A 218,086-nucleotide genomic window follows, 5' to 3' on the forward strand; every position below is an offset into this window, starting at 1 on the left:
CAGAACACCTCCAACGGATCAATCAAACACGGGCCTGTAGTTCTAATGCCTTCAGCTGCGAGTTTATTGTGAAAGTGATGTACGAATCCCTTTCGGAGTTCTTGGCGATCTCTGAAGAGACAACAGTGACAGCGTTGCAACTTCACTTCCCAGAAAGCCCCGCGCCTTCCTACTGCGCGAGGCATGACGGACACCTTGCCCCTCTCTCCTCTCCGGTGAAGCAGCCCGACGCAGGCGGGGTACGTCACAGTTTGACGCAGGGGCGCGCGGCATCCTGGGAAGTGTAGTCCGGTCCGGACTTGAACGCCCCCTCGGATGAATGGGTCTACGGCAGGCTGCGAACCACAGTTCCTTGGTCGGCCGCGTTAGTGACGGCAGCGGGGAGAGGGGGAACCGCTGCGGCCCGGAGGAGAGCAGCACTCTGGGACGGTGGTGATGTTCAGTGCCGTGGCGAGGCAGCATCCCGGCTTTCTAGGGTAGCGGTATAGGCGGGCGCTTTCTCCGCGCGCTTGCTTCCTCCGCGCGCTCGCTCTCCTTCCCCTGCCCCGGCCATGCACCCGGCTTTCGCCGTGGGCCTGGTTTTCGCAGGCTGCTGCAGCAACGTGGTCTTCCTAGAGCTCCTGGCCCGGTGAGTGACCGCATTAAAGAAGCCGGAAGAGGGACGCCTCCGCGCGCCGTCCCCCCGGCCGCTCCCCAACTCCGGGGGCGCGGAGGCTGGGGTGAGACCGCTGAGTTGGCTGCAGTCAGCCTGAGCACCGTCTGCTCTTCCCACCCAATAGTTTCACAGCATACCTCGAGGGGAACTCTAGGCTTGTTGCTTTCGTCACCCCTTTTTCACACTCCAGGGGATCGAAGCCGGGTGTTTTTCTTCCAAGGTCGGCAGGGCGCTCGTGGCAGACTCCAAGGTTCCTCCAGTTAATGCTACACTTAAGACTTGAGCAAAGCTTGGACTTAAAAAGTCTGATTTGGTACACACTCCAAAGAAAGTTTCCGTTGTATTAAAGTGGCCTGCAAAGCATTTCTTTAATTGGCCTCAGGTGGTTATGGATACTTTGCCCAATATACCTTAGGGAGGAGGTAAAACGAATTCTTATTTATGCGGAAGCTCGGTCCATTTGACCGGAGATAACATTTCCAGCATTAAGATACTGAATTAGAAAATTTTCATTTTGAGGTGTAACTTATAATAAATTAAGAAGGGTTCTGACACTTCCTCAAAGGGACACTAGGGTAGCTTGGAGATGGCACGCAAATACTGTTAAGTAATAATGTGCAAAGTTCATTGAGTAGAAGCTGTTACAGCAAAGGCAACAAGTGGATTGGAAAACGCTCATGACTGAAAATCTCAGTTATGACTTTCAGTCTTTAGCTCTGTCATCCCCTGGCTGTGTGACCTTTTCAAGTTATTTAGCCTCTCTGGGCTTCCTTTTGTGCACCTGTAGAGTAATATCTACGGTATTCTTTAGTGCCAGATTTTTTAATCTACAATTATCTCTTTTGACCATCAGAACAGTCTCGTGTACGAAATAGGCCAAGAGGTTACCTGTCTTTTACTACTTGTAAGCGGCAGAACCAGAACTGGAACCCAGGCATCTAAACATCTAGTCCAATACCTTTTTCAACCTCCCTGTTATTTTTGAACTTGAGCAGCCTATGGTTTTAGTTACCCAAGTCCTCATGTAGTGCCTACTAGAAATGTGTTTTATTTTCATGATACCATTGACTGTCATTCTGAAGCAACCAGTTTACATACGGTAAACTCTGTGGGGTTAATTTTTACGGAGATAATAATTTTGTTGTGCAAAAAATGTTGATAAAGATCTGTCATTTGTCCTTCTTGGGAGTAGCCAATGAGGGCTGTGAAAATGTATCCAGCTGTCAGTTGGTACTCTTTAAAGGAAGGTCACTTTGGAAATTGATTTAAAAATATAAAAATGTGATAAAATCAGGCCAACCATGGAAATGAAGGTCAGAGAATAACAGTGTGATATTTGTGTTGAATATGCCATTAAATTAAATTTTGCCAAAGGCTGTATAATGTCAGAATATGCTAGCAGCTGAAGGCCCTTTTTTTTTTTTTTTTTTTAACTAGTTGTGAGCCCTGAGCTAAATTACTTGATCTCGCCAATCTGCTCTCAGTCATAAAAGGGCAGTCAGTGATGGCTCTACTAGCCTCACGGGGTTTTGAAGGATTAAATGAGATGCAGGTGCAAAGCCTGAAGCTCTCAGTAGGTTCCCCTTCTAACAATTTTTGTTTCAATATACGTATACACTGTTTTATGAGCTGCTTCTGAAAAGTTGTGGGTAAATTTCACTTTAGAATGTTTTTTCTGCATTATAGGGACTTCTGTTTAGAATACTTCAAACACTTTGTTAAAAAGAAATCATTATTCCTTTTTTTTTTTCTTATCTTCCTTGCACACCTGAATGTTTGCCTACTGTGATGGGTTTTCATAAAGTGGTAAGGGGTACCTTTGGTAATTTAATGACTGGTACCACAGACTGAATAGCAGCTTTTTCCTGATTGGCTTGGGCAACTCAGAACTTAGCATGGTTCAGATCAAGAAAATAAGAGCTGGATGGACCAGATGGTCTTTCAGGTTCTTTGAAGAGTCGGCCTTCTTATAATTTGTGTCTTTATCTTGGGACATTACAGTGGAAAGTCAATACAGAAACTGTGCTTCTTAAATGGCCTCCCTGGAATCATTAATTGCCCTTGAAAGTGGCAAGTAGGACATGGAGTTGGAATGGAAATGCTAAAGTGACTTGTAGGGAGAAGCGAACATTTTAAAACATTTTCCCTTAAATTGGAAAACAAATTTAGGTTTTTCTCTCTGATTTCACACCTATGACTAGGAGCTATAATAAAATATAAAGCACCAGATGTGAAGTAATGAATGGATGCCTTGATCTCGCTCTGAGAGTTTACGTTCTACTTTGGAAATGAGATCTGCACACACCAGCTCAAACAATCCCCCAACATTTTCTTTTTCAATCAAGTGCCTAATGTTGAATCAAATGAGGATGCTTGCTAAATCTAGAATAAGAAATACAGACGCCTTAAGCTATCTGCCCATTCTTTTTCTTTAGAATTACTTCTTTTTTTTAAAAAAATAAAGATTTGGATTCTTGCCCAAGAGAATTCAAAGAGATACTGTTTACAGTTAGTGATTATAATTCCTGAGGAATAAAGTTCAAGAAGACAAGTGATCTAGGGGAAAAGGATCTAGGTTTGTACTCTGAAGTTTTAAAATGAATTATTCAAGGTAAAATGAGTAATTCCGCTGGTAGCCATACGGCAGTGTGTTCTTAAAAACCTCCCTAAGTTGATTTTTAAAAAATTAAATTGAGTACATTAGGGAGATGTAAAAATCCTATTGAAATAGAGACAGAGTAGATTAGAATTGTCAAGGGGAGTGGCTCCTAATGGGAATGGGTATGGGATTTTATTTGGAAGTGGCCTAATTAAATAATGGTAATGGGAGTTCCCGTCCTGGCTCAGTGGTAATGAACCTGAGTAGTATCCATGAGGATGCAGGTTCGATCCCTGGCCTGGCACAATGGGTTAAGGATCCCGAGTTTGCCATGAGCTGTGGTCTAGGTCACAGATGTGGCTTGGATCCTGCATTGCTGTGATGTGGGCAGCAGCTACAGCTCAGATTCCACCCCTAGCCTGGGAACTTCATATGCTGCAAGTGCGGCCCAAAAAAAAAGGGGGGAGGCAGTCAATAAATAATGGTAATGGCTGCACAACTCTAAATATACTAAAATCTACTACATTGTAAAATAATAATGATGAGAATAAGGGGATCTGCAAACACCATGTATTGGCCAGCTGGCCCTCAGCGTCTTCTCAGTAGGGAATAATACCTATCTCCCTAAACAAAGATAACATTAAAAATTATGATGACTTTTACAAATGCTATGAAGAATACAGTTTTAAAATGAATCATTTTTTGAAATCGTTTATTTTCAGCTTTCCTACAATCCGAAGTCTAGATCATGTTTGCTCCGAGTGAGGCATGCCCACATTCGTTCAGTTGCTTGAGTGACAGCCAGGCCCTGTGCCAGAGACGGAGGCATGAAGCTGAATAGGATGGCCCTCCCACCATTCCCACAGGACACTGGTTCCTGCGGCCTCATACTCTGTGTTTGACAGGGATCAGGTCTTGTTTACATTGGCAGCCCCCTCACAGCCGGCACCTAACTGTACCCACAATAGGTTCTTGGTAATTATTCTTTAATTGGATTGGCCTCGGCTTTTGCTAAAGAGAAAATAGAAGAGAAGGCAAGAAGCTTAATGAGCCCCTTTTGGACTAAGTGTTGTGCTTGGCGCTTTCTGTATATTTTCTCATTGATTTCTTACTGCGGCGTTAAAAATGTATCACTTCCGTTTTAGAGGTGAGAAAAATTCGTGAATATAAATGTCTTTGAAAGGGCTACTCAGATTGAAGGTCTTTCAGTTTATAAGATCCTTTTTTTTTCAATTTAACTTTTATATTGGAGTATACTTGATTGACAGTTTTGTATTAGTTGCAGTGTATAGCAAAGTGATTGTTATGCATATACATGTATCTATTCTTTTTCAGATTCTTTTCCCATGTAGGGTATTACAGAACATTGAGTAGAGTTCCCTGTGCTTTACCGTAGGTCCCCTTATGTAGTAGTATGTGTATGTTAATCCCAAACTCCTGATTTCTCTCTCCAACCCACCCCCTTTGGTAACCAGAAGTTTGTTTTCTATGTCTGTGAGTCTCTTTCTGTTTTGTAAATAGGTTCATTTATATCATTTTTAAGCATTCCACGTGTAAGTGATATGTGATATTTGTTTTTCTCTGTCTGCCTAACTTAGTATGATAATCTCTAGGTCCATCCATGTTGCTTTAAGTGGCATTGTTTCACTTGTTATGGCTGAGTAGTAGTCCATCATGTACATGTGCCACATCTTTATCCAGCCCTCTATCGATGGACATTTAGGTTGTTTCCATGTCTTTGCTATTGCAAATAGTGCAGCAGTGAACATTGGGGTGCATGTATCTTTTAGAATTAGTTTTTCTCCAGATATATGCCCCAGGAGTGGAGTTGCTGGGTCATATGGGAGCTTTTTGAGGACCCTCTGTACTGTTTTCTATTGTGGCTGAACCACTTTACATTCCCACCAAGAGGTAGGCGGCTTCTCTTCCTCCCACCCTCTCCAGCATTTGTTGATTGTAGACTTATGGCCATTCTGACTGATCATGTGAGGTGATACCTTATTATGGCTTTGATTTGCATTTTTTTAATAATTAGTGATTTGAGCATTTTTTCATGTGCTTTTTGGTTACCTGTATGTCTTCTCTGGAGAAGTAGATCGTCTGCCTATTTAGATCATCTGCCTATTTTTTGATTGGTAGTTTGATTTTTTTTTTATATTGAGCTGCATGAGCTGTCTATACGTTTTGGAGATTAATCCCTGTTTGCAAATATTTTATCTCATTTTTTGGGTTGTCTTTTCATTTTGTTTATGGATTCCTTTGCTGTGCAAAAGCTTTTCATTTAATTAGGTCCCACTTGTTTGTTTTTGTTTTTATTTTCATTACTCTAGGAGGTGGATCCAAAAGGATATTGCTGTGATATATGTCAAGGAGTGTCCTGTGTTTGTTTTCCTCTAAGAGTTTCATAGTATCAGGTGTTACATTTAGGTCTTTAATCCATTTTGAGTTTATTTTTGTGTACAATGTTAGAAAATGTTCTAATTGCATTCTTTGACATGTAGCTGTCCATTTTCCCAGCATCACTTATTAAAGACTGTCTTTCTTCCACTGTATGTTCTTTCCTCCTTTGTCATAGATTAGTTGACCTTGGGTGCTTGGGTTTATTCTGGGCTTTCTATCCTCTTTCACTCATGTGTGTTTCTGTTGTTGTGTTGGTACCATAATCTTTTGATGACTGGAGCTTTTTAATATAGTCTGAAGTCAGGACGCTTGATTCCTTTGGTTCTGTTTTTCTTTTTCAATATTGCTTTGGCTATTTGGGATCTTTTATGTTTCCATACAAATTAAACTTTTTTTGTTCTATTTCTGTGAAAAATGCCCTTGATAACTTGATAGGGATTGCATTGAATCTGTAGATTGCTTTGGGGAGTATAGTCATTTTGACATTATTGATTTTTCCAATCCAAGAATATGGTATATATTCCCACCTACCTGTCACCTTTCATTTCTTTCATCAGTATCTTACAGTTTTTAGAGTACAGATCTTTTGTCTCCTTAGGTAGGTTTATTCCTAGGTATTTTATTACTTTAAATGTGGTGATAATTGCGATTGTTTTCTTAAATTTTTTTTTTTTTGTCTTTTTGTCTTTCTAGGGCCGCACCTGTGGCATATGGAGGTTCCCAGGCTAGGGGTCTGACTGGAGCTGTAGCCGCCGGCCTACACCACACCAGATCTGAGCTGTGTCTACAACCTACACCACAGCTCCTGGCAATGCCGGATCCTTGACCCACTGAGCAAGGGCTGGGATCGAACCCGCAACATCATGGTTCCTAGTTGGATTTGTTAACCACTGAGCCATGACGGGAACTCCTTAATTTCTCTTTTTGATCTTTCATTGCTAGTGTATAGAAATGCAAGAGATTTCTATGTATTAATTTTGTATCCTGCAATTTTACTGAGTCCATTGATGAGCTCCAGTAGTTTTCTGGTAGTATCTTTAGGATTTTCTATGTGTAGTATCATATCATAAGCAAACAGTGACAGTTTTACTTCTTTTCCATTTGGATTCCTTTTATTTTTTTTATTGTATTTTTTTAAAATTATAGTTGATTTACAGTGTTGTGCCAATTTCTGTTGTACAGAAAAACAGTGCAGTTATACATATATGTGTGTGTACACATATTCTTTTTTTTTTTTTTTAATATTCTTTTCCATCATGGTCTGTCCCAGGAGGCTGGCTATAGCTCCCTGTGCTATATAGTAAGACTTCATTGCTTATCCATTCTAAATGTACTAGTTTGCATTTACTAACCCCAAACTCCCAGTCCATCTCGCTCCTTCCTACCTCCTCACTGGCAACTGCAAGTCTGTTCCCTATGTCTGTGAGGCTATTTGCGTTTTGTAGAGAGGTTCACTTGTGCCATATTTTAGATTCCACATGTAAGTGATATCATATGATACTTGTTTTTCTCTTTCAGACTTTGCTCACTTAGTGTGATAATCTCTAGTTGCATTCATGTTGCTACAAGTGGCATTTTCTTTTTTATGGCTGAGTAGTATTCCATTGTACAACTTCTTAATGAATTCATCTGTCACTGGACATTTAGGTTGTTTCCATGTCTTGGCTGTTGTGAATATTGCTGCCATCAACATAGGGGTGCATGTATCTTTTTGAATGAAAGTTTAATCTGGATTCATGTCCAGGACTGGGATTTCTGGAGGTTCCCAGGCTAGGGGTCAAATTGGAACTACACCTGCTGGCCTGCACCATAGCTGAAGCAACGCAGGATCTGAGCTGCATCTGTGATCTACACCGCAGCTCACAGCAATGCCAGATCCTTAACCCAGTGAGCGAGTCAGGGATTGAACATGCAACCTCATGGTTCCTAGTCAGATTCATTTCCACTGTGCCCCGACGGGAACTCCCATGTGGTAGTTCTATATTTAGTTTTCAGAGGAACCTCCATACTGTTTTCCATAGTGGTTGTGTCAATTTACATTCCCGCAAGCAGTAAAGGATGGTTCCCTTTTCTCCACATCCTCTCCAGCATTTGTTATTTGTAGACTTTTTAATAGCCATTCTGACTTGTGTGAGGTGGTACTCATTGAAGTTGTGATTTGCATTTCTCTAATAATTAGTGATGATGAACATCTTTTCATGTGCCTCCTGTCCATCCATATGTCTTTGGAAAAATGTCTATTTAGGTCTTCCGTCCATTTTTCAGTTGGGTTGTTTGTTGTTGTTGTTGAGTTGTATGAGTTGTTTATATGTTTTGGAGATGAAGCCTTTGTTGGTTGCATCATTTGCAAATGTTTTCTCCCATTCTATAGGTTGTCTCTTTGTTTTTTTTTTAATGGTTTCCTTTGCTATGCCACAGCTCGTAAGTTTAGTTGGGTCCTATTTGTTGTTTTTTTTTTTTTTATTTCTATTGTCTTGGGAAATTGACCTAATAAAACATTTATACATTTTATGTTAGAGAATGTTTTGCCTATGGTCTCTTCCAGGAATTTTATGGTGTCATGTCTTATATTTAAGTTTATAAGCCATTTTGAGTTTATTTGTGTGCATGGTGTGAGGGTGTGTTCTGCTTTCATTGATTTACATGCAGCTGTCCGATTTTCCCAGCACCATTTGCTAAAGAGACTGCTTTTTCCCAGTTTTATATTCTTGCTTCCTGTGTTAAAGATTAATTGAATGTAGATATTTATTTCTAGGCTCTAGTCCCATTCCATTGATCCATAGGTCTGTTTTTGTACCAAGATCACACCATTCTGATTGCCATAGGTTTGTAGAATTGTTTTAAATCTGGGAGAGTTGTACTTCCTACTTCCTCTGAACCCCCAGGATTGCTATGGCAATTCTGGGTCTTTTGGGGTTCCATATAAATTTTTGGATTATTTGTTCTAGTTTTGTGAAAAATGTCATGGATAATTTGGTAGAGATTGCATTAAATCTGTAGATTGTTTTGGGTAGTATTGTCATTTTAACAATTTTAATTGTTCCAATCCAAGAGTCCAAGAGCATAGGATATCTTTTTTTTTTTTTAACCCTCTTTAATTTCCTTTATTAATGTTTTATAGTTCTCAGCCTGTAAGTTTTTTACTTCCTTGGTCAGGTTTATTCCTAGGTGGGGTTTTTCGGGGTTGGGGGGGGGGTGATGCCATTTTAAAGTTTTGGGGTTTTTTCCCCAACATTCTTTCTGATATTTCATTGTTAATATACAGAAATGCAACTAAGGGATTCCTATTTTGGCTCAGGGCAGATAAACCTGACTAGTATCCATGAAGATGCAGGTTTGATCCTTGGCCTCACTTAGTGGGTCAAGGATCTGGCCTTGCTGTGAGCTGTGGTGTAGGTTGTAGACACTACTTGGATCCTGCATTGCTGGCACCTGTAGCTCCAGTTCAACCATTAGCCTGGGAAATTCTATATCCCATGCGTGTGGCTCTAAAAAGAAAAAAAAAAAAAAAAAAAAAAAAAAAGAAAGAAAGAAAGAAAAAAAAATGCACTGATTTCTAAATGTTAATTTTGTATCCTGCTACTTTGCTCAACTGGGTTATCAGATTTGGTAGGTTTTGTGTGGAGTCCTTAGGGTTTTTTTTAAATATATATTACTACGTTATCTACATATAGTGACAAATTTACCTCTTCCCTTCTGATTTGGATACATTTATTTCTTTTTCTTGTCAGACTACTGTGGCTAGGACTTATAATACTGGTTGAATAGAAGTGGTGAGAGTGGACATCCTTGTCTTCTTCCAGGTTTTAGCAGAAGGTGTTCAGCTTTTCTCTGGAATATTATATTGGCTGTGGGTTTGTCATAAATGGCTTTTATTATGTTGAGATATGTTTGCTCTATACCCAGTTAGGTAGGAGTGTTATGAATGGATGTTGAACTTTGTCAAATGCTTTTTCAATGTCTCTTGAGATGATCTTGTGTCTTTTGACTTTTCTTTTGCTAATGTGGTATATTAACATTCATTGCTTTCTGTATGTTGAACTATCCTTGTGAATGGGGCAAATTCCACTTGGTCGTGGTGTATGATCTTTTTTATGTGTTGTTGGATTTGGTTTGCTAAAATTTTGTTGACAACTTTTGTATCTATATTCATCAAAGATATTGGCCTGTAATTTTCTTTTTTAGTGGTATCTTTGGTTTTGGTATTAGGGTGGTGGTTTCATAGAATGTCTTTGGGAGTGTTTTTTCTTCAATCTTTCAGAAGAGTTTAAGAGGGATGGGTATAAGTTCTTTGTATGTTTGGTGAATTTGCCTATGAAGGCCTTTGGTCCTGGACTTTTATTTGTAGAGAGGTTTTTTGTTTTGTTTTGTTTACAAATGCTATTTCACTTTTAGTGATCGGTCTATCACATTATTTCTTCTTGATTCATTTTGGTGGGCTGTATGTTTCTAGAAACTTGTCTCTGTTTTTTCTAGGCCGTCAAATTTGTTGGCATAAGGTTGTTCATAGTATTCTCTTATTTTTTTCCTTTTTTTTCTTTTTTTTGCAGTGTTAGCTGAGATTTCTCCTTTTTCATTTTTTATTTTGTTTATTTGGGTTCTCTCTCTTTTCTTCTTGGTACATCTGACCAGAGGCTTATCAGTTTTGTTTATCTTTTCAAAGAACCAGCTCTGGTATTTCTTTTTCTTCTCTGATTGCCATGGCTAGAACTTTCAAAACTGTGTTGAATAAAAGTGATGAGAGGGGACATCCTTGTTTTATTCCTGATCTTAGAAGAAATGCTTTCAGTTTCTCACCATTGCATATGATGTTAGCTGTGGGTTTGTCACTTATGGCCTTTGCTCTGTTGATGTAGTTTCCACCTATGCCCACTTTGTGGAGAGTACCAGATTCCAGAGTTCACATCTTTGCCTTTTTCCCCTCTTAAGTGCTTTGCAGGGACTGGCTTATTTACTCTACAGTAAGCCAGTGAGATAGGCACTAATACTGTTCCCATTTTGAAGATAAAGAAACTAAATTTAGGGTAATTAAATAACTGCCACTGTCACAAGGTAAGCAGCAGAGCTGGATCCTGCATGTCATTGTGTGCTTTTGAGCACCGTGGAGCACACTGGTTCCCATCCCTTTGACAACAGGTAAGAATTACCTGTGCAACGCACACACCCCTGTACCTCCCAGCCCTTTCCCCAGGCCTACACTAGTGGTTCTAAACTCTGGATCCATTTAGGATCAAGTGGGAAGCGTTCAAAAGTACAGACTCCAGGGCTCCGCTTCATCTCGGAGGGTGAGGCTTCTCAGGCATATGGGTTTTTAAAGAGTAGCCTGGCCAGAGTTGAAAAGCCAACAAGAACCTATAACCGACTTCTTATGATTTACTGGGAGAGAGTTACATCATGGTTCCAGGAAGGAGCATGATCAGAGTGCTTCTCACTCAAGGCCTGTTGCACCTGAGGAAGAGTGAAGGAGGAAAGCCGAGGTTCTCTGTGGGTCTGTGCTCAGCGCATGTGATCCGTGGGGTACGACGGCGTAGATAAGGAAGGACAGTGGGTGGTAGAAATCTATCTTCCCTGTTATTCTGAACCATCAATAAGACAAGTCTTAGAGCCTTTTATCTCAGTTTTCTGTGCCTTTTTCTTTTTGTTATTTACTACATAGGAAGCATCCAGGATGCGGGAACATTGTGACATTTGCGCAGTTTTTATTTATCGCCGTGGAAGGTTTCCTCTTTGAGGCTGATTTGGGAAGAAAGCGGCCAGCTATCCCCATAAGGTACGGCACAGTGAAGTCTCTCTTTTAGCCTTTTTTTGTTTAACTAAGAGCTTTTTAGGTACTTGTGTAAAAGGAGTATAAGGCATCCTTTTATAAGATTTGTATCAAAGATCAGTAGAATAATTCATTTTTTGAATTTAATATGTTGCGAAACTCCAGGGAGCCTATTTTTTGAAATAAAATTCCTGCTACAACACTTGAAATAACCCCAACGGAGATAATTGTGTGTGTGTGTGTGTGTGTGTGTGTGTGTGTGTGTGTGTGTGTGTCTCTTCTGTCTGTCTAGTGTATGTTCAGTTAAAGGCCTGGTTGACCACCCGTTTTTAAATAGTTACATATGTTATCCTCATGTTGCCAAAGTTATCACATGTGGTAAGAGTGACATCATTATTAGTTTTTAAAACTAACGGCTTTGGAAATAGAGGCGGTGATTGCACAACACTGTAAACATATTAAATGCCAAGGAGTTGCTCACTTTAAAGTGGTTGCTTTTATGTGACGTGAATTTCACCTCAATCGGAAGGAACCGAATGGCAAGCTAAGGTAAAACTGTTAATGCCAGACCTCCATCCATTGGTCCGAATTTGCATAACTGTAGTCATGGGGCCAAAAAGAAAACAGGGCAGATCTTATAATAAACGATGCAGTGAAAACTCAGCATTCTTGCTGTGAGAGACTTGAAATCAAAGTGTAATTCACCCAACTGTGCCTATTTCATAGGATAGTGTCAGCCTTTCTGAGTAGCTTGCTATAGAAAATCTGGCTGAATTTTGTTACCACTATTGTATATTTATTTATTTGTTTGTTTATTTCTGTAGGGCAACACGCGGGGCATATGGAGGTTCCCAGGCTAGGGGTCTAATTGGAGCTGTAGCTGCCAGCCTACGCCACAGCCACACCAACACCAGATCTGAGCAGTGTCTGCGACATATACTACAACTTACGGCAATGCAGGATATTTTAACTCACTGAGTGGGGCCAGGGATCGAACCCGTGTCCTCATGGACGCTAGTTGGGTTCGTTACCACTGAGCCACGAAGGGAACGCCATTACTGTTGTATTTTTACATTGCCCAACATGAGGCTAAATATTCTGAATACTTTTTCCGCCCTTGGCTTCAGTATCTACACACAGCTTTTTGCTCCCAAGACCAGCATTTACATCAGAGTAGGAGCTCCAGCAGGTTTGATTCCTCCAGTCCTTTCCCTCTTCCTTCCACTCTTTATCTCTTCTCTGGTTGCCACTGGCGTGGTTCAGGAACCTGTTCGCTCTTGCCATGACGTTGATACTCGTGCCTGGCCTCCTGACCTGCCCCTCAGCTTGTCCTCCCGCCATTTCAACATCTCGCAGCTGTATCCTGACGTCCTCTCTTACGAGCCCTCAGAGGTCAGCCTTAGGTTCCGAGGGAAGCCCAAACTCCCAGTCCTGCCCCTGGAGGCTTCTCGTGATCTTGCCCTGACAGCCATGCTCCTGTGTGTCCAGCTGGTGCGGGCTGTTGTATTTTCTCCGTGAAACTATAATCAAAAGCTTGCCCTTGTCACTCATCCCCACGAGCGGATTCTAGGCAGTGCCCAGGCAGCTCTTGGAAGGCTTGGGATTAATTATCCTAAGATAACTTGATGAACTCCCTTTATCTCCAAATGTCATTTTTTTAAAGCTAGGACTAGGGAAATTGGGCAAGAAACCTTGAGAAGTTACCAGTGGCATATTATCGAGAAGCTGAAGTAGCTCTTAGTGGTAACCTTGCCTGTGTCTATATTAAGCTCTTCAGACTTTCCAGACTGTGTTAATTTAGCCCTGGCACGGCTGCCTATCAGGGCAGATAGCAAATCCCTAACCAGGAATGCAAAATCGGTTCTTGTCACAAGGGAAGATAACTTGAGACAGTGTTGTCGAGCAGCCTCCAGATGCGCAAAGGTGAAGAAGGATAGGGAGATGGAGCAAGACTTCCAGTATTTCCTGAAGAATGTGGAAGCACTTAGTCACCTTTGCCCTGCATGGTTTAGCCATGTCCTTCAACTATGATTTTTGTCTTTTTGCATGTATCAGTTTGAATCATATGAAATTGCTGTATTCAACCCCTTTTGGCCTACAAAAAATGGCATTTTAAATGGCTTAAGCAGATATATATGCATGAAAGGCATCTTAAGTATTTTCTAGATCAACATGGGGATGTACACATGTAAACTTAATTTATTTCTTTATAATTTTTCATTTGTATTTCTCCATCTTTCTAAGTGATTAGGGTTACTGGATTTTCTTTTTTCGGTTTTCGGTTTTTATTATTATTCAAAGACCTATACCTTCTCTAAAAATAGGGGCTCTGATTTTAAATATGAATTTGTACAAGTCAAAGGATGCCCTTGTTAATTTGGAGGTTACTGGTTCAGAGGACTGGGTAATTTTAACAGTTGTTAAGGCAAAAATAACCTTTGACTTAGCAGATCTTTTCTTTAGAAACAGTGAAAATTAATAGTATGTAAACAAGTATATAGAGGCAATATTTGAGAGAATAAAGCAGTTTTCACGTTCTTTAGAGGTCAGTGAAAATTATATATAATGAACTAGTACAGTAATAAAAACTGTCTTTTGCAAGACCCATTGCTACCTATTAGGGAACTCTTTTGAAGCCTCATTTTTGTTTTTTCCTTTCTATGGCCGTATCTGCGGCATATGGAAGTTCCCAGGTTAGGGATCGAATCGGAGCTGCAGCTGCCGGCCTACACCGCAGCCATGGCAACACCAGATCTGAGCCGAATCTGTGACCCAAGCTGCAGCTTGTGGCAACGCCAGATCCTTAACCCACTGAGCAAGGCCATGGACTGAACCCGCATCCTCCCAGAGACAGCATCAGCTTCTTAACCTGCTGAGCCTCAACTGGAACTCCTGAAGCCTCATTTTTAGATTTATTCATACTTGAACAATCTTAAAACGATGTTTCTTGAAACACATTGTATAGTGAAATTGTTTTCATGTTAGTCCTGCTTTGTGACATATTTTCATATGTACTTGGTATTTGACTTCACATTTATAGCAGTGATAGAACCCTGTGATACAGAGGACATAAGCATAAAGCTTTTTTTTTTTTAATTAAAAAAATTTTTTTTTCCCACTGTACAGCATGGGGACCAAGTTACATGTATACCTTTTTTTTCCTCCCTTTGTTCTGTTGCGATATAAGTATCTAGACCTAGCTCTCCAGGCTACACAGCAGGATCTCATTGTAAACCCACTCCAAGAGCAACAGTGTGCATCCCTTAACCCCAAGCCCCCATCCCTCCCACTTCCTCCCTCGCCCCCGGGCAGCCACAAGTCTGTTGTCCAAGTCCAAGACTTTCTTTTCTGTGTTGAGGTTCGTCTGTGCTGGGGATTGGGTTCCGGGTATAAGTGATAGCACATGGTGTTTGTCTTTCGCTTTCTGACTCACTTCACTCCGTGGGAGAGGCTCTGGTTCCGTCCATGTTGCTGCGCATGGCATCGTGTCGTTCTTTGTTTGTGGCCGGGGAAAGCTTTTGAAACCCCCCATCTGTCCGGGCTTCTGGGCGGGCTTCTCCTGCTGACGAGCCGTGTGTCTGCTCCTCAGGTACTACGGCGCCATGGTGGCCATGTTCTTCACGGTCAGCGTGGTCAACAACTACGCCCTGAACCTCAACATCGCCATGCCTCTGCACATGATATTCCGATCCGTAAGTCCGCCGGCGCACGCGGGCGCCCCCGGGGGCTGCGGCCGGGCGGGCACGTGGGGCCCACGGCGGGGGCAGCGACCCCGGAAGGAGGCTCTTGGCTGCGGAAGCAGAGGCGGGCTCTCCCCGGGGCCGCGTCCGAGAGGAGCGAAAGGGCAGGGTGGACGGTGCGCTTGCATTTAGTAGCGGCCTCGGGGCGAGTGATGAAAGGGAGGCTGAGATTTCCTAGATGGCAGTTTACCTGTGACTTCTTTCCTCCGGATGATTGTATATCCAGACGTGCTGTGAATGTGAACTTACCCCTCATTACTTGTTACTTCTTTTCGTCCATACAATCACATGTGCTTTTAGTACATGAAACTGGGACCTCGCTTTTCTGATTTTTTTCTGAAAGCAGACACACGAGGGGAATTCTTGATGAAGGGAGGGTTTCTCTCAAAGCAGCAGGGGTTTTCATTTTTGCCTCCCGCACGGTGGGCGACTGCGTTTAGTTTGTATATGAGCAAGAACAGAGTGTTCCCTGAGGAAGGAAATACAGGGGGGAATGTTAGGACTGCAGAGAATACAAAATGGGTGAAACCTGGAATTTTAGCATTTTTCTGGGGCCTGAGGTTTCTGTGAGATGGAATGTGCTACCCCTCCAGGGACACTCCAGAGCCAGTGTCAGTGACTAAGATGACCTTCAAAGCATCGAGCACATAGTAGACTTTCAGTAAACACCTGCTGGTTAATCGACACCCTTCCAGAGGAAAAAGAGATCCCTGTACCATTGCATTCAGTCAAACTGTGGGTGAGGAGAAGCTTATTCAAGGCTCCTATAAATGAGATCGATTGAAAATTTGACAAAAATAAGTCTATAATATAATTTATTCTTTCTAAGCCCTCGCTTCAGCAATGACCCCTTACGGAGAATTGATCATTTTTATTCTCACTGTCATCTTTGAAAGGTCGTATTATTTTGCATGACCCTTTTTTAAGGTTTGTACTTCTTGCCATCTTGGGAACAGTTGAACCTCACTCATCATTCGTCCTAACCTCCTTTTTTCCAGCTGATTTTCCCCCATGTCCCTCTTCATACTTACCTTGAATTACGTTATTTTCTTTCACTCGTGCACTAAAACTCTGTCGTCTCTTTTTACAGGGTTCTCTAATTGCCAACATGATCCTAGGGATTATCATTTTGAAGAAAAGGTAAACAATTGTCTTTGATAATTTTTATGTATAGGAAGGATAACTTGAGCCCCTGCCCTAAGCTGTCTGGATTCCTTTTTTCATAGTGGCCATAAGTTTGCTCTTGGTTACCTGCCTTGTTCCTCAGTTCTCTCTGTGACAATGATGCACCTTCCTGAGGCAGAGGGGGTAAGGGACCCCACCTGTGGCTTTGGAGCAGCATTCTCTGTGTAGAGCTGATTAGCTCTTATCGTTGAACCTTGAAGCTAGTTGATCTGGAACTTCATTGTCCCACGTGGTCACCTCTGGCTACATGTGACTATTTAGATTTAAATTTAAATATTTAAAAGTAAATACAGTTAAATAGGTAGTTTCCCGTTTCACTGGTTACATTTTAAGCACTCAGTAGCCACATGTGGCTAATGGTGACCTTATGAGGGCCCAGACACGAACCATTTCCAGCTTTCCCAAGGCCCTAGAAAGCATTCACTGGTATGCCATAATGAACAAGGAACTGATCTCGGAGAGACAGCAGTGAGTGATGGATTGAAGCGAGAGCGTAATTCCTGCTCAGGAATGGAACCTGGGCAGCTTGGCTGAAAACCAGGAATCCTATAGCCCTAGACCAGCTGGAGGCTAGGAGCCAAAAGCAGAGTTGCCCTGATGCTTGCCCCCGCTGAAAGCAAGAATGTTTCAAGGAGTCAAAGACTATAAAAACATGTGCTCAAAAAAATAGAGAAAAAAAAAAAGGACTTCCCATTGTGGCGCAGTGGAAAAAAATCTGACGAGTATCCATGAGGACACAGGTTCAATCCCTGGCCTCTCTCAGTGGGTTAAGGATTTGGTGTTTCCATGAGCTGCGGTGTGGATTGCAAATGAGGCTTGGGTCCAGTGTTGCTGTGGTGTAGGCCGGCAGGTGTAGCTCCAATTTGAGCCCTAGCCTGGGAACTTGCATATGTCAAGGGCGAGGCCCTAAAAAGATAAAAGAAAGAAAGAAAAAAAAAAGTTTATTACTAGAGACACAGTACAACATGTGGGAGAGCACACAGGTAAGCAGTTTAGAAGCAAAACAGCACACTCAGGTGTGTGGATGCCCCGCTAGTGGAAAGTGTGCCAAAGGGGTGATTTAAATCACTTATATAGGGGCAGTTATTCCGAGTCTTTGTTTTCCTTTGGCCCATTGTGTCACTCTGTTTCTCACACCTGATTGAACCCAGGGCTCTCCCCAGCATGCGTGTGCATCTTTTGCCAAAATGGATTCCAGAGCAAGGGATTATGGGAAGGTTACCAGGACTCATGGCCTGGTGCCCCCGCCCTTTCTGATCCTAGGGGTCTTTCTGCACACGTGTGGTTAGGGTTTCCCTGACTCAAGGTGGGAGGTATGTGACATCTTGATCTTTTGCCCTAGCAGGGCTTGACCCCACTTGGCCCCTGGCATTACCATTGTTTAAAGTGTCCACAGGAGACAAAGCCAGTTATTTACTTGATAACTGATCCAGTTACTTACCTTGTCCCTGTTGTTACCTCCTTCTCCAAGTATAAATAGGTTGTAAATGTCTATCCTGGAGCCTACCTATATCTCCTGCCTCAAGAAATATAAACAGGGAGTAACCTTTGTGGCTCAGCAGTTATGGAACCCAGCTAGGACCCGTGAGGTAGCGGGTTCGGTCCCTAGCCTTGCTTAGTGGGTCAAGAATCCACTGTTGCCATGTGCTGTGGTGTAGGTTGCAGACAAGGATCGGATCCTGAGTTGCTGTGGCTGTGGTGTAGGCTGGCGGCCATAGCTCCAATTCAACCCCTAACCTGGGAACTACTACATATGCCATGGGTGTGGCCCTAAAAAGCAAAAAAAAAAAAAAAAAAAAAAAAAGAAGAGGAAGTATAAATAAGAGGCTAGTTGTTAATGTCTGGCTTGGAGCCCATCTCTCTCCTACCTCAGAATGATCATACTTATTACAAAGAAAATCCTAACAAAGGCCCATGTGGCCAACAAGATGCAATGAAAAGTTTCAAGGCTGTCCTTTGTGACTGTCCCCAGTGGCTCTCTCTGTGTGGTTGGGAAATATCAGGAGTACCTGGGATGCCCTTTCAAGCTACATGTCTCTCACCTTCATCAGAGCCTCACCCTTACCTCCCAGGGAAGGGGGGGGTGTTTCAGACACTTACTGTCTGAAACATTCTCAGGGGACGTTCATCCTCACTGTTCAGACCAAAATTGTACACACTGATGCCAGCTTTTCAGCGTGTGCAACACCCTGCCCCGGTATTCGCCCTCTCTATACCAGCTTGGAAAGTAGCTGGCAATTCAGTGTGGGAACGGGGAGTTTCTAAGTAATAAGGGCTGTGTCATAAAAAGGACAACTGCCGTGTCCTACTGGGCTCCTTATCATGGGCTCTTTATCTCCTGAGGCTTATGTCTTTGCCAGATAAGTACCGTTGTATTGATTTCTTTTCTAGGTTCTCCCTATTCCAGCATGAATAGGTTCATCACCTTTGATGTCAGGTTCATCACCTTTGAAGTGACCCCTGTGCTTCTTGGTGGTGTTAATATTCACACGGGGTTAGACTGGGGTCTTTCCAGCCTTTGATTTTTGACTCATAATTGGGATACAAAAGAGCTTATTATAAAAAGAACGCATTTGGAGTGAACGCTGTCTAGCATGGGGAACTATATCCAGTCCCTTAGGAGGGAACACGATAGAGGATAATGTGAGTAAAAGAACGCATTTGGAGTGAACGCTGTCTAGCATGGGGAACTATATCCAGTCCCTTAGGAGGGAACACGATAGAGGATAATGTGAGTAAAAGAATGTATGTGTATGCGTGTGCGACTGGGTCACTTTGCTGTACAGTAGAAATTGACAGAACTCTGTAAACCAACTATGATGGACAAAAATAAAAATCATTTTAAAACCGTATAGCCCAATAAAAATGGGCAAAATGGTCAGTGAACACTTCATCAGTTAAACATATGGATGCCAAATAAACACATGAAAAAAATGCTGACTCTCATTAGTCGTTTGCAAAATTCAAATGAAAATCACGACCAAGTGCCATTACAGACCTATCAGAAAAAGTAAATTAAAAGAAAACTGACCAAAACATAGAAAGTTTTCGTGAGGATATGAAGAACTAGAATTTTCATACAGCTGTTAGCAGAAAGGTAAAATGGTACAACCACTTGAGGAAATCGTTTTGTGGTTAACCTAAAAATTAATCATAAATGTCCCACAGGATCCAGCCATTCTGCTGCTAGATATTTACCTTAGATAAATGATAGTATCTATCCATACAAAGATTTATATGTGAATGTTCATAGCTCCTTTGTTTGTAATAGCCCAAACTGGAAGTGATCCAGTGCCCACCAACAAATGATTGGATAAACAAATTGTATATGTCCATTCTATGGAATTAAATTCATCGATAAAAAGGAGTAAATTATTGACATGTTACAACATGTGTAACTATTAAAATAATTTTGCCGAGTAAAATAAGCCACATAAAACAAGTGTATATATCATTCCATTTATACAATTTTTTTTAAGGCCGTCTAATCTGTAGTGACAGAGAGAGGATCAGTGTTTTGGGAAGAAGCATAAATGTAAGTAATGGTGGGAAGAAGGGTTTATAAAAGAACAGATTGAAGATGTTCATTTTTTTGATTGTGGTGACTATATAAATGTCAAAACTTATTACATTGCAGTTTATCGTATTTAAATTATAGCTCAATAAATTGTTCCAAACAACAACAGAAAATAATAAAACATGGTAATAACTTTGGTCATACCGAGAGGTTTTGAAAGCTCCAGACTGTGTTCATTAAGGAAAATATGAAGCAATGACTAACTATAGGGAAAACATTTGATCAAGAAAAGAAATGTAATTCTGTAGTGTGCTACACTGTGAATAATATTTATGTGATCGTAAGATTTAAAAAATATGTACTGACATATTATCAAATAACTGTATTTGACGAGTCTATGTAGATGGTGGAAAAAGGAAATAAATTACACTTTCACACTAAAAAGAATATATATATATATATATATACACACATATGTATGATATATATACACATATTATATTCTAAACTTGATAAATCAAGAAATAATAGGATAACCATACTATTTAAATAGATAGAGGTAAATACCAGAAGAAACACCAGAAGGTAATAAGGTCTGGGGTTGGGAGGGGACAGAAGCCTGCCGATTTCATTAAAAATTTTGAGGTGCTCTTTGACTTTTTAACTTCTGTACTTGAATTACTGTTATAAAAATAATTGTCTAGAACTCTTTAAAAAAAAAAAAGGTATTTTCCTGATAGTACCCCTGATGTCCGGGTCCTTTTTCAAACATCTCGGTTTTCCTCCTTAAGCACTTGTGTTGAGTATGTTATCTTGAATATCTCTCTCCAGCTCTGTTGGACTCTCTTCTGTGTCTGTCACCCAGAAAGCAGGCATTTCCCTATGCTAACTAATGTCACGAATTCATAATTTATTCTCATTTTGTTTATATTGACTGGAGCCCCTTCAAGCTTATCCTCATTCCAAGATTTGAAGACCAAATCTATATTCATCTTAACCAGGCCCTTCATTATTTTTTCAGCCTGAATTGTAAACCTCTCCATCTGATCTTTCCAGATGAAAGCGTTCCCTTATTTTTATATCTGCCTCAGCCAGTACTGGATCCTCGCCCCGTCCCTCTTCCGTAGCATGTTGCCCTCGGCCCCTTGCTCTGGCTCTTAGCTGGTTCTGTTGGCCTTTTTACGAGGTGCTGTGACCAGAACTGTATAAAGTATTTGAGAAGAAAACTTTAGATAGAAGGTTTTAATTTCGTTCTTGCCAGAGGCCTTTTGCTCTATCACACCAAGGGCCTGAGAGGGATGTTAATTGGTAGTATTTTAGTTCATGTGAAATGCCACTGTTATTCCTGCTCAGGGTCCTGTTAGTCCAGTATTTCTTCCCTTATCCAACTATGGCAGCATTTAAAGCCAATATTTAAGTCATGCAGAGGCGTTCAAACAACATCCTTTCCTTCCCTGAAAATAGACTGTTGAACCATTTTCTGAGTATAGAATCCTGCCGCTTGTCCCTGCCTGCCACTCCTTCCGTTCTTCCCTTGTGTGCTGTGTCTCTTCCCACTCAGGTTTGGGCCGCAGAAGCCAGGAGAAGCAGTGGGTGCCCGTTAAGATCTCAGGCTTTCATTTGGACTCTAGAGCAGGATGGAATGTCAGTCTGTTCTGTGTCATTTTCTGGTTTTGTTTTCTAATGAAACAATCTTGGTTCACAAATTATTTGAAACCTTTTTTTTTTTTACTTTTTAGGGCCACACGTGTGGCAGATGGAAGTTCCTAGGCTAGGGGTCGAATTGGAGCTGCAGCTGCCAGTCTACACCACAGCCACAGCAATGTGGGATTCTTAACCCACTGAGTGAGGCCAGGGATCAAACCCACATCCTCAGGGATACTAGTCGGGTTCATTACCGCTGCGCTACAGTAGGAACTCCTGAAACAAACAATTTTACACAATTCCAAGAAAGGGTATTGTTTAGAAACCAGTCCTCGACCTGATTCTTTCACACAGACTTCGACGGACCTTGCCGGGAAGGGATCCCCTTGATGGATCGATGGATCTTGTCCTAGTGATTTGTACTCTCATGAAACTTTGGACTGTACACACATGTGGAAATTTGTATCCCTGCTTTCCTAAGTTCTTGTTCTTATTTTTTGCAGATACAGTATATTCAAATACACCTCCATTGCCCTGGTGTCTGTGGGGATATTTATTTGCACGTTCATGTCAGCAAAGCAGGTGGTAAGAATCTGTTCACAGATCATTTCTCTTCCCTGCCTGTCATGGGGACCCAGGTCCTTTACTAATACAGCAAATGTCAGTGCTCACGTAATATGAGGATTTACATCTCAGAGAGAGTGCAGGGAAGTAGGTAACGTGTATATTGCCCTTGGACTGAGGGCCCTTACATGTAGTTCTGGTCTCTCTGTACCTCTTACTATTATTATTTTTCTGATTTCCTAGACTTCGCAGTCCAGCTCGAGTGAGAATGATGGATTCCAGGCATTTGCATGGTGGTTGCTAGGCAAGTACAGTAATTACAAATAACGCTAATTGCCTCTGCAGTTCTGTTTGCAGAGTTTCCTCCTAAGGGATAGGTTTCTTGGCAAGAAGCATTGGCTAAACAAATTATGCCATGGAAGCGAGAGGCACCTGGGATTTTATATCGGAACCTCGTTGCTCACGAAGTGACAAAGAGGAAACGTCCATGTTGGTGGTACTGTCTTCTGCTCCAGGGATGGTTCTCTTGGTTGCCCCTCGTAGGAAAAGAGGCGTCTGTGTCTGGTCGCGCATCACACGCTCCGGGAGCAGTACTCAGAGTGTCCTCCTTTTCTTTATGATCTGTCTGCTGAGCAGAAGCTTCTACAAAAGCAGGGCACATTACAGCAGTTGACTAAATTTCCCAGAGACCCGCTCTTCTAAAGCTTAGATTTATTTTCTGCGTAAGTTCGTTGCTCTGCAGGGCAGTGTCTCCACACCTGACTGATCCCCAGAATCTCCTAGGGAATTTTGTACAACACAAGTGTCTCTGTGTGGAATTAATGGAAACACGTCCTGTGGAGCTCTACCCTTGCTGTGATGAAGGGTTCATTCAGTAACAGCAGTAACAGATTGAGACTGACCGCATGGAAGGGTGTAGCGGGGACAGAACTGTGTTCTCCTTGCTTTTTGACTTCGAAACCTGATCCCTTTAGGTTGTTGTTCCTAACATAGCAAGATCTTTAGGAGCTGTTAAAAGATACTTTATCCGATAAGAAAAACTTGCAAAAGACATGAACACACAATTCATGGGCGGAAAAGTGTCCAATAATCTTAACGTTCAGTCTCACTAGTCTAGTAATCAAAGAAATGCAAATTGAAATAAAAATGCAGCACCTTCTTGTTTTTGATCTGTTATATTGGCAAGATAGGAAACGATTATTCTCATTGCTGCTGAGGGTACAGTAAGGTGACTTTTTCATATAAACCATTTAGGGTAAATTGACGCAGCCTTTTTGGGAAAAAATTATGTATTGAGATTTTTGGGATGGAAATGCTATAAAATTTGGTTGTGATGATTGTTGTACAACTATAAATGTAATAAAATTCATTGAGTAATTAAAAAAATCCCCCCAAAATAAAAATAAAGTAAAATTTTTACAACCTTTGATTCAATAATTCCTCTTATGAGAGTTTATCCTAATCAACACTTTGTTTAAAGATTTATATACTGGGATGTATGTTGATTTTAATTAATTAATTTTGACATAATTGGAAATAATCTAGCCATTCTCATGTTGTGAGACATTTAAATGTGGCCTATGCGTATGACAGAATAATATGCAGCCATTAAATCATACTTTTGAAAAAATTTTTAATTTTTAATGAATTAAAGGGAAATCCAGGAAAAAGATCATGAAGAAAGCAAGATACTCAATTATATATTCATTACGACCCTGTCTTAGCATAAAATATATACATGGGTTTATGTAGAGAGATATAGCAGACTATTTAGGACTGGATGGTAATATCGTGGTTGCTTTTTATATCTTTGTAAATTTTGTATGTGCTCCACATTTAGTTTGTAGTATTCGTAGAGCTTAATGTTCTTGAAGAAAAGATCTGGAACTTAGCAAATGCAGGCATCTCGTAACCCAGTGTTTGCTTTTCAGGTATTGGGGCACTGACTTTTGCTCTTCTGATGTCAGCAAGGATGGGTATTTTCCAAGAGACTCTCTACAGACAGTTCGGGAAGCACTCCAAGGAGGCTTTGTTTTATAACGTAAGTCATTTCTTGAACCCAGGGAAGATGAAAATGACTGAGTTGGTGTTATCGTCATACGTTATTCCAGATATGATAGGCCGTCCTTCTGATATAGTCACAGGATCAATTTATTAGCCAGTAAAATGGGACCCACGGACTTTGGCACTTTTAATAGGCTGCCCCCCTTCTCTACTACACGGGGTGAGTATCATCAGTCAGTGTGAACAGAACGTGTCTGCCAACTAGGAGAGAGCCCCAAGGGCCAAGAAACCCAGTGCTCTTCAGAGGAAAGCAGGTTAAAAGCAATATGGGAACCTGGAAGGGGAATAGAACTTCCAGAAACCACATGCCAAGGAGAATATGTGCAGGGAAGCATTGGGAGAGTTGGAGAGAGAGGGGTCTGAGAAGTCCCTCAGAGGGGCTTTGTTCCCTTGATGGAGTTTAATTAGCTAATTATATACACTTAGGCTTCTTGTTTGAAACTGCTGATCTGAGCCACCTCCTGTAACTTTCCTCTTTCTCCTCCCTCTTTCCTCTGGAGCTCAGGCCCAAGTCCCTCCCCTCTGTGTCACATGGATAGAGCTGCCTCCACCTTCAGTAACCGCAGGGATCCCTTCCCTTTTTGTGTGGAAGTTGCTTACAAGCAATTTGAGACATTTAATTGGAGCTAGAGTGTATGGCCGGGGAATTTAAAGAATAGAAGAGTATTCTGTTGGGCTCTGTGGTTCTTGTAGCACAGTACTTGGCACCTGATTGACTGCTTGGTTAATGTTTACTGTAGGGATTCCTTCTTCTCGTGGTGGTGGTGGTGGGGGGTGGTTGTCAGACGCCTTCATCTTTGCTTACCTATTGTTTCCCCTTCCTTGTCAATCTCTCTTTATTATTGTCCTCCTATCTCTTTTTCCCACTAGTTTCCTCAACTCTAAAATCTGCTTTCACATTTCATCTAGCTTTTAAATCCCTTATATTTGCTTAAGCAGTCTCCAAAATAGTAAAATGTAGCAAATCCTTTGGGCAGAATGTATTTCAATTTCCATTCCCTTTTTATTGAGGAAAGGATCCTGGCTCTATTTTGTTTGTTTGTTTTGTATGTAGTGACCATCAGATTCCATAGGGCCAGAACCCTAATTTGGGGGTTGAGAGGATGCTGTACAATGTCAAGGGGTCAGAAGGCCTGGATGCATTTAACTTAATAAGTCTGACGTGGTTTTCTTGATACTGCTTGTTAAATAGCTTGTAAAACTTTCAGTCATTGTAAAGGTACTCTAATTATTCTGTAATGCTTTTGCCTTTAAATTTACATGAAATGTTTCTTCCCTAGCATGCCCTTCCACTTCCTGGTTTCATCTTCTTGGCTTCTGATATTTATGACCATGCAGTTCTATTCAATAAATCTGGTGAGTTTGGGATTATCCAGTGGAATTACTTGACAGTTTTGGAAGCAGTGTGTCTCAGTTTTACTCTTGGCTTGACCACTTCTTTTTTCATGATCGTATCCAAATCATCCCCTGAAACCATCCCCATTCCACCTTCCAGAAATATAGTACCATTGCTTGGTAATTGCTGCCGCAAAAGCTTTTACAGGCACTTCTCAGTTATTCGCAAATGAAGACAGATGGTGTCTTCAAATTTTTGATTTTGCTTTGGAATATGTGTGTGTACATTTGAATGTGGAATGTTTGATAATCCTGAAAATGCAAATAAACAGTAATAACTCTGCAGAGACTGGAGCCATGAGAATTTTGGCAATAGTGCAGGCTCTCTCAACTCCTGTTCATCCTTCTCGGCTGGGAAAGGCAGATCTGCTCCCAGATCCAGGCTGAGCTACCCCTATGCAAGGAGGAGCAAAAATGATACAGGTCTTTTTCCTAGTTACAGAGTAGATAGCAGGAATAAGCAAAATGAGTTTAAATGTCTGTAGTATAAGTTAGCTATTACTTTTTTAAAATTTTTTTATTACTCAAATGAATTTATCACATCTGTAGTTGTATAATGATCATAACAATCTGATTTCACAGGATTTCCACCCCACAGCCCAAGCACATCCCCCCACCCCCCAGCTATTACTTTTTAAAGTGGCTATTTAACAAATTATCTATTAGTTGCTAGTTAAATTGAAATAAAGAAAAAAAGAATTATTGATACAATCCGATGGTGTACTAAAAGACATAGCGTGTCATACATACAAATAAATACACAAGGAACAAATAAACATTTTTTTAAATTAAGGCTTTATGTTGCTTAGACCTAAAATGGTAAGTGTATTTTGTAGAATGACAGTAGTTTCTCAGTAAACATTTGTTTGCTATCTGGTCATGAGTTACGAAGTTGTGACTGTTCTCTGAGTTTGCAAAGTTGCCCCTTCCATTTTGCCTGCCAAAAAGTGTGTGGGGAAGGTCATGTGTAAGAAAGTTTTTAAGGCTCTGAATTACTCAGTCATTTCTGACGTGTTTTAATTGAGATGTAATTGACGTATAGCTGATTTGTGACACAGTGGTTTTTCAGGTCTGCTAGAGTCCCCATAGAGCAAAGGGCTTTGAAATAAACGCATTATCAAGTTCCTTGGGATTGATCATTTAGTTACCAAAATTCGCCTTCTGAAAATCACAGGGAAGGGTATTTATATAAATTATTTTTTAGAATCTGCCTTCAACTTCTTTAGAATTGTCCCTGTTAAGTCTTTGTGTTTTTGTTGGTGTTGCTTGTCCTGGATTGATTGTGCCTCAGGCGGACCTGTTAGCCTTTAATTTTCTAAGAGAACTAAACGTCCGTCTGAGTACTTTAAGCCCTGTTGATTGTCTTTCCCCAGCAGAGTGGGAAATACAGTGGATCTCGGAAGTTACTGAATCACAATAACGTTCGTTAACTTTCTTTTCAAGTCAGTACTTGCTGCGTGTTTCCAAGACAATGGAATACCACTAATCCAGATATATAATTAGAACAGATTATCTTTTATTTATATATATGACCTTTTTTGCTGAAGAAAATTAATATTCATTTACTAACCAGATCTCAACATCACTTTGTTAGACTTCCTTCAGTTATGCTGTATAATCAACCCCCCCCCAAACAGTTTAACAGAATGAAAAAATCTAACCCTTCAAGGATTACTATGCCCTTGTTCTTTTTTATCTCAGATATTTTATTTCTTCCCCAAAATCTACCGTGCAAGCCTCATTATATAAAACTAATGTAGAGTGTATTTAAAGGAAGAAGGTTTAAAGTTCCATGACCCTCCACATGAGCTAATAGCATTTGACCAGTTTCCTTCCTGACACTATTTATATCTGTTTTCACATAGTTGTAATCCTTGTATAATTTTATATTTCCTTTTCACTTTCTTTGAGTTTTTATGTGAGTATATATAATGTTTATGGGTGTTGTTTGTTTTTCTTGAGAAGCTTTCTAATGGACAGGCTGTTCTTTGTATTTTAATTTTAATTTAATTTAATTTAATTTATTTTTTTTCTTTTTCAGGGCTGCACCTGCAGCATATGGAGGTTCCCAGGCTAGGGGTCCAATCGGAGCTGTGGCTGCCAGCCTCCGCCACAGCCACAGCAACGTGGGATCCGAGCTTCGTCTGCGACCTTACACCATAGCTCATGGCAACACCGGATCTTTGACCCACTGAGCAAGGCCAGGGATTGAACCCACGTCCTCATGGATGCCAGTCGGGTTCCTTAACCACTGAGCCACGACGGGGACCCCTCTTTATGATTTTTTAATCAAACATATAACACTTCATCTAGTTATACATAGTCCTTGTTCTATCATCGAACATTTAGATTGATTCAGTTTTTCCTTATTACAAACACGACTGCATTGTGTATAGACCTTTTTTCTTCTTATGAGTTAACTAGGATAAATTCCTAAGAGCGAGTATCAATACTTTTATGGCCCCTTAATACATACTGAGAAATTGATTTTTTAAAAAACAGCACCAATTTATACCCACTGAATGGCTGCCAGTTCCATTACCACCTTGCCAGATGAAGGTATTATTTATAAATGTTTAAGTGCTAATTTAATAGATGTAGAATGGTATAGCCTTGTATAATTTAGAATTCTTGGCTTCCTAGCAGGATTGAACCTATTTCCAAATAGCATTTAGTTCTGGGTTGTCTCTCTCATCTTGTGTTAGCTGTCGATTAAGACCACCAAAAACATCATTTTTTGTTGTTGCCTTTTTAGGGCCGCACCTGTGGCATATGGAGGTTCCCAGGCCAGGGGATCTAATCAGAGCAACAGCTACCGGCCTACACCACAGCTGGAGCCAAGCTGTGTCTGCGACCTGCACTGCAGCTCATGGCATCGCCGGATCTTTGACCCATTGAGCGAGCCAGGGATTGAACTCGCAACCTCATGGCTCCTCGTTGGATTCGTTTCCATTACGCCATGATGTGAACTCCAAGACCATATTAATTTGAACATCTGTGTTTCATAGTCTTTCTTTGTAAAACGGGGTCCCCTTCAAGCAAATGGCGAAGAGTTTATTTTAAACTTAAGTTATAATTTGTATGAAGAAACCAATGTGATGACCCTCGAGGCCGAGAATAGCTTAGAATCAAGGCAGGTAAAGCAGTGCATGGTCCAGATCTGTTTGCAAGAGAAACAGCGTTGCTGTCTCTGTTGCATTCACCTGTATTACTTTGTTGAAGAAGATGAAAACCTAAGCATCCGAAGTGACAGGACTGTCTCCGCTCTTATCTTCACAGAATTATACCAGGTTCCAGTCGTCGGTGTGACGGTGCCCATCATGTGGTTCTACCTCTTCATGAATGTCATCACCCAGTATCCTTTGCACTCCTCCGCCAGTGTTATTTTGGCACAGGAACATTTATTTTTTTCTTCTAAGGTGCAGGGACACGAGTTTTGGGCCTGCCCTGATCTTTTCTGCAGTAAGCAGGAGACAGGCCCATCCACTGAGCTCCTTTGTGGGGCCCAGGGTCAGTAAGTCAGAGGGCGCCAAGCAGGGGAAGCTCGGGGTGGAGGTGTAGAAATGAATGGGTAATTAAGAATTAGCATGGCGCCACTGCTGATTGCTCCCTGGTGTTCGTTGTCCACTGTCCTAGGATATTTACACGTTGCCACAAAATTCAGGCAACTTCACCTCATTAAAACTTCATTTTTTACAGTGATTCTTTTGATTCACTCTAGGGCCATTCTAAAAATCCTTGAGTCTTTGAAACAGTGGAGCAGGTTGAGATTGACCTCGTTCCTCTGAAGGCACCTCATGGGTTTGCGCATCCTTTTTGGAGGAAGCGGTAGAAGGGCTGGGGACCAGGTCAAGTCAAGGGAGGCGTGATCGCCTTTACTGAGAGGAGTGCCCTCCGGCCTCACTAGGGAGGTGACCGTCACCGTAAACAGAACAAGAAGAATAGGAGGTTTTCAGCCGGTGTCACATGGTAGGGTCCCTCAGTGGAGCCGCGGGACAGGGATTCTCAGGCCCTTCTCCCAAAGAAGAGCTTCAGAGCAGCTGTAGGACCGCATGTGTTCTGGTTCCCCGACCGTGAACACTGAAACCAAGAACCTTGCCAGGAGGTTCTCCCGCTGATCTCCGGGTGGCCGAAGGAAAACCCCCTTAACCCGGCCGCTCCAGGTACGTGTGCATCCGCGGGGTCTTCACGCTCACCACCGAGTGCACCTCCCTCACCGTCACCCTGGTGGTGACGCTGCGCAAGTTCGTGAGCCTCATCTTTTCCATCCTGTACTTCCGGAACCCCTTCACGCTCTGGCACTGGCTGGGCACCGTCTTCGTCTTCCTTGGGACCCTCATGTACACAGAGGTGTGGAGCAACCTGGGCCCCCCCAAAGGCCAGCCTCCGAAGGAGGACAAGAGGAACTGAGGCCCGCCCGGAGGAGAGACCGAGGCGGCGCGGGCCGGGCCAGCCGCCGGTCCCCTTGCCGAGCCCGGAGTCGCCGCCCGCGGAGCCGCGTCCTTGGAGGGAGGGACCCGGCGGCTGCCCGGCCGCTGCGCAGACCAGCACGTGCGGCCTCTGCGAGAAGCCTCTCCACCCCTCCACGGGAAAAACAGCAGTTCTGTTTGTTATTTCCGTTTTGTTTACCAGAATATTCAGCACTGTATTTATGAAGTCTGACGCCCCAGAGCGACTGGTTTTACATCCATGGTCTTGGACAAGATTGTCCCTTTTGCTGCCGTTCTGATGATTCTCTGCCATAGCAGTCATTTTCCTCCTGGGGGCCTCATCCCCTTGTTCTGTCACCCTCGGTCTGTCACCCTCAGCAGCACTCGTCAGTCAGGTGCTCCAGGCACCAGCGTCAGGAGCAGCTGAGTGGCCGGGTGAACTGAGACGCCGGTGATCCCAGGGCCGGGTCCTCTCTGGATGTCGGGAAAGAGGCAGGGTACCTGTGAGCCTTGCTGATGCTGGAGCAGGACTGCTGGGATCTTTCCCCACATTTTGCCTTTTTTGCTTTTTCTATGTACAAGTCCTGTGCTTTCACAACTTTTGCTGTCTGTGCGTAGAACAACCCGGAAGCATCTCTTTGTGGCACAACGTCAATAAGAAAGAAAGGTTGTGTATGAATGGAGAGAGACATTTTCTCGGTCTTCTCTCAGTGCTCTCAGTCATTTGCCTAGAGCTGCGATGGGGATGCCAGGATGGCCCAGGAGAAGCTGGCCTGGGGGAACCCAGAGAGCCTAACCAGTATATCCAGTGGGTGTGGTGTGTCAGGCCAAATCACAACTGAAATGAAGTTTACCTTTGATTTATAGGGCCTCCTAATGTTTTTTTGTGAGTGTGTGTGTTTTTTGTCTTTTTGCCTTTTCTAGGGCTGCACCCGTGGCATACGGAGGTTCCCAGGCTAAGGATCTAATCTGAGCTGTAGCTGCCAAGCGTACGCCTGAGCCACAGCAATGCGGGATCCGAGCCGTGTCTGTGACCTACACCACAGCTCACGGCAACGCGGGATCCTTAACGCACTGAGCAAGGCCAGGGATCAAACCTGCAACCTCATGGTTCCTAGTCAGATTCATGAACCACTGAGCCACAACGGGAACTCCAAGGCCTCCTAATGTTCTTGACGGGTATTGGAGGAGCCATGTGTTCTGTTCTCTGTAGAAACGTGCCCCCCTTTTGCTAATCGTTTCAAAGGTCTGGTTTTCCCCCCATGGGATAACTTTAGGAAAGACAAACAGTGTTAGGTGTGTGTGTGTAGATGTGTGTGTTCTCCCATAGCTTGTGCTCACTCGGGAGGAGAGAAGAGCATGAAGTCGGTGTTTCTGTTTCCTCATCCTTCACTCAGCGTGGACCTGCACTGCCTCACCCAGGTACTTGCCCTGGAGGCCGTCAGACTTAGCAGCCCATGTCTTTTTGCACAGGCAGAGGCCTCTCCTTTTGCGCTGGGTACAGATCATGTTTTTTTTTTTTTTTTTTTTTTTTTCCTATCGTAGACCCACTGAGCAAGGGCAGGGACCGAACCCGCAACCTCATGGTTCCTAGTCGGATTCGTCAACCACTGCGCCACGACGGGAACTCCCCAGATCATGTTCTTAAATCAACAGGTGGCTCTCTGAGGGGGTCTGAGATAACTGTCCTAGAACCACCGGGGTGCTTTAGGGAAATCACTTCAGCTGCCTCCGGCTTTCTGATACAGAAAACGTGGATAATGTTACTCTGCCCAGGTCACTGGGTTTTCAGATGGGTTCGCTCTGGGCATTGCCAGCTGTCCAGGGCCAGTGACGGTCTGTACTTTAAGATGCTGAATTAGGTGTGAACCTGTTCATGGACTCAAAAGGTAGTTTCTTTGAACCATGTAGAGTTCTTCAGGTTGAAAGTGCTCTACATATGTGTTAAATTTCCTCTTAAAATCGAGGACAACAAAAACTACTTTTTTGTTTTGTTTTTTTGTTAATTTTAGGGCCACACCTGCGGCATATGGAAGTTCCCAGTCTAGGGCTTCAGTCGGAGCTGTAGCTGCCAGTCTATGCCACAGCCACAGCCACGCCAGATCCAAGCCACGTCTGCGACCTACACCACAGCTCATGGCAACACCGGATCCTTAACCCACTGAGCGAGGCCAGGGGTTAAACCTGTGTCCTCATGGTTACTTAGATTCATTTCCACTGAGCCACAATGGGAACTCCTTAAACTACTTTTCTTACTTCTAATAGAAGAACCTATCTCGAGGGGCTATTTGATTGGTACATATCTGGAGTCTTGAGAGGACAACTCTTAAAAGGATAGAGCTGTAGATGACATAGTGTCACCCTTTGTATGTGGATGGGAAATATTACAGTCTTCAATCAACCTGAAACAGTGTTGATGTACACAGACGGCATTTAACTGGGTCCATTAGGTTTTAGAGGGTGAGTGTTCCTCTCAGTCTTAAAAACAGCAAGATGTGTATGGACAGATGAGGGCTCATACAGCGAAATGTGTGCAGGTAAGAACAGAATGCCCGAAATGCCCCGGGAACCGTTTTTTTCTCTCTAGCCATTGGATATGAGGAAATACACTAACAGACACTAGTTAATACTTATTTACAACAATTTGTTCCCCTTGGAGAACTCATTTTTCAATCCAGGTTGAACTTGATTTCAATCCCTGTTAAAAGGGCAAATAACCCCGTTTGTAGAGGATCAGACTCATTCCTAACTGGAAATGTCTGTTAAACGCCTCCCTGCTCTCTGTGTTGAGACCATATAATTTTGTGCCCCAGAGATAAGAGGGGTAGTTTGTTTACAAAAGAGATTAGTGTTTAGGACATCCAGACTCTAGCCTTAGAGCAGAGATCAAATAGCAGATTAGACTAGCCAGAAAGTATAGTTTGTGTGTGTGTGTGTGCACCTGCCGTGCATGCATGTACCCACGTGCCGCGCACATGAGCGCCCACTGCACAGCTTGCCTGGTGTTGTAGATGAGCTAACAGGAGGGATGCTTGAATTATTTAATGTCTACATATCCTTTACCACAGTTCTATCATCACATTATAAATGCTTTTTCATTTTTTATTAGTAATTTATTTTTGAAACTTTATCTTTTTCACCCAACTTAAACCACCATTAATGCATTTGATAAGTTTCTGTCAAGTTCTAAAGACACAATCCAAGTAGTTTCTTCCGTCTTCCTGCCAGTTATCCACAATGACCATGGTACTTTAATTCGGTCATTGCATCACAATGAAAGCGGAATTGATCTGTGCCACCTGCACCAAACCATTCTTCTGGAAAGGTCACCTGACATTTTTTTTTTTTTCTTTTGTCTTTTTGCTATTTCTTGGGCCACTCCGGAGGCATATGGAGGTTCCCAGGCTAGGGGTTGAATCGGAGCTGTAGTCTCCGCCTACGCCAGAGCCACAGCAACGCGGGATCCGAGCCGCGTCTGCAACCTACACCACAGCTCACGGCAACGCTGGATCGTTAACCCACTGAGCAAGCCCAGGGACCGAACCCGCAACCTCATGGTTCCTAGTCAGATTCGTTAACCACTGCGCCACTACGGGAACTCCCACCTGACATTTTTTAAGGATTCCAATAAATATCTAGTAGTCATTCCCAAACACCTTTCCTCCCTTTTGCTTTTTTGTTTGTTTGTTTCACTTCCTAATCCCCACCTCCACTTTCTTCAGCAGCCTCTGTTCACTTGCACGGTTTTCTGCTGAGCAGCACTGATAATCTTGTGTCTGTTTATGCCTCTATTCTTTGGGGCCTCCAAGTGTTTTTGTGGATTTTTACAGGGTCTCTCTGTATAAATCGAGCATGTCTTTTGTTAAACATTGTTACAAGCGGTGATCGTAGGAGTGTGTGTCTAAAAGGATGAGGGTATCTGGCAGAGTATGTGATGTGTGTGTAGATGAATATGAAAGTGAAGGGTTAATGTGAAAATGTTTATATGTCCAGTTACGGTTCACAGTGGGGCTGAGAATCCTTACTATGTTCCTGTCTGTGTTTGGAAAGTGGTAGTTTTCATAATGTGCTCTTTTTACCCTACCTCTGGCTGACTTCACTCGCAGTGCCAAATGCCTGTGGTGAGGGGAGGTGGAAAACATTCATTAGGTCCAGAGTCCTTGTAAACCAGTGAATTAGCCCCGGGCTGGTGGACATGCTCATGGGTGGACCAGCCAGCATCTTAGACAATGTAGCAAAGACCTGGGCATCTCCACAGAGGCGTATTGGAGGAATCACATCATGGAGAGCGGAAATCAAGATCTTGTGTGGGTTGTAGTTTGTTTCTCTTGGGCTGGCAGTAAGTAGAATTATGAGTAATTCTGCCCTTATTACATAAACAAAGCACATGGGTCTCAATGGCCTTATCCTGAAAAATGTGCATGGAACTAACCTGTGGCCACTTGTTCTCAGATTGGAAGAACTGTCAGTGTAGATAAAATCCATTATTTATTACTGATTGGCATGACATTTGAAAATAAGCCTACACAGTATTTATCAGTAAAAGAACTAGTCATGAGCATCGGAATATGTTCAGCACGTACCAGGCTGGGGTGGGAGACTCTGTAGTGTGCTTTCTGTAGCAGCTTCCTCAGAGCGGACACTGCAGACAAGGAAGGGACCAGGGATCACGGCTCACTCGGTTCTATAATTCCAGCCCCAGCATAGGGTCTGACTTGTGTCCCATGATTAAATGAATCCTTGCCAAGATCTCTTATTCCCTCAGGTTGTTGAGAAACCTTCTAATTGTTCCTGATACCTCTTCCCACTCTTCATCAGCTAGTTAGCAAGAAGGCAAATGAGATGAAACATTTCTAAGACTCTAAGCAGAAGAGGAATGGAGGATACACACCAGGGGTGCCAGGAGGCAGCTCTTTGCTCTCTACTTGCCTGATGGGAGGAGGGCAGGGCATTATATATTTAGCAGCTTGCATCATTTGATGCTCAGTGCAAGGAGGTGCCCTCAGGGTACCATTAAAGATGCTTAAAAGTTTTTGGAGTAGGCTGCCTGGGCTGACCTTACATCTCCGAAGCTGGCGTAGTTGGTTTGCACTGGAGTTCATTGTCTTTTTGTCTCCTCAGTGTCTTACTGAGAGACTCCTCTGAGCTTTACCTACTTAAGTCAGTAAGCATCCTACCAAATTCCCTCAATTTCAGTCAAGTAAGACAAGCTGCAGGGGTACCAGACGTAAGTGGGGGAGGGGGAAACTTGGTCTATGTTTAGAAGAAATAAAACCTATACTTTTTAAAGGAAAAAGTTGTAAGAATTCCTTGGCACATTGAATTATTTATAGCTTTTGAGATGTAAAGTAGACTCCTGTGAACCCACAAGAGAAGCAGTAGTTATTCGCCGGTGCAATAAAAATGTCTCTGTGTGTCACTCGCAATCACAAGTCATTTCTGTGCGAGTTGCGTTCATTCCAGAAAATGGCATCATCCTCCGCAGAAGAAGAGGGTGATTTTTAAAGTGGGATTTGGTAACAGATGATGTGGTGTGGGCTGGGGAGGGGTGATGGGGATTTGATTTGTCCAGCCTCTTGACCGCTTCCTTCAGTACCTCGATTTAAGAACAAAGATCGGAGGAGGAGGGGACTAGACAGCAGTAGAACAGCGAAAAGCCATCACTGAGTATTCAGATTTTGAGCTGTGTAAATATCAAATGTCAGCTTCCAGCCTTGTGAGTTGTTTGAGCAGAGAGTTAAGGAGGAAAGGGAGATGATTTTGTGAATAAAATATTTTGCCAAACAAATTGAGGGAGTCTTTTTGATGTGATTTCTTATAACGAGCAGTTTTCTGTCTTCAGAAACAACTCATCAGACACCTGGTTTTTATCTTGAATTGCACAAGCATTGTTTCTTAATAAAAGTGATAAATTTCTTCCAGGTGTTTCCAATCACCATTACCTTTCAAGGGCTTGTGTGCAGTTTCAAAAGCTCTCCAATTTTTGCCTTCTATAGTGGTGGAACATTTTACTACAAACAATTGTAAGCAACCTGTCTTCTAATGCCTGGCACCTGGATCAATCATAAACCACTTCTCAGGCCACAGGTAAGTTTCTACTTCAGAATTTTGAGGATCGGCCTACTTTGGCTGGTTTTAGAGGTTCGTGGCAGTAAGTTCTATAGCACCTTTTTCAACCTCTTTGCCTGGATAGAAATGCATTGATTTTTGTGATGTTGAAACAGCAACCTTGCTTTATCATCTGTCTGTTGCATTTAACTGAATCTTAATGAGAAAGCAAATTTGAAGGCAGTTTACCACACCTAATTTTTTTTTTTTTATTGTGGTATAGTTGATTTACAATATCAGTTTCAGGTGTATAACAGTGATTCAGAAGTATTATAGATTATACTCCATTTGTAGTTTGGTTTTTTTTTTTTTTTTTTTTTTGTCTTTTTTGCCTTTTTTTTCTAGGGCCGCTCCCACTGCATATGGAGGTTCCCAGGCTAGGGGTCTAATCAGAGCTGCAGCCACCGGCCTATGCCAGAGCCACAGCAACGCGGGATCTGAGCCACGTCTGTGACCTACACCACAGCTCACGGCAACGCCGGATCCTTAACCCCCTGAGCAAAGCCAGGGATCGAACCCTCAACCTCATAGTTCCTAGTCGGGTTCGTTAACCACTGGGCCATGACGGGAACTCCCATTTATAGTTTTTATGAAGTACTGGCTGTATTCCCTCTGCTATGCACTATATCCCTGTAGCTTATTTATTTTATACATAGACGTTTGTATCTCTTAATCCTATACCTGTTTTCCCCTTCCCCCTCCCCACTGGTAACCACTAGTATGTTCTCTATATCTATGAGTCTTATTTTTTTGTTACAGTCCCTAGTTTTATTTTTTAGATTCCACATATCAGTGATAACATACAGTGTTTGTTTTTGTCTGACTTACTCCACTAAGCGTAATACCCTGCAGGTCCATCCGTGTTGTTGCAGATGGCAAAATTTCATTCTTGAGTATTGTTCCATTGTATGCATATCCCACATCTTCATTCATGAGTTGATAGACACTTAAGTTGCTTCCATATCTTGGCTGTTGTAAATAATGCTGCTGTAAACATTGGGGTGCATATATATTAGCATTTTCATTTTCTTTGGATGCATACCCAGGAGTGAAATTGTCAGATCTTATGGTAACTCTGTTTTTAGTTTTTTGAGGAATCACCATACTCCTTTCCATGATGGCTGCACCAACTTATATTATTACCGCAGTGTACGGGAGTTCCCTTTTCTCCACCTCGTCACCAACATTTAATGTTATTTTGTGGTCTTTTTGATGATAGCCATTCTGACAGATGTGATAGCTTATTGTGGTTTAAATTTGCATTTCTCTGATTATTAGCGATGTTGAACATCTTTTCATGTGCCTATTGGCTATCTGTATGTCTTCTTTGAAAAAATGTCAGGTCTTCTGCCTGTTTTTTTAATTGGATTGTTTGTTTTTTAATATCGAGTTATGTGAGCTGTTTGTATATTTTGATATTAACCTCTTATATCATTTGCAAATATCTTTTCACGTTTAGTAGGTTATATTTTTGTTTTGTCAGTGATTTCCTTGTTGTGTAAAAGCTTTTAAGTGTAATTAGGCCCCATTTGTTTACTTTTGCTTTTGCTTCCTTTGCCTTAGGAGACAGATCCAAAAAAATGTTACTACAGTCGCCATCACAGGCAGAAGCCTTTGTTCTCTTCTAGGAGTTTTATGGTTTCCTGTCTTACATTTAGGTCTGCAGTCTATTTTGAATTTATTTTTGTATATGGTACTAGAAAATGTTCCAATTTCTTTTTTATATGTACCTGTTCAGTTTTCCCAGCATCACTTATTGAAAAGACTGTCTTTTCTCCATTACGTATTCCTTGCCTCTTTTGCCCTAGATTGATTGTCCATAACTGTGTGGGTTTATTTTGGGGCTTTCTGTTCTGTTCCACTGATCTTTATGTCTGTATTTATGCTATTACTGTACTGTTTTGATTACTGAAGCTTTGTAGTATAGTCTGAAAGTGAGGGGGTGTGATACCTTCATTGGTATCACAGACAAATAACATTGTCTTTGCTGGGAGTTCCCGTTGTGGCTTAGTGGTAACAAACCCAACTAGTATCCATGAGGATGCGGGTTTGATCCCTGGCCTTGCTTAGTGGATTAAGGATCCAGCATTGCCATGAGCTCTGATGTAAGTCACAGATGTAGGTTAAATCCTGCTTTGCTGTGGCTGTGTGTAGGCCAGCAGCTATAGCTCCCATTCAACCCCTAGCCTGGGAACTTTCATATGCCTCAGGTGTGACCCCCCAAAAAGCAAAACAACAACAACGACAAAAACAAACAAACAAAAGGTTGTCTTTGCTATTTGGGGGTCTTTCATGTTTATGTACAAAATTAGTTTATTCCAATTCTGTGAAAAATGTCATTGGTATGTTGATAGGGATTGCACTGAATCTGTAAATCACCTTTAGTAGTATGCCTGTTTTAACAATTTTAATTCTTCTGATCCATTAACATGGTACATCTTTCTATTTGTTTTGCTGTCTTTAATCAGTGGTGTAAAGTTTTTGGAGTACAAACCTTTTACCTCTTTAGGTAGGTTTATTCCTAGGTATTTTGTTTTTTTTGATGTGATTGTAAATGAGATAGTTTCTTTAATTTTGCTTTCTCATTGTTTGTTGTTAGTATATAGAAATGCAACATAATTCTGTATATTCACTGATGAACTCTAGTATTTTTTTCATGCTGTCTTTGGGATATTCTATGTATAATATCATGGCATCTGCAAACAGTGACAGTTTTATTTCTTCTTCCTTTTTAGATTGAATTTCTTTTATTTCTTTTTCTTGTCTGATTGCTATAGCAAGGACTTCTAATATGTTGACCAAAAGTAGTGAGAGTGGGCATCTTAATCTTGCTCACAGTCTTATAATATGAGTAGTATGATGTCAGCTGTGGGGTTATCATATATGGCCTTGATTATGTTGAGGTATGTTCCCTCTATACCCACTTTCTGGAGAATTTTTATCATAAGCAAATATTGAATTTTGTCAAAAGCTTTTTCTACATCTATTGAGATGATCATATGGTTTTTATTCTTATAATTCATGAATATGGTGTTTCCATTCATTTATTTGCAGACATTGAACCATCTTTGCATTCCTGAGTTAAATCCTAGTTGATCATAGTGGAATTGTTGGATTTGTTTTGCTAGTAATTGTTTTAGTGTATTGTTGGATTTGTTTTGCTAATATTTTGTTGAGGATTTTTGCATCTATGTTCATCAGTGATACTGGCCTGTAATTTTTTTCTTTTTCTTTTTGTTTGGTTTTGGCATCAGAGTGATGCTGGCCTTTTAGAATGAGTACAGAAACATTCCTTTCTCTGCAGTATTTTGGAATAGTTCAAGAAGGATGCACATTGACTTTTCTCTAAATGTTTGGTAGAATTCACCTGTCAAGTCATCTGGTCCTGGATTTTTGTTTGGGGGGGTTAATTACTGATTTAATTTCATTGCTGATAATTATTAGTCTGTCCATATTTCTAGCTATTGCTGGTTCTTGGGCAACTATACATTGCTAGTATTTGTTCATTTCTTAGCATATAGGTTGTCCATTTTATTAGCATATAGTTGTTTACAGTAATTACTTATGGTCTTTTGTTTTCTGTAGTTTCAGCTATAACTTCTTTTCATTTCTGATTTTGTTGATCTGATGAGTATAGCTAAAGTTTTATTTTGTTTATCTTTTTAAAGAACCATCTCTAAGTTTCATTGATCTTTTCTGTTGTTTTTTTAGTCTCTATTTTATTTATATCTGCTCTGATCTTTGATTTCTTTCCTTCTACTAACTTTGGGTTTCGTTTGTTCATTTTTTAGTTCTTTTAGTTGTAAAGGCACATTGTTTATTTGAGACTTTTCTTGCTTCTTGAGGTAAGCTTATACTGCTCTAAACTTCCTTGTAGAACTGCTTTTGCTGTGTCCCATAGATTTTTGGATCTTTGTTTTCATTTTCATTTGTCTACAGGTATTTTTTAATTTCTTCGATTTCTTCAGTGATCCACTGATTAGTAGCACATCGTTTAGCCTCCAGGTGTTTGTGTTTTTTACAGTGATTTTTCTTGTTTTTGATTTCTAGTATCATGGCATTGTGGTTGGAAAAGGTGCTTGGTTATGATTTCAGTTTTCTTTAATTTACTAAGGCTTGTTATGTGGCTTGGCATGTGATCTTTCCTGGAGAATATTGGACATGGACTTGAAAAGAATGTGTGCTCTGCTGCTTTTAGATGGAATGTTCTATATATATTATTAAGTGCATCTGGAGAAATATGTCTTTTAAGTCCTGTATTTCCTTATGAATTTTGTCTAGATGATCTGTATATTGATATAAGTATGTTACTGTCAGTTTTTCCCTTTATGTCTGTTAACATTTGTATTTAGGTACTCCCGTGTTGGGTGAACACATATTTACAGTTGTTACATATTTTTCTTGGATTGATACCTTATTATGTAATGACCTTCTTTGTCTCTTGTGACTGTCTTTGTTTTAAAGTCTCTTTTAGCTCAGATAAGTCTTGCTACCACAGTTTTCTTTTGATTTCAATTTGTATGGAATAACTTTTTTCATCCCCTCATTTTCGGTCTGTGTGTGTCTTTAACTGAAGTGAGTCTCTTATAGGCAGCATATATACAGGTCTTGTTTCTGTTTCCATTCAGCCACTCTTTGTCTTGTGTTTAGAACATTTGGTCCATTTACATTTAAGATAGTTTTTTTTTTTTTGGTCTTTTTTTTTTTTCTATTTCTTGGGCCGCTCCCACAGCATATGGAGGCTCCCAGGCTAGGGGTCCAATCAGAGCGGCAGCCACCGGCCTACGCCAGAGCCACAGCAATGCGGGATCCGAGCTGCGTCTTCAACCTACACCACAGCTTATGGCAACGCCGGAACGTTAACCCACTGAGCAAGCGCAGGGACCAAACTCGCAACCTCATGGTTCCTAGTCGATTCGTTAACCACTGCGCCATGACGGGAACTCCCTAAGATAGTTATTGATATGTATGTACTTACTGCCATTTAGTTAATTGTCTTAGGATTGTTTTTGTAGTTTTTTTGTTTATTTTTTTCCCCTGTAATTTGATGACTATCTTTAGTGTTATGTATGCATTCCTTTCTGTGTTTGTTTGTGCATGTTCTACAGATTTTTAGTTTGTAGTTACCATGAGGTATATCAATGTACGTGTGTGTGTGTACATATATGATTATCTTAAGTTGCTGATTTTTTCATTTTAAACACATTTTTAGCCACCCTACTTTTTTATTCTCCTCAACTCATGATTACTGGTTTTTAGATATTTTACATCTTTTTGTTTTGTGTATTCCTTAAGTGCTTATTTGGATATATTTTGCTATTTTTGTCTTTTAACCTTTCTGCTAGCTTTGTACCTGGTTGACTTACTACAGTTACTGTATATTTATCTTTACTGATGAGCTTTTTCCTTTTGCGATTTTTGTGTTTCTAATCATGGCCTTTTAATGTTTGCTTAGAGAAGTCCCTTTAACATTTCTTGTAAAGCTGGTTTGATGATGCTAAACTCTTTAGTTTTTAACTTGTCTGTAAAACTTTTGATTTCTCCATCAAATATGAATGACAGGCTTGCAGGGTAGAGTATTCTTTATTGTAGGTTTTTCCCTTTCATATCTTTAAATATATCATGCCCCTCCCTGCTGGTCTACAGAATTTCTGCTGAAAGTCAGCTAATAACCTTATGGGAGTTCCCTTGTATGTAACCTGTTGCTTTTCTCTTGCTGCTCTTAATATATTCTCTTTATCTTTGATTTCTGCCATTTTATTTTATTTTAATTTTTAATTTTAATTTTTTGCTTTTTAGGGCTGCACACACGGTATATGGAGGTTTCCAGACCAGTGGTCAAATCAGAGCTGTAGCTACCGGCCTATACCACAGCCACAGCAATACCAGATCCGAGCCACATCTGCAATCTACACCACAGCACATGGCAAGCCCAGATCCCCAACCCACTGAGCAAAGCCAGGGATTGAACCTGCATCCTCATGGATGCTAAATCATTTCATTTCCTCAGATTCGTTTCCACTGAGCCATAATGGGAACTTGTAATTTATGCCATTTTAATTACAGTGAGTTTTGTTGTATTCCTCTTTGAGTTATCCTGTTTGGGACTCTTGTGCTTCCTTGGATGTAGATGTCAGTTTCCTTTCCTAGATTAGAGACGTTTTCAGGTAATGTAGCTTCAACTATGTTCTCTGCCCTTTCTCTCCTCTCCTGAGACCCCTAGAATGTGAATGTTAGTATCCTTGATGTTGTCTCAGAGGTCTCTTAAAAAGTCCTTATTTCTTTTATCTGTTCAGCTGTAGTGATTTCCACTACTCTGTCTTCCAGCTCATTGATGCATTCCTCTATTGTTTCGTCTACTGTTGATTCTTTCTAGTATAGTTTTTATTTGGTTTATTGTATTTTTGATCTTTGTTCTGTATATTTTCTTTTTATTAAAAACTTAAAACCTTTCACTCATTCATTCTTCTCTTGAGTCCTCTGGTCATCTTTATGATCATTACCGTGAACTCTTGCTCAGGTAGATTGCTTATCTCTACTTAGTTCTTCTGGGGTTTTATCTTATTTCTCTATTTGGAATATGTTCCTCTGTTGCCTCATTTTCCCCAACTTGCTGTTTTTATTTCATTGTAGATGGCAGTCACTTGTGTTTCCTAACCTTGAAGAAGTGGCCTTTTGTAGAAGACGTCCTATGAGTCCCAGCAGTACACTCCTCTTTGGTCACCAGTGCTATGTGCTCTGTGAGTGTGCCCTGTGAGTGTCCCCTGTGAGGGTCGCATGGGGCTTTCTTTTTGTCGCAGGTTGACTGTTGTGGGCATTCTGGTTGGCCTGCCTGGCCCCTGCTCTGGTTGGTTGTCAGGCCCTGCCTAGTCCAGAGGCTATTGGCCACTGGTTGTTCAGGCCAGGTCTTGAAGCAGCTGGCTGTGGAACCCCAGAGAGCCTCAGGGTTAATGCTGGCTCACCAGTGGGCAGATTCAGGCTCCAGGAGATCTTGAGACTGATGCTCACATTCAGAAGGGTGAGGTCAGGTCTTGGCAGTTAGGTCCTGGGCTCGTGCCAACCCACTGATGGGCAGAGCTGGGTCCTGGAGTCTAACTACAGGGCCCAGGATGTCCCAAAGCCTGTGTTGATTGCTGGTAAAAGAGGCTGGGGCTAAAGCAGTTCTGAATGTTGAACACTGGCGTGTTGAACTGGGTCCTGGCCCCTGTGGTGATCAGGGCGGTGTCCATGGGTGGCTATGGACTCAGGGAGTCTTAAGGCAGCCTTTCTACTGGTGGGTGGGGCTGTGTCCCCACATAGTTAGTTGCTTGGCCTGAGGAATTCCAATACTGGTGCTTAAGGTTGGTAGGTAGGAGGGGGCAGGGCCTGGGGCTAATAAACTAGTGGAAGGATTCCAAAACAGTGCTCACAAGCACATGGGGAAAAGAGCTCCCCAAAAGGTTGACACCAGTGTCTATGTTCCCAGGGTGAGCTCCACTTGCTTCCTATATCTCCAAGAGACTCTCCAAGATCATCACCAGGTAAGTCTGACCCTTTCAAATGACTCCTGCCCTGGGTCCTAGAACATGTAAGACTTTGTGTGTACTTCCTCCCCCCCCCCTTTTTTTTTTGCTTTTTAGGGCCGCTCCTGTGGCATATGAAAGTTCTCAGGCTAGGAGTTAAATCAGAGCTGCAGCTGCCAGCCATGGCCACAGTAACACAAAATCTCACCCACATCTGTGACCTACACCATAGCTCTGGCGTCTTTAACCTACTGAGCAAGGTCAGGGATCAAACCCACATCCTCATGGGTGGGTACTCGTTGGGTTTATAACCCACTGAGCCACAATGGGACCCATTGTACACTCTTTAAAAGTGGAGTGTCTATTTCTCACAGCCCACTGGGTCTCCCAAAAGTAAGCCCGACTGGCCTTCAAAGCCAAACGTTCTGGGGACTCACCTCCCCAGGGCAGGACCCCCAGGCTGGAGAGAACTATATGGAGTTCACATCCCTTGCTCCTTGGGGAGAACCTCTGCAAGTGTAATTTTTTCCCATTTGTGGATTGCCTGCCCAGGGATATGGGTCTTGACCTTATCCCAGCTCTGCCCATCGTACCCATCTCATGAGTGTTCTTTCTTCATATCTTTAGTTGTAGGATATATTTTCTGGTAGGTTCTAGTCTTTTTCATTGATAGTTCTGTAAATTGTCATCTTGGTGTACCCGTAAGAGGTGGTGAGCTCAGGGTCTTTCTACTCCACCATCTTGAGCCTTTTCTGCAGCCTGTTTTAATTATATTATTCAGTGGCCCCTCAGTATAGAACACTAGAAGAAAAAAAACAAGTGGGAGATTTTGCACTAAATACAGCAGAATTAAAATTCATCTCATTAAAAATGATGGCATACCTTTATCAAAAGGACAGGGCTTATGTTCTTAAACAGTACTCTCTGTAATTACATGCTCGGAATGGTCTCAGCTTCTTCCAAAGCCCCTTCACTCTGAAGTCATATAGCCATAGAGGGTGGGAATTGTAAAAAGTTATGAACCACAAGCCTAAAAAAAAAGTAAAGAACCCCTTGGGAGATTAAATCATGGTTTAACTCCTCAGCAAACTGTATAATCTCATCAGTGGAGCAGTCTTCTGTGATTCTGATGCTAGAAGCAAAACATAACTGCAGATAACATAGCAGGGTCTCAGCCTAAGATAACCCTCACTCATAAGGGCTTGAGCACATGAGTGGATGTTAGGAAAGATTCAGTATCTTTGTTCCTGTCTTATTTTCAGCATTCAATCAGTCAACTATCATAAATGCACACAGATGAATGAATGGAGTATTAAGGTCAAAACTTTTCTTTAAAAAGCACATATGGCTAAGCAAGTATTTAATGGTCAAAAGCTTTTCAGTGCTGTTCTTTATCTGCAGATTAACTTAATAAAATCATCCCATCATTAAAATTAAGTTATGCTCACATCTGATTGTTTCTTAATCATCACTTCAAGAATTTAGCATCTGGCTTCATTACTGCATGTGACTCCATGGTGCACAGATGTATTCTGAAGCTAAGGGAGCTTATGATGATAATTTATTGGCAGTTTATTATTTCCTGTAATAGCTTCAATGAAGTTGACTGCAGGAACACACGCCTTTCATGAAGGCTTCACATCTGTATCCATTTCCCAGAATGTTTAACATTGTTAGAATAACAGGTTCCATTTCAGAAATTAAATGGCATGACATAGTAGTAACAAATGTATATTTACCATGTGTGAAGCACTTTGCTCCGTGTGTATCAACTGATGTAATCCTCATGACAAATCGCTGAAGTTAGAAAATTATCCTAGTTTCTTAGGCACAGAAGAGCTAACTTGCTTCACATATGCATATGCATTGGAGCCAGGATTTGAACCCATGAAGACAGGGTTCAGAACGTGCACTGTCGTCATCACTGCTTTATGCTAGTTCTAGAACCTCAGTAAGAGACTGCCTCAGCTTCCTTTGCCCTATGTCTCCCTGTTTAGTGTTGGTCTCTGTATGCCAAATGTTAACAATTAGTCTTGAATCTATTTTCTCACCATTATGTTAACATGTATTTTGAATTCATATCTTATTCTGTTTTTCCTCTAAGACTTTATGATCTGTTCTGCAGCACAAGTGAGAAGAAAACAGAAGACGGTGGATCAAGATGGCAAAGTGGCAGGATGGTGGCACTCACCTCCCACCAAACACATCAAAAATACATGTACACGTGGAACAGAAAATTAACTGAAAGAAAGTCTCCTATACAACCAGGGCTGCGAGAACAGTTCTCACATAATCAGGTAGGACTAGGAAAAATATTGGGTTGGGACCCGTGCCCCTGGGAGGAGACTAAGAGGAAAAGGGAGTTTGCGTAGGTAGATGCTCACCCTGGGGAATGAGCAGTTCAAGCCATAGACGGGGCATCCCAATCCTGGGGTCCTACGTGGAAGAGACACCCCCTGCCCCCCACCTTGGTGCTTAGAGAACCACTAAGACAGAGGGAAGGGCTGGAGAAGCCTAGACTCCACTTGCCAGGAGTGTGCAAGGGCTGGTTTGCCACCAGACAGGGCAGAGAAAGGTTGGTTTGCCCTAGCACCTCTCACTTTGCCACACTCTTAAATCCAGGTTGAGTTAACCCTTTGGCCTGCTCACTCCACATCACAGCTTGGCACTGGACCTAGGGCAGCCAGGTCTTAGGAAAGGATGTGATTTATTGATGAAGAGGTGGCCCAGGGCCCCAGGGTATGGTCCTGGTGGGGAAGTGATGGGTAGTGGTGCTTACTCAAACAGTGCCACAGAAACAGATCAGTGTCTGAAGGCAGTGCAGCTGCTCAAACTCCTGCAAGGAACACACTGCAGTGTCCCCCCAGCAACAGAATGGATGTTCCAGACCACCCACTCCACACCACAGCCTTGCTCTGGAATGACCACAGCAGGGGAAAAGATGCTACCTTGGACTTCATCTGAGCAGAGCTGCAGACTCCTACACAGGTAGTAAGTACATCACACCTCTCTCTAAGCACATGAGCCTCACGTACTTCTACACTCTTCTCCTTTGGGGCAAAGGCCCCAGTGCAGGGAGAAGGAAGAACACACACTTAAATGGAACAGACCCAGCAACTTGGGAGCAAACCCCACCCCTGACAGGGTGGCCTCTGGCACTGAGCAGAAATGGAAGTCCTGCCTCACACCCTACACAGGCTCTAGCTCCTCCATCACCAGCCACATCCCTTTATCAAGTGATAGTGGCCACAACAGCCCAAGGGAAGATGTGGCTGGTGTCCACGTCGGATCTCGTCCTCACACCAAAGACACTGGGCACATACAGTCCACACAGGGACACTCCCACATACAAACACCCAATAGGAAAGGAAAATATAAATAAGCATTGAAGATCACTTAAGCCAGTATGTAGATTTAAAACCAAACCAAAAATTTATAAAAGTGATTTTAACTAAAATAAATAATAAAGAGATCAGCATTGAGAAGTAAAATATATAGAAAACAATGTGGGGGAGGGGAGTAAAATGTAGATCTTTTAGAATATGTTTGAATTTATCAGTTTAAAGCAAATAGGTATAATTACTGTCAACATGTATGAACCCCATGATAACCACAAATCAAAAACCTACAACAGATACACACAAACTAAAAAGAAGGGAATGCACGCACACCACCACGCAGTGGAGTTCCCATGGCGGCTCAGTGGAAACGAATCTGACTAGTATCCATGAGGACACAGGTTTGATCCCTGGCCTTGCTTAGTGGGGTAAGGCTCTGGTGTTGCCATGAGCTGTCATATAGGTCACAGACTCGGCTCAGATCTTGCTTGCCTGTGGCACAGGCCAGCAGCTAAGCTCTGATTTGACCCCTAGCCTGAGAACCTCCGTATGCCCCAGGTGTGGCCCTAAAAAGAAAAATTAAACAGAACTACAAAAACAACTGGGAAATAAGGAATAGGATGGCAAATAGTACATACCTATCGATAACTAAATGTCAGTGGACTAAATATTCTAATCAAAAGACATAGATTTTTTAAAAAGACCCTTCAATATGCTGCCTACAAAAGACTCACTTCAGGGCAAAAGATGCACATAGACTGAAAGTTTAAGGAAGGAAAAAGATATTTCATGCAAATGGAAATGACAGTAAAGCAGGGTAGCAATATTCATATAAGACAAAAGAGACTTTAAAACAAAGGCCATAATGAAAAATAAGGGCATTATATTAAAGATAAAGTGATTGAAACAAGAAGAGGATATTACGTTTGTTAACATATATGCACCCAGTACAGGAGCACCTAAATATATAAAGCAACTACTGGCCGACGTACAGGGAGAAACTGACAGTAACGCCCTACAGACATTAATGGAGAGATGATCCAGAGAGAAAGTAAGGAACAAAAGTCCTAAATGACACAATAGACTAGCTGGACTTCATTTATGTCTCAGGACACAACATCAAACTTCTCAACTGTGCATAGAATGTTCTCCAGGATAAATCACATACTAGGTCACAAAAGAAGCCTCAACAATTATAAGAGGATAGCAATTATAGCAAACATTTTTCCCAGCCATAGTGGTATGAAACTAGAAAACAGCTACAGAAAGAAAAATGGGAAAAGAACAAACACATGGTGACCAAACAATGGACTACAAAAAAATCAGTGGATAAATGATGAAATCAGAGGAGGAAATCAGAAAATACCTTGAGACAAATGAAAATGAAAAGACAGATTTTCAAAATCTGTGCAGTGCAACAAAAGCAGTTCTAAGAGGGGATTTAATAGTGATACGGGTCTCCCCTAAGAAACTAGAAAAAAATCTCAAACAACCTAACCTACCACCTATAATTAGAAAAGTAACAAACAAAATTGAAAGTTAGCAGAAGGAAGGAAATAATCAAGAGCAGAGAGGAAATGTATAAAATAACAGTAGAAAAGATCAATAAAACCAATAGAAAAGATCACTAAAACCAAATATAAATAAAATTAATAAACTTTAGGCTCACTGTGGAAAAAAAAAAGACCCTAGTAAATATGAGATAAAAGAAGAGAAATTACAACTGATACCCACAGAGATACGAAGAAATCATAAGGGAATACTATGCATATATATATGCAAACAAATTGGACAATCCAAAAGAAATGTAGAAATTTCTAGGAATAGCCTGCCAAGACTAAGTCAAGAAGAAACAATTTGAAGAGACTAAGTACTAGAAGTGAAATAGAATCTGTAATGAAAAAACTCTCAGCAGACAATAAAGAAAACACTGGACACAATTCAGGATCCATTCATGATAAAAGCTCTTACCAAAAGTGGCTATAGAGGGAACATATCTCAACACAGCAAAGTCCGTTTATGACAGACCCACAGCCAACAAAATACTTAACGGTGAGAAGCTAAAAGCCTTCTGCCAAACTGATGAACCAGAAAAGGATGCCCAATCTTGCTGCTTCTATTTGGCAAAGTATTGGAATTCCTAGCCACAGCATCCCATGAGAAAAAGACATAAAAGGATATCCAAATGGGAACTGTCGTTTTATACAGATAACATGATACTATGTAGAGAGAACCCTAAAGTCTCCATATAAAAACTATTAGAGCTGATAAATGAATTCAGCAAGGTTGCAGGATACAAGATTAACATACAGTATCTGTTGCATTTCTATACACTAATAATGAAATATTAGAAAGTTAAAAAATAATCCCATTTAATTGTATCCCAAAAGATACCTAGGAATAAACTTAATCAAGGAGGTTAAAGACCTGTACTCTGAAATCTATAAAATATTGATGAAGGAAATTGAAGATAATTCAAAGAAATGGAAAGTTATCTCATGCTCTTGGATTGGAAGTATTAATGTTATTAAAATGGCCATACTATCCAAAGCAATCTATATACATAATGTAATCCCTATCAGACTACCCAGAACATTTTTCTGGAACTAGAACAAATAATCCTATAATTTATATGAAAACAGAAAAGATCCTAAATTGCCAAAGCAATCCTGAGACAAACTGGAAGAGAACAAAGCTGGAAGTATAACCCTCCCAGACTTTAGACCATACAGCAAAGTACAGTTATAAAAACAGCATGGTATTGGCACAAACACAAATGCATAGATCAATGGAAAAGAACAGAGAGCCCAGAAATAAACCCACACACCTACAGTCAATCTACAACAAAGGAAACAAGAATATACAATGGAGAAAAGAGAATCTCTTCAGCAAGTGATGTTGGGAAAGCTGAACAGCCACATGTAAAACAATGAGGTTGGAACATTATCTCATACCATATAAAAAAATAAGCTCAAAATGGTTTAAAGTCCTACATCTAAAACCTAAAGCCTTAAAACTAGAAAATAAGCAGAACACTCTTTAACATCATAGCAATATTTTCTTGGATCAGTTTTCAAAGGCAAAAGAAATAAACAAATAGCACCTAATTAGACTCAAACAGCCTTTCCTTGCACAGCCAAGGAAACCATCAAAACAAAAAGACAGCCCGTGAAATGCGAAAAACATTGGCAAATGATGCAACTGACAAGGGGTTAATATCCAAAATATATATACAGTTCATATAACTCAATAATTTAAAAATTATTTGGAAAAATAGATATTTTACAGATGGCTAACAGGGATATGAAAAGATGCTCAACATCACTAATTATTAGAGAAATGCAAATCAAAACCAACAATGAGGTGTCACCTCACACCTGTCAGAATGGCTGACATCAAAAAGTCTACAAATTACAAGTTGGAGAGGATGTGGAAAAAAGGGAACCCTCTTATACTGTTGGTGGGAATGTAAACTGATACAACTGTTATGGAGAATGGTATGGAGGTTCCTTAAAAGACTGAAAATAGAACTACCATATGATCTAGCAGTTCCACTCCTGGGTGTATATTTGGAAAGAACAAAAACACTAATTCGAAAAGACATAGACACCCTAATGTTCACAGAAGCACTATTTATAATAGCCAAGATATGGAAGCAACCAAAGTGCCCATCAACAGTTGACTCAATTAAGAAGATATGACACAAACATGTGCACACACAGAGGAATATTACTCAGCCATAAAAAAGAAACTCTATGTTCAGCAACGTGGATATACCTAGAGACTATTATGCTTCTTGAAATAAACACAAATACTATGTATCACTTCTATGTGGAATTAAAAAAAATACTCATGAATGTATATACAAAACAGAAATAGGATTACAGATATAGAAAACAAATGTGTGGTTACCAAAGGAGGAGGGAAGTAGGAATAAATGATTGATAGGTATGGGATTAACATTCAGACAACTGTATACATAATAGATGAGTGACAAGGATATACTGCAGAGCACAAGGAACTGTACACATTATCTTGTAATAACTATAATGGAATATAATCTGCAAAAATATTGAATCATTGTGCTGTATGCCTGAAACTAACACAGTAATATATCAGCCATAATTCCATTAAAAATTCATTGCCATAAAATGCTATTTTGTATACCCAGAGGTGATTTTTGGAAACGTCAAAAAAGAAGAATAAATACCTGTAGCAAAACAGGACTCTGAAACAGTTCTGTTTCTTAACTGTTCACACCAGAGTGTTCTGATGATTCCTGGTATCTGAAATACATGACTTTTGGGTTAATCAACATTATCAGAGATGCAGTATGGAAACATAGGTAATTCAATCACAAAGACTTTATCAATGATTTGCCTAAGTAGCTGTAATTTACAGAATGTATGCATACATTCTTCTTTTACTTTCTCCAAGCTCTGTCTCAGAAAGTATTTAACTTATGTAATCTCTTCTACCTGAATAAATGTCATCCCTGAATTATACTTTGATAAGAAACCTTCAACCATTATACAAGCATCATTACAAGAGTTTTCATTTTCAGTATTTCAGTATCTTAGACACAAATTGAATTTAGTGCATTAGACATTATCCACTGGATTGCCTAATATCCCCTTTTTCAAATAAGAATAAATGTCATAGTATTGCTCAAATTTCCGTTCTAGAAACATTTGTCTCCACAGATGTGTTTGCATATGTAATTTTGTCAGAAAATAAAAACTGTCACCCATTTTACACAAATTTTATCAGAATTGGGTTTAAAAACATGCAGCAGAAACCCAAACCACAGTAGCTTAACCTAATGGTTTATCTTTCACAGGAGGTAGGCAGCATGGCGCTAGTTCAGCCACTCAGCATCATCAAGAAAAGCAAGTGGAAGCATCCATAAAATGACTCATATCTGCCCACTATCGAGGAGCAACTTTATAGCTCCAATTTCATTCTTGCCTTCCACTCACAGGGGTACATGTTATTAGAGGAATCTGCTGGCAAAGATTTTGGGGATCGGAGATTCTAAGACTCCCAAACAAGGGAGAGATTAAGATTAGATAGGGGAACAGCTGAACTGCCAGCAGGAAATCCACACAGTCTGTCCCAAGGCTGGACTATCAAACAGTCATGTTTAAACTTCCAGACAAACAGTTTGGGCAAAACAGTAGGCTTCTGCCCCATAAGACGTGGCATCCCTCCCACAAATGAACACGCTCTCATCCTTTCCCCTTGAGTCCTCAGACCCAGCTCTGGTTCAGTCGCAGTTCCCCTGTGATAGCTGTAACCCGAAGCCAGAACTTAAAAGTTAATCACTTGCTGTGCGGCAGAAATTGGCACAACATTGTAAATCAACTCTACTTTAATAAAAAAAAAAAGATTGAAAATAAAATTTAATCACTACACAGGATTTGTTGCTGAAAATAAAATTAATTTGGTAATGTTAAAACACTAATATATTCCTAGCAATGCAAGGAACAAAATACGCAGGCTTGTTGGAGCCCTCATTTTAGCTGCTGAGTGGGAGGCCATAGTTGGTATTTATAACCTTTGATTCTACTGTTCGTGCTGTGTTCCCTCTGCCCTCTGCCAGCTCCTGAGCTGGTCAAGGGTCTTTACCTTACGGAATGACCCAAACCTTCATTCCTGAAGGGTCTGAGCCTACTGCCACCTGAGCCAGTGCCTGGTACCTCTGGGCATGTTAAGTGCCAAGAAAGTTTCCCAGTGAAGGCCTTGAACTGTCAACACTTCTTATCCCCCTGCTGTGGCAGGACCTCTGCTTCCCCTTCATCGTCAGGATCAATCTCCACCCCATCCCCCACTCCTCACCAGCAACGATAATAATCCACTTGCCTGTGGCTTCAGTAACAAGTCAAAGTGACCAGGTGACAGTCTCAGCTTCCTCCTTAACTGCATCCGTTGCATTCCTTGGTGTCAGTAACCCTCCCTTGGGATCTACAACTTTTAGATCTGCAACACTCAAAGTTGTGAGAACAAGAAACCCAAATTTGCAAACGTACTAGCGGGAACACACTTCACATCTACCTCCTAATTTCTTGGACCCATGTTATTTCTGTGGTTGAAAATCGACTGTGTATTGGTTGCTTGTTCAAGCAGATACTTGCAGGATAGCAGGGCTTTTTTCTTTTTAGGGCTGCACCCACGGCCTATGGAAGTTCCTGGGCCAGGGGTTGAATTGGAGCTGCAGCTGCTGGCCTATACCACAGCCACAGCAGCGCCAGATCCTTAACCCACTGAACAATGCTAGGAGTGGATGGCTAGTCAGTTCTTAACCCGCTGAGCCTCAGTGGAAACTCTGATAAGCAGGTTTTAATCGCTCTTCCAATCAGCCCATATTGAGACTGAACCAGGCAAACCTAGAGCCTTTTTTTTTTGGCTGCCACACAGGGAGCCAGGTCTCAGGTGTTTGTTCTGGTTTAGAACAGCCTGAGTGACATGGAGTTGACTTGGCTTAATCTGTCTGCATCCTCCTCAAATGCTGTTTGAACACATGCAAATGAAGCACACACACATTTGCAGTGTTTCTGGTGTAAAAAAAAAAAAAAAAATCCAGCAAGTGACATTTTTTTTCATTTTCTTTTGAAGGCTCCTCGGTCCTTTCACCCCCACTCTCTTTGGTGGGCTAAAATGTGTTAAATCTAGGAAAAGATGTCATCAAAAGGAGGAAAACAGGTGGGGAAGAAAGAGATGAAAACACACTTTGACAGTTCACTTCTGTTTTGCAGCTGTGAGAGCCACAGATTTGAATTGTGTTACCTCCCTCACCAAGCTAATTAATTCTCTTAAAAAAAAAAAAAAAGCCTTCATCTCCTTCCTTCAATCAATGTCAACAGCCAATTACAATCTTTCATCACCAAAAGTGTAATAACACAAATGTTATCAAGGAAGAAAACAGTTGGACTGACAAGATTAGCAATTCACTCCTTCCTTCTTAATCTTGTAATCACATGTAGGCAGCAGCTTATAATAATATACACCCAGGTTTGCCAGTAAATTACTCCAGAAAGGCCTTGTGTAAATTCCCCATCATGTCATGTCTACTTTGGGCATAGAATTACTGCCTTCCTGCAGGAGACATAGGGATGAATTAAGATAGACTCCTTAGCTTTTTCCTCATCTGTGAAAGGTTGTTAATTATGTAAAGAGGGGCACATTGGAGGAATACAGAACCATGAATGGCATTTAGGGGTGTCAGAAAACCGAGACAGCTGACAGGGACAGAAGGTATTTCTCCAATGCTGCGATTAGCGCTTTGCTGTCAGGTCCTGGACGACAGGAGGCTTCTTGCCTTAGGGGCTCAAATATTTTTTGATATGATGTGGGGCTTTTTCCCTCACAAGTCTTTGCAAAGTCCAACGTTGTCATCGGGTGCTCAAAAAACCACACTCCCCACCACCCCAGGGGGTGCGAGTGTAATGGGTATGAATTTTAGATCACAAACAGAATCGTGAAAGGAAGTGTCACATACAACTGATACCAAGAAATTGTCTTAACTGGTTCCGAACCCCCATTCTGCTAGGCTGGTGGAAATCTCAAGCTGTCTTTGCCATGACTCTCTAATCTCCCTGGGATTGACCAAAGACCCAGAAGCTCATGTGATGTTTAGAAAATGAAGGATTGGGGGGGGGGTGCTGAATATTTCTTTTTTTCTTTCTTTTTTTAGGGCCTCACCCATGGCATATGGAAGTTTCCAGGCTAGGGGAAGAATCAGAGCTGCATCTGCGACCTACACCACAGCTCACGGCAATGCTGGATCCTTAACCCACTGAGGGGGGCCAGGGATTGAGCCTGGATACTAAGTCGGGTTCATTACCGCTGAGCCACGATGGGAAGAGCAATTTCAGACCATTCTTGATGGTTGGGGGTCCCTGAAGTCTGGTGACCCTGGGGCTCCAGTGCCTGCCCTGGAAGCATGATCTTGCTGACCTTGGCTCTTCCTCAGCATTTCCCTGGGTTCAAATGCCTGGCTTAGCTCAGTTTCGGGAGCACAGAAGCTCTGGAAGGTGGAATTAGAGCCAGGCAAAGACTTTCCATGAAGAAAATAATGGGAACGCAGAGGTAAATCAGTGCCCAGAGAGAGACAGTGTATGTAGCAGTATATCTTGTTTCTCTTGCCCAGTGTTCTAGCTTCCACGAGGACTCAACTATGTCCCGCCACCCCCCCCCCCCGGGGGACTGCCTCGATCAGGGGGGTTGTGTGGCTGGTGCCCTGTGTGGTCTGGGGGCCCCCTGGCATCTGCTGCTGCATCCACACCCCGTTCCTTGATCCTAGACCCTGAAGGAGAAGCTCTCCTTTCTGAGTGGCTATAGGAGTTTCAGCGCATCTTGTAAGATCTTACCTGAGAGTGATCACACTGCTTTCGGAATCCCACGACTGCAGAAACTGGAACCTTTCTTACTTTCCCGGCGTCGTCTTCATCATTTCTGCCACGGCACTTCCACAGCCCTCATGCCAAGAGGACTTGTGATCCTATAACTGAATAGGCCGGGAAGGCATGAAGATCGGGCCCCAGATTAACCACCACAAGAGTCACATGCACTGGATACAGGATCAGATCTTGGCAGTCAGCAGGTTAGGCAATGCCGTCAGAATATTTCTTAATGAAAACATATGTCCCAAATTTCTGAATCGCCCTTAAGAAGCCAAAACACCACCGCTGTAGACAATTTATGGAAGACATAAATTATCTGGGCTCCGCATGCTTTGTGCCTTGTGTTCGACAATCTCCCACCAAGAGTGAATGAAAATATATGTTTCAAATCAAAAATGCCCACACTCTGCTGTGCCTACTGCATGCTGAGTTCGTTTTGCATAGCTAAGGTATAAGAGTCCACACACACAGTTTGCTGGGACAGTTTGTAGGCATTTGAAGGTGTTGGTGAAAAATAGTTAGGCGCCTCTGCCATTTCCAGTACCCAGACTGCCCGTGGTGGATGTGGCTGGCGGGCGGGCCAACCCAAGCACCTGTTTTGGAAGCAGGAATATATGATGATAAATGAAGTTTTAAAATGCATGATCAATGACAAGTTACTGATACTGGGCCATGAAGGATTAAGAGTTCTTATTATTTTAAAGTGTATGAGGAGATTCTGTTGTGGCTTAGCAGGTTACAAACCTAACGAGTATTCATGAGGATGAGGGTTCGATCCCTGGCCTCGATCGGTGGGTTACGGATTCAGCATTGCCGCAAGATGTGGTGTGGGTCATAGAAGTAGCTCAGACTCCGTGTGGCTGTGGCTGTGGTGTAGGCCAGAAGCTGCAGCTCTGATTCAACCCCTAGCCTGGGAACCTCCATATGCTGCAGGTGTGGGCCTAAAAAGCAATCAGTCATCAATCAATAAAGTGTATGATTCCAGTTAATCACATGGACAATCACCATTCACAAACACTATGCCAAACTGTAAAAATACCAACCTGGAAAAACTTACTGCTAATTTCAAGGCCCTCAGAGTCTAGTGCAGTTATTGTACTTATTGGTGGTCCCTGCTACCCAGAGACAACTGCTGAAAAATATTGGTATATTTCTTTCCAGTTTTTTCTATGTCTAGATACCATATACCACAATTTGAATAATATTAAATACACAGTTTTATGGTCTTTTATTTAAGACCATTTTATATGCAGTTCTTATATTTTTTGAAAACATGAGTTTTAATGACTTCATGACGTTATGAATGCTCCAGAATTGTTTGAACAAGTTAAATATTTAGCATTTAGTATTTCTAAACTTACTTCATTATAAAGTGATTGTACGAACACCCTTGTATATACATCTATCTGCATTGATTTGATTTCTTTCTTAGAATACATACCTTGAAGCAGATTTATTGGTCCATAGGCTGGGAACATTTTTAGATTCCTAAAGATACCTAGCCAAGTTTTTGTGGCTCTATATTTCACATAATTTATTAGGCAAGTATTTTTTGAGCAAACCACTATGTGCCAGGTATGGTGCTCCATGGTACACAGGGCTCCAACAGGATCTTTATCCTTACAGAACTTATAATCAGCTGAGAGCCTTAATCTAACCTGAGAGCAAGAATCGTTGTAGATTTGGAGTTCCTGTCATGGCTCAGCGGTAACGAACCCAACTAGGGTTCCATACCTGGCCTCTCCCAGTGGGTTAAGTTCCAGCGTTGCCTTGAGCTGTGGTGTAGATCACAGAAGAGGTACGCGGATCTGGCGTTGCTGTGGCTGTAGCGTAGGCTGGCAGCTACAGTTCCAATTCATCCCCTAGCCTGGCAGCTTCCATATGCCATGGGTGCAAAAAAAAAAGAAAGAAAAAGTCAAATTGCATGTAGAATTAATAGCTTTGGAGAGGATAAAAATAACAAAATGAAAACCTTGGCTCTCAAAATATTATTTATGCAAATATTTCTAACAAATTAAAATTTGCTAAGCATTATAGCAGCTGTCAAATTAGCCATAAATTATGTGATTACCTATAAATTATGTGTTCAGTGGTTTAAGGTTATGGAGGACTGTTAGAAATTGATTTAACTCCAAGTGTTACTCACAGAAATGAAGAAATTATTATTTTACTTCCACAATTTAAAAATGAAAACAACTCACACGTCAAAGGAATTGTCTGTTTATCTTTCCAGAAAGTTATCTAAGAAGATTCGCCCCGAAATGCTATTAGCAATGGGAATGTTTAAGAGGAAGAATCTATCGGGAATTTCTATGTAATGTGATGGTCTGATCTGACCTGAATGGGTCGCCCTCCTTTTCTAAACCCATAGATATTCTGGGTTAAAAAAAAAAAAAGTGTAACAAGGAAGAGAGCGAGGGAAGAAAGGAGAAAAATTAAGCTATGAACTAGAACATATTTGTCATATACATATATACATATATGGCATACATATGTACACATATCAGATAAATTAATATCCAGCATTTATAAAGAACTTCCAAATCAATAAAGACAATAAAATAGGAAAAAAGGGAAAAAAAGACATGAACAGTATTTCACAGAATAAAAAACATCCATTGGCTTCTAAACATGAAAGGATGCTCCATCTCATTAATAATTAGGGAAATGGGTCCTAAAACCAGAGTAATATATCATGTTACATTTAGCAGATTGGTCGACATTGAAAAGTCAGAAAGTGGCAAGTGTGGACAAGGAATATATCAACAGGAACTTTTTGTATATTGCTGTGGAGTGCAAATTGGTACATACAGCTGACTTGGAAAATCATTTGACATTATCTTTTAAAGCTGAAAGATTTCTGGGACCAGAAATTCCACTCCTGGCTATACCCATAAAGAAGCTCTTGCATGTGTATACCAGCCAACCAACTCAAGTCCTCTTGCTTTGAAAAAAAAAAAAAAAAAAGAAAGAAAAAGAAAAAGACCAAAATTGTCATTGACAAGAGAGTGGAAAAGTAATGAGGGAATTATAGCTTTACCTGTCACTGAAAATCAATCTCAAAGACAGACTGTCGAATGAGAAAAGCAAATCTCAAAAGATGACAAACAGAATGATGGCATTTCATAAAGCTCAAAAATTAGCAACATTAGACAATGTGTACTAAGGGCAAACCGAACAATGAGAATTGTGCTTGTCTCTGCCTCCTGGGGCTTACACTTTAATAAGGGAAATATACAATAAATGAGGTAAATAATGAAAATAAATGTTAGATGGTGAGAGTGCTGGGAAGACAAATGAAGCAGAGAAAGGGCATGAGAGTTGGGTGGAGTGGGGTGGGGACTCTAGAAAGAGGAAACCCACATAGGTGATCAGAAAGACCCGAGGCACTGATGGATGAGCAAAGACCTGGGAAGGTGGGGGAGCGAGCCGAGCCGTGTGGTTATCTGGGGAAGAGAGTCTGGGATAGGGTTACAACAGTGCCTGTACTCTCATCAGCCGCTTAATTTTATATGTGCATCAGAACAAACATCCTCCACCTTAAACCTCCCTTGCTTTTTCTGTTTTCCTTTTCCCTTCTTTTGTCTAGGTTTCTGAGTTATATATTGACTGGGTTTTTAAGGACCTGCCCCCAGCCCCAAACAAGCAAGTGGAGTTATTATTTAGGTAAAATTAGTGGCCCAAGAAAATGCCATTTATGTGGCAGAAATCGCAGTTAGATCAGGAATTCTGCTACAATTTCCAAATCCTACAATTTTAGAAAAATAGATTGGATCTCTGTATCTAAGCTCAATGATCCAGTAAATAAAGCATTTAAATACTCCACAGTAGCAATTGAGAATACTTTTGACTTTACAATTGGTAGGAAGTACTTATAGGAGTTAGAGAATTAAAGGTATGCATTAGGATAATAGAATTTTTAAGAGAACCTTATAAACTCAGGCGAAAATTAGATTTGGGGCTTTAGTGTCTGGGTTTCTAATTTAACAAGCTGCAGAATTCACCTCCTCAAATTGCTAAACTAATCTCTCAGGCCAACAACTGCCCAGGTTAATAAAAAATCCTGGAGCTTTTCATATGGTAACAAGTAAGAGAAAATATAAAACGAGAGACCTTTCTCCTTTCTAAATTCAAGCAGGAGGTACGTGACCTTAGCTGAGTCACTTTGATTGAATGGTGGTGTTCTAATTAGTGGATCAAATTGCCTTCATCTTTCATAGTTCTTGTTTAGCAAAACTTGCTGCACATGTTTTTCAAAAACAGTGATGCCATGGATTCCGTCTGATGCTCAGCTGATTATTACAGCGAGGAGCTATTCTTTAATGTGTTGATTTCCTCATCTTTCTAAACACCCTTTGCTATCAATACAGTTTGAGGTTGGGTGTTTTCATTAATCAGGTACTTTATTTTTTTTAAGGTTTTTATTTTTTCTATTATAGTTGATTTACAATGTTCTGTCAATTTTTGCTGTACAGCAAAGTAACCTAGCTATATATATATATATATATATATATAAAAAGTGTATATATATATATAAAGTGTATATATATATATAAAGTGTATATATATATATATATATATATATATATACTTTTTCTCCATCATGTTCCATCACAAGTCACTAGACATAGTTCCCTGTACTATACAGCAGGATGTCATTGTTTATCCACTCCAAATGTAATCATTAGCATCTACTAACCCCAAACTTTAAGGGAAGAGTTTTTACATATGACCACTTCTCAAAAAAAAAAGCATGAAAACAAGATTACAGGGTGCTTATGCACTTGGAGATCTGAGTGACAGAAATGCAGCATCTCACAAACATGGTCATGAGAAGTCTTTGTTCAGGGGGTGAGATGTGGTTCGGGAGAGGAGGGTCAGGTCATTCTTTGGGTGTCCACATACCCCTTTCCTGGGGCGCTCTGCTTGGTCCCCGCATTCTGAGAAACCACCGGACTGCAGAATTCTAGGCGTGGCTGCTGTTTGCTGGCTTCCAGGTTTCATTTTTACTATTTCTCTTTTAGTTTTTGGCTTCATTTGTTTTATTAGGGAGATAACTATTGTGTATATATAAACTACCCTCTAAATATAAGCCTAGATATATATTCTATATGGAGATAGGCATTATTTTAGTAAGTTTTTCTCACTGTATTTGTATTGTTTATATTCTTACCCTAATTTACTTTTGCTTTAATCTCCCTGTTCTCCATTTTGTATTTGAAAATGTATTATTACACATCGTAATGTAATACTTTTAAAATACTTATTTTGAACTTTTCATTTAAAATAGTTGTTTCGGAGTTCCTGTCGTGGTTCCTGTGGCTCAGTGGTTAACGAACCCGACTAGTAACCATGAGGTTGCAGGTTCAATCCCTGGCCTTGCTGAGTGGGTTAAGGATCCGGTGTTGCCATGAGCTGTGGTGTAGGTCAAAGACGCAGCTTGGATCCTGCATTGCAGTGGCTGTGGTGTAGGCCTAAGACATGGCTCGGCTCTGGCGTTGCTATGGCGTAGACCGGTGGCTACAGCTCTGATTCAACCCCTAGCCTGGGAACCTCCATATGCTGTAGGTGCAGCCCTCAAAAGACAAAAGACAAATAAATTAATTAATTAATTAAATAAAATAGTTGTTTTACCTTCTCAAATGTTTTTTATTTAATAAGTCCAATATGACAACTTTTTACTATGAAATTTTTTTTCTTTTTGAGTTTTTATTCTTATTTCTTGGTTTTTAAATTCTTGTTCTTAAGATTTTGTATATCTAATTCAATGTTTTTTATCTTTCTACATTTAAATTATTTTATTTCTCACATTATATGAATAGAAATCAAAAAAATGGACTTTACATGACCTATGCACAGAGTGCACGTATCAATTATTGCCTACATTAGAATGCTTTTGAGAATGGAAAAGGAAACCTGTTAAGAATTTTGCAGGGATTGGAGTTCCCATTATGGCATAGCAGAAACGAATCTGACTAGTAACTGTGAGGCTTCGGGTTCAATCCCTGGCCTTGCTCAGTGGGTTAAGGATCCGGTGTTGCCGTGAGCTGTGGTGTAGGTCGAAGACATGGCTTGGATCCTGCATTGCTGTGGCTGTGGTGTAGGCCGGCAGCTGTAGCTCTGATTTGATCCCTAGCCTGGAAACCTCCATATGCCATGGGTGTGGCCCTAAAAAGCAAAAACAAAAGAAACAAACAAAAAAAAGAATTTTGCTGGGGTAACAGGCATAAACTGGGATAGCCCCAAGCCAACTAGGATGCATGATCGCTCAACCTATAAGGGAATTTTTAGGTCCTCCCTTACCTCAGCATTCCCAGGCACCATGAAACAGTAGCATATCTGACTTTGCCTAATAGATGCTTTTATCTTGCAAACATGTGCTTCCAAAAGAACTTGTAAAAATGAAAGTTGCTAATGTTGTGCACTTATCATGTGACAAGCACTTTATGTGGACAGCTCTGCGGGGACCAGGATATGAACTTCCCTTGAAGACAGATGCAGTTTCTGCCCAAACTGGGATGGGTGCAGCTCTGCACAGTCTGCCCTTCCCACACTGACGGGTGTTTCTGCTGCTCAAACGTGACGGGCCCTGATAGCCTTCCTATTGGAATTGGGGTCAGACTTGCCAACAACAGGAAGAGGGAAAAGTCAGAGGGCTGGTCTACTGGCAATGAGCTCTCAATAGTCCGGGCAAATAGTCCAGACCTGGTGAAATAACACAGGGAAGGGGAACCAGAAGGCCCCTGGCAGGCTGTTCACTTCCTCTCTACTTTTCTCTCTCTCTGTTTTTTGTCTTTTTAGGGCCACACCCATGGCATATGGAGGTTCCCAGGCTAGAGGTGGGATCGGAGCTGTAGCTGCTGGCCTACACCACAGCCACAGCAACACAGGATCCGAGCTGCACCTGCGACCTACACCACAGCTCATGGCAATGCCGGATCCTTAACCCACTGATCGAGGCAAACCCGCAACCTCACGGTTACTAGTCTGATTTGTTTCCGCTGCACCACAACGGGAACTCTTCTGCTTCTGCTTCTGCTTCTTTGTAGTTTGAGTCTTCTTCCTTGTTGACAAAAGGAGTGTCCTGGTACATGCAGTTCTTTCTCCTCCTTATAAAGGACCTGGAAAACATGGGTAATGCAAGGGCTTATCCTAGCAGGGCTCCTTTTTTAAATGGAAGAGCTATATTACTTCTGACCACCTTCTCCAGCAGAGCCCTGACTGGACATCCATGGCCCTCTTGGACTGCCAGAAGTTTAGAAGAATCCATTCTACCTCTGCAAACAGACCTTAGATGCCCCTGAGGAAAAGCTGGTCTCTTAGAAAAATTATCATATTTTATTGAATCTAAGGTGTTGTAAATTGTACCATATACCATCATTTTATGTTCCACCAGGGAAGAAAAACAATGCTGCCAATTCAGCCATGGCATGCCATCAATTTTACAATGTGCTCTGGTTTTTAAAACAGTAAAATGTGAAAAATGCGTCTTTTAGAATTGATAGGATACTTGCTTTTTCCTTCAGTTTTCTACCACTTGATTATTAATTTGCCACCTAGACCCACCACAGGGGGTTGGAGACTTGAAGCTGGAGACCTCATTCTTTACTAGTGATTCATTATAACCCCCAGCCCTCCGCTCCACCCCCAGCCCTGTGAAATGACATCTCCATCAGACCCTCCCTGACCGAGCAGTGGAAAAAACAGACACTTGAGTAGATTATCTAGGGTCAGACTTGGGGCTAATGGCTGAGTCGAGATTTGAACTCAGGAATTCTACCAGCGGCCGCACATAGTTACTCATTATATCACACTGCCTCTCTACATATTTAGACAGAGTCTCTCAAAAATATTGCTTTTGAGGGGGGCAGGGATCTTTGCATTATATAGTCTATGTTGGAGGACATTATATAAGAAATAGCTCTGTCAAACTCAAGAGTGTTCAAATGCCTGCAAGGTATGGAGAATACGGTCCACATGTTCCTACAGCGCCCCCTTTGGGAGAACTGGGAAAGAAGTGTCTCCAAAGTCTCGTTGTCCGAAAAGGGTGGGCTGCTTCTGGACAACTACTTGTCTTTAAGGTCACCATGAATTTTGAAACTGCGGGACTAATCATGTTTCTTTACTGCGACTCCTAGGAAGCTGAATTTTGCAACCCATCTCTAACAATTACGGCTTGCACTTGACATAACAAAGCATCATCCTTTTTCTCTTTGCCTCAGTATCCTTACTTTTTCTTGTGTTATTTGCAAATTCAATGCGCCATAGTACATGTCCTCAAATCTTTTTAGAATGCAGATGCATACGATGCAATACAATACAATACATATGTCTTTTTGAACATGTGAAAAGTTTGTTTTCTAGAAATTGAAATGCAGATGTCCAGGTAAACGTGGCAGCATATTAGCAGCTACCCATCCTAACTTCCCATTCAATAAATGATGACAACACCACCCTTATAAAATTAAAACAACAACGAAACAAAACAATAACGAAAGCAACTGGAAGTAGAAATGAAATCTAAAGTTCACAAAAGAGTTCCCATTGTGGCGCAGTGGTTAACGAATCCAGCTAGGAACCATGAGATTGAGGGTTCAATCCCTGGCCTTGCTCAGTGGGTTAAGGATCTGGCGTCGCTGTGAGCTGTGGTGTAGGTTGCAGACGCACTTCGGATCCCGCGTTGCTGTGGCTGTGGTGTAGGCCGGCAGCTACAGCTCCGATTCGACCCCTAGCCTGGGAACCTCCATATGCCAAGGGAGCAGCCCCAGAAAAGGCAAAAAGACATACATACATACATACATAAATAAACAAATAAATAAATAAAAGTTCACATGTAAAGTCTTAGTATATCTATTGAATGTAGGGTCCTGGGAGAGCAGAAGAAAATGTATCCTGGGAAAAGCAGAATACTTATTTTTTAAAATGTAAAAAAATTGCATCAGCTCTCACCTATTATTTTTCCTCCTAGATTACAGAAATCAGATTCTTCCATTACTACAGAACTATTTTCTGAAATACTTCCTGTCTCTCACTTTCCCTTCAGGCTTTTAGATTAAAAATTTGACAATAAGAACATAATCATATAAAAGAATTGGTAGTAAACACTGACATTTCCGAAAAATCCAGAGATAAATAAAGGAAATACTGAGTATAACATAAGTATTGAGTATTAAGCCAAAACAGCTCTTGACGATTTACTTGGGGGAAAACAGAAAGAGGGGTAAGGTTCTTCAGCCTGAGTCTGTAACTCTTAATTAATTTATATTTGTGGGAATGGGAAAGGCAGAAAGAAAGACAAACACTTGAAATTCCACAATATCCATCAGAGTAGGGAAAATATACCATCCAAGTTACCATAAATGAAAACAAAATAGATAGCAGAAGACACAAACCAGTAAGTAAGTTGGTCAAAAAAGACAGTCTCAAACTGTCAGTTTATAAAGTAAACTATAGAAATAGGACTGAACTTATCAGTGTTGAAAAGAAATAAAAGTAGTTTTGCTCCACAACCGAAGTAAGAGGCAGAAACTCACATGAATTAAAGAAGAATATCTGACTGTATGTTTCTTATAATGGTGAGACCAAAATGAAATTACATAGAATGAGAGTAAGAGGACAGAATAAAATGTATCAGGCAAACAAAAATAAGCAGAGGTGGCACTGATGTTACCAAAGGAAAGTTCAAAGCAAAAAGGATTACAGGAAACACAGAAGACACCCTTTTAGAACCCTTTTGTATTGAAACAAGGTGAAATCTATAATAATGAAATAATAGTCCTGAGCATTTATGAGCTGGTTAACATAAAATCAAAGTCTAAATGCCAAAGGGGGAAAAAAAACCATAAAAAGCAAACAAAATAAGAATATTTATATAGCAAAAAACTATTTGATATGTAAGAAGAAAAAAATACAGCTATAGTGAGATACTATAATACCAATATAATTTTTTGACAGAGCAAGTTGATAAAAAAATAAGAGGATATTTCTAGGCAGTTCGAATAATCAGAAAAACAGAATTAGTAGATACAGCAAAATTTTTTACCCTAGACTTTCTTTTCAGTCTCATTGGTGATTTCTAAAAATTCATCACATGCCAAGGTATAAATAACATCAGTTGTTTTTAAAATATAAATTACAAAAGCCATATTTTTATTTCATTATAATTTCATTTCTTTTTTAATGTTTTTTTCCATTATAGCTGGTTTACAATGTTCTGTCCATTTTCTACTGTGCAGCAAGGTGACCCAGTCACACATGCATATACATTCTTTATAATTTCGTTTCTTCATTATAATCCATCGAAACTAGAACTTTTAAGAAAAAAACTCTCAAAATAACCATCAGACCAAAAAAAAATCCTAAACTTATGATGATAAACCCTGTAGAACTGTACTGATCAGTGCAGTAGCCACCGGTAACACGTAGTTATTTACATCTAAATTAATTAAAAGTCAAATTAAAAATTCAGTTCCCCAGTCACACTAGCCGCATTTTAAACACTCAATAACCACATGGATCTAGTGGCTGCCATGCTAGACAATGTAGATATTTCTCTGTGTTTCTGTCAACACTGAAAACTCTACTGAAGAAGCACTGCTTTTAGAAAATATGATCATACATAAGCAAACACTAAAGAAGAAAACATAGTTTAAAAGTCTTCTATTTAAAATAAATACAGACCAGGAGTTCCCGTTGTGGCTTAATAGGTTAAGAATCTGAATAGTATCCATGAGGATGCCAGTTCTACTCCTGGCCTTGCTCAGTGGGTTAAAGGATCCAGTGGTGCTGTGAGCTGTGGTGTAGGCTCGGATCTGGCACTGCTGTGACTATGGCTGTGGCTGTGGCATAGGCCAGCAGATGCAGCTCCCATTCAGTCCCTAGCCTGGGGACTTCCATATGCTGGGAGTGCAGCCCTAAAAAGACGAATATGCCCATATATGTATATAAAATAAATACAGACTATTGACAAATTGGGATGGATATTTAAAACAAATGAGGACCAAACAGTTAATATTTAATAGACAAAGCTCTCACAAACATGTAAGAGAAAACACTGTCATCTCAGGATAAAAATGTAACAGAGATAGGAACCAACAATTCACTAGTAAAAAATAAGCATATGAGAAATATTAAAGCTAATCAATAAAATAACATTTTTCAACTATCAAATTAGTCATGATAAAAAAAACTGTGTGCAAATGTAAACTGATGTCGCCACTATGGAGAACAGTATGGAGGGTCCTTAAAAAACTGAAAATAGAATTACCATATGATTCAGCAATCCCACTCCTGGGCATCTATCTAGAGAAAATTCTAATTCGAAAAGATACAGACACCTCAGTGTTCATAGCAGCACTATTTCCAATTGCCAAGGCATGGAAGTAACCTAAGTGTCCACTGACAGACGAATGGATAAAGAAGATGTGATACACATACAATGGGATATAACTTGGTCATAAAAAAGAATGAAAAAAATGTCATATGAAGTAACAAGGATGGACCAAGAGACTATCATCTCTAAGTGGAGTAAATCAGACAGAGGAAGGCAAATGTCCTATGATATCACTTATATGTAGAATCTAAAATAATGATACAAATGAACTTATTTACAAAATAGAAATAGACTTACAGACATAGAAAATAAACTTATGGTTGCCAAAGAGAAAGCAGGTAGGGAAAGATAAATTAGGAGTTAGGGATTAACATATCCTCATGATTATATATAAAATAGATAAACAACAAGGACTTACTGTAGAGCACAGGCAACTATACTGAACATCTTGCAATAACCTATAATGAGAAGAATGTGAAAAGGGATACACATACTTATATAACTGAATCATTTTGCTGTACACCTGTAACATTGTAATCAACTATACTTCAATAAAAAAATTAAATACGGAGTTCCCGTCGTGGCGCAGTGGTTAACGAATCCGACTAGGAACCATGAGGTTGCGGGTTCGGTCCCTGCCCTTGCTCAGTGGGTTAACGATCCGGCGTTGCCGTGAGCTGTGGTGTAGGTTGCAGACGCGGCTCGATCCCGCGTTGCTGTGGCTGTGGTGTAGGCCGGCAGCTACAGCTCCGATTCGACCCCTAGCCTGGGAACCTCCATATGCCAAGGGAGCAGCCCCAGAAAAGGCAAAAAGACATACATACATACATACATAAATAAACAAATAAATAAATAAAAGTTCACATGTAAAGTCTTAGTATATCTATTGAATGTAGGGTCCTGGGAGAGCAGAAGAAAATGTATCCTGGGAAAAGCAGAATACTTATTTTTTAAAATGTAAAAAAATTGCATCAGCTCTCACCTATTATTTTTCCTCCTAGATTACAGAAATCAGATTCTTCCATTACTACAGAACTATTTTCTGAAATACTTCCTGTCTCTCACTTTCCCTTCAGGCTTTTAGATTAAAAATTTGACAATAAGAACATAATCATATAAAAGAATTGGTAGTAAACACTGACATTTCCGAAAAATCCAGAGATAAATAAAGGAAATACTGAGTATAACATAAGTATTGAGTATTAAGCCAAAACAGCTCTTGACGATTTACTTGGGGGAAAACAGAAAGAGGGGTAAGGTTCTTCAGCCTGAGTCTGTAACTCTTAATTAATTTATATTTGTGGGAATGGGAAAGGCAGAAAGAAAGACAAACACTTGAAATTCCACAATATCCATCAGAGTAGGGAAAATATACCATCCAAGTTACCATAAATGAAAACAAAATAGATAGCAGAAGACACAAACCAGTAAGTAAGTTGGTCAAAAAAGACAGTCTCAAACTGTCAGTTTATAAAGTAAACTATAGAAATAGGACTGAACTTATCAGTGTTGAAAAGAAATAAAAGTAGTTTTGCTCCACAACCGAAGTAAGAGGCAGAAACTCACATGAATTAAAGAAGAATATCTGACTGTATGTTTCTTATAATGGTGAGACCAAAATGAAATTACATAGAATGAGAGTAAGAGGACAGAATAAAATGTATCAGGCAAACAAAAATAAGCAGAGGTGGCACTGATGTTACCAAAGGAAAGTTCAAAGCAAAAAGGATTACAGGAAACACAGAAGACACCCTTTTAGAACCCTTTTGTATTGAAACAAGGTGAAATCTATAATAATGAAATAATAGTCCTGAGCATTTATGAGCTGGTTAACATAAAATCAAAGTCTAAATGCCAAAGGGGGAAAAAAAACCATAAAAAGCAAACAAAATAAGAATATTTATATAGCAAAAAACTATTTGATATGTAAGAAGAAAAAAATACAGCTATAGTGAGATACTATAATACCAATATAATTTTTTGACAGAGCAAGTTGATAAAAAAATAAGAGGATATTTCTAGGCAGTTCGAATAATCAGAAAAACAGAATTAGTAGATACAGCAAAATTTTTTACCCTAGACTTTCTTTTCAGTCTCATTGGTGATTTCTAAAAATTCATCACATGCCAAGGTATAAATAACATCAGTTGTTTTTAAAATATAAATTACAAAAGCCATATTTTTATTTCATTATAATTTCATTTCTTTTTTAATGTTTTTTTCCATTATAGCTGGTTTACAATGTTCTGTCCATTTTCTACTGTGCAGCAAGGTGACCCAGTCACACATGCATATACATTCTTTATAATTTCGTTTCTTCATTATAATCCATCGAAACTAGAACTTTTAAGAAAAAAACTCTCAAAATAACCATCAGACCAAAAAAAAATCCTAAACTTATGATGATAAACCCTGTAGAACTGTACTGATCAGTGCAGTAGCCACCGGTAACACGTAGTTATTTACATCTAAATTAATTAAAAGTCAAATTAAAAATTCAGTTCCCCAGTCACACTAGCCGCATTTTAAACACTCAATAACCACATGGATCTAGTGGCTGCCATGCTAGACAATGTAGATATTTCTCTGTGTTTCTGTCAACACTGAAAACTCTACTGAAGAAGCACTGCTTTTAGAAAATATGATCATACATAAGCAAACACTAAAGAAGAAAACATAGTTTAAAAGTCTTCTATTTAAAATAAATACAGACCAGGAGTTCCCGTTGTGGCTTAATAGGTTAAGAATCTGAATAGTATCCATGAGGATGCCAGTTCTACTCCTGGCCTTGCTCAGTGGGTTAAAGGATCCAGTGGTGCTGTGAGCTGTGGTGTAGGCTCGGATCTGGCACTGCTGTGACTATGGCTGTGGCTGTGGCATAGGCCAGCAGATGCAGCTCCCATTCAGTCCCTAGCCTGGGGACTTCCATATGCTGGGAGTGCAGCCCTAAAAAGACGAATATGCCCATATATGTATATAAAATAAATACAGACTATTGACAAATTGGGATGGATATTTAAAACAAATGAGGACCAAACAGTTAATATTTAATAGACAAAGCTCTCACAAACATGTAAGAGAAAACACTGTCATCTCAGGATAAAAATGTAACAGAGATAGGAACCAACAATTCACTAGTAAAAAATAAGCATATGAGAAATATTAAAGCTAATCAATAAAATAACATTTTTCAACTATCAAATTAGTCATGATAAAAAAAACTGTGTGCAAATGTAAACTGATGTCGCCACTATGGAGAACAGTATGGAGGGTCCTTAAAAAACTGAAAATAGAATTACCATATGATTCAGCAATCCCACTCCTGGGCATCTATCTAGAGAAAATTCTAATTCGAAAAGATACAGACACCTCAGTGTTCATAGCAGCACTATTTCCAATTGCCAAGGCATGGAAGTAACCTAAGTGTCCACTGACAGACGAATGGATAAAGAAGATGTGATACACATACAATGGGATATAACTTGGTCATAAAAAAGAATGAAAAAAATGTCATATGAAGTAACAAGGATGGACCAAGAGACTATCATCTCTAAGTGGAGTAAATCAGACAGAGGAAGGCAAATGTCCTATGATATCACTTATATGTAGAATCTAAAATAATGATACAAATGAACTTATTTACAAAATAGAAATAGACTTACAGACATAGAAAATAAACTTATGGTTGCCAAAGAGAAAGCAGGTAGGGAAAGATAAATTAGGAGTTAGGGATTAACATATCCTCATGATTATATATAAAATAGATAAACAACAAGGACTTACTGTAGAGCACAGGCAACTATACTGAACATCTTGCAATAACCTATAATGAGAAGAATGTGAAAAGGGATACACATACTTATATAACTGAATCATTTTGCTGTACACCTGTAACATTGTAATCAACTATACTTCAATAAAAAAATTAAATACGGAGTTCCCGTCGTGGCGCAGTGGTTAACGAATCCGACTAGGAACCATGAGGTTGCGGGTTCGGTCCCTGCCCTTGCTCAGTGGGTTAACGATCCGGCGTTGCCGTGAGCTGTGGTGTAGGTTGCAGACGCGGCTCGATCCCGCGTTGCTGTGGCTCTGGCGTAGGCCGGTGGCTACAGCTCCGATTGGACCCCTAGCCTGGGAACCTCCATATGCCACGGGAGCGGCCCAAGAAATAGCAACAACAACAACAACAAAAGACAAAAAGACAAAAGATGAAAAAAAAATTAAATACGTATGTGAACAGTAGAGAAATTATAGCAGTTTATGCTAACCAGGGTGTGGTGAGATGGTCATACATCTGCTGAAGGCAAGAAAAATAAATAACTAAAATATGTGACAAAACCAATCTAGAAAGCCCTCACTCAACCTTCTAGGAGCAGAAATTTTCAAACCTGGCTACCAAATGGAATCACTCCGGGAACTTTTAAAAAATGCAATACTTTAGTCCCTATTGCCATAGATCCTTATTTAATTGGATGTAGCCTCGGCATTGGTGTTTTTCAAACTTAGGGAGGGAGTGATTTGCAGATCAATTTAGGAACCATTACTGCAGAGAAAACTTCAAGGTCCCGGGTAGGAAAGAAATGCCATTTGAATGTAGGACTTGACGAGTGGGGGCCCACTGCTTGGTTTCCCATATGGAGTTCTACCCAGCAGCAAGGGAAAAGATTGAATGGGCCAAAGGCAGAAAGGGGCTAAGACAGACCCCTGGCCCCAGATTGGCACAGTGCAGAAGTTGGTTTATTATGTGATTTCATAGAGAGAAAAAAAGCGAGTTGACTTACCTGGAGTGGTCAAAATAATAGGGGTGCAGCAGCAGCTCAGGCAGGGTCCCTGGAATGTAGGCAAGATCCAAGACATTCTTCTTAATGCAGAAACCAGATGCCTCCCCCTGATGTCTTAAAACTCCATAAACCCCTGAAAGTTGGATTAAAATCCCAGGTTAAAAGCAAGAGAGAAAGGCAGCAGAACCAACTGAGATTGTCCTAAATTGACGGAGAATGAGATTTGGTTTCTTTCACTTTGGATTTGAGCTCAAAATTAAGAGTCTGTAGCCTGAGGTATTTGTAAGCACTCCCCATGCATCATCTAGCTTAATCATCAAAAACAGGCAATCCTGTTACATCCTACTTTTACGGCTGAGAGCACTTTGATCCAGAGAGAAAGTAATCTACCTTTCTAACATTTTTTGCTTTATGTACTTTGATGGTATATGACTCAATTCCTAAGAGCTCATGACTATTATACTTTAGGAATGGGATGCACCTGCTTTAATGTAAAAGGGTGTTTTATGTGACATTTAATGATTTTAATCTTGACTTCATATTTTTTCTGATTATATCACCACAACTCCTTGGTTTTTTATTTGTGTGATGTTTATCTTTGATGTTTCTGTAAGCATTTCTTTTATGTACCACTACCTTTTTTTACAGTTTGCAGGTAATCCAAGAAGGAGGGACAGAAGGAAGTCAGGAAGGGGAAAGAAGGAAAAAAAAGAAGGGAGGGAGTTCCCGTCGTGGCTCAGTGGTTAACAAATCCGACTAGGAACCACAAGGTTGTGGGTTCGATCCCTGGCCTTGCTCAGTGGGTTAAGGATCCGGCGTTGCCGTGAGCTGTGGTGTAGGCTGCAGACGTGGCTCGGATCCCTACTTACTGTGGCTCTGGCATAGGTTGGAGGCTCCAGCTCTGATTTGACCCCTATCCTGGGAACCGCCATATGCTGTGGGAGTGGCCCAAGAAATGGCAAAAAGACAGAAAAAAAAAAAAAAAAAAAAAAGAAGGGAGGAGGAAAGGGAAGGGAAAGAAAAGGAAGCAGAGGAAAGGGAAACCCAATCACAGCGAGAGGGTTTTTCTTTTAACATTTCCGTGTAAGTAGAAAAAAGAAAACTTAAGAAATTGTTTGAATAATACAATTAATATGATTGAATTAATACATACCTCAAATTTTTGTACCCTACAGATACAACACCTTTTTAAATACTTTTTTATTTATTTATTTATGCTTTTTAGGGCCTCACTCATAGCATATGGAGGTTCCCAGGCTAGGGGTTTAATCAGAGCTACAGCTGCCAGCCTACACCACAGCCACAGCAACGCCAGATCCTTAACCCACTGAGAGAGGCCAGGGATTGAACCCTCAACCTCATGGTTCCTAGTCGGATTTGTTTCCACTAGGCCATGATGGAAACTCCTCAATACTTATTCATGGTAAAATGCATAGTAATCCAGGAAATAAATGAGACTTCTTTTCTGAAGAAGACTGTGCCAAAAAAATCTACAGTACGTTTCACACTTAATAGTAAAGCATGAGAAATATTCCTTTTAAAATCAGAAGTGAGAAGGAGTTCCCATTGTGGCGCAGTGGTTAACGAATCCGACTAGGAACCACGACGTTGTGGGTTCGATCCCTGGCCTTGCTCAGTGGGTTAAGGATCAGGCGTTGCCGTGAGCTGTGGTGTAGGTTGCAAACTCGGCTTGGATCCCTACTTGCTGTGGCTCTGGCGTAGGTTGGAGGCTCCAGCTCTGATTTGACCCTTAGTCTAGGAACCTCCACGTGCTGCGGGTGCGGCCCTAGAAACAGCAAAAAGACAAAAAAAAAAAAAAAAAAAAAAAAAAATCTGAAGTGAGAAAAGTTTGCCCACTATCATCGTTTCCATTCAACAGTGTCTTGAAGTCCTCTCCAAGGCAGTTTTTAAGAGAAAAAAATAATAAAATGAAATTTTAGAAAGAGAGAATAATAATAGGAATAGAAAAAGGGAGGGAATTGTCATTTTTATGATATTACCTGGGTGGAAATCCTGAAATAATCTACAAGTATATTGTTAGAATTAACAATACACATGATATCCGTAGAAATGAATTGCATTCCAGTTACAGAAAGTATAATCTGAAAGAATATTCCACTTATAATAACCAAAATAAAAGATACCTAGTAATAAGCCTCACTACAGAGACACATATATCCTTAAAGAAAATTATACAATTTTTTTAAAAGAATTGGAAAAAAGCTACACAAAGGGAGCATGTTTACAGACATGTGGAGATTTAATATCATAAAAAAACAAGCCTCCCCAAATTTATGAACTAAATGTAATTTAACTTCAAACAAGGCATCTGCAGAGTCTGATAAAAATTCTAAAATTCTTTAGAAAAGCAAAATGTAAAGAACAGTCAAGATAATTTTGAAGAAAATCAAAGTGCACAACTTATCCTACCATGCTGTAACTCTTTTTATAAATGTATAATAAATAAAACAGCAACACTGAGCAGAGAGCTCAGAAACACACCCAAGCACTTATGGAAAAAACAGGAGAGACGCGTTCTCACAGATTAGAGAGCAAAAGGGTGAAACAACTAGAAAAAAAAATTGTCCTACCTCATACCATACACAAAAATCCACTGCAGATAAAGACCTAATTTGGAAAGGCAAAAAAAAAAAAAGTTTTTTAAAAAAGCATTTAGAATACCATCTAGGAAACTATAGTTATTATAATGGTATAAAGAAGGAATTCATAAGACAATAAAATGCATAAACTATCAAGGAAAAGGCTGAAAATTTTGGCCATATTAAAAACTTTTATTCACATTTTAAAAAGTGAAAAGACACAACCTTTGAAAAGATGTGCAATACATATAACCGAAGAATTACAAGTAAATCCTACTAATTGATAAGAAAAAGATAATAATCCAATTTAAAACTTGACAAAAGGAGTTCCCATTGTGGCTCAGCAGGTTAAGAACCCAGGTAGTGTTCAAGAGGATGCAGGTTCAATCCCTGGCCATGCTCAGTGGGTTAAGGATCCTGCATTGCCACAAGCTTCAGCGTAGGTTGCAGTTGGGGCTCAGATCCAGTGTTGCTGTGGCTGTGGCATAGGTTGGCAGCTGCAGCTCCAATTCGACCCCTACCTAGGAAATTCCATATGCCTCAGGTACAGCCTTAAAAAGAAAACAAAAACAAAAACAAAAAAAAAACCTCAACAAAACATGTAAATAGGTAACTCACAAAAGATGAACTATAAATGGCCAATAAACCTATAAAAAACGTTCAACTTTGGAGAAATTCAAAACAATGCGTTACTAATCCATCTATTGGATTAACAATAAAAAGACTGTCAATTTCACTTGCTGGTGAAGATATGGAAAAATAAAAACTATCTTACATATTTGTGTGGGCATAGTAGAGTAACCAATGTAGTGATATGTGGCATAGTTAAAGATTGGTATTCCTCTAACACAGTAATTTCATTCCTAGATAAGAGTGGTTTTTTTAGCTTCATCTTTTGTAGTAGGAAAAAAAAAGGGGGGGGAACAAATTTAGCATTTATCAACAGGAAAGTGGATAAACTGTGGTATACACTTAAGTGGAATAATATATAGCAGTGAAAAACCTTAAAACTAAACCAACACAATGTTCGTGGATTAAATCCACAAACATAATGTTCAGAAAAAGTTGGTTAGTGAATATATACAGTGTAAAATAAAGTTTAAAGTCACAGTAAACAAAAGTGTATATTGTTTAGGAATAGAGACATACATACTTGAAAGTCTTTATCAAATTGAAGAAAGCCTCCTCTATTCTAGATTTTCATCATCAATGGGATTTAGACTTTGTTAAATGCTTTTTCTACATTAATTGATCTCATCATGTAATTTATCTTGTTTAGCCTGTTATTGTGGTGGATTACAATGGGAGTTCCCAGTTGTGGCACAGCAGACCAACTAGGAACCATGAGGTTTCAGTTCGATCCCTGGCCTGGCTCAGTGGGTTAAGGATCCAGCGTTGCCATGAGCTGTGGTGTAGGTCACGGACGTGGCTCGGATCTGGCATTGCTGTGGCTGTGGTGTCGGCCGGTGGCTACAACTCTGATTCGACCCCTAGCCTGGGAACCTCCATATGCCATGGGTGCGGCCCTAAAAGGACAAAAGACAAAACAAACAAACAAAAAAACAAAAAAAGCCAATGGTTGATTTCAACTAGTGAACCAGCCTTGTAGCCCTGGGTTTAACTCCACTTGGTCATGGTGTATAATTCTTTTTATGTATTACTGAATATGCTGATATTTTGTTAAGGATTTTTGCATCTAGATTCATGAGCGATAGTGGTTTGGAGTTTTCTTTCTTGTACCATCTATCTGATTTTGATATCAGAGTAATACTGGCCCCAGAAAATAAGTTGCAAATTTTTCCTTTCTTTTCCATTTTCAGAAAGAGATTATGTAAAATTGGTGTGAATTCTTCTGTAAACATTTTTTTTCTTTTTTTGTCTTTTTGTCTTTTCTAGGGCAGCACCCGAGGCATGTGGAGGTTCCCAGGCTAGGGGTCTAATCAGAGCTGTAGCCACCAGCCTACGCCAGAGCCACAGCAACTGGGGATCCGAGCTGCGTCTGCGACCTACACCACAGCTCACGGCAACACCGGATCCTTAACCCACTGAGCGAGACAAGGGATGGAACCCACAACCTCATGGTTCCTAGTCAGATTCCTTAACCACTGTGCCATGACGGGAACTTCTTCTGTAAACATTTGGTAAAATTTTCCAGTGAAAGCATCTTTGAAATTCCTTTTTCATGATTCAGTTATGAATTCTTTAATGCAATTTAATTATTCATTAAATTTAATTCATTAAATTGCAGGAATTTAATTATAGTCCTGTAATATATCTTTAGGGGTTATTCAAATGATCTGGACCATATTGTGTGAGTTGTGGTAGTTTGTTTTTTAGTAACTGATCCATTTCGTCTATGTTGTCATATTTATGTGTGTAAAATTGTTTGTAGTATTCCCTTATTATTCTTTTGATGTCTGTAGAATCTGCAGTTTCATTCCATTTCATTTCTAATCTTGGTAATTTGTATCTTTTTTCTCTTTTTCTTTCTGTCAGTTTAAAGAGAGGTTGTCAATTTTACTGATCTTCTTAAAGAACCAGGCTTTTGTTTTATTGCTTTTTCTCCATTGTTTTTCTGTGTTCATTTTCAACGATTTTTAGTTTTTATTGTTTCTTTCTGCTTATTTTGGGTTCATTTTTATTTCCCATAGTCTTGAGGTATCAGCTTACTAACTTAAGAATCCTCCTCTTCTCAAATGCATGCATTTTAATACTAAAATGTTCCCTTTCAGCACTGTTTCATCTGCATTCTGTAATTTTTGATAGGGTGTATTTTCATTTTTATTCATGTATTTTTTTTTAGTTCCCCTGAGACTTTCTCCTAGACCCGTAGATTATTTAAGACTGTGATATTTCACTTCCGGATGTTTGGAGCTTTTCCTGTTGTTATTAATTTCTAGTGTGATTTCATTGCGGTCAATGAACATACTTTGTATGATTTCAATTCCTTTAAATTTGTTAGGTTTCTTTTATGGTACAGGATATGGTCTATCTTGGTAAATGTTCCATGAGCCCTTGAAAAGAATGTTTATTGGGCTGTTATTGGAATGGAATGTTCTATCAATGTCAATTAAATCCTTTTGGTTGATGATGCTGAATTACTATATACCCTTGCTGATTTTGTCTAATTGGTCTACCAATTGTTGAGAAAGACGTGTTAAAGTCTACAATTATTCCTCCTTTTTGTTCTGCCAGTTCTTGCTTCATATATTTTGCAGCTCTGTTGTTTAGTACATATGTAATTGATGATGTCACATCTTCTTGGTGGACTGACTCTTATCCTTATGTAATGTATTTCTGTCTCTGGTAAATTTCTTTTCTGTGAAGCCTACATTATCTGATATTAATATTACCACTATTGCTTTCTTTTGACTAGTGGTTGCATGATATATGCAAACACTTTTCCATTCTTTTATTTTCAACCTATATTTTTAAATTTCAAGTGAGTGTCTTATGGACAGTAAATACCCAGGTCATGGGATGTTTTTTGTTATTGTTGTTGTTTGAAAAATCTCCTCTGCTGTACCCTGATTTTTTTTTTTTTTTTTTTTGCCCACACCCATGACATGTGGAGGTTCCTGGACCACGGATTGAATCTGTGACACAGTAGCAACCTGGGCCATTGCAGTGACAATGCAGGATCCTTAGCCTGCTGCCTCACAAGGGAACTCCCCTCTGCCTTTTACTTGGTGTGTTTAGACCATTTACACTAATGTAATAGTTAGTTTATTAGGGCTTAACGCTGCTTTTTTTGCAAAAAATGAAAAAGACAAAATGCAAAATGCTTAAGGCGTTTTGTTTAGTTTTTGGGTTCTATATGTCCTGACATCTTATGTGTCACTTGAACATTTTTTAAATTCCATTTTTATTTATCTATGGTACTCTTGAGTGTATCTCACAAAGTAACTTTTTTAGTGGTATTCTAGGTATTACATATGACTTATCAGAGTCTCCTTTTTTGAGATTTTAACAGTTTGAAATGAAGAAAGCTTACCTCTTTTAAGTCCTTTTTATTCCTGTTTATAATTGCCTTAAATTATATATATAATGTATATATATATATAGAGAGAGAGAACCACATCAGACGTTATAATTTTTGCTCAACTATCATACTGCTCAACTAGAACTGTTTATAATTGCCTTAAATTTTATATATATATATACACACACACACACACATATATATATATATATATAGAGAGAGAGAGAGAGAGAGAGAGAACTATATCAGACGTTATAATTTTTGCTCAACTATCAAACATAATTTAGAATACTCAAGCTGAGAAGAAACTTCTAATATATTTTCCATATTTGCACTCTTTCCATTGTCCTTATTTCCTTTCTGATGTTTCAGATTTCTTTCTTTCACCATTTATTCTGTTTCAATATATATGTATTTTTTAGCCATTCTTTTAGGATAGGTCTGCTGGCAACATATTCTCTTAGTTTTCCTTCACCTGAGACCATCTTGATTCCCTCCTTCATTCCTAAAGGACATTTTTATTGAATAAGAATTCTAGATTGACATTTTTTTTCTTTTAGCACTAGATAATGTTGTTCCATTTCTGTGGTTTCTGGTGATGTCATAATTTTTGATGAGAAATATGCTGTCATTTGATTTGTTTTTTCCTTACAATTAAGATACTGTTTTTTTCTTGCTGCTTTAAGACATTTTTGTTTTTATTTTCCAGAAGTTTGATTATGATGTGGCTTGGGTTGCAGATATTTTTGGGTTTATTGTCTGGGATTTGTCATCATCTTGAATTTTTAGAATTTTGGCTTTTGCTAAATTGGGGAAATTGTCAGGAATTATTTATTTTAATACTTTTTCAGCCCCATACTTTTTTGTTGTTGTTCTTCTGGATCTCTAATGACATAAGCATTCGATCTTTACACATAGTCCCATATGTCCCTGGAGCTCATCTTGTTTTCAGTCTTGTTTTCTCTCTGTTTTTCAGATTGAGTAATTTCAATTTCTCTATCTTCAAGTTCACTGATTTTTTTTCCTCTGTCCTCTCCATTTCACTGTTCAGTCCATCCAGTAAGTTTTAAAATTTCAGTTATTGCATTTTCAGTTCTAAAATCTTCATTTGATTCTTCGTTATAGCTTCTATTTCTTTGCAAGGCATTTTATTTCTTTGCTAAGATTGTCTTTCTTTTTCATTTATGTCAGTCATGGCATAGTTGCTTGTTGCAATGTCTTTGTTGTAGCTGCTTTAAAATCTTTGTCAGATGGGAGTTCCCACTGTGGTTCAGTGGTAACAAACCCAACTGGTATCCATGAGGATGCAGGTTCAATCCCTTGCCTCACTCAGTGGGTTAAGGATCCAGTGTTGCTTCAAGCTGTAGTGTAGGTCGAAGATGCAGCTTGGATTCAGCATTGCTGTGGCTGTGGCATAGGCTGCAGCTGCAGCTATGCTTCGACCCCTAGCCTGGGAACTTCCCTATGCCACATGTGTGGCCCTTAAAAAAAAAAAAAAAAAAAGGCAAGAAAATAAATTCTTTGTCAGATCATTCCAAGATCTGTTTCATCCTGGTGTTGCATATGTTAATTGACTTTTCTTGATTAAGTTAAGTTTTTTCTGATTCTTGATGAGTATTTTATTATTATTATATGTTGGATGTTTTGGATAGTATGTAATGAGACTCTGGATCTTATTTAAATTTTTTGTCTTAGTTAACCTTCTCTGCCTCCATGGCAGTGGAGAAGAAAGCACTGAGTCCTTACTGCCAGGTGGAGGTAGAAGTCTAAGTCTTCCATCTGACCTCTCTTGACACGTAGGGTGGGAAAGGTGGAAATAATGCCTGATTAATGCTGAATGGGGGTAGAAATTTAGAGTCCCCACACTGATACTGGATGGAGATGGGTCAGTGGTGTAGACCTGTTCTGACACCACCTTGATGGGAAGAGGAAGAGATGCCTCCTTACTGCCAGGTGAGAATAGCACTCCAGGTCCCTAACCAACCTTGAGTGACACTCTGGAAAGGGGTTCCATGAACACTGGGTGGTGGTACCTGTCTTGGCTTTCTGCAAGAATTTCTCTGATGCTATCACAGCAGGGAGAAGGAGGGAACATTGTTATAGTCAGAAAAGGGTAGAAGCCTCTTCTAACAAGGGTGGGAATAAGGATGGAGCCACAATTTTATTCACAGTATTTAGCTGGAGGAAAGTGGTTCTTGTCTAAAAATTTTCCATCTTGCTAGTCTGCCCCTTTCCTAGTCTTTTAGCAGAGAGAGCAGGCTTTTTGTTGGAACTTTTGTTGTCCATATCATTAGTGTTGGGGGTTGTAGTTTCTCCAGCACCCAGTGTAGGATATCTAAGGCAAAAAGGAAATCCAGGGAAATTTCCACTATGTCATGACTCAGGTCCCAAGGTCCTCAGGTAGTCTTTGTTCTTCCTTCTACCTCTCAATCTTGTGCTTGTTTTATACATAATTTCTAGGATTTTAGCTGCACTTAGTAGGAGAAAAATTTTAATGCATCTCTTCTACGTTGTCTGAAATTGAAACTATTATTTTTAAGATTTTCAGTGTGTCTAAAACATTTCATAAGAAGTTTTTAAAAGATTAGATGAGGAGTTCTCACTGTGGCTCAGGGGGTTAAAAACTTGACATGGTGTCCCTGAGGATGCAGGTTCGATCCCTGGCCTCACTCAGTGGGTTAAGGATTCAGTGCTGCTGTAAGCTGCAGCATAGATCACAGGCGCGGCTCAGATTCGGCACTGCTGTGGCTCTGGTGTACTGAGGCTGGTAGCTGCAGCTTCAGCTTCAATTCGACCCCTTGCTTGGGAACTTCCATGTGCCACAAGTGTAGCTGTAAAAAGAACAAATTTAAAAATTAAAGAAATAAAATATTAGATGATGCTGGTGAAAGTTAAACCATTCTTTAAAATTCTTGGGGCACAGCGGCTCAGTCTCTGTACCCCTTCTTCTCCAGAGAGGATTGCTTCCCTGCTCCAGCTCAGCCTGGTCCTCTCCTCCACGTACCCCCTCCTATCCTCTCCCTTCAATCCTAGGGAAAGAATGTTAACCAGCTCCTTTTGAGAAAAGGGCTGGGTAGGAGGGAGGAGCCAAGAGCCAAGCATGTCACATCCAAGTGTGAGCTATGGGAAAGGAGGTTATCAAAGGGGGTGGGGGTTGATACTTTTAAAAGGGAAAGCATTAGAGGATTCTGACGTTTAAAATATTTAACACTTAGTAGAGCTGTCTGTGAAGGCTTTTGTTCCCATGAGTCATCATGCACAGAGGAGTCAGAGAAGCGTCCATTTGCCAATCCAAAAGGATCACGTTTCAACATCTTTACCAACCAGGATAGTCTTACTCGCACAGATCAGCTGAACACCAGCCTCATCTAGAATCACTCAATGTTTTTTTTTTTTTTTTTCCTGCAAACAGCAGGTAGTGAAGCCACAAAGATCAAAGCTGTATATAAACCTTTTATAATCAGGGTCAGGAAAGGGTGAAATAAAAGAAATATCTGATACTCTTTATGCCTTCATATTGCTTAAGCAAGTCAAGATGTCATGTTGGTCATGAGCTAAATGGCACTAACTCTACAATCCTTTCATAATCAGAAGGACAAATATTTCAATCCCCTCGAGTATATACTGATGTTATAAACAGACGCATTAAAATTCCAAGAGCACATTCCCCATTGGCTATATCCAGAAATCACTAGGCACATGGCAATGCAGAGATCTTGGGGGATTTTGCCATCTCAGATTTTGGAGCAGGAAGCGGCTGAAAAAAATCATTAACAGCTATGGGAAAAACGGAAATTACATTTATAAAAGCTAAGAATCACTTACATTCAAAAAAAAAAAAAGACACTATTCAGAGAATCGCAAAAGAAAATGATCAAGAAAATTAAGGCATGTAGAGCATTCTTTTGTAGTTAGTTGGCTGAGTGAGGAACAGCCAGGATCCACGGCCAGGTAAGACAAGGGGATTAGACATGATGTGAGCAAGTTTTCCACATTAAGATAAAATGTCAGGCACTGGTCTACTTGCAGCCATGAGGGATTGGAGGGAGGGTGGGTTTGGTGTTGGAACCTGGGCGACTGATGACTGAGATCGTGTGTCTTCTGTGTTGGAGAGACCCTTTTTCACTTGGAAAGGACGGTTTATGTAGCGCTGTAAAACATGAAGGGAAAAAAAAAAAGATTATAGTTAACCCTTTGGTACACTAAACAAAGAAAATGAATATTCCATGATGTAAGTACCAGAATAATTTTTAGAATTCATTTATAACAAACTGTAAGGAACACATGACATCCAAAAAAGAAAAATAGGTGATGAAGCTGAGAATATATCATATGCATGGCTGGACAAACCTTGGGTGGGCAGACCTGCCTAGTGACCAGAAGGTTGCTGCGTTAGGCAATTCCTATGCTACGCTTTTACCCGGCTCACACCCTCTGTAACAATACCTGCGCCAATTTCCTTTTCAATCACACATAAGCCGACTTAGCACAGACACGCACAAAGCCCCCCAACTCACACACACCCTGAAGTCCTTCCTAGAGAAAGCTCATCGAATGCCCTTTAAGGTTGAGGTGTTCACCAAGGCGGAAGACCCAAACACAAACCATGGAGCTAGGTTCCTTCAAGGACAGTGGGGACAAGGGGCGTTTGGAAGCTAGAGACTCAAGGTCGAAGCATGGTGGCCACCGAGGAAGCCGAATTCTCAGTGGGGAGAAAGCAGCATAGGAGGGATTGAGAGAGTGAAGCAGAGGATTCTACAGGAAGTGAGAAGGATGGAGTGACCTAGAGCATAAGATCAGGAAGACTCAACTTATTGGGCAAACTGAAGCAATCCAAAATGTTAAAGGCCAAATGGACCTTTAAAGGTATATTCAGAGCAAGAATGGCACAGTCCTTGAGAAGACGATATCATGTTAGTAAGAGGACACAAGAGAAAGAGAAAAAAAGAAAAAGACTCTTCCTTGATTTTTTTTTTCTTCTTCACCACGGAGATATTTTTTAAGCTGGAAAAGAGTAAGAAAGCCATCTTAAGTGAATAAAGGCCCCGAGGAAGAAAGAAGGCAGTCAGAGAGCTGGCCTCCCTTCCCAGTCATTTCACCTCTCTACTCCCAGCTAAGTCACCTGCTGGCTGCTGAAATAACTTACAGACGCAATTTTAGAGTGTCTGGTCTTTGAGAATTCATTGCAATGAGAAAAGGACTGGAGGCAAATATCACTGCCATTTTTAAAAATGGAAATAAAGATCTAAAACCAGCACACCTGACTTTAACGCTTGGCGACTGTAAAGCTTGGCAAATTCAAGATTATTCAAGAAAGGATTTGTGTCTTAAGAAACTACTGTAGTGAGTGTTAAGTGTTGCAAAGAAAAACTATTTAGAATTAACTCATTTCCCTTTTACTTAGGCAGGGATCAGCACACCATAGGCCAAGTCTGGTCTGCAGTCCCTTTTAATAAATACAGTTTAATGGAACCCAGGCCATACCCATTAATTTACATATTGTCCATGGCTGCTTTCACATGGCAGTGGTAGGGTTGAGTGGTTGCAAAAGAAGCCTATGTGCACCACAAAGCCAAAAGCATTTACTGTCTGGCCCTTTCCAGAAAGCTTCCTGAACTCTGAGTTAGAAAATACCACTGATATAATGCAAGGCACACATCCAAGTTTGTCCTGCCAATACACTAGCAAGATGTGAGCATGAATCACAAAGCAGGTGGACTCTTCCTGGAAGTGAGTCTCCAGAGGCTTGTCACAGGACGATGCTACTCTTGGCCAAGTCTCGGGTCTCGATGTTGACAGTGACTGTGACAAAAACATAGGTGGCATGCTGGCTGGCTTCATAAAAATCTAGAAACTAGTAAGTCAATTCAGAAGATGAATGAAGACCCCAAAGGATCTGATCAAGTTGAAATGTGGGGCTGGAACCAAAGTGATAAAAAGATGAAAACCAAAGTTGTATTTACTTTTAAAAAATCAACTACACATATATTAGATGATAAAAACATGGTTTGGCAGTTCATGTGAAAAAAAATATGAAGGTTTAACTGACCCAGTGCCAGTAGTGTGATGTGATTTCTAAGAAAATCACCACAAAAAGACGTGGGCAGGGGTTCCTGTCCTGGCTCAGCGGAAACAAATCTGACTAGTATCCATGAGGACGCGGGTTCAATCTCTGGCCTCATGCAGTGGGTTAAGGATCCACTGTTGCTGTGAGTTATGATGTAGGTTGTAGATGTGGCTCTGATCTGGTGTGGCTGTGGCTGGCAGCTGTAGCTCCAATTGCACCCCTAGACTAGGAACCTCCATATTCAGTGAGTCCGGCCCTAAAAAAAAAAAAAAGAAAAAAGAAAAAAATAAAGAAAAAGAAAAGAGAAAAAAGAAGAAAGAACATCCTTGGCAAGATGTCAGGCTAGGAAGCTCCAGGCCTTGTTCCCCAGGGAAGCAACAGGTAAGCAACTAGAGACCAGCTAAAATAACTTTACAGGACCTCCAGAAACCAGTCAGTGATCTACAGCAACCAAGAGAATGCCATCAAGTAAAAGCCACATTAAAAATGGCAGAAGTGGGATGGACAGGGAGTGTGGGGTTTGTAGATGTAAACCATTCCATTTAGAATGGATAAGCGATGAGTCCTGCTGTACAGCACAGGGACCTATACCCAGTCTCTAGGTACAGAACAGGATGGAAGACAACACGAGAAAAAGAACGTGTATGTATATGTATGACTGGGTCACTTTGCTGTACAGTAGAAATTGGTACAATATTGTAAATCAACTATACTTTAAATACAAAATAAAAGAAAGAAAACAGTAGGAAATCTGATGACATTTTTATTCACCTTTGCCTCTCCGCCTCCCAGTAGATTGAGGTACAGTTTGTGGGAAGAGAGGCATCGCTCCTAGTTCCCTCCGGAGAACCTGGGACAGTAATATTGTAACCTGTCTAGGGGCAGCCTGAGGGGTCTCCATGTCACCTGACTCAGAGCCCAGGGGGCTAAAAGTGGCATAGCTGGGGTCTCAGGCTAGAGGAAGCCATGGGAAGCAGTGGGCAGGGCTCCTGAAAAACCTTATCGGGGCAGAGACCCAAAGATGCCTGGGATGAGAGATTCCTGCTTGTGGAACACAACAGAACAGCTAAGGTCCCAAGAGGAAGCAGGAGGAAGACATGTAGGAAAATTAATACATTCATTAAAAAGTATCTGTGTTTACTGGGGAACTGGAAAAATAGCACATACAGAGGCCCAGGGAAAGGCCAAGTCCAGAGAGGGACTGAAAAGACCACAGCCCTTCACACTGGGCTGATCCTGGGCTCAGAAGATGCTCTGCTAATTAGCAAAGGTCTTCCCCCTGCACAGAGCCAGTCTTCTGACTTAAAGAGGAAGTTGCTGTTTCAAATGCCTGATTTTCAACCAAAAAAAATTTACAGTCTTAATACCCAGCAGGTATCTAGCACTTTACCTCTTACTTAGACCACATCTCATCTTTGCTGGTCCTGTATATCATGTATTACTATATTATGTATTAAAATACATTATTATAGTAATGTATAGTAATATAAGATATTACTTTATTATTATGGGACAGATATTATTTTCCCAAGGCTCAGCCATTAACTGATTTGCCCAACATTGGGCAGCCAGACAATTGTAGAAAGGGAACCAGAACCCAGGTCTTCGGATTCCTAATGCAATGTTCGTTCCACAGCCCCACCCCACAGGTAACAGCCCTACATTGCTCTGACTGGACTGTGTTGGGAATGCAGCTTTCGACTCTATCCTATTTAAGGAAAGACACAGGCAGAGGAGAGAAAGTGAGATGGGAAAGGTCCGGGAACACTGTCCTATGGGAAGCCAGATCCATGATGGGTCTTGGGGATATGTTTGGTCCAGGGCTCCTGGATTCCCTCAGGCAGGTCACAGCTTTTAAAGGGTTCCTAGAACACTCCCCACATTCCGTGAGATGACAGAATATGTTTACTTGAGAATTTGGGATTATTTCCTGGAACTTTGGTCTTGGGACTTGTCGAAAAAAAAAAATTAATAAACAGAAACTTCAATGAAATGGAGTTGGGTCACCAGAAGGGGGAGCTCTCACACCCTGCAACCAAAGCAGATGCCAAGGGGAAGCAGAAAGACTCCTCCTCTCTCCAGGCAGGGACTCAGCCAATGGAAAGTCGCTGACTCCTTGTTTGCCAAAGCTTTCCCAACTTCCTTTATCTCCCTATAAAAAGCTTTTTCCTTCCCTTGCACATGACTCACCACGGTTATGGACCCTGAACTGCAACTTTCTGCTGATCCCTAATAAACCCATCTTTGCTGGAGCATCACCCGGTAGTCTGTTTCCGGTCAACAGATTTTAATTCTCATGTATTGCTTGTGTCCTCCCTTGTGAGTAAAATCCTTGAAAATACCCTATCTTGGTCAGCTGTCCTGAATACAACTACATCTGAAGAGGGAGTCCACTTCTGAAATGGTTCGATGGTCCCTGTTTTAGGAACTCCGTCCTTCTGGGAACCTAAAAAGTCTATATTCTCTTTCTCCTTCCCATGGTCACGTGAGCAAGCCGGGAACTCTTAAGTCTTCTTCTGGACTCAGGCAGACCACCCTGCCCACTCCTACCCCCCACCGCAACCAGGCTACCAGGGCTGGCTCCTCCTAGCCTCCAGGTCCTAGAGATTTCCCCCCAGTCTATTCATTCCTCTATCAATTTCTTACAAAGCCTCATCACACTGGGTTATTTCTCCCTTTCCCGTTTTCACCTCTACCTCTTCAGCCCCCTCCCCCCCCCACTCTTTACTCAATGTCATTTATGAACATTGCCAGGGACAAGAACACAATGAGCATTCCTTCCATGCCAGGAAATATGCATTCACAAGTGTGTTGGGTAGCAAGGCGCAAAAAGGAGGTGAAGGGGAGGGGTTGGGACTGAGCCTTCAAACCTAAAAAAATCAGGATTCTGCCAGACCCCCAAAGCAAGAGGGCGGCAGGCAATATGAAAACACCTCTGCTTTTCTTCACCTTCACTGAACGGAGCCCAAGATGCCAAAACTCCCTTCAGAGAGCACAGGCACCTTGCCCCAGAACACCTCTGCAGGGAGTGTGGCCAGATGGGCAGAGCAGCAGCACCCACTCTTAGTAGCTGAGTAATCTTGGGCACATTGCCAATCTTTTTGCACTTTCTCATCCATTACAATGGGGGATAAATAAACCCTGCCTCAAAGGAAAGATTTTCACTTGAAATACTCATTCAATTAAAAAAAAAATCCAAAACAGTCAGAGACACAGTGGGAAAATATGTATAATATTTATATGAGAATTGTATGTAAATGACTCATACCTTTTAGGGCTGTATCCTCAGCATCACTTGTTGTTGACTCTGGGTGTGAATAAATACCCTCCTTTGGAGGCCAAAAAGGCAAATCTTTTGACCATGGACGGGACTGAAATAATGTAGAATGTTTCATGGTACCACTGGAATCCACGCCACTGGAAAATGAAAAAGGAATGATACCTTTGAGATGCAAACCCACTAATGGCCATGTGATCACAGGGTTGCCTTTGTGAAGTCATTTCACTAGTTTGCAAACACATCTCTGTTGAGCTAAAGTGTTTAATGATACATAGGTTCATGAGACTTATATAGCAGCTGACATATTAAATATCGTACACATGAGCATAACCCTCTCATCCAGGATACAAAACACTTATTAAGAGTAAAACATCATGCCAGGTACTGGAGTTTCAAACAAAATGTGTCAGGCACAGATCCTAACTCCCAGGACTTCAGAATCAAGTGCCATTTATACACGGCAGCCCCTGCTGATTAAAGGAGAGAGAAAACGAAAGTGTGTTAGGGAACCAGATCTGGACCACACACTGGGCATACCTAATGCTATTATATAGTGTTTTGTTCCCCTTTTTAGGACAAGGTTAGGGTGTGATCTGGTGCTGAAGTCACTGTGTCTGGGCCAGTGGGCTTCCTGCCAGTAGGCGGCTCTCCTCTAGGATCCACCTGCTCCCTGGCTTCCACCAGGGAAGGCAGCTCCTATGAGGCAGAGCTCATGCCACAGAGCACTGCGAACAGCTGAGCTTTTTTTGTTCATGGCAAGATTAAATATTATATTTTTGGCTATTCTGGGTCTTTTGTGCTTCCAAACAAACTTTAAAATATTTTGTTTGTGTTCTGTGAAAAATGTCCTTGGTAATTTGACAGGGATTGCATTGAGTCTGTAGATTGCCTTGGGTAGTATAGTCATTTTGATAATATTAACTCTTCCAATCCACAAGCATGGTATATCTTTGCATCTATTTGTGTCATCTTTGATTTCTTTCATCAGTGTCTTATAGTTTTCAGACTACAGGTCTTTTGTCTCTTTAGGTAGGTTTATTCCTTGGTATTTTATTCTCTTGGATGTGATGGTAAGGGATTAATCTCCAAAATTTATAAACACCTTCTGCAGCTCCATACCAAAAAAACAAACAACCCCGTCAACAAATGGGCAGACGATCTAAACAGACAGTTCTCCAAAGAAGACATACAGATGGCCAAAAAACACATGAAAAGATGTTCAACATCACTCTTGATTAGAGAAATGCAAATCAAAACCACTGTGAGGTACCACCTTACACCAGCCAGAATGGCCATCATCCAAAAATCTACAAACAATAAGTGCTGGAGAAGGTGTGGAGAAAAAGGAACCCTATGACACTGTTGGTGGGATTGTCAATTGGTGCAACCACTGTGGAAAGCAGTATGGAGATGCCTCAGAAAACTAAACATAGAACTACCATTTGATCCAGCAATCCCACTCCTGGGCATCTACCCAGAGAAAACCACGACTTGCAAAGACGCATGTACTCCGATGTTCATTGCAGCACTATTTGCAATAGCCAAGACATGGAAACAACCTCAATGTCTATCAACAGAGGAATGGATCAAGAAGATGTGGCACATATACACAGCGGAATATTACTCAGCCATTAAAATGAAAAAAAAATACCGACATTTTTAGCAACATGGATGGACCTAGAAATTATCATGCTAAGTGAAGTCAGCCATACAATGACACCAACATCAAATGCTTTCACTGACATGTGGAATCTGACAAAAGGACACAATGAACTTCTTTACAGGACAGATGCTGACTCCCAGACATTGAAAAACTTACAGTCTCAGGAGGAGACAGTTTGGGGGTGGGGGGATGTGCTTGGGCTGTGGGATGGAAATCCTGTGAAATCAGATTGTTATGATCATTATACAACTACAGATGTGATAAATTCATTTGAGTAATTAAAAAAATAAGTATTAGCTTTTCTCCCATTTTTTGTGAGCTGTTTACACTTTTTTTCATTTATCTTTTGAGGATCTGAAGGTTTTCCATATCAATTTGTGTGAATACATAGTATATGTATATGATTATAAATTATAAATATATAACATGACACATTGAATGTTATATTACATATATTTTCTACGCTATATATCAAACATAGTATATTATATATATTATTAATACATATTTTATATAGTTTGCTGTTTTACTTTTTAAATTTATTTCGGACTTAGAGAAACTTAAAAGGTTTATGTAATGAAAATATGTCCATCTTTTCTGTGATTTTTCTCATTTCTTCAGCAATGTTTCATAGCACTTTCATCAGCCTACTAAATACATATAGTTAAAACTAAGTCATGTTGCATAGAAGGGCTGCTAACAGAAAGTACAGTTTCATTCTCCTGAGAGCCAATCATTCTTAACTGTCTGTTTTTAGATATTCTGACAATAATCTTTTTATTTCTAAATACCATGCCACCGACTTTTATGGACTTATCAGTTTAAAACCTGTCTTTGGTGGATAGGGATTTCTGCTTCAATAGGAAAGGATTTAGCTCATAATAACACTCCCCACAAACAGTTCTATCACTATTTTCAGTTCCTCCATCTTTCAGATCTACGTTTTCACGTATCATATGTAAAATCCCCGTTTCTTGGCGTTCCCCTTGTGACTCCGTGGGAATGAATCTGACTAGTATCCATGAGGATGCAGTTTCGATCCCTGGCCTCACTCAGTGGGTTAAGGATCCGGTGTTGCTGTGAGCTGTGGTGCAGGTTGCAGATGCGGCTTGGATCCCACATTGCTGTGGCTGTGACATAGGCCGGCAGTTACAGCCCTGATTCAACTCCCAGCCTGGGAACCTCCATATGCCGTGAGTGTGCGGTCCCAAAAAGACAAAAAAAACCAAAAAAACAAAAAAAAACCCCATTTCTTGTTCCATCAACAACAGACGATATATATTGACTTTCTACCTCCACCTCCTCAACTTTGTCATCAAAACTTTTCACAAAGTTGACTGTATTAAGTTTTGTATTCATAGCTATGCCTTTTCATGATTCAGCCGAAGGTTGATTTCAAATGTTGAAAATCAGAGTTCCCATTGTGGCTCAGCAGGATGTGAGTGTCCATGAGGATGTGAGTTCGATCCCTGGCCTTGCTCAGTGGGTTAAGGATCTGGCATTGCCATGAGCTGTGGTGTAGGTTGCAGGTGTGGCTCAGATCTGGCGTTGCTGTAGCTGCGGCGTAGCCTGGCAGCTGCAGCTCCAATTTGACCCCTAGCCTGAGAACTTCCATATGCCACAGGAGTAGCCCTAAAAAAGGAAAATAAATGTTGAAAATCAGTACGTAATTGTTTACTGCAGAGCCTAATAGTTGCTATGATTATGCTTTTTTCTCTGGACTTCCAATGAAATGATTCCCATCTCAGCAAAGAAGTACATTTCTAGGATCAAGTTCAAGTTGACCTCCATTTGTTCACCCTCCACATTTAATTTCAGTTCATATCTGGCAGTAGCAAAGGATGATGCAAATTGGGTCTGTTCAGGATAAAGCCTGTCATTTAAATGAGGGTGTTCGCGTCTGTGAGGATGATGTTATGACTGGAACAGAAATGGAAAGGGTAGAAGCAAGTCCTAATGAGGTGGTCCCAGGGGTTCAGGGCTCTATCACTGGAATCACAGTCCAATCAGTTTTCTGGGCCCGTCCTTGACCTAGGATGAAATATAGTGCCTGGTGTAGGCAATTCTAAGGGGACATGTCCAACATGTTTGAATGACAAGCAGAGGCTGCAGCACTTGGGTCGTTCGTGGCTGGAATCCAGAACCAGCTCTCCATCAAAGCTCCCATCCTGCTGAGCATGGACACTGACCTCTCGCTGGACCTAAGCTTCCTATCAACTAAAGCCAGGGCGAGATGGCACCAGCATCCCTAGGCTGAGATATTCCAGGATGGGGCGATCTTCCTGTGTCTGTGGGTTCCGCTTAGAAGTTTTTTGTGTTTTGTTTTTTTAATTTTTATTACTCAAATGAATTTATCACATCTGTAGTTGTATAATGATCATAACAATCTGATTTCACAGGATTTCCATCCCACAGCCCAAGCACATCCCCCCACCCCCCCAAACTGTCTCCTCCTGAGACTGTAAGTTTTTCAATGTCTGGGAGTCAGCATCTGTCCTGTAAAGAAGTTCATTGTGTCCTTTTGTCAGATTCCACATGTCAGTGAAAGCATTTGATGTTGGTGTCATTGTATGGCTGACTTCACTTAGCATGATAATTTCTAGGTCCATCCATGTTGCTAAAAATGCCGGTATTTTGTTCACTTTAATGGCTGAGTAATATTCCATTGTGTATATGTGCCACATCTTCTTGATCCATTCCTCTGTTGATAGACATTGAGGTTGTTTCCATGTCTTGGCTATTGCAAATAGAGCTGCAATAAACATTGGGGTACATGTGTCTTTCTGCTCAGAAGTTTTTTTTTTTTCTTTTCCCTTTTTTTTTTTTTTGTCTTTTTGCCATTTCTTGGGGCGCTCCTGCGGCATATGGAGGTTCCCAGACTAGGGGTCTAATTGGAGCTGTAGCCGCCGGCCTATGCCAGAGCCACAGCAACATGGGATCTGAGCCGAGTCTGCGACCTACAACACATCTCATGGCAACACCGGATCCTTAACCCACTGAGCAAGGGCAGGGATCAAACCCGCAACCTCATGGTTTCTAGTCGGATTCGCTAACCACTGTGCCACAACGGGAACTCCCTCTGCTCAGAAGTTTTGACTACTTGTTGTCGACCAGAGAATTCTAATGGCTTGCTTGAAGGCGGCGGTCCCTCTTACTAGGTTGGACAGTTTTTTGGGTCTGTCTTATTGCTAGACAACAGCTTTTGGACCCCCTCATAGGATGCTAGCACCATTCAGGTGGAATACCCATGCTCCTGGAAAACCGTGTTTCCTAATCTCTTGCTCCCATAGAAGGTAAATGTGCTTGTCCAAGAAGCACTCTCTAGAGAAATACATAAACGAAGATCAGTACTGTCAACATCTGGATTGTCCATTCATGGAAAAAAACCCATCCACTCTGCAGAGGAAAAAGGCCATGGTTAACCTGTGCTTGGGGTCTTCTCTCTAGAAGGGTAACTAGACTGAGTCTTTTCCTCCTGAATGTAGCCTTAGATGCATTTACATTTTATGGGCATGATCTTTTTTTTTTTTTAAAGGTCCACAAGTGTAGCATATGGAAGTTCTCAGGCTAGAGGCTGAACTGGAGCTGCAGCTGCTGGCCTACACCACAGCCACAGCAACGTCAGATCCAAGCTGCCTCTGTGAGTTACATGGCAGCTCGCAGCAATGTCGGATCCTTACTCCACTGAGCAGGGCCAGGGATCAAACCCACATCCTCACGGACACTAGTCATGGATACTAGGGATCATTTCCGCTGAGCCATGATGGACATGATGGGAACCCCTGGGTTATATCTATAGAAGCATAAAGATGTTCTTCCTTCTTGTAGTTAAAAAATAATAATCCATACATTTTATGGCCAAATCTCCAAAGTGATCAAGAAAGAGTATGTTGAAAGGAACGTACAAAGAAAATGGCATGAGAAACTTCTCTGGATTTTTAATATGTACCGTGTTTGTTTGCTAGGGTTGCCGTAACAGAGTGCTGTGCACTGGCTGAATGAATGTAGTTGTTTCTCAGTTCCGGAGTCTGCAAGCCCGAGATCAATATCAGCAGGGTCGGTTCCTTCTGAGGCCGTGAGGGAAACTCTTTGCTGGGCCCATCCCCTAGCTTCCAGTGGTTTGCTGGAGATCTTTAACCATCCTTGGCTTCTGCATCACCTCAAGCTCTCTCCCTATGTGTGTGTCTATATCTGAATTTCCTCTTTTTATATGGACACCGATTATATTGATTAGAAGTTCATGCTTCTCAACTATAACCTCATCCTAACTAAATACATCTGGAATGACCCTACTTCCAAATAAGGTCACATACAGAGGTTGTGGGGCTAGAACTTTAGCATATACATTGGGGTGTAGGGGTGGGGGGGATGCAGTTCAACCCATAACACATATGTTTTGGTCTCTTATTTTTGGAAAAGAATAGCTCTTAATTTAAAACACACCCCCTTGAAAAAAAAGGGGGGATCACAGAGCTAGTTCTGCCTTTCAACAATTACTTTTCCTTTGTATCAAAGGGAGTAGTAAATAAAAATGCTTCAGGAGTTCCCATCGTGGCGCAGTGGTTAACGAATCCGACTAGGAACCATGAGGTTGCGGGTTCGGTCCCTGCCCTTGCTCAGTGGGTTAACGATCCGGCATTGCCGTGAGCTGTGGTGTAGGTCGCAGACGCGGCTCGGATCCCGCGTTGCTGTGGCTCTGGCGTAGGCCGGTGGCTACAGCTCCGATTAGACCCCTAGCCTGGGAACCTCCATATGCCGTGGGAGCGGCCCAAGAAATAGCAACAACAGCAGCAACAACAACAAAAGACAAAAAAAAAAAAAAAAAAAAAAAAAAAAATGCTTCAAAAGTCACAAGTCAAAAAGTGGGGATGAAAGGTGCATATGTTACCATAAGGGAAGGGTCAGACTTGAGTGACAGGTCTGATCCACCCTTTTCATTGTGGGAACCAAAGATATATAGCGGAGAGGCCAAGGAAAGATTCTCCCTCACAGCCTCAGAAGGAACCTGCCCTGCTAATACTGATCTCAGGCTTGTGGACTCCAAAACTGTGAGACTATTACTCTCAGTCATTCACTGCAGCCTACTGGGCATTTTTAATTCTATGTATGTATGTATGTCTTTTTAGGGCCACACGCACAGCATATAGAAGCTCCAAGGCTAGGAGTCGAGTTGGAGCTATAGCTGCTGGCCTACACCACAGCCATAGCAACGCCAGATCCAAGCCATGTCTGCGACCTATACTGCAAAGCAGGGTCCTTAACCCACTGAGTGAGGCCAGGGATTGAACCCACATCCTCATGGATACTAGGTGGGTTTGCTACCACTGAGCTACAGTGGGAACTCCTTCATTCTTTTTGTTCCCCTGCTACAACATGAATGTTTGTGTCCTTCCCCCAAACCACCCAAATTTATGTGTTGAAATGCTAACCCCCAATGTGATGGTGTAAGGAGATGAGACCCTTGGGAGGTAATTAGGTCCGGAGGTGAAGCCCTCATGAACAGGATTAGTGCCCTTCTAAGGAAAGACAGAAGGCAGCTTGCTTCCTCTCCCTGTTTTCCACCATGTGTTGGGGCTGGGCACAGCAAGAAGCCAGCCATCCCCACACACCAGGAGGAAGACGCTCATCGGAACCTGACCATGATCTCAGGCAGCTCAGCCTTTAGAAACTACAAGAAATAGGAGTTCCCGTCATGGTGCAGTGGTTAACGAATCCGACTAGGATCCATGAGGTTGTGGGTTCAATCGCTGGCCTCATTCAGTGGGTTAAGGATCCAGTGTTGCCTTGAGCTGTGGTGTAGGTCGCAGACGCGGCTCGGATCCCACGTTGCTGTGGCTCTGGCGTAAGCCGGTAGCTACAGCTCCGATTGGAGCCCTAGCCTGGGAACCTCCATATGTCGCGGGAGTGGCCCTAGAAAAGACAAAAATACCAAAAAAAAAAAAAAAAAAAAAAAGAATTACAAGAAATACCTGTCTGTTGCTCAAACCACTCAGCCTACAGGAATCTGTTATAGCAGCGTAAACTAACACATTCTCTCACTGCATTCCCATCAAGCTTCCTAACTGTACTAAACATTCAGAGCATAAGAAAATCATCAGAGACCTACAGTTTCGACCCAGTCACTGCAAGTCTATTATCTAATTATAGTGTAGAGTCTCTAGTATCCATTGAGATGTGCAGACGTGGCTGGGCCACTTAGGGGGGGATTATTGTTTCTCATCGTCAAATTTAGGAAAGGAAACCCATTCCTCTGCTGTGGGGCAGACTTTTAAAATAACAGTTTAAAGTTAAATCAATACTTCAAAAATTGTGGGAGTTCCCATTGTGGTGCAGTGGAAACGAATCTGAATCTGACTAGTATCCATGAGAATGCGGGTTTGATCCCTGGCCTCGCTCAGTGGGTTGGGATCCAGTGTTGCCATGAGCTGTGGAGGAGGTTGCAGACATGACTCGGATCCCTCGTTATTGTGGCTGTGGTGTAGGCTGGCAGCTGTAGCTACAATTCGACCCCTAGCCTGGGAACCTCCATATGCCATGGGTGTGGCCCTAAAAAAGCAAAAAAAAAAAAAAAAAAAAAAAAAAGCACTCATTGTTGAAAATATGGGAAAGAATATAGAAAATAAAAATATGTCATAATCCCATCACTAGAGGATAATAACTGGTAATACTTTGGTATATTTCTTTTTTTCTTTTTTCTTTTTTTTGGTCTTTTTGTCCTTTTAGGGCCACACCCGTGGCATATGGAGGTTCCCAGGCTAGGGGTCTAATCGGAGCTGTTGCTGCTGGCCTACACCCGAGCCACAGCAATGCCACATCCAAGCCATGTCTGCGACCTACACCACAGCCAAAGGCAACACTGGATCCTTAACCCACTGAGCAAGGCCAGGGGTCAAACCTGCAACCCCATTGTTCCCAGTCAGATTCCTTTCCACTGCACCATGACAGGACCTCCTGGTGTATTTGTTTTTAGTACTTTTTTTCCTATGCATTACCCATGAATATTTTTAAACCTACATGATACTGGATATACTTTTGCATCTGACTTTCAACACACTATTTATATTATAAGCATTGAGTTGCATTTAACTTCATAATTTACCTAAAAGGTGTTTCAATGTAGAGAGTGATATGAGAAAATGAATGGGATCTGCAGGACCAATTTTCCCCCTTTATTGAATATTTCATCAAATGCTCATGGATTTTTAAAGTTTTGGGGGGATATAAAATTAAAACGTATATATCCTGTGCAGATGGTTTAGACGTTACAGAAAAAAGATAAAGAAAATAAAAATAACAAATAATTCTCGAGGGATACCCACTGCTCATGTCTGAGTGTGCTTCCTCCCAGTCTTCTCTTGGCGATTACGCTGCCTCGAGTTCAGGGACCAAACCCACGGACCCCTTCTGAAGAGCTCTTGGTTCTCTGTCACTGCTCCGGCCACAGGTGATTGGATAAAGGATGAGGGCTTGTCCTAAGGGCAGCCAATCTGCAGACCAGCCTGTTTCTCCCCAGGGAAGCACCTGTAGTAGATGGTGATTGATCCAACAACCAGATCTTTGCTTGGGAAGTTTGGATTCAAGGCCCAGAGAGAGAGAGTTCCTGCGGTGGTTCTATGGGATTGGCTGCCTCTCTGCATGTCAGGAGGCACATTGGATCCCGGGCCTGGCACAGTGGATTCAAGGATCTGGAATTGCCATCAGGGATCAGATCTGATCCCTGGCCCAGGAATTCTATATGCCATGGGGCAGCCAAAAAAAAAAAAAAAAGACCTACAGAGAGCAGTCAGTGGTGGTCACAGGCACAGCTGAATTAGAAATGGAATGGAATGGAATGGCCACAAAGGCCAAGCACTAACATCAGCGGTGCAGTGTCTGCTGTGGTTGTGATCAGGCTCAACATACATGTATTCGGGTTTTGAGTTACGCTTTGACATACTAAGCATAGGGATCCAGAAAATGGCCTTTTATAAATGGGGCATCAGCTGGCACACATTTCGGAATACCACACTGTACTCATCAGAGATATGACTGCAAATTACAGGCACCAACTCAGGCTAATTTAAACAACAAAAAGGGAGTTACTGAAAAGCTATTGAGTGGTTTATAGATTGAATGGAAAACGAAAGAACCAGGTTCAAAACCTGGGCAGGAACCACGATAAGCGAGGTGCCAAGAACACAGTCAATCTACAGGACAGGAAGAGGCAGTAGACGCATTTCTTATGTTCCACAGTGGATTCTCTCTCTCTCTCTCTTTTTTTTTTTTTTTTTTTCTTTTTAGGGCCACACCTGTGGCATATGGACATCCCCAGGCTAGGGGTTGAATCAGAGTTGCAGCTGCTGGCCTACACCACAGCCACAGCAATGCAGGGATCTGAGCCATGTCTGTGACCTACACCACAGCTCTAGCAATGCCAGATCCCTAAGCCACACAGTGGATTCTTGATTCTTCTATCACTGGAGACCTGAGTGATCTCCGACTGCCGCCGCACCACTGTGTCTCATCTCAAGTTTCAAAGTCCCAGAGAGAAGCTTCCTTGCTTCCAGTGAACTAGGTTATATGCCTGGGTCCTCCCTAGAGAGCCAGGATCTACCCCATTCAAATTCCACGTCGGAGGTGGGGCTCTGCTTCCCAGTTTCAGGACTTCTCTGAAACGGAGGGCTGAGCGCCACTATTGTAACTAGCCAGCAGAAAACAACGGATTCTATCCAACAAAACTCAACTCACCTTTTTTCAGGAGGTCCAAAGGGAGTTTTAAAATAATCTTCACAAAACTCAAAACTTCTCCTTAGTTCTAAAGCTGTAAAATAACGCAGACTACTGATGGTGGGTGCTGGAACGAGACCCCTGAAATTGGAAATTTAAAAAAATCCAAAAAATTTTGAAATGATAGCAAACATACATGCATATGCAAATGCCAATAAAATCTATGTGGAATACGGTAAGGTATTTACTCGTAAACATTCATGTCAGAGCTTGCCTTGGACACTGGCAAGACACATTCCGATATGTAGTTTAAGCAAATTTGGATTTTTGTGACTATTCCTTATCCTTAAAAGACATTAACATAGGCAAATGATCTTCCTACTGATTAGTACATATTCTATTATAAACCCTCATCCTTTTGTTAATGGGAAGTCCAGTATGTATCAACTTCTATAAAAACTGAAATAGGTATTTTCCAATTTTGTTTATAATCCAGTGCTTTGAAATGATACCAGAGTAAAATATCCCTAAAAATTCTAATACTGTATTTTCAACTTCAGCATAAAATATCTTTTTTTTCATCTACACTGCTCGGCTTGCCCAGAATGATTTGAAAAAAATCAGTAGCTATTTTTAGTGAATAAATCCTACTGTTATTCATTCTAGACTTGCTAAATGGAGTTGCTATGGGCAAAGTAGCCCAACTGCATATAAATGCATGCAAATTCAAAGCATGGCTCTGCCCTAGTATGACCCATTTGGAGCTCTTATTTAAAACAGCTTCAGGTCTCAGTCCACAGTGTTTTAATACGCATAGCCATTCTGCAGGTCAGAGGTCACACAGGCCCCAGCTTTAGCTGCTCTGGGAGACACTGCCCATATTCTGACCACTGCCTTCCCGACAGAGCTTTGTGCATTCCACACGGCATCTCTTCTGACCAGACTATCTAGAGATAACCTACCAATCTAGGGAAAATTAATCACACTATTTTTTGGATATATAGCAGATCAAGATAAAACAATTTTATTTATATTGGTTAAAGATTTTCAACAGATAGCTTAAAATGATAGACAATAAAGAGAAATTGAAAAACATTTTAAGTGGCTTTTTTATTCTGCTTCATTGAATCTCTGCATTTTTAAAAGCTCTTTAAAACACTATAATTAAGGTCTTGTCAGCGCTCTTAGTAACTTTCTGAAACCAGGGACTTCATTTCAGTACTCAAATTTTCCAAAAGGTCACACAGAAAAGAGAATTCAGAATACCGATGCTTATAACATTAATGAGAAAATAAAACACAAACATTACATAAAAATCCTGATTATTCATTTTAAGCAAATCTTAAAGCCTAAAGGTGCTTCTTCACATGGACTAATTAATAGTACAATGATTGCTGTAGTCACTAATACCTACGAAGACTTGACTCTGCACCAGGGACTAAGTGAAACATTGTACATGAAGGACCAAGAATTTGCCAATTAATAAAGAAATTACAGTTTAATATGGAAAGGAAACATTAACCAAATGATCCCACAAATCATTAATTACTATCGTTTTGAGATTCATGAAAGACAAGTGCGGGGTATTCAATAGGATATAATTAAACTTCCATCATCAAAGTCTAGGTGAAAGCCTATAGCTACATTCAAACACCGCCAAAAATATCATTATTTAGTCTCCAAAGACTGCAAAAAATCATCAGTTTCTGGTAGCTATGAGTATATCATGCCTTTAAAAACACATATAAATGAAAGGGAAATACAGCTTCTAGGACTAGGTTTACTACTGAATAACTGAGTCTGTTTTGGTACAAAATTCCCTCTTCATGTTGATGATTTCGGAGCCTTTTTGTATATTGGCATACTAGAAAATCAATCTAAAGATGCCAAGGGGTAAATAAAAGTGACAAATCGCTACCTTTGAAACAGGAGTGTATGACGAGGTGGCGTCTTTCCCATGAGGGCCTGGCGGGCTGTCTCATACTGTCTCTCCATGGACTCTCTTTCCTAGGCAAGAAATATGACCTAAAATTACACGGATGTTAAAAATATATCAGATGATTAAAATAGCTATAATCACTCTCTTCTTGCTAGAGACTGCCAAAGGTGTGCAAAGAAAAAGGAAAAAAGGATAGGCTGAAAAAAACACAACAACAATATTTGTTCAGTGGAAAGAAACAAAACTTTATATAAAGTCAAAATATTTTTATGAAGAATGCAACTTAACAGGTAAACCTTATCTGACATCTAAAATAATAATGGAGCAATTTTTATTGACATTTCAGGTTTAGACTTTTTATCTTTCTAGTGAGATTATCTCTCGAGGATACAGATTTTTATTGTCTTTTTAGCTTCAGCAGATCTTGGCGCACATAGTAACTAACTGAGTGAGTATATCCAACAATGCTAGGTAGGATCCTGGAACAGGACAAGTTATTTTACCGACATCCCATCATCATCACCAAATGCTTGTAAGCATTTGACATTGATGTTTTTATATTATATATTATATAGATCATATATTTATATATCATGTATTAGATTTATATGTTTATATATTTATATATTACACATATTTTTACATTTTATATATTTATATATTATATACCTTATATTTTATATATTTTATATCTTATATGTTATATGTTTTATAAAATATATAAAATATTATACATTTATATATTATATATATATTTACAAACAAACACAGTCTCTGCATTCAAAAGGTTTATAATCTGGAGGCAAAAGGCAATCAGAAAGAGGGAAAAAAGCAAGATAGAGCATGCTTTTTATGAATACACATGCTGTTGAGAAACAGCAGGTCAAGCTTTTCAAGTTGGTCCTTAGACACATGACATGAGAGCTGCCATGTGGACTCGCTGAACAGAGGCTCTCAGGTAGATATTTGCTTGCCAGGACCACGTTTCTGTTCCCCTTCTGTGTAACTGTAATGAAGCGAAAATATCTGCTGGGTAGGAGGGAGGGGATTTATAATGGGACGAGAGAGGGAGAACCCGACTCTACTTAAATTTCACCGTTTAAAAACTGTATGTTCAAATAACTCCATAAACACATCTAAATTGTTTCATACCACTATGACACTACCATACACCAACCAAACCTGCTTTTGTACCCTCACAATGATTTTCAACTATATTGCCTCAGATCACTCTATGCTAGTACACACACTTTCTACTGTGATTTTTCTTTATACCATCCTTTTTTTACCCCATACGGATCCTTGATTTAAATTACATCGTGAGTGGGAAGGCAACAGTGGTATCGGGAGCATAGTTTTTGGACTTCTCAGAATTTCCACGTTAAAAGATAGATACGGCAACTAAGCAGCAAAATGAAAACATCAGAAATTTACAGAAAACTTGGTGACGCGCTCCCCTCAAGCCCCCCCAATATAGGCAATAAGAGCTGAGATACCTGCACAGCATCCGTCTCTATGCAAGAGGAAGACAAAGAAAGTAATAGGGTGACTTAAAGACCTGAGAACAGGACAACTCCCAAACAGCTAAAAAGTCTTCACTGGAAAGTAAAGCAGAACAATTTGGGAACCACAGGTGAAACATGGAGAGGTTGTTCCCATTCTAATAGCAGGTAAGAATAAGGGGTCCACAGTGAGTTCTGAAGGAGCTGGACCGACAGTGAATTCTTGGAATTGACCCATTATGCCGCCCTTCTAAGATAGGGTCCTACACTAAAAAAAAGCTGATGGGAATGGAAGAAAAATTAATTAGTGCAGAGTAAACAGACACAAAAGAAAGGAAATCGAGACGAAAGTAGGGGAGGGGAACAGAGTCAGGAAATCTCAGGGAACTGCCACCTATTTTAACACTATTTGTAAAAAACCCCACTTCTTTCAGTAAGTTTGATAAAGCAAATTTCACTTAAGAATGAGAGATTTTGGGGAGTTCCCTGGTGGCTCAGTAGGTTAAGGATCCAGTGTTGTGTTGTTACCGCTGTTGCATGGATTCGATTCCTGGCCCAGGAATTCTGCATGCTGTGGGAATGGCCAAAAAAAAAAAAAAAAAAAAAGAATGGGAAATTTTCTGGTCAAATCCATTACAAAGTTATTATCAGAAGTAAGAGGAAAGGGGCAGAATAACACTTCTTTTACATACAATGAAAGGAAACGAATATATTCTATAATCTACTATTTCAAAATAAACTAAAAGGCATTAAGATAATGACACAAAACATTAAGGAACAAATAAATTACAATTTCATAAATTCACAAGTGAGGCAACAGAACTCAGGAAACAGAATATAAGAAGAAAATCCCACTCAGGAAATAAAAAATAAGCCAGAAGAAATACAAGAGGGAAGAAACACAGCAAATAATCACTTCAGAGAAACAGAAGCTGAATGAAGAAAAAAACTTTAACTCAAAAAGAAATGAAAAAGGTAAAATGATTCAAGAAAAAAGTGACAAATATTTGACATAGACAAGGAAGACCCAACATATCAACAAAAAAGTTTTCTATAAACTGTCTTCAGTTTTTATAATGGAGGCTGATAGTATTTAGCATTGCTATTCTGACACTCTTCTGTGTGTAAGGTGTATAAAACAAATGAGAGGAGTTCCTGTCGTGGCTCAGCGGAAACGAATCTGACTAGCATCCTTGAGGACGCAGGTTCGATCCCTGGCCTCGGTCAGTGGGTTAAGGATCCGGCATTGCCGTGAGCTGTGGTGTAGGTCATAAATGAGGATAGGATCCAGCTTTGCTGTGGCTGTGGTATAGGCCAGTGGCTACAGCTCTGATTGGATCCCTAGCCTGGGAACCGCCATGTGCTGTGGGTGTGGCCCTAAAAAAGACGGTAATAAATAAATAAGTAATAAATAAATAAAACAAATGAGAAATTTAGTGAGATATTATAATTCTGTCATCTCCTATGTCTTTGAGAAGCAGGACTCTCAATGTGGAGAAAAGAAAAATACGTAATAGAGAAGAAGTTCAGTAAAATCCCCAAGTCTTGAATCTGAATTGGAAATATTCATTTGAACTCCTAAGATATATTATCTAGCCACAGAAAAGGTCTAGAAACAATGGCCACCCCGCAAGCAATGAACAGTCCTTGCAACCATGATGTGTTCTTTGCTACTCAAAGAAATCAAGGCTTCTTGGCAAAAATACTGATTCCAGGTTTGGGACAGGTAATGAACAATACAGTATAGTTTACCTGGTCACATTAGCTAGCAAGATGGCTACAAAGACTGCATGGGTCACGTCGGAAACACCGGGGCCAACTTTCAGAGGCTCTAGCTGACAAGACAGGACAATCTATGCTTCAACCAGGTTAAGAAAATGCAGTATGCAGATACCCTTCCCTATGCACACATCAAGATCATAATGCTAATAAATGCTATTTTAAATTCATTGGTCACTTTCCAAAAATAATAGGAAACCAATTCATTATCTAGGAAAAGGCATTTATATTGCCTATCCTGCATGAACTCTACCACTTGGTAACCAGGTGGCAGGTAAGAGAAGCATCTCTTGACAGCATTATTCCAGCTAATAAATGTGGTGCTGAAGACCAGGCCCTAAACAATACACTGAGTAGAAGAAAGCACCTTTCTTTTGGAGTCAAAATAGACATTTCTAGAATGAGTTTGGGAGTGTTTCTTCCTCTGCAATTTTTTGGAATAGTTTCTGAAGGGTAGGTATTAGCTTTTCTCTAAACGTTTGATAGAATTTGCCTGTGAAGCCATCTGGGCCTGGACTTTTGTTTGTTGGAAGTTTTTAAATCACAGTTTCAATTTCAGTACTTGTAATTGGTCCATTCATCTTTTCTATTTCATCTTGGTTTAGTCTTGGAAGATTGTACTTTTCTAAGAATTTGTCCATTTCTTCTAGGTTGTCCATTTTATTGGCCTATAGTTGCCTGTAGTGGTCTCTTATGATCCTTTGTATTTCTGTGATGTCCATTGTAACTTCTTTTTCATTTCTAATTTTATTGATTTGAGTCCTCTTTTTTCCTTGATAAGTCTGGCTAAGGGAAAAATAGACATTTCTAAGCTGTGTCATCTTAGACAAGCTCCCTGGGCTGACTGGCCTCATAGTATTGAAAGGAAGTAGTGCTTAATAGATGCAGGGCCCAATATTCTGTCATCACATCCACTTTCCTACTGGCATCCATATCTTTGGGTGCTTTATAGGATTGTACTGGCCTTATCTACCACACACACATTTGCTGAACTGGCTTTGAAGGAAGTGGTCATTCAGCAGTTTTTTGTTTTTGTTTTTCTGGAGAATTGGCTTTCAGAGGCTTGGCCTGTTTCAGGAGTAATAGTGTTCCCTAAGGAGCTCAGAGACTGGCTGGAGAAATAGATACAAGTGAAGTTCTGAAAATCAAGCTTTTCCGATAAGACAAAGATCTAGTCAAAACAATTCCAGAGCAAAAAATCTGCAGCTACAGTTCCGATTTGACCCCTAGCCTGGGAACCTCCATATGATGTCAGTGTGGCCCTAAAAAGACAAAAAGACCAAAAAAATAAATGAATTAATTAAATTAAAAAAACCCTTCACTAAGCCATTATAACTTTCAAGTACGTTTTCCAGGGAGCCAACCATGCAAAATGGGGTGGCTATCAAAGGGAAATAGAAGCATAGTGATACCATGAAAACTTAGATTTCAGTAATCAATATTTTGTATAGGGAGTTCCCATCACGGCTCAGTGGAAATGAACCTGACGAGGATCCATGAGGACACAGGTTCAATCCTGGATTCACTTAGTGAGTTAGGGATCCGACATTGCTGTGAGCTATGGTGTAGGTCGCAGACTCAGCTCTGGTTCCACACTGCTGTGGCTGTGGTGTAGGTTGGCAGCTACAGCTCTGATTCGAACCCTAGCCTGGGAACTTCCATATGCCACGGGTGTAGCCCTAAAAAGACCAAAAAAAAAAAAGTATGTATAAATAAAAATCTATCATTGGATAGTGTTTACTATATACTTTTTGCAGAGCTGGGTTTTGTTTTGTTTTTTGTTTTTGTTTTTGTTTTGTTTTGTCTTGTTTTTGCCTTTTTGTCTTTTAGGGCCACATCTGTGGCATATGGAGGTTCCCAGGCTGTGGGTCAAATTGGGGCTACAGGTACCTGCCTACATCACAGCCACAGCAATGCCAGATCCGAGCCAGAGTCTACAACCTACACCACAGCTCACGGCAATGCCAGATCCTTAACCCAATGAGTGAGGGCAGGGATTGAACCTGAAACTTCATGGTTCCTAGTTGGATTCATATCTGCTGCACCATGATGGGAACTCCTGCTTTTTTTTTTTTTTTCTCAGACTTAAAAATTGTGAGTGTTTAAGAAGCAAGGGTGATTAAAATTATATTTGTAGTTCTCTATGAATCTTTTAGAGACATTCCAATTGATGTGCTTTGGGAGTCATTCAGAAAAGTAAATACCATTTGAGCTATAAAGAGAGAAGAAATAAAGGAACAAAGGTTTATATAAGCAAAAAGGAAGAAGTGAGTACCTTGACTGTGTTATTAAATTGTTTTAATTCATATTCATAGAAAGATTTTATATTGATGAACTATTAGAGTAACAAGCAAGAAAAGTGATGTTAGCAGATTTTGAAGAGCAAAGAATACTATTCCTTCCTAAAAAAGACAAGTCCTTTGAGCCCTGGATTAAATCCCCAATGACCATAGATGAGGAAAAAAAACCAGCTGTCGCCGTATCAGGAGTCAGTCACACTGAGGATCTCCGTCTCCAGCAGCCCTTTTTCTACCTAAAGAAAAAAAGGCAGTCGTAGAAGGGCTGCAGATACACTGCCCTCACCCTACCCATGAACAGAGAGCAGAGAGTCTCACTGCTACACTATAGAGTCCATGAGGGCAAGGACCAGGACATTCTCCTTCAAGTATCTGAGCAGGATCTCATCAGAAAATTCTGCTCTATGCTGGGAAGCAAATCCAGACCTTACACACGTGGTAGGAATTCAACAAATTCGTAATGGGTAGATAGAGGAACGCGTGAAAAGGAAGGAAGGGGAAGGGGAGGGAATCTTGTGCCATTGGGATGGTCAAGGGTGGCTATGAGAACAAAAGCCTTTCCTAGGCTTCTAAACTAACAAAGACATGGGAGTTCCCATTGTGGCTCAGCGGTAATGGACTGGACTAGTACCCATGAGGATGCGAGTTTGATCCTGGCCTCACTCTGTGGGTTAAGGATTGGGCATTGCTGTGAGCTGTGGTGTAGGTTGCAGACGTGACTTGGATCTGGCATTGCTGTGGCACAGGCTGGCAGATTCAGCCCCTAGGCTGGGAACTTCCATATGCTTCTGGTGAGACCCTAGGAAAAAGAAAAAGCCAAAATATGAACTCATCCTCCAATAAAGTATCACAGCGACCATGGACATGCCTCCTGTCACACAGGACCACACTTCCCTTAGTTCAGTATTTCACCTTTCTCAGATTTACATCTATGGGATAGTAAGCTAAGCCTCAGCCCTTAAGAGTTTCCTCCTTAATCTGGTCTATTGCTGTGAGCTGAATTCCTTTCTTCAAACCTTTCAGATTGATCATCCAGCTGGACCTTTGCTGGCTTTGGTTTTAGCATCACCCTCAAACTCCCAACTGAAAGATTTCTCTTGATCTTTCAAGCTGCAGGAAATCTTACCCAACCCCAGCGTGGTAAGTCCCTCTCTGAGGCTTGTCCAGCTAATGAACAGACAAGTGACACTCACTCCATAACCCCGGGTGTCTTCCTAACCTCCCTCCCCCTGCAACTGTCAGCCTCCCTCAAGTCCCTTGAGGCCCTTTTCAGCTATTACCACCTTCTTCCCCCTCCAGAGGTAAGTACTCTCCTGATTTTTATGGCAACCACTTCTCTTTATATTTTTATTACCTGAACTTGCATCCGTAAATAACATGGTTTCCTACTGCCTTATTTTTAATTATACATTAATAGTATTATATCACATGTATTGCTTGGAGTCAAGGATTCTTTGGTCTAAGAGCATGAAAGATACATCTGAATTCCTCTTGTGGTGCAGTGGAAAACAATTCCGACTAGGAACCAAGAGGTTGCCGGTTCGATTCCTGGCCTTGCTCAGTGGATTAAGGATCTGGCATTGCCCTGAGCCATGGTGTAGGTCACAGACGAGGCTCAGATCTGGCATTGCTGTGGGTATGGTGTAGGCTGGTAGCAACAGCTCCAATTAGACCCCTAGCCTGGGAACTTCCACATATTGCGGGTGTGGCCCTAAAAAGACAAAAGACAAAAAAAAGAAAATAAATAAAAGATACATCCATGGAGTGAATTGTGTTCATTTTCATTACTATATGTTGTGATATGAATATTCAGAATTTTACTTGACTCCTCTACTGCTGATGGGCTTTTGAGGTCTCAGTTTTGGACTGCCATGCACGGTGCTGCTATAAACACACCTGTTCTTCTCTGAAGGTGTGCACGGCTACTTGTTTGTAGTGGGTACATATTTCAGGATGACCACTGCTGAGCCTAGTGTATGTGTGTTCAATTTCAGTGGATAATGCCCAGCTACTATCCAAAGTGTCCAAACGGAACTTCCCACCAGTGGTCTTATGAGAATGTCCACTGCTCCACATCTGAAGAGTCAGTCATTGTAGCACTTCTAGTGCCCGCATAGTATCTCATTGTGGTCACAATTTGCATTTTCCTAATAACTAGGTTCAGGATCTCTTCATATGATTGTTGGCCATCTAGATAGTATCTTTTATGAAGGGATTTTGCTATGGATTATTTGTTTTTTCCTTAATAATTTATAGGAGTTTTTTGCTTTGTTTGTCTTTTGTCTTTTTAGGGCTGCACTCACGGCATGTGGAGGTCCCCAGGCTAGGGGTCTAATGGGAGCTACAGCTGCCAGCCTACACCACAGCCACAGCCACAGCCACACCACATCCAAGCCGTGTCTGAGACCTACACCACAGCTCACGGCAACGCTGGATCCTTAACCCACTGAGCAATGCCAGGGATCGAACCCACAACCTCATGGTTCCTAGTCGGATTCATTTCCTCTGTACCCCAATGGGAACTCTTATAGGAGTTCTTTATATATTTTGCATACAAGCATTTTGCCAGTTTTACTTAATGCAAATTTCTTCTCCCTCTTTTATTCTCTTTAATGCTGCTTTTTTGATTAACAGAAGTTCTTAATGTTAGTGTTCCTCAGTGTTTCCAATTTTTCCTCTATAATTTGTGCTTTTTGCACATTTAAGAAATCTTTCCCCACCTCAAAGTCCTCCAAGTCTTCTCTTTCATTAGCTTCTGAAAGTATTATTGCCTTGTCTTTCACATTCATATAAACAATCTCCCTTAGATTAACTTTTCTGTATGATGCGGGTTCAGGGTTAAGTTTAACTTTTTCCATATTTATATCTAGTGCAAAATACCATTATTTTCACACTGCTCAGCAGTGACACTCTTTTCATCGATTAAACTCCTTTGTGTGGAGGTCTGCTTCTGGCCTCTTATTTAGTTCATTAGCCTATTTTTGTCCCTATTCCAGCATTTATATGTAAATATTAAAAGCTACTTATAAATCCCCACAAAAATTTATGAGGATTTTGGACTGGCTTGCACTGAGTCTACAGGCTTCTTTGGGGAGAGTTGACATTTGTACAAAACTGAGTCTGATAACCCATGAACATGGTCTCTACTGATTTAGAGCTTCATTGTTTCCTAATTAATACGTTCAGCATTTTTCCATGTAGAGATATTATATAACTTTCAAAAGGTTTATTCTTTTTTTTTTTTTTTTTTTTTTTTTTTTGGTCTTTTTAGGGCCGCACCCGTGGCATAGGAGGTTCCCAGGCTAGGGGTTGAATTAGAGCTGTAGCTGCCAGCCTGCACCACAGCCACAGCAGTGCTAGATCCGAGCTGCATCTGCGACCTACACCACAGCTCATGGCAATGCTGGATCCCCAACCCACTGAGCGAGGCCAGGGATCGAAACCGTGGAAACCTCGTCCTCACGGACACTAGTTGGGTTTGTTAACCACTGAGCCATTATGGCAACTCCTAGATTTATTCTTTTTTTTTTTTTTTTTTTTTTTTTTTTTGTCTTTTTGCCTTTTCTAGGGTCACTCCCGCGGCATATGGAGGTTCCCAGGCTAGAGGTTGAATCGGAGCAGTAGCAGCCGGCCTACGCCAGAGCCACAGCAACGCGGGATCTGAGCTGGATCTGCAATCTACACCACAGCTCATAGCAACACCGGATCCTTAACCCTTGCTCGAACCCTGAGCAAGGCCAGGGATCGAACCTGCAACCTCATGGATACTAGTCGGATTCGTTAACCACTGAATCACGATGGGAACTCCCCAGATTTAGTCTTAACATTTGATTATTTTGGGATGCTACACAAAACATAAAGTTTTTAAAATATGAAATTATTGCTATTACAGACTAAATTTGTTTTTGTATATTGACATTGTATCTAACAATCTTGCCAAATGTACTTAATAACTGCTCCTAAATTAATATTATTTCTTTTTTATTGATAATATAATTGACATACAACATTGTGTAAGTTTGAGTTGTACAAGAGCTGAGAGCCTGAACCCCTTTCGCCTTTCCCTGCCAAACATTATCTTCAAAACAACAAAACATTTGTTTTGTGGTCAATAACATATAAAGAAATGTCATATGCATTGGATCCAATAACACTGTAAAGCAGGTGTTACTAGTCCCACTTTACAGGAGAGGAAATGATACATCATAGCAGAGAAGTGACTTTGTAAACTCAACCCAGCAGGTGGCAAGACTGTCACATGAACTCAGAGTTACTGCCTTTCCTCTTAGGTCAAGGGGTCAATACTTAAATGTAGATAGAAGCAAGAAGAAACTAAAAATACACACAGGCACACACGTAAATATATACTTACCCACCTAGTTATAACATGTGACTACCCCGGAATAGACTGGTTTCAGAAGATGTACACAAAACCAGCTACGTTATTTTGTAATCACATCTTGACAGCTATATAGTTACTAAACCTTGGACAAAGAAAGAGTGGAAAAGTAGAATAAAAGCGTAGATTGAAAGATCTCACACGGTGAGTTTAATCTAGTTTAAGAGCGTGGGCTTCAACCTAAGCTGGAAAGGATGCTTTGGAGAAACAGAACCAACAACGCATTGACAATGGGAAGTCCTACTTAGTCCACCACGACCAAACAGCTCTCTTGATAGTCTTAAAAGGTAAATATGAACACATTAAATCTACAGTTAAGATAGCAAAAAAGCACAAACATTTCTACCTTTTGGGGGGGGCCAATTTATAAGTTTTTCGACAGAGAAAGTTGCAATTACTTTCTCCAGTCTACTAAAAAAATTCCAAAAATATGTGGGAATTTATGTTGGGAAAGAAAAAGGAGGAAAGACCATCTTCTGAGGGGTTGCAGTGAGGGATACATGAGATAATTGACATGAAAGGCCTTCCCAAATTATAAGGGATGTTTAAAGGCTATTTATGGTCTCCAACATAACACCGTAACATCTCATTAAAGCTTCTGTTGTGATGATCTTAAAAAAGTTGTTGCCCATTTCATAACATGATAAGCCATACAAGAGATGAACAACTTACAAAATATCCTAAAATTTGAAAAATACTTAAAACTTCAAAATACCATTACATTCATAATCTTTATAAGAAAATGAGACACTAAAAATAACCTTAGGCAAATTCACCCTATATATATATGACAGAGGCAATTTAGTACTACTTTTGCTCTAATTTCCAAAGAGTGAATCTATCTATTTGTTCTTGGGGATTTAATTGCTTTCCTTTCTTTCTTTTTTTTTTTTCTTTTCTGGACTGTACTCGTGGCATATGGAGGTTCCCAGGCTAGGGGTTGAATCGGAGCTGCAGCTGCTGGCTCACACCACAGCCACAGCAACACCAGATCCGAGCCACCTCTGTGACCTACACCACAGCTCAGAGCAACACTGGATCCTTAAACCACTGAGCAAGGCCAGGGATTGAACCTGTGTCCTCATGGATGCTAGTCAGATTCGTTTCTGCTGAGTCACGACAGGAACTCCTTAATTTGCTTTTCCATGAAGCTACTCTGTTATATCTCCACCAGTGCTGACAAGTTAAATTACCAGGACCTTGGGCTGCAGGGGGTTTGAATATTGTTGCTGTCGTGGATCAAATGGCTAATCCTCTAACACAGGACATAGTATATTTCCAGACTAAGCACTAGATGCCCTGGATTATGGGGGCTGAATGGTTTCTTGGGGTTAGGGGGTGACTGCAGGTAAAGAATAGCACTGGGCATGTCAAAATTCATTAGAATTTTTGACAAGTGGTCTGTATGCCTGTTCCCCCACTGCCACCAAGCTGGCCCTTCTACTGCTACCCTGCCTTTTTATCATACTATCTGCTCTCCAGTTTCTCCATACTGTTCATTAATTTAATATAATTTAATTAATTTTTGCTCTTTAGGGCCACAGGTGTGGCAAATGGAAGTTCCCAGGCCAGGGGTTGAATCTGAGTTATAGCTGCTGGCCTATGCCACAGCTCATGGCAATGCCGGATCCTTAACCCGCTGAGGGAGGCCAGGGATTGAACCCACGTCCTCGTGGATACTAGTCAGATTCATTTCCACTGTGTCACAAGGGGAACGCCCCATCCATTAATTTTAAATTGAGATTCTGGAGATGAATTGTAGCTGAGAACACATTGTGTGTGTGTGTTTCATCTCTGTTCTTCTGTTCTCCCTCCTGGGTCCCTGAGTGCCCTTGATCAGAGAAAAGCTGTCTTTAATTAGGCCTGAAAGTTTTCTAACAGGTAACATTTAGATTGGTCATGTTTAAATAAATCACAGATACCCACTGGTCAACAGAAGGTGCAAATCAATGGTGTATGTTTTTCATGGGCGTGTGTGAGGTTGGGTGGCAGGAGAGCCCAGCTGGGACATGAGCCAGTTCTGGCTGCAGGACACAGACGTATCATTAAAGAATAAAGGCAGTCAAGGATGTGTGTTCTAGAGTTTACGGTCTGGATACGCCGTGTGTCCTGGGAGATTAAAAATGAACTTAGATATCTGAAAGTCTAAGCTCTAAGAAGCATAAAGCTGTACCATCCAAGGAGGGGGAGAGAGCAGGTACAGAGACAAAGGGGTAGGCTGACCTGAAGGAGCTGGGTTTCCCAGGACTGGAAGGACAGACGCTGATGGGATCCCTGGGTACAGGGAGCTTCTAGAGTGTGTGGCACGTTCTCAGGGTCGGCACTGGGCAAAGGGACTGGGAGGAGAGGACAGGGAGAACCCCAGAGCCACTGGCTCAGAAAGGAACGCAGGGATTTAGACAAGGAGCATCTCCATGGCAACCGTGATGGTCTGGAGACCAGGGGCCCCTCCCTCACACCTCAGGATTCTTGAATTTAATCCAAAGAAGGCGCGTGATCTCCATTCCTAATGATTGCTGTTTGATTTCTCACAGATCCAGGTAGAAGGGAACAATCCCAGACTTACTTCGTTTTGGATAAATAAATAGGACATTTCTCACATATTATTTTGAGAAATTTAGAGGGCACCCACCCACCGCTGCTTCTAAGAAGGCAGAATCTGTGCCAAGGGGCCCTGCCTTCTGCCTTGCCACAGGGGACCGGACAAGCAGTTTAATGTGATCGGGGTAGCATGGCTTGAAAAGTCCAGCCAGGCCACATAGATTGCTTTGCTTTCCATAGCACGAATTAAGGAGACAGAGAGAAGTGGCAGGGAAGAGTGGGCATGGAGCCAAGAGGTCATGGAGAGTCAGGACGGGCAGGCCTGTGAAGGAGTGCAGGTTATGTGGCAGGGAACTGAGTGAGGGGAGGAGGCTGGTCAAGAGGGAGAGGACAACAGAACACAGGAAAAACAGAAGCAGAGGTGAGAGGAACTTGATGCCTCTGGGAGAAGAGAAACCTTAGCACACCACTTTCCAATCTGATTTCCGGTTCCTGTGAGATCTGTACTTCATCTTTGATCATGATGCACTGTGAATCCACTCATCATTTTTTTTTTTTTTTAAAATAATGGAACTGCTGCTTAGGATGACTTGAATGGGTACCTGTTCCTTGTACCTCAAACAGCCCATTCTTTTGACTCAGAGCAGAATGCGTAATTGTACCCATATACACCATGGCCCTAGACTTTTCATCTAGTGTACCCAGCCTAATTCCATATGGAAGTTCCCAGGCAGGGATTGAATCCGAGCTGCAGCTGCAACCTACACCACAATCCGGGATCCTTAACCCACTGTGCCACAGCAGAATTCCTAAAGTCATCAGTCCAAGTCTTTCAACCAATACCTATGGTTCTGACTTTAGGAGACAATGCGATTAGAACATGCGAGGCTTAAGGAAACACAACCAAGGAGCTGACAATCAAATTGAACGTTCTGCCACTTTGGGGGCAACTGCAATGATTTAGGTCGCTGTATTCCAGACCATCACAGGAAAACTGTAACAGACAGAAAATGGGCGTGACCTAAGGTGAATGCAGGGCCAGCTCTCACACATCCTAACTTCTCTGATTCTCAAAGAATAGGATCAGCAGTAAGTTATAGGACTAGTTTAAGTACTACAAGGTTATAAAACACAGACTCTTTGAGTGGACTTGCTTTGAAGGCTCAGCACAAGAATACTCAAAATTATATCCCAACAGCAAAGCAGGTTTTCCTCTGAAATTCATATTTCACGGTATTAGTGCTATGCATTAGAAATGCATTTTTTTTTCTTTTTGGCCATGCCTGCTGCATGCAGAAGTTCCCAAGCTAGGGATCAAACCTGCGCCACAGCAGTGACCCAAGCCACTGTAGTGACAACAGTGGATCCTTAACCTCCTGAGCCACAGGGGAACTCATTTCTATTCTTGCTAACAAAGAATTAAAAGAGTTTTGACTAGGACCCTAGGGGAAGGGAACTCACAAAATCTATACTGGATATTCTATTTTTAGAACTCATATCTATTTTGAGAGGTGTAGAAGGGGGCTGGGAAGACTTGGCTTCAGCTGACACCAGTCAGGGAAACTTAGTCTCAAAATATCAAATCCCCTTTTTATCCGAACAGTGTAACGCTCAGTTACAGCTTCCCCCTCCTCATCCATTCTTACCACTGGTGTTTTTTTGCATGAAAGTTTGGCCCATAATTTCACAAAGTAGTTTCTGTCTGTTGAATCCAGGGACTCATGCTTACTTGCAATTCTAAACTTCCTGGAAGACTTTTCCGATTTCAGCTGAGGTGTCGTAATTTCTACTAGAGGAAAAAAAAAAAAGTTTAAAGGCATAAAATAGGATAAAGCAACTTTTTGCAGTGAGAGAAATGTTTTATAACTGGATTTGCTTCAACACAACACAGTGTATACTTAAAAGTCTGTGCATTTCACCCTGAAAGTGAGATAACTGAAAACATATATGTCTTAGAATACGATGAAAATGATTATTACTCAAAATTATAAAGTCACCCACAGCATCTCGTAGACACATCCTGGAAATATACTTAGTGCTCAATTAATACAGACTTACGAATGGAATTACAGGAAATAAAACATGGCAAAGATAACGGCTTCCAGATACATACCTACAAAATCCCCTTTACAATTAATTTTCATTTGACCACATTGCCCTAAAAGGCTAGAATCATAAAAGAAATGTTTTTTAAATAAAATGCTAAGCATAAACTTTAAAAAAAAAGAATGGAATGGATGATGAGGTCACTATTTAATAGAATTTATAGCAAAGTAATACCTAATGCTTCCTTTAAAACGCTAGAACGTCCAGAGACATAGAATATAAAGAATCTAAATTTCTCACATAGAGCAGGCCTGGGTGTAAATACTTTTGGATATATTGGGCCATCGATACTTTCACTGTTGCTATAAAAATGCCAAAATAAATCATCTCCACATGTACCACCAGCCAATATGGCTGGCTGAGCAGATGTGGGAAGCTGGCTCCACTCACGACAAAGTAAACTCTGGATAACCGAGAACAGAAGTTTGTTTGTACCACATCGCAAAGCTGAAACCAAGAAAGAAACATTTCCGGATGCTGGAGCTGAAGCGAAGATTCCAAGGCGGAGGAGCAGGAATGGATGCCAAGAGGTCAGAGTATCTTGGGGGCCGAGGTTTCTGGACTGAGCGGTGAGGCCAGTCCCTGGGCGCTCAGTGTGCAAGACCTGGGCTCTGATTAGGCGAAGAGTTGCAAGGGAGTGTCTGGAGATCTCAGCCCTCAGACCTCAAGATGTAGCCTGGACACAGTCACACTTGGACTGAGAGTGGAACCACCTGTAGGAAAGCAGACCTCCCATCTTGTGCCGTGGGCTGGTGTGAAATCTCAACTTGAACTCACACCAAAGCGTGTGGCAATCCTGAGCCAATACAAACAAGGTAAAAGCTGTGGCAGACAAATAAAAGTATTTAACCACGGCAGGGACGTCTAAAGCTCTACAGCCCAGAACATGTCTTGACAGAAGGGGGAGAGACTCAGAAGATGCAACACACGGAGGAACAAAATCCACAGCCGAGGACTCCCAGGTAACAGTGCAGTCCGAAAAGAAACACTGAAGTAACTATGTGCATAGCAATTACAAATAGGAGACAACTGTTACGTGGAAACATTCTCTGTACATCTTCACCATGGAAAAGCCATTCAACCCATATTGGTTGCGCACCTGCTATGTGCCAGGCGGTGCTCTGGGTGTAGGCGATACAGCAGTAAATAAAATGTCCTTGACCTGTGGGATTTACATTCTAATGTTGGAGACGGACAAATTACACACTAGATAATGTCAGGTAGAGATAAGGGCAACGAAGGGCCAGGCAGGTGGATAAGAAGACAGAAGAGTAAGAGAAGGCGTGATGGTCAGAGGAAGTCCTCTCTGAGGTCATGACATCTGCACAGGGATCTCAAGTCATGAAGAGGGAAGGCGTTCAAATATCTGGGATGAAAGCACATCAGGCAGAGAGAGGCTTTGCAGGAGGACCCAGAACCATGCCTAACACAACTGAGTCACAGTACAGAATTCAGCATGGCTGAAACAAGCACACAGATGAGCTAGAAGGGCTGAATTCCATGCTCATCAAACAGACAAACAAAAAACCCCAAATACTTGTCCTTTTGGTGGGACTCTAAGAACAGAGCATTATGAAAAAGACCAGATGAATTTGAAAAAGTTAAGATTAAAGTTTGAAGAAATAGAAACTATATTTATAGAATTTCCATAGAAATGATCCTATATGTATATAAGCTTATTTAAAATAGAATACTTGGTGCCTTTTTCTAGCTTTCTCTCACATAAGTCTTTTGCACTATAATATAAACAAATCAAGTTCTATCCAATGATACAGTGCAGCTGTAATTCAAGAGTTTAATGTCTTAATGCTTCTCAGCAATGAAACATTTTGGGTAAAGGCAATGTGCTTAGATTACTATTAAACTATATTGTAATGCCACCACTGTAGTGACTCGAACTCCCATAATAAAGAGTTTCGTACTTTCTTAATATAGTCTCAACAGTCTTAATACATTAATGGACAAGAGCGCTTACTTCTCAATTAAAAAAAAAACCCATAATTACCAAGCTTATGATACCCTGCAACAAAGTTTCTTAAAGTGACCTTCTTCAAAGTATCTAAATTAAAATCCACCTTGAGGCAACATTAAATATGCATATATAAAAACATATATAAAAATTACTGTACGGTCCAGAAAAATGACCAAGTTCTTTAGTATAAAGGTTAAATGGATTTAAATACCATAAATGCATTTAATGATTCATGACAGATTTTCAAGTTATTTTGTAGATTAGTATTATTACCAAATGCAGGAAATATAAAAGAAATATCTGGAACAACCAGAACTGCATCTCAAATTAATTCAAAATAACTTAGACCTTTTATCTAGACTTATATCCCTAACCAGTCAAATGACTTTGAAATTATATTTGTATAAAACATTTTAAAAGAATAATCACAAAATCCAAACAAAATAACAAATTCAGTAGAAGCCATGTACCTAAGATAAAACATGAGTACGTGTATTTCATAACACATTTTCATGCAGACTAAATAGGGCCTTTACGGAAAAAAAGAGTGGAGAAAAGAAATTATGTTGATGACCTGATATTATGGGTTCCCAGCTATTTCAATAACTACTAATAAAATTAGAATTTGGGGGTCAGATTGTGACATTTTGAAAAATAAAAATCCCCCTCCCCACCTTTTTTTTCTTTTTTGGCCACCCTGTGCCCTATGGAGTTCCCGGGCCGGGGATCGGGTCCAATCCCTTTGTGCAACAGTGGGAACTCCAAATCTCTGTTTTAATTACCAATTTTTCTTCAGTAGTAACATTACTTGTACAGCAAAGCAACGAAGTTACTCCCTTGTCCAAAAACATGATGCTGAACACTTTTAAGTATACATCTTTTGAAATTTAAATAAAACCTTGCAAAAAAAAAATGAAACAACACTAGAGTTTGTCTCTCTATGAAAACACTTGGAAATGGGCTTTTATTTTCAGACAAAAGTTCTCAGATAGCTAGAATCATTCTTTTTTTCCCACTCCAATGAGACCTTAAAAAAATGTTTATTTAGGTAGTAGTGAGGTTTTTGTTTTGTTTTGCTTTGTTTTTGTTTTTCTGGCTGCACCAGGGTACATGCAGAGGTTCCTGGGCCAGGGATTGATCTCACACCACAGCAGCCATCTGAGCCACAGCAGCGACAATGTCAGATCCTTAATCCACTGAGCCACAAGGGAACTCCAAGTACACAGACATATATAAAATGTAAATGGCTGTAAAAGTCCCTGTAAAAGAGTCTCAGTGCTGAAATATGTAACCATAAAAGACCCAAAACATATTAAAACACAATAATCTGCTACACAATTTAAAATATTTATTTATTTTTAAATAGGATCGTTACATAATTTGTAGTGGAAAATTAAAGGAAATGCTCAGTTCATTAGGAAGTAGTATCATAAAACTGAAGGTGCTGAAAAAAGCCATTTATTCCCCCCCGGGACAGAATTAAATCTTAAAAGTCTTGTGTAAATGTGCTTCAGAGAAAGGAACAAGAGCAACTACAAAAATAATCATTTCACATAATATCCATAATAATTTTCAATAGCAAAATAAGCATTTATAGTAAAAAACTACCATATGAGTCCAAAAAATATAGCCATAATATTCACATTATACATGGTAAGATGAATACATTTACTAAACTAGTTTAACAGTAAAGTGCTATATTTTTGAGTGTCTGATCAAAGGCATAATCAGCTATTTCAACAGAGAGCAGACTCTACATCAGGACAAAGGAAAGCATGTGAATGTGTCTTCTCACACTGAGAGAATGAGCTACAAAAAGAATGCTTCTTTCCTGGAGTTCCCATCGTGGCGCACTGGTTAACGAACCCAACTAGGAACCATGAGGTTGTGGGTTCGATCCCTGGCCTTGCTCAGTGGGTTAAGGATCCAGCGTTGCCGTGAGCTGTGGTGTAGGTTGCAGACGCGGCTCGGATCCTGAGTTGCCATGGTTCTGGTGTAGGCTGGTGGCTACAGCTCTGATTCGACCCCTAGCCTGGGAACCTCCATATGCCACAGGAGTGGCCCTAGAAAACGCAAAAAGACAACAAGACAAAAAAAAAAAAAAAAAAAAAAGAATGCTTCTTTCCATTGAACTTCATCCTGTGAAATGTCCTCAGCAGAGGTGAACTAAGGGTTTGATATTTGTACACTGTATCCGGGACGTCCTAAATGAAATATATAACAACAGTCCCTGGAATTTCAGGTTGTTTTAATGGGTGAATTTATCATGAAGTAGTTGTTGGACAATTTGAAGGAAACAATGTAGGAGAGAGAAATTTCAAGAGTGGAAACTTGATGCGTAACATCTGGATGCATAGAATTTGGGAAGGGGAGAGGAAGTGAGAAGGGTAGAAGGAAAAACAAGATAGAAACATTTAGGAAACCTGAATATACACTAAAATTTTCCTCTCCTTTGAGCAGTGCATTTTTCTGGGGGGACAGGGCGCTGCAGGTGCAGCCTATGGAAGTTTTCAGGCTAGGGGTTGAATTGGAGTTGCAGCTGCTGGCCTATGCCACAGCCACAGCAATGCCACATCCCAGCCGTGCCTGTGACCTACACCACAAATCGGGGCAATGCTGGATCCTTAACCCACTGAGCAAGGCCAGGGATCAAACCTGCATCCTCAGGCGTACTAATAGAGTTTGTTTCCACTGAGCCACAGTGGGAACTCCGGAGCAATGTGTTTGATAACTAAATATCTGATGTGCTTTCCACCTGACCCTGCACTGCCGCCCTGCCCCGAAGTGTGGCCTTTGCTTGCAAGGGCGCATCCTTTAAGAACATTTTCAAAGATGTTTCATCTTTGAAAGGCATCTTTTGTCACTTCTCAACCAAAGACATCTTTTGTCTTTCTTTCCTCTGCTATCTTTGTCCTTGGAAACCAAGGGTCTTTAGATCTGGTCGTTTGTGAAAAGCTTGTCTGTGTTTCAGCACACAAAGAGCAAACAACATGCCCACTATCTGGTAATTCATTCCTGAATTAAGTAACTTAATGGCATTTACCACTAAAGCAATCTGAAACACAGAATGCTTGTGATGTTATCAATGACAGGGTAACAGGAAAAATAACAGACATTTATTGGGCAAGTACAATGTTCCAGGTGCTACTATAAGTCTTTTCCATGTATATCCCAAATCAACTTTATAACAACCTCAGAACTTGTCTCCCCACTCAATTCTCTTAAGCCGCAATGATGCTACCTGTGAATCAGGCTACCAGCGAATTATGACCTGAAAGACTCTCTTGATCTCAGTAACATTTTACTGAACTGCAACTTCTTTCCAATATTATTCTGTTTAATTAATTCTCTTAATTCAATCAAAGTTGTCAAAAATTTTAAAAGGATTTTCAGAGGAGACTATGCCATTTGCCCAATATTCCCACCTAGTTTGAACAGTGTTTTCCTATTCCAATTAAGGACAAAATATTATTAAAATATTTTTAATGATTTTTATTTTTTCCCTTATAGTTGGAAAAAAATTTTTTTTTGCTGCTTACACGTTAATGCTAACCAACACTCATATAAGCACTGAATGCGTTCCAGGCATTGTTCTGGATGTTTTTCAATATATTAACTCATTTAATCCTCAAGATAATCTTGAGATAGGTCCTATCATTATCTCTATTTCACACATGAAAACTTTGTAACTTGCCCAAGGTTAGACTGCAAGTTAGATTGCACTGGAATTAGAAATTCCAATGATAATTTTGACTTTTGGTGTGATCTGAAATCATGAAATTCTAAGGCTACAAACTTTAAAAGGTCTCCAGCTTTTGTTAGTCACATCTGCTCTCTCTCACAATCCCCTTTGAGATCAACTATTTGGTGGTCTAACATTATTAATCAGTAACACAAAGAAATAGTCTCCTCTTATTTTCATCTCTCAATGAAAATAGTAAAGAAATGCAAACTCTAGAATGATGTCCTCGAACGGAACTGAGCAGTTAATCAAACACATTTATGGACACCCTCTCCTAGTCCTTTCAGAAATGATACAATCATCTGAAATGGAATTTAGAGGAACCTTTATAGGATCAAGGTGATTTTCAGCATTGTCATGGAGCAAAAGGAAAGGGAACCAGCCAAGTACTTAGTGGTCAAGACACTATCAAGATCGTTTTGAAGCTGGTTTTTTTAGCTTTACATAAGAACTTTATATGATGCATAAAATTTTTCAATATACCTTATCCAGAGCCCAAACACTGGCAAAAAGCATAACTGCCAATACACTGAATTCTTCTATTGTCACGGAAAATATTCAGTATAAATCATGCCAACCCAACCCAACCTACCTCACTGGAAAGCAAGGACAGCAGGGAAGCATCTGGTCATAGGCCTCTAGGAACAGCATCAGAGCAAAGCTCCAGAGCACTCAGCGTAGGATTTTTCAAATTGCAGATACAGAATAAACTGTGAAATCAATTTAGTGGTCATGACCAGCATTTTTAAAAACTAAGATTGAGCAAAAGTATCGCATTACACTTTTGTTTCCTGTGTGTGTCTATGGGTAGGTCATGATATTACGAAAGGCAGTCCTAGTTATGGGTTCTGGACGAGACACTTTGAAAGCCCCTGATCTAATGAGTACTAACTGTGTGACATTTTCTAGTACTAAGCTCTCTATTTAATGAAACAGCCTGCTGGGTTCTTCAGAGCTGGCAAGAAGAGCCAATTGTAGTGGACAGATTATAGTTAGAAAAGGAACCTTAAATTTCAGCCAATCCGACTAATCCCCCCACCTAAGGAGACCTTCTGTAGGATTCCATCACAGAGCATCTATGTTCTGGAGAGAGCCTGTTTGCTCCTCCGTATATGACTCTGACTCCTAGAAAGTTCTTCCTTATGCCAGATCAAAACAGAACATGAGAACTGAATTCCATGTTAGTTTTTCTGAATAAACAAAGGTTCACTGTAGAAAATTCACAAAAGACTAAAAAGCACAAATGAGAAAATAGAAATTACCATAATCTAACAACCTGGAGCAGACCAGCTAGAACCCCTTAACCTGTCTTCTTAATATGTGACAAATAGTTTCCTTGTCGACATGAGTATAAGGGCAACGTACGCTGTACCAGAAATGGTTCCCCAGAACTTATTTTTTAAATCCCATCAGATGGCTAGATTATTTCCAGATTTTATTATAAGGACATTAATGGGAACATGCTTGTACATGAATTATTTCCTTATGGTCATTCTTGCATTAGAATTGCTGGGTTAAAGATACCCAACATTTTTAGGCTTTGACAGACACTGCAGAACTGTCCCCAGAAAAAATTGTGCTAGTTTACTTTCTCAGTGATGACACAGAGAGTGCATTTATCCTTAGTCTCACTAAGAACAAGCATTAATTTGTCTTCTATCATTGCCATTTGGGGTACCCCAAAAAAGTCTACACTGTTTTGACTTATTTCAGTGATAGTGGAAGGTAAATACCTTTTGACAAATTTGGGAACCATTTTTACTTCCTCTTTTTGTAAATTACCCAACCATACCCTTTGTCCAATTACCGTTTGAGGTTTGAAAATAATTGATTTAGCTCTTTAAATATTTGAAGAAGGTTCTTGGCGCCCAGTGGAACTATTATCTCTATTGATTTGAATACCAGGTGCCAGACATTTTGAAAAAGCTGAAGATTGTATTAGCTAATGGAGTGACTCAAGCCCACAATGTTCTTTTCTTTCCCCATAAAGATCACTTTTCTGAGGAACAGAGCAAATGAAAGCGATAGGAACTTTGTAAATGTAGACGGACAATGACGGTTTTCAAATATTTATATTTTATAATTAAAAAGCAGACGTTTCCCTTCTACCAAGAAAACCAATAACAGCAGTAGGACCTCTCACCGGGGAGGAGCTGGCCATCTTTTCCACTCCTTCCCTTGAACCACAAACAAAATGCTGTCCAGCTGCACTCAAGTGGAGATGTTTCTACCACCCAAACGCAAACACAAACCTGACACTGTCATGGGCGCCAGGGGAGGGCGCTAGAGCGTCTTCCAAGTCAAACGAAGGGAAATGGGGCATCTCGCTTTGCCTGAGAACCCTAATGAAAATGCAACCCCACGTGCCTTAAGGAGCCTCAGAAACAGTTGCCCAAGGAGGAAATCAAGTAAGTTTCTCAAGTCTTTCACTTAAGGGAGATATTCGTGCCTCTAAAGTGCCCCATACGGAGCTCATAAAGAACGGCTGGTAATCCTGATTCTCCTCCTTCCACAGTCTGTACTCTCCCTGCATCTGATCCGAACAGCCTGAATCTGCCCATTCCACCCAGAATGCCTTATTTCAGGCCCTTACCATCTTGTCAGGACTGATGCAGCAGTTTCCCAGCCATCCTTGCTGCCACCTGTATGGCTATCCCTCATCAAAGTTGTCCTCTATGCCAACTCATCTTAGAGGACAGATGCCTCTAAGATAAACAATTTAACCATTCAATGGCTTTCCATTTTAGAACATCAAGTTTTCAAGCTCATTAGCATAGCACACGGTGCTCTGTGGGCTCACAGACACGTACAGCTCTCTTGACATTTGGGTCCTTAGAAGATGCTATGCCTGTTCCTGCCTCTATGCTTGGACATATGCTAGTCCTTCTTCCAAGAGAACATTCCTTCCCCCTCGTCAGTGCTGACTACTCAGCAGCCTGGATGACTCAGCTGAAGGATGACTTCCTCTTGGAAATGCTTTCTTTCTTTTTCTTTTTAGAGTTGCACCTGCAGCATATGGAAGTTTCCAGGCTAGAGATCCAAAAGGAGCTACAGCTGCTGGCCTACTGCCCTCCTACACCACAGGCACAGCAACTTGGGGATCTGAGCAGCCTGCAACTTACACCATAGCTCATGGCAACGCCAGATCCCCGACCTAATGAGTGAGGCCAGGAATTGAACCTGCATCCTCATGGATATTAGTTGGATTCGTTTCTGCTGCACTCCAACGGGAACTCCCTGGGGAGTGTTTTCTGACCCAGTTCTCATCCCAGTCTGAATTCAGTGTCTTTCCTTAATGCTCTTATGACATTCCAGAAAAGTGAACACCTGGGTTTTTGTCTCTATTGGATGCTAAACCTCTCCTAGCGTGCTTTGGGGCCTCTGGTTGCCATAATCACGTGGTGTTGTAATGAACCCCCTTATCTGTCTCCCTTGAGAAAAGAGAGCACTCCTTGAAGTGTCCTGATCATCCCTCTCTGTGTGCAGCAGCTGTCACAGTGGCTGGCATAGAGGAAGTACTCAGCGCTTATTGCTGAACTTGAACTAGCTTAATAAAAATAAGTTATGATATATTTAAAAATTCATCTTTTTAAAACTTTGCTTTGGACAAACCAGATAAATGAGAGGATAACTGCTAGGATAACACAGGCGCTTCATTATACAAAAGAAGTCCTGCATCCTGGATTATAAAAATATCAATTTGGAGTTCCCACTGTGGCTCAGCTGATTAAGAACCCGACATAGCGTCTGTGAGGATGTGGGTTCGATCCCTGGCCTCACTCCGTGGGTTAAGGATCTGGTGTTGCTGCAAGCTGCAGCGTAGGTCACAGACACCGGCTCAGATCTGGCGTGTGCCATGGCTGTGGTGCAGGCCCGCAGCTGCAGCTCTGATTTGACCCCTAGCTGGAGAACTTGCATATGCTGCAGTTATAGCCATAAAAAGAAAAAAAAAAATCAATCCCTCTATTGTGCTGGAAATAACACTTGACATACAATTTTTGTGGACGCATGCCTTTTGTGTAAGATAAGACACATGTATACAGGCATGTAGTAATGTGGTTACATTTTTTGGGGGAAAATTCCCGGGCCAGGGGTCGAACCCAAGTCACAGCAATGACAACACTGACTTCATGACTGCTACGTCACCAGGGAACACCTAGTTACATTTTTAAAATACCGGATGCCAAACACAGCTTAACATGCTGCTGAATACAGAATAAGTACTCAATAAATAGCTTGTAAAATTTTAAGAGTCAAATCTGAGGTTGGCTGCTTTGCCTCAGTTATTCCCTTTTGTGTGAGTGTAAGGCTCACAGGACTGAACCCAATGAGTATGTCTAAATGTGACCCTGTCCCCAGCCACAATAGATTGGTCAGAAGCATCTGACCCACGGGGGGCCAATCAGAGTCTTTCCCTGAATATGTACTTTTAAATCTCACAACCAAGGAGCATGTGTGCTAATCTCTTCTTAGTAATAGGAGTTGCCAGATGTAAAACCAGATTAAGAACGTTTAAGAGCTGCTGATGGTCATGATTCCTGCCATTGGCAGAAACTGACGCAGAGTCCTCACATCCTAGAGAATAAAGCGGGGTGGAGAAATAACACACACGAGAAATGAAGACAGCCCTGGAGATGACAAGGGTCTAGGAGACAAGAGTCCAGTAGATGCCAAACACACTGGAGATGACGAGAGAACGAGTTGGGTTCAGAGACGGTGCCCAGTCTCGCTCCGGTTCCGCTGCCCCTCTGCCCTCCCGTCTGGTGGTGTGAGATATTCCACACCCTTCTAAGGGATGCACAAGAGCTGGCTCAGGCTGAGTTCCTACCACTTGCCAGCCAAAGAATCCTGATGGTACACGTAGATAAATGCAAAACTGATTTGCCTGAATTTTCACCCCACTGCTTCTTTCAAGCAATTCAACCAAACGCTTTGGCATAATGAAGGCATGGGCTGATTCACATGAGGTTCCTGTTCAAAGAGATAAGGAAGGGCTTCATTTCAAACAAAGCTAAGTTGCAGGCAGTAGAGGCCAACACACATTTGAAGCACAGTGTGGTGGGCATAAAAATAGCACTTGTCCCTTCCTCCCACAAATTTATTGTGGGTTTTGGGTCTTTGGGGGAGAGACCCAGACCCCAAAACTGCAAAGACTTCCTTTTTCAGCATTCTTTTGCTTCGGGATCCCTACATAATGCAAGATGCACAAGAGAATCTTCTCATCCACAAGTGAATTTTTTGAATGGCAACATGACATGCTTCAGCCAGAACCTGAAATCATGTCAGAATCTGGGTGAATCTGGACGCAAAGGCTCCTTGCTGCACCGACCCTCCAGGCAATGACGAGCCACAAAAGAGGCTCGGGTTGCACAGATGGGCTGCCTCCTAAGAATCCAATGGCGGGTCCCCCACTCACACTGACTCGGGGTTGCAGAGGGCAGCTGATGTACAGACACAGCGCCCTGGCCACAGCTTTCCATTCTGGATGGCACCACTTTAGGGGTACAGATGTTTATGACCTGCTGGCCTTGGGATGGCTTACACCTTGATGCTCTGACTGCCCCTAGCCCGCAGCCTTCCCTTCTGGGTGCCCTGCTCCTCAGCAGCCACCTGCCTCTGGGGTGTGGCCAGGCTGTTGTCCGTTGGTGCTCCCTGGTGTTTCCAAGTGCGTCTCTCCTTGGCTTGCTGCCTGGAAGTGCTGTCCCTTTGGACAGAGCTTCCTGTGGTCCGACTGGCCCCCTGATGGGCTTGTGTCGCTTGGACAGGCTGCTGGCGGGGAGCCATGCCATCCTGCTCCGGGGGACCTGAAGTAGTCTCTGCCTTCTGAGACCTTCCCCTTTTATGAACCTCGTTTCTTCGCCCTGGATGCTCCCTGGGAGCAGAAGCCTCTGGTGTGGACTCCGTAGAGGCCTCTTCACTCTGGAGAGGTCTCCTGGGCAGCGGTTGACCTTCTGGAGGTGGTTGATCACTACTGAGGGTAGTTTTATTTTCTTGAGATAATCCTCCAGAATTTTCTCTTTTCGGAGATAGTCCTTTTTTAGACACAGTTGCCTTCTGAACCAGGTCATTTGGGGGGTGCTTGGCATGGGCCTTTTTTCCAGAATAATGTACTTTCTCCCCTTTCTCTTCCTGTATCTGGGCATCTTTAGGCAATGGTTCAATGCGGGCTGCTTCAAGAATGTCTGGTGTATGATCTTGTCCTGGCTGGTTCCTCTGAGGGCTACTGGGAGGGTTGGGCTGCGGGCGGCCAGCGTTACTCTGGGATTCTGACTGCAATGCCTCCTTGTGGCCTCCAGGTGGCGCCCTTTGCAGCTGTGCAGGCCCTTTAGCTGTCTCTCTGTGGAGAGGGAGTTTTTTTTTTCTAGCTCCTCTCTGCGGCACCAGCTCTTGATTTGGGGGCGGGGCCTGGATATCTGGAATCTTCTTGCTGGAGGAGTGGACTGCCTTGGGAGCTTGTCTTTCCTTGGCAGGCTTCAAATCATGACGAGCTGCCCCGGTGTTGTGTGGCAGCTGCTGTTCTGAGAAGGGAGTAGGAATTCGAGGAAGCTTGACTCCCTGAGCCGCCTCTTCCTGGGGCGGATCGGGGGCCGCCTGCGGTGCCTGCTCCTGCACTGGGGGACTGATCAGAGGGAGTTTCACCTCCCTGACTTTCTCCCCCTGGACTTGCTGGGGACTGGGGCCCAGGTGGGGGCTCAGATTGCGAGGCTGTTTGGAATGCGGGGGGCTGATGGGAGGCAGTTTACTGGGGTCTCCTTCCTGAGCCAGCGGGGGTTGCTCTGAGGCTGGTCCTGGAGCCTCTCCCCTGCTGGGTGAGAGCAGTTTGGGTATGGGCCTTGGGCTCTGGAGGGGAGCGAGGACCCGGGGCTGGGGCAGCCTGGTGGGAGCCAGCCGGCCTTTGGGCAGCACCGTCACCGGGTCTCCCCTGTCCTGGGTCTGGCTGGTGTCGGTTGTGTCTGGGGGATGTGGCAGTTCGGGGTAAGGAGTGTCGGCCCGGACAACTTCTGCTTTGGGGAGTCCCTCCTCCAGAGGTTGTTGAGAGTCCTCCGGAGGTGATCCAAGCATCTTGGCTTCATCAGGGTGGGAAGGATCTCCTGGAGGATCAGGACGGGGACTGCGTGGTGGCTCACTGGTGGACCCAGGTTCCTCATCCTGGGTACCCTGGGGGCTGTGGGATGTTGGGCCAGACCCCTGCGGAAGCTCAGGCAGGGGAGGGCGGGTGGGGGTGACCTTGGCCTCTCCTGACTCCTCATCCTGGTCTAGCTGAGGGCCTTGGCCTGGCTCTGGGTCAGGGTGCCCAGAGGCTCCCTGGGAAGGAGCGGGGGAGGGTGGACCTCCTTCACCTGCCTTCACCTCCGAAGTCTGGGCCTCACTTTCAGGGAGACTGATGGTTACTGTCTCTGAAGCAGGACCTGCTTGCGGAGCATCCTCTTCCTTCTGGTTTGGGGCTAAGTCTTGGGCCAGCTGGGCAACACCAGTCACCAAAGAGCTGGGTTGTGGAGGAGGCTCGGCGCTGACACGGCTACCAGGAGGAAGCTCTTTTTGAGGGTTAGCTCCCTCCTGAGTCAGCTCTTGGGTCTGGGAGGGAGCTGGGCTCTGATTTTCAGGGAGTTTTGCAAGAATCTGCATTCCAGAGAGATGCTCTGTTATCTGGCCATCTGCTTGCAGTTTTGCCAAGCGCCTTGGGGATGGGACCAGGTGTGCTGGCACCCCAGAGGCAGTCTTCTTGCTAGAGGGAGCTCCTGCTTGAACATAAAAAGAAGTTAGCTAAAAATGTCTTAACAAATACAGCCATGTAACTTTAGGAATTCTTAACAAAAAATATTGTTCCCTTTTTTGATATGCATAAGCCTTTTTGAAAAAAAAGATTTCAGTGATTTTATTGCTTTTTTTTTTTTTTTTCTTTTTAGGCCCGAACCCAAGGCATATGGAAGTTCCCAGGCTAGGGTCAAATTGGAGCCACAGCTGTTGGCCCATGCCGAAGCCACAGCAACATGAGATCAAGCTGCGTTTGCAACCTACACTGCAGCTCACGGCAACACTGGATTCTTAACCCACTGAACGAGGCCAGGGATCAAACTTGCATCTTCATGGATACTAGTTGGGTTCTTAACCTGCTGACCCACAATGGGAACTCCTTTGCATAGGCCTTTGTAAAGGAAAAAATTACACATATTTAGAAGAATTTAACCTTCCTTCTTCTTAGGAATTCTAAGTGCCAAGAATTCTCTTATTTAAGTGGAATTCGAGCAATTTCTAGTCAACTGAAAACATAAACTTTAACGAATAAACATAAAAAGGGTTATTCACAGAACTTAAATTTATATCCAGGTCTGAGAGTGGCAAGAACATTTTCTAAGTGAGTGAGATTTTAAATTTGCACCACCTGAGAGGTCAGTGCTGCTTTTGATGGTAGAAACTAGAGGATGGACACCAAGCCAGACGTAGTCCCACTAGTTTCCTTGTTTGATGGCCTTTTTCCTGTCCTGTCAAGAAAGTGTGAGCTCTGTAAGGTATCATAGCAAGGTGCAGGAGAGTTCAGCAGGCACTGAATAAAAAGTAAGTGATGGATGGAAAAGGAAGGAAAGAACAGCTCCAATGGAGTCACTAGGCATCATGGCTCGGAGGAACTACTGCTGAGGATGCACTGTCCAAGCTACAACCCCAGCCCCCCGACCCACCCCCAGGGCTACCTCATCCCTCCAAGTCTACTCTGGCTTCAGAAAAGGGTCTCAGAGGCCCTGAGCAGTGCGGATGCTGCAGAGAGGGATTGCTTCCTTTGGGAACCACCGTGGGAGCATGGTCTCCGAGTGATTCTGGTCTCCCGGGCTCTGTCAGCCCAGCGGATAGACACCTGTATAGTGTATCATTTTAACCCAGCCTTTAGGACACAGGTCTGAGATGCTGCTGGTGGTCAGAGGTGGCGCCCTGGTCTGAAACAGCCGTGAAGATACTAGTCTCAGCTGACTTGTTTGTGTGTGTTGCGGAGGGATCTGATGCTCAGAGATTCCAAACTCAATCAGATCTCTGAGGCGAGCCCTGGGTGGTCCACCCCCAGAGGCAAACCAGGCTCTTGGCCACGCCCCCTTTCCCCACAGAGCAGGATGAGCTTGGACCACTGGAGATCTCTCTAAATCTCCTGGTCTGGGCATGTACCCCGTGCATCCGGTCAAGCCAGATGTTTCCAGGAGGAAAGTGGAAACAAGGAGAATCTTGTTACTTGGTGGGGTTTCTGAGGGGCTGCACTGTGCCCCATTCTTATCAGTCTCCTTCCTCATGGTTATAAATTAAAATAGGAGTTTATTAAGAAACAAGGTTAAAATAAAATATAAAAATGATAGAAATATCTCAAATAGGCAAATGCATAGAGATAGAAAGTAGATTCGAGATAGCCAAGGGCTGGGGGCAGGGAGGGTTGGTTCTTGGTTAAGGCCTGTGGAGTTTCTGTTTGGGGATGAAAAATATGTCAGGTAGGTGACGGTGATAGTTATGCAACATTGTGAATATAATTAATGCCTTTAAGGTGTACATGTAAAATAGGGAAAATGGCAAATTTTATGTTTTTTTTTTTTTTAACCACAAGAAAAAAGAAATTAAAAAATAAAAAGATATAAGACTGGTGAAATCCAGTGCTGAAGGTTCTTCCCATTTTAAGCCCTCCTAGTTTCCTGTAATCAGACACACAAGCAATTTCCCCCTTACTTTCACAATTTAACAATTCACATAATTTGGCAAATGATACCATGCCCTTTATTAGTGATAAAGGCACCACTTTATGGACGAGTAAATTGCGCAATTTTCCCATTTGACTCATCATCACCATCATCATTTTTCTCTATCATTAGTCAGAATTCTGAATAATGATTTTCAAATAAAATTTTATTTTATGATCTCTATCTATAGCGAGAATTCAGGGTGATAATTGGATCAGTTTTTTCAAAGCTTTACTGAAATTACTGACTATTCCAGAAATCAGCTGTATAGAGACAAATGGGGAGTAAAGACATCCCTCAAACTGGGTTATGAATATAGTGTTTTTCCTTATTTTGTTGGGACAATATTGTTTACTCAGGATTTTTAAGTCTTCCTGCTTTAGAGGTGAAAATTATCTGGGGAGAAAAAAGCAATTCTATACCTTAATTGATATATATTTTTAATTAATGGTACGTCTAAAGATCTCAAGGGCCTGTAAACATTCTATACTTGTATTAAACAAAAATTTAATTGTCTCTCCTCCAGTGAAGGTTTGCTGAAATGCAAATGGGCTGATGGGCTGCTACACTCAGAACAGATAAACCTTGGACTTACTTTCCTCACCTTCTTCTACTCTCATTGTTAAGAGTAGAATTATATTGTATTCTCCCCCTGATCAAGGAGGGAGCTGGCCTTTGGACATGAGTCCACCTTCTCCCCCTGTTGCTGGCCTCCTGAATAAAGTAAACTTTCCTTTCTAAGTAAACAAAATGCATACTCAGTCACAAATTAGCAACATAAAATCCCTAAGATAAAGCTATATATTATTACTTCAAATATTTGGCAATTATTTTCAGTTTGCATTGACACAGGATTACTGCTTCTATGAAAAGAATGCCATTGGCCATCAGATTTCTGTTGTTCAGAAGCCAAATATACAGACGGTCTAACCCAACTGGGGAAAACCTCAGTTCTGGAAGATCAGATGCTGAAACATTCCATAGTACTATATACAGCTGTTATGAGACTTTGTTTCTTAGAAATGGGAGTTCAGGTGATTTCTCTCATCAGATTAACAATTATTTTTGAAAGTTGGGGTACGAAGCTTAGGCTTCCTATTTCCAGTTTTCTAATTGCTCAGTCAAAGCTGGATTTCATAGAATCTTTAATATTTTTTATTTCAATTTCTTACCTTTGACAGCTGAATTATGTATAAAAATTATTCCAGTATACTAAAATTATGGATTTTTGCTGCCAGGGATCCCATTTTACATTTATGTAAGTCATGTGTCAGTCTTTATGTAGATTTATCTAAGTCACAGAACCTAAAATCAGAGTGACCCAGCTCCGAGGGGAGGCAGAGAGTTGAGACTCAGCTGGACCTGTGGCAGCAACCCTGCTGGGGCTCTGGGTGCTTCTCACAGAGCCACGCAGTTCATCTTGAGGTGATTATGGTTGGGCCCTGTGCTGCTACAGTGAACCTGTTAGCATCTGGCCTGCACTCCCTGACACATCACTCACAGCCCTGAGGCTCAGAGGGGCCATGGGCCACTAGAGACATGGTATATGCTCATTAGTAAGGTTTATGTTAATTAGAATTTTAAAATACTTGAATAATATCTGGCCTCCACGAAATTACTCAACGTGCAAGTTCATCCTTAAACCATCAACTGAAAAAAAGTAACTTCCTCCACAGGTTAACTGTATAAATTAAATGAAATGTTTGGCTTCTTAAGAAAACACAGTACTTTCCAAGTAGTAAACCTGACAGAAAATGGGTCTATCAAGGTCAGTTATTTGATATATTAAGTACAGACTCTCTCATCTATTTTTTTCTTTCTTTTGGTCTTTTTAGGGCCGCACTTGCAGCATACGGAGGTTCCCAGGCTAGGCCTATACCACAGCCACAGAAACAGCAATTCAGGATTCAGGCCACATCTGAGATCTATACCACAGCTCACGGCAATGCTGATCCTTAACCCCCCAAGCAAGGCCAGGGATCGAACCCGAATTCTCACGGATACTAGTTGGGTTTGATACTACTGAGCCACAACAGAACTCCCCTCCCACCTACTTTTAAAAGCTGGGGGTGGGGGGTTCTATGGGACAATAACTAGATGGCCCAGTGGTTTTTTTGTTTGTTTTTTGTTTGCTGTTTGTTTGTTTTGCTTTTTAGGGCCAAACCTGCAGTATATGGAAGTTCCCAGCCTAGGGGTTGAACCCGGAGCTATAGCTGCCAGTCTACCCAACAGCCACAGCAATGCCAGATCCTTAATCCACTGAGTGTGGCCGGAGACCGAACCCACGTCCCCTCATGGATGCTAATCGGGTTTGTTTGTTACTGCTGAGCCGCAACAGGAACTCCCCTCCCATCTACTTTTAAAAGCTGGGGCTCTAATGGACAATAACTGGATGGCCCAGTTCTAGGTATCAAATGTATCTGAGAGTGCTAACACTTTACAAATTCCATCATTTATATTTTTCATTAAATTGGACAGACCTAACCTAAGTGGTCCAAATAGACAAGGTTGCATGATACCCTTTAAACTGGGTGTCTATTTTCCTATGCACGCATTACTTAACCTATGAATTTGCCAAATGGTAGCTGCACCCAATAGTCAGTGTTGCTGATGGTTGTAGAATAAGCAAAGCCAGGGGCTGGCACCCTGATGACTGTGGAGGCTGCGTCCCGCTCCAGAGCCACAATTCAGAGGTACCTTTGGTGCTACAGCTTGGGAACAACACTTTCCTTAGTTTCTCAGAAGTGCTCAGGCTCAGGGGACTGACTCATGTTTCCCCAAACCCACGAGGGGCTGATTTAAAGGACAGAATGCTTATTAATTTACAGTGGGAGCTGGGCTTGGCACAGGGATGGGGCGGGCTGCTCCACTGTGTTCACCTCTGGGGACAGCTCCACTGGGACACGTCCCAGGAGACCAAATTAAACATCAGAAGTTGCTGGGCTAGCAAAGATTTAAAGCAAAGGGAGTCAGGTTTCCTCAAAAGAAACTTCCATGGAGCTACAGAAGCCTCATGTGATACACTGCGCAACTGGACAGCCGTAGCCTTCTAAAGAACAGAGTCTGCTGTGGCGCAGGGGGGCCGTGTTGGGTAAACACTGGCCACTCCCACCTGAACATCCCCCTCTGCAGGTGGAGTGCAGCCCTCCCTCTGCAAGGGGTGCCTACCTTCACAGCGTGCACTTTTTTCAAGGTACTTTTCTGGTCACTTGTCTCCTATGAGACACCCCTATGAGGACAACCTTCGGTCACTATTTGTTGGTTGTTAGCAGTTTCACACTAACCTCATTCCAGAATTCCAGGGACACCTGACTTGGGACAGGTGTGTGTAGCTGTAACATAGCATGATGAGTTGGCTCTGGCAGAGAATCATGACCTGGCCTGCCTCCACCTAACCAGGATGCAACCTGGCCAGCAAGATTCTACTTGGGGAAGGAGTCACAACGGCTAAGCCACACATACACACAAAGTTGGGAAATATCTGCTCAACGTCCTCACAGCAGCAAGAGTCTCACAGTAACAATCTACAAATGTGCGATGTGAGGATACATTTCAGTCCCCTAGGGAGACATTCTTTTATTATTATTATTATGGTAAAATATATGTAACATAAAATTTGCCATCTTATCCATTTTTAAGTGTATGGTTCAATAGCATTAAATACATTCACAGTGTTGTGAAATCAGTCCCCAGAACTCTTTCCATCTTGCAAACTGAAACTCTGTTACCCTTAAACACCCCAATTCCCTCTCCCTCCAGCCCTTGGCAACCACCCTTCTTCTTTCTATCTCTATAAACTTGACTAGTCTGCGTACTTCATACAATGGAATCACATAGTCCCACGTGTTTTTGTTGCTGGCTTATTTCACTTAACATCGTGTTCTTGAGGTTTGTCTACGTTGTAGCAGGTATCAAAATTTCTTTTCTTTCTTTTTTTCTTTTTTCTTTTTTTTTTTTTTTTTTGTCTTTTTGCCATTTCTTGGGCCGCTCCCGCGGCATATGGAGGTTCCCGGGCTAGGGGCTGAATCAGAGCTGTAGCCACCGGCCTATGCCAGAGCCATGGCAACTCGTGATCTGAGCCATATCTGCAACCTACACCACAGCTCACAGCAACGCCGGATCCTCAACCCACTGAGCAAGGCCAGGGATCGAACCGCAACCTCATGGTTCTTAGTCAGATTCGTTAACCACTGAGCCATGAAGGGAACTCCAGAATTTTTTTTTAAGACTGAGTAATATTGCCTTGTACACATAAACTGTATTTTGTTTGTCCATTCATCTGTCAATGAATTTTTGGGTTACTTCCACATTTTGGCTATGCTGCTGTGAATATGGATATACAAATATCTGCACAAGATCCTGTTTTCAATTCTTTTGGGTATAGACCCAGAAATGGAATCACTAGATCATACGGTAATTCTATTTTTAATTTCTTTAAGGAACCACCATACTGTTTTCCATAGCAGCCATACCATTTGACATTTGTAATTTCCCTGCATCCTTGCCAACATATTTTCTTTTCTCTCTCTTTTTTTTTTTTTTTTTTGTGCATATGTGTGTGTGATAGTAGCCATCCTAATGGGTGTGAGGTAGGTTTGGGGGTAAACTATTAAATACATCTCCAAAGACTCATGTATTAAAATCCCAAATTAGGACTAGAATTCCTAGAGTCCAAAGAGATACACTCATATATTCCATGTCTTTTGCTTGCGCATGATTCAGGAAGCAGGTGGGGAGCATGAACTTCATCTAACAAGACAGCAAACTGAAGCTCAGAGCAGCTAAGCAGCTTGCCATGCTCACCTCCTCCAACCAGGGCTCTTCCATTATACTCTGCAGGGAAACATTTTGAGGACTATGCCCACACAAAGAAAGGAGGAAAGACTCTCTTGGACTGATGCAATGCTACCAAGCAGAACACTCCCTCAGCCCCCAAAGGAGCCAGACGTCCAAAAGGTTGAGTTCTGAACTGTAGGGCTGACCCTGTCTACATGAGCCTCCAAGGTGCTGGCCAGCATGTTCTTGAGAGCTTATCTGGAGGTTCTAGCAGGAGAGCACAGCTACCTGTATACCCTTGACCGAAGAACGGTCCTCCCCTATCAGGGATGACCATCCTCCTCGACTGAGTGCGCAGCTTCGGGAGGGACGCACATGGAGCAGTGAGGGAGGAAGGGGACACCCGCCCAGCCAGCCAGATCAGCCGTATCAACCCTGGTGATCAATGGGTGACAGATGTCACAGCCAGACTGCCCTCACATCCTGCCCAACATGCTCTTGAAGGGCAGTTAATCTGAGGTCAAATATGGTCGCCAAGACAAGCAGAGGTCCAGGTCCAGAGGGCCGACTGATGCAACTCATTTGGGGGACACTTGCACCAGAGGAAGTATAGGGATTAAAGTGTGAGAACCAGTTCCAGCCTGCTTGAGGAGTCCCCACATAACAATTCACAGATTTGTTTTCCTTTCCATGAAAAATAAACAATTGTGGCTCAAAAGGGATAGGATGGTACCTTCAGGCGGAGCCAAACTCTTGGCAGTTTCCTCAGACAATCCAAGGTATTCTTTAACGAGCTGGCTCAGGTTCTCGTAGGCAACATCCAGATCATCTACAGTAAAGGAGCAAGAAAGTGATGTCAGCATAGAGTCAATCTGTGGCAATGATTTTTTAGCTCTATCTAATTTTAGGAATATTGGGATAGGCAAAATTCTAAGACCTAATGACACCTCACCGTTGTGTAATCACCTCTCCTTGAGTGTGGGCAGAAGCTATGAAACATGATGAGTTGTTACTCCTATGATTACGCTAGAATAGATGGCAAACAGGACCTTGGCAAATGTAATTACGGTTACTTATCAGTTGAGTTTGGGCTAATCCCAAAGAAGATGACACAGGTGGGCCTCCTCTAATCACATGGTCCCCATAAAAGGAGGTTTTCTGGCAGCAAAAGAAGGCAGAGACTCAAAGCATGACGTGGATTTGATGGGCTATCACTGCCCATCATGTTGCCTACAATAAGCTGAGCCAGCTCATTATAGAATACCTCAGATTGTCTGAGGAGACTGTCAAACTAAAGACAGAGGGGGCCAGGTGGATAGGACCTGGGAGCAGCTCTAAAACTGAGGGTGACCCTTGGCAGAGAGCCAGCAAGCAATCAGGGACTTCAGTCCTATAGCCACAAGAAACCGCATTTGGTCAGTAATAAGAATGTACTTTGGAGAGTTCCTGTCATGGTTCAGAGGTAACAAACACAACTAATATCCGTGAGGATACAGGTTTGCTCCCTGGCCTCACTCAGTGGGTTGGAAATCTGGAGTTGCCATGAGCTGTGGTGTAGGTCACAGACACGGCTTGATCTTGTGTTGCCATGGCTGTGGCGTAGGCCCGCAGCTGCAGCTCCAATTTGATCCCTAGTCTGAGAACTTCCATATGCCACAGGTGTGGCCCTAAAAAGACAAAGTAAAGAAAGAAAGAAAGGAAAATAAAAAATAGAAAAAAAAAAAAAAAGAATGCGCTCTGGAGCAGATTATTTTTTTCCCCAGTGACTTTACACTTCAAAAAAAAATTTTGATGGAGGTTACTGACCTGCATTGATGACTGCATCAAAATATCCTGGATATTCCTGATTAATTTTAATATAAAGGTCCACCCTGGAGACAGCAAATTCAATCTCTATACGACTAAATAATCCTTTTCTCCTCAAGTGTCCCTCATATTTTTTCTTGTCCATGGGTACCACCAGAATGTATCGAGGCTCAAAATAGGAATATTTTAAACTTCTTACACCCTGTCCATTGAAGGAAAAGATAATAAATTAGAAACAGAGACACAACTTAGAAATCCTTTTAGGAGATATGTGACAATGCAGGTATAATAAGCAGTACTGTACTGAAGAATTTATTGTATATGCATAACTTGCTATTATTTTCCTACAAATATCTCAGGATTGGATGACTTCTCTCTGTTCATCAAATACTACATTGTCATTGGAAAAATAAGGATTCATTCTACCTGGCTGTCTTCTAACTAATCACTGTAATGAATACAACTGTTAAAAAAAAAGAAAATTGCTAGATACAAATAGGTGTGCTTATGGCACACTGTATCTTTATTACTGAAAAGTAACTTCAGTTCTAGATTTCAAAGGGCATCCTTGTAGCATCAGGAGATAAGAGATCCTACTGAGAGAAAGGCTCCTTTGCTACCCCTTATTGTCAACCTGGGCCCTTCCTGTTCCTAAACCAGCAACCTGGTTGGCTGGTTCCTGTTCCATCTCACAGCCTGGACCCAAAGCATGGGAAGGCCAAGCTCAGGATGTCCTGCTAGGCAGGAGCCCACATAACCAGGGAAGCAGTGGCAGGAAGTGCTCTGTGGATCTGGGGGGCTGAGTCATGACTGCAGCTCTCCAGCTACTGGGACTCGGGCAAATCCCTCCAACTCCCTGAGTATCAGTGTCCTGATCAGAGAGATGAAAGAGTTATTCTAAATAGACTCTAACACCCATTCCATCTCAATCCTATCATTAATAGTTTAACTCAAGAATCAATGGAGTTCCTGTCATGGCGCAGTGAACCATGAGGTTGCAGGTTCGATCCCTGGCCTTGCTCAGTGGGTTAAGGATCTGGCATTGCTGTGAGCTGTGGTGTAGGTCGCAGACATGGCTCAGATCCCCAATTGCTGTGGCTGTGGTGCAGGCCAGCGGCTACAGCTCTGATTAGACTCCTAGCCTGAGAACCTCCACATGCCGAGGGAGCAGCCCTAGAAAAGGCAAAAAGACAAAAAAAAAAAAAAAAAAAAAGAATCAAAATCCTTGTTTTAAGAAATTCAGGGAAAGAAATTAGGCCCTTTTAAAAAATAATGTCTAAATGAGTCAATGACAACAACAGTTTGGTAAAATGGCTTAGCTGGAGAGAATCAGGAATAAAGCCTGGCTTAGAGACTCCGCCTTTTGGAAATGAGTAGGAGAAAGCTCTTAGGAAACAGAAAAGTCAAATGGGAGCCAGCACTGAGAATCATCGAACTCGAAAAAGAGAGACACAAATTGCTGGAGACACACATTTCTGCAGTTCCAAGATGTGTTCATATTGTTTCTGCTTCGTCTAAGGAAGCCATTTTGGGGAAAAGATCTCTCTCTCTCTCTCTTTTTTTTTTTTTTTTTTGCTAATTAGTGTAGAAACAAAGTAAACCTTCTTAAAGATGTAAAATCCATCAATTGCCAAACGATAAGAACTTCAGGATTTTGTAGGGAAATCAATGAGCTGGGGGAAACGTGACCAGTTTCACTGAAGCAAAGCAATGCTTAGATCAATACAAGGGACCAAAAAGGAATTGCAGTCTCCTGTTCTTCCAAGTTACAGAGGAGAAAAGTTTTAAGGAAGATTCAGAGTCAATAGTAGAGGATTACCAGACTTGCCTAGACTGTTTCCTGTAAGTCTGGTCTAACAAGATCCTTTTTCTAACTTTTTTTTTCTGACTCCAAAAATGTTACACTGCTCAAAGAAGGTAACTTGGGCGGGGGGCGGGGGGGACAATCACCTATCTTTAAAAATCTCAAATATTTAATAAAGCCACATACATTTAAAACAAATGAGGGAGATATTCCTGGTTTCACTCTGAATTAGATTTTGGAGAAATTTTGTATAATCTAAATACAGCAGATCACTGGGTGGGGGGGGAATGGGATACTGTGGAAGAAAGAGAAAAATCTTCTGAAACTGCAAATCTCAATTCCTAAGAGAATGAAAGGACTGCAGCCAGTGAGCAGCTGGACGCAAAGGGCAGCATCTTCCCTGGAGAAGGGAGGGACAAGGTCAGCTTCAGGGACCTGCTCCTGTCCTGGGGAGGGACAGGGAAACGGTTCCACACCCTGCAGGAGACATCTGATGTGCTATCACTTAGCCAAACAGAGAACCCTGCTCTAAAAAGAAAAGGGGCTAGTTTAGCGAGGAAATCATTTGGAAAATAAATCTTGTGTGGCCGTTTGACTCCATAGTGTTTGGGCAACATCTTGTATTGTCATCTCGCTCCTGTCATTTGAATTATTTATATCTGGCCTCTCCCCAGCGCACTGCGAACTTAAAATTTCCGACTTTTGCATATTTTCCTCTTGGACCTAGCAGTGTGCTGCCTGAACACTGCAGCCCCCTCCCCAATCCCAAATATACACAGACACTTAGACACACATGAGACATACACTGAGTGCACAAAAAGTCCTTACTTCCATTTCCATGTGAACGCAGCTTGCTAAACCATCTCTGGCGATGCCTTCCACGGTGTCCCTACTTAATCCATACTTGTGATTACCATAATCAAAGGTCAGAATGAATTTCCCCTGAAATGGAAGACATACAAAGAGTTTCCTAGAACAGCTGCCATGGTGGAATTTAACATCCATCAAATGATGCGATGTCTTACTTCCGCATGATTCCATAACACAAAGGTTAGCAGGTATATACAGATGACCATGGGTTTATGAAGCTTAATATCAAACCGTGACAGAGTCATTCATTCCGAATCCTCAGCTGGCAAGAATAAAAAAAAAATAGGCTGTTAGAAATAATCTGCTGACCAGTGAGAGCAGAGTGAAGGCACTGGTGCTTACGGCAAACAGATCATTTTGCCTACTTACCCACTTCCTGCCAAACCTACACCATACACGTCCATTACTGAGACAGCAAAGCTAACAGTTCACTTTTGCCTCCGCCGTTTCAGCTCTGCCAACATGCCAGGTCTCCCCCCAGAAGCTTCCATTCTCAAAGGCCTTGTGTTCCCAGATAAGCCTGAAGGCCATGAATTACAGGGACATTCTAAAACCTTTGCATCCTGAGATAAGCTGTGAAAAACAGACTCATCCTGCTCTTCCTTATAAACACACCTTTTTATCGAAACTGCCCCAGATGTATTCAGCAGCTTTGTTGTGTGCCCTCTAGTCATTTGAGGTATAAATCTTGCCTTCTCTCTGTTTTCTGGAAGCCCAGTTCTTCCCAAAGCTGCACTCCCATGCCAAATGTAAAAAAAAAAAAAAAAAAAAAAAAAAAAAAAGCCAGTAGAACACATCCCTCAAAATCGTCTGACTTTTTCTCTGATGGTATTTATTAAACTGCAAGGTTTAATCTAAACAAGGGGGCTGATGACAATAGAAGGAAGAAAAATGTGGGCCTCCTTGGCACCTGGGACTCTTTAGATACATGATTTTCAAATAAATAATGAAGTGAAAACTCCCAGGGCTGAATGCCAGCAATGGAAGCCTGTCAAATGGCAGTGCTGTCATCAAAACCAGCAGCAGATAGGAGTCTTTTGTGCTACCCTGTGTCTCCTGGCCCCAGCTGTTCTGGACATCTGTGGGGATGCCAGAGGGTGGTGTGGGAAGGCTAGGAGATGGGGTGTCCCTCAGGTAGGATGGGTCTCTGGGGGACATGTCTGTTGCTGGTGATGAAAAAGATCCATACACACCACCAGCAAAAGAAGTTTAAGTCATGTATTCTAAAGGTGAAACATCTCATCAGTAAGTATCCTTAATATTTTGTTCCTCGATGTCCTACTGTCTTTGTTTCTTTGGAACAAATACCTGTGCCTCCCTTCCTTTTGATATCAATATTATATCTATATAGATAATAGATATCTGAACTCAAATGCACACATTGTCTTGTCTATTGTGCCTCAATCTGTTTTCATAACACACGTGAGTCACTTCTTAGCTATACCATGAGTCTGTTTCACTGTATGTACAAGTCCTCCCTCTGCGGGTCCCAAAGCCTCTTCTGGAAGGATGCAGGGTTGGGAGGATCTTGCATTTGGACTCGTGTGTATAAAACAGGCCTTGTTCAATGACTTGTTAGGACTTAGGAAGAAGTGAACCCTCAGCTTCTAGATGGTGATACTCTTTTGTTTTGTTTTTAGGGCTGCACCCCACAGCATATGGAAGTTCCCAGGCTAGGAGTTGCATCGGAGCTGTATCTGCCAACCCACACCACAGCCACAGCAATGGCGGATCTGAGCCTCGTCTGCAACCTACACCATAGCTCACGGCAATGTCAGATCCTTAGCCACTGAGCAGGGCCGGGGATTGAACCTGCATCCTCAGAGATACTAGTCAGATTCTTAACCCACTGAGCCACAACAGGAACTCATAGATGGTGATACTCCTTTCACTGATTCCTGCCTGTGGATTTCCTAGTAAATACTAATCATCATATTTCAGAAACCTCCAGATCTGTGGTATTATTTCTACAAGAGAAGAAGGGTTTCTGCAGGTAAGTAAGTGGCTCTGTCTGTGTCCTTAAGGGTTGATGCATCTGTAGGCACAGGGTGGGGGGTGGTGATGTGCGTTTGGGGGGGGCAGTGTGGAATATACACAGAAGGGTGTGCTAGTCTGTGTGTACCCATCAGAACAGGTAGGAGTGCAGGGGTGGGGCATGCCAGGGTCGTCTGTCACGGGGGGACTATAACTTGGGAGGGGGACAGCCTGTCTGGGTGACTGGTCCATTAGAGGGGGGTGTGCAGGGGCTGAGTGTGTGCGTGGGACTGGCGAAGCTGACAATGGGTCATGAGTTTCAAATCTCTAGGTCTGTCTCTCTTTGTGAAACAGACTCATGCTTGTTTTAAAGAAAAGATTTGAGGCAAAATTCAAGTTGAAGATGACGACATTATAGCCAAGTAATGTGTGTTAGCAGATGCCATAAAAATGAGTACTTCTGGAGTTCCCATCATGGCACAGGGGACACGAATCAGATTAGGAACCATGAGGTTGAGAGTTTGATCCTTGGCCTCGCTCAGTGGGTTAAGGAGCCAGCATTACCATGAGCTGTGGTGTAGGTCGAAGACGTGGCTTGGATCTGGTGTTGCTGTGGCTGTGGTGTAGGCCAGCAGCTGTAGCTCTGATTAGACACCTAGCCTGGGAACCTCTATATGCCACAGATGCAGTCCTAAAAAGAAAAAAAAAAAATGAGTACCTGTCTCTCACACAAGAACTTTTGGAGAGAGAATAAAACTGCAAGGCTAAATAGAGTACAGAAAGAGTGACTTCTTAGACTAGGAACTGAAGACTTGATGACAGATACTGTAAGATGTGAGATATCAGTGGAGCACAGGGGCACAGGGTTCAGAACAGATGAACTAAACCAAGAAAAAAAAAAAAGAGCCTCAGACGCTAATGAGAGAACTTACCATCAGTTTTGGGAACTAATTGTCTTTGAACCCAATGATCCTAAGAGAATGCTTCTTACTAACAGAGAGATAATTCCTCAGATTTTTGTTACAGTTTTTAGAAATATCAAGTCTCAGCGTACTCTTGATACACGAAACTGAACTTTGAAAATGTAGCTCTGGGAGAGAAAATCATAAAGAATTTCCAAGATGTTCTTTTGACAAGATTAGAGGGGAAATGGCCTAGGGATTAAAGGATTTGCTCCTTGGGGTTTCTCTGTGGATGAAAGAGAAAATACACACTGTGTGTAAAACTGGTCATTCAAAATTAGCAACTGTAGCAACTGCAGAGCCTATGCTTAAATATGCTACAACTACGTGCCTTGAGGTATAAGCCAAGTCCATTATTTGACTATCGGGCAGAGAGAGGATGGAGGAAGGAGAAGGGGAGAGGGGAGACAGGGGTGTAGCTGTGCGAGCATCATGGGTTGGATAGTAATCATTCAAAACCAGAAACATAGACTGGTCCTTAATCCAGGCCTTCAGCAGTCTTCGGGGCCTAAAAGAGGTGTCAGGAGCCATTTGGTGGTGGAAAAGATGATGATATAAACAAAATAGAGGCCTGGGGTGAAGGGACGATAAAAGGCTCGTCGACTCAGCAGTGGCGATGAAGATACGAGATACTCTTTCCATTGAGCTGAAGGCATGGGTGGATGTGCACTGACATGAGCATACACTTTTTTTTTTTCCTTTCCTTTTCTTTTCTTTCTTTTTCTTTTTTTTTTTCTTTTTACAGCTGTACCTGTGGCATATGGAAGTTCCTGGGGGCTCAAATTGGAGCTGCAGCTGAGACCTATGCCACCAGCCACAGCACCACCAGATCTGAGCCTCATCTGCGACCTACACACACTACAGCTTGTGGCAATGCCGGATCCTGAACCTGGTAGGCGAGGCCAGGGATCACACCTACATCTTCATGAACACTATGTAGGGTTCTTAACCTACTAGGCCACAACAGGAACTCCGGCATGTACTTTTGACAGAGATTCCCTGTGCGTGCGAAGGCCAAGAAAGGACAAATAAATTGTTCTTGAGGAAATGAACTCAGAGACAAGGGTTTCGTGAGCTATTAGCAATGACTAGATCATTAGGGCTTCGAGGGGGAAAAAAAATCTTCAATTGAGTAAGACTGCCCAGAGTGCCTATGAAATGGCCCAGGGCAGGGTAGTTGCCCTCATTGGGTAAAGACACAGACCTCAGTGAAATGAGGCATCTGCTCCTCTAAGGGCCATGGGGGCTTCCATCTGCATTAGTGACCTGCCTGCCCTCCAGGACCAAGGACTTCTCACACAGGGATGTTCTGGTGGAAGGTTAAGGCTGTCTTCATGTCCAGGGAAGACCAACTGGATGAGACACATCAGGGTGAAAAGGTGCTTAGGCTTGAGACAATTAACAAGCACTGGTGACAGCAAACAGAGGACGTAGTCTCTGGCCAGGACATGCCACCCCCTTGGAAGGATTCAATTCCTAAGCCTGGTGCATCGCATCAGGTCTGTGGGAATTGTTTATCTTGAGCAAAATCCTGATAAACACAAGATTGCAAGAATTTTCCACCGTGCTTTTCCTTCCATTTTCTTAAACTATTTATTCCATTTCATTAGAAATTTATAGTATTTTCTCCAAGAGTGTAAAATAAAGCCACATGTGAACAATGACGTGTTAAGCGATTTAAGAAAAAAAAAAAAAAAAAACCCTGTAAGAACACATCTCCCTGCAAACAAATACATGTAGGATAGAGAAACAGCAATATCTTCCTGTATAGCACAGGGAACTATATTCAGTAGCCCGTGATAAACCACAAGGCTAAAGAAGATGAAAAAATGTATTTTTTCGGTACAGTAGAATTTAACTCAACAGTGTAAATCAACCACACGTCAATAAAGTTTTTAAAAAACTGAGAAAAGGAACACATCTCTTGCGAAAAACGTCAACATAATGGTTCTTGTTCTTATCACTATCGCCTAAGATCTCTACTGGAGGCTACGTATTTCTCATGCATTCAATGCAAAGATCATTCTTACCATGTTTAGCATTTCATCAAAAACTTCTTGGGAGATGAAATGATAATCGACTCGATCCCCTTCTCCAAAGTAAGGCGGTCTTGTGGTGTGACAGGCCCTGCAAACAGGAAGAAGACAACCTCATCTGTGCACGAACTTGAAATTCGAAATGGAAAAGCTTTGGGTGGGAGGTATGTTTCAAAAAATTAAAATTGATCCCCAAGTCCTAGATCATCAAGTCACATAACTGTGAAAACCCTGAGGTCTGACCGCGCTCGTCTAGGTTCACGTGCTCTCGTCTAGGGGGGTTACATAAATTTTTGATTATCGACACCCCAATTTTCACTCACGGTTCTTTACCACCTTCTGAATCCCCTCCTCTGACATCACATCTTTAGGCTTTAAGAAGGGTAATAATATTTATTACCTATGTACTTCCCACCCAAGTGCCTGCCAGGATGGCAACACTGAATGGCATTCCCGGCTCAACCACAGAGGCCTTTTCTGCCGCCCATTCCCACCACACCCCCAATTACTCGCCATCATCACAACTGCCCCCTTTTCTCCACGTATCTACCCCAGTAGGGATACGAATCATGAGGGTTTATCTTGTCCATCTTTTCTGCTGCTGCATTCCCAAGGCCTGGCCTAAATATCTACAACATGAGTGAATGAAGCGTGCGTGGGACAGCGGCTGTGATGGACTCCATTTTAAGGTGACCATAAAAATGACCCATCCAAGACCACAGAGAAGGCCAGTATCAGCCTCCAGACAAGACGGTGGGGCTCCCAACGAGCCCAGGACTCTTGATTTCAGATCTTGCTAACTTCCCAAGGTTAAGTTCTGAGACTGCAAACTCATTTTTAGATTATGCTCCTGAGGAGTTCCCGCCGTGGCTCAGCAGAAATGAACCCGACTAGTATCCATGAGGATGTGGGTCCGATCCCTGGCTTCGCTCGGTGGGTTAAGGATCAGAGTGTTGCCATGAGCTGTGGTATAGGTCACAGATGCAGCTCGGATCCCACAGCATTGCTGTGGCTGCGGTGTAAGCCAGTAGCTGCAGCTCTGATTGGACCCCTACCCTGGGAACTTGCATATCCTGCAGGTGTGGCCCTAAGAAGCTCCCCACCACCAAAAAAAGGTTATCCTGTGGTTTTTAAAACAGGAGATGCAAGACGCTAGACACGCGACATGCTATTTCATTGCCTCCTCACACTCACACACACACACACACACAAACATGCAGTAGGTGTTACTGTTTTATTTCATAGATGATAAAACTGCAGCACAGCAGTTGAGTAACAACAGGATGACACTGAAGTCAAGTCCATTTAGTAGCACGGACAGCGGGTAAAGTCGCAACCTCAAAACCCGTTACAAAGTCAGAGACAAACACATCTTTATAATTCATACCACTGTTCCCCTTCTACTAGCATCAAGAATTAAGGATAGTATAAATTGGAAGGTCTTAGCATTACATTTAAATTGTATACTTGGGAGAGACCACATTCTAAGAGAACATGACATGACACGTGTTGGGTTGAGGGCAGTGGCGTTTCTTCACACCTCCCAGCAGGGACCTGAGACCCTCTGCCTAGGTATCCTTGACAGTCAGGACAGATAACTCAGTGACTCGGCACAGCCTGTACTGCACACCCTTACCTTTACTGGCTGCTCAAAATTTGCATTTTCCAACAAAAGAATTGAGTGGCAGTTTTTTTTTTTTTTTTCCAGAATATCTGAAAGGAAGACGGCACAGTAGCAATTTGAAGCTTCTAAGCAGGTAAATAATGAGATGGCTTAATGTGGAGAATGCTGGTGACAGAACCAGAATCCACTGCGGAACTTGCTATTATTAAGAAGGACCTGAGATGACCTGCAGTTTGTTGAATGGGCCATCCAATTTTCACATATGGAAACATTCACTGGAGAGTTGGCCGCCTAAATATGAACAACTTGGAAATACCTCACAGTAAAAGCAATGTTTCACTAAATTTAGAAAAAGATGATGCTGGATTTTAGACAAAGAAATTTGCTCAGGCCATCACCTTCGACATCTTTCCTCGCCCCTGTCTAAATATAATTTCAGTCATAATTTCCATTTCCATGAGTTTATTATCTACTCATTAATACACTAATTAAATCACAGTAAATTAGTTAAATCATGTTTGTAATTGGAGCCATACTCTGTGTAGTTTCACTCCACTGACAAAAGAACTGAGTTAACAATTAATCCTAGGAGTTCCCATCGTGGCCACAGCGGAAACCAATCCTACTAGGAACCATGAGGTTGCAGGTTCGATCCTTGGCCTCACTCAGTGGGTTAGGGATCCAGTGTTGCCATGAGCTGTGGTTGTAGGTTGAAGACGCGGCTGGGATCCTGCATTGCTGTGGCTGTGGTGCAGGCCGGTGGCTGTAACTCTGATTAGACCCCTAGCCTGGGAACCTCCATATGCCACAGATGCGGCCCTAAAAAGACAAAAAGACAAAAAAAAAAAAATAATAATAATCCTAGAATCTAACCCTGGTGCTACAAATTGAAGGGTGATTTAGATATTCTAAAGGCCCATTAATTGGCTGGCCCTCATCTAGGATCCCAACAAACCAAGTCCACGGAGAGAAGGAGATGAGCAGGAGGGGAGAGGAATCTGGAAGCCCAGACCAAATAATGAAATATTAACATATCCAAGAAAATAGGAAGGAAAGAAAAGATATCTAAGAAGGAGTAGCAGGCGGATGAGGAAGTAGAAATTTTTTCAGTGTGAATCAGAAGCGTGCAGATTTAGCATCTCAATTCTGGACCAGATTGCCTCAGGAAATTATGAACTTCTTGTTACTGCAAATATTTAGGCAGAGGCTGGGCTGTGAGCGCATCCAAATTTAAGCACATTATTGCATGCCACGTTGCTACTAAGGGGACTTTTTCACTGGGTATCCACAAAAGCCCAGGTATTCCTAGGGCATCGGGTAGGCAAGTTAAATTGGTTCCAATGCTCAATGCAAATGGATGTCAGTAAACTACTGGACGCCAGTTAAGAGCTCAGGAGCACAGAAGACGCCAGCACATACTGAGTATCAAATGCCGGGAAGCCACCACCACTCTGTTCACTTTCCAGTAACGACATATCACTTTGTATTTCATGCCATCGTCACCTGTCCCTATATCCTAACCAGTCTCCTTGTCTCTGGCCCTCCCCTCCAAGTCCTCTCACAACCTGCCCACAGGGGGCACTTGCGAAAATGCAGCTGTGGTCATGACACCCGCCTACTGAGAGACCCTTCACCATCAGACCCCTGCTTATTTTTCTGGTCCTATCTTCTGCCGTCTTTCTCCATGCTTCGAGCTTAGCCACACTCCACGGGGTCCCTTCGGTTCATCAAATGTACCTGTTGTTCTCTCTGCCTGGCCTGCACCCCCCAACTTGCCCAAGTCCCGCATCCCACTTTCCTTTTATTTCTTCTGACACACAGGCTCCTCACGCCCCTCACCATTGCAGCCATCAAACCATCTCGCGAGACAGCATTCATGTGTCTAAATCCCACACTAGATTGTAAGCTGCCAGGAGGACAAGACCTGCGTCTCTTGTTTTACAGTTTTATCAAGGCTACAAGTTACATGGATAGTACTCCATATACACTGACTGCAGGCATACACGAAATAAATACAAGACTGTCACATCTGTATAAACAGACATCAGATTAGATGACACTTAGGGACTATATAGAGCTCATGCCATCTCGTTTAGCTATATAGCTGTGGGCTTTTAGTTTACCATGTTATAGGGCTAAAAGTAAAACATATTTAGTAGTCCACATCAGGAGAAAGGTTATAAAAATAGAGATGGCTATAAAATAGAGATCCAAGGAAGAAGAATAAACTTTTGCTTTCAGGACAATTCAGATTGCCTCCAAGGCCTTACATTTGGAAGATGAACAGGTGTGCTGGTATTGTTTTATGTGCTTTTCCTATTCCAGCACTCTTCTGGGAAGCCACTGATTTGTGTGGTAATATTAAGATTGAAAATAAATGGGGAGACTCTGAAGGCAGTAAATGCCCACCTCCGGGCCAAATAACTTATACGGGCAAAGAACATCCAACCTATTTCTAAAACCAAGAACAAATAATAATATCAGAACCTCAGACAAGAGCATAATCTCTCAGCCACTCCAATATTTGTTAGACCACCAAGCTGCGTTTTTAATATTTATACATCTGGGTAGGCAACTTCACATGTGAAAATTTCATTGAATGTCTTGGTCTTGGGTCAATGCAATTTTAAGAGGCAGACAAAAAGCCAGGAGAAAGTGAAATAAATAGGAGGGAAAGAAAAGATTCAAGCAAATAGCAGAGAAAGTGGCTTTGTAAATGTTTTTGAGTTTCACAATGAGACTGTACTCAGGCATTTTTTTTCCCACTTAATTAAAAATCAATAAAATTTATGTTGGTTAAAGAATAAAAGAAAAGAAAATCTAAACAAGAGCAATGACTTGCCCCTAAGGATGTGCTTTGTTTTATGATTTGTTTTAATTAGAAAGTCGCTGCATATAACGGCAGTACCATCTGACTTTTTCTCAATGCATGAAATTACTAGCTCCCAAGTACCGTATTTCATCCAATGATAGGCTCTTTGATCCATGCTTCGGTGAAATTCTTAGAAGGATTAGCCATTGAACAAGCCTGACCTCTAGGGCCGTGAAGATGCCAACATATGGTTGGATGGGGCTTTTGCACCAGTGAGGGTGGCGGGTTAGGGGAGGGGAGCACTTGGAGTGCCCGCCCACTCACCACTCGTCCCATCCAGAGGAGGCAAAGAGCGGTGGCAGCAATAACAGTATAGTAGCAGGGAACTAATTTTAGCATTTGGTTTTGCCGACTTATGCCTCCACACAAATTGTGCATGATACTAAATATTTCAGATCAGAGCTCCCCACCAGATTACAAATCTCATTAAGGCAAGATTGCTCCCGCTATCTCTGCAGGGCTTAGCATGGGGGAAGAACTCAACAAAATACTTACGGAACGAATAGGTGAAGAAATAAATGAATCCCTCCATCTCCCCATACGTCCATCAGTGGAGGTTGGAGGAAACTACTTACGCTTCTTGTCACACTTATTTCCCCCTCCGTGTTGCATACAATACCTTTACTTCATCCATCTATTCACTCGCTCAATCACTTTCTCATTTGACCACTATTTCTTAAGCATTTATTAAGTGCCGGGCCATCTGCTAAACACTGAGAACTCTGGGGTGAGCAAAGCTGACTTTGGTTCCTACCCGCACTGGGCTTAAGAGTTGAACAAGGGAAACAGGCATTAAATACATCGTCATGGGCATGATGGAGAGACATTCTAAGAGGGAAAAGGCAAGATTTAAGGAAAATGAACATGGTTGGGGGAGGGCTATCCAGGTAAGAAGGCAGATGCAGACTGGATCGGAACCCTGATGGTAAGTTAATAAAAACCTCCAAGAACACATCTGGACCAGCGTGCCTCAGAGTGCAAATCCCAAACAAATATGAAGGATGGGCTACCAACCAATTGCAAGAGAACTGGTGTCAGACACGTGAAAGGAATTCTGACATGGGGAAAGCCTGGATTCTTGTAAGTCACTTTGGTTTGCGAAAAGGTTCCAGGTTTACCTATAAGCACTACGGTCAGGACCCCCTTTCTGCCCTAATTTAATGGGGTCCATTCCTCTGCTCCACTAATCTTCTGAACTAGGTTCTGTACCGCTGTACAAGCATAATGATACTCCCTACTTTTTTATTCTAATATTAAGTTTTAATGTATTGTTGTTCCTTCAGGGTGTTTAGAATATATTGATGAGTAAATTATTCTATAGTATTTGTATCCTAGAGTTGTTGTTCGAATGAGGGATGTAATTTTAGATCTCTAAATAAATGGACCTGTTTAAAATAGTATTTATCTTGTTTGAACATATCTAGCTTAAGGGAAGGAACTTTTTTGCAACAGCATTAGAAAATTTGCATTTCTTTTTCTTGCCCCCCTATATATCTCTGCAGTCACATTCTCAACTCACTGACAAAAATCACTAATCTAGAAGTGATGTCTTTAGAGTTCCTTTAGAGTGGTGCGGTGGGTTAAGAATCCAAATCCAGTGCCTTCAGTTGCTGCAGAGGCATGGGTTCGATCCCCGGCCCAGCGCAGTGGGTTAAAGAACCTGGCATTGCTGCAACTGTAGCGTAGGTCACGGCTGCAGCTCAGATTCAATCCCGGGCCCAGGAGCTTCTATATGCCTCGGGCGCAGCTACAAAACAAATGAACAAAGGTAATACCTTTGCCATACATAAAAAATAAAAGAGGAAAGCAGCTAAAAGAGCACATTAATAACTAAATCTGAGTCCCAGAAACCTGTAAAAAGTCTGTAAGTCCAGCTGAAGATTTTCTCGAATGGTTTTTTGGATGCCTATCTCTGTTTTAACCGAGTCACTAGCGTTTTGCTCTAGAAAACTAAAAGTGTATTGCATGCTTAACCTGAGGGAAAGGAAAAGAAAATTTTTTTGCTGCCATTTCTCTCTCCTTCCTCCTAAAACACATCTCAAAAGAGGAGGATCTGTGTGGAAATAAAGCAGTTGACGTGCTGGCAGCATGAGCTCCTGCAGAGCCAGAGAGAGGCTGTCACCGTGCACAGACCCACCCACCACCCATCACAACATTGTGACTCGTGTTGTCACAGCACATGGCAACAGGAGGGGCTGGTGTTCCAGCGCCACGATGCTTAATGAAAACCACGTGCATTTTCAAACCTTGGCGCATGATTTCGGCTGTCGCAGAATTAAGTAAAACATTTGGAAGATTAAAGTAAAAAAAGAATACAGTGTATATCACAGTGTAATAACTGGCAAAGATGCTCATAAGCCTTCTATGTATATGTTTTAATGTGTTTAAAATTAATAGCCAATATGAGCAACTTTCAACATTTTACAGCCTTACCAGCCAATGAAGACACTTACCCGTATCTGAAGTAAGTGCTGAGCTGTCTGCAGAGGCGGTGAGCCAGCTCTCGTTTACCACACGCCTGAGGACCAGCTAATACCAGCATGGGATAGGGGGCATCCAGGCTGGGAAGGGTGCTGCAACACGGGCAGAGGCAGACACATGTGTTAACTGCCTCCAGTGTATAAAAGTGTCCATGTTCAGAATCATGATTAATCCAGCATCCAGCACCCGTTATGTGTAGACACTGTATGGATGGATGGTCCTACTTTCCAGCAGCAAGTTGATTACCATATGCCAAAAGCATTTACTGTAACACCAGGGAAAATACGGTAAGAGATGTTAATTCTTGGTTGATAAAGCATTCTCCCAGGAATTGCAAAATGAAAGAAGTAAGACTGCCCTCTGAGAGATAAACATTCATACCTACTGAATTAGAACGCAGCTGTGCAAAGAAAACAGTAATCACAGAAATTTACCTGGGCAGGTGTTATGTGCCAGACACCATTCTAGGAGTCTTACCTGCGTTACCTCATTGAATTATCACAGGAAGCTAATAAAGGTGTTTCCATCATTATCCTCACTTAACACAGGAAGAAACAGAAGTACAGAGAGGTTAATTAACCTGCTCAAAGTAACGACTCGCAGGTAAGAGCTGATGTATGAATCTAGGCATGGCTTCCGGGTCTAAAAGATCAACGGATGAATTTATTAACAAAATCTCTTGCAACAGGCAGCCCTCAAGTGTTTGGGTTCCACCCATGACACAGATTATAGGAATACAGGATAAAATAAAATATCTTGAGAAATACATGGCTAAAGTGTAGATTCTATGAAGAACAGGGGCAACGCAGCCTAATTTTTTAATCTCTCCGAATACCCTCAGAGAAACAGAACAACTTGAGAACAAAAGCCCTTGGAAAACATGTATAAGAAAACCAAGTGAAAAGCCTCAAACTCGCAAGACTTTTAATGCACTAGAGTCTGTGCAGGAGGAATTGACAGGCAGCATCTGAGAACAAGGGAACCCTGAAATAACGGGGAACCAGCAGAAAAGGCAGGTTGAGACTGTACGTGTGCAAAGGCCTGCACGGCAATGTTCATAACAGCTGAATGTGCAGTAGCCGAAATCTGGAATCAGCCCACATGTCCTTCAACAGATGATTGGTTAAACTAACCGTGTACAACTGCTCAGCAATACAAAAGAATGAGTCATTGATACATTCAACAGAGGCTAAGAAAAAAAAAAAAAAAGAAGTCAATCCCCAAAGATTATACATATCCTAGATGATTCCATTTATATAGCCTTCTTGAAATGACAACATTATCAAGATGGGGAAAAGATGACTCATTGCCGGGGGTTCAAGAAGATGAGAAGGAGGGAGGTGGCTGTAGCTATAAGAGGGAAGCAAAGGGATCCTTATGACAAAACTCCTGTATCTTGACTTGAGTGGTGCTCCTATGAATGTGCAAATGTGATAAAACTGCATAGAACTAAACCAACTAAACCAACACATGCCAAACTGGTGAAATTTGATAAGGCTGGTGGAGTGTATTCAGGTCAGTTTCGTGATTTTGATATTCTACTAGAGCCAAGCAAGATCCTACCACTGGGGGAAACTGGGGGAAAGAGATTTAGAATTTTTCTGTATCATTTCCTTCACTGCATGGGATTCTAAAATTAACTAAAGATGACTATTCAAGTAATTAAAGAGAAACAACCTTGAAAGAAAGTGTTGCATATTGAGGATAGGCAAAGGCGAGCTTCCTGAAGAAGAAAACCAAAGCAAAGGAACAGAGCAAATAGTAAAGATCGTCATTCAAGAAAACTGCCCTGAAATAAAAAATAAAACAAAATTATATAGCGTAACTGAAAAAATTAGCCCAGAACAACTGGGCTTCAAATGTTATGACAATACATAGTCTAGACATAGTCTAATAAAATTATTGGACTTTAAAAAAAAGGGGGAAAAATCATTCAGCTAGAAAAAGAGAACCCAGGATTTATAAGAGAAGGAAAATTAAATTGTCATCAGATTTTTGACGGCAGTGTTTTGCACCAAGAGAAAAGTGGAGAAATACTTTTAATATAGTCAAAGAAAAAAGATTGATCTGCGGACTTCATATATAGCAAAAATGACTTTCAAGTGTAAAGGGCAGAGAATATTATCAACACGGAAGAGTCCAAGAAATACTGATTCCATAGCCCTTCCTAAGGACTCTGCTGGAGAACAACCAAAATGACTGGAGACATCCGTGTAACGCAGGCAGCAAGCAATAAATATGCAGTTACCCATGGAACTAAGACTAAATGACAGCAAAGGAGAAAGCACAGTGTATGATAGAAATATGTCCTGACAATATAAATACAGCACACTATTTTTAAAATGAAATGATTGACACATATTAAATATATACAGCCGGGAAATTCGTAGAGACAAAAAGCACATTAGAAACTCCCAGGACTGGGAGTTCCTGCTATGGCTCAGTGGGTTAAGGATCTGGCACTGTCTCTGCAGAGGTACAGGTTCGATCCCTGGCCTGGCACAGCAGGTTAAGGATCCGGCATCGCCACAGCTTGGATTCAGTCCCTGACTGGGGAACTTGCATATGCTGCTAGTGCAGAGCAAAAAAAGGAAAGAAAAAAGAAAAAAAAGAAATTACCAGTGACTGAGAGTAGGAGGAAATGGGAAGTTATTGTCTAGTGGTTAGAGAGTTTCTGTTTGGGGTGATGAAAAAGTTTTGGAAATAGAAGTGACAATAGTCACACAACATTGTGAATATAATATATATTGTGAATATATATATTCACATTGTGAATATAACATATGTGTATATAATATGTATCATATACATATAATATATAATAAAAATATATAATATATAATACATATATATATAATATAATGCCACTGAACTATACACTTTAAAATGCTTTAAATGGCAACTTTTATGTTATATATATTTCAAAACAATTAAAAACAATGGTGAGGGCAGTAGAAACAAATCCGACTAGTATTGCTGAGGATGTGGGTTGGATCCCTGACTTCATTCAATGGGTTGGGGATCTGGTGTTGTCGTGAGCTATGGTGTAGGTTGCAGATGCAGCTCAGATCCCATGCTGCTGTGGCTGAGGTATAGGCCAGCAGCTGTAGCTCCGATTCGACTCCTAGCCTACAAACTTCTGTATGCGGTGGGTGCAGCCTTAGAAAGGCAAAACAGAAACAAAAAACCAACGGGGGAATGGTCAACAGGAAAAGCATAGGCAAAATATGTTTGCAATTTTTCAGTCCCCATTAGTATTAGTACTGTTATTTGAGTACTGTTGTAGTATAATACGGGATTTTTTTTAAAAAAGCAATTATGGGATATTCTAATTCTAACTCCCTCTGAGTCTTTGGTGAAGAAGAAAAGGAGGTGCAGATGTAACAGAGATGAGATTAAGTAAAAGCTTAAATGTAGTCTTGAAATTGAATTCTATCAGTATGAATTCAGGTGTTTACCATCCATCTGTAGACAGCACTATCTAGATACAGATTAGCTAGAACAGATCGAATAGATGTAATAGATAGGCCCAGGTAGGATGGATGATGGATGGATGTAGAGAAGGATAGAAAGATAGAGAGACAGACAGAATAGATAGAATAGATGAATGGATGGGTGGACGGGTGGAGGGAAGGAGGGAAGGAAGGAAGGGAGGGAGGGAGGAAGGAAATGGATTTCTAGCTCTGTCTACTAAACAGTGACCAACCCAGTAGCCATGATAGTGCTTGGGGAAAATCATTTCTCACTAAAACAAACCAGGGCTTCTTAGAAAAACTGCTGATTTCAAAATTTTAACAGAGCATGTACAAGATGAGCCTGGAGAATGCTGTCATAGGAGAGAACAAGAAAGCTATCACAGACTACAAGGCCAGAGTCAAGCTTCTGCCCTGTTACTTTAATATAGGATTGTCGCCCTGATCCCACCAGGAGAGGAGACAGTGATTCCCCAATATCATAACTTAATAGTCCCAAGATCAAGAGTTAGGGTTCCTCCTACACGGTTGGTGAGAATATAAACTGGTACATCCGCTATGGAGAACAGTATTGAGGTTCCTTAAAAAACTAAAAATAGAGTTAACATATGATCCTGAAATCCCACTCCTGGACATCTATTCAGAGAAAATTCCAATTTGAAAAGATACATTCACCCCAATGCTCATTGCAGCACTAATAGCCAAAATACAGAAGAAACCTAAATGTGCATCAAAAGAGGAATGGATAAAGAAGATGTGGTATACATATACAATGGAATATTACTCAGCCATAAAAAAGAATGAAATAATGTCATTCGCAGCAACATGGATGGACTTACCATATTAAGCAAAGTAAGTCAAACAAAAACAAATATCATGTGATATTATTTATAGGAGGAATCTGCAAATGAACTTACAAAACAGAAAGAGACTCACAGACACAGAAAATAAATTTATGTTTACCAAAGGGGATAGTGGAGTGGGGTGGGGGGAGATAAATTAGGAATTTGGGATGAACATGTACAAACTACCATATATAAAATAACCAACAAGGACCTACTATATAGCACAGGGTGCTATACTCAACAACTTGTAATAACCTATAATGGAAACAAATTTGAAAAATTTAGATAGATAGATAGATATAGATAGATAGATAGATAGATGTATAACTGAATCACTTTGCTGTACACTTGAGACTAATACAACATTTTAAATTAATTCTACTTCAATTTAAACAAAAGAGAAAGAGTCAGGGTTTCTCTCCCAGAGACTGACTTCTGGGGCTGCTGGGGAGCCCAGATCCTGCCTCAGAGTGGGGAGGGCATGGCAGGCTCACTCCTGCCTCCATGAGTTTTGTGTAATGGTCCCTGCTTCATCCCAAAGCATCTGGGGCCGCTTGGCCACTTGCTATTGTCTGCCTGACAGCCAGAAGTGATCAAGAAATATGTGTTTATCAGACACTGCTGTAAATTTCTTTGATACATATTTTTATATAAATGTACCCTAAAGCATGAAACAACTTACAATTTCATAAACTAGAAAAGAAATACAATGAGGACATAAATGCCCTTCTTTCCAATCAAATGTGCTTTTCCAGATGTATGCAAATAAATGATAAATCATTTCACCTAGAGGGTACCATAAATATATAAAACTGTCAGTGTCTATATTTTTAAATTACATGTAAAAAAATCATGTCCTGGATGTAAAATAAAACATTTTCTCTCTGTGGGAAACCAACCGTATGCAGTACAGGAGCAAACCACACAAAGAAGAGAAGCCGTTTATAACCAAGAGATTTTATAAGTATTTTTAAAACGCCTTTGGGTATTGATAGAATTTCTGTGGTATACTTACAGCATAAATGGCCATCTGCTGCAACAGATTGTTTAAAAAGAAATGGAGAAATCGTGGTAAATCTGTCTTTGAACTTAGAGGTGAGAGACTCTATTCTCGTGTTCAACCAAGCTGGGGGATCCTCCCTGCTGAGTTGATAGCAACTGAATGCAATCACTGTGAAGGCAGTTTAAGGTTTCCCTTAGGTGAGCAGGACCTCCTCCTAGGGAGGCTCCACACTGGTCAGAATGGCCATCGTTAGTAAGTCTACAAATCACAAACGCTGGAGAGGGTATAGAGAAAAGGGAATCCCCCTGTGCTGTCGGTAGGAATGTAAATCAGTACAACCACCATGGAAATCGGTATGGAGGTACCTCAGAAACTAAACACAGAACTACCTTATGATCCAGCAATCCCACTCCTGGGCATATATCCAGACAAGACTTTCATTCAAAAAGATACGTGCACTCCTACGTTCATTGCAGCGCTATTCACAATACCCAAGACATGGAAACAACCTAAAAGTCCATGGACAGATGAATGGATTAAGAAGACGTAGTACATATACAATGGAATACTACTCAGGCATAAAAAAGAACAAAATAATACCATTTGCAGTAACATGGATGGAACTAGAGACTCTCATACTAAGTGAAGTCAAAAAGAGAAAGATAAATACTATATCACTTATATCTGGAATCTAATATATGGCACAAATGAACCTATCTACAGAAAAGAAACAAACTCATGGACATGGAGGAGAGACTTGTGGTTGCCAAGTGGGAGGGGGAGGGAGGAGGAATGGACTGGGAGTTTGGGGTTGGTAGATGCAAACCATCACATTTGGAGTGGATAAGCAATGAGGTCCTGCTGTATAGCTCAGGGAATTATATCCAATCACTTGTGATGGAACATGATGGAGGATCATGTAAGAAAAAGAGTGTGTGTGTGTATATATATATATGTGTGTGTGTGTGTGTGTGTGTATGTGTGTAGATATATATATGAATATGCATAACTGGGTCCCTTTGCTGTATAGCAGAAATTGACAGAACACTGTAAATCACCTATAATAAAAAATTACAAAAAAAAGACCTCTCTCTAATATATAACCTGAGGTCATGGGTGCTCCTTGGCAGGGATATCTAGCAATCTCTCACAGCTAAGGAAAAAATTGAAAATGGATAGAAAGCATCACAATTCTCTATTATGAGACTAAGGTCTGTGGTTCTAGCCTACAGCAGAAAAACTGGCAGGTTTTCTCCCTTTTTTTTATTTCACCATCGAATGTCACAAGCTAGCCACCATTCAAGGATCCAGATGAAAGACGAGGTTGAATCCACTCATTGCCATACCCAGAAAAATGCCAATAAGTGAGCTCCATATTCAAGCACATGATGACAGTACGTTATATCTGAGACAACACTGCCTTTTAAATAAAGACCTGGACTTCCTCTGTGGCTCAGTGGTTACGAACCCGACTAGTATCTGTGAGGATGCTGGTTAATCCCTGGCCTTGCTCCATGGGTCGGGGATCCAGTGTTGTCATGAGCTGTGGTGTAGGGCACAGACACGGCTCAGATCCTGGGTTGCTGTGGCTGTGGTTAGGCCGGCAGCTGTAGCTCTGATTAGACCCCTAGCCTGGGAACTTCCATATGCCATGGGTGCGGCCCTAAAAAGCAAAAACAAATAAATAAATATAAAAATAAATTAAAAAATAAAGACCTGATCCCTTCCCTCAGGGAGGTGAGAAAGGAACAGGTCACAAAATAGAAGGCTAGGTAGGGAAAATGACGAGGTCATCCCATGCTTGCCGCCCTGAGTTCTACCCGAGGGATCCCTAAGGAATACCTGTCAAAGATCCTCTGTGGCTGCATCACGCTGTTGACAACATGGGTCATGTGATCTTGGGCTGCAACGACTTCCGGGGGAGGGCTGTATTTATTCACTGCGGCAACCTTTCCCGGAATTAGACAGGCGAAGGGAAAAAATTTTTTTTTTTTCATTTTAAAAGCAAAACAAGGTTTAGATTTTCTGTGATGAAATGTTCTAGACAAGCAACCAGGAATCTTTGCGTTCAGTCTTCTGCTCTAACTTTCCTAGAACCCTAAAGAATAACAGTTACAATATTGAGCTGGAGCCCCTTGGTCACCTACTTCTTTTTAGCACAAACAAAAACCAAACCTCTCAAGTCTAAGATTACCTTTAATATAGTAAACATTTCAACCTTCAGTATGAGAAGGAATAAAATTTGTAGTTTCTAGATTCTAGGTAGTTGTTACTAAAAAATATTCCCTTGTGCCGTCTCCCCAAGACCTATTCCTATTACCTAAAATTCTACCCAAACCTCCTCTTCTTTTAGTACCACTTTCTTTGTTCTAAGAGAAGGACTTTTTGCTTCTGATGTAGCGTTCTCTGTCCCCCCATCTTTGCCATCCCTCCAAATACACTCTCACCTACCGCTCCTCTACTTAACGTGTGGTTTTATATATTATTCCCTTTACAAAACGTGAAAGGGAAAGAGAGTTCTAGTAAGTGCCTTCCACTGTGAGAATAATAACAGACCTGCATCTATAATTATATTTAACCAAGATTCCAGAACTGGAATACCTGCCTCTCTGCATATTTATACCTGCTTTTTCATTCCCATCTCAAATTTGCATTCAGTGTAAGAAATCCCTCATTAATGGAGATTTCAGCTGACACCAGTCACAAAAGCCTGACAAAGGAGCTACCAGAGCTATGGAAAGGGGAGGCCGGTGAGAGCCTTCAAGGTCTGGTTGCTGTAGAGTTGTGTGTCCAGAACAATCATTATCTTAAGGGGCAGAATAAAGGATTTAAAATATCAGAGTAGTGATTTATTCGGGTCTGTTTTGGTGATGGAGTAGAATGACATTATAATTCATTTCATTATTAAACGACTTTTTTAGAGTAACAGATAAAATCACATACCCTCCAAATATGACATTTACCCAAACTAACAGTCGGCTACATTGCTGCCGGCCTATATACATGGGGGCTGCTTCTGTCCCCCACTGCCAGTCAACTCACTGTACCAAGAGCAGGGCTTTCACTGCATTTGTGTTAATGCTCAGCCTTGCAGAGGATTAATCAGATTGATCCTAGGACAAGGAAACGCTCTCTAAATAAATAAATGCACATATTGTTACATGTATCATCTATGGATTATATTGGTCCTGCAGTGAGCTTCTGAGCCTATCGTCATAAGCACATGAAATGCTACGATTACATACCTTTTCTTCCACTTTAATCTTCCTCTGATCTAAGTCTGTTAATCGGAGGAGCATAAAAATAACGAAGGACCAATAGTCAGATTTTTCCTGTTTAAAATATCAAGAAGGTTATTCAGTTGTCTTCCTTTGCCTAAATTAACAAGCTCTAGCAGGCTACTTTCATGAGCTTAGGGCTTTCACCCACTAACTCTGTCATCCACACACACACAGACCTTTACATTTTCATGCTTACCAACCCTCTTATATTAACAACTCAAATGCAGACTGTGCCTTGACTTAATAAAACCTTCAAATGCATGATCTCATTAATCTCCCTGTGAGATAAGGACGATAAGTCTGATTAACTTCCTTTCGAAGAAGAGAAGCAACTAAGGTTCAGAGAAGTGAAGTATTTCATCTAAGGTTCCATGAACAATGATTCCAACCCTACCTTCTAACTCCAAAGAGTTTCATTGTCACAAATAATGAAACATTATTTATTACTTTGTATTGCTTTATGTTAACTTGTACCATTACTTATGAATTTGTTTTACAATAAAATATTATTCATTTACAAAAGAATTTCCTTATTCTCTGCTGTGTTAGGATTATCTACCTTTTAGAAATATAATTTCATGGTTTGGTTTTTTTTTTGTATTACGAAGCTACATCTCTTTGAAAGGAAAGCTATTAAGTGGACGATGCGTTTTACAGATGAGCATACCCATGAATTGAATACAAAAGCTATCAATGTGCTTCAGTGTGCAAACGTGGGAAGAGTTTATAGATAATGAGTTAACATGTGTGAAAGCGTGTGTGCTATTTATTTATGCAAACACTCAGACGCTCTTCATGGATCTGGACCTGGGAGGGGCGGCCAGGGCTCTTTCTTTCCCAGAGATGCTTTTAAACTGCCTGGCACTATTCTCATACCAAGAACGTTTTCATTTTAAAATCTTAGTTCTCATTTTTTATTTATTTATTTATTTATTTTCGCCTGTCCAGGCATGTTTCTCAAGACATACACACAAAGAAATTTACTCAGAAATACATGCAAATTTCAGTCTATGGAAAGGTGAGCAAAGGATACAGGTGGAAAGGGGAATGAATGACAAAGGCAGAAAGAGGGAGAGACAGAGTCCAAAAGAAAGGATCCATCACTGGGGGGGGGGGGGGAAATCCTGAAAAAGTCACAGATCTTTGATATCCAGAAGTGAAAAAGCAGTAGGAAATATATTATTTTTTCCTATAATCATTTTCCAATGCCAATGCCAATGTCATGGCTATCCCCAGGCAAGTTTCTTGAGGTGTCTATCTTGGACTTTCTTTCCTGTTATAAAATAGGAAACACATTCTGTCTACACCTCTACACCTCAGGCACCGTGCATTCTCTAATGTGAAAGGACAATGCTCCACAATCTTCAATAGCTCCCACCTGAAATCTTTATTACCCCCAGATGAGTCATAAATGATCACACAGAGGAGGCAACCAAGAGTCAATCTCAGGCTTGACTTGCACCGATGGTTGTGCATAGGTGTTATTTTGCTTACCTTTCTAATAGGGAATGAAGATAAATACACCTTATTCACATTCCTGATGTTCTCTCAAAAGTATTTCATGAAGAATTCCAAGTAAGTCTACACCCCTCTCCCTTTCCCCCAACATCAAGGATCTCTCACCTGAATTGGATTTCTTAGCAGACTGAGAACTCGAAGGAGAGGTAGGTTTTCAATGTATTCTATTTCACTCAGCTCAGCAACCTGTTTAATCAACAAACACACACACACACACACAATATTATCAACAGACTAAATGCACCAAGACAACAGAAAACGTAACATAAGAGGAGCTACAGTGGATCCTTTAAACTCAACTTTTTAAAATTGCTCTGTTGAATAGCCAGCTTTTTAATGAGAATGCCACAAAACAAGGAAGTCACTGCACGTCCCTTCTATACATGCAAACACACGGTCACATTTTCTTTTTCCCCCTCTCTGGACTGAGAAGATCCAGGCAGGTGTTCCTCATCTCATCTGGGTTTATTTTAAGGCAGAAATAAAATTGTACGTAGAATCAGAGAAACTGCAAAAGTACATGAAAGGGCGCCAGGGTTCTCCCCAGCACTAATCCTTCCCAGCTCCCAGCTCCCAGTTCCCCGGTCTCCGACGCTGCTTCTGCGGGTTACTGTGGTTATTTGTGACTGGGAAGACTTCATGTACACGTGCAGCTCTATTGTTTTTCCAATGAGATAATCGTTTTTAAAAAAAGATAAAATGGGAACTTGGATGGCGTATTTCTTGATGTGAGTGTTACACGGCTGTTCACCTAAAAATTCTTTGCTAAACTATACATTTTTGAGTTTACACTCTTTTGGTATAGGTTATGTCTCACACCTTTCAAAGATAAGGGGAGAAAAAGGTCTCGACAGTTCTTTCACTTGGCCAGGGATAGAGTTTGAGTTGCAGCAGGGCTGAAATCTCCACAGAACTAAAGACCAACAATTTTCCCTAAATGCCCTGTAATTAGCATGATTATAATCTTATTTCAGATGTAGATGCTGAACTTTGGCAAAAAAAAATTAATCAGCACTTTTTCATGTCCATGCCTCCCCCGGTCCTTTCAGCAGGCACGTGAAAAGCGCCCCAACAGCAGAGGCGCTGATAATCCCTGAATTATCCAACTATAAAATGCAAGTGAAACGTCAACTATCTCCAAAGTTAAATCGGGGGGAGAATGCATGCCCCACATTCAAAGGATGCCATTTTCCAAGACATAATATGAAAGGTGAATTCCAAGATACAATATACAACCTGCACATGTTAATCTGGTTGTAGCAACGCTATGCTTTTTCCATAAGGCAACTAGCTGGACGCTCCATCAGACTGTCGTTTCCATCATGGATAAGAATTAAGGTTCAGTTTTTTAACACTGACTTATTCAGAAAGGTGGAAGAGTGACCTTGGTTGACACCACTGTCAGAACTCTTCTGTTTGGACCTAATGCAAACACTGAGAGGAGATGTTTCCCCCCAGTCAACACGTCTCACTGACACATCCTGGCCATGTGCACTCGCAGACATTGCTGGTGGGAGCGGAAATTGGCAGTCTGGGGTGTTATCTATGCATAAGCTCTAAAGTAACCATCCCACTTCCAGACATTTATACCGAAGAGATCATCAGACAGGCAAAAATTAGATACATGAACATTCGGTCTAAGTCAAAGTTTAAAATCGAAATTCCTAAAAACTCCATCATTATGTGATTAAATGAATCATGGCACAGTCCCATAGTGGGAAAACTATGCCCCAATTTTAGAAGATGGTGATGTTATCAATGGTGCTTGACATGGAAAGATCTCTTTGAAAATGTTGCAAACAGGAGTTCCCATTATGACTCAGCAGGTTAAGAACCTGACTAGTATCCATGCGGATGCTCATTCAATCTCTGGCCTTGCTCAGTGGGTTAAGGTTCCCGTGTTGCCACAAGCTGTGGTGTAGACTGCAGATGTGGCTTGGACCTGGCATTGCTGTGGCTGCGACACATGCCAAGAGCTGAAGCTCTGATTCAACCCCTAGCCCCGGAACTTCCATGTGTTGCAGATGTGGCCCTAAAAAGAAAAAAAAAAGAAAGAAAGGAAGAAAGAAAAGAAAACGTTGCAAACCATGTGAAGAATGATCATAGCTATATAAAATATTATCGGTAAAATATCAGCTAGGATTGGCCAGGTTTTTAAGGGTCGTATGAGAGGGATCCAGCTCCCCTCCCTGGTCTTTCAAAAGTAGGATGAGGTGGGTAAGGGCAGAGGGGAGCATATGCCAAGTCGCCCGGCTTTCAGTTTCCACATCAACTGAATTGATGATGTGCCCAGGCACTGGCCATCCCACGTGCCCTCTCCTCCCGTAGACCCCGCCCCACGCAGACCACCTCACATCTTCCCTCTTCAAATGCCAGGACCTGGGGCTGTGTGTGTCACCAGCGATTAACAAAAGGTATAGAGACACAGTGCCCCAAACCACCTAAAGAGAAACTTTGCCAGAAAGGTTACATTCTGAAAGGCACTGCAGCCATCAGCTACCAAGAATGTCACACCAGCAGGGCTGATCCCTAGTTTCCATCTCCCCCTCTTCTCCAAACTCTTCTGCCCCTGTTGGCTACTCCCTACCCTGCAGAAGCCTGTCAACTTCTGCTATGTGGGGACATCAGCTTGGTTGACTTCTTTTTGCCATTTCCTTTTAGGCCATACGTTCCAGTAATCACCATCCAGACCTAAAGGGGCCTGATAAGTCTTTTTCTTAAAATAGATGATAGATAGATAGACAGACAGACAGAAAGACAGGTAGGTAGGTATGTAGACAGACAGACAGATAACAGGTAGAAAGGTAAAAAGAAAAGAAGAAAAAGAAAGAAAGAAAGACAAAGAAAGACAAAGAGGAGGGAGGGAGGAAGGAAGGAAGAAAAGAAGGGAGGAAGGAAAGAAGGAAAAGAAAGAGAGAAGGAAAGAGAGGAAGAAAGAGGAAGGAAGGGAGGGAGGAAGTGAGAGAGGAAGAAAGAAAATACGTAAGTAATAGCTAGCCAGCGAGATAGACAGACAGATAGATGAAATAATGACACCAAGACTCAGAGAAGTAAAACAGCATTCTCTAAGAAACTTTCATAACAATATTTTGCTTCCAGAAGTAAAGACTGAGGTTATACTACAGTTAACATTTTGGGGATACATTTTAAATGCTAGAAATGATCATAAAACTCTAACAAGGACTGTAGAGTGAAGAGTGACCACGGCCCCCAAATCATCAGCTAATGGTGAACATTTGCAAAGGAACTTAAAACAGATGTTCAAATGACCACATGAAGGTACAGCAATGTTTCCACAGCTAAAAACAAGTAAATGATACTGAAAAATATGCTTCTAATAAAGCAATGTCGCTAACATCAAATTACTCATATGAGAAGCAAGAGCTATGACATGTTTCTTTTAAACGATAAATTTTCCATCCCTGATACAGAGTATTCTCAGCAGTGCTGGAGAAATCCCTGAGGACATTGCTGGATGGCTCATAGAACATTTCAAAGTACTGCTGGTTGCTTCCCAACCTGCCCAGCGGGGAGTAAGAGACTTGTGTTATTGTTACAGATCGATTGTTGCCAAAGGACCCCTCCTTGGGGACATGTGGCCACTTTTTTTTTTTTTATTTTAATGGAGTCTGTTCAACACTTGAAAATTATGAACTCTGTTCTTCACTTAAGGTTCCCTCATTTTTCCCTCAACTTTCTCAAATGTAATTTGAAAAGCCTTCTGAAATGGAAGCGAACACATGAGGTCTTTCTAGACCTGTGCCATCCAATGCAGAGGCGGCTAACCCTGTTGGTGACTTACCCCTGGGAATATGGCCAGAGTGGATTCAAATGTACTGTAAGTGTAAAATACACAACAGATGTCTAAAATGTAGTATGAAACAAGACAAGAGCAGGTAGCTCATCAATAATTTTTAAGTCGATTACATGCTGACAATATTTTGGGTGTATCGGGCTCAATAAAACGAATAATTTCAACTGTTTCTTTTTACCTTTTTATTGTGGCTGCTAGGCAATTTAAAATTACAGGTGTGACTCATATTCATGGCTCATATTACATTGAAACCACACAGCATTCTTCTAGGTCCTGACATGGCACACCTGTCTGAAGGGAGGGCCATTAAGCGTTCATTTATTGCGTCAGCCTGCAAGCTTAGGGACCCGGACTCGGGAAGTCAATCATTCTCTGTTTGAGCCCTGGCTTTGCTATTCACTGGATACAGTATAACTTTGGACAATTTACTTAACCTGTCTTTGCTCCACTTTCTTCATCTGTAAAATAGCGATAACAATAGAGTTATAATGAGGATTAAATGAGATGATGTATGTAAGGTGCTTAAACCAGTGCCTTGTGCCTGAACACGCAATGCAAATCTCTGCAGTATTTTATGACTGCTATTGTTAGCACTATTATTATTGCCATTACTCCTTTTCCTAAACACTGAGATGCACTGAGCGAAAATTTAATGAGTGCATTCCATCTTCTTAACACCCCCTATATATATGTACAAACCATTTTAATGGTCATCTCATGAAAAAAAGACACTAAAACTATACAAAACAGAGATTGTGCTGACTTCATAACACACATGGGACAGTGAACAAAAGTCATCCACTAGAATTAACTTTAGAAGTTGATGAGACAATGTAGCACACAAATCTAGTAAAAATGAGGAGGAAAAGTTTTGCCTGTGACAAATAAAATGTCCTTTTTCTCAGACCTAAAGACTGCCATTTCTTTATTTTTTAAAAACTCATATGTATAAGTGAACACTTGAAACTAACATAACTAGAAATTTTTTTTTTTTATTTTCCCACTGTACAGCAAGGGGGTCAGGTTATCCTTAGATGTATACATTGCAGTTACAGTTTTTTCCCCCACCCTTTCTTCTTAGAAAATTTTTAAAAAGAAAAATAGAAGTCTTTTCCTTAAAAGAAACTAGCTTTTATTTTATGTTTCTAGATTCAAAGATTTTATATATTGATGTAAGATATTTTAAGAATAAAATGATTGAAAATTTGCCTGAAAAAAAAAAAAAATCTAACAGCCAATGGAAGTTCATTGGAGAGTCGTCAGAGCCAGCTGATAAGCACCATCACAGCCAAGCATAGAAACACAGCTCACTTCAGCTGGGATCTACGTCTATTTTAGGCTTCTCCAAACTTTTCCTTTTCAAGAAGAAATAAACATTCAACTTCCTTATGAAATCTTTCCAAAATATTCGACAAAAGTACTCAATATGAATAAAATCACAACGTAGATCTTATTGCAGGAGAAGTAAGCTAAAGGTGCCAACTTACTATCAACCATGACTGGGAGCACAAATGCTTTATTTAAAAAAATATAATTAAGAGTGAAAGCCAACTGATATAATTTTTGAAGTCACATGTACATTAAGCCAGATACCCAAATTTGAATAAATCCAATCCTCAATTCATATAGGTTAGGAACATACACTATTGGTGTTTTTTTACTATTATTTTTATTTTTGTTTTTTTGGAGGGGGAGCTGCACGTGCAGCATGGGGAAGTTCCTGGGCAAGGATCAAACCCATGCCACCAGAGCGACCTGAGCTGCTGCAGTGACAATGTCAGATCCTTAACCCACTGCACCACCAGAGAACTCCTAGACACTATTGTTACAAATAGGATTCAATTCCTGTGCCTCTTCTCTTTAAATGATGCTATTCTCTTGTCTGCCATTTCCCCGCTCCGACAGGTCAGACATTCCTAATGCCATATTTCCACCCCAAATTCCACAGGAACACACATCTACTTCACAAAGTCATGTGCATTTGGATGTAGTTTAAACCTTCCAAACAATGTAATTAGGAATCCTATCTTCAAATTTTCAAAAATTAAGAACTTTAAGTATTTACTTTTAAAAAAAAACCCCAAACAGTCCTTCAACTATTGTTCCAGGAGGTTTTCTGGCATAACACATCTAAGCTGACACTGAATGGGATAGCACTTGGGAAACCAAGAGTAGGTCCAGTAGGTCCTAATATGTCTTCTTACGTAGACGACACCGATACCAAGACACACGAAGTATGACGTTACCTTATTATCCTCTAGGTTGATCACTTCCAAGAAGTCATGACTCTCTAAGCCTTGGAGGCTAGTGATCTGATTGTGGGACAGATCCAGGATTTGCAGGACTCTTAATTCATCCAAACCTGTGATCTTCTCAATCTGGTTATTGCTCTAAAATTGATAAAACACATTTCATGTCCTAAAGGCATCTAGTAGGGAAACACGTAAGTTTTCATTCTGGATATTACCCCAAACCTCTTAAAATCTGTAACACATTCTTGTCCCATCTCCTATTCCCATCATTCTCGTCCCTAAACAAATATACACTACACCCCAGCAAGAAATCCCAGTCTTCCAACTGAAAGAAGATGAATGTTTAAATCAATAGGAAAGACCAAAAGTATAAGCTTTTGACATTGGTACCCTCAAGCCTAATGACAGCAGAGCTGCATGCTTATCTTCAGAAATATAAATTTAGAACAGTTCTTTTGCCACCATCACAAGAAACCACTTGAACACTGTAACTCCCACATACACTCTGTTTCAGACATTTTCTGAATGTATGACTTCCTAGCACCAGGCTGTGGTGGTCTGACACATGCCTCCGCTTAGCCAGGCGCTTGTACAGTTCCCTCCTCCTGAATCCAGGCTGGATTTGCTTTAACCAAAAGAAGACGTCAGAAGGGCCCCAGTTCCATATTTAAGACTTAAGAAGGCCTGGCAGCATCTTCTCTTGTGTCTGAGAGCCCAAAGCTGCCATGTAAGAACTTGAGCTACTCTGCTGAAGAGAAAATATGGAGAGGTCACATGGAGAGGAGCCCTTGGGACTAAATAAAGAGGAGAAACCCAGTTATTCCAGCATCTCGGCTGAGCCCAGGCCCCAGTCAAGGGCTAGCTGAACGTGGCAAGACCAGCCGACCCACTCAACTGAACCCAACGCAGATTATAGAACCAGTAGCTAACAAAATTTCTCCAGCCCACTACACATAGGGTGGCACGTTATGCAACAAGAGAAATACAAACTACGTTCTTTAATAATTTACCCATAAGCGTCTTCTTAGACAATACCTTGAAACAAAGAAAGATCTAAGACTTAAACATTGTTCTCTTTCCCAACCCCCAAGTACCTGCAACAAATTACAGTGATAAAAATAATTTGCATTTTCTCCTACATTTTCCAACATTGCACAATTCCTTGGGTTCGTTAGCCTTTGAGGTATAAGAATATGCCACAGTACAATTAAACTTTGAGTTGAGAATCACAATAAAGAGTAATTCTGAAGTTTCAACTAATGTCATGTTATATCCATCCTTAAACTTTTAAAACTTGTACAGAGCACTTTAGATCTAAACATTTAAATTATAGCATTCTCTACCATCTATAATATTTTTCCTGGTACATGCTTCCTGATATATTTAATAGTAAGGGCTCATTTTCACACAATTTTTCATAAGATTTCACTTCAATAACAAGCAAGATTTATGTTCATTAGTATAATTCTATAGCTCTTTAAAATATATTAAAAGAATGTTGATACTCTATAAAGTTGGATGATAGTACATGGGGGCTCATTAAACTATTCCCTTTACTTTTATATATGTCTGCCAAATTCCATAATAAGAAGGAAAAATACTCATAACCCCATTTGTTTAAGTCAAATTCCTACTGTTCAAAAAGGTCTCAATAGCGTCACAGAAAAGGGAAAGAAAAAAATTACTCTAAACCGAACATAATATCCATATTAATTTGACTTATTGAAATAAGATCTGAATATCCTATTTAAAATAGGCCCACATATCAAATTTATATATTATACAGTTCTTCCCAAAGACTTCTGAAGTGCTGTCAATGTGGAAGATAAACTGTAAGTCTTCTTTAGAGGGTCTCTGATGGCTTTCAAAGTGGTGGACGCTCGAGAAGAGAGTGAGGCACAGAAAAGTTTAATTAGACAGCCTATGGTCATAAAAGGAAGCAGGATGGAGAAATATTCCAAATCAGAATTTCTGAGTTGAAAGTCAGCCAGTCAAACCCTTTTTCCAATGATGAAAAACTGAGATGTCTCTCCTCAAAGGGCATGGCCAGTTCCTGCGTGAACAGTTCTTCTTGCTTGTTTCATCATGATTAGCAGGGAGAAGGGGGCCTTTAGAGAGACACTATTGTATTAAATAGATGAAATGAGAAACATTCTCAATCTCCCAAGTTAGGAGGGAAAAAGAAAAACAAAGGGCTTTGACTAAGACAAAATGATTTTTAAAGTTGGGAATGGATTGTCCTTACTTGCAAAAGGAGGTGGTTGACAGAACAGCCCATAAGTAAACCACATTTTCTCCTAACATTTATTGTAAAAGTTGATGACAGAGAATTAACAATTGGTTTGTATACGGAATTATTCTTTTTCACCTAAACTGTACAGTGAATTATTTTCAAGGCAAACCCATTGGTTTACTGATTCCACAATTCTTTTAAAAGGATTAAAAACCGTTGAAACAAATGTGTGTCATTTAATAGATTTTATTAATATATGGAAAAGAAAACTTTCCTATTCTCATAAATGTTAAGGAAAGTGAATGATGGCATATTCTGTATTTTCTAGTTCATCTTGGGTGATACCTCTGAGGGTTGGGAACAATTCACCTAATTTACTTTAAGGGAAAATAAGTCTTTTATGCTTTTTCTAAAAGCTACATGCGATAGACTTGTCCACACAGATTATTTATTTAGTTATTGAAACAAAGTCTTAGGATGAAGGTGCCACGTGTTATTATTCTTAATAATGAGTTCAATGTGACTTTCTTTTGTAATTTGGTCATTTACAATCTAACTTAGAAAATTCATTTTCATTTATGCTTTGTCAACACACCTTAGTGGGCAGAGAACACAAAACCTCAGGGGAATTATTAAACCTCTCCATGCCTCATGTCCAACCCTGGTACCGGGAACCAGTATTTAGCTCCACCAAACTCACTATAAGGAGGGAATGGTCGTGAACAAGTACTATGGGCTCCAAGCTCATGGAAAGAAAAATTAACATGTGGCCAACCTTTAGCTGCCTATGGTTAAATAAAACAGGAAGCGGACATCGTGTATGTCAAAAATCTGCAGATAACCCAAGATGTCCTTTCAAACAACAGCTCAACACTTTCCCGTGGGATAGTTCACACAAGAAATTAACATGCTGCTGGCCTCATAGCTTAAAACCCCCTCTGTCCACCTGGTAATAGACATGATAGAGGACAGCAAAGCCATCCAAGGGGAAGAAGTCAGGAGGAGGAGGCGAGGAAGGAGAACGAATCCTAGTCGATCTACAAACTAGAGTATCAGCCTCCAAGAGAGTGAGCTAGACTATTATTTCAAAAATACTACATCTCTGAAAGTGGTAGGATCCTGCTGAATTTTTTAAATAAATTGTGTGCATTTTCATTCAGTCATAGTCACATAGCATGCCATATAGCTTAAGAAAGGTGCTCTCTGTGGGGAAAAAACTAAAATTTTAACTTTCTGATTGGAATTGTTCATTTATTCTAAGCACTATTTCTGGTTCTCTAGAATAGGAGACCACCATAGAGTGCTACAAAAGGACTACCGAAACTCAGTGCCCAGTGGTTCATCTGAGAGCAATGGCATGTTAACTGCAATATATAGAATGCTAAAATACAGTTAAATGATATTTCATCAATAAGACGTTATAAATATTCAAAATTTTTTTATGGCTGTACTCAAGGCATATGGAAGTTCCTGGGCCAGGGACTGAATCTGAGTTGTAGCTGCTGGGCTGGGGATTGAACCCATGCCTTCAAAGCAACCCAAGCTGCTGCAGCAACCCACTGTGCAACAGTGGGAACACCTATAAATACATTTTTAATATTTGCTATTAAATACTATCTTTCTCAATGTTAAAGTCAATCTTTTAAAAAATGAAATTTATATTCCAAATTAGATAATCATTTTCCTTTAGCATAAAACATTCATCACACACACACACACACACCCCAGATATGGAAAGGAGCAAACAAAACTGAAGACAATGACATTTCATGAAGGAATTAGATCTTTATAAAATTGAAAAATCATAATTATCATTCATATATTTACTAAGGCACTAACTAGTACTTCTACAAGGAATAACATTTTTGTTAGACTTACCAGACACAGTATTTTGATGGGTAACATGCCTAAGCCATTAATGGCTGTGATCTTGTTCTTGGCCAGACTAAGGTGGGTAAGACTGCTACACATTTCCAGTCCGGTGATTTCGGCTATCTCGTTGCCTAGGTACCATGACTATGTTTAAGGAAAATGAAGTGTGTTTTGAAGGAAAATGAAGAGTTTTGAAGAAAAAAAGAATCAGTGTCACATGGTCACTAGAAAAATCAGACAAGAACATAAATTTAAAAAAGGACTCTATGCCAAACAAACAGAGGAGGAATGCTAAATCTTAAAATACACGTTTTCATATAGAAGTTAATACTAGCACCACTTAAAATTAGCTGTTTTTTTTTTTTTTAAGGCATAGCTTTTGATTGTACTCAGTTGCATCTGCATTCATATATATATATATATACTCATATATATATATATACTCATCAAATCCATGAGGAAAAACATAATGTAGGTCAAGGCTACACTGGCAGGGTTTTCTCCTTGGTTCTTTAATGGTCTCCATGAGAAACTCATGGGCTTTCTCACAGGCAAGACTCATGAATCCAGGGTCCCAGGATCACCCTGGAGAAGCTTGGCACCAAGCTCGAGCATCCCCACAGCCAGAGAGACAGCCTGAGAGGCATCAGATATCATCGGGAGGGACAGCTTTTTTCTCTATGTTGGCTTCTCTTCTTTCATTAACATAAATGAGGCCTAAACTCAGCCTTCATTACTTCGTCTGTTGATTAAGTTTCCAGTCAGTTTAAAATTTAACTTCTGGAGTTCCCGTTGTGGCACAGTGGTTACCGAATCCGACTAGGAACCATGAGGTTGCGGGTTCGATCCCTGGCCTCACTCAGTGGGTTAAGGATCTGGTGTTGCCGTGAGCTGTGGTGTAGGTCGCAGACGAGGCTCGGACCCTGTGTTGCTGTGGCTGTGGCATAGGCCGGTGGCTACAGCTCTGATTAGATTCCTAGCCTGGGAACCTCCATATGCCTAGGGAAGTGGCCCTAGAAAAGGCGAAAAGACAAAAAAATAAAAAATAAAAATAAAATAAAATTTAACTTCTTCCTTTTTGAGTTCCATCCTTATTGTCACCTGAAACTGCAAACTCACTCAAAGTCACCAAGTCTACTTCTCTCTCACCATCCTCCATCTCTGCGGCAAATTTCTAGGATTTAATATCATCTCCCGTCAAAGCTCAGTTTCCCCTCCCGAGTAGCCTAAAAGATCACCACTTTCTCAGCCATCTGTAATCTTCAGGGCATCTCATCATCACCAAGACCTGGCATTTGTGGCTTTTTAAAAAACATCTCTTCAAATACACCCTTTCCTTTGCATTCACTCCTCTGGCAAAACCCAGTTCAGCTTCAGCACCAACAGGTACTTCTCACATCAAGTCCCCTGACACACTATAGTCAGGTTAATTTTTTTCAAAAAAATACTGACTAGATATCATGCTCCAACTAAAAAATTCTCACAGGACGAACTCCAAATGCCTCACTCTGGAATTTAAGGCCTCTCACGTTAGGCAAAACCTATCTCTCTAATTTCATCCCCATTATAATCCAGTGAGAATTCTCCAGTTCTGCCAGGTCAATCTTCTCCATAGTTCTGGACTATTCCATGGATTTTCTTTTTCTTTTTTTTCTTGTTCATATTACTTTCCTACTTCTTTCTAAACCTTGTCCATTCTTCAGGACTTAATTTCAAATTCTACTTTAAAAATTTTTCTTTTTCTTTTTTTTTTTTTAACCTTTACATTAAACCAACATCTTAAGGATTTCTTTTTGAAAAATAACCTAGTTTCCCTATTTCAATTACTTTTTAATTACATAAGTAAGTGCCAGTGACAGGCTGGGAGAACATATTCACAGTATATATAGCAGACAAAGAATTGCTATCTAGAAAACATAGAGAATGACAATAACCCAATAGAAGATGGAGAAAAAATATGTCCAAGAAATTGCCAGAAGAGCACATCCAAGCGGCTGACATAATAAACACATGAAGACACCGCCTCACCTGGAATCAAGAGAAACCAAATTAAGATGCCATTTTCTCACCTATTGGTTTGGAAAACATTTTAAAACTTTTGAAGCACAGGTTCTTTCACGCCACTGGGTGAGAGGGTGCATTATGGGATGGCCACTTTGGAGGCAATCTGGCAGTGCCTATTACAATTGTAAATATCACAGCAATTCCAATTCTTTTTTTTTTTTTTTTTTTTTTTTTTTTTGTCTTTTTAGGGCTGTACTCATGGCATATGGAGGTTCCCAGGCCAGGGGTTGAATCGGAGTTTCAGCTACCGGCCTACACCACAGCTGCAGCAATGCTGGATCCCAGCCATGTCTGTGACCTACACCACAGCTCAGGGCAAACGCCGGATCCTTAAACCACTGAGCCGGGCCAGGGATCAAACCCACCACCTCATGGTTCCTAGTTGACTCATTTCCACTGCACGCCATGATGGGAACTCCAGCAATTCCAATTCGTAGTACCCACTCCAGACACGCTATTTCCTCCCCAAAGTTTTTTCTGGTCAGCTTCTAACACGGCATCTATCTCCTTCCATTAATCACAAAATCAACTTTTTTTTTTTTTTTAAGAGAAAGGAAGGGATCATAAGTATCACCAAAATATACATTTTTACCTTACATTTTTTGCAGTGATCCTAACTCTACTACTTCCTAGTTACATGATGTAATTTGTCTCTGTGCAGATTTTTCATCTGTAAATTGGGGATAATATCAGATGGCCAAGAAGGCCAAGTCAGATCATGAGAAAACATTTTTATTTGTTTCTGTGTTTAGTTATTTATTGGCCATGCCTACGGCATGTGGGTATTTCTGGGCCAGGGACTGAACCTGTGCCACAGCAGTGACAATGCTGGATCCTTAACCACTATGGCACCAGGGAACTCCAGAGCAAGAGAAAACATTTAGAAAATGGATGGGGATGAGGTGCACAAAGCACCTCAGGGTTACAAGGCTTTGTTAGCAGCACTAAGTGACAAGCACACAAGGCCAAAGAATCACGTCCTCTGCCTCTCGGCCAACAGCACAAAGTGGAAGATTCAAGGCCAGGCCTGATTCTGCAAAGACCTAGGCCAGAGAAATAGGTGAATCGGGAAACAAAAAGCAACCACGAGGAAATATTGCCAAATGAACCAGAAATTCCTCGATTTTCTTCACAGGTTCCAGATTCAATCCTTGGGCTGAAGCCTCGTTCTCTTTGTCATCGATATGCATTTCAAAACCACTTCCACCAAGCTTCCTGCCAGACTAGCTCTACAAATAGACACTTGTGCTCACAGACAGGATCCATCTTTCTGCTTCCATCTGCTCTGGGCTATTTAAACAATCATTCCGGGAAGTACCCATTGCGGCTCAGCAGGTTACAAACACAGTGTCCACAGTTTTGATCCCTGGCCTTACTCAGTGGGTTAAGGATCCGGAGTTGCCCTGTGTTGTGGTGTAGGTCGCAGACGCGGCTTGGCTCTGGCGTTGCTGTGGCTGTGGCTGCAGCTCCTATTTGACCCCTAGCCCAGGAACTTCCACCTCCTGCAGGTGTGGCCTTAAAAAGAAAAACAAACAAACAAACAAACAAAACCCCCAAACCAATCATTCTGAAACTAGAACAAAGACCAGGTCTTTGTAAATACAGGTTGCAACAAAAGATGTGCAATGTAGGAAATAGAAATTTAAACTCTCACCCAACTACAGAGGAAATAAAATATCCTCGGAGTAGCAATCTTTAGTAAGAAAAATTAAGTAGGGAAAACTTCAAATGGCCATCTGTCTCAATCTAGCAGAGGAAGCAATTGTCTCTGAGTCCTATTTCAGGAGCACTAGTTGTCTTAGTAGCTCCACTTGAACCAAAATAGATACTCTGGGAGTTCCCATTGTGGTGTAGCGGAAACAAATCAGACTAGGAACCATGAGGTTGCAGGTTCAATCCCCGGCCTCGCTCATGGGGTTAAGGATCCGGTGTTGCTGTGAGCTGTGGTGTAGGTTACAGACGTGGCTTGGATCTAGCATTGCTGTAGTTCTGGTGTAGGCTGGTGGCTACAGCTCCGATTAGACCCCTGGCCTGAGAACCTTCATATGTCATGGGCTGCATTAAAACAAACAAACAAAAAAAAAGATACTCTGAATTATGATGGAGAGTAAACAAATGCCTGTGGGCAGTTGAGTCAGGAAGCATATTCCCATGGGAAGCAGGCAGGGATTAGAAAACTAGAAAACATGGAATCCAGAAACTGTCAAGAGATCCTGGGAAGAGAAAAGGAAAGACTGTTTACTGTGAATACAGTAATTTTTCAAGACACTAGAGACAGTTCCCTTGGTGCATCTGGCTTACTCTCTAGCACTGACTAGCAGGGCAAGTCATGTTTTCTGAAATTAATATTGCAACGGCCAAAACGAGGAAGAATATAGATGCCTCCCCGCAGTCGTGGCTACGACCATGGCCGTGGCCTCTGCAGCTGCCACTGCTGTCACCCACAGCCCTGAGGCAAAGGATCAGGAAGTGGCTGAACAGCTCTGCTGAGAGATGTGTTCATTTCACAAAAATCGCCTGTTTCCCAACTCTTTGCTTCCCTTTCAATGTCAAGGAATTTCAGGTATTATAAATTATAGTGGACCCTTGAAAAACACGGGTTTGAACTGTACGGGTCCGCTTATAAGATTTTTTTTTTTTTTTTTTTTTTTTTTACCAGCTACAGTGGCACACTGTAGGTCGGTTGAATCTGCTGATGCAGAATACATCATGCATGCAACACGCCATGCGGAAAACTGTGGATACAAAAGGCTCACTGTAGGGTTATGCGTGACAGTGGTATTTGACTGCTCTGGGGTCAGTCCCCTATTCCCCATCATTATTCAAGGGTCAGCGCAAGTAGGTTCTTAAGTAAAGAATGTTTTTAACAGTGTTCTTTAAGAGCTCTTCCCCCGGTTACTCCCAGAGTCACTTCATATGGCATCATGTGACCGGCAATGACGGTGGCCAATATGCAGGACAGGTCCGTCCAGAGCTCTGAGTTCAGGAATACCTTTTTCTCTCCAATCTCCCATCTTCTTAAGAAGCTTCCTGAACGAGGACATGCCCTTCCTCTGAAAAATGATTCTTTCGTGTTTTTTTCATAGGTCTTGGAACTTTCTGATATGAAGAATATAATCAGATAAGACACTCAACTTTTCCAACAAATTAGCTTACGGGGTTAATCCTCTTCGGAATATTTTAATTTTAAAAGGCCCCTATCAGGAGAGATTCAAAGAACTCAAAATCATCCTACTGCATTCCAGCTCTCAAGTTTTATGATTCTGTGAATAAATCTTTCACAGTGGAAGGTTAGAGCCTCGTGGACACTGAGTAAAGAAACCCAAAGGCACAAAAGCGTAACTTTACAGCCAGGGAAAAGCCCAACAATATATTTTTACATGTTGGCGATGCTGTCAGCAGTTCACAGGGCCTGACATGAATTATTCACTAATTCAGTATTGGCTCTTATTCATTTGTCTACAATCATAAAATATGGGCTGGGTGGATAAAAAACAGTTACTAAAAAATAAGTGGGAAATCCATCACAATTCTCTTACTGGAAAGAGCCACAATGATGGCTTTAATCAAAGCCAATCCTGAAAGATCTACATCACCTCACCAGGGAAAAAAGCTCCTCACTACACGAGTGAGTCTCTTTAGAGAGGAAACATGCATGCATTCTAAGGGGCTACGTGGTAAAAGGAGTCATTATTCATGGAATTGCAACTTGGAAAAAACAATGGAATTCTAAAGATGAGGGTCAGTTCAACCATTTACCAAATAATTTCTGACATGTTCCTGAACCTTCCTGGGTCTCCAGCTTCTTTTCCACGAAATAATAATACCAGATGACCCCTAAAATCCTGTCTGGATTTTTAAAATTCTACGAACCACTTTCTTTAAATTTCATGATTCTTCATACAGAATAAATTCCAATGAACAATCCGTCAATATTTGCAAGTAAAGAATAAACTCCTTCCTTTCTTAAGTCTAAATAAATGCGCTTGTCCTTGGCAAAGTTTATCATCTTTTGATTATCTGTTAATCATTAGTTGCCCATATACAAGGACAAAATGATGTAACATAAACTAGTTAATGATTTATTCTGAGGTATTAATAGAATCTATGATAATCACATTGTCAGAATTACTAGCTTGATTAACTGATTTGTTTCTATTTTAAATAACTACCCTTTTATTTCCTTAATCTTTTTAGGGCCGTACCTGCAACATATGGAATTGGAGGTGCAGCTGCTGGCCTATACCACAGTCACAGCAACTCAGGATCCAAGCCCCTTCTGTGATCTACACCACAGGTCAGGGCAACGTTGGATCCTTAATGCACTGAGCGAGGCCAGTGATTAAACCCACATTCTCATGGATACTAGGCGGGTTCATTACCACTGAGCCACGATGAGAACTCCTTAAGTAACTACTTTTATTATTGATAATTATGCTTTTATTTACTTTGATTTTAAACAAAAGTGCACTTTTCCCCCCTTCAATAGAAAATACATATACCCACTAAAGAAAGCTCAAACAAATGTAAAAAGTTTTAAAAAGATAACAGCCAAGTTTCTAAAGCAATTTAAAAAGGACAGATGGAATGGCATCAGATAAGAAAAGCAGGACATTCAGGAAAGGGGGGGGGAGTTCCCATTGTGACACAGCAGAATAGAACCCAGCTAGCATTCATGAGAATGCGGGCTCCATCCCTGGCCTGATTTGACCCCTGGTATGGGAACCTCCTTATCCTGCAGGAGTGGCCCAGAGAGGACTAATTAGCTTAGAGCGGTGAATCTCAGATAAGCAATATTGGCATGCCTAGGAACTTGTTAGATATGCAAATTCTCAGGTACTACCCCAGACCTACTTAACCCCAAGCTCAGGAGGGTGGGGACCAGCAGCAGATGTTTTAACAAGCCCTCCAGGCAACTCTGACAGAGCCAAAGTTAGATGTTTGGTAAATACTTGTTTTCATGGAAATTAGTTTTTAATTTTCAAATTAAAAAACATTTTAAGGAGTTCCCATCATGGCACAGCAGAAATGAATCCAACTAGGAGCCATAGGGTTTTGGGTTAGATCCCTGGCAACCCTGTGGGTTGGGGATCTGGCACTGTCGTGAGCTGTGGTGTGGGTCGCAGATGCGGCTCAGATCTGGCGTGGCTGTGGCTGTGGCTGTGGTGCAGACCGGCAGCTGTAGCTCCGATTTGACCCCTGGGAGCCTCCATGTGCTGCAGACATGGCCCTAAAAAGCAAAAAAACCAACCACAACAACAACAAAAAACAAAAAAACAAAAAATATACACACAAAAAAACCCATTTTAATAGCACAGCACTGGCCACACGTGGCCTGTTAATTTCATTTACTTTTAAAAATGTAATGAATACTCTTGAAACTACTACCTCCCCCAGCCCAAGAAGTAGAACCCTAACGATAATTAAAATCTCCCTGGGCACACCTCTCCTGTCACAGCCCAACGTCTCCCTCGGAGAGAACTCCTATGCTGAACTGTCTATTTCTGCTTCCCTTCCCCTTTGGTTTCACACCCAAATTATATTTGGTTTTATTAACAGTCAACTTTATTGGTGCATGGGGATATATTTCATTCATTTTCACTGTTGCGTGGTAAGGCTACCATATCCGTATAACGGAATTTATTTATGCTTTCTCTTATCAAGGGACATTTGGGCCATGTCCATTTTGTGCTATTACAAGCAAAAAAAAAAAAAAAAAAAAAAAAAAAAAAGTTGCTATGAGCATGCTTATACAAGCCTCCAGATACACGTAGGCTAAACTTCCCACATATGGGAATGAAAGGGCGATGTCATAGAAAACTGTGGGTGTTCAATCTTACAAGACAGTACAAAACCATTTTCCAAAGTGCTTGAACTCATTTCATACCCTCAAGGAAGAAACACAGAGATCCTCTGAAGTATTCCCTGATACTCGGTCCTCCGGGACTTCCTACGTCCTGCCAGTTGCATGGATGGGATGTGGTGTCTCATGGTCTTGAGTTGCAGTTCTCTGAACACAAATAAGGTCGGCTATGTTTACTAGCCTTTCTGATTCATTTTCCCTAACATTCTTTTTACTCATCTCCTCCCATCTTCATATTCAGGAACATGGTCTATATTCCCCTTTAGAACTTTAATACTCTGTTACGAAGTTTCATGAAACCACTAAGAAGCAGTGTGTGAACAGCAGTGTGTTCCAGCTACTTGTCTCTGCATTTTTAAAAACAAGTGAAAAGCTGGAGACGATGGCGGAGTTCTCGCCTCCTCTCCTAAAAACACCAAAAGCACAACTAACTGCTGAACAACCATAGACCAAAACACTAAAAACAGAGGTGAGGACTGGTGCCAGGTTACATTCTAATTATGTGTCCATGTTTGAATCTCAATTGGTTCTGATGTATTAATTACAGCTTTTTATATTTTGGAGACGAGACTTAATTGCTGTACCCAAAGTCAAGTTTAACACAAACAAATAAACAAACCTGATTCCTTCTGCCACTGCCACTTGCAACGTCATAATGGTTCAGTTTTCTCCGTGGAAAGATAAATTTATATCGAAATTAAGACTTTCATGATAGAAGTGTTTCAAAGTACATCTTATGTTTTGAGTTCAAAATACTGTGGAGTTGCTTTCTCTGGCAATTGCATGCTGGACATAGAGGACTGTTTTCTGGGAGACAGAACTCCAGACTGTCATGTCACCATCCTGATCCAGGGTACCCTGGACAGGCAATCCCTTCTGGTTAGTTGGAGTTTACGGGGCAGCTGATTCCTAGACCAGTTGATTTTTCGACTTTTAAAATGCACTCACATCAGCTGGGAGGTCTTGTTAAAAATGCAGATTCAGTTTTCAGAAATCTGAGGTAGCATCTAAAAGTCTGCTAATGTCTAGGAAGCTCCAGCCCATGCTGACGCTGCTGTGGTCCTTGAGCAGCATCCTTCTAGATGGCCTGAGAGGAGTAGATCTCTGAGCCAGACAGCTGCTCAGCTGTCAGACTCTTAGCCCTTTGCAAATGCAACATGTACGGCAGTCACGCATAAAGCGAAGGTGATCTGGAGGTGCTGCTAATGGGTATTACTTTCAGTTTGTCCTCAAAACATTTTGGTTTGTTCATTTCCTCATCAAGCTACATTCAGGAAAACTCGCTCGTTTCAAGAGCACCATCTCAATGGCCACAAACCATTCAGTTTCACACGCAAGTTCCAAACAGAGGGATGCTATGCTTTAAGCTTTTCATCACATTTTTTTTTCCTACAAAACATGTCTTTACGAAAACGTACCTTCTGCTCTCCCCACAGCCCATCCTTATTACAAGTGTCGTGTGTTCTAGCTGCTGCCACATCCCTGGAACGAGGCACCCGAGGGCAATCAATTCATTCTCCACTCTGCCCTGAGAAATCCTCAGGTGGGTAGAAAGATGCTTACGGAGGAAGAGAAGGTGCTGCTCCCTGATCACGTGAAGAACATCGGTCTCTGGCGTAAAGAAGAGACTCGAGCTCATTAAACTCACAGATCCCCAGTGAACCCCTTTGGCTCTGGACACTGAGGTGTGCCCACTTTAAAGCAGGTGCTCTGTCTGCACGGAAGCCCCGCTCATGCATTAGAGATGTTCCCGAAGTTGGCTGCACATCGAATGGTGTTGGTTGGACTTTTTATTTTAATGCAAGCACCATTTGAAACACACTAGAGAAGCTTGCTATTGGAAGGGAGCTTAGTAGGAATTCTTTCGTAAAATAAATAACCACTCATTTGGGCCATATGTGGCTTTTCAGATACTGAGTATGTATAAAATATGGCATCAGTTTAAGTAGATTTGAAGAAAGGGGTCAAGAAAAAATGGAACGTCTTATCTGGTTCTGCAATTAAAAATAAGCTTTCATCGATCAGAATGACTGTCTTACTTAGTTTTTAAGATGTTCTTGGCAAACTGTGATTTACAAACTCACTCCACGGTGAGCAAACGACCTTTCTCCATTCTGTGATTATCAATTCGTCACCATTTAAACGAGTCACACATCTCTAGCAGCTGGCATATCTGGCACTCTTCCACGTATTAATGGGCTAGGAATCACATTTTCCCTTCACTCATGCAAAGGATACTGTCCAAAATCAGCTTCGTCAGAGTCTGGTATGCTGACAAGTCACACATTTCAGAAATCTGGTTGTAGGAAAAATCCACTTTCTGATGAGAGAAGGAGAGCCGTCCGTTACACTCTATGTCTCGTTCATCGTAACCACTCAATTACCTGCACAAGAGGGATGCGCTTTCTGACTAGCGGGCAGCTAACTCCCCTCCCCGTGCTGACTCCTTTCCTGGCTGGGACCTTGTCTGCCGACTTTGAGGGGCCCTGAGGAGGAGACCCTCCCCGAAGCCAGCTCAGACACCCCCACGCCAGAGACGAGATCTGTTTCGACAGCCAGTCTCTTCATGTGCAGCATGTATGGTGAACCTTCTTGGGCTTCCTTCAGAAGTCACCTCGGTGTCACCCTTAGCACCACGTCTTCATTTTCTCTGATGCCTGGGAGCCTGTGTTCACTTAGTTTCTAAGTGTGTCCTGCTTCTGGAGTCTCCGCCTTCTCTGTTGCGATCTCAATTTACTCTCCTGTGTCACCCCCTAAAGACCAGAAAAAGGTCTTTCTAGTCACCCCTCAGGCCATTCCTCTGGCCCTCTGCACCTTTTCTCAAAATTGACTATTTTAGGAAAGCATTTTCAGCAATAGACCAAAGAAAAACAACAGTAAGTAAATTGATTTACTCACTTACCAGCCAAAGATTTAAAAAAAATTTTTTTTAAACAATGCATGGAGGCGTTCCCGTCATGGCACAGCAGAAATGAATCTGAATAGGAACCATGAGGTTGCAGGTTCGATCCATGGCCTTGCTCAGTGGGTTAAGGATCCAGCGTTGCCGCGAGCTGTGGTGTAGGCTGCAGACGCGGCTTGGATCCTGAGTTGCTGTGGCTCTGGCGTAGGCTGGTGGCTACAACTCCGATTTGACCCCTTGCCTGGGAACCTCCATATGCTGCGGGTGTGGCCCTAAAAGGACAAAAGACAAAAAAAAAAAAAAACCCAAAAAACAAAAAACAAAACACTGCATGGATAACTTGCTGGGCACACTGAAATTATTTCCTGGAAAACCATCAAGCAATTATGTAATATGTACAATTTTTATCATCTTGTGCCTTTTAAAACAGTGATTCCACCCCCCAAAACGCGCTAAGATTATTTTATCAACGTGTTAAATACTACTTCACTACAAATTTTAAATACTGAATACTAAAAAAAACAAAAAACAAGCCAAAAAAAAAACCACCTTTTTTTTGAAAACACCTCAAGTGCTAAGAGTAGAAAATGGGGCAAGTTGACTGTAGCAGAGCAACAGGGACTCCACAGTCAGTAAAACACGAGTGTACAAACCAAGGGAGGGGACAGAAATGTGCCAACAAAGTGTTGTTAGTAAAAAACAAACAAACAAACAAAAAAAGGACAGAATATGACGCATATACAAATGGCAACTTTTAAAGGCATCACATGACTGAATTCAGAAGTCACTTTGGCAGATGGAATAGTCTCGTAGTCATTTTCTTCTATATAATAATGATGGGCTAGAAATAAACGTGTAGTTACCTAGACTCACTCACAACTGACATTTTTTTCATCCACACCTTTCATCCTCAGGTCACAGCTTCTGTGCGTTCTTGATACCTGCCTACACACTGTCAGGACCATATGCCACGACTATGCCCTACACGCTCTGATGAGATTGGGTTTGTTGAGAGACCTTAAAGGGGTTATGAGCCTGTAAGAAGCGCCCGTCGACCGAATGAACTTTCTTCTCAAACTAAGAGCAAAATCATGGCAGGAAATGCGAAAAGGGGCACGTGCGAGCTCCTGCTCTCTGGGAAAAGTATGCTTTCCCTGGTTGGTGGCACCAGGCACAGAGATAGCAAATGGAACACCAGCAGAGCGTCTCAAGAGGGTGGGACACTGTACACAAGCCTAGCTTACAGGAGAATGGGCTTTGGGCCTCAGCCATGGGCTTCAGGACCAGCCCTGCCTGTGGCAATGGTTCCCAAATCTGCCAGCACATTAGAGCCACCCGGGTGGGGCCTTTTAAAATTTCCCACACCCGGGCCTTATCTTGGACCCTTTGAGTCAGAACCTCTGGAGCAGGATCCAGACATCAGCAGTCTTTAAAATTCCCCAGGTGGACTGCAATGTGCAAAAACTTGGGGGCACCATTAGTCTACGACCTCTCTGCTTAAGTGCGGTCCATGGACCAGCAGCGATGGCTCACCTAGAAGGCTGCTAGAAAGCACAGTCTCGGAGTTCCCGTCATGGCTCAGCAGTTAGTGAACCCGACTAGCATCCATGAAGACACAGGTTTGATCCCTGGCCTTGCTCAGTGGGTTAAGGATCCGGCATTGCTGTGAGCTGTGGTGTAGGTCACAGATGGAGTTTGGATCCTGCATTGCTGTAGCTGTGGTGTAGGCCAGCGGCTACAGTTCCAATGGGACCCCTAGCCTGGGAACCTCCATATGCTGCAGGTATGGCCCTAAAAAGTCAAAAGGACAAAAAGCAAGCAAGCAAGCAAGCACCGTCTCAGCCCCAGTCTAGACCTACTGGGTCAGAACCTGATTTTCCCAAGAGCGTCACGTGATCTCCATGCATGTTAAAGCAGGAGACACAACACCCTGCTACAGAGCAAGCTGCTCAGCCACCCTTCCCCGAAATGCAAAAGCAGGTGCAGAAAAGCAAGAACGAACACCTGAAATCAGTGCTTTCTAAACAAAAGTAGAGGTTGGATCTTATTATAAGGAAGGCAAAAGTTAAGCCCCTAGGAAATTTTTTTTACCGACTTTTCTGGTATAAAACTCTTCTGCCATAATAAAAATAGACAAACAATAACTAGTATTTAAATGAAGGAGAGAGAAAAGAAAGTTAGTTCTTCGGTTTTTGAACACTAGGTTTCAGCAAAAGATGACCTCTTGACAGCCCATCTCCTTTCCTAAAATTATAACACACAACTCCTCCTCCTTTAACTGCATTTCAGACACCCACTATTTACTCCCACAACGTATTCTCTCTCAATGCTCTTTTCGCGCTGTTGTGATTAATGGACTTTGCAAACCAGTTAACATATGTAATTAGTGTATTAATAAAGTCTACCTTGAGATTTTTGGGTGGCTTGAAATTGAAGAATGCAGTCAGTTTATTCTGAGACGCATTAAGTTCTAGAAGATAAGGCATACAGCTCACACAAGACAAATCTGGGAGGGGCGGGGTGGGACAGGAATACAGAATAAGGGAAGCCAATAAAACAAAAATTAGACAAAGTCATTAAAAACAGCATACATTATATCAGAACATTTTTTAATTATGCCAGTTGCGAGCACATCTTAATTATTCCAGATGAGTGATGAATGAAAATAGGATTATGCAAAACACACACACCCACCGAGTGGAAAACGCACCATGAGCCCATAATTTAACCCTCTTCCCCGAGGCCTCCCCACCCCTCCCATCCCCCTCTCGCAGCAGAGCTGGGAGAGAAGTGACCGAGGGCTCCCCCCTGTCCCAGCTCCCTCGCCTTGAGCTGCTAACAGTCAATGCCAGCCTTGAAGGAACTGAAGCCTTAGATAATCCCCTGGATAATTACCCCTAAATAATTGAATTAGGTCTTTTCAGAAAGACTGAAAATGCCACCATTAGCTCTTTGGTATAAATTAAATTTTGTTTTAGATGGACTCAATCTTAAATCTCATTCATTATTGGGAAGGATTTAAATGATTGCCTTTGGTTTACTTTGACTCTGGACTGGTTCAAAACCATGGCCAAGGCTGCCTGATTTAAAAGACAGCATAGGCTTTAGGGGGTAACAGACAAGGGGACGCCTCCCACCCCCCACCTCCCCAAACACACAAAAATACGTATCTGAGTTCTGCAGTTCTCCCAAGCCAATATTCTGAACCCAGAATACTAAGTAAAAGACTATTAGGCTAACACTCAATGCTAATGCATTTACATATACCACATAAAACAGTGAAGCACCGAGCTGCCTTTCTCTGCCGCTCTACAGAGGGTGGACTTTGGGCCAGCAGGAGACTCGGGGAAAGGGCCAAGAAGAATCACTTGGTGGGGGTTTACAGCCCCACCTCTACCAGCAACTTGCTTCTCCACCGCCTTTTCCTTCTCCATCACACAACCCCTCAGAAGAGGGCCTCTGGCAGGAGAGAGGAGCCCGTCAAAGTGCTTCTACCTTTCACCAGGGGACAAAGACACACCCAGAACAGAAGAAGGAAGCACAGCTGAGCACTGGGGCCCTGCCTGGAGCAGGCAGGTGCCACGGTGCAGCACCTACCTGCCCACAGAAAGATCAGCCTCCTTGAGCCTGTCTTCTTAACGAAACTGTTCTAGGAGGGACCATGCACTGAACCATTAACACCTTGGTGGGAATTCATGAACAAATCCAGAAAGCTTGCCTGCGAGAGAACACTCTACAGAGAAACTGTAATAGCTTTGCAGGTTGTGCCTGTCTGTCTGATCTAAGCTCAGCTGTCCATCAGTGGTGGTCTCGACCCTCTTAACTTCCCTCCACACCCCTTGGAGCTGATCTTTCTGTGGGCAGAAACCAGTGGAGCTCTGTCTTGAAGCAGGCACAGTAGCTATTGCTTAGATGGCCAGTACATTTCACACTTTGTAGATGGCTGACACTTCGAAATCGCTCTGTGATAGGAAAAATTCAGGTCTGGGCTGCTGGGCCTCTGATGCTCCCTACTTGGTGTAATGACCTCTGTGTCCACCAGATGGCAGGATGTCCTCATGGCTACAGCCATGGTTCTCAAAGTGTGGTCCTGGACCAGCAGCATCCACTTCCCCAGGCACGAATCAGAAATGCAAATCCTCAAGTCCCACCCCAGATCTACTGCATCAGAAATTCTGAGGGGGGGGGAGGCACAGGCATCTATGTTTTAACAGGCCCCCTCCAGGCGATTCTGGTGTGAATTGAAATCTGGTCTCTATCAGGTCATAATAATCTTTCATAATTTTTTAATATAATCTTTACCCACTGTAGGTTCTTAAACACTTGATGAATTAATAAAAGTGGCCCTAAAAGATTGAAGGAGACAGGAGACAGATCTGAAGAGGAAAGCTTCATTTGCTACCAGAGACTGCTTGCTCAAGGGGCAAGGGTATGAAGTCACATCTTGGCAGAGCACTAAAGATTGCTGAAGCTCTCCTTCCCTGCAAGTAACTGAAACCAGCCTTGGAGGTGGGTGTGTGGAAAGCTCCTGCCAATAACACTAAACAGTCTTTCCGATGATAACAACGAAGCCTGGGATTTGCTTTAAAATAACCCTGGGAAGGGGGGCGGGGAGAGAGGGATGAAGTAAGATGGGCCACGGGGCAGATAACTGTTGAACCGGAACATTCCTTACAAACCTAATTGTGCACATTTTTCATTTTCCATAAAAGTTTTATGACACTAGAAAAAAATAACAAAAAGTCAAAAAACAGTAGCATTTTAAGAAGTAAAATATGCTAATATGTTATTAACCATTGAAAAGAATGAATTTTAATTATCACAGTCACAGAAGAGGAAGAAATCAGAAAATGAGTCAGAGAAGACATTATCAGAAACCTTAATCATCCCCCCCAAAAAGTCAAAGAAGCCAGTAGAAAGATTATCAGGGAAGAAAGAAGCAAATCAGAAATTTCAAATAAGGGAGTTCCTGTCATGGCCCAGCAGAAGCAAACCCAACTAGTATCCATGAGGACGCAGGTTCAATCCCTGGCCTCACTCAGTGGGTTAAGGATCCCGCATTGCCGTGAGCTGTGGTGTAGGCCAGCAGCTACAGCTCTGATTGGACCCCTAACCTGGGAACCACCATACACCTCGGGTGTAGTCCTTAAAGAAAAAAAAAAAAAAAGAAAAAGAAAGAAAGAAATTTCAAATAAGATCAGAAAATTAGAAATAAGGATCATTCACTCTTTAAAGAAAATGTGATGAATTTCATTAAATAAGAGCAGGGTATCACAAGAGATACCTTATATGAAACTACAGATGGCAGAGTTAGACTTTCAAGAATGCACTAACTATACAGAGACAGTGAAGAGAAGGGAAAAAATAAATTTCTGAATCCCTGGTGCTCAAATAAGAACAGAAGTAGCTGGCTAGGATTAAGATGTAGATGCAAATGCAAAATAAAGAAAAGGATCCATTAAAGGGAAGGGGGATTAATTTATCTACACTGAATAAACTGAGAGAGGGAAAGAAAAGGGAATCATCAAATATTCAGGAAGCATTAAAGAAGTAATGATCCATCTCTTAAAAGGAAAAAGCAAAGCAAACATTCCATCTGATACTTTTTAATATCACTGAGTGTGTCTCAGTCATTGCATCATAGAGCCTGTTTGCTGAGCTCTGCCTTTCTCTTTACTCATCAGTCATAGGCGCTTCTTGTTCCCCCATGGAAAACAGAGGATCAATATGTAAACCGACCTACAACAGCACTTAGCTCAAGTTTGGTAGCACTGCAGTATAGTACATTCGGCCAAGCTTAAATTTTGCCATAATTCAGCAATCCATCAATTTACTAGAACGAGAATTACATACCTTCAATTTTATTTCCTGCAAGATTCAACTTCTGTAGGTGAATGTATCCACAGAGGATGCTGATGTCAATTAAATCAAGACCCTGAGAAAATAAAAGGGAAAAGACTTTAACGTTGCCTCACTAGGTGAGTACTGAGGCTTTTCAAAATCGCTGGAAATAAAATGTGGTAGAAAGAAAATTCAGAATTTCCTGTGAAAGTATATATAGGAGAAGTGAGAGAATAAAATCTGAAGTCTACTAGCAAGAGGATCTCAAAACGGACTATAAACCCCATCTACAGATGCATTCCTCTGAAGGAAATAATAGCTTGGAAAATGAGTGTTGTTAGCAAGAACAAATACAACATGAAAAGGCAAATTAAAGCAGTGTTCATGAAGACCTCTAGAGCAGCGTTTTATAAGAAAACACACACACACACATGCATAAAAGCAATAAAGCCACAGCCTTTATCTAGGAGAAGAAAAGAAAAAGCAAATGCTTAGAATTCAAATGAAATGTTCAAAGAGCTCACACCTAACAGGGAGATCATTAATAACAACACCGCCCACACTTTGTCAGGGTTCCATTTTCAAAGCTCTCTAACGATAATCCCACTGGATCAAACCAACCTGTGAGATCCAGAGGGTAGATTGTCCCCAACGTGGTGATGAGGACTGGGCGGTCCAGAGAGCTCTGTCAATAGCCTAAAGTCACTTGGCAAGTTTGTGGTACAGAAGCATCAAGCCTCCCGAATCCTTGTTGAGGCCCTTTCCATGAAATCTTGCTTCTGCACAGAGGGGACCTGGGTCCCTCGGAATCAAGCCTCAAGTCACTGCTTTATGTGGCAATACCAGAGTCAGAAAAAGCCAACCAATAAAGTGCCAGTATAAGCAATTTCTCAAATACAAGAATAAGAATGTTTAATGATGACCGCTAGAAGGGTGAAAAAAGAAATTACTGAGAGCATACTCTGTACGAGGCATCGTGTTTGGTGTGATGAAAAATGCCTACAGTGATGGACTGGAGCTATACTGTGCCCTTAGGAAACCTATGACTTTGGTGGCAGAGAAACTGGGTACACAAGTAATAAGAGAAGTAAAAAAAAATTACATGTATAATGTAAGTAAGACGTAAGGGGGAAAAATCACTAGCCTGGCCAACCCTAAGAAAGTGTCTTCAGTAAGACCGGTTATTAGGACAAAGGAATTCAACATGTGATACCTCAAATGTAAGCAGGTCAGTGGCACAGTAAGTTAAGCTTGGGTCCATCTGGCTAAAATAAGATTTAAAGGCTTGAGCTTTTTTCGTAGGTCAATTTTAAGGCATAGCACTATGTACGTAAATAGGCTATAAACTGAAGGAGATTTATGTGGGGATGGATTGGTTACTGGACAGAGCGCAATGCACCCAGGGGGCTCCGTGTATGTTACTGCCTGACTGGCTGAGTCATCCAAAAAACGTAAAGTGAAGAGAGTAAAAGACTAGGGCCTTGGTATACAGTTCTCAAAGGACATGCCATGGAACCAGGAGGGGTGAAACGAGCTTAACCTTTCTTGGAGAGTTTACTAGTGCAAATCCAAGATGAAACAGCCTTGCTATGAATTAGGCATGCTTGAGCCAAATTATGGTGCTATAGCAAAAATGCAGTGCACTTTTTTCACCTACCTATCTGCATTTACTCTGGGGACCTCCAAGGAATAGTTACTGTTTTACAATACAAGGAAGCAAAAAGAGATACATTATTTTTCCAGGACTATAGAGAAAAAAATGAGGAAGGAAGCTGAAATACCCTGGGTATTCTGCCCTTACAGCTTCCCTTATGATAAAACTAGAGCCAAGATTCTGGACTAGCATCAAGATCTCAAAAATTGAAGAATAACAATGCATTTTTTTTCTTGCATCTTTTGGAAAGTGAGCTTTAGCTCAGAGCTCCTTATTTCTTGAACCTGCTTGGGGTCCGGGGAGTCAATATCAAAATACTTTGTTCCCTTGGATTCAGACGTAAATTTTAGTCCTGGCACTGATCAGAGAGAAAATTCTAAAGAGTTTTTGATTGGTTTTACAGAATCAAATTCAACCTCTTGGAAGGAAAGCATTGATTACTATAAAATAGACTACTTATGAGGAAAGAACTAGACGGTGAAGGAAATGAAAACAAAGGAATTTGTGGGGGTGGGGGCTGATATCAAACATAAAAAACTCTTATCACTATTCTCCACCAAATGCAAGACTGTCAGATTGGCAGCCACCAAAAAAGCTGTGAGTACCGGGGAAAATGGATCAGGTCCAACCAGGGTCAAGATGCAGCCAGCCCAAGGCCATAGGTGTGACCTTGTCATACTTACTGATAAATTTAGACTGAGGTAGACCTGCTCAGTCCCAGAGCCTGAGCGTCCCAGTTGGTAGAGTTTCTCGGCCACAACCTCCTCTCTCAGGACCCCATCAAATTCCCCCTGAAAAAAAAAAAAAATCAGAAAGGTGGACAAAGAAAGGACTTCCATTAGAAAAGAAACAATTCACCTCATCATATCCATAAATTATTTAGCATATTACATATCTGGGAGCTGAGCCCTCCAAAATTAACTGGCACCAAAGAAAACTCTGTACTGAAGACCCACACGTATCATGTATGATTAAAATACCTATCAAGTCAATGTCTTGCCACTGAACTTGCAGGTGGTTGCTTGAGTTAGGTATTCAATGTGGAATGAACACAGCAGTGGTCGAAATGTCATTATTAGTGGTGACAGGTATGTGTGATTCCTTTTCTGTTTGGGGCACTGAGCTAAGAGCTCTCAATGGGTCCATGAATTTAAACCTCCTGACAACCCTCAGTTAGGTACTAGCTCCATTTTACAAATGAAAAAAGTAAGGCTCGCGGAAGTTAACTGGCCTGAAATCGCATAGCTAGTATGTGACGGGGCCAGAATACAAACCCAAATCGGTCTCACCCCAGGGCAATGCTAGCCACTACACTTGACTGCTTGTCCACACCCCAAAACGATGGTTAGATCAAATTAAGGCCATTACATTCCCACACCTCCTATCCTTGCCGGAGAAAAGAGGTCCTCAGTTCACTTTGTATTGACTGATATTGCTGGATTCCTGCAATTTACCAGATCTGTTAAAAGGATCATTCTCATCTCTAGAAGGAGGTTGGCCCCTGGTCTACAGACACCGTGGACCAGTGATGGTCCAACATGTCCCTTCCCCGGTAATGACACACAGAAGAGAGAAAAGCTGGGCTAGTGCTATTTGTGGCCAGCACATTAACACTAACCTCAGCATGAGGACACAAGATACAGAAATCACATCAGTGACACCCACATAACTCATCAATGTAACAGGTCTATGGACCTTGGCAGCAAAATACTCTCTCAGGTCATCTGCATTAAATCAGGAACCAATGATGCTGCTCGGGCTGCTGGTACTGAGGACACAGGTATGCAGGGTTGTGCCATTGTAAAGTTTCTTTCCTCCTGAATCGCCCCTATCCCAGGAAGCAAGTATCACTCACACAGAGATACTGTACAGCTGGTCAGGCTTGGTTTAAACCCCAGATCTGCCAGTTTGGATATGATTTTGAGAGCTGAAGTTTTCTCTGAGCTTCATATTTTTTCATCTATAAACAGGACACATTATTACGCTCTCTTAATGTTTTGGAGAGAATGAAAAATAATTGTCAACGTAAAGCTCTTAGCACAGTGCCCGAAACACAGCAAGAGTTCCCAATAAATGGCATTTGTTACTACAAACTGATGAATCCAGAAACTCCACATCTTAATGTTTCACTCATCCACATCCAGCAGCCTGGTCACCAAGTGGGGGAAAGAGATCTACTTTTCTGAATAAAGTTGCAATGTTTTATAGAAAGCCTGCGAAAGAAGAGAGGTGACAGAGTGTTACCTTCCCTCTAAAACCTTCCACCCGGCCCACCCCCTCCATTTCCTGGGTTCAAGAAGATACAGTAGGTGGGTGTCTGTTTTTCAACACAGCCATTGATAAGGGGACTGGCCTCGCTGTCAGCATTTCCCCAGATCCCCAAGTCAAGACTTCCATGGCCCTCCCCTCACACCTCTTTTGAGGTTCCCGCCACTGGTTAGTGTTGGATCTCTCCCTTCTGGTCGTTGGTCATTTTCAGATCTTGACCAACCCTACCCGTATCTCAGGTGGCTTCAGAATCCTTAGGAGGGCCACTCAACACCCCTACCACTCCAAGCATGGGCATACACAGGTGTTCCTTACTCTCTCAACACCAGACACCTTAAAATTGATCTCCAACCAACTTCAGCCTCTCACTCCCCCCAGCATGTCCTAGACCTCATCATCGTGCTAAACTGCTCACCCCAGAAACCTCAGACCCCGGTCTTCCATTGCTCTCAGATCCCACAGCTGCCCATCCTTCAACCTTTCCAGCACCTACTGAACTTGGTCTCTGACCACTACAAAATCTCCAGTCTGTTCATGCTTCCCTTTCTCAGAGTCTATCTGTTCTCTCCTGACTATACTTCTTTCCCTACTTGGTCTCCCAGGGGCAATTTCAGTGTCTCTCAACTCCTTGGCCCCTGATTACATCTGCCCCATATGTACTCAGACCTGAATCAACTTCACGATCACCACTGCGCTAAGGCAGAGATTATGCCGTGCTCATTGCCCATTTGGGATAAAAATCGTTTTAGCATGCAAGCACATGCCAGACAAGTCCACAAGCCATTTCAAGGGTTTGCATTTGCAGCTGCTGGCCTACCCCACAGCCACAGCAACGGGATCCAAGCCATGTCTGCAACTTACAGCACAGCTCACGGCAACGCCAGATCCTTAACCCACTGAGAAAGACCGGGATCAAACCCACGTCCTCATGGATACTAGTCGGGTTCATAACCCACTGGGCCACAACAGGAGCTCCTAATGAGAATTTTTTAAGCCTCTTCCCACCCAAACTCTCAGTAGCATAACGAACCCATTCTCATGCTGACACTCTTCTTTCCCACCCAGCTCTTCTCCCGTCTCTTCCTTCTCTCACCAGTCCTTTCCAGCTTCCTTCCCTGAATCTTCTTCATCTGCCTGCCTCGGAAATGCATCGACTCCAGAGATTTCTTTCTTGGCCCTCCTCTGCTTTCTCTCCTCTCCCTGGATGATCTCACAGACTCCCATGCCAAGGGTTCCTAGGTCTCCGACCCTGAGCCCCCTCTCCACAGTCGTGTGATTCATGTAGCCAACGCCCGAATGCACAGCTCCACCTGTCCTGTTTCTCACGGTGGCTAATGGCCTTCACAGCCCCCTACACCATGCCATAGACCTAGCAGTCAACCTAGACTTCCAATGTTCAATGAATAATAGTCTCATCTTAAATATTTTATACATGTATTTATCTCTAGCTTCCTTTCCATTCCCATTGCCTAAATCCAGACTCTTCTCCCTCCCCCATAGATACTGCTAGTCTTCTCACTGGTGCACCTGCCTCCAGGCTTACCATCCTCTAATCTAATCCCACTTGGCCACAAGAGCAGTTGCCCATGTCTTAAGAGTCAAGTCCACAATCCCCACAGTGGCACAGAGCTCTCCCCCATGTGGCCCCTGCCTCATTGCCTTTTCTGATCTCACCTATCATGGGTCACTAGGAGAAGCTGCCATCTGCCTGCCCACACACCACCTCCCCACCCCAACAAGGGTGTATGTCCCTTCAAGGCTTCCACCATCTGCAATCCAGCTCTTATATCCACGTCTCTTGACGTGCTGACTGGTTTGATTTACTCATATTCTTATCTCACCTTGAGAGCTGGGACCATGTATGTCCACCAGCACACGTTCATCTGTTCATCTTCTATCACAACTGGTGCTATTACGGATGACATTTCTCATTTTTTTGAGAGTCTGCTCTTTGTCAGACACTATGCCAAGAACTTTAATGTGGACTTTCCCCATTCAATTGGATGTTCGTAACTCTCCAGGGAGTCGGCGTTCTTACCCACATCAAGTTATTGGCAAAGAGGGGTTTTCATGCAGCAGAAACATATCACAGGCCCAGACACCCCTTCTGCCCTTCACAGTCAAAAAGTACTTCTTATATAGCAATCATTTGTGAATGTTTGTTTAATGAAGCCTAAATTAATGAAATCACTTAATGGGCTATAGTTAGCAGATAAGAACAGGGAAGTTATTACTTAAATTAGTAGCAGTGTAAATAATATATTGTGCTAAGTAGTTTACACATAGGCTCTCATTTAATTTTCACAACTCTCCTATGACGTAGGTATTATCATAATTCCCACATTGCAGATGAGACAGAAGGCGCGTGAGTAACTTGCTCAAAATCTCACAAGTCTATGAAAATCTTTGATTCCAAAGGCAATATGCTAAACAGCTGGTCTGCCCTACCTCCCTCCAGTTCATTGAGGCTACTGTGCATGATACGCACTAAATTATCACTGTGTCCACCAAAGCATCATAAATCTTAATCAGGCTAAAATATGAAAAATAAATCACTAAACATAAAAGCCCAAATGGTTCCTCTTAAAACTTTCCCATTTCTTCAGCTTATCAAAACGTAGAGACACTATAAAAAGCTAAGTGAGAATGTAAGAACACAAAATACATATTAATATTTTGAATATAAATGGAAGAAATAATAAACATTTTCCACATGCAGCCTATAAACCAAAAAGGATTAACTGGTTCACGTCATCCCCCTCCCTCTATGTTTGTTAATGGCATACTGAAGACAGATTAACAACCGCCCTAATGAACCCCAGAGCTAAAGAACATGCGTTAATTGGAATAATAAAGTTAACTGGTGATTCATTTGTTAACTCCTCTGGGGTTGGAAGCTGGTGGAAACCATACAAACATCTTGAAGTTGTAAAAACATTGCTACAGTTTTGCAATAGTCACCTTTAAGCATGGCAAAGTAGATCAACAAAAGGTAAACAAAATAAGTAATAAATTTCTATGGTCCACTTTAACCAAAATTGATGTGTAATTCAATAGCTCATGTAGAAGGAGGTAGAAGAGGAAAGACCAAATGGGGGGTGAGGGTGGGAAAAAAATGTGCCAGACGTGAAAAGTGAACCAAAGGACGTGACAGAAGAAGAAAACCCAAAGTGGGGACACAGTTTAAGTGGTTAATGGCAGAATCGGAGTAACAGAAGACATTACAAGATACAGAAAGGAGACTAAGAAAAAAAAAATCAGACAAATAAGGAAAGGAGATAGTGGAAGAGAACAGGCATAACAAAGAGAAATCTTTTTGGCCTCAAGGGGGAAAGAAAGGTGACTAGGAAAAGGTCCAATGACTCAAAAGGGATGCTAGAAGAATATCACAGAACGAGGATGCTCCTATTTCTCTGTATTATGTCTACTTCTGAAAAGAACTTGAAACAATTGATACTATGAAGGAAGAGGAAGGGGAGAGAAAAACCTAATCTAAAGAAAAACTATGAAATTAAGACAAACACTGACTTAAGGAAAAAAAAAAGTTTCCTGGAAGCCAAGACAAAGAGGAAAACCTAAGAGTTTATGGAAAGAAAGCAAATTTATTTCTTTAAAGAAAACAAACAATTCATAGAAAGCCAAAAGAAAGAAGTGATGAGCCGTGGAAAGTGACAAGTGGGCTAAGGAAGGAGCAGGACGATAATAAGTGTAAGAAAGGCGTGGAATTGCGGGGTGTTTAGAAGGATTGTAGCAAAGAAGGATTTTGTATTAATGTCAAAGGCCGAGCTGCCAATGGGGCATTACAGGTGGGAATGTTGGAAATACGCCTCACATCCTAAAATACTCCCACAGTAAGCAGTGTATGGGTGTGTGTGTGTTGCTTGTATAAGGCATCATATACCCCTGACAGAAATAATATATAAAACTTTCAAGTCACTTGGTCTTTGAGGAAGCACTTAGATTACTTCCAGAGAGTAATTTTTTTCCCCCTAGAGGAAGGAGGATGAAGGGACTAGAAGTGAGGAAGAGTATTTCACAAACACGGGGACAAAGGTGCAGAGGGTGCTGAATTCTGCCTATTCACAATACTGTCAAGGTTTAATTTTGGAAAAGGTAACTCCCAAATGCTTTTCTGTAACCATGTTGTATAACTTGACTCTTAAGAAATCAAATGTGCCAAAGAAAAACAGAGGAGATACTTGGGTATTTCAGTCAAAGGGTAATGAAACTGGGTAACAGAAATGGGAGGGGAGTGGGGGGGGTCTCGGAACAGAAAGGGAGAGGTGCTCCTGGAGATGAAGAGCCCTAGGACTGGGGCCAGCCATGGGCTGGTGAGAGGTCCAACTTCTGGAGAAGGAAGCGAGGGGATGAGGGGTAGGGGGAAGGCACACCTCCGAATTCAGCATTTCTGACTCCGAGGACGTCTCGGATTCCGCTTCACCCTCGCCCTCGCCCTCCTTCTCGTCCTGGTCCACGGATTCTCGGTCCACCTCCGACTGCAGATAGCGGTGAATGAGCTGCTCCAACAGGTAGGAGGAGGCTTTGCGGAAAGTATTTTTCGGCTTCTGCCCCATGGGAAAAGAAGACCAGCAGGCCTGATGTGCCTTTTCTGAGTACAACAGTTTCGATTGCACTCCAGTTCGTGAACTGCATAAGCTTCCCTGGAGAGAGGACAGTCTCGGCACCTGAGGATCTCTCCTGGGGGTCGCCATCTTGTTTACTGGGGTTGCCTAGGAGACTGGCCTCTGGGGAGGAGGCGCCGCAAGGGATTTTGGGGGCTGTAGTCTCCGTCCCTCCACACCTCCTCGCTTTCAGTCTGTGACTGCTGATGCTCGATTTTCCTTTATTTTTCTTTTCGTCCACCTGTTGTAGTCTGTTTCTCTTTTTCGTCCGTTCAGTTGCTGGCTTTGTTTCTTTATGCTTGTCTCTCTCGTTTTAACCCCTTTTCTCTGCACCCCCTTTGGTCCATCCGATTGTCTGTTTTCTCTCAACCTCAAGGTTCCTTTTAGAGATTTTTCATCCCACCTGAGATCACAGGTGATCGCCCCATCCTGCTTTATTCACGAAGCTCTTTCTGCAGAGTCCTACTTGCTAGGGTTAGACCTCTCTAAATCTGTCGAAAAGCTAGTAACACCGGAATTTTTGTCTATGCTGAGTGCGGTGAACATAAAAGAAATGGAAGGCATGAATGGTTCTTGTCCTTATGATTTATTTGCGGATAATAAAGAGAAACTATCAGGCGATGACCAAGAGCTGATGTGCAATTAATTTACGTTTTTAACCTGAAATGATAAGCCACATTCTTGGGGAGAAAAACTGGCAGTGGTCTAACAATCCAAATTGGGGGTGGGGGAAGGAACGACCGCCGAGCTAACACTATCTAAAAGCCTCCATAAAGCTGTTAGCATCGCATAAGTAATTGTATTCATCAATGACCTGCACTGGTAATTATTGTGATCTTGTTGCCTGAGTCCTCTTTGCAGTTTTATAAAATACTCTTGCAAGATTGCGAAGCATGATTTTATGCCAGTGTGATTTCATGTGACCCACATCCCATAGCCTTGAGCTCCACAAAGTAGACACTCTATAGAAAAGCAGAATGAAAATTATCGTAACTATTATTGCCATAGTGATGACAATAGAGATCCTTGCAGGGAAGTCACCCTCATTCTCCTGGCCTTACAGGGCTTTTTCTCCATGCTTCAGTGACAGCAGTTGCAAATACACAATGATCCTGTCAATGGCTGTCAGGGGAGAAGGAGATGGAATCCTTATGGACACCATCCATTGACTATTATCTTTCTCAGTGCTGGAGGGCCCGTTAAAATGGACATAAAGCTTCCAGAATTACCTTCCTTCATTATCTTGCTGGTCATAAATGTAAAGGCCATAATGAAAGTATCTTTTTCTGCTAGGCTTATCTTCCTGCTTGCTCGCTCCTTTTTCCAGTGGGTAGGAACTCCTGCAAGGGATTTTTCCTCATCCTCACCCCCACAGGACCCGGCCAGCAAACTGACAGAAGGATGAAAGGGGCAGAACACAGACAAATGGAAACTCAGTGTGTTTTTTGTTTTGTTTTGTTTTTCCAGTAACTAAATCAGCATTTCCAGCAAAGCAAGCTTTGCCAGTGTCAATCTGTTGAGAAAAGTGTCTTCAGGCAGAGTTTGGACCTGTGGCAGAGTAATTTTCAAAAAGTTAAAAAAAAGGATTATTATGCAAAAATAGAATGAAACACATGTGAAAGATTTTATTCAACTCGTTAATTAATGAGCGAGCCAGTAAGATGGTAACAGGGTATTTATAGTCCCAAGGAAAGACATTCTGAAATAAGTTCACTAAGTGAGAGAGAAAACTAGTTAATGTCCTACTAGGCATTACACTGTAGCCTTTGGAGTTGTATATTTCTAAATGTCTTCTCTCTTTCATCTTCCCATCTACTCTCTGTCTGTCCCAGTTTGACAGATAAGGTAACTGAGGCCCAGAGAATTTAAATAACTAGCCCGAGAACAAGTAGTGGTGCTGAAATCCAAACCTAGGAAAACCAAACTCCACGGTCTACCTTCCACTACCGCTTCTGCAGGTGGTAAATGCGGAGCCAGATAAAAGTACACAAGAGGTCTCAGAAGGAAAAACCCTCTATCAGTTAATGTTCTTAAGTGTAAATAAAAGTTCACTCAGAGAATAAGCCTTTCGTATAGAACCATAACATGTCAGACCTAGAAAGAACTTAAAAGCTCATCTTATCCCAACACTCCTCTTTAGAGAAGAAGAAATTGATGGCCCTCCAGGGACAGTGACTTATCCCAAATCACCTGACTTGTTAGCAGCCAAGCAGGAACTAGAGGCTAGACTTCCCCTTGCTCAATCTTTTCGCTTGCCAGTTTGCCAAAATGCCCCCCATGCTGGAATTGTATGAAGAGCATCCCTACTTTGGGATTCTGGGGATCAAAATAGAAGGCATCATCTCTATAAAAATTATTTTACCAGGCACAGGAGATAGAATTAGACAGAGGGAGACAAGGTAAGCCGAGGGAATATTTTATTGGAACTCTTCCTCTTAGCATAAGACATCAATAATTACTTCCATTTATTCATTGGTTCCTATAAACCTGGCCTGCGCTAAGTGCTGTGGACATATCTCAGTTAATTCCACCAACTGCTCTCTGAAAGAGGAATTGATAATCCCATTTTACGAAGGAGAAGAATGATGCTCAAAAATGCTAAGCAAGTTGCCCAATCACACAATTTCTGCTCAAACCAAAATTCCAACTCATCTTCCTAGATCCAAAGTCCATTTATCTTAACCACTAATGCTTTCCCCAGAAATATGAATTCATTTCTCAGGATGGAATGATGAGGCACAGAGAGCCTGACCCTATGAGATACTGAAAGTGTGTACGTGCATGTGCATGTGTGTGTACACGCGGGTGTGTGTGTGTGTGTGTGTGTGTGTGTGTGTGTTTTGGGGCCAGGCAGGAAGACCTGAGATTTCTGAAGCCGGGGAGGTACAGTGGGGTGGGCAAAAACAGTGGGATAAGATAATCCAGGAGAGCAACGTCTTCTGTGACAGCCTTAGTCTCTTATTCACTTGGGTGAGAGGAAAGAGACAGGGGAAGAGTATCACCATAGCACCCAAGGGCGCCTCTCATGAGAAGACTTCCAGGACTGGCTATTTAAAGGGGAGAATCAATGGGGTAAAGAGCTTAAGTTTATTTTTTTCTTTTTTACCATCGTGCCTATGGCGTATGGAAGTTCCAAGCTAGGAGTCGCATCAGAGCTGCAGCTGTAGGCTGACGCCATAGCCATGCTGGATCCCACTGCATCTGCGACCTAGGCCATGGCTTGCAGCAACCCCAGATCCTTAAGCCACTGAGCAAGGCCAGGAATGAAACTCACATCCTCACAGACACTCTGTTGGGTTCGTAACCCATTGAGCAACATTGGGAACTCCAAGAGCTTAAATTTAAAAGAGGGTGCGAACTACCAGCTTCAGCTGCTTGGTAGCTTTACCCTGGTGGTATTATTTACCCTTATCCCTAACTTTTATGTGTAGAACCGGGCTCTCCCCCAGTCTGGAGCCAGCACCCTGCTATATGACCTTCCTTCATTGAGAATGGAAAGGAAAAGCAGGGATGCACCCTCTGCTTCCTGCATGTGGGAAGAGGGTCTTCCAGGAGTGTGGACCTTGGGCAAAGCAAAGAACATACACCCCTCCCCATTGTCTTGAGGGAAAAAACAAGATCGAACAGTGCTTCTCAGGGATGCTGGGATGGCAGCACCTTGCATTCATGGTGATTTTAACAGAACACTTACATTTTCACAGAATATCGTGACATGGGGAGAGCAGATAGGCTGTGGAAGCCGCCAGTGATATAATAAGAATAAAAATAGAACCACAACTCATGTTTATGACTAATAACTATGTGCTGGGCACCCTGATAAATACTTTACATATATTAACTCCTTGTATGCCTACAAGGACTCTGTAAGGTAGAGATGAATATTATTATCCCCATATTATAGATGAGGAAAGAGAGGCATGGCGAGCTTGTATAAACCGCACAACCCACTTTGTCACGCAGAGGCAAAGCCAGACGGCAAATGGAGAGAGTCTGATTTCCTAGCCCCTCATCCTAATCAAAACGTGGTACTTCATCAATTATTTGAGTAAAACTTTAGTGGGGCGGCAGCGGAGGTGGGGTGGGGCGTGCACGTGTACAGATTGAATGTTTGTGTCCCCCTCCCCCAAAATTTATGCATTGAAATCTAATCCCCAAAGTGATGGTATGAGGAGGTGACTGGGTCCTGAGGGTAGAGCCCTCATCAACAGGATAAAAAAGAGGCCAGAGAGCCAGCTCCCTCTGTCCACCATGTGAGGATACCAGGAGCAGGTGGCTTCTGTAACCTGGAAGAAGGTGTCTTACCAGAACCTGAACCTGGCACCCTGACCTTGGTCTTTCAGCCCCTCAAACTGAAAGAAGTAAAGTTCTGTTGTCTATAAACCAGACCATATACTCTGTTAGAGCAGCCAAACGAAAACAGGGAGGAACCTTAAATGTGATGCATTAATGTCATATCCTTTCATGCTTTGTTATTCCTTTCTATTAAGAAGGGATAAAAATTCATAGGAAGGGAGGAAGTTTATTATCCAATAATAGCCAAGTGGGTCTATAGACATTATGCAGATAATTACACAATTTCAGTTGCCATAAGGGCTACGAAGGGAAAATATAGGAGCCACAAGAACATCATCTGGGTCCTACCATCATAATCTGATTACGCCTGATTTTATGATGGCAGATACCCTGGATCACATACTGGTGTTGAGCTCAAAGATAAAAATCGAAGCCTAAGATGAGATCATCTTAAAAAGCTCATAGACAGGCAGAAAAATCAAGCCAATGAAGAGTTGTCTGCAAAGAACTGCAAGCATCAGGTCGTGAATAAAATCTGAACGGAGGACTAGCTAAGGATGATGGAGAATTTCTAGGTCAGACAGAAAGGTGGGTTTCATCAGGGAAGTCACAACAACTTAAGATCAAAATGATTACAACGTTAAACTGATAGCCAGGAGGGACTGTACGAAATCTTTTGGAGAAAGATATGAAGACTTGAGGATGTCACACTATGACATTCAGAAGAAGATCAAAGAAGACCAGAAGGAATTCTGGAAGAAATCATCGCGGAAGTGATGGAAAAGAAAGGGCTTTCGAGAGACATGAGGTTTAATAACCAAAGCATCCCAATGGCACTAAATAATAAAAACAGAAGAAAGAGCAAACAGATACCAGGTGAATGAACCGTGCAAGAATTCCCTCCATAGCCATACACTTCGAAAAGCACAATGTACCTCAGTTAAGAGCAAGTTTGGAACAGTGGTGTTCTGCAGAAAAGCAAATCACGGGGGCTGTGATGTAAAGCACAGGAAACATCCAGATCGTTATTATCAGCAAGAAGAGAAGTCTGTTTCAGGTGCCAGGGATATAAAGTTTAAAATCTCGGTCTCTTTAATCAAGAGATTTGCATTATGGTTGGGGCAGCAGGATACAGAGATTCTTCCAAATGAAATCAGAAGTATAACAGGGGAAGCTAAGGCCTACCCGATTGATTTCTAATTACCGTTAGAAGTTCTCAGGGTGGGACTGAGTTGGAGGCAACATGAGCCACGACCACCTCTTTTTCTTTAATACTCTTGGCAGAAAGGACTCACTTCTTGAGGCAGATAAAGCAGTGCCCCCAGGCCGGTCCATGGGTGTTGTCAGGTGAGATCACATTTGTGTCCAAGACAGGGATGCTCCAAAGATTCATAGATGAGGTAAGAGGGGGAGCTAAGTTTTCAAGAAAAAACACAGAAAGAGGTGCTGGACAGTCCCCAAAGGACAAGTGGCATAGACAGAGGCAAAGAGGCTGGCCTGGCTGTGTTTCAGAGAGTCTCTGAGAAGTCACTGACAGAGAGGTAAAACCTGTTCTCAGTAAGGTGGGAAGGAGGAGGAGGTTGCCGCCTTCCTAGGAGACATGAGGTTGAGTGAAGAAGTGAATCCAGCTACACCATGTGTCAGATGTCTTACAGAATCTAGGGGATGAGACTTTTTAAAAAGGGGAGAAAAGATGGGGCTGGTGAGAGATTCTGACAGCTGTGAGAGGAAGGCAGGAACTTTATAATTCTGGTAATGGACAAAGTACATTTCACATAGGTGATGCTTTTCCATGAGAGGAATAGGAGACTCTGTTAGTCTCTGATATACTGTATATTTTAGGCACTTTACACAATTTACATCTATACCGTATGGCCAGACTTCCTTGGTTAACTCTCTCCACTGAGGATGCCTCCTTTCCTTGCAAACAGTACCTTGCACATAGTAGATGCTTTATAAACATGTAGTGACTACACACGAGCTTGGCTTTATGGTGAGTATATGGAAGGCAGCTGCCCCTTCATTCTTCCTGAGTGAAATCACATCCTTGCAGAGGGATGCAGGAAGAACAGAGTACCTAAATGCTGAAGTTGCCAAGAAAATAAAAAGACACAAACCAGCATTCAAGGGATCTAACAGGACTTTTTTAGAGTCAGACCTGGTGAAGCCAAGCCAGTCCTCACTCTTGCCTCTCAAGGTCACAGGGAGAGTTAAATGAGGTGAGTGTGGAGATGGCTGACTCAGTGGGGTAGACTGCACCTAGGGCCACCAATTCTTCTTATCCCTGTACACACCCCTTGCAGTGTGACTTTAGCCCCTCCCACCAAGAGGTAGAGTCTGCTTTTCTACTCCTACAGTCTGGGCTTGGCCATGTAACTCACTTGGGCCAATAGAACAGTAGCAAAAGTGGCACCAGCAGCAGAGACTTGGAAGGGCTCCGGCATTGGGACATTGCAAACATCCTATAAAAAAGCCGGGGCCAGCCTGCTGGATAATGACAAACAATGGCCTGGTTATCTGGGGCCTTGGCCAGCTCCCCCTGTTGCCAGACATGTGAATATAGGCAGCTTAGATCACCCAGCGTCAGCCAACCTGCCAACCGATCCAAGATGCCTGAAGGAACCCAGCAAACAGTGGATGAACAAAAACCCAGCAAAAACCAGACCGGAAGAACCGCAAAGTCAACTCAAAAAACTACAAACTAAATAAATGGTTCTTTTAAGCCACTAAGATTGGGGATGGTTTGAAAGGCAGCGAAAGTTCACTTACACATATAATGAATATCTAGATTGCCTAGAGTCTCACCTGACGATTCAGTAACAGACTGAACTTAGACGCTTTCTCTTCTTGCCTTTAAAGGATTGTTTTCATATTGGCCTTTGCTACTGTCAGTATTATCTTTCATCAAAAACAAATCTTTGCTACTATAAAGGCCAAAAGAGAAGCTGCGAGTCTTTCCAACAAGGCAGGTATATTCGTCAGGGTTCTCCAGAGAAACAAAACCAATAGGATATATATTTATAATAAAGAATTGGCTCACATGATTATAGAGGCTGGAAGTCCCAAGGTCTGAGGTTGGCAAGCTGGAGACCCAGGAGAGGTGATGGTATAAGCTCCAGCCTAAGAGCAGAGGAAGACAGATGTCCCAGCTCCAGAGTCAGACAAGCAGAGTTCCCTCCCACTTAGTCTTTGTGTCTGTTCAAATCTTTCACTGATTGGCTGAGGTTCACCCACACCAGGAAGGGCGATGGGCCTGACCTATCTACTGATTGAATGTTAATCTCAACCAGAAACTCTCTCACAAATGCACCTAGAATAATGTTTGACCAAATGTCTGGGCACCCCATGGTGCAGTCAAGTTGACATTAACCATCATACAGGCGGACACTTATGGGCGGTTTGTAAGTAAGGTACACAAAGAATCCTTGGGAATCTCTGAAAAAGAACAATTCTCCTATCTTTTACTGTAATTGTACCAACCACCCTGTGCAGCCAAGTGGACCGCATGGATGCTCTGTTTGAGCATCATCTTCCACGCCCCCCCGTCTGAGGACCACTCTTGCCTTCCTTAAGGTCTGTGATGATGCAAAGCACTAAGAATATTTTTGAAAAAGTCTAGGATGCACAGAGAAATAACAATAATTTTAAAAGTCACTCTTGCTTGAAAAACATGCAAATAAACGAGAGGTGGCTTTGCAAATAAAAAGAGGTGGCTCTGGAATTCTTTTCCCTTCAAATGAAACTCCGTATATTCAAAAGTAGAAAGAAGGTAGTAAAGAGAAATCATACCTTGAGGTGCCCCACAGGGTCTTTTAGTGAGTCATAGGACACTGGCAATGTTCTGGAGAACAAAAACCAGAAACCATCAGAAAAATAGGACAGGATCCTGACTTTTGACATCTTACTGCCCTTAGATACCCAGGTGAGCAAATCCGTGTTTGAATTATTTATCTGCTTTGTCAAGAGTCTTGCAGATACAAACTGTTCTGAATATGCATGGTATTTTCATGATAAATAAATGGAGGCTTAGGGCATTTTTCAATGTTCATTAATTATTGAGGTCCCCTCAAGCAGCTCTCACTCTGTCATGTTTTGATTTTTGTTCCTGACCAAGTCAAGTTACTAAAGACTCCATCTTGATCGGGAATTCATTCCGAAGGTGATTTATGGCTTTTATAAAATTCTTTTGCATCAAAATCATGTTGAAGAAATTGGATTTTAACTATTTAGGTACTGAGTTGCTTTTAATACTATATTTTAAAAAAAATGTGATAAAGGAGTTCCTGTTATGGCTCACCCGGTTACAAATCTGATTAGTATCCATAAGGATGCAGGTTCAATCCCTGGCCTCGCTCAGTGGGTTAAGGATCCAGCATTGCCGGGAGCTGTGGTGTAGGTCACAGACACAGCTCAGATCTGGCGATGTGGTGGCTGCGGTGTAGGCCCATAGCCAGAGCCCCGATTCGACCTCTAGCCTGGAATTTCCATGTACCGCACCTGTGGCCCTAAAAAGACAAAAAAAGGGGGGGGTAAAATATTATAAAATTTACCACCATAACCATTTTTAAGTGTACCATTCAGTAGCAGTAAGTATATTCACATTGTCATGCAATCATCACCACTGTCCATCCCCAGAATTCTCTTCATTGCACAAAACTAAAACTCTCTACCCATCAAGCAATAAATCCCCATTTGCCCCTTGCCTCAGCTCCGGGAAATCATCACTCTACCTTCTGTCTCGTCCACGTACCTCATATTAAGTAGAATCACACAGTATATGTCTTTTTGTGACTGGCTTACTTCACATGGCATAATGTCCTGAAGGTTTATGTGTGTCATGTGCCCAAATTTTCTTCCTCATTAAGGCTGCATCATAGTTCACTGTACATATACATCATATTTTGCTTATCCATTAATTTGTCAAGGGGGCACTTTGGTTGCTTCCACCTTTTTGCTATTGTGGATAATGCTGCTAAGAACGTGGGTGGGCAGAGACCCTGCATTTGATTCTTGAGGGTATATACCTAGAAGGGAAGTTGCTGGATCATAAAACAATTCTATTTTAAACTTTTAAATGAAATGCCATGCTGTTTTCCATAGCAACTTCACTTTTTTTTTTTTTTTTTTTTTTGGTCATTTTACGGCCACCCTGCAGCATATGGAGGTTCCCAGGCTAGCGGTAAAATTGGAGCTGTAGCTGCCAGCCTACACCACAGCCACATCAATATCAAATCTGAGCTGCATTGCGATCTACACCACAGCTCATGGCAATGTTGGATCCTTAAACCACCGAGCGGGGCCAGGGATCGAACCTGCGTCTTCATGGATCCTAGTCAGGTTCATTTCCGCTGAGCCACAATGGGAAGTCCCATAGCAACTTCACATTTTACATTCCCACCAGCAAAGCACAAGGTTTCCAATTTCCCCACATCCTCACCAACACTTGTTATTTTCTGAGGTTTTTTTTTGTTTGTTTGTTTTGGTTTCGTTTTGTTTTATAGTAGCCACACTAATTGGTGTGAGGTTGTATCTCCTTGGGGTTTAGTTTGCATTTCTCTAATGATGAGTGATATGGAGTCTCTTTTCATGTGATTATTGGTCATTTGTGTATCTTCTTGAAACAAATATTTATTCAAATCCTTTACCCATTTTAAATCTGCTTGCTTTTTTTTTCTGTTGTTGAGGTGTAGGAGTTCTTCATAGATTCTGGAGACTCATCTTTCATCAGATATATGATTTGCAATATTTTCTCCTATTTTAAGGGCTATACTTTCACTCTGTTGATTATATCCTTTGATGTAGAGTTTACTTTAATTTAGTCCAATTTATCAATTTTTACTTTTGTTACCTGTGTTTTTGGTGTCATATCTGCGAAGTCACTATGTCATGACATGAAATCGCTATGACATGGCCAAATCCAATGTCATGAATGAAACTTTTGTCTTATGTTTTCTTGTAAGAGTTTTATAGTTGTAGCTTTTATGGTTTGGTCTTTGATACATTTGGAGTTAATTTTTACACATGGCGTGAGGCAAAGTCCCAGCTTCATTCTTTTGCACATGGACATCTGATTTCCCCAACATCATTTACTAAGAAGATACTACTCCTTTTATTTGTTCTCGGTTCTCAAAAGAAACAAAGGTTTTCTCTTTAGGCAGAGAGCATTAACACTCTACAAGATGGGACTAACTCTAGGGCAGACATTACTGAGCACCTGATCGGGATTAATTATAATCTGTAAGACACAGACACCGGTTAGTCTCCACTCCTCCTTGTCCCTTCTGTTTCCTTCTGGTCTCTGTATCTCTGGAGGGGCTGACTCCTGAAGAAGGTATTACCTGGATCTCTTGCCCTGTGCCCTGTAATTGCTTTTGGCCAATGGAAGGCAGAGGATGGGGGGGACAGGCAAGAAAATGGTCAGAATTTCCCTCACATCTGAATCTCTGGGACTGTGGTTCCTGTCTGAAGGTCCCCTTTCATACCCTCGACTAAGGCATTGTTCATCCTCCAGCCAGCCACAGATATATGCTTACACACGGAGCACAGGAAGTATGCCCAAAGTATGGGTTACAAACAACAATTTATATCAGAGGCTCGGAGAGATGGCACAAATCTGGAACCACTCAAGTTTTCTACTTTTTTAATCATGTTCCTTTAGTCACCCCTCAAAGGAATTATATCTTCCACGTCTCATTTCTCTTCTATGCATTTGAACCTAAACTAATGGGTAAACTCAATCCACCCCCAAGCCTGTCTCAGTTACTGAACTAATCTGACTGTGTCCAGAAAGGACTTCTACTATCTAGCTGGAATTGAATTAAGACATTCTATAGGGGTTGGGGATGGGAAGGGTTGGGAGTTTGGGATTAGTATATAGTGTATATACTAGTGTATGTATGTATATATGTATATACTATATATTAGTATATAGTATATATTCTAGTATATATAGGATGGATAAATAAGGTTCTACTGTTTAGCACAGGGAACTATATTCAATAGCCTATGATAAACATAATAGAAAAGAATATGAGAAAGAATACATATATATCTCTGAATCACTTTGCCGTACACCAGAAATTAACACAACATTTTAAATCAACTATACTTCAATATTTTTTTTTAAATGAAATCTTGCTGTTTGCAACAACATGGATGGATCTGGAGGGTATTATCCTAAGTGATATAAGTCTACTATATATAAAATAGATAATCAACAAGACCTACCATATCACCCAGGGAATTCTATTCAGTATTCTGCAATAATCTGTATGGGAAAAGAACCTGAAAAAGAATAAGATATATGTATATGTATAACTGGATCACTTTGCTGTACACACCTGAAACTCACACAACACTGTAAGTCAACTATACTCCAATATAAATTAAACATTAATAAAATATCTATAAACTACACCTAGAATTTGGTGCCCTAGGGATGAATCCTGGGCACACATGTATTCAGAATTAGAGCACTTCCCCATGCCTGCCATCTACCCTCATTGCTGATTCAATTCATAAGATGATGCTTCTGCCTTCACAACTGTCTTCCAGTACCTCTGGGCAGCAACTATCCGAACTGCACGTCTATGCCTCAGAAGAAATAATGAGTACACTAATGGTGGAATATTTTATAAACCCAGCCCTTTTTTTTTCTGCACCCATAGCATATGCAAGTTCCTGGGTCAGGGATCGAACCTGTACCACAGCAGCAATCCAAGCTACTGCAGTGACAATGCCAGATTCCTAACCCACTGTGCCACAAGGGAACTCCAATTCAACCTATTCCAAGGATAAAAATCATTACCACTTGCCAGATTACATGGCTAATTCTTGGTCCTTTGCCATCTCAAAAAATTACCTTTCATGTTAAAATTTTAAAGAAATAAATGGATATGGGTCATAGTTATAGCTATGGATGGAGAGATCTTCTCCACGCCCAATCAGTTCATACTCATTCAAATAATGACTAGGGAGCTGGGAGAGAGGGCTTCCAAATTTGATTCATATCTCCCCATCCAACCATTTCTCACAGAAGCTGCCAAGTCCTCTTAGATAAATCCTAAACAATATTTTATATTTTCATTATGCTTGTTTTAAAAAAATGAAAGCAAAAAGACAAAGTATTTTTCACCCTGGCAATAAACCTGCACAGGCAGAGAATTAGGTGTCAGAATCTTTAGCAGCAGCCACATTATTTAGCTGATGAATTAATAGGAATTTGTGGAAGAGGAGGTAGGATTTCAAGTTAAAGCTGAATAACAATGAGGTTTTAGGGTCATTAAAATTCTACTTTCAGCTGCTACTAATTTTCTTTTTGACCACCAAAGACATTCGTTTTTTGGAGTAAAGAGGAGAAAGATCTATATTGTTTTACAACACGACCCACTGAAGAGGCTGCTGCCGTAATAAGAGGCAGTCATTTGAATTGCATGGACAGCAAGAGATGAACAGAAGAAGGGAAGATGGGGGCGGGGGGAGAATGTGCTGGGATGCATGAGAATCTAGAAAAGCACAAGAAAACTCAGATTGGAAACAGTACTATTGTTTCTACTGGTAGGCAAACACATGAGAGAAAGGAAGAAGAAATAGTTTCTGGACCTCCCTACCCCAACACAGGGCAGAGAACAGGGGGCACCAAAGGGTCCATCATTGAGAAAAAGATCAGGTCCTTTGAAAGGGAAGGTGAGAGTATCATGTAAGGCCAAAGACAAGTCCACTTAATGCCAAATGATGGTGTGGCTATTGGTTTCAAGGTTTTAGCAGGTTTCCATCACTGAGATACCAGTTGGTATTTGGAACTTACATGGAGAGAAGGACTTGGCTTCATAGTGTGGTCATGCTCTCCTACCCTTCCCTCTGCTGCAAATGCTGGTAGTCACCAGGTCCATCTCTTCACCTACTTCCTGATTTGCAATAATAAATATGGAAATGGACTACCTTTCATTGTTAAGCACGTCCATTAATGTATTCACTGAGAGCAAAAGAGCAGAAGCATTTTAATGACGTGACAGACTGTAGCATCTGAGATGTAGTCTGTCCAAGTTAGGATTCTGAGCTCCACCATTCAAGAAATGAACCATCGGAAGAGAGGAAACATCACAGCATGCGTAATGTGTGGAAATCCCAAAATAGGGACGAGGCCACCACTGCCGAACTTCTATCAAGACTATTTAGAAAATTGGACATTCTTCTTAAAGGGAGTCTGGTAAACATACAGCTCCTGGAGAAAAGCAGCAAAGTGAAGAGAGCCGATCCCATAAAATCTGAGCCACTCTACCTGAAGAGAGGAACAAGAACTCCCTCTCAGGAAGCAATAGTTTAAAAGAGAGCTGCCCAGAGAAGCTCAGACAAGAAAAGAATGACTCAGCAAGAAGATGGCAGTGTCTTAAAAATGAAATGTGGGGGAAAAAAAATGAAATGTGGGTCAGAGCCTCAGCCCTTCCTAAGCCTTTTTAATGGCTCCCCGGAGGGCGGTTCTGTTCGCTTGGCCATCATCCCTTAAAGACAAAAGTGAACATCCCATGACCTCCTCATGGCACTAAAAGGGGTCACATTTTAGTTAGCAAATGGCAATCTCCTTTATAATTTACATACTAAGCAGACACTTTTATTCCTGGAATTTCTCTTAGGGAGACAAGATCAATTTAAAAAGGTTCCTATGCTCACCCTTGGTCTAGTAGGAGAAACTGAACTAAGTACAGAAGATTCATGAAGATGGGTGGGTTCTGTAAGACAATGTGAGAGATGTTAACGATGGAGCTATGGACAAGGAGCAGAAGCTAAGCGAAGGTGCGTTGGAGGGGGGTGGCTGTGGCTCCCTGGGCCCTTTTAGAATCCAGCCACTCTTACTGACAGTGGCCAGTGAACAAGCACAGTGTCGAGTCCTGGTAAGGAGACAAAGGGCACGCCAGTGTGTGCTCTTTTGTCTGGGCCCCCTAATTTGCTAGATGGACTCTAGATGCCTCCCTTCCTCAGTATTTATGAAAAATACTTCACTGTCCCTGTTTCCTCAGAAGACTCCTTGGAACTGTAATTTCATGTGTTTCCCCTGAAAACAAATCTAGGATGTCAACTCCCCAGCGAATGAATAAGCAGCTGGCCCACCCCGTATCACCACCATTTCTAACACAGAGAAAGGGGTTTCACGACAAAGGCACCTAGTATATGGCAGGCACTATCCTGGATTCCTTATATACTTTCTGTTTCTTAATATTCACAACAGGAAGAATTATTATCCCCATTTTGCAAGCCAGAAGAAAGAGTTTAAGAGGTTATGTGAAACGCCTATGAGTACATACTGCCTGTAGGCGGTACGCAAAAAAGTAAACCCAGGTCTTCTGACCCCAAAACCCATGCTTTTGCTACCACGTTCTATCATATAATTCCACAGAAAACTGAACACTCTCAGAGGAAAAAAGCTGAGGTTTCATCAGTTTAACAAGTCAAATTAAAAACTGATACTCAGGCTGGAGCATTCGCTGTTGTTAACAGACCTAGCATCTGTTACCTCTGACCTCCACTCCACACCTTCCTAACAGAACTTCAGTCCCTCCAGAAACTCTTCTTTCTATCAGCCAAGTGCTGCTTCCGGGAGGCTGGTCCCATTGCAGCCCCTGCTGAGGGCCTTGATTCATTTCAACCAATCAGAGTGTTCAGTGCCTTGCTGGTGATTGGTTTAGAAGGATCACATGGCACTTGTCTGGCCAATGATATGTCTCTACTGAAGGGGCTTATGGGTTTCCTTTAAAAAAATGGTTCAGAGGCAGAGATGGTTTCTTCTTATATGGATTGGTGACTCCCCTACACAGGGCTTTTTGAACTGTGTTAACATAAAATCACCAAAGTTTATAGTGACAGGATGGGTTCAGAGGGAGCAGAAATGGGCCACATTCTGCTCAGGCCAAGGACCATCTTGTGTCTTTCATTATTTCCCTTGATGATGGTACTCACTCTTAAATGTTTCCAATAGTTTAACCAGTTACTTGAGCCATTTTGAGATTTTTTTCCTTTTAGTAGAATCTGGGGCAGTTAATCACTTCACATTCGTTCCAGTTTGGGGATTGAGAGAGCTTTTCTGTGAAATGCAGAGCAATTTCACAGAAGCCATAGGAAACTTCTCTCACCATGTTGTTTTATAAGATCAAACAGGTATCCTGTCAACAAAGGGCAGTCAACCCAAGCTCAAGCTCTTTAATGTGATAATGAGATAATGCCGGGTCTCTGATTTCTCTGGGGCTCTTCAAGGGTCTGCCGACTGCCCCCCATGTGCACCTCTTCTCCCAATTCTCAGCATCCTCCTCCCATGTCTCTCTCTCTGAAATTCAAATGAATTTCTCAGTATTCTCTGTGTTCTTTCTACTCTTAACCTTTTCACAGTGCAAATTTATGCTCATAGGGCACCCCGGATTTTTATCCCTATAACTCATTTCAACAAATGCTTATGGAGGACTTATGTGCAAAGCACTGTGATAAGCATAGTGCAAGATTCAAGCCTGAAGGAAGTCCCTGTCCTCAGGTAAGCTCCATAAAACACCTCAAAAATTAAAAAAAATACATTAACTACATGTTGAAATGGTAATATTTTGGACATACTGGGTTAAATAAGATATTTTATTAAAATACTAAATGTTGTCAGCATTCATTTCTCCTGTTGCCTTTTATTGTAGTATTGTTATTATTTTTTTTTGGCCGTGTCCATGGCATGTGGAAATTCCTGGGCCAGGGGCTGAACCCACACCACAGCAGCGACCTGAGCCTGCAGTGACAATGCCGGATCCTTAACCTGCTGCACCACAAGGGAAAGCCCTCTTTTCACCTTTTCAAATCTGGCTACTAAAAATGAATTGCTTGTGGTTTGCTGTTGTGTGTTGGTTTGATATGATTTCAAATCCACTTGTTTATGACAAAGCCCAAAAAAAAGTTGGTTTTAGAAGTTGCTTTGATATAAGAATGAAGGAAGCTGTGTCAGGATGTCAACATCTCATCTACTGTCACTGATAAGCACTCAGAGCTCAGCTACCCAGGGGCCCTGCTGGGAGCTTATTGATCAAAACATATGAAGAAGCAAATATGGTGAGGGGACATTTAGGTTTTAATTCCCAGAGTTTGTGAGGACCATCCCAGAGTTTTGTTCTGGGCAAGGCAATTCTTTGCTGACCTAAATAGTTCTCCAGATACCCTTGGGGCCGTGGTAAAGGTGACTCTTTTAGTGGCAGTGGCGAAAGTCATGCAGCTGCTCCTGGAGATCACCTTACCCATGGCACCAGGGCACCATATTCCCTAGCAACATACTGGAGCCACAAGGGGTGTTGGTTTTGCATTGGCGACTGGACATCAGTTCTTGGTTGGTGAAAGCATCCCTTCCAGTACCAACTTGTCTAAAGGTACAGCTCAAATGAAATTTGGACTTTATTCCTTTTGTCTCCCCTTGCCTGGAACTATAATGTGATTCATCTATCCTTGGGTTGGAGTATATTATTTCTTTATTAGCTTATTAAGAGACAATAGCCTGTGTGCTATTGGCTTCTGGAGTTATTCTAATCCTTGCAGTGAACTTATTGGCAAATCTCAGTCTCTGAGCATAATCTGCCCCCAAAACAATACACTCATTTTACATTTTTATTGATGAGGCAAGGAGTTTGAGTGCCGTTGGAGCTCTTACCCACTTTTTTTTTTTTGGCTTAATAGGTTTTGGCGATGAGCTGGTATGAGCTTTGTTCACTTTTACTTGGTGTCCTGAACACTTAAGCAAAGAAGTGGAGTATGGTCAGGTATGATTTAAGTCTATTCTTCTACTACCCTTCACTGTCAGACTTCACCAAGGCTTTTATTACTCTGTCTTAAAGAAAGTACTTCTCATTCTGGTGCTAAAAGCATCCAAAGTCTTCTTCCCAGATGCTCCTTCTTTTGCCTCTTTCTCCCAATGCGTCAATTAAGATTACTTTGATGACCAGAGCTTCCTCCATGTGAGAGCTCAGTGTTCACCAACTAATTAACTTGCCCAAGAAATCCGAGCCGAGCTGCTGCATCGGATTTTGCTTTCTTACTCCCTTGATATCTCTACCTCCACTTCTTGCTATGGTCTGGGAAGCAAGGCAGGGAGGTCACCCTTGCAGGCTGCAGGGCATCAGTCTTGAGTTCATGCTTTTGCTTTTCCAGCTGGGAGAGACCTTCCTCGACAAACAGTTATTCATTTCATCACTTCATCCTTCCAAAGAGAGGGATGACTTTGCTAAATGCAAAGTTCAGCCACGGATTAAATCTTTTCTTTGTTAATAGTAATTTAAAGAAAGACAACTCATATTTCAATAGATTAAAGCAAACTTTAAATGGATTAATATTTTTCCCCCATTTCATTTCACTTCTTATATATTACTTTTCAGCTGGGTTCAAAGTTTCAATTTTCTTGTCTGGGTGAAGGATGTCATATTTTCTTCCAAGTTCACTAGCCCACTGCACACCTTTGCTTGGGGGCCCCCAGAGACATCCCAAAGTCAGTGTGTACCAAGGAATCCCTCTTCTGCCCCCACATGGGAAGGAATTCCTTACTGAGCCTGTTAATGGCACTGTCGTCCTCTCAGTCACCAGGCTCAAAATATTAACAATGTTCTGGTCAATTCCCCCCTCTCCCTCCATGAACATGTGCCAGGGGCAATACAGACATCCATCTCTTTTCTTCATCCCTCTTCTCTGTTCTGCTGCCATTTGCCTGTTTCTGTCCTTCTTTGCTCCTTTTTTTTCTGGATGATTTTCACAGCTTCTTACCGAGGCTGCCAATTGCCTCTCGTTTCCCTAAGGAGGTGGGTCCAGGTTCATTTTCTGGTTCAAGCTCTAATCAAGTCCCTTCCCAGCACCCAATCTGGTTCCCCAAGACCTGAAGATTAGAGGAAGATAATTCAAATCTCTTCATGCCCAAGTGGATTGTCAATACATAAACACAACACAAACCAGCTGAGAAGCAAACTCCCCCAGATGAAAAATGTCCTGGCACTCAAAACTCTCTGTGCCTGAGCCCCGCATACCTCCTCCTGGGTCCTCTTCAGACTCTTGGTTCCAGTCAGACTGAGGTGTAGGATGTTTCCGAGATGCAAGCTCACTCTTGATAAGTCTTTGCTTTTCTCTTTGCCGGAGATTCTCTTCTTTCAGGTCTAAAGATATAGTCCTACAAATTAGTATTAGTTTGCTAGGGACACTAATATACATTAGGCTGCCATAACTAAACAGCACAAGCTGGATGGCTTAGAACAATAGAAATTTATTGTGTCACTGTTCTGGAGGTGAGTGCAAGGTCAAGGCGTCAGCAGAGCCATGTTACCTCCCAAGGTACTAGACAAGGATTTGTTCCAGGTTTCTAACTTCTGGTGAAGTTCCTTGGCTTGTGACAGCAAAATTCCAATCTCCATGTGGCATTTGTGTATGTGTGTGTGTGTGTGTGTCCAGATTTCCCTCCTTTTAATTGGATTGGTGCTCACATTGGATTAGGGGCTCTCTTGACCCCAGTATGACCTCATCTTCACCTCTTACATCTGCAACCACCCTTTTCCAAATAAAGTCACATTCTGCAGTAACGGGGACGGGGGTAAGGGCTTTATCATATCAATTTTGAGGTGATACAATTCAACCCATAACTCTATCCTTATAGCCAAGCTCAAATGTCATCTCCTTATGGACACACCTCAGACGTGTTCTCCGCCTCCTGCCTCCCAGCTTGACGAACTCTCCATTCCTCCTCGACAGCCTCTGGCTTAAGTAACTCCTGTAACTCTTCTGTGCTTTATGTCACAAGCGCTGGCTTTGTATCTGGTTCAGGTACTTGAATGGACTCCAAGCTCATTTTTGAAGGGAGTGTGGACTCTGCTGGCAGGGTGTCTAATTCCCTTGTGTGTCTCTCATCCGCCCGGAAGATGGAGGGGAGGCATCCATGCTTCAAAGACAGTTCTCCTTGGCTCGGGAACCTGCTGTGTGTGATGAGGGAATGCTGGCGCTCTGAAGACACTTCTGAGGACTCCTTCACTTCCAACTGCTCCCTCAACAAACTGAGACTGCTCTGGGCTGAGCCTGCCTGCTCATCCACCCACCCACCGGCAGCTCTCCCAACCTGAGCAGTTAATCTGCTCTTTAAGATGCAGATCTTGATTGCTCTCCAGAGCCTGCCCAGCCACACTTTGTGGTTTTGATCAGGAAACAGCACCCTGTGGGCAAGAACTGGGTCAGGTCACACCATTTAATAAAGCTATCATGACCCATGTGAGCACTACACACCAAAGGGAACAGGCGTCGCACGGCTGGACTCTTTGTGGCATGAAATCATGCAGCTTCCACTTGGGTAGGGACCTTTTTTGATGTCATGGGGTGAGGGATTAAGTCATAATTATGTAGATCGAAATTACCTTCCAGCAAAGCCACTGGCGCTTCTTCATTAACATCGCAGCAGGCTTTCATTCCAGCCGAAGACTGATCCCCTTTCCGCTGCCGACGCCAGCCTGCAGAATCTGTTTGGAATTAAGCAGGGACGTCGGTTGAAAAGAACATCAGGTGCCATTTCTCTACTCCCGTCTCAGCCTTGACTTTGATTAGTAAGTGTGCATCCTCCTTTCATGATCGTGTTGGGGATGTGAATTTGCTGGGTTCCATGCATTTGCCTTCACTACCCAAAGTCTGCAGCACTGGAATCTGGGAACCAGTAGTTGTTAGGACTGTTTATATCCCTGATCCTCTGAGTTTTCATCAGAAGGTAGGACAACTCCAAGTCAGATTTCTCCCAGAAACTTTTATGACCAACATGGGTCAACCCATACAACCATGAACAATTTCTATGCCCAAGTCAGACTCGGGGTCAGAGATATGACATCCTTAGTTTCTTCTTTGGGGGCACAGAAATAACCAGGTGGAGAGGCTTAGGGATAAGAGGGATCTGCTAGAAACTTGGATAATTCTATCCCCTCTCATGTTGTGGCAGGTGATCCCTGGTCAAAGTGCAGGGTGCCTTAGGATTGGTCAGTTGACTCTTCTCTGGGGTCACCCAGAAGCTCATTTCAGCAAGGAGAGTCTATGAGCCAAAACTACTTCCTCCATCTTCCACTGGGGTGGACCAAGGAGGCTGCCTGCCAGTGTTCGCAGGGCTAAATAGCCCTGTTTTAGGAGAGTTCCAGGCAGTTCCTGGAAGCCATAGACAGTGAGATCTGCTTTTCTCCATCAAGGAGGGAGCTAAGCTTTCTCATACTCACTCTAAGATGTTACAGACAAATATTTTTTCTCTCTGTAACAGGGAATTTTCTTCAGTTTACCCTATATTGGGTAATGTTTAGCCCCTAAAAAAAGCATAGAGGAGATGACAAAGTTGGGAGGAACATTCTGGGTCAGTAGCTCCTCCAAACAGAATATTGCCAGGTCCCACTCTAGTTCTTCCAAGTCAACATCTCCAGTGGTTGGGAGTTGGATTGTCTTCTTCTTGAAGCTTCTATCAGGCTTAATTTTGATGGCAACAATTCTCCTAATTCTTCTCTGTGGTTTATGGTCCCCACTTTTTTTTTTTTAATCTCAGCTTATTTATATATATGTGTCTTAATTCCATAGTCCTTCAAATTATTTCTGGAAAAATGCAGCAGCAGTAGTGATGGGTGCCAAATTATAAGTAAAGTTGAAAGCAGAGGTCATTCACAAAAATCGTCTACCCACTAGTGAAGGAAACCACGTTCATCAGCTATGATAAGGGACCATCTATCTTTGGTTGAAATCTTCAAGTGACAAGCAGCTCACTACTTTAAAATGCAACCTACTCCATTGTGGGCCACTCTCACAATAGAAAGTTCTTTGTTTTAAAACAAAATGAGCTTCCTACTAACATTTCTTACTAGGAGTGATCTTAATTCTTTTGATTACTTTAGAGGCCTTTCCTCTCAGTGTGTATTAGTCCCTATTTGGGGATAAAAGATTATCCCCAAACTTAGCTACTTAACAGTTTGTGTGAGATACACAGTCTTTGAGGGTCAGGAATCCAAGAGCAAATTACCACAATGGTTCTAGTTCAGGGTCTCTCATGAGTTATTATGATATCAGTTGGTATGATTTGCTTCCCAGGTGACTCACTCGCTTGGTTGGTGGCAGGAGGCCTCAGTTCCTTGCCATGCAGATCTACCCATAGGGCTATTTGAGTGTTCTCATGAAGTGGCAGCTGGCTTCCCCCAGAACAAGCACGGCAAATCCTCAGTGTTCACAGGAACTAATACGGTCATATACCATCGCTTCTGTCATAGTCTTTCCACTCAGTAGAACTGAGTTGCTTACTGCAGCCCAAATCAAGAGGAGTGGAATTAAACTCTGCCTCATGAAAAAAAATCTTTTTCACTTTATTGATTTTTTTTTTTTTGGTCTTT

At 41.6% G+C, this 218,086-nt stretch overlaps 2 protein-coding genes and 1 long non-coding RNA gene across 31 annotated transcripts; 2 read left to right on the plus strand and 1 right to left on the minus strand.

Moving 5' to 3' along the window:
• Nucleotides 1–418: 418 nt before the first annotated feature.
• SLC35B4 (solute carrier family 35 member B4) lies at nucleotides 419–35,745 on the plus strand. Of its 7 annotated transcripts, XR_014833800.1 has the most exons (12): nucleotides 419–628; nucleotides 11,311–11,424; nucleotides 15,008–15,110; nucleotides 16,249–16,298; nucleotides 22,008–22,089; nucleotides 22,312–22,372; nucleotides 24,000–24,109; nucleotides 25,413–25,488; nucleotides 28,807–28,882; nucleotides 29,691–31,379; nucleotides 31,503–33,292; nucleotides 33,568–35,745. XR_014833800.1 is itself a non-coding variant. In XM_013985613.3 (10 exons), the coding sequence occupies exons 1-10, from the start codon at nucleotides 552–554 to the stop codon at nucleotides 29,935–29,937; spliced, it is 996 nt and encodes a 331-aa protein (XP_013841067.2). In that variant the 5' UTR covers nucleotides 419–551; the 3' UTR covers nucleotides 29,938–35,745. The 7 variants fall into 7 exon arrangements, 3 of the variants coding, with proteins under 3 accessions (XP_013841067.2, XP_084861557.1, XP_084861556.1); XR_014833799.1 differs by having other exon boundaries at nucleotides 29,691–33,292; XR_014833798.1 differs by having other exon boundaries at nucleotides 31,503–35,745.
• A 127-nt stretch (nucleotides 35,746–35,872) lies between these two features.
• Nucleotides 35,873–53,663, plus strand: LOC110257543 (uncharacterized). Of its 6 annotated transcripts, none has more exons than XR_014833805.1 (5): nucleotides 35,873–36,044; nucleotides 42,699–42,805; nucleotides 43,531–43,585; nucleotides 45,693–45,864; nucleotides 46,355–47,219. It is a non-coding gene; the product is annotated as an uncharacterized LOC110257543 (long non-coding RNA). The 6 variants fall into 6 exon arrangements; XR_014833803.1 differs by lacking the exon at nucleotides 35,873–36,044 and adding an exon at nucleotides 36,365–40,743 and having other exon boundaries at nucleotides 41,022–42,805; nucleotides 46,355–49,753; XR_014833808.1 differs by lacking the exon at nucleotides 35,873–36,044 and adding an exon at nucleotides 36,447–37,723 and having other exon boundaries at nucleotides 46,435–46,934.
• LRGUK (leucine rich repeats and guanylate kinase domain containing) lies at nucleotides 42,489–216,202 on the minus strand. Of its 18 annotated transcripts, XR_014833784.1 has the most exons (32): nucleotides 216,101–216,202; nucleotides 214,733–214,858; nucleotides 207,936–207,992; nucleotides 204,498–204,549; nucleotides 203,749–203,828; nucleotides 190,209–190,316; nucleotides 187,884–187,965; nucleotides 184,436–184,536; nucleotides 181,367–181,448; nucleotides 171,208–171,332; nucleotides 167,091–167,234; nucleotides 161,136–161,216; nucleotides 159,477–159,563; nucleotides 158,074–158,180; nucleotides 150,883–151,002; nucleotides 143,928–144,024; nucleotides 138,920–139,033; nucleotides 136,288–136,489; nucleotides 135,215–135,310; nucleotides 113,822–113,961; nucleotides 99,637–99,725; nucleotides 97,740–97,859; nucleotides 87,338–87,486; nucleotides 82,072–82,152; nucleotides 74,012–74,048; nucleotides 71,421–71,469; nucleotides 70,423–70,462; nucleotides 55,275–55,411; nucleotides 52,768–52,884; nucleotides 51,116–51,191; nucleotides 44,450–44,597; nucleotides 42,489–44,368 (listed from the first exon to the last, which is right to left on the minus strand). XR_014833784.1 is itself a non-coding variant. In XM_085005424.1 (22 exons), the coding sequence occupies exons 1-22, from the start codon at nucleotides 196,503–196,505 to the stop codon at nucleotides 71,502–71,504; spliced, it is 2,538 nt and encodes an 845-aa protein (XP_084861550.1). In that variant the 5' UTR covers nucleotides 196,506–196,508; the 3' UTR covers nucleotides 71,358–71,501. The 18 variants fall into 18 exon arrangements, 8 of the variants coding, with proteins under 8 accessions (XP_084861550.1, XP_084861554.1, XP_084861555.1 ...); XR_014833783.1 differs by lacking the exons at nucleotides 203,749–203,828; nucleotides 204,498–204,549; nucleotides 207,936–207,992; nucleotides 214,733–214,858; nucleotides 216,101–216,202 and adding exons at nucleotides 96,332–96,533; nucleotides 196,185–196,508 and having other exon boundaries at nucleotides 51,116–51,204; nucleotides 71,421–71,553; XR_014833781.1 differs by lacking the exons at nucleotides 70,423–70,462; nucleotides 203,749–203,828; nucleotides 204,498–204,549; ... (1 more) ...; nucleotides 214,733–214,858; nucleotides 216,101–216,202 and adding an exon at nucleotides 196,185–196,508 and having other exon boundaries at nucleotides 52,768–52,892; nucleotides 113,822–113,964.
• Between the last annotated feature and the right edge of the window lie 1,884 nt (nucleotides 216,203–218,086).

Source organism: Sus scrofa, chromosome 18 (genome assembly GCF_054392235.1).
Source record: "Sus scrofa isolate SSC_HxYL_T2T_F1_AM1 chromosome 18, Sscrofa_HxYL_maternal_Yorkshire_Landrace_v2.0, whole genome shotgun sequence".
In the NCBI taxonomy this organism is placed as follows: domain Eukaryota; kingdom Metazoa; phylum Chordata; class Mammalia; order Artiodactyla; family Suidae; genus Sus; species Sus scrofa.

Excerpts from the sequence above, each read along its gene's own strand:
- SLC35B4 (XM_013985613.3), top strand. The coding sequence starts at position 552 with ATGCACCCGGCTTTCGCCGTGGGCCTGGTTTTCGCAGGCTGCTGCAGC. Across the intron at positions 22,373-23,999 it reads ATTTGCATGGTGGTTGCTAG|GTATTGGGGCACTGACTTTT; the intron begins GCAAGTACAGTA and ends TTTGCTTTTCAG. Across the intron at positions 28,883-29,690 it reads TTCATGAATGTCATCACCCA|GTACGTGTGCATCCGCGGGG; the intron begins GTATCCTTTGCA and ends CGGCCGCTCCAG.
- LRGUK (XM_085005423.1), bottom strand. The coding sequence starts at position 196,505 with ATGGCGACCCCCAGGAGAGATCCTCAGGTGCCGAGACTGTCCTCTCTC. Across the intron at positions 187,966-190,208 it reads ACCTCAGTCTAAATTTATCA|GGTCTTGATTTAATTGACAT; the intron begins GTAAGTATGACA and ends TTATTTTCTCAG. Across the intron at positions 127,735-135,214 it reads GAGTTTGGCTCCGCCTGAAG|GAGCTCCCTCTAGCAAGAAG; the intron begins GTACCATCCTAT and ends ATGTTCAAGCAG.